Below are 246317 nucleotides of genomic sequence, written 5' to 3' on the forward strand. Positions count from 1 at the left end.
ATGTGTGTTAATAAACCTCTGTTTCAAAGTGCCTCATCCCCGCATCCTGCTTAAGCCTCCGAACGTTGCAGAAATACCAACCGACGAAGGATGACTGGGAAAGGAAAAAGGAAGAAGGGAAAAAAGGGAAGTAAACGCCCTCCTACAACCCAGGCAGGGAAGCCCCCCGTGTTCTTGGGCACCCTCCTGTCTCCCACATTAGGGGAGCGTGGTCCAGGTGAGTGTGGCCCAAGTGCGGAAGTGGGGGAGTCATTCAGAACCATGTCTGACTACTGGGACTGGTAAAATGATTTCCAGTCCTCGGAGTCGGCCTCTGTGGACTTCTACTATCCCGCGGAGACACCTTCACTCATCCTGGCCTTGCTTCATGGATCTACCACAAGGGGGGAACCCGCTGGACGATTTTGGAGGGACCCTGTGTATGGTCCAGGGTCAGACTCTGCTGAGTCCTATGGAGACCAGCTGGACTACAAGAACCAGCACTTGGAGGTGGACTCTGTTGGGTCCTACGACCCCTACCTGGACGACTATAGGGGCTATGCTGATTATGGGGAGTATAGCGACGTCAGTCTGCAATCGGACAGGGGGTCCTATCATGAGGAGGACCCTTCAGTGGAGGTGGAGGAGGTCCCTCATAGGGATCTTCCCTCTCCTAGCGATGCTACAGGCTCAGAGAACGATGAGCCCCCAGCACCCAAGGCCCCACCCAGGGCACACCACCCGGAACAAGCAAGATGCCTCAGGTGACTTACAGGGAAGCGTCATCGACAGAGGAGGACACGCCTCCCCCTAAGACGAAGAGCCGGAGAGCACATGCACCTATGCCTAAGCCTCGTAGGGGAGAAAAGGCAGCGGCACAAGTGCCTGCACCGGCAGCAGGCAATACAGCTGGTGCACTTCCCGACACGCATATGCCAAAGCAAGAACAGCCGCTGCTACCCAAGCCGGCGAAGGACAATCGCCCTCAGGCTGGTCAGTCTCCGACCCAGCCGACGACTGAGGGTCTGGCTGGGGTTCCTTCTCCCTTCTCTGGACTGTTTACCAACCCTATGCGTGGTGTTGTTCATGTGCCTGTCCCCGTCACCGTGCCTGTCCCGATTACATTGAATGTACCGATCACTTTGTTCCCCTTTGTTTCTGTGCCCGTCCCCATTAGTGCGTGCGTCCCTGTGTCTGTCCTCGTTCTAGTCCCTGTCCTCCCCTCGCTGTTCTGCTCGCGGGTTATCCGGTGCTCTTGCCTCGCCGTTTGCCATTGGTCTTGGGGCCACAGCCTGATAGGCTGGCGCGACTCCCGGCACTCCGTTGGGGGGTGGGGGGGGTGTCACGGTACAACCCCTCCCCACCCCAAACATCTCTGTGTATGTGTGTGTGTTCGTCTGTATTGCCATTGCCACGTGTTTCTCATCTGATCCTTGTTTTGTCATTGTCGTGTGTGTATATAAGTCCTATGTCTTGTCGTGGATGTTGTCGTTGTTTGAAACTATAGCCGGCGTGCTACGTCTTCTTGTTAAGTGTGTTAATAAATGTCTCTTTCAACGTACCTCGTCCCCGCATCCTGCTTAAGCCTACGAATGTTACAGATTTTGATTTCGACAACACAAAGTAAATTAAATCCATTAAGCTATTTTCTCTGTGTAATAAACCTCAATATCCTAACCCATTCCAAAAATGTAATAAACCATGCTTCAAGTTTCAAGGGATAATACCATGCAGCATTAAGGACAAAGGACCTTGAATTTGACTCAGTTTTATTTTGAATTCAGATTAAAATATCTCAACATATTTGGGGTTTTGGCTGCTTGCACCCAGCTCCATGTAGACAAAAAGTTAAACAAAGGTAGCTAGCCAGTCATATGTAGATATCTTCTGTCTTTATTAACTGTTTGACAGCCTTTCGTTCAACTTGGAACATATCTATCAAGCAAAAAACAAAGAACACATTAGGCCGGGTCCCTACAGGGATTAAGCCCAACAATAGTCTTGGTCTATATTTTCCTTCCAATGGAAAATTGCAATTCAAAGTTAACCATGTCCAATAAAACGGCCTCTTGGAAAGCAACAAATTTTCAGTTAATGTTGACTCTGTTTAGGCCTTACAACTTGTTACCAAGCACTGCTGTGCTACTTGCATAAGAGTGGCTAACTACGGTAACTATGAATTCACAAATATAGCATTTGTGATATTGTTGAACACAGGAGCAAGACAGGAATGATGGAAGTAAAAAGCAGGGATTTGTTAACGATAACAAAACAATGCTTAGAGAAAGGCAATTTCGTAGATGCGGAAGCAAGATAGTATTTAGACTACTGCAGGCTTAATGCAACACGCGGTAGAATTGTACCTTTTGTGGGATAAATAAGGGGTGAGGTGATTTGGTGACAGGTGAAGGTGATAATCAATAAACTGTTAGTTTAGAGCGAGGAAGTGGTTGAGAAGCATGATTGATGCTGGTGTGAGTGCATTCCTGGTTGCGTGCCGACCGGGGCGTGACTGCCACGAAACGCTCTCCTCCAGCGAGGCACGTGGTTTGGCCCGCCACGTGCAGTGGGAGGACTCTCGTTTGTGGCCACGCCTGCACACACGTGCACCTCGTCCAGTCTGTGTATTTAAACCCTCGTCATAGTGTGCAGGGTCGTTGGTCATTGTTGATGTAACGTGTTAATGTTAATGTTAAGGTTCCTTTCGTCATTGTATGCGTGTTTGTGTTCTTCGTTTGTAATACGTGTGAGTATCGTTGTTATTATGTGTTAATAAATGTTCGTCCAAGTCGCTGCAGTCTGCGCGTCCTGCACTTTGCCCTTCGGCACAAGGGCCACCACGCGTTACAGTGACAGCAGTGTTTAGTTTCGCTAACGATTAATTATTTATTAAATAGAGGGAATTAATTGATAAATGGAGGAAATTGAGGGAATATTTTCTAAATATATAGTTTTTCTACTTTGATGCTTTAGTGTGTGCAAATTGTGTATCTTATAATTCAAACATACAACAGTGTTCAGTATTATCTGTTTAAAGAAGCTTCAGCTTTCATGTGAGGAAAAGCTTTTATACAAGTGTCAAAAATGATCACATGTCTTACTGAAGGAAACCCAGTACAGGGCAAGAAACCATCCAAATTAGTCAAGGATCCTTTTTTTTTTCCAGGGGGAGGGGGTGGGTGTTGTAGAGCAATTTAATCTCTAGCCTGAAAAGCCTGATCCTGGTATTGGGGGTCATACACTTTGTTATTCTCCAGTTTTGTATTTGGTGGTTACAGGTGAGGTAGTGAGCCAACCCTAGATGTCTTTAGTTTGTACAATCCACTGGGTCTTTCATCAAGGTGCAGGCATTTCAGCAGTGAAGCTACAGTTCTTGATGCCCAGCACACAGCCTTTTCGTGGAGGCTGGTCATGGGCTCCCACTGCCTGTTTACTTCTGTGCAACAGCACTGTGGGGGTGGTTTCATCAGTTTAGTGGTATTGTGCTCAACATGTACTTGAACATTCAAAGGTTGAATAGTGCTTTAATAGTGAACTATAATATTTCTGCTAGTGTTCATGTAAGATCAGTTTCACAGAGACTGATTTTCTGACTTAAAAAGACTGTTTAATGTGGTTTAAGCTCAGTGATATGCATTCTGAGATCATCACAGTACTCTGGGAACATTTGCCCCCACCCTACCTCAGGTCCATGAGGAATTTCTAACCTGTGCACTACCTTGGATGAGGCAACTTTGAAGCAGTTGTTAAATACTCTACATACACAGAAAGATGAGTAGTTCAAACCTTTATGTTGCTTGGCAACCATAGCCTGCTATGAAACTGCACCAAAAATTTTTTTCGAGCTCACAATACAATCTAATTGTTAAGTATTCAATTTTTCCTCCCAAAGTCCAAAATCATAGAAATAATTACATATAATTACATTATTTGTAATAATGTATTTGTAATATTAATTACAAATAATTACATTCTACATGCAAGCGGGTAAAATATTTGTTGTTTATTTGTCAATATGTATGGTAATATAAATAAGTTACAGTTCTGCCTGGGTTTGTTTACACAGCCATGTACACAAATGATCAAGCAAAATATGCTCCACATGGCAGATAAACTGTTTTATTAAAAAAGGGTTCTTTATGTTCCACACAAGAAAAAAAAAACATTAATAAATCAACACTAAGGAACAGAAACCTCTACCAAATAAAGATCAATAAATAACATCACATTATGTAGATACATTTACTTACATCAGTACACATTTGCAATTGCAACTAATCTTGAATAAAACCCTAGAATATATGTTTGCACAAACTTTAAACACAGCATTATGTGAAATCTCACATTTTAACATCTAAATTTGACACATGGAAAATATATATTTCATATAGAATTAAAATGGTGTATTAAGGAGCATTTCCTGACAAAGTAGATTTAGATACATATATGGATTTTCCAAAAATGTACATGTGCAATATAATTTCTACTTATAAACATAGGTTTTTTTTTCCAAAAACATTATTATTCATTATTTATTATTATTCATATCTGTATTTCCTTTAAGAGCCTCCTCTCCCTAATCAACTGACGCTGGCCTCTATCATTTATATTTTGGACAAACTAAAATGTGCAGCCTGTCCATCAGAGATGTGTAACTGATGTCTCATTCTTTAATAACATTCCTTAACATTAACATTTCATGTGAAAGCATCAGTTTTACAAATCATAATCTTATGATTTTAAGATTTTGTTTTACAGTTCAAATCAGGTGTGTTGATCAGTGCCTCTTCTTAAAGACTACACCAAACCTTAAGATAGAATCCTCACTCCTCACATGTATTTTAATGATCTGTGAGTAGAAAGCATTCCATCTTCTATAACCCTTTCCTCTCTTCTACTTACATTTGCTGATATACCTTTAACTCGTCATTGCCAGTCTCCACCAATCCAAGAACTGAACAGACTTCAGTACAATATGGGGCCTTTACAAATTCATCTTCAAGGCTAACTTGTTCAGAAAGCACAAGGTCTATAGTTGAACAAAAACAGACCCATCTTTTTTCATTCAAGAAGCCATACAAGCAGCTCTCTTTAATTAAAGTAACTTTCCTGAGTTTATGAAAGTAAAGAACAAGAGACATTTACAAGAAAAAAACTACAGTATGTCTTTAAATACTTCAGGACTCCTGGGATGGTGTTTATTTAGTCTGTAGACACATCTGACACACACCTTCGCCAGATCTGGACTGCCACTTGCATGTTTGTTGGTCTGGTACAGCCTACGCTGCAGAGAAGTTTGATCTGATGGAGTCCTCTCTTAACTGACGATGCTTGCCATCACACTGTTCTCTCTGTGTCCTCCTTTCTATGGTTATCCTGTAATTCTTCCTGAGGAACCAAGCAGAATTTTTCTTCGTGAAGAATAGAACATTTCTTTATGGTCATGTTTTATTTTTTATGGCCATCTTTATACTCTTTGCTAGGACTTTTGAGAAGATGAAATATAATGATGTAGTGCAGCAGAGGGAAACTTTTCATTCTAACACTCTGAAACCATTAAAAAATATATAGGAGCTATTGTAGGAAATTTGCAATCTATTAAAAACTAATGACATATCAAACTAATGACATATTTCCTGTTTTATAGCCTAACTGTATTTCAGTAGTAAAGGTTTATATACTCCTAACAGTGTCTGTTATGCTGGAATGGATTTTGAAGACACAGTAATGAGCTGACAGCATTTCCTTTATTCATCTTATGTTTTACCTAAAAAAGTAGAATGCCATAAGTAGTGCTGTTCCAAGAAGTCCTCCAACTATAATTCCAGTCACTGCTGATAAGCCTAGTCCACCTGCTTAGGAGAGAAAATTATGTCATTAGTAAGGAAGATTACACTTTAAGCCTACCAAGAGCATGCAAGTTCATTTTCTTTACAGTTTTAAGTATCCTGAATAAGTCAGGAGAGCTTTCATAAATATCAAAGACCATAATGTTAGAAATTATTTTTTTCTCAAAAAAAGCTTTTATTCAACTAAAGATTTAATTAAAACGTTAGTTGAATGCTTTTGTTTTTAGTCATCTATCTTTTTTTAGCAACACTGACTAGCCTCTGAGCTATCCATGTAGCTCAAAAGTGTTTAATACAAACCATACTTCTACAGGTCTTAAAGTGACAGAGGTAATTTACATGATTGGTCTGTTGGTTGTGAGGATGGAGGTCCTGGTGCCCCTTGGACAGTGAACAGTTTAGGGTCAAAGTCTGGATTTATCTGCAAACTTCCATTGGTGCCAAAATAGCTCATAACAGTCTAAGAAAACAAAGACGCAAAAAAACATGTCAAAGTATGCATTATTATCCAGACCTCTTTAAAATTGTACAAGTCACATAATGCATAACTTAACAGAACATAAATAATAATGCAGATATACACAGAGGGGGTTGTGTGTAACCATGCAAGCCTGTGATCACCAACAGGTGAATGGGAAAAAACACACATGCTTTTTTTTAATGAACGCTTATTGATCACTTATAGACTTTGTTTGTGGCAGTGTAGACTTCTAATTTCCATGTCATTAGGGCTACAGTTTATTTTTACTGACTACTGAATTTATTTGAATAAGTAATAAGTGCCTTATTATAATTTGGTTCTGGTGACTAATATAATACAATACAATAATATATTTAAACTTTAGATAACAACTGAAATTCTACTATATAATTGTATATTCATTACATGCCATATTCCCCCACTGGCATAATAAACTGTGTATTAACTTTTAATGTTAATACAATAGCATAACCCTGGCATTCACAGGGTTACATACAGACTCCTTATTCTTTTGATAAAAACAGGCATTATCAGGCAGTGCTCTTACCTCATGGGATCCTGTTTCATGGTTTGTCATGCTTATCACAGAGAAATCTCCGTTTCTGTCACCATTGGCGTCCATAGACACCTGGCCAGCAATGCCTGGGCAACAGAATGCAAGGAATGTGAAAATTAATTATCTGGAAGAGTCAGACATTCCAAGGAAAACACCAGCAAGAATCCACAAAATTCCAGGCGGCCAATACAACGGGAAATCTCATCTGCCTCCCGCCGTTTTTGTTGGCATAGTCTGCAGAAATGGTAATTTCATCCCTGTGCCTGAGTTCCCAAATTCTTGACATTTTTAAAATATTATTTCATTTAACAAGAAAACATGACCCTGTTCCTGATGATTCCCACAGAACATAACATTGTTATTTCACGTTTGGTTCTGGCATTGCGGTCAATAAAAGACCATGTTGGACGGCAGACATGGCTGAGCACCTATTTTGTAAGTGAAGCTTATGAATGAAAGTGGAAAGAATACTGGATAACTACTAAATTGAATTAAATGTTACAATGTGAATTCTACAGCCCATGTAAATGATTCTTATTATAAGATTTCTTCTTGCCTCTTGAGTTAGCTTAATATTAATATTAAAGTAAATATTAAGATCTAAAAGTAAACAAATATTAAGCCTAAAAATGTGCTTTTTTGCAGCTGTTTACTTTTCCCCATCTGGGTCCATCACAGATTTGTTTCCTATTCGTTAAGACATTTTTCTCAAGAAACACTTGTATATAAATAACTGCTGGTCAGTTTACATCAAAAAAGGTCATGTGGCAGACCAAGGCCATTATGTCATTGAATGATAGGCTGGATTAACCAGTGCTTTTTTCATTTTACTTAGACTTAGAAAATAAATCCTTTATGTTTTTTTAAGCTGTACTAATGTCACTAGTTACCTTCAAATGTTCTGTTCCACATTCTTTGTGTGATCTCCTTTCCATTCTTCTTAGTGTAACCGCTTTTCATTGCATCATCTAAGGCAAGTGCATACAGCAGTAAAGCATCATGGAACCCCTCCATAAACATGTTGATCTGCAACATATCAAAAGGAGGAAGACTTTAGAAACCAAGTCAAATCAGTTAACTCACAAAAAGAACTGTAATAGTATTAAATTACATTCTAAACTGAGATGTGATGAATACTAAACTTGTACACCCTTACCAATCAGATTATGGGATATGTTTAAAAGCTTAGAAGACTGGATTTGTCTTTAAGGTCTTCTAGGTCTCTAAGATTCTAGGTCTTGGTGCCCTTTAATAATACTTTTTCACACTGATTAAACTGAAAACTATAAAAGCCAAGAATAAGCAAAGAAATGTGCCATAACTCCAAGTAGGAGCACAGGTATGCAAATGACCTGTGAGTTGTGGGTTCTACCGCCAGAATCGCACACAACCTACACCTTTCTGATCATGCCAATAGTACAAGAACAGATCATGTGGAGTTGTCAAAATAGAACCACAGTTTGCTAATAAAACTGAGTCATTTGCTAATAATGCCTCCCCAGTTAAAGCATCTGTCAATAAGAAGTACATGAGATCTAAACATTGAAAACACTAACGCTAATAATAGTCCCTTATGTTACGATAAGGACTAATGGTTCATTCCTGGGTTACAACATGTTGCGTGAGTGCTTCCCAAAGCAAACAATAGTAAAACCCAGGACTTAGTGGGACTGCTGCTTGGGGGAGATTCAATAACTTGTGGCTGGGATCGCTGTATATTTACATTCACCTTCGCCTAATAGGAGTAGAGCAGCAGGAAAAGCTGATATAGTTATATAACTGTTTATATACATATTCTTTTCTGAGAGTGGAAGCTGCAGAGGAATCTCGGAGTGTTCTGATAATAACAAAGCCCACAGTGTTTTCATAGGAAGCACAGTTTGCAGTTCAGCAACGCAATGTATTTGAATGGACATTCCTCATTTGAAGCATGTCCTTGTCACTGCAAAATGTAAACCCTGCTAACACTGGAGATCACGCACCGCTGGTAACAGGTTTTGTAAACACCCATACATGAACTGCCTGTGCACAGTCATCAGCTTTTCAGCCTAATTTATAAAAGACATCCAGAAATGCTGGAAAAAAATGTCCATTCTTTATAGCTGCTCTTGTGAAACAGGATATAATAATGAAGGAAAAACAGCCTGTGGCAGGTCTTATCCCTCCTGTATTCAAACCAGACACCAGGTTGCCAACTTTTAGGAGGAAATAATTCCTTGAGCGAAAGCCTGTGAATCTTCGCTGAAAAGGGAAACATATCACTGAGCTGTACGTCATGTGCAGGCAGCCTAATGGTGGTAGCCAGGTTACTGGGAGAAGCCAGCCATGAAGACCACACAGGGCTTTGGCCTCATGTGTCATAAGAAAGAGATGTTGAACCAGAGAGTTACGTCTTCCCTGGAATGAGGCCACTGTCATGGGCTTGGATTTATGCCCTGCAAACTCACAGTTTGCAGCCTTTTTAAATGGAGCAATCACCCTGGGTTACTATTTTGTAACGAGGGAAAACACTTTACATTGCTTGAGGCTATGGCATTTGTGTGTGTGTGTTTATGTGTGTATAAAGCTGACCGCAGTTTTTGTAAACATCAGATTCACTGTTAGAGATAAAGAAAGCAATAACTATAGCAGAAATTGAGAAAACACCATTGAAATTTCTGTGAGGGAAACATCAGTATCTGTGCATGCATTCATAATCAAAATCCAGGAAATTACACAGGCTTCAGCAAATCATTTTAGTCATTATGAAATTTAGTCAAAATGGAATTTTGCTCACATCTCATTAGCTTTAAGGCTTTTGCCTGTAGCCTTTCCATCAGATGGATTAACCTTAGTGACCAGCACCAAAATGAGCAACCACATCAGTTTCTTCACTCTGGAGTAGTATTACCCAACACAGTCTTACTGTCACTAACCAGCAACAGAGCCCTGATGTAAATGTCAGAACAAAACATTTCAATCATGCTGTCCATGAGACCTACAGCTTTGTATTATGAACATGCAGATCTCATATTTGGCTCAGTGGGAATTATATGGCATAAATAGATTAAAATGTGAAGTAAAGAAATTTATTTTTGCATGCTTTCAGTCACTTTAAATAACCCTCACTTTTTTGACTCTTGGATCTGCTTTTACTAATTTGTTCTGAAAAAGACAAATCACTCTGGTACTCTAAGCAAAATAAAAAAGGTATTGTTTGCTATACACAAACATTTATGCATATTTAAATTGTGGTCAGACAATTCTTATTTTATATGCCACTCTGAAATCACATGTGTAAACCCACTTAAACTGGATGACTATAAACAAAATACCTATTAAGAAAAAGGTCCAGTCGACATCATGTAGCAGTGATTGTCCTGAGCACTGCTGTGACAACATACTTTACACAGACTGCAAAAATGCTGGGTGTGTAACTTCCTTTGTTTGTCTCTTTCTTGCAAATTTGTCACAGCCAGTTCATGTCTCACGAGGCATCATGTCTCCTTAAGGGTGCAGAAAATGTTATCTGTGCATTTGCTCAAGATAAGAGATTATGGCTCTGAGGAAAAAGACAATTACACCCATCTGCAACCTAGGGCAGTGAATTAGAATGCACAGAGGAATTCAACAGAGCATTCCCTTATTCACTCCACTGATGTTAAAGGCAGGCTCAATCAACTGTTTTCAGGTGTAACTGCCTTCTAAATTGGAACATTTCTTTGCAAGTCATCTGATTTTGAGTGCTTTGTATGAAGATGATACATCTGGAAGTCAAATAATATAAACTGTCTAAAGACAAAACCAACTACTGTGATTTAGATTTTTGTAACAGTCCCTAGAGTGGCTGCCCTTATTGTAAAAAGAGACTAAGCAGATAGCCTATGAGAAATGCTAACATCTGTGGTAAAAAGTCTACTAATTGGCATTCATTTTGTTGCCAAGTTTGAACTTCATAGATTGCAAGTGACAGCTATGTAAGAGCTGAGACAATGCCAGGACAAATCAACAATCAAGAAGGACAGTATGATAACTCTGTTACATGTTAAACTACATTTTTTCAGCAACATGCAACTAATTGTTTATTTAAAAGCACATCTTGGCTGTTTTTTAACCTGAAGAAAACTGAACATTGCCTTACATGAATACTGTCTCCTGTTTCTATGTCTTAAATCTTCCAAATATGTACTATTTACAGAATTAAATTAAGACATATATATATATATATATATATATATATATATATATATATATATATATATATATATATATATATATATATATAAATAAAATTCAGTTACTTTTGTCACCATGTCTTGCATACAGAAGCTCTGCCATCAAAATCATCAACAAAATATCTTTGCTAATTTGTGATCATACTATTTCAACTTCACAGTCTAAACTAAGATGGATAATATGAAAAAGGTAACTTTGTTTGCATTGTACATAATTAAGCATTCAGTTTCAAGAGAATATGTCGTCTGCAGGTTTATATATGTGATAAGTACTGTGCAAATGGACAAGACTGCTTTGCCTGCATGAATTGCTGGAAACAGGCTTGAGTGCCCATAAGAGCATGACCCACTGTAAGTAAGCCAGTCCAAAAAAATGTATCATCTTCCTTAATAAATAAAGCAGGCATTCTTCACCCCAGTCAGTAATTTAGTATCCATCAACACAACACCGGACTCGGCAAAATGAACAGATGGTACAAGCCTCTTCTGCAGGAAACCCAGCTCCTGACATATTACTGATCTTGCAAATCAAGGCTAGTAAGACCATACTTGCATAGGGCACATGTAACTTGAAAAGCTCGCACAATAAAATAATTGTGCAAACTCTGAATACTCTTTGTTCACATACAGTAGGTTCCTGACTGTGGATTTTGATGACCCTACACCAGCCTATGGTCCCCATCCAGAGAGCAGAAGTTCTGCCTTCTGTCCCTCCTGCTAATCTGGCAGCTAAACCATTGGAAAGTGGCAGGGACCCTGCTGAGCTTATTAACCTCAGCAAACTGATTCAGCAGCAACTATTTGTTTCAATATGACAGCTCCCGCTGTCTCCCCTGACAATTTACTGAAGGTTTTTCAAGGGACCTGACATGCCACTGACAAAGAGCCAGCCAGAACAGCTGTGTCACTCCTAGAACTCCTATGAGCACTTTATGGAACCAAAGGTTAGTCCATTCAGGCATTCACAAGCAGTCAGAGTAAATGTAGTGGACTTTGCATTTAGTGTAGTGGCCTGCCTGAATGTCTGGTGCTTGCTCTCACCACATCAAATACCCAATGACAGATAGCAAGAAGTTGATTGACTACAAATAGAGGAGTTACAGACTTAGAACACGTGAAATAGTCAACGCTGTTCAAAACTGTCACGGGTCAGCTGTCAGTGTTTGATATACCATTTGGAATGTTTGGGAACTAAGTAAACAAGTTGACAGCAAGATTTAGCAATTCTATATGTGAGGTGATGTTTCAGTCATATTTGGAATGCTTAATGCATTGCAGTGCTTTGTGAACCAAGAATAGAAAACAGGAATGGTGTTTGAAGTTACCTTTTCTCCAATGCCTTTAGAGTTTTATCAGTAATAGGCCTGTCTTCATATTGCATTTATAATATTTCTATCATATAAGAGGATCAATGGTATGCAATCCTCCTGAATCTTAGTGTCAAACCTGGAGAACCTTCTCTTAAACTCACTGACTAATAAACACATACTTTAGGAGCCAAATGTATGAGCAGAACACAGTACACTGTATAAGGATGAAGCAGTCATGACTTTGACTTGGAATTTCTGTACTTTCTAAATTCAAATGGACAAAGCACTGTCAATTGAAACAGAAATGTTGTTTGACAACTTAAAAATAATAACTGTGTTCCAGCATGGGCTAAAATATGGGAATTCCAGGAATAAACTTTGTTCTTTGTTCTTTGTCTAATAACCTTGGTTAAACTCCATGAATATAATATTATTTAAACTGCTCAAAAAAATGAGGTAAAACTGGAATCACACATTGGATCTTGATGAATGAAAGATTCAAGTTGTTAATCTTTACTGATATAAATTGTGTGCTTTGTTGAGAACAAAATGACATAAGAATAGTCATTGCAAACCAAAATCATCAACCCACTGAAGGCTGAATTCAAAAACACCAAAAATCAAACAAAAAAATTTAAATCACATGCTGATACAATTTACATGAATTTCATCATGGCAACTCAATGTAACTCAGTAGTATGTATGGCCCCCAAGTGCCTGTATACACCCAAAGACATCTAGGCATGCTCCTGATAAGACTGTGAATGCTGTCCTTGGGTTCTCCTGCCAGACATGGATCAGGACATCAGGACATCCTGGAGGAGCCGGACAACCTGTGCTACCTGAATGGTCTGCAGGTACCGCCGCAGGCTACCAGTAGTGACAAGGACACTAGCAATGACTCTCTCTCTCTCTCTCTCTCTCTCTCTCTCTCTCTCTCTCTCTCTCTCTCTCTCTCTCTCTCTCTCTCTCTCTCTCTATATATATATATATATATATATATATATATATATATATATATATATATATATATATATATATATTCCAAGGAAATGTATTAAAAAAACTAGTTGCTCCAGTATTCAGTATTCATTCATTCATTCATTCATGTGATGTTATTTCATCAGATCATGCAAACAGAGCTAATTGTGTGTGAACATAAATGTGACATAAATAGGGCTGGCCTGAACAATTCAAATATTTTTTCAAATACTTGGTATTTTAATCAATCTCAAATTGTTTTAAAAAGTAAAAATTATTATTATTATTAATAATGATAATAATAATATAAAATAAATAAATAAAAATCAATTTGGAAAGGTCACCCAAGTTTCAATAGCAAAAATAAAATATATTTTTAAATGCAATCATGTAAAACATGAATATAAATAATAATGAATATAAATAATACATTTTATATATATATATATATATATATATATATATATATATATATATATATATATATATATAGAGAGAGAGAGAGCTGTCAATACATTTCTTGTATATAAATGCAACTGAACACTGACATGACAATGTTTTTCTTAAATGTGAATACAATGACACATACTAATACGCAGCAATGTTGTAATACTGTAAAAGACTTACGTACATTACTGCAGCAAACTTACTTCACAAACATCGACTCCCATTTTCTGGTAGGATTTCCTCATCTCCATAGAGAAATTCTCAAACTCAGGCTTGGTGGACCTCAGTAGTGTCACTGTATTCAGAAAAGCATAGGCTGCCTTTGCTTCATTGTCATATCGATCTCCTCTCCTCCAAGATCCATCTCCTGTGAAATAATGTTTTGTTTGTACATGAACAAATCACAATAGATGGCTTATGCTTAAAAGGGTTTTCTTTGGCTGAATGTGGCAATAAAGTATAATGAGAATTAAATTCTAGATAGCCTTACAGTCCTGTTGTAATTTTATAATATATTTAATGGGATTGGAGAAATGTTTGATAATTTTAGAAATGCTAGAATAAAACATCACTATGTCTTGACTGAGCCATTTAATTTGAATGGCCATACATATTTAAGCAATATTTTGAAGCATCATACTGTAAAAGTGACAAATTACTTTTGGAACAATCATGGATTCTTTTTAGACATAGTTAGTTCTGGACTACAAAGGAACATCTTGATGGCCTGCACAGCAAACAAAATACAGGCACTGCTTTCCTGAACCAAATCTTTTAGAGCCTGTAGCTCCTGAATGTAATCTCTGTCAAACAGAACAGCTGGAAGCCTTGGCTTTTCTTTCTCTTGGATAGCCTAACTCTGCCAAGGGACAGAGTGGGAAAATTCTATAACGCATTATACAATGCAGTGGAGCATCTTGACTATGAAGATAAGCTCTGTAATCAGTGCAGAGTCCAAACATGAGCAGAGACAAAGATTGAAGAACTTTTACCATAAGAGGAGGAGTTGAAGAGCTCAATGTTGAAGAAAAGTCTATTGCTGGTGGTTAATCTCCGTCTATGGGCATTCAGCATGATCTCTCGCACTACATCTGCATAGGTGCACATGATCACCACTGCAAAGATATCAAGGGAAAAACACAAAATCAGAATCAATTTGTAAGTACTGGTGTACCACTTTTATTGATGTTGTTGTTCTTGTTGTTATTATTGTTTAGATTTTTTTTTTTAAACTTTGCTCAAGGGGTCAAATATAATGATGATGGCACTGCATTTTCTTTGTATTTTTACAGCTCCACTTATGAGGATAAGTTGCTTAAAAGTGCTTTTCTGATTATGTTTATGAGATAAATGTGAGCACTCCTTTCTTGTAAAAGATTTATAGGTAATATATGAAACACACATTACAGGTATCTTTGACGCAGTGCTCGGTGTAGACTTTTTTAGCCGTTAAACGTTTATGCTCTGGCCTTCCTTCAAAGATTGCAACACAAATTAATTAATCAATAACGGATGTATGTCAGCTTGAATGTCAAGTCTAATATGTATTTAAAAAAACAAAAAGGGTATTCCATGTAAACTGCAGAATAACTTAATTTTAACCAAAAAAGAGAGTTGGATGGATAAAATATTTTCCCATGCAGCAAGAGAGCTAAAAAACAAACAAACAAACAAACAAGCACGCAAAAAGAGGTTTTAAAAAAATCTTAGTGTCCCATAAATAGGAAGATTCAGAGTTCTGGAACATTCCCCACAACTCTGTCAGTGTAGCGTGCTGCCTGAAATATCCTCAGTTGAGTGGGACAAACTTCACCTCAGTGCTCCTGCTCTATGGCACCTTTTAATTACAGAGTGTGCAGCACACTACGGGCCCTGTGTCCACTCTCTGCCGATTCCATGGGGTACGGCCCCAGCCAGCAATATTTCAAAAAATCTGGATTTTCCCACTGACGCTAGTTTTAAACAAGCTGAGGAATGTGAAGGGCAACACATGGCACACTTACTGTCGGCCGTCATTTAAAAAGTGCGGTGCTCTGAGCACATGCATTCAAATTTTGTTGCTGTGCAAATTTGTAGTGTGCTGTTAGTGAGATTAAGAAGCTATGGCCTGGTCCTCTGTACATCAGTGCAGAATGCAGCGTAAACGGGAGTGTAATAACATATCTCTGCTCAGTAAATTCTCTCATCCATGCCCCAAGGTCTAGTCTGCTGGCCCTCACTGGGCCAACGCATGGTTCAGTGCTCATGTCATTTGCTGTCAAAACATTGCAACACTGTATTCCATCCTCATCAAAGTACACTTGATCCACTGTAACATAAAAAACACAATAATACACAGTCTGGCTTGTTGGTCATGCTTCATCATTAAGACCTTACAAGAAATGTTACAATTATTTAAATAGAAACAGAATATTTACAACCATGTCTTTTACATAATAAAACTGCAAGTCTGGCTCTATTCCAAATTTTTTACAATACCATTAGGTCAGACACAGAGAGGTAAGTACATGTTTGCAAAAAGTAGGTGAGATCCATGTTGTTGGCCAGAATCTGAATTTAAAACTTCCTTGCATAATTCCCTCTCAGACAAAAGTAGTCTACATTTCAAAGCTTTGGTAGTTCAGTTTAAGGCATCTTGAACTGAACGTTAAAAGTTTCTCAAGCTTAGCCCAGTAAATATTTACACATCACATATTATATTTCTTATAATATATTTTGTATTCCTGAAAGACCCACCATGTTATTTGTCCTAGATATAAAACATAACCATCTGTATTGACAGTAAAATGGACACATGATCTGGTCCTCATCTATCATTCATATCTTTCTTTCTGAAACTTTGCTGCTACATTAGTAGTATGATGTATTTTGTGTATTTCAGCACTTCAGATGTCAGACGTTCCCATGATGCCTCCCAGCTTGTTTCTGAAAGATTTATAATAAAGATAAGTTCAGGTCAGAAAGAACTATTGGGTGATCTTCACAAGTTTGTAAATATGAAAATTGTTACATGGTCATAATTACCTACTTACATGATTAAAGTAGGTCTACTTACAGATATAATCCAGAAATCCTTCATTAATTAATGAAAAAACTGGAAGGACTTTTTTCCATTTTGGTTGTGGTTTCTCCTTTTAAACTCTGATTTTATGAAGATAAAGCAGTCATTTTTTTGGTGTTTTTGCTTCCTTTATGGCTATCACTTATTCAGTGTCACCACTCTACAATGCATGGGACTGCAAGTGTCCTCCAAAGTAAGGGTGATGTGAAGGATCTATATCTGAGTGGGATAATGATGAAGATAGTGTGGTAAGAACTGAGCTGGATATATAGAAATATATGCAGCATCACTAAAGACTAGAGAAAGCTTTGGGAATTCCAGCCTTACACCGTATTAATAGGATGACCTAGCATAGTCCAAGATAAGAAGGTTAAGCAGACCCAAATACACAATGCCAAGCAATGGGCAGGAAAACGTGTGTGAATTTGATCGACACATGTTGAAACATGTGCTGCCTGAGAAAAAGACAAGTCGAAGAGTCACTTTGCTCTGCCCACAACACCAAGCAAAACTATGCAAAACTGTGCTCACAGAGTTGCATAAGCTGAACATCATGATGAATAGGAATTGCACACTCGGTGGTTCTGTGAGCAAAAGGTCTGAGGATTCAGGGAGGAATAAAATTCTAAGATTTGCCTCCACACTGAGCACAATAGTTAGATACAAAGGATATCAGACCAAATTAATGTAAGCATTGGTTTTGAAGTCATTCTTCTCACTGGTAAAGGTCAGGAGGTTTGTAGCAGCATGAAGTATAACAAATATAAAAAGACATACTACAAATGCTTCTTGACCAGCAACACTTTGGCAAGGTAGACTGTTCAGGACCCTTACAGCAGATTCAATGAGGTTCTACAAGTGATGAATGTTCCTAAAGCCAAACTAAGGAATCCAAACCAATGGCCTTCTATGATGGCTAGGACACAACAATCCTAAGCAGGTTCCTGAGAAAATTAAGAAGGTTCCTGCTATTGCATATTGGGTGTAGAAAAGCCAAAAAACTAGGCACATTGTGCTATATATAATCTAAATACCAACAACAAGTGTTATACACAAATGGTCTGGATTTCAACTTCTGTTGGAAACATGACAACAAACCTGGATAAATATTGTGGAGGGCTATCGCTGTGGAGGGCTTGCTAAACACACATACTACAGATGCAAATCACTGTCTATAGAAAGAGTGGAAATGGACTAACAGCATATCTTTGGACATTCAAATATGTATACTACTGCCTATAGTAACTATGGTAATATGGAAAATTTCACTCACCTGTTGAGAGTTGGAGCAGTCTTGTATATTAAAAGTATTCACTACTTGAAGTGAAAATCGATGATGAGACTATAGCAGGGACTCTATCTCAATATATTTGGTTCCTTAAAATATTTTGATGTTCATAGGGCAAATGTCGGAGAATTTCAGAAAATGCCTAGTCTTGGATCAATTTTTACAGACTTTATATTCTAAAGTATATTTTCACAGATTTACAGGGGACATGTTCATTTAGAAAACAAATCAGTTTTCTAAATGAACAGTGTGTTGTCCTATCTTATACTGTCTTGTGGTTACTTCCTCTCACATGTCAGACTGGGTCTTTATAGTATATACACCTATAGGGACCTCCTTAAAACACAGAAATATTGATATCATTTGTTGTGGTGAAGAGTAGGTCATTATACAGATCTATGCCAAATATATGAATTACAGTACAACAAATATTTTACAAATGGTTGGAATATTTTAGTGGTAGTCTAAAACAAATATTGAGAAAATTTGTTTGGTACACATTGAGGTACTGACAATTGTCTCTTGTTCTTTTGGTTTACAAACAGAAAGCTTACATTGGTTTCTCACTTTTTACTTGTTCTATGGAAGCAAGTCCGAGGACCCTGACAAAGACGCAATGAGAGAACAATAGGTTTGAGAGAATACCTATGCACAATTGTGCATAGGTGACAATACCTTCAGAAGGTAAAGGATGAGAAACATACTAGAGTGAGATCTAACACCTAAAGAGAAGGAGCTCCTCAACAAACTTCACATGGAACTGCAATACCTTGGTACCAACATAGGGCCTTTGTACTCTGTTGATATTTTTCAGGTATGTAAGGGAACCACTTAGAGGAAGAAATCTCATAATGATGCATGAGATGGGAGATGAAAAGGATGAAGGAAGGACTTAGAGATATATAGAATATTATATAGAATATTCTAAGATGAACAGTGTTCCCAAATTTTATTACAGGGAGGCCTAATACATAATCTTAGACCAGCAGTGGTCAACTCTGGTCCTGGAGATCTACCACCCTGCCAAGTTTATTTCCATAAACTGGAACTAATATTCAGATGCTAGTATAGGCCTTAATTAACGTATTTCATCTTACAGTGCTTTGCTATTGCCACAGTACAACCTGAAGTGATCCACTTAGCCACCTTAAGGTAAGGTAAGGTCAATTTTATTTAAATATTATAATTAGTACCAGCATGCAGTACAAAGGACGTACTACAGAGGTTCACACTGACTGATCATCAATGTGAAAGAGGTCTCCTGGTTCAAAAAGGTGGTAAAGCACTGGGATACTTTAACAGCATTAGATATTTCAAGGCAATAGTGGAAAAGCTGTTACACATTCATAGGATACCACTGGCAAAAGATAAAACAGAAACCTTCCAAGTAACTAAGCACAGACGTTTGACATGCAAAAGAAGCTACTGTGTGAGAAAATGGTGTTACAGAACCCACATTTTGCTGAGAGGTTCCTTGTGCAGATAGATGTTAGTGGTAATGTCTAGAGAGCATGTTAAAAAGAAATATGTTTTCTCAGTATAAGGGGGTAAATAAATATTAAAGTATAAAAAAATGGAAAGAAACCCCTGAAAGGCTGTATAAGTTTTTTTTTTACTACCAACATGCTACTTTGTAATCATGTTTCAAATTACATTTGCATTTGAGCCAAACCAAACTGTGAAGTATGTAATTAGAGCTTAATACATTTCTTATCACATAAAATATAAGAAATTCTGTCCAGCCATACCACTTGGCTTTCTATTTCACCTATTTCTGAGAGAAGCTAGACATAGTATCTGTTTTCATTGACTTCCATTCAAAATGCTAAGCAGAGCTAGATATTGTGAATATAAATGTAATTATTGCTATGTTAGTGCTGTTATATACTTGGGAACTTTGAATGTAATACTGTTGAGATTCAATCTATGCAAAGACTGGCTATGCTAATTATTCAGGCCAATTGATATCAATTATTTAATGTCACTGGTTTAACTGTCCTGTTTTAACTGATTTTTCTAATCTTTTTTTTCCCTTCCAAATTCGTCTTTCATTGTAAGAGAAAGATTCGGATAAAAGTATCATCTAAATGCCGTAAATGTAAATAATACCCGAATGCTATTTTCTCAGGTGACCTAAAATGGTCAAAGAAAATAAGCAAAGGAAACTATAGCAGACAAATGTATTTCTAATATGCTTGTATTTCTACCTGTAAATGTGTGTAAATGCCTTACGTACAGCTACTTCCCAGCTAGAAACCCATTACCACCAATGTTATTGTATGTATGTATGCCAACAAAGCACAGTGATTCACAGGATTGGAGGCAGTTGCTAGCCATTGTGTCTATGTATACAGTATATTTTAGGTTTTTGGCTTTATTACCCTTACACTTATTAAATCATATTGCATAGCATTTTATTTTTCTTAATGTCACTTCACCCTAAACACATAATGATGTTACTGTATTACCGTATTGGTGCAATAGTAATTATGGTAACTATTTAACATGGTATTATAATAAAAAGATGTTTCTACTGTTATAGGACATGTTGTTGTTGCACATTTGAGTTTGAGTTGCACACCTGAGATATTTTTTTAACAAGTTTGATTTAACTTGTTTTTAGTTCAATAAGCCAGTGACCCATAATAAATTTTTGTAAGATATAGACTTCTAGTTGAAACAAATCTAACGTCTGATTTAAACTAATGACAACAAAACCATCATGTATACTTCAAACATTGACAGTGTGTTTATAATAATATTGACTCTAAGTCTAGATCTATAAGTTCCCTGTAAATGTTTTTGAGAGCAGGGCAGATTTTATAATATTAACAGCATGATCAGCATTAGAGAGCTCTAACTAGGATGCTGGTTGGTTAACAGCAATAGAACAAACAACATACAACATGCTTTCCTTCTCTTGATCTGCGTTGGTTTAAAAAAGTCTGTGAATGCTCGGAGGAGTGCTTAAGCCTAGAATTGGTACCTAAAATTCCCAAACCTTTGCCCATTGTTGCACGCCTGTCAAAATTCTTATCATATTTTCCACATGCACTCTTGTGCAACTCAGCTGACCCCTTACACATCTTGAAAGACAAGTCACAGTGTCTGGAATAGTTCGTCTTAAATTGTTACAAACAGAATATTAGGCTACACGACAAAATCTCACCCTTAGTTACCGATTGCATATCAGTGGGTAATAAACATTAGAAGAGAGATCAATACTTTTTAGCAGCACTTCGTAAGTTACCCTACGTTTGCTTTGTAATGTCTAGTCAATAAGTGATAACACTTTCGCTGATAAGCTAACCTCCATTGCTGAAAGTCAATAATTAAAAACTAAAGTCTGATCATCTTGATTTCTCTAGGATGCTGTTGCTACTACCTTCATGCTCGTACATGGGCTTGATGAGCTCGTCGACGTATGTCAGCGGTTCTCTAGAATCCATCACAAACACAGAAATGTCGTGATCATCTTCCAAAAGGACGTGGACACCTTCCACTGTGAAGTAGCAGTTTCTTTCCTCTTTGTCATCATGATATATCAAGAGTACGCTTCGCCAGCCAAAATGTTGGGACATAACGGCGAACGTCTCCGCCATTTTCATGTAACTTGGAGCAGTTCGTGTCAGAAGCGAGAATTCAGAGTTTTTATTGATGAAGCCGTATGCTAAAGCACCTGCTGACATGACGGGGATGTTCCAGTGTGATGCCACCCTCACCACAGGAGCGGCAGCGTACTCGCAAACAGGACCGAAGATCAGGTCAGGTCGTTCATCTGGCGCCCTGTCCACAAGCGCGAACAGAGCATCCACCCCACATTCTGAACTGACATATTGAAAATTAAAATTCAAACCAGCAAAGTGACCATTGGCAAGTTGCTGTCTTGCGTATTCTATTGCTGGAGAAACTCTTGAAATTGAAAAAATGTAGGAACTGTTTTGAGGTAAAAGCACTAGTACGTCGACGTTCTCATTCAATGCACTTGTCCTGACAGGAAACCCAAGTACCCAAATAGAGATGCAGAGATACGGGAAATATAACATGTTGTAGTATCTTTAAATGTTCTTAAATCAGTTGACGGAGTAGCCTAAGTGTTACTTTTTCTAAAGATTTTCTTTTAAAATTATTTTCTCTTACTCCAGTAAACTATAATAGTGGAGGTCTCCGCAATTAAACTTATGTTAAAATTCCACTCTTTTCGGGATTTCAAATGAATGGCGTATGTGTCCTGTAGGCTACTTCAAGTCTCCAGAACCCTTCTTCCCTTGGTTAGTCTTCTGTGTCCCTAGCTAACTCCCCGGTTTTCTTTGTAATTCCTCTTGTTTGAATATGTTAACTGTGCTGCTCGTTACCACACACGCTGCAGTTGGTCAGGAATTTTGAAGCATCCTTTTCATTATTATTCCTGCGTCATTTTTGTGCAGCCCACCTCTCCCTTAAAGTTACAGTATCACCTTTCACGAGCTTTACATTGAGCCTTACCTCGACAAACCTGAAGTTCTCTGCTTACGGCTGTGACAGTACATAACACACTTTACATTCTGTGTATTTTCTGTCAGTTCAGTTTTTGATTCATATATAAAAGTCAGTTTGGCCTTTTAACAACTGAGAGAAATGACTTATTTTACTATTAGAAAATGAATTACGTGCACGTTCAGTTTCAGAAAATAAGATGAGAATAACCTTTTCCCCAATTAAACAACCCATTAAGACATACTAAATCATAAAATGCACAAAATGCCATACAGATCTAATATTTGATAGAATAATTTAAGACTAAAAATCCTCTGGAATAACATGTTGAAAAGTAACGTTATCACCGACCTGTTGTGACCCTGTCAATTACTATTGACTTTATCAATAAGCTTGTACTCATTTTGTTACCAGCATATACTTTTTTTTTTTTCTTTTTTTTTTATCATTTCATGCCACTGACAAAATACTCGCATCTTAATCGGAGCAAAATCGTAAAATGAAAAATCTCGTATACAGCGGCATCTAGTGGAAGATACATTTTACTACAAAAATGAACGATTAAAACTCCAGAATCTCGAAATCCATGTGAACGGACTAGGTTGAAAGGACATCCTATGAATTAGGTATATTAAATAGGAAACAGACAATTTCAGCTTTACATGACTGCTACTCTTGCACTTGCATTTATGACCATTTGCATTTAAGTCCCCGGTCATAGGGCAAGACCACTGAACAGCATTTGATTTTCACAACAGAAAGCAACATGGTGAGATAGATTTAGCATGCTTCATTTAGGTGGCACACAGAAAATGACTCACCCAAGCTCTCCAGAAAAGGCACAATATATCATTCATAACCCTTATAAATGGTGTGCCAAGCTTGTATTAATTGAGCCTACATTTAGACTACCCATGACACTTGCTGCACTCTGATTTATTAGTTAATACTGGGTATACAGAAACAAATACCTACACACATTTCTGTCAACAGGCCCTTCACTAAGGGTTTTCTTTAGCCTGTAATTCATCTTAAATTATTCCCATGGGCCAATTAAAATGTTTTGGGATCTAGGACAACTTGGTACATAGTATTCTGTGACTGTTTCTTCTATTAAACTAGGTGTAGTTCTCCACTGGGAATAGTATAATCACTGATTCAAAAATTCATCAAAAATTATACTTGGGCATCATAATATATTACATTTACTCACTAAGCTGAGTCAGAACATTTTACCAAGAAGCACCAAAAGTGGTTTAATACAGGAAACAGGTTGTTGCCTGATTTGTTAATCTAATCAGAAGAGGTATGTTTATTTATTTATTTATTTTTTGAGTCCTGCTCTTTTAAATGTATTAAAGTGCTAACGTCACTGAAGCCATCTGTCATGGCTGGTGAAAGGGGTGTGATTTCAGGAGCAACCTTGAATAACAAGTAGATGTAGGCCTATAATATATCCTTCAAATTCTTATTGCTTTCATTTCATTTTCCAGTGATTTTAGTTTCTGGAAAAGTGTAATTCTATTCAATTAAATTCTATTTAATTTTATAAAATAATATCTTATCATTAAAACCTGAATATGGCACAGGAAATGAAATGTCAGGTGACGGTGATATTTACAGTGTCAATATTTGTCTTTTGCACCTAGGTCTATAATGCAGCCTAACTAAGCAAAAAAGAACTAGCACTTTTAACTTTAACTTGGAGGTTCAGGCTGTTTATTAAAGGTGTTTTGACTTGCATATTTTGAAAATGCTGTACAATTAAAATAGAACAGAAAATTCCACATGTGTTACAAGAGACATCTGCTGGACATTTCTCTAAAACACACATTGCCAGAGTGAACTGTCCTTTGTGATTTCACTCTGGTGTTGTCCTATTGTCCTAAAGACAATTTTATATCAGGGAATAAACCTGAAGATTAAATATGTTTAAATATGTCAGTGTGCTATTTTGAATTTGAATAGATTAAAAAACAAAACAAAACACAAAAACTCAGCAACAAAAATTCCCATTGTATTTTCTATTACTTTATTTGTACATTGAGTAATAATTAACTATAATTAACAAAACAAAGTTTGAAATATGACTAACAACAGAATGTGCAGTGCCAATCATAAAATAGCTACGTTATAATTTCATCAGCTGCACAGTAGCCTTTACAATGTATTTATGTTAAATGCTGGCAACACTGTCTTAAATTAGATACTGAAAACGCAGTCTAAACAGTAAGAATTTGATAGTGTTAGGTTGCATAATAAATATATCCCAAAACTCCTACTGAACTATATGATTAATTTGCCACACTGCATAAGCTAATGCCTATGATGCATATCATTTCTGAGATTTGCTTAATTATAATTGCTTAGTTATAATAGGTCATTATTGTTTGGGGATGCTAATACAGGCTCAAACTACCTCTACTTACTAAGAGATTGTGAAAAATCAAAACTGTTGTAAAACAGTACATGTATGTATACTGTGGAAAAGTAAACACTATTTTTTCATGACCCAGAAATGATTAATGCTGGAATTTTACCTGCTTTGCCATTTAAATACCTTTAGGACACAGAATGTCATTTGCAGTAATGGCTTGCACTAAATGTGCTGCATACAAAGTTATATGTTGTCCCATCTATCATTGGGTGCTTGATTTGTCTCCTATTAGGTGACTTGACAAATGTCCCTAGATAAACCTGTTTCCATTTCTACTGAGTGATCAATATCCCTGATCAATATTGATTTCTTCATCTGCTGTCCTTTTTCTTTCCTCCATCAATTGCTCTTCCCTTAGCTGAGCAGTTTATCTTATGAGTGAATATATCCTCTGTTAAAAGCATACGACATCACTGTGACTACCACTTATATTTTCCAGGAGATGTGTTGCTTCAGGCTTTTCTAAGCACAGAAGCATAGTATAAACTGTCACAGCCTTGTGTACTTGTGTGTTGTGTGTCATTTCGAAGCTGATGCTTGGAAATGATACTACAACTGCATTTGTCTACATCTAATCAAAACCAATACATTTGCCAGTATAAAACCGAATCAATCTGTTGCAGTGGCAACTTCAAAAAATGGAAGAAACAGTCTAAATTAAGAGATAAAGCCACATTAATTTTTCTACAGAAATATTAACATAATTGAATTACATTAATTTGAAGTTGTGATTTTTATGTAACAGGGATGTGTTAGCAAATAAAATACATCAAAATATGTTAAAACATTCTTAAAGTATGTGTGTGTGTGTGTGTGTGTGTGTGTGTGTGTGTGTGTGTGTGTGTGTGTGTGTGTGTGTGTGTCAGTGTGTGTATGTGCACATGTATTAGTCATAATGTCTCAATAAATAAGCCCTTAATATGTCATGTAAATTATTTCTTCTAAATAATAACATGGTACTCTAAGTGATCAACAGTGGAGATCACTTTGTTTCATGGAAAGTCAGATTTTATGAGCAGCTGCAAGGTCATTTAGCCTTGAGCCACACTTACCTCAGTCTCATAAACCTGATCTATTTAGGTAGCATATTAATCTGATTAAGTTTTAGCCTCTCCAATACCTACTGGAAGCACAGTCCACACCACTTATGTCTTTTATTAGCTAAGTGGAGTTAAAGGTGTATACCATAAAAATAATAAACCCTCTATAAGACTTAAACGCAAATGGTAATTTTCAACTGACAATGCCAAAAATATCAAATGATGTAGCTGTACATAAAACAGATTATGTGTGAGTTGCTATAATAATTGAGTCAGCCCTGGTCTCTGTTGACTGTTGATAATGATAACTTACAATAAATGTTTAGTACAGATATGAAGAAAAATAATTCAGATGTGTGAGAATGTGGGAACAATAGATGGCACTCTTGGGCAGGAGTCAAGATAACATTCATTTTGTGACGGACCAGGTGTGTGTTTCCAGTGTTGTCATGTCATTATTGGCCCTGTCATTATAGTAAATTATCAACTTGGCTTATGCTTTACATAGACTACAATATGAAATATTTATTTGCTGTGTGTCAACACATCTTGCTGCATTTGGATATTTCTCCACTACATATTTTGGCACAAGAATCTTCATTAGGTTGTTTTTCTACATGCTGACGTGTCTAGTTTATGCCAATCACATATCATTATACATATTGATCACCGATCAGTTTAATCTAATCACTGTGTTAAGACCTTAACCCTATGCAGGTCACTCACAAGTAAACCAATGAAACTGCTTTGCTCATCTGATGCTGGGAAGTTTCAAAAGCAAGAGAGGGAGTTTTATTAGGCATAGAAACTTCATGCAGGAAAAAGTAAACCTTCTGTCCACACAGCAAAATGCCCTCTGATGAATACATATCAAGTTTTTTCTGTATAGTTGGGATTGTTTGTTTATCTGATTGTCTGAAGTTGTCTATCTATCTATCTATCTATCTATCTATCTATCTATCTATCTATCTATCTATCTATCTATCTATCTATCTATCTATCTATCTATCTATCTATCTAATGTAATGTCCAATATGAAGATAAAAGACAGTAATGAGAAAAATATGACTGTGCAATTATGCATAAACCTATCTAAGATCTCTGATGGTGATTAATTTTCCCCACTAAATTATATGACAGGAAACCATAGGCTGGTGAAATGGCTTTATAATTAGAAATCTGAAGTAATTGAAAGGCACATGGCAATTATATGTTCTGCTGATAGCAGGGTAGTTATATCCACAGAAAACCACCACTTATTGTGATTTCATATTTCAAGCAACTGTTGAAGTTCTGTCTTCAAGTGAAAATGCTGGATCACTGACATGTCATCCACAAAGAGAAATCTAAAGTGAGTGTTAATGTATTAACAATTTATTTATGGAATGATCCATAGATGTTGGACTGAAGAGTTAACATAGTTTGGAATTAGCCACATTTAACTGTAAAATATTGTAGACTACACTAGCTTGTAAAACCCTCCATGGGATCAGAAACAATGACTGAGATTCCAGTGGCTTGGATGTTTGCAATGCCCTTATTGTCTTGTTTATGTTCTCATTTCTGCACTGATACCAGTAGTTTTCAATCACATATACATTAGATATAATATAACAAAAGCGCATAGAAAAGGAAGAATTCCCTTATTGCTATAATGATTTATTTGAAACATCTAAAGCCCCCTGGTGTTTTCATATTCCTTTAATGCAGATTTCTTCAAACAGTGATTTAAAATCACCTTCCTAAATTATCAGGTGTAAGTGCATCAGTTAAACCTTTTGATTTGACTGTTCAACTATATTTCCTTAGCTGACTGTAGACCCTGCCCTGCCTTAGTATTTATCACTCCATTGACGTGTTATACGCAAATGGGAGCAGAAGGGCTGATCTCTCGCCTGAAGAGGTCATTCTGGCTACAGTTGCCACTTGTTGCCAAAACCCTCGGAGCCTGCGGACTCGCCGCGATATCAAATATATATATATATATATACACACGCACATGTATATATACATATATATATATATATTTATATATATTTTTTTTCCAAAATCGAGTTTCCTCGCGATCGTAATATCTCGATGTTGAAACGGGAATACATCGGCATTTGACTGTTTGGTAAAAGGATACTTTTGAACAAATTAATTGCCTTTGACCGGAGAAGCATGGTTGACAACACAAGCATAGCAACTAAATCTGCATTGGTAAGCATCCGATATCCTGGTTACAACAGTCAATTTTACAAAGCCTACAGTTTTTATTTTACAGCATTCCCTATCTTTAAAGCTATTTCTTATTTATTTACTTATCTGAACGTAATATGATGTTTTTAATAACATCCGATACCCAATAACGTTGCTTAGACGCACAGCCATAGCAATAGTATACGGTACCGAGGACTAGGCTATTTGATAAATTATGTTGTTACATTGCCCAGCAAATAACTTTTACTCAAATTTCATTTCCCTAACCTGTCTAAGCAACATCATTTTTCTTTTACATGTTATTCTTAGAACACGAGAATTTCCACTTTCTTCCAACTTTTTGAATGATGACTTCTACAAGTACATTTTTTGATAAGCGCAAAAGTGGTTTGTCTATATGTTAAAAGTTAAACGTCAAAGCAAGTTTTCCTAAGTTCGTACAAGAAAACGTTTTGTTAAATACGAATTTTCAATGCAGAAAGCAAAGGTTTTTGCCGTTTCATCATATTTTTAAGAATATTTGGTTAGATAGCTGGCTACCACATTGGAGGTACCACAGTCATAACTTTAGTGACATTTTTGATGTTTTTTTGTTTGCCTGGGCATTTGTTAGCATTTTGTTCACCTACAGCCTTGTACGTTTAGAATTGACGCTCCATTTCCCCCGCAGCAAGCCGCATTTTCGTCAGCGAACAACCTTCCCCTGCACGTCCCCTCTTCCACTTCTCATAGTCACTTCTCTGGTGCACAGTCTCACTCCTCCAGCGGCACCGGAATGAAGTTGGAAGCGGTTATGGAAAACCTCCAGCGACAGCAGGCGGCTCGCCTTGCCCTGGAAGAAAAACTGCGCCAAGCCGAGAAAGACAAGGACATTAGGTCTATGGTGGAGTCCCAGATCCAACAACAAGCTCTCGCTTTCCGTCACTACCAGGCATCAGTTCGGGGGGCTTTCGCCGGAGGAGCACCGAACTCGCCGGGATCGAGCTCTAGCGAGCGGCACCGCAATCACCACGACGTTCAGAGGCTTGCAGAGCGCGTAGACGACTCCGACATAGACGATGAGCAAGATGTGGACCGTGAAATGGATGAGGACGACCGGGATCTTGAGGAAGACGACAGTATGAATGAGGGCTTAGGGGACGATGATCTTGAAGGACCCCTTGCACATTATCCACCTCGTCATACGTTGCATTCCGGTGCGGGACAGTCACCAAAAAGTATTTCGGCGCTTCCTCTGTCCAGAGTTCAGCCTCCGTATGCAGTTCCGAGGCAGCCCGAATCACCAAGTGCACTAGCGCCGCACGTACAATCGCAGCACCACGAGTGGACTTACGAGGAACAGTTTAAACAGGTAAGACGACATGAGTTGTAGGTTAGGTTTAAAAGTGAAGAAAGTACCTTAACCACAAACCTAAGTAACTGGTATAAAATAAATAATAATTACAACATATTTAAACAGCATTGTTCTCATTGAGTTTGCAAAGTTGGCACACCATGAGCCTTTTTCTTCTGTATGTGTCAGAAATACCTTAGCATCATCTCTCCCTCTTAACTATTCAGTATAAGTTCATGTAGGTCATGTGACATTACACTGTACTAAACTTTGGGTTGATCTGATGTTTAACAGTGAAAGATCATTAGGCTAATGGAAAAAAAAAACAGTGTGTCTATATATGCAATATGTCTTTATTCAGACAAGGTTTTGAGGTTCTAGTTTTATAATGTCTCTGAACTGGGCACTGAATTCAAACTCACATCTCCCTTCTTACTTTAGTCTGACTTTATTGCAGCCAAGCTAAACTCCAGTCAACTTATATAATGTCTGAGCAGCATTTCCAAGTAGTACACGACATTCTATCCAGTTTTACCTCGATGTTAATTTGAGTCCATGATATAGAAATTGATTAAGTATTCGTCTGCAAAAAGAAGAAGAAGAAGAAGAATAAAAAAGATATAGTGGATACTTGCATACATGTAATGGAATTACAGAATTATGCATTGGAACTGGGTTGGCATAATGCTCATATAATCTCCCCCAGAAGATAGCTCAAGTGTATTCTCTGAGGAAAATTTACATTGATACAGTGATGGCTGAGCTCTTAAACTAACATAGATCTATATAGAGTGGGCCTGGATGGACCTTTCATTCTTTATTTATGATGGATCATTCAGAGCCATGCCTAAATGAGATATGTACATTAGAGGCTGCATTAGTGTATGCAATGGTGTAATTTAAGGCATAGAAATGCAATTCAAATGAGGGCATCAGCCTTAATTGAGGGTCATAAAATGGAACATAATGACATAGGAGCCTTCTCCTTTTATTCGCATATGAGCAGCGTTTCCATGGAAAATGAATGGTGGGGCATGCAATGTACTGTCGTTTTTCCATAGTCAACTTGAGCAATATGATAAAACTCACAAAAATGTCAACAACTAAAATGCAGGAGTAAGTTTATACTATTAATTTAACATCTGATAAATGTAATATTTAAGATCAGTTCGAGAAAGCTTTGTAAAGTATGAAGGTGGTAGTGTTTCTATAGAATTTGCAAGTTGTCGCTGATGCAGATCAGTAAAAGTTTGACAAGAAATGAAAAAAGAACCAAAACAAACAATAAAAACCCACTACATAATCATCCATATCACAGAAGCGGTTTGGTTTCACAGAGGTCAAAAACATACTTTTTGCAATCAGCCTTAAGATATTTCCACAAATCAGTTTACACACAGGAACAATGAAAGGATGCATTTGGCAGACTGAGCGGAGCCAGTATATTGCCTGTTTTTGACATTGCAAAAAAAAAAAAAACACATTTAAAGGCAGTAAATACCTCTCTGAAATAAGAACAAGATGTTGCTTTGGGGGTGAGGAGTCCATTGCACTGGACATTGTGACCAGATTCCTGAACTTTGCATTTATGACAGTGAATAATGCCAGCTTGTCTGTTTGGCTTTGGGAGATTAACCTATGACATATTAAAAGCCACCACTTTCAAACATTTCTTTTTTCTAACTTGATGCAGCAGTTATAAAGTCTGTCAAGCTTTTTAGTAAGAAAAAAGTAATTATATGCTGCCTAGTGTCTCTTCAGCAAAGTGATTTGTTGTAAAATGATTGTATGATACATTGTTTACTATAAATTTTGTTTTTCATTCTAATATGTTTACCTTTTTATCTTGCTGTGTATACACACCCATACATGTTCAGCGAGTATTGAATAAGTACAAAATACAGAGAGGGTGTAAAGAACCAATAAGGAGAGTCCAAAAAAACCCCAAAACTGAAAGCATTTGCCATATGACCATTTGTTGTTAAAGAAAGAGTCAGGCAAGTGGGAGGGAATAAGCACAAAGTTGCGTGGAGTTTTGGCAGGAGTGCAGAAAACTAGACCTGCTGGCATTCCAGTCTGGCTCCCACCCAAAAATGCTGGGATCTCCCTGTCTGGCAGTGAGCGCGCATGTGTCGGCTTACAGCCAGACCATTACGAAATGAGAGCAAACTGCATACTTCAACACAATCCAGTCATACAAATGTGCATGTGTGTGTTCAGCATATCTACTGTAGACAACCGCGCTTGCTGAAGCGTTCTGGCAGACCAATGCATTGCTGTAACCCCTCTGATAATAACTGCTACATTGATGAACTAAAAACATGCAAATAATGTTCTGATTTGTAAGTGTTTTGTGTCCAAAAAAGCAATGTACTTGTGACAAATAATGAGCAGTGTTTTAAAGTGCAGTGTTATTAAATATATCAATTCTTTAAGATGGTGACAAATGTTAATCTAGCAACCTTGAAATCCCATTATAATCAATCTGTCCAGAATATACATCAGTTATCCCAATAAAACTGAATGTCCATTTTCCCTCACTGCAAATAGAAATTTTTGGAGTGCTCTGTCCAGCCTCTACTTTGGATTCAGTGCTTTTGTTTGATCTCCCCACTGCCCTTGTCGTCCCTATGCCATGTTTTGCAAACATAACAAACTCTCAGACTGGGTTTTTCCCATAACAAGCATCACTCAGAAGACCATGGAGGAGGGCTGGAAGGGGATCAAGGGGGCGGAGGGAAGGCAGCAGTGTATGGTTTCACTATAGAAGCCTGCAGAGACTTGGCTTGTGTTTCCCTCTTTTGTTTGCTTTGGCAGATCTAGGCTAATGGCCAGCTTCTCAACTCCAAAAGCCTTAACTCTAAAATTTTGGTACTATTTGGTCTAGCATTTTTGGAAGCATTTCTTTTTTTTTTTTCTTCAGAAGCAGTTAAAGATTGCACTGTGTCTTACATATTTACACATATTTCTGCTAAAAACAAAAACAAAACAAAAAAACAACAACAACAAAAAAAAAACATGAACAGCACAAAAGGAATCCTCTTTCTAAAATTTGTAGCCTTAAATTATTCTTGTATCTATAACTGTAGCTTTTTAATGGTCTTTTTTATTTTCAGACACTTCTCTGTGAGATATATCATGCACAGGTTACTCAGTTTAGCAGCAGTCGGCGGTGACCTAATTCTGACTGTGGAGGTGAAGCTAAACATTTCTTGGACAAAAAGGGAAATGAGGCAATTGTGAAATCACTGAAAGGAACACAAAGTTCCTTCTTAGTCAGGAAGCCAAAATAGGTTTTGTGTTTAAATAAACAAGGTTATTGGGTTTAAGCATGATGGTGGCTACTTCTTTATTTTCACAGTTATGTCCTTACAATAAAAGGACAAAAAGAAGAACATTTAACATCTGTCCAAATGGAACGGAATGTGAAGAAGGAAGCTCTCTGCAGGGAAGAGCAGCCATAACCCATAATGCTCAGCAATGGGATATTTTTAAATAACCTATCTAAGGCTGTTCTCAAGTAACACTCATCCCTTCAATTTAGACCCATTAATTTCTTCATAAAAGCACTGGGTGCCTGTCTTTGACCCAAGCAGACACACAGGCACACAGAAATTTCAGGCTCAACACAAGAAATTCCTTCTTCTTCTTTTTTTCCCCCCCTTTTTTTTTTTTACAATGCCTGCTCCACCCCGCCGGTTGGCCCTTCTGCTTCATTGCAGAGCTGAGGCCATACCTTTTCAGTCCACAGATCCATTTAGTCACTCAGCATGCAGCCTCAAGCTGAAACACATGCATGGAGCCGAACCCTCCATATGGCAGAGACACTGGTGTTTATACCCAGCAGCAGTAGTACTGTAGTAAGAGTAAGCTCTCCTGACAGACTCTCCAGACAGCCATAGCTCCTGGCCTCCTGATGTGCCATTGCTGGAGGTATTTAACAGCATTCATGCAGCCCTCACCACTGTAGATGCCTTTTTTTTGTAACAGATTGCTACAGAGTTAGCCACAAACTTACAGAGTTAGCTGTAAAACCAAAAAGATTTTTAGTCGCTAAATGCTGATCTAGGATAGGTTCCTGTGACCAAACAATAACCTTGAGTATTGTGAGAGAACCTTCAAAGTTGTTCTCAGATCTGCAGCTTGGGCAACATCTACAAGAAACTGAAAAGGAAAAAAAAGATAGCTGGCAAATGGTCTCTTGTCAGAGGGTTCTGTTTTAAGGCTATGTTTGTCAAAGCCTCAGTCTTCACTTATGTTCTGTCAGGGAAAATATGCCTGGAACGTTTTTCGCCATAACTCAAGCAAGGAGTGCCAATAAAGCACATATGGGGATACAATGTGCCATTGAGGCTTTAGTGTTTTGGCAGCAAAGGGCTCCTTATTTATTAAAATACTGGTTTATTTGAGCAGTTTTACTCTGTGTATTATATTTTATATATGCTTGCCCAGTATTTGTGCAGCTTCTTTGGGCAATCCAGCTCATTTAATACAGAGACATTATTAGAGAAGACAAGCCACTCTATGAAATATGAATGGAGTAACTTGTAATGCACAACACACCAGTTGTAGTATGGTAAGTCAGTAAACACACAAATGCCAAATGCCTTGTTCCTAAATACATAGTCAGACCTATCATATTCTTTCAATGAAGCATGCATGGATTTAATGAACAACTGTCTTTGCGACAGTCTTTACTAGTTGGTGACTAAAATGACTCAAAATTGCATTATATTATCATACTAATACCTAATGTATTAACACTTGGCAGTTAATTCTCATATTTCCTATTTAATTCAACTAGAAATTAGCTTGCAAGCTAGCTGGTTATCGCTAACTATATTAACTAGCTAGCATGTCTCAGCACAATGAACAATAAAACAGGCTTCAGCAATACTCCAACATTATTAAGTTTTGTGCATGACCTGGTGAGCATATCTTGGTGTTTACTGTTATTCACAAACCATATGTAAGTGTTTGACCCAAAACCACAAAGTTTGTTACATCATACCGGTGATTTCATAGATGTAAGTTAGAGTGGCCAGACATCCAGTTATAGGCCAGACAGTCCATTTTTTCCCTGTCCTCTATACAGCAGAACATCTGGACTGACACATATTTGTCATCCTTCTGAAGTGAACTGGTAGTTGCTTTCCAACTGAGCAATATTATTTCATTGTGTCACTGGGTCATGTCATAGCAAATACTTCATTGGTTTAGCAGATCAGCTTATACCTCACCTACCGGCTAACCGCAGAATGTCTATGTTCTAAATGAGAGTGATGTTCCCCTTTTAGGGGATATTACAGTGGCCACCATGCTATTAGTTTTGTAGTATTGAGTGGGTCTTCTTCATTCTAGATGGGAACCTGGTCTTGCATAACTGAAAATAACTGCTAGGGGCATTGCAAAAATGGGCACGGAATGGACAGGCAAGGGGCTTTGCTTAATGCAAACCAGAATTGTTATTATGTTAAACATAACAGCAGAAGTTACGAAAAACCTGACTTTGGTCTAATGGCTTGCACTCTTGCAGAAGACTTTTACCGAGACTGATGATCAGTCAAATGCAAATTCATATATTCACAACTGAAATCTAATTTGATACCACATGCAGTCTAGACTATAAGTGTAGACAGTAGGTAATGCTTTAAACAAATAAATTAGTGTATTACAGTCCTGAATGATCATTTCTTTGGGTGTGTGTGTGTGTGTGTGTGTGTGTGTGTGTGTGTGTGTGTGTGTGTGTGTGTGTGTGTGTGTGTGTGAATGTGGATGTGTGTGTAAAAGTGGATGATAAAAACTCATTATTTTGGGGTATTTACAGACAGTATCCTAAGGAATCATACGTGGTTGGTGTTACAGAACTGCCTCATGTACTATATTGAATGTCACTAGACAGAGCAACAGTGTGTTATGAAGTACTGTGCACTGTAATCCTTGCTGACATTTACCTGTATAGCTAATGGTTTCCCGATCTTTTCCCTTATTCTGTGAATGAGGTGTGACTCCGAGTGGTTTGTATGCTACATGGCGGCAATAGTTAGAGCTTAACTGTGGGGGGAGGCTGCATGCTTTTCTGTCACCTGATCTCAAGACATTATACATTGGTGTTCCAGTGCATTGTGGGTTCTGTACTATGGTAGTGAGTTGAGTAATGGCACACTGTTAAGCTTCACATAACTATTTAGGGATCAAGTGTTCTTGTCCATTTTTTGAAAATGCACCCTGTCTCCAGTCTGTATACACTTATGTAAACACCTCACAGTAAAGAAGCACCTTGGATATTGATCATACAACAATTCTATGGATTCTAATAATTCAGAAGATAAGTGTTTTTCACATTAAAAGACAGTATGCTGTATACATTATGGGTTAGTCAATTTTGGCTGGTTTGATCAAGTTTGCCATTTTTATTTCCATTCCCACTAATAATAGTTTGCGAGCATAAAGTACAGTTCACATGGAGGTCCATAAAGGTGATTTGTCTTGAAATAATTGGACTGCTCACCATGGCACAATTAGAGCAGTGTAACACTCCGTAAGACATGGTTTTATATAACGTATATAATTATAGTCCCACTAATATTGCTTCTTAATAAAACATTCCACATGATATTGTTAATTTAGAAAAAAACTACTTTGTATATGGCCTTCAGAAGGCCACACAGTAAAACGCAGCTTCCATTAGTAATTCAGACACACAATGACATCATAACTTTTACACAGTGAGTTCAAATGGTACATTTGTTCTTGTCAGCGTTTGACTCGTAAACAACTATGTAAAACGGCTACGTGCAGGCAACAAAATATACTTTAATTTCACAGATGTCTCTGTAATTTCTGCAGTAAATGCTTTTTATCTGTAATAGGCCTAACTCGCACCATTTGAGCAGATACAGCTCTACCATATATATCTATATTTATATGTCAAGTTCACTAATGCTTTCCAGTCTAGACTATTAAGATTATTTTATTCTTCATAGTAGCCATAGTATTATAATTCACCACAACCACTGCTAGTTGTTTATTGTATTTCTATATTAGAAGCAACTATATAATTGAATCCTGGTTAATTCTGCCATCACTGTAACAGTGTTTTTCTATCACTTTGAGCTTGCAAACTAATAAATGTTTACCCAACTTGCTAATTATGTGACATATTTCCTTTTTAATATATGTTGACTTTGTCTGAAACAACATATCCATATTAAAAGCTCAGTTTTCCATGGTAAAACTTGATTTACATGTGGTAGAAAAACACCCCTCAGAGCAGGGCCCATGAGACTGGTCTGCTGTGGTCAGGCCAGTAGTGAAGTGGTGTGCAGCTGAGGCACCGTGTCAGCACTCTCCCTCTGTATAGCCTCTTTCATTAAGGGCAGAAGTGGTAACAGAAGGCAGGAAAGAAACAAGCTCTTAACGTCAGCATCAGATATTCATGTTTCCAGGATTAGCTTGTTTGTTACAGTCCCCACCCCCACCCACAACAAACACCCACACAAACCCCACACCACAATCCGATTGGCTGCTAGTGCCTGACTGGCATGTTTTAACCTGCTGAAATATACAGCTTGAAAATAATTTTCACATCTTGTAAAACCCAACACTGAATGCATGGATTGTATGAAACTGATAGTGAATGGAGCGGTATAATTTTAAATAGAACTCCACTCAAATGTCCATTTATTTATATACAAAATATGACTTCCAAAGATTAATTGGACTTTAGAGTACTGTAGTTTTGTTTAGTATTACTGTAAAAGTGTAAAGCCAGCATTGAGGTAGCCTTAACTCCAGTTGCTCAGATACAAAATTTTGCACGAGATTTAGGCTAAACTCAGGCTAGTGCATTCAGCACGGTTCATAGGGCCAGTCGGGTGTAAAGATCAGATGTAGTCTAACTCAGTTACCTTGTGTCTAATCCCACTAGTGGTGGAGGTCTGTTTGTTTTGATGATGGAACAGTCCACTGATTCAGTTTAGCATCTGGTCCCTTTCAATTGTGGACATATAGTGCAGAGAGAGAGAAAGAGAGAGATAGAGAGACAGAGACAGAGAGAGAGAAAGAGATAATGTGGAGCAGAGAAGAAGCTATAGTGGGAAAGAGAAAGGAAGCATCATTAGTATCATTCTCATTCACATCAGAATGCAGTTTTTTTGTGGTTTTTTTTTAAACTTTTTTTATGGTGCTGGCAGATGCACTTTAACTGTCTGCCATGCCATAACTATGTGCAATAGTGACTTCCCTTTAGATTTGTACATAAGAGCTTTAGGTTTTTGCACAGATTCAACATCACCAACCACCTTTACTCTTGAGGTTTGTGGCATCTGCAGGGGCTTTGGACAGTAGATAATGCTGGACCTGACTACTCATGATTCTCCAATGGATTTTGATTTAGACTTTTAAACACTCTGTTATTTATTAGCTTAATTAGACATTAGTAAGGAGAGATATTATAGAGATCAATAAGACCTGACTGTATTATTTATCTCTATAATAACTTATCTTCCATGATAAGTTCTGTTTATTTATGTTGTTTCCTTTAATTTCTCCTTTTACCCCACCCTCACCATTTGCCACAAAAGCAAATGTTTGATGCACCAGCAAGCAAATCTATTGTATAATTTCTATGTTGTTGACTATAGAGCATTTAGCAGAAAAAAAGGGCAACTTCTGACTCATTTCTTTCATAAAACAGGTGAGCCTGACTTGTGCCAAACAGTGCTGTAGTACTGTAAGCTAAGTAGCGATTACCTTCATTTGCAGTCATTCATAAAAAGAACAAGTGGATAATGAAGCAAAATAGTTTCTTTTAGTGCAGCCCACTGAGTAACTTGTAAAGTGCACAGTGTTAGTTCCAGAAGCATCTGTAGTCACTGAGTGAGAAAAAGCAGGTGCCGCTTCCTTTTATGATCTTTAACCCTTTAAATTCATACCAACCAGCCTCAAAAAGGTATGATTTTTTTGGGGGGGTGGGGGAGTGGGGGTGGGGGTGGGATGGGGGATGGGGATAGTCTACTGTGTCCGGGTCCCAAAATTTGCCGCTACTCCTTTGGACATATGTAATTAAGTATCCTGGCAATTCTGTTTTTACAGCATGTTTTTTTTTTCTATCCTGTTCTTTATTTTCAGTTGATTTTGTACATAGAAATAGTGCCTGTCTGTGGTAGCAGGTAGCAACCGGGTCGAATGTGGATGCTCTTGCGTGCCAGTGACCACTGCCTATGACTTCAGCTGTGCCCTTGACGTGTGTTCAGTCAGGAAAAGGCAGCGGTCCTGGGAGGAAGTCGGGATATTCAAGTGTTTCTTTCGGTGGTGGTGGAGGTGGCTCCTCGTCTCTGATTCAGGAGGTTAGTACACCACCCACCCCAGTCCCCCCACTACCCCTGCCGCCGTTTCTCTTACTCTCCCGTCACTTAAGTCTCACTAACACCCCCCCCCCCCCCGTCCAGCCTGCGCCCTGCTTTACAATGAGAAACCTCATACTTGTTACCTCCCACCCCTCAAATGTGGTGACAGTCAAGAGAACTAACAATAGCTCAATAGCCCATCTCTCTCCTGTGATGCTCTTGTCCTGATGAGATGGTGAAAGACAATACTTTGTTTCAATGCACAGAACTGTGGTGTCTGCTGCTGCAGTTAGAGTGTTACCTACAATTAAACAAATCCCCATATAAAACCACTGGCTTATGTATTTTTGGTATGGCTAGTTTAACAGGTAGTATAGGTATAGGTAAATCGGTTCCATATGTAATCTTTACATGTGGATACATTAATACTGTTTTTTTTTTTTTACTTCCACATTTGCCCTGAAAAATGTTATTGTTAAAGGTTCATCTGACATTCTTTGAAATTATTTAACTCAAACATGCCCACTGCTGCTCCCCTGTTGCAAAAGCACATGTGTTATCCCAGGTTCCCAGGTTCCATCAAATCCATGATTTGAACATACCGAGTATCCCCTGCACATCTGACTAGTGCATGTCTCAATAATCTTGCAACACCCACGAAGGGAGTGAGGACCCATTCTTTTTTAATTGCCTACAACGAATTCAGGGTTCAATTAGAGCCTGGATTCCACAGCCATGTGATACAACACCCCCTACCATCGCAAAAGAATCCTCAATCATAGTCTCACTTTTGTCCCATAGGCAATAGCTGTGCAGAGGCCTATCCCATTTCTTTCCTTTTTTAAAGCAAAGAAGAAAGAGGGAAAGAACTCCAACAGCCATTGACATTCTCTTGCCATGGAACTAACTGACTTTTGTTTAGCTCAAAATGGGGATAAACTAACACCCGTGTGCTAAAAGATTTGTGGGTCAGTGAAAGAGGTTGTGGAAAAACAGGGAGTGGGGGGTATAGCACAACAGCAGCAGAGCAACAGGCCACAATTAATAGGGAAAACAGTGTCCGGCAGTCCAGGATCCTTGAGGGTGTTTGTTTAACAGATTTTCTCCCTGCACCCAATTCCTCTCCAGCAGCTGTAAAGATGATTTATCAAGTCTGAGGGGAACGATGAAGCTTCTGGAATGAAACAAAGCGCATGCCACACAGAAGGTCTTTGCTTCTTCTTTTTTTGCTTAGTTGTTGTTCATAGCTGAAGAAGACAATTTTACACTCTAGAATGGAAAGACTGAGCAAACAGCAACAGAAATATAGTAAAATCATCACACTGCATTTTTAAAACCTAATATATAATTATGTACACCTTTGTGGGTTTTCCAGTGGAAAAGATTCCTCAAGGTCATATCCTGAGAGACAGGAACATTAAAGGTTCCTAGTATCCCTCTGCATTTGCACAGAGTATATTATTTCAGATTCTGTCAGTGAAAATAAAGCCAAGGATTGCCATTTGTTTTGATGCCATCAATACCAAAGACAAACTAAGATTGTTTGCAGCTACACAAACACTGTGCATTTCTTTATTCTTATGATGATAGTTTATGGCATCATATAAGCAAGGATGAAAATACAAACTGAATCATAGTAAATTGTTTGAGAGAAAATAAACACATATGAATGATTTAAACAAAACAGCCATGAGTTTGCCATATGGGTTGGTGGTTATTTATTTATTTATTTGCTTACTTAAGAATTGGCTTTTTGAACACATGTTGTAGACTGTATGGTGCTTGAGTGGACTTGCATTATTAGGGTGGCTTCCTCTAAACATCGATAGGTCTTTCCCTTCATATTTTTCTGTAATATTATGCAGAAGGATCCACTGTAATTAAATGGAATTTTTTTTTTTTTGCGGAAGAAGTATGAACAACACGACAGTAACCTTCGGAGTACAAATGAGTGAACATGGGGATAGACATTTTTACTTTTCCCATTGATGGACCACTTCCAGTGTCAATGCTTAGTTATGTGTAGGAGTCGTTGCATTTTCTGATTACTTTTATTGAACCTTGTACTTGTGTATGTATGGTTACTTTTCCAATAACAGGCCTTTTAATTTGCCATGAAAAAGAGTATTTTCAGTAGAATAAATGTTACTGGCACCACAGACAGGGACTCTTTTTTTACTCACCTTTTTCTTCTCGAGGCTTGTGTTTTATAGTGCGTGACTTACAGTGGGATGGTCTGTTTGGTTTTGTGTAGGTGTAAAACGTAATTGTTTGTTGGATTTCACATTTCAGCATATAGTGCATATAATGATGTACTGAGGCACAAGGAACATTGTGCATATGTTTTTTCCTCATATCTACTGTATTTTTCTTAGATTTTCTTAATGGATTGCTTGACGTTTTTTCAGTGAATGTTTCACTCAGTTTAAGCCAGTTCATAGCCATTGTTAATGAGAATATGTGTCTTAAAAATATTTGAACACACTTGGATTAACTGTGTCAAACCCATGTCCGTGGACATCTTATCGGTAATACACTCAACCCACTTCTGTTCCCCCACCACCTGAAAATAGGGGCAGAGATGCAATCAGTAAATTTAGATTGAAGTCCACTTGAAATCAATACAAACTAGATACATCTCATGTTGTAGATCCTTGGCCAATCAAGACAATTCAGTCATACTTCCTCAGCTTGTCTTTGTGTTGCTACTTGCCCAGAAGCTCACATGATAGTAAATAGGAGGAAAAGTATGCATCAAAACCAATAAGATCTGCAGTATACGTGGACACAGTTCCAATTAAAAGTTTCCTAGCAGAACGCTTTAGATAACACAGAAAGATTTTTGTTTTTCTTTCTGAACTGACTGTCACATCGTTCTGTTTTTGACCAGCAGCTGATGTAGGAGTCAAACACGGCTGATCATGATTGACTGCCCTGCTAAAAAGCAGCCAGTTCTATCAACAGAGAACATTATCCGCATCTCCTAGGATAAGGCCTAATGACGTTAAATAGAAATTTGACAAGGTAATGGATTTGTTTATTCCCCCCAGTTCCATTCTCTTCCCCTTGGTGTGCATGGCAAACATATTCATGTAGAAAGGAACTAAGCAGGAAAAGGATTATTTAAGGTTACTCACAAGAGGGATGAAAGATCAATATTGACCCTGGAAGGTAGAAAAAAAGAAACCAGAAAAATCCAATGGAGCCCTATATAATTTGGGAGCTAGTCAGCACTTATGCACAGGGCCAGGCTTCTTTGTGGCATCAAGTGTGCCATAAGGCCAGCTCACTGGAACCTGCCCCTCTTTAGGGGGGTGATCTCTGACCAATAAAACTTTATAACAGATAGCAGAGAGGAAGTCATTTGTGGAGGAACTCCACTGAACAATTAAATACCAAGGTACTTTTAGCTATCACTGAGAATATATATTTTTATGTGGCCTGAAGTGAGACTTGGTCACATTAATGGTCTGATTAATAAAGAATGGTGGTAAAATAAGTGATATGGTTTTAATGTATAGTTATCATTTAAATGTATGTTCAGACTGTTTCTGCCATAAAAGTAACATATTGTCGTCCTAAATAACCGTAAGGAGAAGCACATGACTAATAGATCAGATACAAGTCACTGTCATACCAGTTCAACCAGTTCAATTCTTGGCCCCTGGCCCTTTAAGAAGCCTGAGAAATGTGATCCCCTTTAATCAGCATTTGCTTCTGTGAAATCTAACATAGGCTTGCTGACACTTTGTTTCTGTTTAGCATTAGCAGAATCTGATGACCTTTGACCTACTCATAGCCCCCTCCCCCACTCCACTTCACCATAAAACAGCATTTGCAGCTCATAGATTCCTCACTAGGTCAGAGATCATTAAGAGGATCAAAGAGTGGGGGGCTGTAACTGGTGGCACACATGAGCCAGTAGTGACTGTACTGAATCTACACTGATGTTGTTTACGTTATATAGGTATATGATGAGATGAGATACTTCTTTATTGAGATTTTAGCATTCATGCAGGTGAAAAACAGGAATATGAGAGTGTGGCTGGAGGGTGGATGTGTGTGTGTGGCTGGGGGGAGGGTGGAGCGTAATACACAGTTGTTTATAATTCAACCTCTCTATATTTCCATTTGGCTGGAGTGAGATCTCCCAGCAGTCCTTTGTGCCCTTCAGTCTGTGTGTTGTAAAATCACTTCTTTCGTCAGCTGCGAGAGAAAATGTGCTGTTGTCCACTAAGATGACCTGGACTCATGTTCCCCTTCTTCAATTATTTAGCACCAGAGCCATAAAGCTCTTATTTAAGGGCTTCCTCTGTCAGTTTCATTATGTAGGCTTACACACTTGTCCAACCACAGAGCTTAGTCTTGTTGGAAGAATGGTTTATTATCAAGAGTTCCAGTGACAACACCATCTGCTGATCAACAGAAAAGAAGTGATTGATAAATAGGACAGCTGTAACATTCTACAACCAGTGGGCTTGAATGATCATTGCAGTTTGATGGAGAGAGGGTAAATATAGCTATACCTTTAAGCATGAAGTGTAGCAACATTTATAGTTTACATGGACCTTAACAACACATAACGTTTAAGTTTATTAAGTATTGCTATGCCTGAATTGCAATGAAATATAATTATAGTAAGAAAGGTTAGCCATAATGAGATGTTACAGTGATTAATGATAACAAGTGACAGAGATAACATGTCAGTCAAGTGGCTGAGTCAGCCTCAGAAACTTCAGCATTTAATACCTTATATGGTTGTGGTGTCTAGATTATACTCCCTAACGAACTTCAGTGCTTTATGGCTGACCAGCACTTTTAAAGAATAGGTGTTACATCAGCTTGCAATGATATGTACTTAAGCAAATTGAACTTCTCCTTTTTGGCTGAATGAGATCAACTACTGATAGTGCTGATACTGTTTTTACCATTTTTACTGTGTTTACTGCTGATAGAACCTAAGAATAAGGTAAGAGGATGTCTTTTTAAAAACATAACACGCATCAGAGGTAGAGTTCTGTTCATGCCCAAACTGTCCTAAAAAAGCCATTTGTCTGTTTATATAGTGCCATTCATAATCACTCAAAGCAGTTTTTTTTTTAAATGCATGTGTCTCCGTGTAATGTTTCAACCAGAAACATAGAGATGGGTCTTCATGTGGGCCTGCAGTGGATTAGATGACAATCACAGTGTTCTTTTTCAGCATCGTGTGAATGGAAGCCCTGGCAGAGGTATAATTTGTGGCGATATCTTCACCATCTGCTTACACAATGCTGGTCAGAACTGTCCTCTGGCAGGAAGGAAATGGCAACCCCCTCCACCTCCCAACCCCCCAACTGATGATGTGGCAGTCTGAGTCATAAATTTAATAGCCGTCCCTCCTCTCCTTTTCCTCACCCCTCCCTCTGCATTGCCTCATCCCTCTTTTACCCCCCCACCCCCCCACCAGGATTGCTGACCTCCTTCCTTCAATTATTTGGCCTCCCAATTTTTTGTGCACTGCTTCAATTTGTATAGAGCATCACAAAGTGGCCACAAGGGATGCATTTGTTAGCTTAGCCACCCCCTCTTTTCCTCCTCCCTTCCTCTTCCTCATATATATATATATATATATGATATGCAGATTCTCCCTCCTTGTGGTACAGCTCGTTGGATCGCTGTAATCGGTGACAGGAAGAGAGAATCGACGAGATGAATCCAGTGATTTCCTGTCATTTAAAGTCTCATCACTGCGTGTCTGCTGATTTATGCTCTGATTTACAACGATCTACTATATAAATTAGGTTATCATAATGGAGTTAGAACTCCTGCAGCAGCAGTGTTGTGGGGTATTAGTGGAGAAATGGTTGTGTGTGTATTTGGAAACTAGATTGTAATCTATTACATGCCTTTCTATTAGAACATGCAGTTGTGAAATGGCAGTATTCACTTATTTAAAGAAATATAGAGGTCATTGATGGTGTGTTGCAGCATCAAAGGTACATTTTCATTTAGAGATTCATAAGAACATCATTGAGCTCTGGGTTTTCAGAGGTTTGCTAATTGCCAATTGTGCACTGTTAATATGGATTTATCACCTATATAGATGGCAATGTGCTTTGTATTTTTTAAACAACATATGGGTGACAATGTTTACTTTACATTCAAGATTCAACAACGACAATCCCTTGACACTAAACAAACCGGTTATGAGTAATAATTGCCAGCATAAGCTCAGATTTGATAGTTAACAATGACTCTTTAGCAAACACAAAAGAGCTGTTGTTATCTATGATTTCTTCATAATGTCAGCTAATGAGCTTTATTAATTATTTTAATAGGTTAATGAGCAATAAATCTTCTAACTCATTGAGATGTTTACTTTCTTTTGTTTGGATAAAGTTTATAATTCACATATAGGTCATCTCCTAGAGTGTAATATTTAGACTAGCACATGAAGCCTACAATAGTTCATCCAAATTTTTCATTACAGCTGACACTCAAGACAGGAACGGCTTTGCATTTCAAATGACTAATCACAAACTTACAGTTGGATGTCATCCAAACTTCACTTCATTCCTAATGACGTAGTGTGTGGCTGCAGATTGAGGGGTAATGCAAGGATACCAGGGATCGCCATATACACTGGGCAGTGTGAAATGTGCCTATGTAATGATATAGATGTGGAGAGAGTGAGAACTGCATCAGATGGTTGTTAGCCTGGCCAGATAAGGATGAGACTGCCATGTAGGTGGCATAAGCTGGTTATGGGTCTGCTCATACAGGCATGGTAACCATCTCGAGCCCTTCTGTCAAAGACCATAAAAGGCTGCCTCACACAGGAGCCAGATTGGTGATATGTCAGAGATGCCCTTTCACTGTTTACATATATCCTCAGCTAGAGCAGTTAGTGAGACCCCACCTTTTACAAAATCACAGTTTCTCTCTCTCTCTTTCTCTTTCTCTCTGTCCATCTTTCTTACACATATACATAAACACACCCAGACTACCCCACCCAGTTAGTCGAATTTAACTAATCTTCATCATTCCAATTTATTAGCATTTCCTGTCATTACCCAACACAACCAGCCTGAAACTGAAGAGTGCCTCAGCAAACTGTCCATTATGCCACTATGTAACTATGCTGCTTTATGTTAACAGATCTCAAATGACATATGATATCTATTTATCTGCCAGTCCGCTCTAATCTCACTCACTAGAATTTCAGTCTTTTTCTAAGGTTGCAGAAAGCAGGATGGGCAATTATTTTTGAAGGCCTTGACTGACAGAGGAAATCACCATTGACATAATGTACATTGAAAGGCTGCAGATCAGGAGCTCCCAACCAATTGATTTTTTTTGTGGGTCTGAGCCTATATTCTGCCACTCTGTGTATATACCCTAGTGAATAACTACCAGGAAGAGAAAGGAACAGCTAATCACTAATTGAGTCTACACTTTCCTCGTTGTAGTTTTGCAGTTTTAAATTAAATATCAGAGACAGCAGAGACAAGTATAAGTATTCTGGACAGGGTGGGGTGAGGGGAAAGTTGTTTAGATTAAATGGAAAAATGGTAAATAAATATTCTACACAGGTTTTGATCAGCTCTTCGATGATCTTTAGAAGTTATTGAAAAGCTATGTAGTTTTGGTAGATAAGTATTTGTATTTTCCCTGTACAGATTTTTTTGAATGAATGAGGCCTGACTGTCTTTGGAAAAGCCATCACCACTCAGTAGCTGTGGCAGTTGTGAGTGAGCAGACAGTGTTGCTGCTGTGCTCTTCACACCTCGGCGTGTGCTGCGCAGTGCTGACACTTTCCCACTTCCTGCTGACAAGCTCCTTTCCTATTAAATAAGAAGCGATGGAGCTGTGGTTTAGAAGCTCTGTCCTACTTATTCTCTCTTTTGTGTGCGAACCTTAGTGGCCAAGCTTGCATACGCATATATATGACTCATGTATAATATTTATGTCCAGATTGTATGCATCCTTAGTCAAGAAGGAGCAAAAACCCTTTAGCTTAAAACAGGCTAAAGGCATGTTCTGACGAGTTTTGGATATTTGACCTGTGAGCGTGATAAGTGAAAATTTATCAGTTAAACAGATTAGAAAGATGTCTGCCATGGCTTTGTCCTAAGCTTTCGTGGCATTGTCTTGAACAGTCCTATTAAGCACAGAGCCCTGTTTGCGCAGTTTCTTTTAAAAAAGCTGCAGCTGCTCACTGGTGAAGCTGCCATCCGTCAAAACAGGGTCCTAGAGTCCACACACACAGATCCTCTCTTATAACCCTGAAACCCCCTGCGCCTTACCCCCCCCCCACTCTGAAATCCTGAGCTTTTGCAAAGGTCTTCGTCACACAACACTTTGTTTGACCTCTCCTCATAGTGTTTGCTCACACTTGTGGCCCACTGACTTATCTGGCAGCATTTAGTTGGCCTGGCTCCAGCTGGCTGCTGCTACAGCACTCAGGCGATCTGCTACAGATGCCTGATGGTGGTGAGGGAGATTTATGTTTTACAGCCGAGGATAGCAGGGGCCGAGGGAACGTACTGGGGGCGGTGCGATCCAAGCACTCAGCTGATCCTGTGCACAAGTTGGCAGCTGACTCCATTTTTCTGGGGTTTTTTATGTGTGTGTTAGAGTGAGGGAATTCCTCCTGTGCACTGCATATCTGTAGTCAGGACTTGTTAGCAAATCCTTGAAGACCTCTGAGGGAGCAACCTCTCTGGAAGAATTAGAAATTATATTCAAAGATGAACTTTATTATATTTAGCTAAGTTTTGCTCACTTTGTATGGTGAGAAATCATATCTCTGACATAAGTCAAATTAGTCACATTTTGAGGGAGACGTCTTTGTGCTGCAAGGTGAGAATCAGCTAAAGAAAAAAAAAAAACTAGTCCATCCCGGCTCGCCACACTGAGGTGTGATGCCCACTAATCATGAGAATGAAAAGATGGGGTCTTATATGGTCCTTTGTCGAGAGACCTAGAGACGTGAATACATGCAAAGTTTTATGATGATATTCTTCTGTCCCTTTTCCACTGGATCTTCCCGTGTATATTCGGACTTGCCATCTTTGCTTCTGTGCATCTCTGTCTTTCAGCTCATCTACTCTCTGTCTCTCTCTCTCTTTTTTCACCCTCCTCTTCCTGTCACTGAGATGCTCCTTAGTGTGGAGGGGAGTGCTGTGGCTGACAGATTGAGGAGGCCATGCTGGGGTCACGGGGGTTAAATTGAACAAATCTGCCCATTGACGTCCTGTCTCCTCCACCTTCCACTAATATCATTATTGCCGGGTGTCAGGGGGCCAGTGGGCATGTCGCCAAGACTGACAACACAGAGGCCTGAGTGGCCACTTACCCAAAAAGGACCTCCCACCATGACAGGCTCCTTTTGTCCTAAGATGTGTCACCAAGGGTAGCAAAAAAAACCATTGAGTTGTCTCTGTTCATATGGGTAAATATATTCAAAAGGTAGCCAGGATTTAGCTGTAAAGCACGTACCATGGGTAGTAGATTGCTGATCATCAAGCAACTAACAGGAATGGTTTTTAGAGCCGCCCTGAAAACAGGGTATATAAAAATTTATTGTAGACAAGCAAACCTCTACTGAACCACTGATTACATTTTATTGCCAAGTTAAGTTTGCCTGTCTGAATTCCCTCATCTGTCACAGATGAGATCTTTTGGTTATTGTACAGTTCATATGCAGGTGACTAACTAGTTTATGGCAGCAACAGCCAAAGACAGATGGAATCCCCTTGACCATAACCTAAAATATCTATGATGTGAACTCCTTTACTGAATGGATGAGTCTTGGGTGTCAGGTCTCTCTTGGGCCCCTGTTAAATGACAATTTGTTGCTATGTCTAGATTTTTCTTAATATTTTATTGCTGTTGCTGTTGTTACAAATTAGCCAATAACTCAACTTCTTTTGCAACTGAGGGGCATCAAAGAGCAAAACCTAATTATCTGAAACTTTGTGGCTTTACTTGCTGTTAGGGGACCTCCAATTTCAGTCCAGTCATTTATTGTGGACTAATAAGGAATGGTGAAAGCATGTTCAGGCAAGCAGGCTAGAAGGCAAAGCCACTGTTCGTGTCTTCAAGACATCTAAATGGCATTGTAGTGCTTTTCCATTTTGTTTTTTAGTTACTATGTCTGAAACCTCTTCAGCCATTTACAGGAAATCTTTATCTTGTGAACTGGCAGAAATAAATATAGGAGCTTTGTGTTAAACAGTGGCCTAAAAAATAAAAGGGTAAAAAGACATGCTATTGTGACATTTTGTTGCTAAACAAGGAACAATGTTTTTTTCAGCTTTATTTAAAACACTTGGACCATAAATACAAAGAGATGTATTCAATGAATCTTAATGCTATGAAATGAATCATAGAGATTCTTGTACTCCTCCTCAGTATTCACATACTTGCGCACACACAAATATTACACTAGACACCTTTATTATCATTGCTAGAGCAGGCTGTCATTGAAAAGCAGTCAAGCATGTGGGATGGGTTTAGGGTTTATGCCTCTTTCGCACAGAGCATTTGACTTGTCTGTCTGGGTGTGGCTATGGGGGGGGGGGGGGGGGGTTGAAACTGACTGAATCACGGGTCTAGATTGCAGTCTTATTTTATAGCAGTGTCATTACCCATCAGTTTTTTCTGCTAACTCCATTTGTGTCTTCCATTTGGCTGAAGGTGTTTTTTTTCTCCTGAGCCAAAATGTCTGGTTCTTTGTCAGTATAGGCATGTAATCTCAATGGTGCAACAAATACTGTTAGAGAAACTGCAGTACACAATTCTCATTATGGGAAACACATTGTCGAAGTTGAACCACGAAAGGAGAAGCAATGGCATACCTTCAAGATCCTTGAGTATGTTGATAGTAGAAAGTAATTTCTCTCATTCTGTGTTGAAAGTTGAGAGTTGCTTCTCTCCTAGAATTTGAGTATCTTACAGGAACCCCCCCCCCCCATCCTGGAGTGTTTGCAATAGTATCTTCTTGTCTTTCATACTTTGCCCATTCTACTGAATTGTAATGAGTTTCATTTTATTTGTATAGTACGTGTAAGTTAAGACATTGTCACAAAGCAGCTTCACAAAGGTGTAAACCAAGACCCAACAAAGTCATAAAAGGGAAATAATAAAGGGGAAGCCATTTACACTGGGTGCTACTGGATAAGAGAAGTGTATATTCTTTATGTGAGCAAGATTCAAAGATATACAAGATTAAAAGAGAAATCTGTAGAATTAAAAAGTTAGCTGCTAGAAAGGAGATGGAGGTTTTTTAGATTGAAAACTTACCATTCATGTTTTTTCTCCTTTTCTGAAATGGAAAATTTTTAGACGTAGGATGTTGTGGTGGACATCTCAAAGGAATTTCACAGTGGTGGCTCATCATAGTGAGGGCTGGCATGGCTTTTAGACTGTCAGTAAATTACTGCTGCTCACATTCCTGCACTGACAGAAATCTATCGACTGGTTTCCATCTCCTACACAGCAGCAGAAGACATTATCTGCACTCTTGATAGGGGATTTGTATGTCCACCTATTTCAGTATGAGCAGGCATAGTAAACAATTTAAGAGTATACAGTGACCCTAATGTTCACAAATCTCTGACCAATTCTCTTTCATAGAGAAAAATATAGTTGAGAGAACCGAGTCAGACTCTGTCTGAATGGCTATTAATTTTGGTCTTAAAGTTTGATTTTTTTAAAATTTCTGCATGTTTCACAGATTCAGAAATTAACATTCAGATGGTCATTTTCTATTGATGTCATTCTAGACAAAGTGAATGGATACTAAGTATTTAAAGTGAATGGATCCAAAGTATTTAGTGAGTGGATCCAAAGTATTTAAAGTGAATGGATCCAAAGTATTTGAAATGAATGGATCTGAAGTATTTATAGTGAATGAAGTATTTAAATCCTGTAAAGGCAACCTCACAGATAATTATTTGAAATAATAAGACCTGATGCCTTTCTGCAGATTATGATATGATTAGCTTTATATTTAGATTTATGATTAGCTTTGTGATAAGGTTTTAGAATACAAAGTATTTCATTGAAAAAATGCAGTCAAGAGACATATGGATAGGACTGTAAGGAAAAACAGAATCGAAAGAAAACAGATTTCCCAATATTTTAGTACTATCAACATTACATAGAAAATCTTATAGCTTTATAGCTTTACTGGTATTTTGTACAGCAAACAAAATGGCTGTCTTTATATTGTGACCTGAGGCCTGGTTCCTGTTACAAAAGCTGAAAGAAATCTGAGTCAGTGCATTTCTAGAGGATTAACCATTTCTCTTCAAAACACACTTTATGTACCTCTCAGCAAGTGAATGATGCTGAAATTAAAAAAATGAAACTCCCCTATTTAAAACATCTAACATTCGCATTAAGAAAAAAAGTTTGGTTTGTATACCTAGTTCAGTAAATGAAAGTAAGTTCTAACATATGCAGTATTATATTTTATAACCTGGAGGTCTCTTGCATTGTCTAGTCACTAGTGTTTTTATAAACTTAGTTTAAAAAAGAAAACAAAATAAAACTTTGCACATGGCCTCAAGTGTGAGTAAAATGTTTTAGGTCTAGTACATACTGTTTAGAATTGTAGATCTGATACTGTTTAGTGTTGGAGGTCTGATACTGTTTAGCAATGTATGTCTGATGCCTTCTAAGGTATTACACTGCAAAGCTGGGAATGTAGAATGATATAAACATATATTGTGGAATATAAACATGTGCTGCATATTCACAGTCATAGGACACTGACATTGTTTGCTATTGGTGCTTTGCGTGCCACTGTCTTGTTGCTTCTATTTGGCAAAAAGATCAGATAACACTGATTATAAAAATAAATTCCTAAGAAAGGTGGGTTAACTTCTAAATGGAAGACTAGACTCCAGGGCATTCTGACATACCAAGATCAATTTAGCAACATAATAAGAAAAGCTGGTCTGATCACAACATCAATGCAACTGTCAAATTTAATCACATTTAATTGGTTTTATTGGGGAAGTATGACAAGGTTGACCTTTGGGATATGTAATATATCAACATCCAATAGATATTCTATAACTCTGCACATTGCAGTTTCTGTAGGTTTGTTTAATTCTACTGCACATGTCCAAGGAATATGATTATTAAGATTATTAAGAGAATATGTAGGTTTGCCAAATAGTTTATACCTTCAGATTGCATTGCTAAAATTACGTCTCTGCTGCTTCCAATATCACAAATAATAATTTTAGATAATATATTTAACATTCTATATAATGGTTAATCTACTAATTCTATAATATACTAAATTACTCTTTTATAAAAGACACGAAACAATTAATAGGGCAGATGCAGAGGATTTTCACCTTTTTGAACAGAGAATCATTTTTATACTAATCTACAGGTCCTTGTCTTGAAATGACTTTATAGGACACAAGGTACATCATGTGCAGTAACCCTTACTGAGGTATATTTTTTAATTAACATCTCCCATGAGAATCCTCTTTGGGGCTTTGACATCACAGATTAAATTTATCCTCAAGTGTACAATGGGAACATTCCATATATCTTTACAGAAGATAGTAGAATAAACTGCTCTGCATAATAATCCAGGTAAGAAAGACCTGCCCTTTCCTTGTAAATTCTTTGTTGGTATGATTTTTCAAGTACATCTTAGCTAGTGTTATGCATCAAACTGTGAATGCAAAATCAGAAGTTAGTTAATATATGCCAATATGTTAAATAGTTAATTTAACACATTGGCATATGAGGATGTGTCTGTGTGTGTGTGTGTGTGTGTGTGTGAGAGAGAGAGAGTGAGAGAGAGAGTGTGTGTGTGTGTGTGTGTGTGTGTGTGTGTGTGTGTGTGTGTGTGTGTGTGTGTGTGTGTGTGTGTGTGTGTGTGTGTTTATAAAGTTGTATCTGTTTTAAGAATGAGCCAAGACACCTTAAAGTATTCATACATTTGCCTGGATGTATGCAAGGATGCCACTTTTCCATCTAGTTGCGATGTAGGTCAAGTTATTAGTTTCTTCTTTCCTATGCTACTTTGTCAGGTCTCTCTCTATAATGTGACCAGGTTAATGTTTGAATCATACTCATGGGTAATGTGGAGAAACTTATGGAGGTCATGGGGTTTTCTCAAAAAAGTATGTAGATTTTTTGGTGGGCCTAATGGTCTGTTACTATTAATAAGCATATAAATGAATGCTTAATCACTGTATATTAAACTACTCTCTCAGATGGAACAGTTAAACATTAGACAAGCTGTAACGAGGCCTTAGCCTAAAACAATAGACAGTGTATAGCCAAGCCAAGAGAGACAATAATTGCAATATTAAATGTTCAATGTTAAATGTTTCAACTCTGAATTGTCCCTGAATTTTCCAGCTATGTTTCTGATGCTGAACAGGTCAACTGAGCATATGCACTGCTTAGATATAGACTCGGATGGTTCAAAGTTGACCTCACTTACTCTGTATAAGAAGATTAAAGACCTTATGGAACATTTTGGTGTGAAAGGAACAGATAACAGGTTTTTAAACTAGTGGAGACCCTTGTGTGATACTGGGTTTGTTAGAATGATGGATGGTGGGCTACTGGCCTCAAAGTACAGCAGTCAAAAGCTTTGATGTTGCTGGTCACCCTGTGTGTCACTGGGTTTAAGTAGCAATGAATAACTTTTGGTGGCTGCTTCACAGCGGTAGAAAATTAATCAGAGTTTAGCACATCACACAGCCACTCTAGATTGCTCTTTTATTAGTAGGTTGGTGAAGTGGTATTAATACTTATCAACACATGATAAGCCTAAGAAATATGTTGTTGAACTCTTTGTCTTTGTCAAAGATGTCTTTGTTAGTCATTGAACATGCGGTGCTAATTTTGCCCATGTAAACAGATATTACAATGCACACAAATACAGGAATAAAAATACAGGCTGAGTAGAGCCTCTCCCGAAATGTATGCACCCTCATATGTCAGGCAGATCAAGCCCAAATTAATTAACCAACCTCGACAAGTAATAACATTCTTCCTATGCTGGAAGGTTCTGTGCTCATTAGATATAAACAACCTAGATTCTCTTAGTGGGTCGGAACGGACTGTCATATGGTGTGTTTGATAGTCCTCTCTAGCTGGAGAATTTGCCGTGTATAAAAATTTCCCAGTTTCCAGTCCTGACAGGCAAATCTTCCAATGTTCCCCACAGGAATAGAAAAAGGAAATAATTTTATCTGGTTATTTATATGGGGGCTGGGAATGTTACCGTTGTCAGGAACTTTTTTTGCAGTATTCTGGTTGGCTTTGTCAAGTTTTGCATGTTGCTTTTAACATCCAAAAAGAGCATTTTAAAAAAGGTTTGTTGTAAAGCATTGTACAATATTAAGACAAATAATCATTTTTGGCTGTTCATCAGAATTCACACTGTTTTCCCTTACTATGCATACTATGCTTACTATGCATTATACTATCATACATTTGGTAACAGTAATCACAAAAATGCCAATTTGTTAACACCAATAGAAGCTGTTATCTCCACATCAATAGGACTATCTTATTTTCCCAAAGCTGCAATAACACTTTCCTGACCACTTCTTCATTTTGTTGCCATTATTGAAAGCTATTTCCTGCTATCATGGTTTTGCTGAGACACTGGTCATCGTAAATGTTGAACAATATAGTGTTTTTTCAGTTAATCTTCACACTTGCTACATGATGACTCTTGTGTAATCAGAGGTACTGACCACAGTATTGGAAACACTGAGATGTATTTCTTATGTACACAGTATTTGGTAGCTATTTCAGTTCTGAACATCACAATAAAGACAAAAGACATTTGCAGGGTCCATGACTTCTGTGACTCTGTGATCCTGTTGCATAGAACATCTCTCTACTGGTTTATTAGTTAGATTTACTGAAATGTGTAGTTTTGGAAAGAAAAGATATTCCAGATTCTCAGATTGCCATCTAAAATATTACTACAATACTCAGAAATGTCACTAAATTTGTTTTACGAACCAAGATTTTTCCAGTTCTGTATTGCTGATAATACAAACTAAATGTTTAGTTCACATGATGTTAGTTCAGTCAAACTTTGCCATCATAATAAGGGACAGGAAATGTTAAACAACAGACAGGAATTCTGAAAAATCTAAAAATCCTTCTATAGAAAAAAAAAAAAAATCATCCTCAAGTGGATTATTTGGTTAAATGTCTGCAGGTTTATGAACTCTTGGGCGGGGGACCTGAAGAGGCCAAAGGCAAATGTTAGTGTACCTTTACACTAACTGAACATGTTGCAGCTTATTTTAGTAGCCTATGTGTTCTTGGAAACCCATTAGCACTAACTACACATTTTCCGCACTTATCCAGACATCACATGCTTTTCATTTAGCTTTAACCCCTAAACATTAATCCGGGCCAGGAAGCAGTCAGAGGGGGAAACTGGACAACAGGACAATTAGAAAACATTAAGCCCAGGCTGCATTCTTTTACAGCCAGCTAGCATGAAGCAGCATCTCAATATCAAATGTGTAATGGTTTATTCTAGGTAATGTTTAACATTAACAATCAGTCAGGGTGTTCTTTGTGGGTCTTCTGGTTAGTCATTTATGTATCTTAAGGGAAGAGGAACATCAACATAAGCCTTAATATAGTTGATTCAGGTAAAAGTAACCTAATAATTATGTGCAGTCATATAATATTCTTGCTTTAATCCACTCCATTTAGAACCACATGAAATGCAGGGGACCATCATTATAAAGTTCATATACACTGGGCAGAAATATAGAAGCTCAACCCTTATCTTCATTTAGTCCCGTGAAAGTGATTTGTGCCTAAGAATGAAAAATCCAATGCAGTCAAACCCCTCCAAATGAATTAGCGCAGACCTGTACATATCAGCAAAACCAAAATATGGAGCACCAACCACACAGCCGTTCCCGAATGTCTGTTTTGTCGTGGCCATTGACAGCTTCTGCTGAAGTTGCATTTTCACTGTTCTCCGCAGCAAGGGCCCCATGCCACCATGGGAGTGTTGTACAGTGTTTGCGCATTAAACATTTGCACACTTTGTTAGCCTTTACGTACATTGAAGGATCAGTCTGGGCATGTTAGCCTCCCTCACACACATACAGCAAGAACCAAAATGAGTCTGCTACAATCCTGGAAAACATCAATCGCTGAATGTTTGAACTAGCTTGATCTAGTTTGGGTGAATGTTTTCCCATTTACATTGGAAAACTCTGCCAAAGCTAATATGGCACTTGACCATTTTATTACACAATGACCAAGGTTTTGGAGTTATATGAAAACCTCTACATGGAATCTGATAATTAGCATGTTAGCATCATGAATTATTTACTAATTGAGCAGGATCTGGAAAGCAGAACCTCTTTAGCGGTTGAGCCAATAATAAAACCTCAAAACTAAGTTTAAGAGTAGAAAAACACGGAGGGTTTGGGATATAATGATCACACCTGTTTTTGCTGCTGGCCCTGCTCTGGGCATTAGCTCTATTTTTAATGACAGTGGTGGACATTCCAGTTTTCATGTGGGGATAATTAGAGACACGGCCTTGGGCTGAGAGGGTAAACATCATACAATTACAACAGGATGGAGGAGGGGTCCATGCACCGGAAAAAAAAGTGTGTGTGTGTGTGTGTAGGGGAGTCCATAATGATGGGATAGTATGTGCAAGTGTATGAAATAAATGTAGACTCCAAAGAGCAATAGCTTCATGGCTTCATTTCTAGAAGTGTTGTTTTGTAAAGCAAAGCCAGTGTTGGCTATATATATTACATTTAGAGATGTATAAAATGCTGTTCTATGTCGGTGCTTCATAGATGGCCTGATCATCATAGTACCAACACTATGGTGGTTCGATTATAAATCCAGAAGTGCTTATTGTCTGTGATGTGGCAAATTTTGCGAGTGACATTCTTGACATTGTTATCTTGTATTGCTACTGTAGACGGTAAAGGGTGTGAGGTGTTCTATGGTGTGGTGCTCATGCCACACACATTTGCTACTGTGCAACATTCCTATGAGTCTGAACGTATTGTTCTTCTGCAATTAGTAAAGTAAACAACTGCAGTGAAATTAAGCCTAATTTCTCCATATTCTCCACCACAATTAATTAATAAAGGGGTAAAACATGTGCACAGGTATTTTCCCCAAAAGCATGTGAGCATTTTGTAATGAATTTCCCATTTTTCCTAATTTTCTTTCACAACTGTAAATCATTCAATGCAGCAACGTAATACCTTTTAGAAATCAAAACAAACTCAGATCAAAAAAACAATATAACAATTTCTCTTTTGTTTTTGGTGTGTATAAATCTTGTCTGATGCTCCTCCCCCTGTCACTGCTTCCTTTGCTTTGTGCCTGTGTTAGCGATCAAGGCACAAACATGCACATTAAGACACATGCGCACACACACCCCCCACCCCCACTTTTCCTTCCCCTTGAGGACCTTGAAGCTTCCAGCAGGCCACATCATTACCACTACAGAGCTCTAACGACCTCTGGATGAAACCCAGGGGTCATGATAGTTTGGAGATGCCCTCACTGTACCCTCATTCTTTCATGAAGAAAGAAGTTTTTTTTTTTTTTCCAAGGCTATACTGATTTTATTCCTGCATAACTTAATGATTGACAATGGGGAGTCGATATATCAGTCCTGCCATCCTGCAGTATGTTGGAGCAGTCCCTTTATGTTTGGGCTTTGAAGCTATTTAAGGCATCATGAGGAGATTATTGATTGACATTTAAATGCTATATGCTTTTTTTTGCTCATTCTTCTGCTTCCACCTGCCTATTATTTTATCTGTACCTCTATACGGATGCATAACATTTGTTTATTTTTTAAAACTATAAGCATAATCAAATAATGCAGTCACTCTTTCCACTATGACCTTTATTATAATTTTTAATCAGAGCATTTTGTCGCAAGGTGTTCCCTGATAAAATGAATTTGTTTATAAATCTCATCAGTTTAGCCCTGTTTGTAGGATCCATGTAGTACCTTAAGAGAGAACCATATATCATTGTGTTTTGACCTACATTTTAGTGAAAATTTATTTGAGGGAACAAATCTTACAATCTGACATTTCACAAATGGTATATTTTAATAAAACAATGATCTCTACTGTCAAGTAAAAGCAGGTTGTGATATTTTGATAAAGCTATGGGAAATGAGTATCAGAGCTTGGGATGCCCCACTGAGACATGGCTCTTCTGAGGTAGTTCCATTTGGGTGTTTTTTCCATTGCAATTAAAATTTGTGAGAATATACTTAGACACCTGCTGGCACATTCAAATATAATTCAAAGACATGTCAATTTCCATAAGATTTCCTTACGCAAAGATGTTATATCACATGGTCATGTCTTTATTTAATGTTAACAGTGTGATTAGCTGTTTGTTGTATAAATGGTTAAGAGGAAAATAAGTGCTGATTTTTTTTTACTGTTAATTATTTTCAAATGGATGAAATTCTGCTTGCCGTTGCTTTTGTTACTCCTACAGTCATTGCCACTCACCTACCCGAGTTATAATCTTTTTTCTGACCACATAGAATTCGCATTGGTAATTAAATGCCACAAAATGAAACACAGGCCAAACAAGTTAGAAATAAAAGAGGAAATAACACTGTTTAGTATTTAGAATTCTGCTTTTGCATAAATGGAATCTCCTTGAGCAAACACCATCCATCAAATGCATGCAAAGCATTTGTCAAATTAATTGTGTTTGTGAGGTGATCTGTAGCTCATCCAGATCTACCTGGATCTTTGAAAATTTGTGTCATGAATCAACAGAGCCCCCACCCCGTCTACCCCAGAATCAAATTATGGCCACTGTCATTGTTCTTTACTGTGAGTCAGATTAAATGTCTGCTTATCTATCAAGATTAGATGTCCCTTTACATAGATAATAGAAGGCAGGTGGACTTATATGTTGTAAGCCAGGTTTCACAAGAGTATATGATACGTTTCGGTCGTATTTAATTCTGAGGGAGTGGCGAGTAATGCCATGGGAAAGAGGCTTGTTTTGTGTTAACTATGGCCAGCAGACATTAGACAGGAAATCTCTCATGATAAAAGGCAAAGAGAAACAATAAGCTGATTTGGTGAAATGATTTACCATTAGTGTTACCATGGGGTTGCCTGTAGGTTCTATATTATACAGCCAGAGGGTAATCTTTGAAGCAAAGATTAAGGGAGTTGGGCCTATGTTAGAACAGTCTAAAGGCTTGTAGTGATAGGCCATGGAGAGAGTGAGAGAGAATAGAGTATGGAAGAGGTAGGGAGTTATTTGCTAACCTTTAACCTCTACAGACAGTACATATACTGCTCACTTACATTTAAACTACCAAAGTGTTTTTCAGTCTGCATTTGGACATTGTGAGATTTATATTCTATTTCATATATGAACTGAACAAATGTCAACACACACACGTGCATTTTGCCATGGCAGTCATTACTGTTAATATTTGAAGCTTATAGGCTATGACCGAGTACATTTTGACAAAAACTACAACATTTGAAACTGGTATGGCATTTAAGTTTAAAGAGCCTCGGTCTTTTTTGCAGACATATGATTATGTATGTCTTATTATTATATTTATGAGAATTACTATTGGTATATAATCTATAAAGTGAGACTTTTTCCAAGTTTTATAAAAAATTTAATAATGCCACCATTTTTGGATCTTAACAGAACTCATTAATGTCAATATGTAATTTTTTTAAATTTATTTTGCCTTGTTGCATATAACTTCAAAATGACTTATTAATGTAATGTACTTTGTGCTACCAATCTTTATTAGCTTCTCAGGATCACGTTTCCTTGCTAGTCCACTCCAGCTTCAGCATGGTTAATTAATGAAGGGCTTTTTGCTTTATTTCTCACTTTTGAAGTAAGAACACAGACAATTAGGTCTGTTTAATAAGTAGAGCATGATAAACCTGTCAGTTTAACACCTGTCCATGCAGGTCATTATGTTCTCAAAACATCTCATCAAAGGTCATGGTTGATAAGGGACATAAAAACCTTCCCAGACTATCATAATATGCCTGATTCTTCATCCTTTCATTTGCCATGTGAAATTATTGTTAACTGAGGACCTACATTTAAGTTTTTAAGCATTTTAAATGAAATTTACCAAAAAATTTAACTACTTGTACATTTTTTGTGTGATTTTGGTGCAAATATAATGTGATGCAAAGAACTCATTATTTGAGAAGAATTCTACTTATTTATATTTCAGAAGAATGTAGCTACTAAATGATTGATAGAGACTCACTTGATTAAGTTAACAAACAATGCTCTCTGTACTCAAACAGTCCTTCAGTTTTGCATAATAGCCACACTGACCTCTAATTCTCTAATCTCTACCAATTACTCAATAGTAACCTATAGACAATCTAATGTTACTTTATTTTCTGGTCTTTCAGTTATAAAACAGAACAACTGAAGTTGTGGCCCATGTGAAAAGTACAGTCTTTTGCTGCATTTGGAGCCAGCCTTATTCGAACAGAAGAAAGTCACTGGACAGATCAGTGGAATGATCCCATACAAAGCCATACAAGCTATAATGCTGAATTATTGATAGAAAACAGGAATAAAGAAGCAGTCCCCAATCAGACAATATATAATTCATGCATTGCTGCTTGACTGGCTCTGAAAGATTTGCTGCGTCTTGTGTCCATGCCTTAATTAAAAAAGCAGAATGCGAGTACTGTGTAGTTAAAGGTATAATTCTCAAATTATGCTACAGGGACGTGCCATTAAAGTGCCTTAGTTTTGTTTTTTTGTTTTTTTATATGACCCACTTTGTTTTTTAATGAATGAGGCCAAACTGAGGCTTTCACGCATGGAATCTGATTCACATAAACCTTAATACAGTTTATCACAACCAGATGTGCAGTCTAGCAGTGAAAGGGGTGGAAAAAAAGAGCTTGTGCCACTTTAAATGATGATTTCTACCACCACCCCCTACCACACACCCCCAAAAAACCTTAGATTTGCTTTTTATATCTCCTAATATTTTCTAGACTTTTTGAGTGTTTCAATTGTGTCTTAAGATTCAGCACTGAGAAACCAAGCCCTGTGAATCATGGGGAAATGTCTAAACTGGCATTAGGAGCGAGCGGACAGGTTTTTGGTTAGCTGCATTTTGCTATGCTTGAGATTTTATCTTTTGCTAGCTGTTTTAAAACATTTATTCTTCTTTAGATACCTGTTTGGGACATCTTTTTTTTTTTTACTGGAAAGGTAAGTTGTAGGGCTGGGTGAATAGAATAAGGATAATTTTCTACTGTGTAGTCCATGTGGGGGGAGAAAAAGGTATTTCCCATAGCTTCAGATAGATTTTGTGGTTAGCCTCTTTTACTCTGAGATTGTAGGTAAGGTTACATGAATTTTCTTTCATTTCTGTCTCAGCTGCTTGTGGATTTATTTAATTGACTTCCCTACCATAAAAAATTAGCACATACCCTGGTGCTTCACATTTCTCTAACAGGAAGAAATTATTTTGAAACTGGATGATGGGAGGGCCATTTAAATCTCTTGACATCAGTTATAAATGTAAGGATAAATTAGTGCCATGCTTGACTTTGATCCACATATAGTAGAATACCATGCAGTGTTACAGGGGATCAGATTTCACCAGTAGACAGAAGACAGCCTCTCTATATCAAGGGAGGCTTTATGAGATAAAGGGGTGAAGAGAAAATGTTTTGGTGGCCATTTTTAGAGTGATTCATGTGGGATATGGGAAGGCAGCCCTGGAAAAGGGGCTCCCATTGGGATACAGCCAAATCTAGCATGCTGTGCAGAAGACAGACTCTGTTCTAGCTTTAGCTTGTACTTATCTAGTTAAATTGATTTTCTTCATGGTAGGATTTAGAAGACAGAATGGTTTATTTCCTTCATAAAGTATACTGTTTTCAAATTTGCCTTCCAAATATTTTGTTTTGGTCACAAATTCAATCTTATATTTGCTTTTGTTTTTGTGTGCTTGGAGGGGGCAGTGTATAATTTTTATCCTTATGGTTTAGATAACATGGTTTACTCCAAACCCTGAAGTGACTATGCCTAATAACACCATAATGTTACTTCATGAGCAAATTTCCACTAAGCACAACCTTTGAGCCCTGGCCCTGCTCACACATCTGGTGTGGAAGTAGTCAGGGCATCATGTAAGGCCTTGGCCCAGTAAAATAACACTTAGCCTTGCCAATATGTGCTAAACTCACTGCCACTTAATCCAGACCATCAGCTCAAGTGCCTAGGCAAATCCTATTAGGAACAGCTCCACTAACCAAGGAGAGACAAAGATCGGCGCTTCATATTAGCTTAGACATCTCATTATGTCAGCACACCACTAGAAGTAGGGTTTCCCCCCTCTGTCTCTCTCTCTCTCTCTCTCTCTCTCTCTCTCTCTCTCTCTCTCTATCTCTCTCTCTCTCTCTCTCTCCTTCAATGTGTGTGTGGGGGGGGGGGGGGGGTCTCTAAAGGAATGAGAGTAGGGTTGGCACAGGGCCAGTTGGACTGGTGCCAGCATGACCAGGCACACTGTTCTCTAATTAACTCCTGCTTCCTTGCATCAGAGCTGCTCATACACTCACACACACCCACATAGCCCAGCACACACACACACACACACACACACACACTCACACACCTCAAATTAGCCCAACAGTTTCCCAGAAGATCTGAAAACTGACAATCTCATTAATTCACACACACACACACACACACACACACACACACACACACACACACACACACACACACACACACACAGTGAGAGATGGGAAAGGATGGCTGTGGGATTGATTCTGCTGTCAATTTTTCCCCTTCACTGCAGTTCAGAAATTATGCTTTTTAGCAATCTTGAGTAAATAGTACTGTCTGGAACTGTTTTGAAAAATTATTGGTTTTCATCATGAAAAATTCTATAGCAGTCATAATAGTGATATATTAATCATATATGATAATAATTATAATTATATAATAATTATAATTATATAATTATATTAATCATATATGATAATAATTTGTCTCTTTTCTCACAAATTTCTAGATGAAAAAGGTCAAGTTGATTTTTAAAGCCTAAACCTTTTCATTCAACCAGTAATTATGTAGAATTATGTAGCATTCTGGAGACTTTTCTCATCATGATATAAAGTGGTTTAGTATATTTGGTGCTCAGGGGAAAGTCTGTCCAGGACATTCTTTGAGCTATTCCACTGCTTTGCAAATTATGGCAATAAGGGTCTCAGTGCTGTGAAAAAACATGGTCAAAAAACAGCTCCATTAATACGAAAATGAAAATAACTGGGTCGCTCCTCAAAGCACATGAATATACCAGAATTGTATGTGATTTTAGAGGTTCCATTGCATGCATTGTCACATGATTTTGAAAGCTGTAGGTCAAACTACTGGTATCATTATAATGTTTGAAAAAAATATTTAAAAAACAATTTCCCCATGAGTACTGTGCTTTGTGGGAGAAGCGATACCAAAAGCACAACTGTGTACAAATGCTGTTCCAAAAGCTAATCTGGTGACTTCATTTATACGTTTTATACGTTCATTTATTCATTTATAACAGCATTCATCTCTTTATTTAGATTGTGTGCCTATCATTTCAGTTTCCAAAGGCCTGGCATAATTTTTTTTCCATGATAATGTGACCAAATTGAAGAACAGCATGGGTACTTAATCCTATTAGCTGTATACTGTAACTAATGCAGTGTATTGTTGCTTTCAGACAACAACAGAACTGAGTACTGACATTTTTTTTTAGCTGTGCCTTAAGATGAACATGTGGACAAGTACGCATGTCAGTACTTGTCCAAACTGTGCTATATTTGCAGTGTCGTGGCGGAGGGAGCATTGGGTGATGGAATTGAAAGCATTTCCAAATTTTTATGTCAACAAGCCATCCCTGTGTTGACTGGCCAGGCTCCAGTGTGATGTGTTCCAGGGCAGCCCCTGAACGCCTAAAGGTTCCCTTAAACTTCATTCAAAGTCATATCCAAACTTTGCTTGCACTGCTTTCGGTTGGTTTTGACAGTAAAAAAAAATGTATCAGTGCACAAACATTTATATGGTAAAGAATGTTACCAAGTCACGAACCCCACCCTTCCATATATCCTTAAAAATATGAAGTAAAGTGAGTGCATGAATTCCTTTTGCCCCAAGATATGTGTTACTATATGCATAAAGAATTTGTTGTCATCCCCTCTGGCTTTAGACAGTATCCTTTTTCTAAACATTTTGATAGTGTTGTGTGTTAAATATAGTGATAAAGCTCTTGTGTATATGCAAGATTAATGTATTCACACAAATGTATTGTATTGAAAAGAGCTCCCTCTGCTGAAATCCCAGCAACAATTGTTCTCAGGTTGTTCTGATGTAGAATCACCTCTGCTATGGACATATAATACCTCTCCTCACAGCTGTGTACAAGACCTAACATAGTATAAGATGAACAGAGTTACAGTTCAAGTGTTTTAGGTTTTCCCTCTTCAGCTATTTCACATCAATGAAGGTAAACATGATAGATTACATGAAAAATAAAAATGGCAAAATATGCTACTAAGAAATTGAAATAAAAGAAATATTTCTACAAAACAGGACACATTCTATCCAAGTTTTTGTACTTATCGTAAATAAATATAAATATAAATAAATAGCTAAAAAAATTGGCAGTTACATGTGACGGGTTCCTTGCCACTCATGTACTGTGTCTGTACATGCACAAACAGCAACCATTTGAGGTCAGGTCCAAGCACGATGGCTTAGTGATGAAGCAACCAAAGGACTCTGACACCGAGCAGCCCATGACATTCAAAACTGAGAAGAATCATTTAGAAGACTTGCAGTCAAGACACACATATGTTCACACAGAACAGCCTACTGATTGTTAAATAGAAAAACTGGGTTACTTTACGATTGGAGAACTACAGTCCTGAAGTGTTCCTTAGACATGATGCTACTGTTTTGTTGTCGGTGATAATGTTTGACTCACTGAGGTAAATCTGAAGGTGCATTTTGTGGTACTGGCATGGCAAGCCATATCCAATGAATATAAACTTGACCTTTTTGTGGGATACCAACTCTTTGTATGTATTTATGCTATTACAATGACATGCCTTTGAGTTTCCATATAAAGCCATTGTAGTATTACATACAGTAAGTGTGCTTACACAATACAAATTCTACTGAGATCATTTAACATTGTTTACCATTTTATATTAGATCTATAATATTATGTATGAAGCAAGTTATATTTGCATCTTTGGATTGACTTCTTGTTGCACTAGACATCTTCTGCTTATTGATGTGGACCACTCCAAATAGGGATAAAATGCCGGTAATGAGGCCCTGAAAGAGGAAGCAAAAACCTAATGTACAATATTTTCCATTGGTTAATATTTAATGAAACAATGTGGACATTGTGGCGTAAGGTATTGTGACATATGGATCGAAAGCCTGTGGTGTAATTGCTTCATCTCTTGCTTCCCCAGCTTACTGGTGGCTCCCTCGCACACGGTGTCACCATGACATCACCTGTATCCTAATTAATTTATAATTCACTGCCTGGGCTCCAGGCTCTGGTTGGCCTACCCTGAAGTGGTAGCTGTGGTCTAGGCGAAGTGTGTCAGTAATTACGAGATTCGCCAAGGAATATTCAATGTTTGTTTGTTCATTTGTTTTTGAAAGTTAGATGTATAATGTAGACTTCTATGAAAATGTATATTAGATATTTATTGTGTTTTAGACCAATATTATTAAATCTGCCATATCCTTAAATATGACCTTTCGCATGTTTTTTTCCACATCAAGACGAGCAGGATTATCAAGTTACACATTCTAGATCTCATGCTTCAGTGATTATGTTCTGTCTGTCAACAGTTTTGGGAGATAGCACATAACATCTCTTTGTATCAATGGAAACACACCATAGCATATTTCAAAGCTGCACTATCTTGAACTTAACTTCATCATTTAAACCAAAGACAAAGTCTTGATAATTAGACAGCTCAAGACACAATATGGCATGCCTTTTAGCTGTCTTTCCTGTAAAGATGTGGTACAGTTTCATGCTTACATATTCTGAACAGTATATTCTTTGCTTATTCTTCCTCACCTTCAAAATGTTTCTCTCAGATTTTTTTCCCCTCAGGCATTAATGGCATTGGTCCTTTAATATTGGTGACAGCTAATACACTTCTAAATGATCAGTTATTATCTCTGGGGCCTCGTTCCATGCACCCTGCTGTTTCCAAAGGTCATCCTTCTGTCTTCCTGTATCGACCTGCTCACCCTGTAACATGGCCTGGGACTTATTGAAAGCGAAGGCTGAGGAGCATATTTCCATCAGGTTGCAGTCCACTCTTTCAGGAGGTGGCTTTTAAAAGGCTCTTTGACTCAGTGTTCATTCAGTGAATAGGGCAAAATTTGGGGACATAATGGATATGCCAATAATGGGGAAAGTCACTTAAAATACATGTAGCTTCACTGTGGTGTGAATGTATACGTCTGTCCAATATCTGCAATATCTGATGATCTGTATCATACTCACGTACTCACGAGTTTAAATTTCATAAACAAATACACTAACAAATACACAAATTATTTCTACAGCTTACAGAGTTTTTGTTTTTATTTTGCAGTTGTATGAACTGGATGATGATGAAAAAAGAAAAGAATTTCTTGATGATCTCTTCAGTTTCATGCAGAAAAGAGGTAAGACCTGTCATTATGCCCTTATAACTCAAGATTGGGCATGTTAATCTATAACTTAAAATATCTCAAGTGTACATTATGATGTTTTTTTTTTTATATTTTTTGCACTAATAAGTTTACAAGCTTACAACCATTCATAAATGTGGTCACAACATGGTCATACCATATCATCAGTATATACCAAGGTTCATTATTTCAGTAAAAAAAAAAATCTAGAATGTGTAGATGGTATTCTGAAAGCTTGTTTGAGCTTCCTGCTTCAACCTCGCGACGCTGTGAAGTGTGGTTGCCAGTGTGGTGCCATGACTTACTTTTGATACTATCAGAAAGAGTTGGTGCTATTTGTTTTATAATTACGCTCAGATTATGTGAAAATGGCCCAGAGGGGAAGACTTTGCCACCACGGAGATGATAACATCCTGCCGTTATGTTGGCCTCCCATGGAATAATGACTTTCCAGCTTTACTGAACAGGGAGCTGCATCATCACAGTGTTTTCCCACAGCAGCACTTCGGTGATGCTTCAGACATGTCATTGGGGAAATAACTGGACTTTAAAAGCCTAGCACAATATGAAAAGCAGTGAGGCACCATGACAAAATATTTTGTGAAAGCAGGCTGACTTTATTTGTTAGATTTTAATATTAATTGAACAGTTACACACTGACAAATTATCAAGTATGATTGTGAGGCACGCCTTATGTTTGATATTTATGTGAGGCTGCATATAGTAAGTTTTATTTGATTATCAAGATGATTTTCTAGCAAAATTATGTAATACAAAATGAATATTGAAATTCCAGTGTACATAATGAATAAGATCAGTTGGGTACTTTTAAGGTTTTTCTTTTTAACTGGGAAGGTAAACAGTCACAAAATCACCATTGGAATTCATACCAGCCCTCTTTACTCCGGTGACTCATAACCTTTAGACAAATGTCATTAATTTTAAATGGCTATAGTGGTTGAAACATGCTCATCTGAAATGATGATTGACGCGGCTTGCTTGGTCATTTGCGAGCGTTTGGTAACTGCTCTCAGACAAAGAGTCCTGCAAATTCCTTCAGGTGAGGGCGTGGGAGTGAGTGGGGAGAAACCCAACACTTAATCCATTAATGACAGCTTTGAGTCCCTGACAGTCTGAAGCATTCCCTTTCTGACTGAATCATTCCTACCACTTCATGCTGGTGGGCACCAAAACTGCCGTAGGCTGCATATACCTCTAAATGCAAGTTAAGACCATAAATAAAATATACCCTGGGAGGTGTCACAACAGCTGTGTTGCCACACCAGTTCATTAAGCTCAGGCTCTGCAAAATGTGACTGACATCTACAATGGTTGTTTTAATAATAAAAGCAGCACTAAATTGCAATTAGCCAATTAAATAAGTAACTATTTCAATAGTTATTAATCAGTTATTAAAGAAAAACTTGTCATTAATTCAACTGTTGAAATTCCTCGAAGGCTTTGTTTCTATATATTTTTGTATCTAATCTATTTTATGCACACAAACAAAACTGTGCAACTAAAAGAACTACAAAGCTGCAAATCAATATCAACGGGCTACATATTTAGTTGACAAAAAGATTACTTGGAAATACTGGATAGGTGATGTTGTTTGAGGTTAACTTGGCCCGCAGGACAGCTGATTTACTGGAACTGAGAAAATAAAAGCAGGGAGGAGCTAGTGAAAAGTCATGTTGCATGACCTCTGCGAGAACTTCTAATGACAGGAACTGGATGGGGGGAGGAGAGGGAATCATTACACTGTTGCTGGTGTTGCATACTTTGCTAAGCAGGCATCGCGTTGTCTAGTTATGCCATGCTATAAAAATATCAGCTCATGAAACAAATGCATTTAAACACCCCCATTATCTCTTATATAATCACTCTTATGGAAACAAAAAGGAAGCAGGCTTAAAAGTGAGATTTTGCTAGAAGGGTTAGGATTAGGGTTAGGATTGCACTACACCATTTGTACACAGATTTATACACAAATCTGCACAGAGCAGAAATTTCTACTTGGACATTACTGTGACCAGTATTGTCCATGAGTTGCGTATCATTCGTTCGATTGAGTAGCATTCTCGGTCAATTTTGCTGTATGTACAAGTAACAAGTATATATGAAGCATGACCACTTCTTCCTCATCACTTTCAGAGTATCATGGATAAATTATTCAATACAAAATCCATTATTTTATTGATTGCTGATGTCTCCAAGAGACCAAATGGCTGAATGATTTAGCATGGTTTTACATCTGACTAAACTGCATCGAAACTGTATCACTATATTGCCATTTTTTTGTGATTTACATGGCTGTCACTGCTGTGCTGCATCATATAATCTGCTTTTTTTATTAAACCTTTCACAGAACGAGGGAGATTATTTCTTGTTTTGTAAGTTATTTGATTGATGGGTATCATGCGTGCTATGCTCTGAGTCAGTATACTGGTCGTGTTATGGTCTTATCAAACAAGCTAAGTGAGAACTGACATTTTATGATGCATATTATTGTCTTGTGACTTCATTCTCATGTCAAGTTTGACTTGAGTCCATTCTCTGTTTCTTCTATGAATAAAGACCTGTGTGTTTTTACTTTGATAGGTAATAGAGAGATAAATGATGAATGTAAGGCGTATCAGCATTGCAATGTAAGGCGTATCAACATTATATCTTCTACTGAAGATTTGAAACATGTGGTGCATCCTCTGAAACAATGGGCCCACCTGCGGTAATGTTATCGGCGTGCCCTAAGGTTTTTTTGTTTGTTTTTTTTTATTGTTGAAACTTGGCATAGCTGTGATATGTCAAAAATGATGTGTTGTGTCCCAACCCATGGGATAGATATCAAATAACAGGTTTTAGTGAGAACTATTCTCACGTAGATATTTTTTCACTTATGTGGACTTGTAGCTCATCTTTTATTCCACCGATGAGAAAGCACAGACTGCACACCCAACCCATCTGACCCCAACCCCAAAAATCTAAACTGAAAAACATTCTATTGTCTAATTTTAAGAAGGAATTGCCTACATACCTCACTGTGAATGTAAATTTGGGTTAGTCTGTTTGACTAATTACAAACAATCTGCACACTTTGTGAAGTGAGCAATCTATTGTTTGTGGAATAGTGATTATACAGCTTTTTAATGCCATGTTAATAACATAGCAGTTTGCCATGATTGTCATTAAAGAGGTCATATGCAAATGCATTTTTGATATGACAATATTATTATGTTTTTAGAATACTAAGTCACAAAGTAGCACATTAGCTTATCAGAAAGACGCACATAAAAACATCACTCATTTTGGGTCAGATTATGTAAGCAAACATTTAAAAAATATCTGTCATGATTGCTAATTTGAATATAGCCTTTCTATTTTTATATGTATGATTTTATGAATTTATGATTTACTAAATTTTAAATTTACCTAAATAAACTAAAACTGTTAAAGTATAAATAAAACTACATTATTCACAAAGACAGTATCTTAAGTGAACTGAGCAACATAAATAATTATCCTAGCTGGCAAAAATTTCCAGCTCTGCTTATCAAAGGTCACATTTGTAAAGCTAAATTCAGCCATGTACTATAACAGATGAAAGGTCACTGATCAATGATTGGTTACCAAGATGGTATTTATAACTATAGCCAGGATTGGTTACACTGCAATTTGAGCTATAACCAAGAAAATATTACACACTGTGTGTTGTGAGTGTTGACTTCCAATGTGGATTCCACATATTTACACTATCCATATATTTAGGCCCATTTGTATAGCATCATTCATGCTTTAAATAGTTGACATGGTTGTGGAGTGGCTCAGGATCATGTTTGGGGTGGGTGGTGGGGTTTATTGAATTTGTCTTCACACCTAACCTGGAGTCATTTATTAACTTATAAATATATTTTTGCAAATTTGTTAGATATAACAACTGTTTGCGATTGTCACAAAATTGTTTTGAAATGTAAAAACTTAGAATAGTGAAGCGCTAACACTACTCATATAGTAGGCAAGTATTGTGAGATCACCTCTAATGTTAAAGTTCAATGCAATCAGCTGAGTTTTACTCCATACAACCATAACCCTCTGCCAGAAAACTCCTAATTTTAAACATTTTTTAAAATTGTTCATTTGTACAGCAAAAATATATTCAGTCTTTTATTAGTAATATTAATGTATTATACTGCTTTATTAGGAATTGCAGTTCCCAATCATCCACTGAGTATGTTTATCACGGATAAGATACAGCAGACTGGTGTTGTCACAACTGCTATCTACACCCTCCACCCCAACCCCCCACCCCCCCACCCCCCTTGGGTTAAGGCTATTAAAAGCTTTCCAAACAGATATGTGGACAGGATCCAGGTCCTATTACTTCCTCGTGCCACACAGTGTACATGATCCCTGGTGGCAGTCAACTTTAGCCTACAGCACCTCCAGTCATTAACCAGGTAATCCACACGAACCAAAAACATCAGGAACTGGCATGTTTACAGAAGCCTGCCGAAAGACAGACATACAAAAATAGACCCACCCAGAGCCAAGGGTGCTGAAAGCAAGAATGTCCCTTTTTGTGACTGGAAACTAAAAATGACCAGTTCCAATCTTCTCCCTCTAAGTTGTACTAAAATTAGCTAGCAAACCAGAATATAGTTCTTCCCGTGTGTTCTTGAGATTCGCCACATGAGGCACATGAAACGCTATTGAGAGTAAGAGGGTTAAATTTTGATGTATATTTATGAGATGTATGTTTTGGATTCCCCTTTGATTTACTTTTTTGTATGCGTCTTGATTGCTTTTTATGTTGTGGGTTGGCTTCTATAAGCATTGCCCAAATTTCCAGCAACAATACTTCTATAGTGGTCTCCTAACATAAAGCTGAAAGAAGTGAAAGCAAGGTAGAGCTGTAAATGCATTTAATTTAGGGGAAAAAAAGACATGAACTCCTTAGCTTGTGTTCTATCCAGCCTTTTAACCTTTTAAAATACAATAGTGAAAAAATACAGTTTATGAGGAGTTAAGTTACCTCAATTACCAGTGACACTACAATGAAAAGTCATTAAGACGAGGAGTTGGGGATTGTGTCCCCTTTCCCCTCAGGGCATGCTTTTAATCCTCTGAGTTTCACACTTAGTTCACTCACTTCATTCACAGCCCACTTCCTGTTCATCCTTAAGTGTCTTCACAGATTAAAGCATGGTCATAAAGAGGTGGCAATGTTTCATGTCTTTGGTGAGAAGACATTACTATCAGGTTGCTGTTACATTACAAATGTGTTTCATTTCTGTATCTCAGATAATGGAATAGCTTTACATTACAAACTCATTATGAGAAATGTGCAATTGGAAAAATTAAGGGACTTATAAAATGGGGTATTCACTTAATTAATTATAAAATTATGAAGTTATCCAGTAATAAATATTTGTGATGTCCAAGCATCATACATATTTATTTCATTATCTTAGGTTTGAAAGACTGCTAGATAAAGTACGAAATAAAAAAACCTTTGATGAAAATCTCCCTAGCTTCAAGTTGTCAGACTCACATCAAAAATCAATGAGTTTTGGAGGTTCTCCTGCTGTGTTCAGCTTGAAAGTGAATTTGTGCCTCCAACTTTGCCATCCCCTATAGGCCTGGCCTGAGCTCAAAGGTCAGTCTCCCTGCTAGCGTTTCTTGGCCCCCACCATCATCAATCATAACCTGCCAAACACCATTCATTTGTCACATGGCCCCTTGTGTATTAAGATGGCTGTATCTCTTTTCAAATCAAAATGGCTGCTGCTGCTTTGCTGCTTAACACAGACTGACCTGTATTTAAGCAGTTCTTTTGGAGACATGCACATATGCTTATCCCCCTGAGAGAATGTATATATAAGAGACCATTTATGAAAGACCTTTCTTCTGCAGAAGACTTTTAAATTAAACCCTCGCAGGCACTGTGGTAGAATAATTACAGCTATAGCAAAAATACAGATTATGTGATGTTTGTGGTAACATAGTCTGTGTGAACCACTGTAGTAACTCATTTTGAGTTAAAGTTGCCTTAGACTGACCTTAACTCTGTCATTGTTAAGTTGGGACTTGTAAAGTGGAAGAACGTGGTGTTCAACCACTCATGTAAATCCTTGTATTGTGTCCTTCCTTTAAGGTATCTTAAGAATGAAGCCTAAAGTATACATTTGCCAATCGCATCAGCAGTTTGGAATGGCAGACTCATTTACAACTTCTGATCTTTAAGCAATAGGAACAATGCAAGTGTTATAGCCCATTGTATACTGATAAAGACGCTGTGTGATTCATAGTTTCCACTGGGCCCTAACTATAAATTGAGCAAATTTAGAGCTGCTTAAGCACTTTCTGTTAAGAGTCAACTTTTTGCCTTTCACTTAATTACCTGAAATGTTAAAGAGGAGAATGAAAAGCCAGTTGAGAGTACTAGAGCAGATTTAATGAGGGACTAGGTCCTGAAACTGGAGTGCCGCAAGATTCAGGAAAGTAAATGGTGTTTCCATATTTGTCAAGGTTTGCCACTCGTTTCCTTCCTTCCTTCCACTGAGCTTTTCATGAGTTCAGGCAATAACACTTTCAAAAATGCCTACTTGAATTTCTCCAGTGGAAATGTCATGCTGGTGAGAATGTAAAATCATTAACCTGTTTTTGGCACATGCTGAGTACAGTTCCCAAAGTATATGCTTGCTCCTAAGATACAAATGATGGTCCCAATCAGACGTTAAGATAAAAAGGGCCTTAACCATTAGTGAAAAGTTGTACTATACTCTTATCTTTGAGAAAGCCGGCCAGAGTTAACACACCAAATATGAAAACACATTCTTTCATCATGTTTACCATCAAAAAGAATCATTCATTAGTTGATCTCTCCCCTGATAAGTATCATGGCATGTCAAACTGAATCAACCCCTATCTTCATCATATCAAGCTGAGCTGTTCTGTGTTTGCCTGGTTGACATGGGTGAATGTAAAAATAATTTGATTGATCTTTCTGATAATATCGTAGCATGTCAATACTGTCTGAACTTCTGAGGCAGCTGAGAAAAAGAAAGAGATTAAGGATGTCACATACATGCTGTGATGGTTCTTTTTCATATAAAACACATTTTAGTCATGAAGACAGTGCATTAACATTATTCACACTATTCAATGTATGTATTTATACACCAAATCTCAATGGGCCTTTTTTGAAATTTATAATACAACATTAACAACTCATTATCTTATCTACAAGGACACGAGACAGCGGTCCTCAAAAATGTCAATACTGTATCCATCTATTGGACACAATTAACAAAAAGGTATAAAATAACCTAAAATGCTGTTATTCCATAGTTTGCTCAAAGTTCCATGTTTCGTACGCCCACTGTGTGTCTATGTGTAGCACACGTCTCCAAGGGTTCTGTAGTGGTAACTGACTAGCCCTTTGGCTTTGGCCTATTATAGACCGCTTTCATCTCACACCAGGAGGAGAATACTTCTGTCCTTTACAATCAACTACAAGGAATACAGGCACATATTCCCTCTGGCATGTATTTCTGGCAAGCAGACTAAAAGAAACTCACTCAAGCTTGGTTTTCATCAGGTTAGCCCAATTTCCTGTTTTATCCAAGTGAACGAAGGTGGCTTTCCTTGCTGTATATTTAGCAAATCAGGCTTTCATTTCATGCTTTAGTGGAGAGTGTAAGCATAGACACGATCCTCTGTTCCATTACGCAGCTGAAGTGTATGAAACCACATGTTAGCAGTGAAGCAAGCTGTTGCGATGATTGGCTCCCTCCGCCAGCGGGGTCCCTCCTTCCCTCGTTCATCAGAAGCGCATTTTAGCCAGGAAGCGGTGAACGGACGGACGGGCCGGCGGATGCGGGCAAGCGCGCTTCTTTCTGCGAGCTGCGATCGTTCTTTGTCATAATGATGCATGGTGGCATCAGGTTGTTCAGGCTGAATAAAAAGCCTTTTATTCGCTGTATCTCTTTCAGGGAATCAGAGGGGACAAATGCATCACCCCCGCAATCGAGCGTTCATAAATCTCGCTGTAAAGGAGCTTGTCGGGGGTCAGATTCAGCTACGCGTTGGCTTTTGTTGAGCAGCTTTTACTTATTGCCCAAAGCTCGTTTAGCTTAGCCTTTTGTTAAATAATTGTTTTAAAGATTATCTTTGGCGAGCTGTGTGCTATGGAGGCTATTGTTTTAAAGAGTGGGAAGAGAGGGGGTGTTTGACGTTATCTTTTTTTTTTTAATTAGTAACTTTTAAATTAGAGGGTGTAATTATCATTTGGGAGAGATATGATCAGTTGGCAGAGATTATAGGCCGATAGTTAGACCACATTACAGCATCTGAAGAAAAGATCAACAACAACACAAACAGCATTTCATATTTGTACTGCAGTTACAAACAAATCTAACCATGAATGAACATGCTGTTGTACTTTTACAAAGCTACATGTAATGTTAGCAATTATCATAGCACATAGACATGAACTGAAGTATCTGCTTTCAGAGATTTACCATAATATACAATGTTAAAATAAAAAAAATACACTTTTAAGAATTAGCTAACACATTTCTCATGAAATCCTACACCACAGAGAAGTCAGCTGAGAATCCATGATTGTTAATGGTGTGAGATATATGTATGGTTTAGGATAAAGTTAGAAATAGCAATTGATTGTTTAAGATGGCGCCTCTAGTTCGAATGTAATTCCATCATTGTCTTGAATCTTGAACAGATTCATTGTCTTGAATCGTTTGTTTTAATAGTGTCTCTTAGTTCACATGCCAGAGAGGCAAAATGAAGCCATAATTACAAGACTTAATTGATGTGTTTTTACCACCATAGACAATTCCTCTGCTGTCTACACTCTTTCACAGTGAAGCTTTGGTTGCTGTTGTTTGCACTATATTTCATTGAGCATTGATTGCTATTATGGTAAATCCGATGGGCACAATGGAACTCTATCAGCAAAATACAGGTTAATTATCTTGAGGTCAGGCGGTCTAAGATTCACACAAAGGACTGGTCTTCTTCAATCTTTACTACCTAACATTAAAGTGTGAGAGCAAATTATCACAGGTAAAAGTGCATATTTGTGTTGAGAAGGCAAGCCTCACAAAGCATTTCTTTAAATTGGTTTAATAATTGAAAGCAATTGAAGGAATCCAATTTTATTCAGTTTTTATCCATTGATGAAAGGTAAGCTTTGCAATTAGCTAAGGACCACAGAGAAATGTGTTTGTGGATGTACTGCTTTTCACCAAACTGTCTAACTAACTCACTGTTCACCCCCACAGGCCAAAGTTCAGACAATTAGATGGCAATTAAATTTTGATCTCAACATACAACTTGCTATTGTTTCTGCATTATTGTTGCTTTATTAAGTCATTAATATGTTTTCACTGCAATCTTTTGCAACAGGGGAGACTTTTGCTTGAGAGGTTCAAAAGTGATCTTTTTTCCAAGTGGGAGAGGAAGGCTGTCGGACATTTTACTTATGCTAGACTGATTGGCCTCATAAGCAGCAGAGAGGCCCATCGATGAGCCAGAGTTAATGGCATTGATTGTGGATACTGTGTGAATGTGTGGGTGTGTGTGTGTCCCACTCCTGCAGGGACTCCAGTGAATCGGATTCCTATCATGGCCAAGCAGGTGTTAGATCTCTACACTCTCTACAAGCTTGTCACCGAAAAAGGCGGCTTAGTGGAAGTCATCAATAAGAAAATATGGCGAGAGATTACCAAAGGCCTGAACCTCCCTACCTCGATCACCAGTGCAGCTTTCACTCTGCGGACCCAGTGAGTGCGATAACCTTTCACACGTTCAACTTGTTGATAACTTCGAGTTGGTTCTTGACCACTGAGTCTGATTCAGTTATCTGCGTTTAAACTAACATCGTTCATGTGGCTACAAAACTATAGTTCTGGAACCAAAGCAGTAAATGTGGCTAACAGCACAGAGACAAAGATATCTTGATGAGATGTTCATAAGTTTCAGTAATTTCCTGTTATCAGCATTGATCTCTGTTGGAAAACTCCAAATTGAAAGTAGGCCTTATGAGTTTAATTATTAAAGTGACCTGTTATTTGTACATGACCTCATGTACTCTGTTATTTTTCAGTAATGATTCAGTAATAATACAGTTTTACACTTACAATAATAGTTTTACAGTTTTCTATGAACAATAGGTATTGATTTTTAACTATTCTGGTCTTACTCTTTGAGCTGAAGTAGCTTGAGTGCACTGTTCTCAGATCTCTTATTTAAAGTAATTACATCACATTCAAGGAAGTCAAATTCTCCAACATGTAGCCTACTGTAAGCAAATACAATGGCATTCTGAGAACGAGAACTGATATACAATTACCTTCACCTGGTCATAAACTCATCTCATAGAAAGAAAGGTGTGTCCTTTCATGTGCTCTTTAAAACATGTCCCTCAACAAGACTTTGGTCACTCAAGGTAATGAAAAGAACCTTAGTTATAGTGAAGGTTTGTAGAAGGAGTATTACTAGTACTAATGATGGGTATAAATACTTAGCATATTTCCCAGAATGTCAGCCTAGCACAATATAAAACGTATCATCATAGAATGTGTCCTTAGTTTGTCTTTCATACTTTAAAATTAGGCTACTGATGTAGTTACTGTTTACTTTACTGATTTGTATGCATACATTTTTCTACTTTGTTGTTATAAATGATAAAACTAAAACGTTGAAGATACTTCACTTTAAGCCAACAGTTTCCTTTTTCACTGAGACATCTCAAACATGTGCATTATGATTAGATTATTATCTCAACAAAGTGCATTACAAGTGCAGTTGTAACTGCTATATTATCAGGTTATTCAGTTCTCAGTCAATTTGCAGTTTCCTTTTGCCACAACAACAACAAAAAAAAACAAAGAAAGAATAACAAAAAATAGAGGTGTGTGCTTGCCATTAAAAGTGCCTTGCTCCTCTGCTCAGGTATATGAAGTACCTCTATCCCTATGAATGTGAAAAGCGAGGACTCAGCTCTCCCGGTGAGCTGCAGGCGGCCATTGACAGCAACCGGCGTGAGGGGCGCAGGCAGAGTTATAGCTCGGCCCTCTTCAACTACTCGCCTGTAGGCACACCCACCCTGCTGCCATCCCCCAAGCTCCACATGCCCCACATCAGCATGCCCACCCCAAACGGCGGACAAATGGCCCACACCCCCATCATCAAGAAAGGTGAGGCTGGATTATACTACATGCAGGAAAGCAGCGTCACAGGAATGACTAAGAAATAATGCAAATTGCACAATGCATGAAAAACTAGAATAAAACATTAAACTAGAATAAAAAGCTACAGTTAATATTTCACAAATTACTTCAGTATTTAAATTGGTACTTTTCTTTAGGGCATGTGTTCACATGACCGTACACGTAACTTCACAAAAAGAAAAACATTCACCAAGCACTTATCTCTGTAATATGTGTAAACATGCAAAACAAAATCCTTTGATTGCATTAATGAAAAAAAAAATCTAAAAAAAAATGAACGAATGCAAAGGTTACATGAAAGGCACTTGAATAATAAATACTATGAAAGTGATTTAAATGATTAAAATGTTTATAGAATGTAAATTAAACTGCTCAGTTTATATACTGCTCCTTATATTTACGTTATTGGAGCAGTTTTGCATGTCTGTGCTTATAGACACCACTGGAACAGAACAGCAAAAAATTTTTCCTTAATGTTGATGTGGCTTGCATGTCTAAAAATACACCGTATGCAAGTTTGAAGCGTCAGTTTGGAATGCAGTTTGACCCATGTCAGCGTCACAGCCCTGCTGCAGGAGATTCATTTCTCTTGCACGGCGGCGATGTTCTCCTTTTATTTACACTGGCTGCATACGGTGTCTTAGCTTGCTGCTGCTGCAGACAGGAAACAGCTTGCCGGACTTCCTCTTGCCCAGACTGCCATTTTCTGCATTGTACCGCTGGGAGCCAAGGAGCTCAGCAAGATGTGATTCAGTAGTGCCCCTTTATGGAAAAAAGGCTGATGCAAAGAATTCCACTTTAAGACAGAAGGCATTTTAAAAGTCTCCCAGTATTCATAGGGATTTATAGGATTTACAGTGATTTGAAATAGATCAGAAACTGTAGATAGGACAAGCACCTGATGTGTCTGATGTCACTACACATGCACTTTCCAAAGCAGAAGGCCATATATTTACTTCAAAGTAATGTGTGGAAATGCAGTATAGAGAGGCCTTAACAACAATGCAAATAGCGATAGTTGAAGTTAAATGTAATACTAAAAATGATACAACACATGGTTAAGCCTGCATTCCCTAAATCTACTTGAATCTTTAAAAGTGCATTTTCCCACACTAAATGAAGCCAAAGTAGAGCTACTTCTTTGATATGCATACAGGGGGTTTACTATTAATCATTCTTGAGTTTCCTGGATTCCTGACCTTTTGAAATACATGCGCTACAAAGATCAGGGGTTTAAACAAAAACATTGCAAGGTAACACCTGCCAAGGTTCATTCAACAGACCTCCTTGTGTTGTCCACCCTACCCCCCACCCCGATTTCACAGAAGAGCCCATGATCCCTGGCTGCCTGCCCAGCCGCGTGGGTCTGCCAGTGTCTCTGGCGGGGCACCATGGCACGGCAGCTGCGGCCCAGGCTGCGGCGGCGGCAGCCGTGCAGGCAGCCGCACTGGAGCAGCTGCGGGAGAAGCTAGAGTCCGGAGAGCCGCCAGAGAAGAAGGTGATGTTGATGGCCGAGGAGCAGCAGAGGATCATGCAGCACGCACTGCAACACAACCTCCTCACCATGGCCACCCAGCTACCCATGAACATCAAGCTGAACAACAGAGGTGGGTACTCGCCAGCGTGCGTGGGGGTGTGCATGGGTGCTTGTGAGCATGCCTATATGTGTGTGTGTGTGTGTGTATGTGTGTGGGAAGTGGGTGTCCTTCACTGCCAGGAAAGTATATAATTGATAGAGTTCTATTCCTGCTAGATTATACTGTAGTTTAATTACAGCATATTACATTGTGGCCTTTTAGCATCCTATCCTAGATTCTCATTAGATGTAATGATATTGAAAATTCATGAAAAAAGCTGTACCTACCATTAAAATGTATATATTTCACTGTAATTATAGTATTTCTCATAGAGTAATAATAGATCTGTCTGGGTTATGCTGTGGCACTGTAATTTAAGAGCTGAGATTAGTAGTGATGGTCTCAACCACTTGATGTGTAATTTTTAATGTCACTGAAGGAACATTTCAGCTGCCTTATACTGTATCATATAACACATTTAGTTGCAATGATAGGCTTATTGAAAGCATTCTGTAGCATTTTATGCGAGTGATACAGGCTTGCAGTTTCTCTAAAGAGCAATCTTAATATCAAAACAAAGCCACAGTTTGGTATTACTAGGTTAATGGCATTCAGTCTTCTTCTCATCTGAGAAGTATGTTCTAAACCCCTGTTAAATATTTAGGAATGAGTTTTGAATTTAAGCTCTCTTTATCTTTTCCTTAATATATGTGTACATCATCTGCACTTAGGAGCACTGAGGCAAGTAGGAGTCAGAGAAGAGCATGTTACAACTGGCCGATCAGTGACATTCAAACAACTGGTAGCAGCTGGCAAATTCCCAATCTTAAGGTGGAAATGAAGGGTTACTGTAACAGTATCCACTCCACAGTCTTCCCCACTGAGACCAGATTGATCGTGAATAATTCATTCAAATGTATATAAGCGACAAGAAGTAAAGGATGGCAGACTGTGCAGTGGTTTTGCTCTATCTCAGAAGGTGGTCCGTCATATTTAATTCAGACATATTTTAGGTGCTTATAGGTGCGATAGAGAAATAAATCGCTTGAATTCAGGTCAAATATGAACAGTTTCTAAATGAACAAAAATGCTACTGTCTACATACAAGTAAAATGATAATGATTTCAGTCCACCTTCAAGATGAGCTATAAGTCATGCATTTTGTAATGATAGGGTCCATGAGAAGATTGTGGGGTCTATCTCACCATGAGTAATATGTTATTTCTGCATGAATGTTACTCCTGTATCAGTCATAATGACAGACTGTGCTTTATATACTGTATGATGGGAAAATGGAATGTAATTCCATAGAGCTGGGCAGGCCTTGATGTAATACAGTCAAACACTCTGCAATTTAAAGATTATTTTAAATGTTATTTGCTTTAACCACGTCTGGAAATACATCGAGGCATCCCTACTAATGACATATGAGATTGAAATGATAGACATTAAAGGACTCTTTAATGTAGCTGCAGTCCCAGAAATTATGAAAAACATTTTTGCCTGCACTAGAGTTTCCATGTTTTATGTTGCATTTTTACCTTAATAAATGAATTAAATCATAACCACTACTTGCGTGTGCATATTGCATCGAGATCTTTCCAGGTGGCCATGCAAATGCATTTTCAAATGTGCTAATGTACCTCTCAGTGCTATAAAACAATATTTAAAAGGACCTGTGTGGTACAGTGGAGACCTTGCATGTAGCCCCTTCTCCGGGAGATGAGCAGAAAGTTCAAATGGATGTGTTTGAATGGTTATGACAATTTTTTTCCTCCTCCCCCTCTCCCTCCCCCACCTTTCTCCTGAACTCTTTTAATAAACTGCTCCTTATCCTGTCACTCATGAGTTATCGCCGATAGTTGCTGGCGTGCTCCTCTTGCTTCTTGTGTTCCTTTTATAAATGCTCATATTGAGTTTTTCTCCGCCTCGCTCTCTTGACAGATGATAGACAAGAGACCGCATTGAACCTGTCTACCCACGGCATTAGCAGCATCAACATGTCAATAGAAATAAATGGAGTTGTCTACACAGGTAAATAGAGCGGCCGTTTGCTGATGTAATTGCAGGCAGGAAATTCAATAAGTTATAGCAGCACCCTCTGCTCTTAGTCCTCCACACAATTTGATGTCTTTGCTATAAAATCCATCGTAATGAAGTGGCAAGTCCAATAGAGTTAAAAAAGTTAAATATCTCGAAATTGGGCCCAGGCGCTCCGAGGTCGATGGGGCTTATTGTCTTTCATGCGTGAGAGGAAGGGCCCGTTCTTAAGGTGGATACAGTGCTTGTGCCAGGCAAGCAAGTGACTGTAATTACCTGAAGATGGCCCATTAGAGGAGCAGGCTTCGTAAGTGCGCTTGCAAAGTTTTCTTGGAAGAAGATCAAATTAAATTGTCCTTCCATTTTCGTTTAACAGAAGCAAAAAAAACAAAAACAATATAACATACTTTGGTAACTTCTTTCTTTGTAATAGTGTTAGGAGAAATTTAAAGTCTACGTGTTTTTCAGCAACTGTCATTGTGCCCAGAACTATTGTGTAAAGTGATTACTGTGCAAAACATAGAAACTGATATAAAGAGAGTATACATTATGATATATAAAGATAAACTGATATAAAGAGTATACATTATGATATAAAGATAAACTGATATAAAGAGAGTATACATTATGATATAAAGATAAACTGATATAAAAAGAGTATACATTATGTCCTGGGTTGTTGCTGTTCTTTCTGATTTCTGACCATTTGTGCTTGGAAAACACAAGTAATTCTGTGTTATGAAACTAGTTTAGTTTCTTTTATAGGTCTCATGTCATTCTTATCCGTGTGTGTGTGTGTGTGTGTGTGTGTGTGTGTGTGTGTGTGTGTGTGTGTGTGTGTGTGTGTATATATATATATATATATATATATATATATAAAATATGCAAGAAACTTTGGACACCTGTTACCAAGCAGTAATTGTTGTATTTATACCAGACTCTCAGCCAACTGTATCCTTTGGTACCCCCTTTAGTCCCAGTGACAGCACTCTTTATATCTGGAAAAGTATAATTAGCCAATAATATAAATAAGGCATGTTAGAGAAAGCAAACCACTGAATATCACAGCACTGTGAAGTTCCAGGACTAATACACACCTGAATTATTATGAATGTCTTACATGTTTATAATATAGAACAAATATAAATTAAAACTGAAATGCAGGCTGTTTTAATGACGTGTTACTGTCTGTGTTCCGCAGGGGTCCTGTTTGCTCGCAAGCCAGCCACTTCTGTCACGCCGGCCGGCCAGCGAGCTCAGCATCTTGGCGCCTCTCAGGGAAAAAGCAGCAGCCCCAGCCTCAGCACCCACATCCAGTTCTCTTCCTCCTCCTCCTCCTCCTCCTCGCATGGACCTGCTGCCTCGCCCTGAGTCACCTTGCCCTGGAACCCCCCCCAGAAAAAAGAAACGCAAGGCAGCCTGCTAAACTATACAGACTTTTTTTTGTATCCTCTGATGGTGGCTTCCTGCTCTTTTTTTTATTACACATCCTCCTATGAGCCTCATCACACAATCTGACAGCTGACATTCTGAGAAGTAGTTCAACAAGAGAATAAGAGGTTACAACTTTGTCCTGGTGATTTAAACAATGGTTTATAGCAGCACACATAAAGTGAGTTAAATATATAGAGAGTGCAGGCTCTGTTTACCTCTCCTGAGGACATTTGTTTCAGTGTGAAGCGTCTTTTCCGTATGCATACTGTACGATGGTGCCACAAATGTGGGGGTCCATAAGATAAAAGGAAGGACAAAGCAGACAATGTTCATCGGACAGAATGCTTCAGTTGTTCAAACAAAATGTTAAAGCAGAATTCTCCATATATTACATACTTTATCTGCTGTTAAGCATGAAAGTACATCTTATAATTCTTTAAATACAGTTATCTTTTCAAGTGACTTTTTGGATGAAGCAGGAGAGGAGTTATACTTTCAGCTAATACCAAAGATCATAAGGTTAACATTGTGATGGTGTGTGACATCCTTTGCATATGCACAGCTTGAATTGCTGTCATGTTTAAATGATGCTCATGCAGAAAAAAAGATATGCAATGGTAAGGATTATCAAACTAAATTACTGCTATGAATTCTTAGTTGTAGACAAAGCACATCCTTAACTGGATTATATCAAAATAGTCAGGGAGAAAAATGTACTTTCTGTAACATATTGTAGCTATGAAATTTTCTTTAGTGGGAAAGCAAAACATAGTCTAGGGTAATTAAAGTAACTATCTCCTTCAAGGCCTGTGTCCACGTAATCTTTGATAGACTGAGAATTATACAATGAGTACTGCTGTCTGCCCTCAATTACTTTTCTGAACAAATAGAGAGGGTAAGTTTGGTGGTATTCTGCTTACTTTATTGCTGGTTTTGGTTAGAAGCTATAACGATGCGCTCCACTGGTTAGAAGATTCTTTGGGAAACATGTTGGAGGATACTTTCCCACCACCTCAACCTCAAGGTTTGTAAGTGTTCATCAAATTAAAGATTATATCATTTAAGTAACATTTGGAGCTACTAGTCAGCCTTGTCAATATAGGTTTTCAAGGCTACTCAGTGGATGACATTATGTCATGCATGTCACTGGGATGGTGTATGTGGAAATTAATTACAGTGAAAAAATGGTTGAGCACTTCATTGCATCTCCCTGATAAAAGGAAAAGGTTACTTCAAGTAGGCTAAATGGGACCCGTCCTAACTAGGAGGTCATGAAACAAAAACCTGTAAATAGAATCTGCCTTTTTGTGTTTTGGAAACTTTCTTTCTTTTTAACTGTTGATTAGCCCTTGTTATGTCTGCTTTGCTACCTGTTTCTGTCTTTAAGGGGAATTGGGAGAATATTCTTGTGTTGTTTTTTAGAAGTGTGTAAACATGATTTCAAATTATATTTATTATTCTCATCTTACTGGTTTTAGTCTTGAGCTGTATCGACATAGCTGCCCCACATTCATTTTAAACACCCCGCAAGGTTATTTGAAATGCAGTCAGATACCTCACAAATTTACTTGTACATACATATAATAGATTATGAATGCAAGATATACCTCATTTATTTCATTTCTATTGTTTTTATGAAGCCACTTGATAATCAATGCTTTTTTCAACAGATCACTGGATTTTGTTTCCTGTTTTGTATTGCTATACCAAAGAAGGGAAAATATTATTAACACACATCTACCTCATTTGTTATAGACTGTGCCAACAAACATGACCACAATCGCCAGTTTTAAGTGTAAAACCTTTTCGTTCAGGATCTGCTTAAAACATGATGCATATTTTAAGACATGTCTATGGATCGTACAGGGCTTGCATTGTGTAATTTGCATTGCTTGTTGACCTTTGTCTATGGCATTTCTTTTCTATGGGAGAAAAATGCCAGAAGGAATTTTATTTTATGTATACAATCTGCTACAAGCTATTTAAAATTGATGAGAGATAGGGTTAGTAAATCATACACCTGATACACTGATAACCTTAAAGCAAATGGTTTTATTCTGCACCAAATACTAAATATACTAAGCATAAATAAGCAAAAGCTACAACCACTGACTTTTGTTTAGGCATCAAGTTTGTGTGTATCCACAGTGGTTTGCAGCATTGATATGTTTTATAAATTCCAGTGTTTACTTGAATCACTGTTTTCATGCACAACACAACTGGGTTTTGGGAGGCTGAGGGGAAGGCTTCCAAGTGCAGCTGCATACAGCGAGCAGTTCTAGTTGTGTGTGAGGTTGCTGAAGCCTTGGACTGAGCTAGCTGGGTTTGCAGAAACTAGGATATGATGCACTTGCAAACGGCCACAAGAAACCTGGTCCTTAAAAACACAATTACATCTTTTATTTCTCATTCTTCAAGGGTTTTTGGTGAAGAGATCTAAATGTTGAAATGTGCTATATATAAATTGCTTAAATGTAATAATTACCAAAGATCTAAAATGTCAGTTGCATCACTTAACGCATTATAGTTTTTACATTGCTTCTCACATAGGCTAGTACCTTTCATCAGAATACATCTTGATAAAGTTTTGTCTTAGTTAAGATAGAATTATAGCACTTGGAAAACATGGATAAATATTTAGCTCAAGACAGCAGAGGGTGAACTTAGGAATGTAACAGTTTTTGTTATTTTTTGTTAAAGCATACCAGTATAATAAATCATAACTTGACCACCATTTTATCACTGTATAGAAGCAAAACTGAAGGAAAACATATAAATATATTTGTGGAACAAGAAATTGGGCACAATCAATGCACAATTGTCACAATTCATACTATTCATTTTGATTTACTCTTTGATTGATATGAAAAGTGATGTGCTCTTATTTTTCCTACAGAAAAGGCACAGTCTGTTCTCTTATACAGCGTTCAGCTTCTACTTCAACTCATACTGCTATGCTGCAGAGATTTCACTGGAAATCTCTAGAGTATTTATCTGTGAAGCAAGAACATGAGTCAATGCGATTCCTGTAACCAAAGCTTTTTCAAAGGAATTATGTCCAGTGACTCCTGAAACAGAATATTTGTTAACAAGGATGCTAACATTTTGCGGAAGGTTAAGTAAAAATGGTTCACTTGTTCTTCAAGAAAAAAAGTTTACTTTGTTAGATATGTAAACAATGCTATGCTGGTAGATTTTAGATCATATTCGCTGTGTATGAAGCTTCAAACATTTCTTTTACTTCTCTTATTTACTTTGTATAAATCCAGAACATTATGGGAAAGCTGGATTGTGGTGCTCAGGGGTTAAAAAAGTTAAAAAAAAAAATTAAAAAAAAAAAACAGGTGAAAGAGATTTTTTGTTTGTTTGTTTTACCATTAACTTGTAGCATAATTAGAAATAAAGTACTACTTTCCACTTTACAAACAAACTGGGTGTAATAGTCATTACTTGATAAGAAATTACTACTACTACTACTACTACTACTACCACTACTACTACTACTCCTAATAATAATAATAACTGGCCTCTTTAATATTTAGCTATAAAAAGCAAAATAGTGACAGAACACAGTTGCTTATTCTTGCTCAGTGAGGTCTCAGTGAGTACTAAATAGTAATGAAACATTGGATTTGTCTGTTTTAATGATTTGCTTAGGTACATTCCTCTGTTACTGTACTACATGCATAATGAGGGACAAGACACAATTAATTCCATGCTCACATTCTTATTCTCTCTAAAGACTTAACAGTGTCTATCATGATTACAATAAAAGGTCTAGTGAGAACACTGGCACACAGTTCTGGTATTCCCTTGAGTATTTTATAACATCTGTGTGTACTGACAGAGGATAATGCCATAAGTTCCACTTAAAAGACCTGAATGACTACTGATTATGAAACATGATGGAAATAATGATGCTATGTTTTTATTACATTTAGAAAATAATGGGATTGTCTAGAAACACCAGTGCAAAATACAAAACATGTTGAGTGCTGAGGGGGGAAAGAAATCTGCAATTAGTTGGCGTATCTACTGCAAAGACAAAAGAGGAAGGAAAAAGATGACTTGGCAGGACAGAGGTCAAAATCTTACTCTGCAAACGCAGGTAATTAAACTAATGATGCCAGGGGTGTGTGCAGCATTAAGCAGCTAAAATGGAGTAAAGATTGGTTAATTAAGGGCTGAGAACCTGTAATTAGGAGCCAGGCCAAGATTAGTGGCTGTCAATGGTCTTGCCTGGGATTTGCAGGTAATAGAGTTATCATCGTGGGCTCAAGCAGTGTTACATTACACTTCAGAATAAACAAAAACAAATTAGCAGTGTTGCCCGATAATGGGTTATCTTGTCAGGCCCTGACAGAAATCCATGCCCTATAACACAGTGTTAATTTTATGCACCACTGACAACCACCGTCACAATCAATATGGCTACTATAAAGTAAGGAAGACCATCAATCCAGGTTGAGGACAGGTGGAAGGGAAGATTTTTCTTGCTTCGATGCTGTTTTCATAGAGTTCTCAGTTAGGACATTGTTTTCTGAGAAAGGGTTTTCTCAAAGCGAAAGCACTTCAGTGTTTCACATATTGGCAGTCATCTCTGCCACATCAGTTTCTGTTTTGGCTGATCATGAGAAAAACTTTAAAGCATATGTTAGAATTGTTTTGAATGTGGCTTGTGTGGTATAGCATAAAATATATTGCAATAGCATATAATATTGACTTGATTATTCAACAGAAGTCTAAGTTACTTTATATTAGTTATTTAATTTACATAAATCTTACTTTGTATTAGTTTCACTGGAGTGTTCAACCTAAGCTGAATTTGAGAGCTATTTTGGTGGTGGTAATGCTTCATGTCACATTACCTTATAATGCTGGAATCTGCCTGGGTATTAATATTTACTTTTGTCACAATCCTTCAAACTCAGAGGTTAACTTGTAACTCGCTATGGCACAATTCCTCCAACTAATACTGCCGTTAAATTTGGAAATTGTTCAAAGAAAGGTGAAGAAGAACTAACATTCATTTATGGCTCTGGGCATATGATCTGATGGTAGGATGACCTTAGGATGTAGTTCATTCACATCCATCATGTGTCCCAAATAGACTTCCATTACAGTCAGGAATTACAGTGGTCATGTGACCAAAGGGTCAGATTACCCATGCCTGGGGTCATTTTAGAACTGGTAATCCAATTTCATATTTACAAATAAGAACCTGTAGACTAATTAGATTTTTGTGCTCTACCTTGACATCTTGTAGCATTCCTTAAACAGAACTGCAAAATTGATGATAAAAAATTTACTCACTTTTTCTTTACCTCTCATGGGTGTTAACCCTCCTTGTGTCTAGTACTAGGACAAATGTACATATTTGGTATTAATTGTGCATTGACCTCTTGCCCTCAAAAAAAAAAAAGAACAAAAGGAAAGATCTCAATACATCTCTAAAATAGTGTTGTTCTTTCTTTTTCTCTCTTGTTTTCTATGCATAAATATATTTATTACCTTACATTGATTAATGAATCCTTGATAGAAGTAACACAAGATTCTACCTCTTCCCTTTGTTTTCTTAGACATCGATTAAATGATGAACTTTCACCCCTGGAGTAAAATTCCACACCAAGATCACCCCATAGCTGTCAGGGGTGATTAGCTCAGATGATCTGAAAAGACTGGATTGTGTTTTGTCAATACCAATTAGCAACTTCAGCATATACCTATGCAGGAATAAGCTAACCATACCAATTAATTGGCCTTTTGGTTCTCAGCTGAATCATATAGCAGTCAGAATGCTATTGTGTGCTATTGTGCTATTGTGATAAAAAAAAAAAAATCCTTAAAGGAACTGTTTATAGGAAGTATATGTATTTGTGTATGTGTATGTAATATATACCAATATAGTACTTCCCAGGCAAGAAATAATTACAAGAAATTGCCAAGAAATTAAAATCTGGAATCCTGTATCCTGAAACCATGGAATAAAGGCCATAGAATCCTAATGGTTAATTGAATATTGTCTTCAAATGCAAGATGACTGTTGGGCACAAATTTCCAAAATAAAGCTCCATATCTGTGATGGAGGTGACTTTATAAGTATGATCTGATGGGCCAAATGAAAAAAACAGCTGGCTTGTGGGCCTCATTTAGAAAAGTACTCCCATATTTCCTCAATCCTTTCTTTATATGCCTAAGGTATTCTAGGGAAGCTACAAAAGAAGTGGTTGGAAGAAAGTTAACTTAGATCAAGTGGCTGTTTTATGCTACTGGGCCTGCCTTGGGGGTGTGGTTAGATGAAGTCACTGATGAGATTTATTGGGCTGCCCAAGCCCCAAAGGAAGCAGTACTTCAAAGGCACCCTGAACACAGTGCTCCATACATTGCAGTTTTCAGTTTAGTATAATCACAAATTGTACATTTTCATGTATTACCTTACTACCTTGTCATAGGGAATTATCATCTAAATTATGGGAAATTATTGCTATTGTACTTTTTTCTTTATTTTTTGCAGATATTTAGTTTTATACTTGTGGGTTTTTTTTGTATACATTATATACAATTTACACCCTCTGATTTGGAAAAGAGTAAGAACAAGTTGTCAAAGAGCACAAGCACACCATTAATGATGTGTCTCTCCTATGTGGCCTGTTGACACTGAGCATGAAAAATATCACGAGGGGGGAAGGGCTATACATTCCTGTTATTACTACAGGGTTGGTGAAGGCCTAATGCACTGTGATTGGATTATTTTCCTCAGGCACCCATTTAGGTCACAGTCCATGACCTGTCTTCTAAAATGAGTGGATTCCATGATGCACAGAGAAGGACTCCCTAAAATTATCAAGATCCAAAGTAATGGTGGGTATTTACCAACTGGTTGGTTTTAGGAGGTTCAACAATAGTAGTGAACGATTTAATGGTTTCTGCCATTTTTCAGTGCTGCCTGCATTTGAATTACATATTGGCAGGACACTGACCAACAGCTTTAGTTAAAGTTCACATCAAATAGCACGAACAGAAAAAATTGTGATCTGAGTGACTGACTTTGAATGTGGCATGGTTACTCGTGCCAGAGGGGCTGGTTTGAGCAATTCAGTAAATGCTGATCTTCTGGGAACAGTCTCTAAAGTTCACGCAGAGTGGTATAAAGAACAAAACATCCATTGAGTGGCAGTACTGGAGGTGGAAACACCTTCTTGATGAGAGAGGTCATAGGAGAATGGCCAGACTGCTTCAAACCAACAGGAAGGCTACAGCAAGTCAAACAATCACTCTGTGCAACTGCACTGAAGAGAAAAGCCAATAAATTGTACAGTGAGAGGAACATGCACTGATATGTGTAACACTACCTAGGCAGCTGAACACATGACAATGACATTACTATTTTAAATAGCATAAAAAATTACTGTTACGTCAAAGGAATGCAATTTATAAATACAAAAGAACAGTATATGGAAATTGAACATAAATCAGCAAACTATGGTTATAAAGTAGCAAAAAAGAGAGATGGCTCAAAAGTCATAATAAGGTCTCTGAGATGGAATATGTTCATAGTAAAAATCCAGAATGTTTCCTTTTTATGTAAATACTTATTGATGTTGCCTCCAGTATGCCCAATCTCCCATACCACATGGACACATGAGTAACAATGGGAGATCGGATAGCAAACCTTTTGCCAGTCATAGGTGGGTGAATGTAGAGGTTTTCCCAATATTATTCACTATGCACAGTTATGACAGGGGAAACCATTTTTATCAATTGTCTTAATTATGCAAAATGTCTTTCTTAACTGTCATAATTGTGCAATAATTTTGAAATCCTATCTATACTGTATGTTGTTCATTTATGTTTAATATCAATATCATATTTGTGTTTATAAACTGCCTTGCATTATATACAGTGTGTATATAATGAAATATATAGCTATGTGAAATAATGATGCCATTGTTGTGTATTCAGGTGCTCATCGAGTCATCATGCTTCACATGTCCATTATCACCTATATACTAAATGGTGTTATTTTGTCTTATTCTGTTAGACTGATATGCTGAAAAAGCTGTATCAGTCTAACTGTATCAGTCTAACAGTTAAATGTAGACCTCACTTTATATTTTTCATAAAATGCAATTTTGCAAGTAATAATAATAATGATAATGGTAATAATAATAATTTGCACAATTTGTGTGACTTACTTTTGACCAACCTGAAGTCTTAGCTATCCCTTTGTCTGTTGCTCACATTTTCTCTTTCCTATGTTCCCGAATATGGTATTTCCATAATACCCATTGGTTGCTATGGTGACAATTACCATAGTAACAGGATATATGGTCAATAAACAAATCAGACATCGATTCCTATCAGATTCAATGTAAATTGTCTCAGGCATGGATTTCATTGACCAACTATAAATCAAACTTGCCATAAGGCCTTCTGTCAGTGTTAATCTTATTTTATCTGTATTCTACATAAAATTATGTGCTTACACATTTATTGGAGAAAATAAATGTTAAATGATTGCTGGAGTGAAAAACTACATTTTACATGCAATAATTGTGAACTTCAAATCCAAACCAAACCCTGAATGACATTTTCAACAAATACATCTCATCACATCCAAACAGATAAATAAACAAATTATTCATAGCGCCTAATGTCCTCCACAATTTGTCCACCTATTTTTCCAGAGTAGGCATCGAAACACTACACTAACTTAGCCCCTGCTATTGTGTGGATGATATGAAGCATTTCGAATGCAAATTCACCAAAGCACACAAAGCCAGGGTGTAGCTATGAAGCAAAGTGATGAATGCATCGTTACAAACATGTTGACATCCTAACAAACGCAGCTGGCCTGTGCAAGCCTTTGTTTCTGTTTTGCCTTACAAATGGAGGGCCTTGTTCATGATCACAGCTTTTCCACATCACAAAGGGACAGGGACCATATGAATTGTGTCCTGATTACAGCCTGTTTCTAGCTATTCAATAACATAAAGCAAGAATGCAACTAATTTTTTTTTTTATTATATTTGGGCCATGTCATTAGACAACTTTTATCACAATCAGTTGACTCTAAATGTCATAAATGCTGATTTAATGAATGGATAGACATGCATATTAAGGAATTGCGTCTTCAAACAGAAACTTTTTAAAAAGTAGTGCAGTTAGTAGTTTAACTGAAGATTGCTACCAAAGACTTTTATAGTAGCTACACTGTATACTATTACACTGTAAGTATCTAGCTACTCTGTCATAGATGCAAATGCAAATGGAGCTTCCCTAGAGAGAAAAGTGTTAACACATCTATTGTCAAACGAACATGTTAATCACCTTACTTCACCTTAGTAAAGTGCATTAATTCTTAAAAAATTATATATAAATTAAAGAGCATCTTTTTAACGTTTTATTAGTCAAAAAAAGACAGTAACCAGACTATCATTAGATTAGTGATAGTCATAATGCACTTGAAATTTGTACATAATTTGTGCAAATAATGCACTTGATCTTTAACCATCAATATGTCAGCAGTAACAAATTAATGGTAGACTCCACCAACATGATATTAGATCTGTAACTGATACACCACAAATTGCTGCTTACACTTGAGAACAGCACTGTTCATTCTTGTTCATTCATCAAAAATGGCTGGAGCCACGTCTACCCGTTCGATTTTACATTCGAATAACAATGCTAGGAAAGACAGGTACTTGAGAGGCAGAACCCCAGTGGATTCATCGCTAAGCGGCCTAACAAACCACTCTACCACTACAAGCCTCTCTATACTTCTGCTTGAGCTTACTAGCACCAGCTTTGATTCTAAAAATAATTGGGGTCTTGCTTCTGTCAAAGTACTGCCAATAACACTAGTGAAGGTTAATAAAGGCAAGGTCTCAGGTGTGTGTATGTGTTCCTTTGGCAGATTGTTCAAGTGGGAGAGGCTGGGTAATTAGATGCCAACGGCATTTTAACCAGGCTATGGGCTTAAACAGCTCCGCTGTGTGCCCTTATCAATCACTTGTAACAATAACATGGACAAAAAAGCAGAAAACAGTATAGTTTTTACTCTCTCAGAGACTTCACTGTTGGTCTGTACTATAATTCACAGAAGTTATTATTTGTGAAATAAACATCTTTAAAATATTTTTATATATAATTTAATATAATATTATTATTTCTTTCATATATCCAATAATATATGTAATAATTACATACTGCATCCTGACTGTAGGTGAACTCTATCTATATGATATATGTAACGTAGTGGGCCCGAGTGCCGCAGGGCGCGGAGCAGGATGCACAGACTCCCTCCACTGTGAATGACGTTTATTAACATAAAACGTAGACGACAACAATGGCACTCACATATAACACCTCCGGTGATCATGACTACACACTTAACATTAAATGAAGAACACATGCACATTAATAAGTGACTACACAAACCAACATTACGGCTACGGCGATGTTCACAGAGATGGATATTAACATCTAAGTAGTGACCATCCAGCCTTCTCATTCTACATGCAACTATCATGACACTCATTCACTTCACCAGTCTCAATCACCATTTTATTAGTTATTCTCCTCACCTGTGCCTCGTTACATTCTTCCTGTTTAGCTCCCGTAGGTGCCTAGGTCCAGTGCTTTACACTGAATTTGTGGGGAAAGGACCTACACGATGTAATAACCATTGTTTGGAGTGAGACCCATAACATCTATGAATACATTTAAGCAATGGTTCCCAAGAATGAACTGATGAGGTAGAGCCTGAAACAGAGAGGGGATATGGTCAGCATGGAAGCAGAAGAGGTACCATGGGAGGATAAACACTTCCCTGGAATGAACCACCAACAGAGAGCACTGGTGGCTGACATAAGACAATCTTACCAATGACTAGAAAATACCGGACTGAAGGACAGCACTAATTATGGCAGCCTGAGATCAAGCACTAAACACAAGGTCAATTGAAGCAGGAGTGTATCACACCAGACAAGACCCAAGATGCATACTGTGCAAAGGACCCTGTAAGACAATCTAGCATCTAGTGAAAGGAAGCAATAAGCTGGCAGGGAAAGCACACACTGGGAGACACAACCAAGTGGCAGGGATCATATACAAGTACAAGGCATATGAGTTGGACACCCCCAAGTCAAAATGGGAGGAACCACAAGGCTTAAGATCCTCTGGGACCACCATAGATAAACAAATAAGCAAGTAGTGGTGAACCAACCAGACATCGTGATAGTAGATGATATCATGATCGTGATAGTAGATAAGACGCATCAAACCGTCAGACTTTCAGGCCTCTGGTATAAGGTCTGTGTGAAGAGAAAAAATGTATATATTACCACCCACTGAAAGGGGAGACAGAAATTATTTTATATACAAGAGCAATTTAACATTTATACTATATAAGGTTTAAACTTTCAGTTAACATTTTTCAGCTAAGCATTTACAAACTACGCATTGCAACCCTAGTTTAATATGTAATGTGTAGGCCACATATGTATGTTAATGATTAGCCTACTATTCTAATCATGGGAAGCTAAACTAGCAGAGCAGGACAAAACACATCCCTGTTACTATTATGTAGTAATAGTACGTTATGTAGTAATAAACACCGTTTCCTTTCACCAATTATACCCGTTAAACCTCTCTGTTCATCAAAACTACATATTTAAATGATATTTACAAGAAAATTCCCCATATGCCCTAAAAGTGGCCTAATTGTAACTCTACACCTTTGCCTTCATTTAGTACACACAGATCTATAAATATCCAAACAGTCCCCACCTGTAACTCCACGTTTACAGGTAACTGTAGCAACAAAGAAGAGTGAATTATATGCCAACATAAGCCTTTCACTTGACTACATTATCAACTATCTAATAATGTGTTGCTAATGTTAGCCAACCTTGGTCCTGATTGCCATCTCTGACAAGTTAGCTGTAAATATAACCATCCAGTTGTGCTTTTATGAATAAAAACTTTGAATACCATAGAAAGTCTCTGGAGAAAGGCATCTAGCTACAGAACAATTTAAATAGTGTATGCCGTATAAACCATGCAGGAATTATATTGACAGTGACCGTGGATGATGATATTGTAGCACTCACCACTATTAAAAGAGGTACTGCTTTTTGCACAAGTAATGATACTTTATTTTCTAGCTGTTGTACAGCCATGACATACATAAGCAGAATTCCTCTTTTACTCCTTTTCTTATAAGTCTCCAGCTAGTTCTTCCTGCTCATGTCTCTCTCACATGCACTTCTCCTATACATACACACACACATATAGAGGGCGGGTGCTACACTCTCCTCCTCCAATCAAAGTCCACAAGTACCCAGGTCAATAATGCTAGAGAACACATAACCTAAAATTAGCATGCCAAACCATTTCCTGAATATGATACACTACCCAGTAGTTGGCCCACTTGGACTGGTTGATGCATGTTCCCTATAAGGAGCCAGCATGTCGTGGTGGAGTGCCACTTTGTGTTGGGGAGGACGTGGGCAGCTGCACTCTATACATAAACTCCCCCAACCTCTCCAAGATCCAGCATGGCCCCACCCAGTGGCTGTCCAATTTAGGGCATCTGCCGTTCTTCCTCTTCAGGCTGTAGAGCCACACAAGTTCCCCTATTGCAAAGTGCATTGAGGTCATAATTCCTTTTCTGCTGCATGCCAGAAATCAGCAGCTGCTTCCTAGCATATGCGTATGCTGTGTCTATACGGTCCTGGAGCTGTCAGGCATACTCTCATCCTCCTGGTTCTGCTGGCAACCAAAAGCCAGTTCAGCAGATGTCCAGATCTCCCTCCCCAGCAGAAGTAGGGCTGGAGTGCAGAAGGTTGAATCCTGCACTGCGGAGCAGCAAGCCATCAGGACCAGGGGCAAGTGCTTGTTGCAGTCATGGGTGTGTAGACGTCAGGACAGACAGCTTTTCCACCAAGTTGTGGTTAAACCTCTGCACTAGCTCATCACTCTGGGGATTAAGTGGGCTGGTGTATGTCTTTATGATATTCAACCAGTCACACATGATGGAGCATTACTGTGTTGCACAGTGGATTATGGTGAATTTGTATATCTACAGCTACTCCAGCTAATTGGCCACCTGCTCTTCTGGCTCTTTAAAGGTCACCAGCCACTGCAGGCAGGCATGGTTAGAGTGTAGAATGAAGGCCCAGCTACACAGGTAGTACTTGAAGTGTCTAATAGCCGAGAATGCAGCCAGCTGATGTAATACCTCAAATAAACTTTGCTCAAAGGTTTACTGAAACAGGCCACTATTTTATCTCCACCAGTCCATTTCTGTGAGAGAACTGCACCCACCCCTTTCTGCTGGCATCAATGTGCAAAATGAAGAGTAGGTTAGTGTTTGGGGGTTCCAGGATGGGTGCACTCATAAGGTCCTGCCATATGGCCTCAAAACCCAGCAATCCTCTGACAAGATGAAATCTATTTTTTGGAGTAATTTGTACAAGGGGGCAGTGATGCAGAAAAACCCTTACACTAACCTCCTGTTGTAAGAGGCTAGTCCTAAAAAGCTTTTCAATTGTTGCTCTTCAGTGGGGGTAGGCCACTTGCATATGACCTCTCCACCTATGCTGTGTCCAAGGAATGTCAGATCTTTACTCAGGAGCCTACACTTCCTTGGGTGTAATTTCAGCCCTGCTGGACTGATTTTCCCCAGTACCTTATGTAAAGCAGACACAGCAGAATCAGATGAGTGTATGTGGACCAGTATGTCATTCAGTAAGACAAGGCATTATTGTTGTGGGATACTCCTCTAAGTGTACAAACATTCCTGGAGCATTACAATATGCAAGGGCAAGGACCTTACATTGCCCTTTACTTTTGCAGAATACTGACTTGGGCCTAGCTCCTGGGGCTAGAAGGAACTGCCAGTACCTTCTTCTCAGGTTCAGACATGAAAACCAGGAGATTTCAGCTCCCAGGTCGAGACAATTATCCACATGTAGGAAGGAGTATGAGCCTTTCTTTGTGACCTCATTAAGCCTCCTATAACATACACAGAAGCACCATTCACCACCTTTCATAGGGACCGTGACTACTACTGATGCCCAGGGCTCAATGATGCCTGCATGATGCATCTTCTCCAAAACCTGGTCTGCAGCCTTCTGTAGGTGTTGTGGGCACCTGGATGTTTGCATGGTTGCATGGCTGTACCATCTATGTGGGCAGGCCAGCTTGGTTACTCTGATGAATTGGTCTTTGGCCAGCTCACTCTGTACCGAAGGTGGCATAAGCCTGTCTAAAGTCTCAGTTTCATTAACCAGGGCTCTCAGTGGTTCCACTAGCTGTCTATGTTGGTTCCATATTTCAGACTGAAGTCAATTGGCCCAGAAATACTGCCCGAAAGGCCTCCAGAGTACCCCGACTAATGGACAGCAGGCAAGCTAATGCATCGCTCGTCAAACAAAGCATAAGTTGTAGGGCTTTCTGTTCATCAGACCACTCACCCCTCAGACCAAAACAAGTCCAAATTGTGCATAGAAAGCCTCTCGGCCTGCTGTACCAGAGTATACTCTGGGGTACTGCTAGATGTGGTTCATGGGCATCTTCATATGTGTTTACATCTGCACCTGGATTACTGGCATAGTAGTCAGGAATGGTGCACAATGGTGCTAGAGGCTGAGCATACAAGTGAGCATCCCCTATGGCACTTGTGAACATCACGACACCCTTGGCTGCTGCAAGGCATACAGCAGAAGATGCATACACGGCTTCATACTCCTCTAGGTTCACACAGTGTTCTATACCCTCATAGTGCTATGTAGCAAAGCCTAGCTGCTAGCAACTGAACCATCTGAGTAACTACCAGCACAGAAACATTCACTTCTGACACCAGTAGTAGCATTTACTGTTATTTAAAAAGTTATGCTTTATTTTCTAGTTCTTTCAGCTACAGCCACACTGTACATAAGCAGTTTCTCTCTCATTTTTAACTCAAATTTCTAACTCACATCTCTCTTAATCTTTCTCTGTCTCTCATGTGCACACTCATTGTCCTAATCTCAGAAGGCATAAGCAATGAACCCATGACAATACAAAACATAACCTAAAACTAACATGCCAAACCATGAAAATAGAGCAATACGTATATTTTAAAAGAATAACAGATGATATGCTTTAGAATTCCCCATAGTAAAATATTTAAAAACAAGTAACATCATATCTATAATGCATATGTAATTAGCATTGTTGTGTATCTTTAATTCTTTTACATATTCACAAAGAAAATGAACACTTTCCCATAAAAAGCTTCAAAACTGGAAAAGTGGGCTTTTTGGTTCCAGAGAACATCTCCAATAAAATCTTTGTGGGACTCCAGTAAACAAGATGCAAGAATGAAGATCTTACAAGGGTGAGATTCCTTGTTTATGTCACGTGATACTACATAGTATGCAAACTACTATTAAGCAGAGTCAGAGATGCCAGTACTATAAAGGATCGAAGAATATTGTAGTTAAACATAGCAGAAAGGTCTTAGAGAATCAGGAACAATGACCATCTGGCTGATCTGGCAGGAAGAAGCTTCTCAGTAACTGTAATGAAGGTAGTGTCTGCAGAGTGTGCTGGTTTAAAGCCAGACTGATTTGGGACCTTGGAATGCATTCTGGATGAAGAAAACACTTTTCTTTCCAAAGTGTTTCCAAAGCAGAAAGAAGGGATAGATACCCGTTGGTAGCTGCTGACGTCAGAAGGCGATGGAAGATGTTTTAAGTAGACTCTTGAAGTCTCTTGAAATTGTGCTGCATGATTCCATGGAAATGTCTAGCCTAAGTAGAGGAATCTTTGGAAGCAACATGTTTGAGGCTGTTTGTATTTAGTTGGCCATGGGTGCGGGGCAACTATTGAAGTTCCGCTATAGCTGCCAACTGAATACAAAATTATTGATGCCATTAAGGGTTAAGAGTCAGTATGAAAAGCACAGTGTAATAATACAATTATTTAAATGTCATATAACAGAAGGATTGCATCACTGTTGTTCTCTACTATTTAAAAATTCTTCTTCAGAGCAATACTACTTTTAGGTAAGCTCGACAGTTCATATTTTTCATCATTTGCCTATTCTCAACTGCAATGCCACAAATGACAACTCACTGCTTGGGCCCCACAAATGCCACATGCATTGAACAATATCGTGGAACATGTGCACCAAATCGAGTATTACAGGTTTTTAAATGAAGAAATAAAGCCAATATATTAAATATTGTTTAAACGATTTATACACTCTACCAGCACTAACCAGTGTGTTGGTAGGGGTTGTGTTTCTAACACTGTTATCCATTGTACAAAGATGTATAGGTTCTTGCCCTTTGACCACTATAAAAACGGTGCTTGACCCTTTGGTGATAAATGAACAATAATTATGAAGGAAGGAACATGCAAGAATGGCTTTAAAATACCATTCCTCTTAGAACCAACAATTCACACACGGTTTTAAAGCTTGAAGGTCAGCTAGACATATTTATGTGGGAGTAATATTTAAGATATAAATATATTCTATTTCTGCAAACATGGAGATAAATATATTTAAACTGATTAAGCTTTAGTATGCAAACGCAGTCCTCGCATTTTTGGGCACTGCCATTTGTAAATAAAGTCAAGACTCCTGGGCATCTCAGACACTTTCTAATACTACCCTCTGCTGGAGAAATAAAGTATTTGCACTGATCCCTGGTACATTTTAAGATTTTTTTCTCTTAATTTATTTTTTAAATAAAGGTAATATAACCTTGATTTAAAATGTTTTACCGTTCCATTTTGATAGTGTTTACAAAATCCAAATCAAACGTATTACATCACTAAAGCCAATAGATTCATTTAAATCACGGTATAGCAGCAGTTTCTGGGAACTTCGTTGTCTTTCGTGGCTATCATAGTCTAATGTTTTGTAAATTGGCCACTTTAGTGTGCCAGCTCTCAGTTACTAATGTTAATCTATATTTCAACTGTAGTAAATAAATGATACATAATAAATGTATAAATGCATATCTGTGACGGTGTGAATGTGAGGACGAATAAAGAAACTGGTGACAGTTATGTAACACAAACCTGAGCTACTGCTTTGTTTTGTTTTGTATTGTTTTTTTTTGTTTGTTTGTTTGTTTTTTGGGGGTTTTTTGTTTGTTTTTTTTTAACAGAGGACAATCCCTTGCGTGTGCAAAGCCTACTTGTGAAATAAGACTTATCGTGAGGAAGCAGGCTACCTTAAATGTATGCATTATCTCATTTCTTTGCACGCTCTGTGAAATATAATCTCCGTGAAACTGGGTCAAGAGAGAGTATTCTTATCTAGTTACCTTTAGTAACGTTAGATAGCTAACTGAACCAAAATATTCCATCCGTCCACCACTGTAAGACATTTCATGAACTACATCGAATATGGCCATCTGATAAATGACCGCATTATGGCTAAAACGCGTTCCTAGTATTCATTACACTTTTGCTACCAAGATCTGTCGAAGACTAGTAATAAAGTTTATACTAAAATAAAATGTATTGCTTGTCACTGTAGCCACAATTTGCTTTATTTATTTAAACTTGTATATGTTTCTGTAGCTATGCGTTTTCTAGTTCGCAGTTATACAATTCACCTGTTTAGAATTTAAAACAGTTTCCATAAAACAAGGTTAATAAAAACATTGAGAGAACATTGATATAATTTCACACCAATCTAAGGTGGTCACCAGTCAGGTTTTCACCCGGGCAGTCCGGTTTTACTCTGTATGTCCAGATATCTTGTTTAAACACAGATATACTTGTATAATGTCTATTTTGACTTCCATTTATATGATATTTTACGCTGCATTCATGAATAGCTGGGGGTTGAACCTGCAGAACAATCACATTTTGTTCGTTTCTTTGTCACGGCTCACTTCCCCCGTCCATACCAAGCTCAGACGAAACGAAAGCAGGCAGGCAAAGTCAGATAGCAAATACAGGTGGAAGACACATTTGTGGTGACTCTAATGGAACATAAGTGTCCGGTTTAGGCTTGTTGAAAAGGTAGCAATCCCACATCGCTTGGTTTATCTATATTTGTGTCTTGTGCAAACCAGTCGTTCATGAGTTAAACCTTTAGTGTGTCACGTGGGTCAACATCGTTAGATTTGGCAGGATGGTCCCAGCCAGAAAATGGCGGATATTGAGGAGTTACGGGTAGGCGAAAGTGTTATGATAGCTGGCAGCTGCTCTGAAGTTCTCCTAGTTTAAAGTAGTTTTGTTTGCTTTTGTTGTTATCGTTTGGTTTTTAAAGCTCAATAATCGAATCCCATCTTACAAGATTTTATCGTCAAAGATTAAGCATCGATATGTGTCACTGTCGTAGGCCAGAGCCATAGCATAGCCTGCTAGCAGCTGCTTCGTTAGTTGTCAAGGTTCTTTGGCTTCAACTAGCTAACGAAGCCAGTTACCTATATATTATTAGCCAATATTTGGAATGTTATTGTAGCTACTGTCCTCAAACACTAGCTAGCTAATTGGTGTTATAAATTAATGTTTAGTGTAATAGGTTTTACGACCAAACGCAGGTAAAATCCTGCAGCCTTTTAACAATTCTACCTGGTCTTTTGTTTTTGTCCGCTCTAGCTAGCTAATAGCCACGTAGTTCTGCAACAATATGTAACTAGCTAGCTGACTTTAGGTGGCTAGCTGGTTAACTTACACAAGTAATATTTCAGAAGCAAATACAATCATTTTATATAATTATAAATTCCAGCTTTGTTTTATTAACTGGTGAACTAATTATGTCAGTAGGCAAGAGAATAGCTAGCTAACGCTCTAGCAAAGAGAACCTTATTATTAGCTAACTGTTGGCTACCTAGCTAACTACCAAAGCTATCTAGCTGGCTAGGTAGGTAGCTAGCTAACTAGCTGTTAATTCCTGCAAGGATTAACGTTGATCAAGGTTTATATTTCCCCATATTCTAAACTAATGCTCAATTAATAAGTGTTTGAAAATATGGAAGTGTTATGGTACGTTACCAATAACGTGTGAAACAGCCTGTTGTATCAAGTCGTAAATGGAAGAAGAATCTGCCTTGTTCTTTGTGTTTCAAGTCTCAGCTTCTAGTTAGATAGGTAAAGTTGTAGTTATTTTATTATTTCATTTGTTGTTCATTTATTTTTGACTAGGAAACAACATTAGATTAGGCTGTATGTGATATCACATGTGCTATGTATTGTTTACAATGTTTATCTAATAGGTCTTGGAATTATTCTTAATATTTTAGATGCATTTCGCACATATTTGTTAAGGATTTTTTAAAGAAAAAGGATTAACAAGTAAGAACAATCAAGCATGGACCATATGTTGAAGGGTCAGTTGAGATTTTCTTACTTCTTTGGGGAACACTGGTAGGGGTGTTTTTGGGTGGGGTGTCACTTCACAGGTTTTGGATTGTGTTGGTGTAGAGATTCAACTGTTTACTCGCAAATGGGACCTTGAATTCTTTACAAATTTTAGGCTTTATATGTATTTAAGAGTGGCTAGTAAGACTTTCTTTTTTTAATTGAATACTGAGTTTTGAGAGTATGATTACTCATATTTTCATGTTTAAAGTAATTTTTTCCATAGTGTAATACTCTTTCAAACAGATATATAGCATTAGAAACTGCTTTTGACCTCCCTTTACCTCATGTTCTTATGTTACACAAAGATTCACATTACTTCATCAAACCTTTACCTTGTCTTTGTCGGTTTTTCAGTATTTTTGTTTTATAGTTCTTTGTATTTGTTTTGCAGAATATGGTATCAAGTTTCCGTGTCTCAGAGCTTCAGGTACTGCTAAGTTTTGCTGGAAGAAACAAGAGTGGTCGCAAGCATGAACTTCTACTGAGGGCTTTGCATTTGCTAAAGAGTGACTGTAGTCCTGCTGTACAGATTAAAATCAATGAACTTTATTGCCGAAGGTATCTAAGGACACTCAACAGCCTCCCGTACTTGTCTTCTCTTAAGTCAAACATAAAGTCCTACTTTCAGACAGAGAACGGCTCGGAGGTTGTGAGGCCGGCCCTTTCTCTTGGTGCTAGTCATTCAGACTTGGTGCATCCACACTTGGTGACCAGTAAATCACCAATGTTTCATGACTCAAAGCCCAGAATGAACATGCAGCAGCCTGCTCCACTTATGCCCCCTGTCCACCCGGACGTCCAGATGAAGTCCCTCCCATTTTATGATGTGTTGGATGTTTTGATCAAGCCATCAAGTTTAGGTAATCACAAGTAACACCCCCAAAACATGTATCATTTTGTGTGGATTACTCAAGTTTCACAAAAATGGAAGCTCGATGCTGATGAGACAAAGCTTGGAAAGTCAAGCCTGATTTTCTTGAATAGTTCTGTATTGAGTCATTTGTTCGGTGTACTTTGATTACTATAAAAAACCTTATCACCAAAGCATGCTTAAATTTTTAGTTTGTATTTACTGACATTCCGCTCTCCCCTTCTACACTCTCAGGGGCCAGTACTATTCAGAGATTTCATCAGGAAAAGTACTTCATCTTTGCCTTGACTCCACAGCAAGTGAGAGAAGTTTGCATTTCCAGGTAAGAACGAATGATTATTTAATTCCTTATGCTCTGTATTTCAGTCTAATTTCTCATTCTCTTTCTCCATTGTTAAAAGGGATTTCCTTCCTGGGGGTAGAAGAGACTATATGGTGCAAATACAACTCCGGTAAGACTGAGAGTCAGTTTGATGTTTTTCAATTCTTTTACTTGTTGTAGTCTTGGTGCATCTATTCAGATTAAAGTTTTTTCTCTATTTTGTAAGTTATCTTGTCTTTTGTTGTCAGGTTCTGCCTTTCTGAAACCAGTTGCCCTCAAGAGGACAGCTATCCCAACAGTCTTTGCATTAAAGTAAATGGGAAGCTCTTTCCCCTACCAGTGAGTAAATAATTAAATGGTATTCTTTATCCAACACTAATGCTGGATAGCCAAGACATTTATCCTTTCATTTGGTTTAAAAAAAAAAGTTTAGCACTGTAATATGTACATAGAAATTTTAGTGCAATGAGGTGCTGTGCAATGTGTGCGAGTGATCTTAAGGCTCATAAGACTCAGCCTGGTTTAATATGCTTGTCATGCTAGGGCTATGCACCCCCACCTAAGAATGGTGTGGAACAGAAGAGACCAGGCAAACCTTTGAACATCACATCTCTTATCAGATTATCATCTGCAGTACCCAATCAGATATCAGTCACATGGGCACCAGAAATTGGAAAGGTATGTGGTCTTGAAAGCTTAAGCAATACATATTTAAGTATTTATGTTGTAGAATTTCTTCCCATATGTACTAACACTTTTTTAAAATTGTTTTTCAGACATATTCTATGTCTGTTTACCTGGTACGACAACTGACCTCACCATTGTTACTGCAGAGGTTAAGAATGAAAGGGATTAGAAACCCTGACCACTCTAGAGCGCTAAGTAAGATATGTCTTTAAAGATTGAAATCTTAACCAGTCTTGTACAGTCAAGTTTTAAGATGTCTTGTGTCCTGAGCATGTGTAAGCATAAATTCACTTGCAGTGTGTCATGCTCAAAATTGTTTAATATCCTGAACGTTCATCTCACTTTCCTTCCTTTTGCCCATGATTTCAGTAAAAGAAAAGCTCACAGCGGACCCTGACAGCGAAATAGCCACAACTAGTTTGCGAGTCTCACTTATGTGCCCAGTAAGTTCTGCAAATTAAAAAAAAAAAATTATATTATGCACACACATACCAGCTTCACTTTAACCAGTTTATCTGAATTATTTTTATATGATTAACCACAAATGTGCTCTGGTTTCTCTCAGCTTGGGAAGATGCGCCTCACGGTACCCTGTCGAGCACTCACCTGCTCCCATCTCCAGTGTTTTGATGCAGCATTGTACCTCCAGATGAATGAAAAAAAGCCCACCTGGATCTGCCCTGTGTGCGACAAGAAAGCCACATATGAAAGTCTGATCATAGATGGGCATGTACCTCCCCATTGTGTCTGACCTGGATGAGGATATGAAGTTTGCAACTCACCATGCTTAATAGCACAGTTGTATTCCACCCAATCTATATATTTTTTCCTTTCTTGCTAGGCTCTTTATGGAAATTCTAAATGACTGTACAGATGTTGACGAAATCAAGTTCTTGGAGGATGGCACCTGGTGTCCAATTAGACCAAAGAAGGAGGCACTTAAAGTGGCATCTCCATGTATACCCAAAATTGAATGTAAGTAATTTCAGAAATGAGGCTCTGACCTTTTCCCACAATTTGTATTTAAACAGATAAATTATGTTTATTAATGTTTTGATGCTTACCTTCAACATCATTGCTAACAGTCTCTCAAGTTTATAGTTTCCAAGTTTATTCATAGCTTTTTCCAGTGCTTTAGATTGACCCTGGGTCTGCATAACCCTTGACCTGTAGACCTACCCCTCTTGGTGACCCCTTAGGCGTGGCCCCTGTGCGGCAGAGTGCAGTCGTTCCTCACACAGAGCCTAGCAGCACAAAAAAGGCAGATGTGATTGACCTGACACTTGATAGCTCCTCAGATGATGAAGCAGAGCCAGACCCTCCACTGAAAAAGCGCTGTGTCTACATGTCCAAACATGAGGAGATGCATAGCAAAGGGTCAGTGGTAACTCTCATCATTTATAGTTCACTGAATGCCATAAATGTCAGAAAACCTTTAGTGAGTCAATTTGAACTGACATCTGTATTTATCTATTGGTGGCTAGCCATATCGTCATCTTCAGGACAGATATTTGCAATATCGGTGCACTTAGAAAAGTTGCAGTAAAAGGGAAAAAAGTACATTTTTACATGGAAGTTTAACATGTAAATTGTGTAATAAGAGCCATCATCCCTGAATGGAATATTAAAGCACCACAAATACTGAATTGTAGTAGTGTATGATGTATTAATGATTTTACACCTACTGCCTTTGCACTTGGTTTGAAAACATAACTTGATGCTATGTACTTGAATTAATTATCCCAGAAATGTTACATTTGGAGAATGTTTGTTTGTTTTTGTTTTTCTTTCTTTCTTTTTCTTTCTTTCTTTCTTTCTTTTCCCTTCTTTCCTCAGCGTTTTGACCTATCAGCCATCAACAGTTCGAGTGCCAAACGTCCAGGCATTGGACACTTCATACCTAACTTCCTCCATAACGGACTATGCAGTTCCATTTCATCATTCAACACTGTCCACTATTCCGACTGATATGCAAAGTATGCCAGTGTCTCCAATAATGATCCAATATGTTATTTCCATTCAGGCATCGAGTAATCTTACTATTGTCTTTTTCATACAGGTCTTGACTTATTTTCTTTACTTCAAGGAGACCCTCAGGTATGTTTGTAAATATGAATCTAGAAACCACAGTTTTCTTGAAGCTTTTCTAGCTCCACAGAAGTGTGGAATCTGGTTGTTTGTAAAACACCAATTTGAATTGCTATTCTGTTTGTGCTGGTTAATGATCATTATTGATTAACGCCAGTAATATCGTGTGTACTGTCTTCCATCAGCATTACCGGACCCCTGTGTTCCTGGACAACTTGTCCAGCAGCATCCAGAGTGCCACCACCAGTGCTGGACTTGTATCCTCCTCAGTCCAGTATGACCCAGCCCCACATGGAGGCAGCTCTAGCCATGAAACAGGTGTCATCACCGGATCCTCAACTCTGTCTGACATCATCTCACTGGACTGAATCAAGGTTATCAGCAGGTCACCTTTACCAAGCAAACTACCATGGGACATGGGTTTCCAGAGACTGACGTATCAGATGTATTTACGGTTAAATATCACATTTTGCAATTGTGGAAGATCTGTGTATATGGATTTAGATCTTCGCAATATGGCAGATGTTTTGTTACCCATGTGGGTAGCAATTGATGGTTTTGAGACATCCAACCTTGACCTGTGTTCATTCTCTCCCTCTGAGGAAATTCTTATATCCTAATGGTGACCCATAATCATTGCCTTTTCGATACCATAAACTGAACAGGGGAATCAAGTCAACGAAAGGAACACTGGCCATTGAATTTGTGGTCATGTTGGAACCAGAGCCGGGTGATGCTACTCTGGAAACAAAATGAAAGCAGTCCGTGGCAGCTCGGTTTATATCGTAGTACTAACCAATTTATGCAGTGCAATTTTACATCATCTTAATGATGCTAATTGAGTCTTAGCAATAAAAAACTGCTTGTGTGTTCCATTGTACATTATGTAGGATGGTAAAACTTGCAGATTGTAATCTGATCGCAAATGTGTCGGACTGCAACAGCAGGTCAGCTGTGTTTTTTGTTTTGTTTTCCCCCTCTTTTTGATGTCATTTACATTTTTTTGTTGTTGTTGTTTTCTCTTTACATGTGCTTTTTATTAAGGGCTATGAAATGATAGGCCTGTATTTTGTCAGTTAATGACCTTTGTGTGGACCTGCATTATATTTGTAAGTGGGATTCTTGTTCTCTTTCTACTATTTAAACTGTCATGTGTTTTTAGTTATCCATCTCAAACCCTGTCCAACCTAAGTTCAATTATTATTTAAAAAGTCAGGAGTGTCCATATGTTTGTATCTATTGTGATGGCAAACAAATCAGCATTATCAGAATTAAGGTATTGTCCTAAAAATTTTATACTTCAAAATTAAAGACCACAGTTTAGAAGAAGATAATTTTTTGGGGGGAGTTGTTCAGGTCTTATTAGACCTGTCTTGGTCATGGTGTTTGTCTTGCAAAATTTCTACTGTTTTTCTGTTTTATAAAGATTTCACATGAGGCCCTTGCATTTCAAATGGTGCTTCAGAAGCTCTTTTATAGTGATGAGACCCAAAAGTAGAAATGCACTGAGCCTAGTAGTCCAGAGGGGCATACAATGCAGGCAGGATGCTTAGGTTTGCATACTAACCACACCTTGACCTCAGGCCTCAGTGTCACGATGCAGCCCAACCACTACAGCAGTTTACTCACCACAGTTAACCAATAGCTGTTTATCTCAAGTGAGGAAAATCTGGGTCTTGGATCTAGTCCAACATGGAATGTCAGCCCATCAAATCAAAGCAAATGTTGATTTTCCAAAGATGCTGTGTAAAAAAAAACAAAAACAAATTCAAGCAAAGCACAAAATCCTGGTTTATGGCATATATCTACTTCCTACATTCTAATAAATACAGCATAGCCTGTTTTTATTGCTTGGTAGGCTAATAATACAGTAGAATACTGAGCATCTCAGTTGTACTTGCAAGGCTGAAACTTGAGTGGATTTGTCTAGTTTGTGTATGCTTTCATGATGAAAAATAATCCTACCTGGAAACTTTTGCTTCTTTGCATCCAGCTAACGGCCCAGGTACCGATAAAGGTCCCAGTGTTTGGTGTAAGCTTAGTACTGTACTAACTAATTTTGAGCTTCAGACTATTTTAAAGTGTTTGCATTCATTATATGATTTCTTTTGATTACTGAGTGACAGCTGTTGCTCTTGAAGGGTAAAGGAAGGTTTAAGGTTTGTGTTCAACGTTTCTTCAACTGGCTAGAACAGTATGGTTTGTACTGTGTATGGTTTTCACTTTTTTACAGCTCTGCCACATTCCAGGCCTTTAACTGTTTTTAGTGCTGTTTAAGGAATCATCAAATCATAATTCATGTACTTCAAGTGAGATCTTCATATACGTATGTGTTGCATTAAAACCTCTTATCCATTTGGACCAAATGATGTCCACGCTGGTGGACAGTACACCAAACCAACTAAAGTCTGTTGATATCCCCCCCCCCCCCCTGTTGATTCTTGGCTCCATTTCCTAAGTTGAGCTGTGTGCCATTTTTTGGCTAATTTAGATTTTCTTTAATTCTATAAAACTGAGTATAATATCAAAGGGATCAAAAGCAGTTATATTTTCTTATTTGTATGCACAGTGCCCCCCCCCCCCCCCATGTATATTTACAAAATGTAAGGTGTATATATTTTTGAAAACTACTTGGAAGGATGTCCAAATGTGTTTATTTAGTCCAAAATTTTAACCAGTTCATATTTCGTACGTACCTCCTCAAAGTCACTTATCACTTCAAAAAAACTGTTTTACATTTTGGTCAATTTTTCAATAATTCAGTGGCTTGTGGCTGTTCCCACTAAAGTATCTATAGTTAGGCCACATGATGTACTGAAATTTCAAGAGATTCTGATGCCCAAAACTGCTTATGCCCATGAGCTGTAAAGTAAGCAAAATTAAATATTATCTTACTTACATTTTTAATCCCCTGCTACACTGCCCACACAAAAAGACAAAGCTTCTGGAGAATACTGCTGACACAAAATTTGCTTCCTCAATAATTGATAGAAATACTAAAGGACATTAATTAATTTATGTAATATTTTTAAAAACATTAAATGCCTATTTTAAATTTATGAAAACTTATTTTTTACCCAAATTGTTCTATTCAAACATGGATCAAAGGGCATTAAACTATATGAACAACTACATGCTGTAGTGTGGTTAGTTTCTAATGCTACTATAGTTGGACAGTCATAGGATGTAAAAATCCAGCCTCAGCCAACTTAAGGTGCTCAGTATTTATTTGCTGTGAAGATTGAGCAGTGTGGAAATCTCAAGTAAGCTCAGTTATTATTATTCATTATGTAAACATATTTTGCCATACACTTCAAACTTATCATGATGTGACATTGTGAAAATAAGAGCTACCAATATCTAAATGCTGTTTTTCCAGTCCAGGAAAATTACAGTTTGTCCAGAAAGTTGTCTAAGGCTGGGATTCCCTCCTTCAGGCCTTTACGTTTGCGGGTCTCAGCCACAACCTGGGACGGCCTGCTGTTGGCATCGTAGGGGTCTCCTGGCAGGATCTGCCAGTGGTCAAACACACACTGAGGGAAGGCCTGTCCACCTGTGTTGGATCGTAGGTCTGCTGTAAAACCTAGATAGAGGAATTAAATGTTGATCTCTCTCAGAACAGCAGAACGATAACATAGCTGACCAATCAGTTATATCTGATCCTGGTCCTGGAAACTGCACTACAAATGTTTTTTTTTCTATTGTAACATTTACTTAATTCACAACTTTGTTAAATTGCTAATGAAATTAGTGTTGGGAGTACTAAGAAAATAAACATCAGTACCATCACTCTGGAAATAAAAAAGCTCTGAGACATACTTATGTGATTTTGAATCTTTGATTAACAATTGGTCAAGTGCTTACTTACCAAATGATTCGTTTACAGGAAGGTATGCCTTTACCACAAATATAGGCGTGCCAGCCACTTGAGACTCCTCAAAAACGTGGCCTCTTTTCCTGTTCAGGACACCATAGATGCCACCGACAACTTGTTCTGGACACTGGAGGAGTATTAGTGAGGAAATGTTCTCATGTTAGTAGTGTTATACAAGTCACTTATGACAGTTTAAAAACCTAAACATGTACTTGGTCCTGTCCCCTGCTGAAAATGTTGATCTCACCTGAATCTCTACCAGGTAAATGGGCTCCATGAGTCTTGGCTGTGCAGTCAGTACAGAAGCATACAGGACCCTTCGAGCAGTAGGAATGATCTGACCACCCCCTCTGTGTATGGCATCTGCATGCAGGGTCACGTCATGGATGTCGAATCGCACGGCCCTCATGTTCTCCTCGCAAAGGGCTCCCTAAAGGGACATGGAAATGCCACATTGGAAATTTAATCTTGCTAATTAAACTGTAATTTAGTGAAATGACATGTATAGGAATTGTTAAGCATTATTTGTTTCTTATATGTGGAAAAAAAGCAACTTTGACATGTTTTATCTGTTTCCTGCAGAATGTGGGATGCTGAAGAGAGTGCCAATGAGATCTTTCAGTTACACTGAGCATTATGGAAATCTCACATGTGGAAATATCAGTTTATGACAAGCTATATTTTGAAATGGAATGTCTGTCTCCTGAGCTATTAACACGCATTATTTATAATATTGTCTCTGAACCCAGTACACTTCCTGAAAGTCAATAAGAACACAGGATACAGGTGTACTGTGAAGTAAAAAATGTGAAGTAATGTGGACCGTCTGGTGGGTCCTGAAAGCTGGACTGAGAAACACTGATTTAAAATATGCATTTCCTCATTTCACATATTCTGAATATTTGTAAAAACTTCAGGGAACTGCATTTGATATGAATTGTGAATGTCTCCTAAAATGTAACTTTTCCTACTATCCATATATCATAACACATGGTATAAGAAGGGACATACCTGCCAACAGATAAAACAGTTTTACTCACCTCCTTGGTTGCCCACTGGAAACCAGCCACCACACTGTCTTTGATCTCATTCAGATACTGCACCCCCTTTGTTACATCTACAAGAATGTTAGGTCCTGTTCCATCTGGTCCAAAGCACCAGATCTTACGGGACTCAGCAACCTCCCATTCATACTTCTCAGCCAGGTAGCGAGCTCTCTGTTTAAGCTCCTGCCTAGAGCTCACTTCACCCTTATCAATATCCTCAGCCAAACCATCAGGGAATGGCCGAGCCTTCATGTACAGACGGTTGTGCTTGTTGGGAGACTTGGACAAGCAAACTTGGTCTGAATCATCACTGACTGTTTCACGATATGACACCACTGGATCTGATTTCTGCAAAGAAAGCCATCCAACAGTCAAGAATAATTATGGAGGATTTGAAAATATATTCATGCTACACATTCCCAAATAGCACAAATATTGTTACACTGATAAATATTTAAGTCACCCTGGATAAGAGCATCTGCCAAATTCTGAAAATGTAAATGTAAAATGAAAACATACCCATCAGTGATATGTTGCATCTATTATCAAAATGTAAATGTAAATGTTTTATTACTGTTATTTTTTAACATTCGCTCCTTCAGTAGAAACACATATTTTGAGTGCATTTTATAAGTTTACATTTACACTACAAACCCGCTGCTGTGCAAAATCTGTTAGCCATCCTCCACTTCACTCATTACAAGTAAGTCTATGATCAGAGGACTACTTCTGAGTTGTCTGGGAGGCTGACATTGAAACTCACTACTGACAAAGGGCTATAGGGCCTTGGCTAACACAAACTGTGTTTGATTACTGAGGAAAAAAAAAATTTATAAATGTCTTTTACATCAGATGTGATAAAAAATAGTATATTTTCCATGTTTAGAATTGATAGTACTACTGTGCTGGTGGTTATATATCATGCATAGTCCATGAAAATAATATTGGGGAAATCGATTATTGACCCTTTACAGAGTACACAGAGAGTCTAAGCTAATGGCAAAGGCACTAGGCAGCACTGAAAACTAGTTGAGGTAAAACCTCAAGGTCGTATTTTGCTTTAGGGGCAGAGGATGCTGCCCCAAAGCAGATCTTTGTACAAATGGAAATACACCCATGAGAATCAACCTACAACAGGTATATCTACCAAATATATCTACAACACTGAATTATTGGTTTGTTACTTAAATTGTTTTTTCCACTTTTCATAACTGAAACCAACTCATGAATTTTGAATATCTAAATTTGTTTGTTTTTTATGCTCAGTAAAGTTATCAATATGAAATAGTTGTGATAATTTTAATCAGTTATTTTTGTACTAAAATCCAATTGTCATTAAAATCCAATTATCATTCTTCATTCAATTTTAATCAGTTATTTTTGTACTAAAATCCAATTATCATTCTTCATTCCACTCATTCCAATGACACAATATGGGCTATAAACTATTGTTTACATTTCTATTAAAGGCTTATTGGAATTATTATTAGTTAAATAATAATGGCTGGTAAGTATAGAGTAAAACATGGTCACAGGACAACCTTTGTCGAACTGATAAATAGTGACCCAGCAGTGCTGAATTTTATAAGTTTTTTAACTGGTATGTAAACAATGGACTTAAATGGCATAAGACTTATTTATGTATTTGTTGAAGTATTTACACACTGGATGTTCCGTGACAATATCAAAATAAATCTTTGTATATTATTTTACAAGAGTGCTGACAACAGAAACTACATCTTATACTTCAGATAGATATTTTAATATATATAATTCAATTACATCTTGCATATTTATTACATCTTAGAATGAACTTATGGCTGCCACCCATGAGGAACACGATTCAGAACTCCCTGTGAATTTCTAGATAGACAGTTAACCAAGAGATAAGAACAGAGCTCAGAATTTTCTGGCATGTTACCCATCTTATGAAAGGGCAGGAACTTAAATAAATGAGAAGAATAAAGTGGAAAAATCTGCACATTGAAACAAAGTAGTAGCATAGCACCATTCATGCTGACACTTGTTGACAATAGAAAAGATGGGATAAAATTTCTTTTATCTCATGTGTAGGACTATAATTCTTCCCTTCTAGCCTGAATGAGATGATATACCTTCAAGGGGATACAGGCGTGATCTTCTTCAAGATCCTTTAGGCAGATTTCCAGATGCAACTCTCCAGCACCAGCCACAATATGCTCACCAGACTCTTCAATGATGCACTGACAAACATAAAGTATGAGTTTCTTAATTTACTGTCCATCAGTATTACGCAGCCACTATGCTGAGCTGACAGACTGCTCATAAACGTGCTCTCATAACATACCTGAACCATTGGGTCAGACTTTGCCAGGCGTTTAAGGCCTTCTACCAGCTTTGGTAGATCAGCTGGGTTTTTGGCCTCTACAGCCACTCTCACTACAGGGCTAACGCTAAACTTCATTACTCGCATGTTGTGAGCATGCTCGTAGGTGGTGATGGTACCAGTCTTCACTAAAAACTGATCAACTCCAACCAGGCCAACAATGTTTCCACATGGTACATCTTCAATGGGTTCTACATAACGGCCCATCATCAGAATGGTTCTGCAGAAAAATAGATCACTGGTTAAAAAAAGAGCTTTTCCTTGGATTGTGAAATGTGTAGTTGGAGGCAGCAAACCTTTGAATTGGCTTTAAATACAAGTCCTCCTTTTTGCCTGGTGTGTAGTTTGGGCCCATGATACGCACCTTCTGCCCAGTGGCAACAATACCAGAGAAAACACGACCAAAGGCATAGAATCTACCCTTGTCACTAGTTGGCACCATTTTGGATATGTACATCATCAGTGGAGCTTTAGGGTCACAGTTCTTGATACCTAAAAAAACACATACATATTGGTAAATATACTGAGAACTGGGCTGTGACCAATGAACAAATTCTTAACAAACTTCACTCTTAAATTGAAGTATATTCACACATTTTCCAATTTAAAGAGCATTTTAAGATAAGGTTGAAACAAGTAATGATGCATCAAGCATTAACAATGAATCATCCAGGATGGCTAGCTTCACTGTATTGAAGTGCGGTTGGAAACCATGACATTGTCACAACTAACCCATGGCTGATTCGTCATCTCCAGGCCCTTCGTAAAGCAGTTCACAGCGGTATTTCTGAGCTGTGACTGGTGAAGGTAGATTGATGGTAATCATTTGGAGCAAAGCATCACCTGCAGGCAGCCATCGACGCATCACTGCCTGCACAGGGTAAATTGCCAGCACGTGTAACATGTAGCAGCACAAGTGAAATTAATTCAGTTTTCATATGTATCTGTTCAAATTAGCAAGCAAATAAGTTTTTATATGATAACTTTTCATAGGAGTAGAACTTCCAGACCTTAAGCAGTGGTTTTCCCTCCTTCTCCTTGTCCTCGGAATCAAGCTTAACATTTAGTTTTTCAATCAGTTTCTGGGCCTCGTCTTTCTTGAAGTTCATGATGGCATCAAAAACCTATCCAAACAATATATAAAGCATTGTAGTTTAGTTTAGGTACATTCTGTGATATTGGCAAGACTGCCACAGTGAAAAAACAATTTTCCTGTAATGATATTACATTGTGTTTATGTTAAATGGAAGGAGAGAATGGGGTAAGATGTGCAGTGGGTAAGTTGACCCACCATCTGTATCTAGGCAACCATACCATACACACATTTTGACATATGGCCCTAAATATAGTTTGCATTCTACATTTACATCTTTCTGTGGAAGGAAGAACTATGTGAAGGAAGTAGTAGGCATATTGTTTCACACATAAAAAATGTTTTTAGCCTGTCAAAGATTTTCTTTGCATATCAGTTATAATCACTTCTGACATCAAATGTAATTTCTCCCACTTTCTCTTGGAACTTCCATTGTGTAAAAACGTGTGATTTAAGTGTAGCTGTGGGCTGCTAGACTAAACTCTTTTCTAAAAATGGTGGCTGTGTGGTAAACTGAACCACAGCCTTGGGGGTAAGTTGAACCAGTGCTCCTTCTGACCCCCTCAGGTTTATATGAAGTAAGTCAGATATCTGGTGTTTAAACTGGTATTGCATCCTAATAATGATTAAGCGATTATATTTCATGTTTAGGTGTCGCATCTGAATAGTTGACATGCCACGTAGCTTATTACAAAAGGAAAACAGAAAAACAGACAGGTGCTCCACATCCCTGGGGGGGGGCACACTTCATATTTCCCTGCAACCCACACACATGAAATGTTGAATAATTTCTATTTCTAATTTTCTCTGATTGCTATCATGTCCAAGTAGGCCATTTTTGTTAAATAATTAGACTAAATGTTATGTGCTATTATATCAAACATACAATTGTGAGTTTACACTGAAAGTGAAAAACAAATAATCTGTGGACTTTAAAAAATTAAAGTTTCATTCAATTTAAAACTGCCATGTCTATTTCCTAATCCTAAAGGCTTATTCCTTAAGACTTAATCCTAAAGGCTTTCAGAACTGTAGACTAATTAGTAATTTATATTTATTTCATGAACACCAATATTATCTGTACAATGGGGGATTTAATTATCAATAACAATATTTGGAATTATGTTTTAAAATCTTGTTAATACAATAGTCAGTAACTGTTTTTTTTTCTGATGGCTCAACTCACCCAATCAACTGGATCATCTTACCTCTAACATAGCGTGAGTTGAGCCACAAGGCCACTTTTTTGGGGGGCCCCATATTTTGTAATCTATTTGAGTTAGGTACACTGCTTAGGATTCAATTGATGGCACCACATACAGAATTTGTGTTCTATGCAATAGGTTTATTCCTATCTCTTTCCATGGCTACAGGCTGACTTAAGTACAAAATGGCTTGCCCCTGTATTTTTTTCTATATGATATTTCCATCATGTGTATGTCCTGTAAAGTATTTAAGTGGTGTATATAGGACACCCATGTTGAAGACCTATTTATCTGAGAGTGGAAGTTACATCTTTGATTCATGCAGTGAGACAATGAAATAAAACATGTGACTACATGAATGAGTCAAAAACCATGAAGATAATGTGTTTGGATCTGAAATGAGCAATACATGCTCAGAAAACCACAAGTGATAAAAAAAAAAATTGTGGGTGGAAGAATGGAATGATGTGGGAATTTGCTGACATAGCTATTAAGGTGTCATCATCTATTTTCATGTTATTATTGATTTAATTGGTTTCATATTAGCAATTTATTTAACAAAGAGGGCAGTTTCATTGGGCTTAATAAACACGTAACTTCGGCTGTGTCTTATAATTGAGTTAGGTGCTACTATTATGTATTATGCATAACTACTACTAGTTATACATAACTACTACTCTGCTAATAACAGAGAATAGTTACATTCAGTGTGAAACAGGCCATAAATTGCAATGCAGGTAACTGATGTAGGTAAATAGAATTTCAGTGAGCACTAAGAATTTTAGGCTCCAGTTTTAATTCTGCAATATAGTAACAAGTTTAGCATTGACACTGATATTAGTGACCAGTGTAAAATTCCCATTACGGAATTATCCAGTCATTTACTGATCAAGTTTTGAATCAAATTATTGTACTGAACAGACTGAACAGTTTGAAGCTACTGTCCAGTTTAGAGATGCAATGTTGGGATTGTTCCATGAATGCACACCTTAAAAATTGGGTCCAGGACAAGTTGGCAGAAAGTGCGAGGGAGCTTTTTCCCCTCACCATTAGTGGCAGTTTTGCTGAATTTTCCACAGGAGGGATCAAAATACCTGAAAAAACCCAATGACAAGTTGGGTGATGTCAAAAAAGAAAAAAAAAGTCCTAATATATTTTTAAAAGCTGGAAGTTCAAATTGTGTTTTTGAATCATTTGTTTTTACATTGTTGTTATGGAATATTACTTAATTCAGCTCAAATCGCAAAGGATAAAAAGGTACAACTGGCTGGCACTTTTAGTATACTACTACAGTTGTTCTCTGCAGCAAGCTAATAATCTCCATGTTGCCACTGGATCCCCTTTTTATCTAAATATGTGCTAAGCACGTACTTGTCTCCCCAGAGCTTCTTCATCATCTCCTCCACCTTCTTACAGCGCTCTGCAGGGGAAGTATCTGATTTTTTCTTTTCACCTTTGGATGCAAACTTGGCCACATACATCTCAGCAAACTGTTTAAGGGTGAAGGCCCAACCATGAAGGCCTGAGCCAAATCCTACTGTACCAACAACAGGATCCACCTGGAATTCAGTTCAACATGAGATTAAAAACATGTGCTGAATGACGAATATAATTATGTATAGATCTATGTTTGAACACACAATTTAGATTTAGATTGAGATTTTATCTAAATTGTTTTTGGTTTTTTTTACCATAATGTTACCCATTGGTCCATGTTCTCCTTCACCATAGGTAGAGATGATGACATTGACATTCTCTACAATACGCTGGAAGGTCTGATAAAGTTCATCTGGTTCCAGTTGGAGCTCAAGCAGGGCACGATCCATCTTGTTCATCATTAAGACAGGTTTGATGCGTTCTGCAATGGCCTGCCTCAAAACAGTCTCTGTCTGCACACACACACCTGTAGAATGAATTGAATAAGCTAAACTTAAATTAAGTGATATTTTAATGTCAAATAGTATGCAAATCTGGTAGTTTTACAAAAAGTTAACAACCAAAAAGTAACCACTCATTTAGCATCAGACTGAAGAACAGAACATTGTTACATGGTGATTTTAAAAGGGAACAGAAATTGCATCAAGCTCCATTACCATGTAATTCTGACAGCCGAAAACTACAGATGACCCTTTGATTGAACTTGACAAATCCTCCATTGTCATACCTGATACACAGTCTACTACTACGAGAGCCCCATCTGTAACTCTCAGAGCTGCCGTCACCTCGGACGAGAAGTCCACGTGACCTGGAGAGTCGATCAGGTTTATGAGGAAACCACATCCATCCTTGCTCTGCTTGATGAAGGCCAAGTCATTGTCACTCAGCTCGTAGTACAGAGAGATAGCTCTGTATTGAATATAATACATAAGGACTTGTATTATGCAGTGTTGACTATCTTTTTATTGAATGAACTGAACAACAAAACACTGTTGAATCTGCAGGCACAAATTTGAATCAAACATGCAATAAATGTTTTTAAAGAAACAGACTATTTTTGCCAACATGTGGAGACATTTGCCAACATAAATTTGGATGCTGTTTGGAATCCTTAATATTTTATTAAAACAATTATACATTATGATACTATTTTTCATGACATCATTACACAAATAAAACTAAATATGTAAATACTGACAAAACAGATGTTGTTGTCCTATAACCTATCATAGATACCTACGTTGATTTGATGGTGATGCACCTTTCTTGCTCATCTTTTCTTGTATCCGTGAATCTGGTCTCACCAGCTCGTGCTGAGGCAATGATACCTGCCTTGCAGACTAGAGAGTCAGTGAGAGTAGATTTGCCATGATCTACATGGGCAATCACAGACATGTTCCTAATGTTGGACTTCTTGTCCATGATCTCTCTGATCTGGTCAACTGTAAAGTTCACCTGCAAGAAAGAGAGAATGCTGTCTTTAGATATTGAGTGCTGTCTATGAATATTGCACATTACTAATTTTAATGAGTTTGCAATTTCTAGACTCATCATCATAACAAGTTGGCCTGAGTTTTTATGTTTACATATATATATATATATATATATATATATATATATATATATATATATATATATATATATATATATAGAGAGAGAGAGAGAGAGAGAGAGAGAGAGAGAGAGAGAGAGAGAGAAAGAGAGAGAGAGAGAGAGAGAGAGAGAGACAGAGAGAGAGACAGAGAGAGAGATTTAAGATTGTTTTATATATATATATATATATATATATATATATATATATATATATATATATATATAAAAACATTGTTTATTTATGTAACATTTATGTAAGCATTAAAAATTCAGGCTCATATATGAAAAATCACATATACTAAGGCTGAATGAATGGCTGAAAGTTGTTACCAAATTTTATTTTATATTAAATCAACATTTGTTCATCAGTAATGTAATGCCTTTTACTCCTAAACGCATCTTCAAACACAGCTAAGTGGCAAGATGTTTAATTAATGAGACGATCAGGGTTCTGGGTAACTCCCAATGCCAAACTGCTTCACGGGATTTGTAAAGAATGCTGTGGTACACACTTTCAAATTAAATACACTGATGTTTTCTTCAGTCAACTTTTTATGAACCAAGGAAACTTATACTATTGCTTTAACACACATAAAAACCCACAACTTCGGCGTGCTGCTGTGCAGTTGTGAAAATGTGCCGCGGTATCTCCCTTTGCCATGCAACGAGAATCTGTGCGAAAATGTTTTTAGTGGGTTTCTTTGGTTGATAAGAATGATGAGCAGTTCTAGCCTCAAATAAACAAAAACAGATACCAGAAGCGCTTTGTTACCACTATCCTATATCGAATATATATCTCTATATGTACTATTTCACAATCTGTGCCCGTGAAACTTTAATGCACATGTCGCAGGGGATAGTGGGCGTGAATGCGCTATTTATAACCAGCGTAACGTTATTCCGATTTCTGTGTATGCCTACAGAGGCAGGCGCTATCCCGAAAATAACGGAGCACATATGTATTGAAAGGAAGCCTACTCCCTAAATCTAGATCCTATCAGATAACCTGATTTTGGTCAAACAAAAATATTTATTACGTTTGTCAAAAGCAAATTGTTGCAGACGTCTTTATTAGAAAACACCGCAAGGTCTCTGTCCTCAAAAATATCTATGCGTCATAACCTCCAGTGCTATGACAATCGAGCCTTCTGCTTGACAATTAAGACCAAATTCGGCAGAAATAACACAATCTTCCAAGCAGTTTGTCATTACGTCATTGAAATGAAATAAAAATAAATAACCGTGAAAGTAGATCGATAGATGGTGACAGTCATAGGCGAAACTAAATGGTACATATATATATATGTTACAGTTAAGTCATTTTGACATCTAATGACTTGTTTATGTAGAGAAATATCGTACCATTTTGGCGACTGATTCCCAAGTCTGAGGCGGCCTCTGCTGTGGATAAACCGGTGTCGGTGCACCTCTCCGTTGGAGGACTTGGGGGGGAAAGAGAGAGAATGTGACGTAGAATCTTAGTTTATGCTCAACAGACAGCACTGTGGAGTCATGTGGAAGAAGTCATATGGGCCGAACTGACTATTTGATGGCTATTTGAAGGTGCAGTGAAATACTGCTTTGCTTGAAATCTGTAAATTTTGTCCTCGCATCCCTTGCTGAGAAATGTATTGTGGCGATTGTTCATCTGCCATGCAATCGTGAGAAATGCTACGTTCACGCAAACAATGACAAATCTGAAAAATAGGCTATTATGCCTGTTTTATCCTTCTAGAATTCTATTCTAGAATTCTATTCTAAAAGGCTGTCTATGTTTTTTATTCATGATCCTGAGCTACAGTATAGCCAATACTTTATTGTTATTTGTGCTAGTGTTTGTATATTAATCATTCAAGGCATGAATGTAGCAGTTACACTGTAATTATGCCAAGGAGGCAAGGAATTTTCTTCATCATGTCCATGTAATAGTTGCTGCAAAGTAGGTGCATCAGCACTACCAGGAGTAGTGCAAGACTTCCTGGTTTGTTTTTCACAGTATGTCCTGGGGGCCCTGGCACTATGCAGCCTCCCAATTTCAATGCAATACCACTCCAGATTCAGCACATAAAGGACTTGATTTGAATTAGGCTAGATTATATGATAATATTATAAAAGAGAGGGTGGACCATCAAAGCCCGTCAAAGCTTAATATTTTCCCTGCATCAACACATATAAGCCTAACTCATATCAATCAGATTGATCAAACTGAAGGAAGAGGTTATTTTTATATATTAAACTGTCAGGTGCTGCATCTATCAAGATCTAAAGTCTAGTTTAATGGATACTAGACAATGATTTGAATTCTCAGTATGTAATGAAGGCTGATGGCAGGCAGCATACTTGTGAATTGAACCGACGTCTGACAGGAGGTAAACATGAGCTCTGACCACCAGACCAAAGAGCAGCTCTCTGGCATAGCAGCCAAAGCATCCATTTGACCTTCCTAAGTGACGGTCTCCATCACACAGTATAAAATAACCTAAAATGTCCCTTTTAAATGGATAATCTATATTCCCAGTGGTTCTGAAAATGTGGTACACAAGGCCTGATTGACAAGTAATTTTACAATGGTGGATTTAGTTGAAATAGGTTTAATAAATAAATAAATAATTTTATATTATAATTTTATAATAATAATAATAATAATAATAATAATAATATTTTTAAAAAACAAGATTTAATTCTGGTCAAGTTTATTTTCTCTCAGTCATCATCTGATGGTGAAGGCTCACTGGTACCTCTCTGTAAGCAAAATCTAATAAGGTAATGCAATCAGTTTTACCATGAAATCTATTAATTTTGTTAGTCAAGTAGCAGTTACGACCAGCATTTGACTTTAACTGCTGGTCATATGTTTGCACTGAAATTCAAAGAGAATTTAGGAACCTGATCATGTAAAGTAACAAAAATTAATTAAACTGCATGAAATTCTCACAAATCAAATTTTATGTCGTCACTGACTCACACCCAAAGTTTGGATGCTAACTGCCATTGATTCTGGCTTATAAAGCACCATGGGATTGTTAGCATTAACAGTATGAAGCAAGTACTCTGTTTACACTTGATAACAAAACATGCATTCTTGAAAGATGAACCCTTTTTTACAATAAACATAGTTTGTACTGCCTATGTGTGTGTTCACATTTGCCAGTAAAACTTTCTTTCTGAGATGTTCTCTTATATGTGATGGGCTACTCGGAGACTGGTTTAACAGGAGAGTGATAGTCTACCTGGTCCAAAAAATGTAATAACCATTAAAACCGTCTGCAACAATACAACCAAAGGACTTTTATCAATGTTTTTGTTCATCGCATCCAATACAGTAGGTGGCGACAACTTCATATGTTTACACGACGAGGAGGGAAGATTCAAATCCGGAACTAAAACTGTTTCGCAGTAGTCACTTTTCTGTATTACATTTTTCTGCTACAATTTTATGTAATGTTTGTTGTATTTTATTATTACAGTTTGTGATCGTATGTATGTCGAGTCCACCCCGTGTCAAAACTAGATATGTCTGTTACATCGTGTTTGGCTGAAAGATGGATTGAGGAGAGTAACACCATCATTAAAAAGTGGAAGGTAGCTATAGCTAGCTAGGTAGCTAGAGATAGTTAGCTAGCTAGCTAAATTTATGTCTTTTGCATTGACTAATAACCAGCGGTAGGTGAGCTGAGAAAATGAATCTGCTACACATCTAATAAGGTACATTTATTTTAGGAAAATGAAAAACTTCGCGGGCAACTTCAAGACATAAAACACTGTTATGCACAATGCCTCAAACTGCATCAGAAAATTCAAGGTGAAAAACTTTTACTTTTCTTTAGAGTAAGTTAAATATAATTTTTTAGGTAGCTAAAAAAGTGGACGGTATCTTCACAGGTGTGCCTGCCGTCAGACAACAGGTCGAGCTTGAATTCGCTGTTTCATACAACACCCTCTTATTTTCACTGACCAACTCCAAACCAAACGAAGTAAATGACCGGCTTACTTGTTGTCTAATAAGAGGTAAACGCTTTTTAAATCTTGGTAGAAATTAAAGTGCATATGTTTTGCACAGTTTTATTTTCTGAGTACTGTTTTTTTATTATTATATTATTTGTTTTATTATGTTTTGTTTGTTTGTTTGTTTTTATTTAAATTTGTCCTCTGTAGCATTAGAGGCTGTTGGTTTTCCGGTGCACTGTTCTGATCAGGTTACATTATGGCAAACTGTGCTCAAGACCTTTAATGGTAAAGAACATCAGACCTGCATCCACAAGCTTCTGTTAATCCAGTGGGCGATCTGGCTCTCACAATGTCAATTTGAAGGAATTCTTCAACTGCTACAGATGATTAACCCCAAAGTAAGAAACATTTTTAAACAGTACATTTGATTACCATTACTATGGTGTTTTATCAACAATCATGTACTTGATCTCACGTATTATGCTAATGTGTGTTGCAACTGATAGTGTGTAATAATTATGTATGTAAGGTCAGTCCCTAAGTAATTGCACATTGGCTTAATTTCTGGCTCAATACTAAAGAACCCGGAATGTACTCCTGTAACTGTCTGTAATTCAGCCATATTCCATTCTTGCTTGTTTCATGGGCTCAGTCTTTTTTTTCAGTTAAAAAACAGAAAATGCTCAGTGATTGAATTGGCCTGTAAAGAATACTTCAGATCTTTGTTCTGAAAAGCATCAAAGGTTCTTTAGGTGTATGTATATGATCATTTTCCTTGTGCAAGGTGAGGGCCCTTCCACTCAGAATTTAGGTATTTTGGTAAAGCTGAATGAATTTCTATCAGTAGCCCCATGAACAATGAAAACAAGTGAGCATTTCCTGGGGGACACCCATGTCCCTGCCACCATGTTACACAGAATGAGGTGTTGTCCTTTGGATCATGGGTTGTTTCTTTTTTCTGCTGAGACACAGATTAATCTTCATCTCATCTTGTGCTAGTCTTCTGCAGGCTTTTTAATATATATATTGTATATCCTGTGGTAACTCTGAGCTGATGCTGATTTTTTCTTCTCCTTATGTCTCTGATGCATCAATGTCTACATCTTGTTTAGTATTCTTAATTTGTACAACAATTTATATCATGATTGAGTCCTGAAATACTGATGTAACTTGATATTATTAAGATCACTAGTGTGTTGTAGTTTACTGCAATGTATGAACAATTGATTTTGACAGATCTATGTTTTGGTTATGTTTTGTTCTGATTTTTAATCTTTATAATGGCCTTCCCAGCACTGACATGTACTTGATCATTTTGCGAAACAACAGGAAAACTCCAGGTGCAGTTGCCACTTGTCGAATAAGCTCTACACCATTTGTTAGCTCTCTTATCCATAAACTTATAAAGCAGCAACACATTCTGAGCAGCTAACTGTCTAATTCAACAGCCAATTATCCATACTTATGGTTCTCTAAAAATATGTTTGTGGGTGGGACTGTAATTCTTTTATCTTTCATTCATTTTAAATGTAAATACTATGGTATTAAAGCTGACTTTTTGCATTTTAACCTTATAATCAATATTTAATTTCAAATAAAGTGTAGTACACAGGTTAAAAAACACAAAATTGTCATTGTGTGACTAAATAATAAATGTTATTACTCTTGCTAATGAGCCTCTTCTTGGGCAATCATGTTTTTTAAGTTTGTTTATCTTACTGTGACATTTGACACTTTTTCTTCTTCTGACCGAAACAGATCACACCATCAGGGGATCTGCTTGCAGAGATCCGAAACCTTACCTTTTCAGTAAAAGATGACACCTCTCTACTGGTTGCTATGGCAGCTGAGGACCTCAAGGGCCTTTTGCACATCTGCACTTTTATCTCCAAAGGTATCGTGATTCAGCTCCTTGTGGATGTCCTGAAAATATAAAGTCCTGTAAAAGGTGATCTGTACTTACAACTAAGAAAGAAAAATAGAATCTCTGCCTTAGGACTGGAGAAGATGAAGACTGGGAATTACCCGGAGGCCCTACAGGATTTTCAGGAAGCTGGGACTCTGTCTTCACCCAGAGCTCTTTTGGCCCATGTCCACACTCTCATGGGCCTTTGCTATGCTAAGCTGGTAAGATGTACTGGGAAATTTTTACTCTTCTCATATATCATGTACTCTACCCCTGTATCAATGCAGTCTGTCCTATGGACTCTGGAGGAAATGCTGTACTGCTTCCACTGTGTGGCGTATTTTCAGGGACGACCCCAGAGTGCCCTCCAGTGTTACAGATTAGCCTTGGAGGTGGACTTCAGCTGTCAGCGGGCACTGTATCAGAGCGCTCTGGTGTATAAACAGTTGGGTAACAGTCATGCTGAAATAGAGGCTCTGCGTCTGCTTCACTCTGTAAGTTGAGTTAATACTGACCATGTTCCAGAAAAGCTGTGTTGTTTAATTCTCAGGTTCTTCTGTTTCCCAGTATAGTGAATCTGCCCTTTTCTGTTGCATCCAAATTCAGTAAGAAAAATGGTACAGTTTTGGTTTTTTTTGGCACTTATGCTGTTTATAGGCTACATTGTTGCACCCTGAGAGAAATTCACTAAGTGAACCAGTCCCCCTCATATCTCCGGATATGCTGCTTGGTAGTGAACAGATGGCTTTTATTAGCCAAATACCCTCTCCTGTTCACATACTTCACATCCTGGGACATACATGTGTTCTCAATGACAGGCAAGTGTACCAACATCAAGACCAAAATTAGGGGTCTTCCAGATAGTTGTTTATATGAACTCTAACTATTTACTTTTTCATTCGCATGAAGATTTTATGATGGCCACTTTTAAAGACTTTTTTCCTTTTTAAAATGTTTTAATTTGCTATTTCATATTTTGTGAATAATGAGAGATCATTGTTTTTTCCTTTGATTCTCCAATGTATTTTAATATCAATCAGGAATTCAGAAGGTGCTGAGTGCTACCTTGACCTTTTGGCTTCTTTACAGTCACACTCCACTCTGCATGTAAGTTACTTGTAAAATTAATTTCTGTAAATTAATGTTGCCATGTTGAGCTGGTACAAGTTTATCAAGCAGTTTTATAAGCAGCAGTTTTACTGGGTGTTTTACACTCATGCAAAAATATCAACAGCCAACCGTGGCCCTGTGGTTCATGGATAAAGGGGTAGAGGTTGGCTATCATAAACTATACATGGCAACAGATGGGCCTTAGGTTCTAACTACTCCTTTCTAATAAAATGGCCAGTGAGTTTATAAGAAAAGCTCTCAAACTTGCATATCTTTGTTTGTTTACACAATGCAGATATCCACAGAGCATGGCCTACCTTTTCCAAGAATTCCTATGATTTACCTTGAAGCAGCATTTGCAATGTTAAAAGCCAAAAGGTTTTGGGATGGCCTTGCCATTTGTGAAGAGGTCATTGCCAAGACTGCTGACCTCATCCCTGAGAGATTATTTCTAGAGCCACCCATGGTAACTCACCAGTTAACTGCCCCCATAGAGCTTTCAGCTAGAAGTTTGGAACCTGATCCTACAAAGGAGACATTGGACCGTGTCCTCTGGTCTGGGTCAGCTTACTTCCTTCAAGGCTGGGCATATTTGCAGCTCAAAGACACAAAGGCGGCACTAACCAATTTTACCAGGTACAGAATTTTGTGGTGTTGAATGAGCCAATTTGGCAGACCATTTATTTCAGTGCTCTCAGCTTTTGGATTTTTGTTTGCAGAGCTATCAATCAACTAGTGAAAGTATGTTTTAAACAGAAAAGTAAGCCTTTTTTATTCTCTTGTGATCATCATTTATAATTTTGAGTCAAACATCCATATTCTGAGATTCATTATAAAAGTTTCCTCATTGTGCAAACAAATTATTCTAGCTACTTTTTTAACCTATTTTACACATATAAAGTTGCACATCTTAAGTGATTACACATTTTCCTGGTATTTCTACTGAATGTGTCAAACATTAACGTATTTAATTTATTGCTTTGTCCTCTTAATAAATTATGCCTTTCAGACTGTACAGAGAAAGGTCAAGAGGAGGAAGGAGTCTTCAGCGATCAAATGGTGATGCTGGAGACTCTGAAGGGACAGGCGCTCACTGGCCGAGGCCTGTGTTTTGTAGAGAGAGGCCAGCTAATGGGGGCCTTGAGAGATTTCCAGCTCAGTCTTCAGACCTCCCCAGGTGTGACCTTTTCTTTCACCATTGCAACGTACTATTCCACTCCATACTTACATGATGTTCAACTCAATGTTCAATGTTTCCCTTTCATTTTCATTAACAATTATGTAATAAATCATTGGATTTAAAATGTTACATTTAAGTGTTAAATTAATCTAGCGTTCAAATGGAAAATGTTCTATTCTCAAATTTGTTGATGTAAACCAATTTATATCTTTGTTCTCATGCTACCAGGATGTAGCAACACAGAAATGTGGTTGGTTGAGATTTTGTGGAGGCTAGATCGCAAGGAGGAAGCAGCAGCTATGTGGAGACAGATCAAAAAATGTACAGATTCATCTACGTCAGTGTAAGCTAATAGGGTTTGCAAATCCAAGTTTTTTGATGCCAGTTGGTTAATGGTGTTTAAAGAATGTGCTACTACTTTGGTTGTGTTTTAGAGACCTACCCTTGTATCTGCAAGCCTGGCAGGAGGTTGCAAAATATCATGGCCACAGCAACCTGCATAAGAAAATGGAGGCATTCATTCATAGTTGTGGTACAACAGCCTAGAAGCATCCAATACTACTACTACTACTGCTAATAATAATAATACTTTTGTTGTTGTTGTTTAAGAACCTTGCCCCTTTTCCCCATTTTTAGGATGTCCCACAATTCTCACATCTGAATGTACATGTACACAAAAAATAAAACAATTTCATGAAATATGTTTATTTCTGATTGTCTTATATGCACACACAGCTAATCAAAATTAATACAGATATCTTTAAGCGGCGGACATTTTGGCTTCCTTAACCCTGACCCTGTTTGAGGTCTGACGTTTGATCCTTAAACGGGGAAATACTTGGACCATAGCCTTGATACTCTATCGAGGACTGACTTGGCCCAGTGATATCGCGGTCTCGTAGTACGTACGTATTCTTCAATTGGCTAAAGCCTCGTGATGTTTTCTCTGATTGGTGCATACATAAGTTGGCTTATGAATGCTTTCTCTGATTGGCTCACGAATAAGTGATGTTTTGTCTGATTGGCTCATGAGTAAGTGGGCGTATTAATTGTTTTCCGCAGATGATGTTAGCAAGCTAAGCTGACGTTTTGAAATTCAGTGCGGAGGAAAAGTGCTATCGTGAAGGTTGGAGTTCGTCGGTCAAGAAAGCTTCTCTTACATATATTATTTATATTGTTTCACGGGGGAAGCAATATGGCTTCGGGCGGAGAGTAAGTAAATTGAAACAATTTGTCATGTACAATTTTGACTAAATGTAAATGTACCTAAATATTTACTTCCAAGTGAGCGACTTCACTAAGCTAGCTGGCTATGGTAACAGGTTATGCTCCAGTATGATAGCATTAGCTGTCCTGGTGATGGCGAGGGTTTAACACTGGCGACGATTTATTACAAGGCCTCAAATTATACTTCGTATGTAAGTTAGTTATTGTTTTTGTTTTTAATGTTAGCGCTCCCATTTTCTCTATAAGCATAGCTAGCTAGCTGAGAAATCACGGTAATTGGAAGTATTACCTCGTCAGTACGCTGCTGGTTAGCTAGCGTTAGGCTAATGTGTCCTGCCAACAGACCGTACTGAGTCATTCTGTGGTGGAGGCTTTGGCCTACCGGCATCAAGCATGTTTATACGAACCTCGGAGTCATTGTTTGACTATCTCCAAACTTGCTAGCAAGCTAAAGGTTGAACATAACCTAACAGTTCACCTTGGTTGATTTAAGTACGACGATTAATCGAATTTGATCGTTTACGCTAGCTAGTTGGCTATATTAGCTTAGTCACATATATTGGCTAACTAACGTTAGTTGGGTTAGCTAGTTAGCTAAGATAGCTCCTGTACCATCCCACAAACCTACCTGCCGATTTTAGATAGCTAGCGCTAGGTTGGCAAGGATCAGACTGACATTTCAGTGTTTTGGTTAAGAAAGTTGGATAGCTACATCTTATGGTATTAGCTAATTTTGGGTTAAATTAATCAAAGACGAGCGTGTTTATGTCGGTTCACACTAGTTCGCCAAAATGGTAGTTATATCCTAAACAGTTTCACAGAAGTCACTCTTGACTACTTTACTGACTGAAGAGCTCGCGCTAGCTCACGTTATTGTTAGCTGCTTTATTCGCTTGATGTAGCATTTGCTGTGTCATTCGGGCATCTGACAAGGTAGGTTAACTACCCAGTTTACTAATCTGGAATGTAACTGAAAGGCGCTGACATTTATTGAATGTATAACGTTCACTGAGGTATCGCCTACCAAGTAGGATAATCACGTGTTTATATTGTTAGGATACAGCGTATATATTTTTAGCATTAAATTATGCTCGAATGCATGTTAGCCAGGTAGTTAACCTAGCTAGTTGACAGTGTGGGCCTCTGTAGTCCTGAAATATGTAATTATTAATCGTAGTGATACAGTAAAACGATAAATGGTCATGTTCACAGCCAGTTTAGCATACTGAATGTACTCTTCTTTTTTTTTCTTTCCACCTTTGCCAGCACCAAAGCTACCAACTAGCTAGCGGTTAATGGATTGCGACGCAAATAGCGATAGCTAAGTTACATATTGCTAGCTAGCTACGTGCTACGTCAGTGATTTTATGTTCTTTTGTAGAATACGATAGATACTAACGTTAGAGCAAAAATGTTTTCTTAACCCATCTCAGATTATGCCACATGTGGATTTAGCAATGCTTATTTACATATGTAAACACAAGGCTTGTGCATTCTAAAGAACTTGTTAATAACAAACGATGTGAACAAAGTGTATTCAAAATGATATTTCGCTTTCGGCGAAGTGTAACTTTGTTACTTAATGTTGCCAAGTTCTGATTAGATTTTTTTCATTTACCATATTTACACAGATCCAAAAATGATGATCTTTCTACTGCCATTTTGAAACAAAAGAACAGACCTAACAGGTTGATTGTTGATGAATCCATCAATGAAGATAACAGTGTGGTCTCCCTCTCTCAGGTATGCCCTTGCCTCTGGGCATCTTTATGGACCTTTATGCTTCTGTTACTTGACCTTTTTTTTTTTTACGTATCCAAGCCACATGTTTGCTGTAACTGTCATTCTTGCAGGCCAAGATGGATGAGCTTCAGCTTTTCAGGGGGGACACTGTGCTTTTGAAGGGCAAAAAAAGGAGGGAGACGGTTTGTATCGTACTGTCCGATGACACCTGCTCTGATGAGAAGGTGCGCATGAACAGGGTAGTCCGCAACAACCTGAGGGTACGCCTTGGTGATGTCATCAGGTAACTCAGCCTGTGCCTGTTAAACATACTGTAGTAGTTTTAATTGTATATCTTAAGAGACCAAACATTTTTGTTACATGTATATGGAAAATGTACAAAAGTGCTAGGATTTAAAACCTTACTTCTACACACAAAATGAGCTTACTTTTGTTTTTAGCATTCAGCCATGCCCAGATGTGAAGTATGGGAAACGCATCCACGTTCTGCCCATTGATGACACGGTGGAAGGGATCACTGGCAATTTATTTGAGGTTTACCTCAAGCCATACTTTCTTGAAGCTTACAGGCCTATTCGCAAAGGTAAACATCCAAAATCCAAATTCAGCTTTGAATATAAAAGGCTAGAGTGTTAAGTATTAGGTGTGCATTCTGTTTTGACTTTATTGTTAATGAAGTTTATTATTTGTCCTCAACATAACTTGGGACCTTGTTTCAGTGATGAGATGGTAATGTTCTTGATCTTTCTTCATAGGTGATATCTTTCTTGTGAGGGGAGGCATGCGTGCTGTGGAATTTAAGGTGGTGGAAACTGACCCCAGCCCTTACTGCATAGTGGCTCCAGACACGGTCATTCACTGCGAAGGGGAACCTATCAAACGTGAGGTATGTGTAGAAGTCAAACATACTCTTACACTTAACATTTAATATGTGGTGTGCTCCAGCTGTTATTGCTGAACTTACTGCCTTTGCAGTGTAGGAAACAGCAGCAGTACAGTTACTCGCATAATTGAAGTGTTAATTTCCCCGTGCTAACTAAAGGCTTTAAAAGCAGATGGGGAGGTTCTTCCTCGGTCTTAAAAACAAAAAAAAAACACAACTTTCTTTTTCCCCAAAAGTATTCATTTTTTTAAATGGTGAGGTACTGTTTTTGTATGAAGAGCAGTTAAAATGCTAAGCATATCATGCAGAGCATGGTGATAATTACTTGTACTTAATCTGTGGTCTTTAATTCACCTGACTATATTAATAAAACACTGAGCCACATATTTGACAATGTGATAGTGTTGTTCATGCTGAAATCTGAACTTTGGAATTGTGTTGAAATCCTAAATATACTATTGGTGTGATAGGATGAGGAGGAATCTCTGAATGAGGTTGGCTACGACGATATCGGAGGTGTCCGGAAACAGCTGGCCCAGATTAAAGAAATGGTTGAGCTTCCACTCAGGCATCCAGCACTCTTTAAGGCCATTGGTGTGAAGGTTAGGATAGTGTATTATAAGATATTTAAGTAATTTTAAACTCAGACTTAATAGATGCTAATGGTGTTTTGATTTGTTGATTAGCCGCCTCGTGGCATTCTGTTGTATGGTCCCCCTGGAACTGGAAAAACTCTCATTGCCCGTGCTGTTGCAAATGAAACTGGAGCATTCTTTTTCCTCATCAACGGTGAGGCAAAAATAACCAAAGAAAAGAAACATTTTGATCTATAAAACCTTTCCTTTTATAGGTGGAGATATTTTGTGACATTTTTAGTTAATTCACATTCTGAACTCTACAGGTCCGGAAATCATGAGTAAACTGGCTGGTGAGTCTGAGAGCAACCTGCGTAAGGCTTTTGAAGAAGCTGAGAAGAATGCCCCTGCCATCATCTTCATTGATGAACTGGATGCTATCGCTCCCAAGAGAGAGAAGGTGGGCTCATTCAAATGTTACTACTTTTGCATTTGTTCTTATCTGTGTATGTGTTTTCCTTGACTAATTTACCATCATGATTTTTGTAAATTTAACTTTGTTACATAGGGTATCAACAAATTCATTAATAGCTCAAAGGTTGAGTTTTTTCCTTCCAGTGGATCAGTTTCATTCTCGTTGGGCTGTGGGGTTTGCTCTGTACTATGTAACGGTAGTCTGCGGGGTGGAGTAAGATGATCTTTGCCTGCCTCCTCAGACACACGGAGAAGTGGAGAGGCGCATCGTCTCTCAGCTACTCACCCTGATGGACGGCTTGAAGCAAAGGGCTCACGTCATCGTCATGGCAGCCACTAACAGACCCAACAGCATTGACCCAGCTCTAAGGCGATTTGGTGAGATTACTGGACCACTAAAAGCTTTTATACATCGTGTTTCATATCTTTTAGGAATATGTTCAGAGGTGCACCTCTTGAATAATGTGGACGTATAGTCTTTGTCCAGAAGAGATCTGGGCATTTTTTTTCCCCAGTTTGTCTTTTTAAAGAACATTTAAAGGGTCAATTTAATCTGTTAGTTATGTTCATCAATGTTATGGTTAGTTTAAGCATACATTATTGAATGATTAAGGTAACTGATGTGAGATTTAAACTGTCAACTCATACAGGCAGGTTTCAATAATGGCAAATCTCAATCATATTCAGATATGTTGCAGAGCTGACATAAATATAAGAGCAGTGAATGACTAAAGTTGAAATCATGATGCTGTTTAATTAATTGAGTATATTTATTCTCTTCCAAAATGGAGTAATGGTTTAGCACTATGTATGCATATAACAGCAAGCAGCATTCTTCCATCTGTAAAAATCCCTGGGGGGAATAATTGTCTGAAGAGTTTATGAAGGCATTCTATGAACCTGCAGTCATTGTGAACATTGTCTTTGTCTATAAGTCCTCCTTTATAAGTGGGTTATATGTGGGTTTTCCCATTCTTCTTAGGCATAGGGAAATATCTTAAGCTGTTGTGCATGGTAATCAGCAGGCTTTGGATAGAGAGTTTGAAGGGCACTGGAATAATTATTTGACTGAGTTAAACAAAAGAATAAAACAAAAAGCAGAAATGACATTTTCTTTTCACTATTTTCTTAGTATTATATCATGTCTATAACAAGAGCATGAAATGCAGAACAGTGTTTCATGGTTTTTAGAAACACTGCAATTGACATCTTACTAATTTAAGAGTAATTTGGATTTCAGGTGTATTCTGATGTTAGTAAGCTCTCTTTTAAATTGGAATTATTATAATAATAAATTAGCTATTCAGATTTTTCCAATATGGAAAAATTAACTGTTAATTCTCCAAGTTGTATTCTGAAGGCATTCCCGCATTAGTTTAGAAAAAGCCACAGTGCTCTTGCTCAACTGCAGTCAGGTTTTTTTAAATATCAGAATCTGCAGAATCAGAGTAAAATGTTAACTTTCAGACCAGTGGCTGAGAGAGCATAATTTCTGTTTACAGGACGCTTTGACAGAGAGGTGGACATCGGTATTCCCGATGCAACTGGTAGACTGGAGATCCTGCAGATTCACACCAAGAACATGAAACTGGCTGACGATGTGGATCTAGAGCAGGTGTGTGTGCATGTGCATGCACACGTATGATGTGGACATTAAATCCTGTGTTCTTGCACATTATTTCTGATATACAATGCATTTATTTTATATATTATAAACAGAATTAAAAAATAATTATTGGTGAACACTTCATGTGAGGTGAAGTGATTCAGCAACACACCCCTGAGTAAATTTGGGGACTTGTGTGACTAGCATATTGCAACCCACTTATCAGCTATATAAGATCTGATATTAGGATAAGGATGGAGAAAAAGAAACTGCAGCCCTAATTCTGGAAATAATCCTAAAGTCTAGTGGCTTTTATGCATTCATGGAAAGATAACTTGTCAAAAGGGTCCAGAGGATGGCACAAAGTAGAAAAATCTCTTCTTGGGAATGGCCTCGGATGCATGCTTTCAGTTTAGACATGGAAATGAATACTTTTGAGGCTTTTTTTTTTTTAAGTGAATGAAAAGGGGGTAGAGTGATCATACTTGTTCAGAGCCATAGTGATGTCAGCAGACATGAACCAGCTGCACCAGATGGTTTTGCTTGCACTGACAAAAAAACCTAAAAAACAAAAATCATAGAGCTGCTTGTCAGACACAGGTGGTCAGGTTATGTTTCTGTGGGTGATCCAGATATGGTGGTATCTTTGTCTTCTACATCTTGAAATGATCCTCAATTGGGAACTAACAAAATGTCCTTGCTGCTGTTTGCTAACACTGCACCTTAGAAATGGGCTATATAAGATATTGAGGCATTTTTTAAACTGTTCATCTTGATTTTCTCCTTGAGAGCTCAGTCAAATTTATTGATTGGTTTATTTAGAGCTTTTGTCACAACAGCTGTTTCACGAAGCAGCCTTACTGGCCCGGTAAACATTCGTGCATGTAGAGAGTTTTAGTGAAAAAATAGGTAGACCTATTTTGCATATTTAGATTTCTTTATGCTAGGAACCAGGATCACAGTGTCTACAGTGCAAAGATATTTAGTTATCCAAACTACTGGTGAAGCTTGTTTCTTTTTTTGTTTGGTTTTTTTTGTAATAGTCGTAGTAAATGTGTGAAATCAGTTCTTAAATGGCTGCATTTTTTTATAATTCAGTTTTAGGTGAATTTGTTTAAACATGTCACACAGTCTCTGGCTTGATATAAGGAGAGAAATGGATCTATGTAGTAAATGCTTTAGTGAACTTGGTGGTAGCCTTTTTCTCACAAGAAAATAAAGCCTTGCTGTTAATATTGGGACTTGGGCTTTGGATCTTACAATCAATCTCTCGTGTTGTTCAGGTTGCCAATGAGACCCATGGCCATGTGGGTGCTGATCTTGCAGCTCTGTGCTCAGAGGCTGCGCTGCAGGCCATCCGTAAGAAGATGGACCTCATTGACCTGGAGGATGAGACAATCGATGCAGAGGTCATGAACTCCCTGGCTGTCACCATGGATGACTTCAGGGTATGAATGTTAACTTTACTGCAAAATGTGCATTGTAATCAAGTTGTCTGAAAAAATACCATCTTAATATATGGGCCCTATTTTGTTGAAATGTTGGAAGTCTTAATAGAAGATGGAAAGTTGTGCTTTGTTATAAATATGCAAAGCTTGTCTGTTGCTTTTCAGTGGGCCTTAAGCCAGAGCAACCCCTCTGCTCTACGTGAAACTGTGGTTGAAGTGCCCAACATCACCTGGGAGGACATTGGTGGTCTTGATGATGTCAAAAGGGAGCTGCAGGAGCTTGTGCAGGTAAGCAGCTTAACTTCTCCATCCAAAGGTTTTTAAGCTGCCATCAAACCTTCTGTCCTATATATTCTTTGTTTTGATGTGAACGCTCTTGTACCTTGTAGTACCCAGTGGAGCATCCAGACAAATTCCTGAAGTTTGGCATGACCCCATCTAAGGGTGTGCTCTTCTATGGACCACCAGGGTGTGGTAAAACTCTCCTGGCCAAGGCCATTGCCAATGAGTGCCAGGCCAACTTCATCTCTATCAAAGGCCCAGAACTGCTCACCATGTGGTTTGGAGAGTCTGAGGCCAATGTCCGTGAGATTTTTGATAAGGTAAGAGAAACATGTATCTATAATGTAATTGTTACATATTGCAGATGTTACTTTCATGCTTTGTTGTGTATTATGAATTGCTATTTGTCTTATGAATCAGTAGGATAGACTCTGCAGTAGTGTGAAATTTGTGCAGTTTTGCATGTTGTCATGAAAACCAAACACTCTGGCCAGTGGTCTAGCTGAAGTGGCTGGGTGCCTTAAAACCTAGTCAGAAAGCTTGCACAGTAAGACCATTAGTAAATATTTGTAACAAGCTAATAAATTAATACAAAACCAATATTCAAGTTAAAAACCATAATTCGTTAAGTGGCTGTGCAATCAGATGTAATGTACAGCCATGTCGGGGTCCTGCAAATCCTTAATTTCGCAATAATGAGTGTTTTTATCTTTGTTCCTTAATTGGCCTTTTAGCTAAAGGATAATTTTAGCAAAAACATTTTAACCATAAACCTTGGTCATTTTAAGTAATTTAAAATCAAGATGATGGAGAAATTGGTGTGGTGAAATTGGTGCATTTTCTTCCAGGCACGTCAAGCTGCTCCCTGTGTGCTCTTCTTCGATGAGTTGGACTCTATCGCCAAGGCCCGTGGTGGGAGTGTTGGTGATGGGGGTGGAGCCGCTGACCGTGTCATCAACCAGATCCTTACCGAGATGGATGGCATGTCCAGCAAGAAGAATGTCTTCATCATTGGCGCCACCAATAGGCCAGATATTATTGACCCCGCGATTCTCCGGCCTGGCCGTTTGGACCAACTCATCTACATCCCACTGCCAGACGAGAAGTCTCGTATGGCTATCCTGAAGGCCAACCTCAGGAAATCCCCTATTGCAAAGGTAAGTTTAATCAGAAGCCCATAATTATTTGCCTGAGCCTTTTTAGTAATTGTTGGCACTTTTTCTGCATTGGTTGACTGGGCTGTTTTTAACAACCAGGTTAAACAGGATGCTTTTGATGTATACATTTTTTTTTTCTTCCAGTTTTTCCTGCAAGTTACTATTTTTCATTCTTCATTGTAGTGAAATAATAAACAGAAATAAATAAATACATTTTGCTTTCTCATTTAAGGATGTGGACCTAGACTTCCTGGCCAAGATGACCAATGGTTTTTCTGGGGCTGACTTGACCGAGATTTGCCAGAGGGCCTGTAAACTAGCTATCCGTGAGTCCATTGAGAACGAGATTAGGAGGGAACGCGAGAGGCAGACCAACCCCTCAGCAATGGTGGGTTGCTTTTTTGTCTTTGTGTTTTGTTGTCTCGGGTGCAGCACTTTTGTTGGACTTTTACCTCTTGGGTGTGTTGTTCTTTGTTGGAACAGCAGATTGAAATGACATTTCTTGTGGTTTACCTCATTGTGTTTAGGAGGTGGAGGAGGATGACCCTGTGCCTGAGATCAGGAAGGACCACTTTGAGGAGGCAATGCGTTTTGCCCGCCGCTCCGTCAGTGACAATGACATCCGCAAATATGAGATGTTTGCACAGACCCTGCAGCAAAGCAGAGGCTTTGGAAGCTTCAGGTAAAGCTTTAATGAGGCAAAAGTCAGAGGTTTTTGGATGTGTGCATTGTGGGCTGTATGCCAGGATTAGTGATTTTGACTAATCAGTCACCTGGTTAGCATCAACTTCGGCCAATTATTTTATTAATTTGATTACTTGTGGAAGAAAACTCCTGCGTCATCGGCCGCCCTGCTCTAAATGTCATCAGCTGAATTCTGATAATGCTTCTGCCACGTCATTAAAATTTTATCAACTGCTGACTACAAAGGGCACTGTCTTTGGATGCACTGATTTTGGTAACTTGACCATTGAACCTCCAACTTCTAGATTCCCCTCCAGTAACCAAGGAGGAAGTGGACCAAGCCAGGGCTCTGCTGGTGGCAGTGGAGGAAACGTCTTCAATGAGGACAATGATGACGACCTTTATGGATAAATGTGACTACGTGGATGATCTACCCAATACAGGCCACCATGTACAAAAAATTCAACCAATGAAAATTCCACATTTTTAGGACTCTGTGCTTTTGATGTTTGTTTTTCCTTTTTTTCCTTTCTTTTTATTATATCCCCTTTCCTCCCCCTGTTGGAGAAAAGCATGTAGCTGCTTGTATTTTGCTCCAGTTTGTGAAAGGATGCCTCTTGCAGAGCATTTGATTTTGATGTAAAGTGGTTGGGGGCACATTTAAGTGAATAAATACACAGTAGAGTGGCTTCATTCTTAACTTTTCACAACCTTGACAAGCAGCTTTAGTGGTGGGATTTAATGCTAGCCTGTTGAAAGAATAAAAAAGAAAATGAAAAAAATATTGCTAATTGCATCATTTTTTATGAATGTAGCATATAATGTATTACAAGTTTGAAAAATGTAAAAAAAAAAAATATAAAATAAAGTTTAAAAAATGGGCCCAACTTCACTTTGTGTCTGCCTGGATGTTTTAACATCAGTAAGTAAAACAACTTGTGTACTGTCCCAGGGAATCAGTCCTAATTGGGTTGAATGACAAATGTAAACCTGTGCATTAAATGACTAACGTTAATTTGTAGAACTGGGTAGGACTGTTTACTTCAATGTTAGCAGTTGTATTTTGGAGTGGCTAGTGTCTGCTTTATAGTATCAGTATATTGTAAGAAATGTACTAATTTTTATTTGCATTTAAAAGTACAAATAGTCCAAATGAATGTTAGATAAATAACATCTCTTGTAAATCAAACCTGTAGTCTTCTTGCTGTTTGAAAACCGATAAATCATGTTCGTGCATGAAACATTTTAATTTTGTTTTGCAAGTTTCTACTTCGAAACTAATAATGGTTTCTAATGTTTCTAATAATGGTGCAAGATTCACCGCTATAGTTGGAATAAGTATTTCATTCCTGTTAAAGGACTCAATCTGCTTCATGTCCTTATGCGATAAACTGAAATCACCTATTTTCAAAGAACAAAAAAGATGATTGTAATAAATCTAATGATATATAATTGATTCCAGGTGCAATTATGTTGAAAGTATTCAGATTTCCTTTATAGTACTTTTGCCCACACCATATATAATCTGAATCAGGCCTAACCATTCCTAACCTGGGCTGAATAACTAGACTCTAACCCTAACTAATTCTCCCTGCTACAGTGGAATCAGACTGGAATAGCTTAATAAAGGGGAAAATGCTAGGCTTAATATCACCAAAGTCAGCAGATGTAGGTCTACAAAGGAAATATCACACACCTATAACTTGTTGCCTAGGATCTGAATAGTAAAACTTGACAAAACTGTATAGTTATCTGTCAATACGGATCGGACAATATTGTCAATGACCACAAGGTGGCATAATATTTAAGACAAAATTAATTAGAATCTGAGAAGTAGACCTTTTGAAAAATAGGTGGTTAGAGGAACCATTTTAAAACAATAAAATAGTCAAAAATAATTTAAGCCATATTTTTATATTTTAAAAATGTACCTATAAAATGTGTATGTCAGAGATTACCTCAATGTTTTGCTTAATCCTAGATGAAGTGACACTTTTTGGGATGCAAATAACTCCTCTCTGCACATGCCACCTGTACAACATAAAGCCACTATGTTTTACAGCTATAATAAACAGAGCTGCATAAAAAGAGACAGATAGCTACAGTCTTAGTGATTCTTACTTGTTTACATGTTATAATGGGGATAGATGTCACAATCATAAGCAATGTAATTTCACACTGATACATGCATTGTTTTCTACTAGAAGGTGGGCCTTAAATTCTGGATGAAAGGCCCCAGTGTGGTATCCACCCTCTCACCTGATGAGAACCTGGGCTGGGGTCTTGTAGCGGGCTGCCATATCCAGCAGCCTTGGGTTGTCCAGCAGCTCCGGTTCTCCAGAAGAAGCCCACGGTTGGTCAGGAGATTCAAGAGGACTATAGGCTGTCAGTGCCAGGCCTTGACTCTTACAGTGAGCCAACATCTGTGACTGGGTTAGATATGGATGACACTCCACCTTGGGAAGAGAGTCGGAAATATGAACAGTTAAGATCTGGCAAAAGTTAACTTATAGTCTTAAATTATATTCAGACAAATGTACATTAAATAAAGCAAGCAGAAATAGAGTAGAATTAAATGTCTGAGATGGTTAGATGCTGTTTTTCTGTTAAAAGACTTTTGATTCACCATAAGAAAGATTTGCAGAGGAGGTGACCAAGAGTCATTTTGGATGTTGGCCCCAGAACTTAATGAAGCTAACTTAAAGTAACCTTAAAAACAATTCTGGAGATGGAGAAGTTTCGAGAGGTCTTGAAGTTTCCTGGACACCTATTTAATCTAGGGTTTGATTAAATTTTAGTCCCAGTGGAGACCCACCATTGAGAATTCATTTAGTTTTTTATTTGTCTCCTTTTTATTCAGAGGCGATGTTTGAAAGTAATGACTGAAACTGCAAACAGTCTATTTACATCAAATAACATGTTGTGCACAAGCCTCGCAAATAAACCCCTTTAAAATTAACTAAATGTTAACTCTAAAAAAAATGCTAACTCTGATTATGCTAATGATACCTGGTTGACCACAGGTCTGTGCTTTCCAAAGCTGAGAATGTCATCCATTTTTCTGGCATTAAAATCCATGTGTGAAAATGATGTCTCATGCTCCCTGAACCACTCTTGCACAATTTGAGCCCAATGAATCCTGGCATTGTTATCTTGGAATATGCCCGTGCCATCAGGGAAGAAAAAAATCCATTGATGGAATAACCTGATCATTCAGTATATTCAGGTAGTCAGCTGACCTCATTCTTTGGGCACATAATGTTGCTGAACCTAGACTTGACCAACTGCAGCAACCCCAGATCATAGCACTGCCCCCACAGGCTTGTACGGTAGGCACTAGGCATGATGGGTGCATCACTTCAGCCGCCTCTCTTCCTACCCTGATGCGCCCATCACTCTGGAACAGGGTAAATCTGGACTCATCAGACCGCATGACCTTCTTTGCTCCAGAGTCCAAGCTTTATGCTTCCTAGCATATTGAAGCCGTTTTTGCCAGTTAGCCTCACTGACAAGTGGTTTTCTTAAGGCTACACAGCTGTTTAGTCCCAATCCCTTGAGTTCCCTTTGCATTGTGTGTGTGGAAATGCTCTTACTTTCACTATTAAACATATCCCTGAGTTCTACTGCTGTTTTTCTACGATTTGATTTCACTACAAGTTTAAGTGATTGCTGATCCCGTTCATTCAAGATTTTTTTCCGACCACATTCCTTCCTCAAAGATGATGTTTCCCCACTGTCCTTCCACTTTTTAATAATGCGTTGAACAGTTCTTAACCCGAATTTAGTAGTTTCAGCAGTCTCCTTAGATGTTTTCTCTGCTTGATGCATGCCAATAATTTGACCCTTCTAAAACAGATTAACATTTTTTTTATGACCACAGGATGTGTGTTTCGAGATGGTTCTTTAACAAATGAGAAGCTACTCACTACATCAGTTAGGGTTAAATAAGTTGTTGCCACTGAAACATAATCACCCATGCAGTAATTATCCAATGGGAGGCTCTTGACCATTTGCTTAGTTAAATCCAGGTGGTGACCTTTTTTTGGCCAGGCAGTTTATGTCAATTTGGAAAACACGTTCAAGGTAAATTGTGTCTAAGCATAGAAGGTGACCTAGCGAATAAAGAATATTTTATAATAGTGATTAAAATGTACTTTTGGTACAGTAAGCGACAACAGCTAAAAGTGATCATCTCAGCGTGTGACCATTTACATCAGTGTAGTGAAACACAATCTGCTGATTTAATGCTTTCGTTTTTGGTAAACAAAAGTTTTAAACATTGCATTCACTGTTTGAAATTATTAACGTTAGGTCCCTTGTTTGACTTTCTCAATAGGACATTATTTCATGCTACTGCTAAGCACAATCCTAAGAAAAATTAATCATTCACTCCCATAACCCAGTTTGTCTTTCTGTTTCTTAATTTTTTTTTAACAATTCACTGGTTTAAATGCTGTATGCATTGGATATTATCATGAATCTCTTACCTTCTTATGTTTCAGACTGGTTCAGTTGTGAAAAGCACGAGTTCAAAGTTTTCATTTACCCCTTAGCTAAAGGGAAGGGGAAAATCCAAAGTACAACAGCGTTCAAAGCTAGTGGACACCAGTACAACATCCAAAAGGATAAATAATATGAGAAATACTACTAAATACTACTCCTTTGTAGTAACTTAACTCTATTCAGTAACTCTATACAGTCAATAGACAGAAAGTAAAAGAATATTTCTGTTCACAATTTAACCAGTGGCAAAGGGTAGATGTCAAAATATTTCAAATAATATGAATGACTTGATGATAATGCAAAGAGAAGATTATGCCTCAGCTTTTCAAGTCATGTTAGACATGTTAGTCTATGTCAGCATAGTAATGGTTCATTGAAAGGGTAACACAACAAGTCCACAAGGAGAGTTAGTAGTGTTAGTGGCAGCTGAAGCATAAAACAAATAAATAGATCAGTCAAATCACATCATATAATTTCATATCAAATCATATCTGCCAAGTCTCATCATTCTCTTAATTTGTTTGGATAGATTACTGAACGTATACATAAGACATTTCTAAAGATTCTATAAAGTAAGGAAGGGACATGAGCTCATACACATTGGCCATACTACAGGCTACTAAGAAACCACTTTATATAATAAATGAGTCATGAACTCAGGACCAGACTATTGTTCTAAGTGTCAATTTAGTTATTATTATAAGTGCTAAAAGAGCCCTGTGTTCTGTTTCAGTACTTTATGTAACAATCCTCAAATTTACTTTACTCTGGTTGAACAGGTATGACTGGTGCACTTTTAAACTTTTAATGGGTTGGTCTCTCAAAGAGCCTAACTGACAACATAATGCTGCATACTGAATAGAGGCAGAGGTACATTCTTAGGTGCTCAGGACTCCTTAGCTGGCCAAACCACTCTTACCAGACAAACAGCGCAGATGTCTTTCTCACACGTGCTCCAAGTACTGTGTCAACAGTGAGCTCAGTGCAAGGCCCACTTGTCTTCCCTTATGTGGTCAGGCAAGCCCACTGTCTTAGTCAACCCACACTGATGAAAAAAACCCTGCAGGAACCTTCTAGAGTACTGTTTGATTTTATAAGGCCAGGATTAACCTCTAATTTCAACAGTCCTATTATAGTTATAACATCTGTTACATCTATAAATATTATGCTGGTTAAATGTGATGTGTTGTTACTGGGTGAGGAGGTTATGCAGTAGGATTGTTTATTTTTTAAAAAGCAGATTTTTTGATCTGCCTTTTAAAGCTTTGCTGATAATTGTCTATGCACTTGTTTGGTTTTAAGCATAAGATGATGCAAGTACTCTGTCAAAGAAGTGGTCATCATTTAAGTTGATTCACATAAACAAAAGAGGAAAAAATAAGGGTACTGATGCTTCATAAAACTGAGTGAGAAATACATTTTAAAAATAAGTATGTGCTTACTCAAATATATGATTAAAGCATTTTCCATTCGCTTGGCAAATAGTTTAAAAGAGCCTGTCACATGTCCATTAGGTGCCTTTGTAGGCCTTTGATACAGTGTAGCACATCACCAAGACAATGAAGGAATGAATGTGAAAGGATGAAAATTACCTTCATTAAAAGAACACCCTGGACTATTGATAGCCAGGTGTCAGCTCAAAATTGTTATATTACTACTTTATGAACATATCCCAAATAACATTAAAGTTATTTATCATTAGATCCTTACCTCAACTGTTTTAAGAACAGCTTCAGACTAGCAGCTGATGGTAACTAAAGGAAACCTTGATATGCGTCACCTACGTTACATGCCACCTACAACTCTTGCATAAATCCAAACTAATTGTCTCCATGAGTCATTTTAATTCCTAATGCAGAGAAGAAGGTGCTTCTCTTTTTCACAAGATGGCAGTCAATAATTCTGAAATTTCTAAAGCTGGTTTGGTATGTAAAATGATTTTACAAACCAATGAAACATTTATGGCAACACACAGAGAGAGAGAGAGAGAGAGAGAGAGAGAGAGAGAGAGAGCACAGAATGTGTGCTGATGAAAAGTGCCCTCAGATTTAATTTAGACTTAAAGGCTTTCCTATAATCACCAGTTCAAATAATTAAATGAGATTGCAGTCATGGGACATACAGCAGTAATCCATAGAAATGCCACACCTTGTACAATATAATGGTGTGACACTGTAAAATGTCATGCAGTTTACCTGTCAGTGGAAAGGTTTTACCAGCACGTGTACCAGTCAGTGGAAAGGTTTTACCAGCACATGTACCAGTCAGTGGAAAGGTTTTACCAGCACGTGTACCAGTTAGTGGAAAGGTTTTACCAGCACATTTAACAGTCAGTGGAAAGATATTAACAGCACGTGTACCAGTCAGTGGAAAGATGCTGCTTGTTTCACTACAGGGTTTGAGCTATGAGCTGAGAGAATGTTCTGGAACTTGGCAGCAGCAGTGGGCAACCTTTAGGAACTGGACTGTGTCCAGAGCTTAACTGTTTCATCATCAAAGATGCATGCCTGCATAGATCATAGATCACTCACCAGTTTTCATTTTTATAGTGAAGTAGTGAAGGTTAACAGTGTCTAAACTGGGTCTTACCTTGAAATCCGAGGTCAAATTCTCCCAGAAGTTGTGTTTTCTCACTTATTTTCAAATAATAGTGAATTACAGTGAAATTTGGGGTACTTGGAAACCTATGCAATCTCCCATTTTAGCTTCCCAGTAGAAAGCATGACATCATGCATACCTAAACACATTCCTAACATCCCTTTTAAGGATGTTTGGGGAAGATAGTCCTTAGGCCATTCCAGTTGTCATCAGTGTAATGACATTCGGAATACTTTTAACCGGGAGTTAAGAGCACATGTCCAATGTAAGCAAGCAAAGCAATTCTGATCTGTCACACTTCTGACATTGTGACTGAGATAAAATTGGCTCTTTCAAAATATACTGTGAATTCCAACAAAAATACTGTGAATTGTTGTTTTTTTTAATATATATTCTAACTATGCTTTAACAAACCCGGTGCCATTAACTACTTAGTTATTAATATTAAAAGCAAAATATTTTACCTAAATATCTATTGAGACATATGTCACATAGACCAGTGATATATTTTTAAGTCCCTAGTATGGTATCGTCACGGAATGCTCGCCTCCCGCGAGGCACGTGGTTTGGCCAGCTACGTGCAGTGGGAGGCCTTTCGTTTGTGGCCACGCCTGCACACACCTGCACCTCGTTTCGTCTGTGCGTATTTAAACCCACGTCAGGGAATAGAGCGTCGTTGGTTATTGTTGACGTAGAGTGTGGATGTAACGTCGTAAATGTTTTGCTGTAATGTTCCCTTTATCGTCCGTGTTTAAATGTTAACCGTTTCATGTTCGTATTAATCGTGGGTAATTACTGAGTGTCGTTAGTGTTTTATGTTTATATGTAAGCAAATGTACGTCCCAGTCGCTGGAGTTTGTGCGTCCTGGCACTCGGGCCACCACGCATTACAGGCATTTATAATGTTCTATTAAAACAACAACGTTATATATTGGCATAGTAAAATAAAATAAATCCACTTTGGCCTTATTATAGATTGCTTTTTCCAGCTGTTGCCTTGCTGTGATAATAACATAAACAACATCTCAGTAGTAGTAGCAAAATGATGCTTATTTACTGTTATTATTATTTACCTTAGTTTACCTGAAAAGGCAGTTCAATATTCATCACACAAAAGCCAATATAGTCAAGGTTTTTGGTTTATTTCTTGTCTTTGTAAAACGATTTTCCTTAACACCAAAAGGTACATAATGTAGCCTGACTACTAAACATGGAAAACAAAAGCCAACGCATTGAAAAGCTTCAGCCCTGCCAAAGCACCAGTCCAAAAGGCCTCAACACTGTTTGAAATCACAGTGAACCGACACTTTTTTATCTCCACTCAACATTACTTGCTTAGCAATTTCCACACATTTTCGAACCCAGTTACAAAACTGGATTTACTTAGTTATAAGGTCATATAAAAACTGAGACATATATTTAAAAGACTCAAATGTTTGACCTGGGACATAGGAGCTAAAAGTAACTGTTTTTGGACCATACTCTCCAAAGGGTCCAATATCCCAAATGATCACATCATAGCAATTGCCAAACATATAAATATCATATATGTAAAAATGATTTAAGATAAAAGATAGTGTCAAATATGGAGGTAACCTCATGTGCATCCACTTTCTGGGGTAACAAAAAAACTGCATTCTTGAAAACTATGGACACACTTCTAACACTACCTGTTCTGTGGATAAATTCTGAATGTATTAGAGAACCTGACAGTATGGAAATGTGAATTCAAGCTTCATTGTCCATAGAAAAGAACTCAAACGCAGTTTATATTGCAAAAATTCACTGTAAGGGGTATAAATGTATACAAATCTTTGAGGGGAGAAAACTGAGAATGCAGTTTGCACATCTAAAATTGTAAAATGTTGTTCATCAAGTCATACTAGAATCTAAAAATAAAAATGTCTGTGAAACACCCACCCACCCTTGTGCATGGCCTTTTTTTCCCCCAACAAATGTTCTATTCACAACTGTGCGCATGTAGCTAAAGAGCAATACAACCTACCATAACCATCTTTTGACTTCACAATTTTCTGAAATAGGCACTCAGAGTGCTTTGACTACTTTCAGACAAGACTTTATTTATAGCTAATGAATCATTATGAAGTTACATTCCATTGATATATGTTGACTATATACAAAGCTAAATATGAATTTTTCAAATCTTTCCTCAACCCAATATGACAAAGATGCATGATTGTCTAATAAAGTCCATACTGAGGATAGATTTTAAATAATATTCCTTCCTACGACATTTTAAAAAAACCTATATAAAAACATTAACACTGATATTAATGAATATTTAAGCATTTTTATATAAAGTCTATTGTGACCAAGAGAATACCAATGTCATTTCTAACTTTCATTTGTATGTGCATCAGACTCAATGGATACTGCTGGGCATAATAAATTATGGTGACTATGGGCATAATGAACAATATCTTGGAAAACAAACCATGCTCTGCTTGGACTTCATGGGCATGGATACAGGGTTGTTAAAGCATAAGCATGCTAAACTTGTACTGACACTCTTTACAATAATATTTGCTTATTCAGTGGAGCATACAGTACCATAATAGGCCTTGGTTGAGGTGATAACACTACAGACCTTTGATTATGTCACCAGATGTAAGAGCACCCTCTAGCCTAGTGTAAAAGGAACTGTTTGTTTGAGCCATATTAAGGCACTCAAAGATTCTGCGATTAGCAAATGTGGTAAACCCACCTTTAAGGACTTGTAATAAATGGCAGCACCTAATTATCTGGTCACAGAGAACAAAGCACCTTTAAACTACTGAGTATACAGATGTTTCAAATGGTTATGGTCCAACTTCCTGGCTGTATGGCTGCCTAACACTCTAAAGGACCAAAAGGCTTATCTGTTATTGTTTTTTTTGTTATTGTTGTTTAAATCTGAAAAATTCATATGATTTTAAATAAGGGAAATCAAATGTAAGAGCTAAACAAAGAAACAAGACTGTCTTCAAAATAAGCATAACTTCACTGTCAAGCTCTCATTAAATAAACAAGCAGAAATCTTTATTTCCTTCATGTTTGCCTTCAAGTCAACTTTATGGAAAAAAAGATATTTGGCAGGCATGGAAAGGGGAAAGTCCAGTCTACTCCTAAAGGTGAAAAAACAGCTCAGGGGTGGAAAATATGGCCTTTGTAACAAACTGCTTAAGAAATCTGAAAATCTTTTCTCACTTGTTTATGGAAGAGAAAAACATTAAATTAATTAAAACCATCATAAAATATTAAGAGAACTTTCTGTCCTTTTGCACATTTCCCTTTCATTTGAATTAATATTAGTGTTTGTGAAACAATAGAAAGTAAGGTATATCCATGAGACTCCTTTATGACTGGGGTAAGTGCTGTTTGATGATCTCTTTGGACTGAGGTGGTATCCTGTCCGGAAAGCGCACCTGGAATTCCACTATCATGTCGCCACGCTGGGAAGGATTCTTGGGAAATGGCAAGCCCTCTCCTCTAACTCTCTTGAGGGTGCCTGGTTTGATGATGTCATTGCAAGGCAGCGAGATGACTTTGTTGTCCATGGTAGGAATGTTCACGGTGCAACCGCAGAGGGCCTGAGGAAAATGGATGGATTGGGAGAATCTCGTCAGACAACAGCTGTACTGATGCATTAGAAAGAAATGTTCAAGAGAATATGAAGTTCTATTATAAGGTAATTTCCTATTTGCAATTTTAAAAATATCTGATGAACGCAAATGTTTTATTAGACAATATTAGGTAAATAACTAGCATATGTAGTTTACAAACACAGATTACAATCTAACATGTACCATGCTAGTATGCTCTGGAACACACTGCATATGAGTCTTGTACTGTGAACACTCATGTCATGAACAAATGTCATTTTATAAGGATGACTTGTCATTGAATAGTAGACATTTATTAACAAATTTTTTTTGAGGGAGAAAAAAAGGCTCATTACTGTTAAAAGGTATGTATTCTGAGGTATCATCTCAGTTATCTCAATCACTTTATAAGAATGAGTAAATTAATGAATGAATAAGTATCTCTTTGGACATGATGGAGATAAGTGATAATTTTATGTTTTGTAATATAAATAATACTGATTTACGAACTTCTAGGGCTCCTTTAATCACACCTCTGTGTCCATGTCACACTGTTTGGCTATTTATAAGATCAGGATTTGTTTAGAAGGCTGAAATACTGTCTGTGGTTACATGGTTGCATGTCTAAAATAATAAAGTCTGAACTCAGGACTTGGAAAAAGAAGAATCTCAAAATGACTCACCTTAATGTCTGAGAGAGTATATGGCTTACCTTACATAAATGTGGATAAATGACTGTTTGATGTCTGAATAAGAAATAGAGAGGGGCTAATCGTGTATGCTGAAAGCTAATTTTAGCTGCTGCTTTTTTCAGCTCTGATGGAGCAACTGAAGAATCATCTGAGGTCATAAATAGATGGCAAGTTTGTCAGAAAGGTTTCAACCATCAATGAGTACAAAAAAAGTATTCAATTGGCCTCTGGGCATATTCCTTAATCAATGTCATATATGCCTGCGGATTTAAGAAAATCGGCTAAAAGAACTTTATATTTGGAGGCCTCAACTGCACAGTATGACTGAACAAAATCATCATTGGTCTAAATCATAGGAAAAAGAGTTGATAAAGTATTTTTAAAGTAAATAACAGAACCTAATCTCCCATGCATTAGAGCCTTGAACATTAGCCAGTGTCTCAACAATCTTTCTCTGGATGTTGAAGATATGCTGGCTAAATCCAAGAGATTAAATCTGTGATAGAAATTCCAGTTCCCATTAATATGCATTTTTTCACCATTAATTCATCTCAGTTTATGAAGGGCAGCTTATATTCTTTCGCTCAATAGACCATGGTTCACTCACAAAATTAAGGTGCTATGCAGCAGCTGCCCCAAGAGGCAAGGAGTATGTGCTAGCAATGACATCAACTTCTTGCTCCAGCAGCAGAGGGGTGGGGGCATTCGTGGAAAGATGGCTGTGGCTGAGCCTCATGCTAACATTTGGCCTTGGCAGTGTGCCAGAAAACTCCACAACTGACCTAATGAGGAATGAGGGCCCAGGACTGAAGTTTTCCTAAACAGCACTAAACAGCAACAAGGCTAGCTGCTAAAATGAACTGACTTCAACATGAATTCATTTTAACTATGGTTAAGGCTATCTAAGGCTATCTTTGTTTAGGAAGCCAGCTTCAAGATTTCACAGTATAGATTTACAGTGCAGCCTAAAATACCTTAAAATGGCTGTATTATAAATAAAGCTAAAAAATGCATCTGAATGTTGCTGCTGATACAAATTTAACTTGCCTCAGACCTTTATCTGTGAATGTGTTTACGATAAACAGGCAAACCAAGATTTACGAGACAAGTTGGCAAGCCCATGTTGTGCCCAACAGATGGCATAACACTTTTATAGCCTCTATGATATTATAGCTGTATTAACTTCTCATCAGCTTCCAAAGTGGGCATTTAATAAGTATGATGAAAAGGACCATATCTATGCCATCCTCTGGAAAATTCAAACACTGTCCTGTCCCATATTAGGGGATCCACAAAATGAAAAAAAAAAAAGTTTCCATTTCATTTTACATTGGCTGTGGAGTTCATGTCACAACACATCAAGACAAGGGACTAAGCTAAATGCAGTCTAGTCTATTTTTGGTAAAGTGGGCTCTGCTCATAAAGGCTTGAAGGCCCTGCAGAGATTTCTTTGAATGAGCTGGCGCAAGGCATATGTTACCTGGACTGAGATGGTCATTCAGTTAAATTGCACCTGACTACTCATCTTTAAAACAGCCATGCGAACAAATCCCTCCATTCATATTAGAAACATTAAAAACAATAATGCTGAAGTTGTGAAATATATTAAGATGACTTGAGACATCAGGGTATTTTAATGAAAGGCTGAGATTGAAGAGCTAGACGGTTGATATTTGTTCTAAGTCAGCAGAGTAATATAGGAATATCATAAGTTTCACAGAACGTCAGTCATTAGCATTACATGTACAAATCACTATTTAATGGCAAATGTCTAGAGTACACAGGCTACCAATCAAGTTCTGGGCAAGAAAGCTGAAGATAAGCTGTCTCTTAAACAGATGAATTAATAGTCAAAATGCAGACTCATAGAAGCTGGGATTGTAAATAGGTTCATCTCATATCCCGAGTTAGACAAACAGTTATTAAATAATGTGTGAAGCTATGGTTTAGTGTACTGCAGGGGAGATAGGGTGTACCAGGTCTACAATTCACCAATGAGGAGGTGCTGGCCTGAGTCACATTACTTTCATATGACACTCCAGGTCCTTAACACCTCTAACAATGTGATCAGGTCTGTCTTGATATGCACTGGGAATGCCACATAAACTAGATGGCTATTTATGGTTTAAAAAGAGATTTTAAAGAAACTTGATACTCCTCTACTCCAAACATGGTCTTTCCAAGATAACAAGCTAATTCCAATGTGACCATTAATTCATTCTAACTTTGTTCTTATCTGTGCCTCTTTACAGTTTTCTATGTATATATTTCCTTCACTGACCTTCCTTCTCTTTTGATTCAGCAGAATGTGACCTCAAAAATAGCATTCGCAATTAAACCTATGACCAAAAATACACAGACCTCGGCCGTTGCCACACTTGCACGACAATTCTGGCCGCACCGTTCGACTTTGCAGGCGCTGCCTTTTCAAATCCAGGACTCCGCGCCAGAGTAAGGACTCCACGCCATGTTGTGCATGACACTACACCACAACATTCTTGGGCTCTCACACTGTAGTGGGAGAGGATAAATTAAGTGTTGGCCTTGACCAAGCAGAGAAGGGACTCCAATTTGTAAAGTTCACAAGTATAATGTCCTAAAGAGGCTTCAGAAGCTAATTTGGGCACCGTGTAGTTGATGCCAGCTAGGCCCTCTGTCTTACCTTTAAATTCATGCAGTGATGGTTCACTGCAAATTGGACTAATCTATGTCTGGGACTCAGTGCTCCATGGAATGACAGGAGTCAATTGATAAAATAACCAAACTCATTTGATCTACCTGTAAATGAGACTGAATGAAGGATGTAAACCCAGTGTCTCCTGAGATAGTGTGTAAGGCAGAATAGGGAATTTTCAAGTGTGCTATTATTTAGGTTTTGTAAAATGTGCAATCCCAGGTAACAGAAAAAAAAATAGAAGCTGGCTCTGTTGTTGACTTAATGCTGTATGAAGAAATGGAAGATGGTGTATGTGCATGTGCGCCCATGTGTTCTTCAAAGTCAAATTATTTTTAATATAGTGCTTTTTACAACAGCCATCGTCACCATGCAGCTTTACACATGAGCTTTACACGAATCCAAGTCCCCAGTGAGCAAGCTGAGGGCGACTATGGCAAGGAAAAACTCCCTAGAGCATGTGGAACCAAGACACAAAGGCAAGGCCCATCCTCCTCTGACATTCCAAAAACTCTGGAGAAGGCTTCCATTCTCTTCATCATGGCCCAATCATGCATTACTGCAGGCTAATTAACCATCAGTCTAAAACTTTGCAATAATTAAAGTTTGGGAGAAAGACCAAGCCTGAAGCTCCTCTCTTAGGTAATATATCCCTTATTTGTCACTATCCTTCTCTGTGTTTTACCTTCTTTACCATAACCTCCTAGAACTCCAGCTGAAATTCATATAGTTCCTTTCCCCCTCTTTCAGCTTTCCATTCAGCCCTCAAGACAGAAAGCACATTCTATACAGTTATACAGTGGCTCCAAAAGAGTGATGCATACAATAGCCTGAAGGAACATTATGACAACTAACAACTTATGGAACATTATGACAACTAGCAATCTCATCGTACACATTTCATAGATGTTATAAAAAGCGAGAACATTTCCACTGGCTTTAATAACTTTTCATAAGACATATTTCAATGCTTCCTAAATGGAATGATGATAATGTTGCTAGTACAAACTTAGACTCTGATGTAATCTCTGAGAAATCTAATAAGCTTGCAATTATGCACATTATAGAAAAATAACTTTTTTTCTTAAAAGTCATGATGTGTCTGCTTAATACCTTTTATTATGTCTTTACTAAGATATTCATGTGTTAAACTTCAGATCTAACGTAGTATTGTAGGAAATACAGGAACACAGTTGCTTTGCGATTGCCCCATTTTAATTAGCCTTTGGTCTCATATTCAAGATCTAATCTAAACTAGATCTCATGGTTTCTCCTACACACTTGACTCTGAATGAAGACTCTGCTGTCTATTGTACTGCTGACTGTCTATTGTACTGACTCCTTTTAATTGTAATACACCAGCAAAGAAAAATATTCTTCAACAATGTTCAGAAAATGAAGAAGAATAAATCCAGACTGATGTGACTTGTTCTAAATAAATGCCAATTTTACAATGACAAAGCAGAAAAGTTATGTGCAGAAACAGAGAAAAAGTTTTCCACAGAAAATATTTTAAATATAAATGAACCCTGGTGTCCAAGTGAATCTCCATACCTGCTGAGAACTGGGACATGCTTAATGCATTGGGCTTTTGCCCAATCAAACTATCATACAAGCATTATTAGCCTATATTTTGCTGACTATATGGCATGAAATAAGTCATTTAGGCATATCATTGTAGTTTATAAAAGTCTATTATTATTTTCCATTTAAGACCAGGCTGGTTCCAGCCACACATCGAAGGTTACTGGCTAGTGTTCTGAATGCCTATATAAGAAAACTATCCTCACTTTCCACTGAACTTTATACTGCCTATATGCTCTATAATGGTTCACATCATACCACTTCAAAATAATATATTTCATCACCTTAGGCAAATATAAATCATCCACCTCCCCAATAAGTCATGGTGTACCCCAAGGATCAGATCTTTGTCCTATCCCCTTTATCACATACAGTGTGTCCGTAAAGTATTCACAGCACTTCACTTTTTCCACATTTTATGTTACAGACTTATTCCAAAATAAATTAAATTAATTTTTTCCCTCAAAATTCTACACACAATACCCCATAATGACAAAGCAGAAAAAGTTTGTTTGGAATTGTTTCAAATATATAAAAAAATCACATGTACATAAGTATTCACAGCCTTTGCTCAGTACTTTGTTGAAGCACCTTTGGCAATTACAGCCGCAAGTCTTTTTGAGTATGATGCTACAAGCTTGGCACACCTATTTTTGGACAGTTTCTCCCATTCTTCTTTGCAGAACTTCTCAAGCTCCATCAGGTTGGATGGGGAGCATCGGGGCACAGTCATTTTCAGATCTCTCCAGAGATGTTCAATCGGGTTCAAGTCTGGGCGCTGGCTGGGCCACTCAAGAACATTCACAGAGTTGTCCCGAAGCCACTCCTTTGTTATCTTAGCTGTGTGCTTAGGGTCATTGTCCTGTTGGAAGATGAACCTTCACCCCAGTCTGTGGTCCAGAGCGCTCTGGAGCAGGTTTTCTTCAAGGATGCCTCTGTACATCCTTGCATTCATCTTTCCCTCAACCCTTTCTAGTCTCACAGTTCCTGCTGCCAAAAAACAACCCCACAGCATGATGCTGACACCACCATGCTTCACTGTAGGGATGGTGTTGGCCAGGTGATGAGCAGTGACTGGTTTCCGCCAGACACGACGCTTGGCATTCATTATGGGGTATTGTGTGTGAGAATTTCGAGGGAAAAATGAATTTAATCCATTTTGAAATAAGGCTGTAACATAACACAATGTGGAAAAAGTGAAGCTCTGTGAATACTTTCCAGATGCACTGTACATGCTATGTCTGGGACAAATCATCTATAGTCAAAGTATCAGCTTTTATTGTTAAGCAGATATGTTAGGGGTAATTTCACCACTGCTACCAATGATGATTCTCCAGTCATTCCATTAATACAGGTGATGACAATATCCTTTTCTGATTTGAAGTTCTGGGTGGATGCAAACTTTCCTAAGTTAAAATCACAGAAAAAAGTGAAAAGGATGTTAATAAATATAATTAAATTAATAGTGTGACCTTAATTCCAAATACTTAAATTGTCCAGTTTCTCTTCTTCAAGCATGTGCAGGCTTTTTATGATCTTGCTCCTGGTCTTTCTGAACTTCTCTAACCCTACATCCCATTTCTCATCCTTAGGTCCTCAGAAGACCATTTACATTACTACACACCAGGTTTCCTCAATGGGTGGTAGGTCATCCAGCACCATGGCCCATAAACTTTGGAATGCATTATCTCAACCTCCATGACTGCTCTCAGCTGAATATTTTCTTATTCATGCAGTACTGTGTTTCTCATTCTTATGCTGTCATTATTTAGATTTTTGTATTCTTAATTTTCCTGACATACTTTGTAAAGCAACCTTGCAAGCTACATAAGTAAAGCACATAATGATAATGATTATAAACAACAACCTATTGTGTAGACTAGTGGACTCCAGGAATTGCACTTGTGGTACCAGATTTCATCTGTGAAAGCACCATTACTTCTACAAAGAAAGGAGTGAGCACATACCTCTTTAAGACTGATTTTGGCAGTATATATGATGTTGGATCCATCCCTCTTAAAGTGCAGGTGCCCCTTGTCTTTGAGCACGAATGCGATGTCAGCTGGAATGTTCTCAGGCGTCTCATCGCCCTCCTTGGGGAAGGTGATCTTGGTCCCCTCTTTCCAGCCTCTCTTGATGACAATATTTAGGATCTTGTCTTCTGTCCGCATTGTCCTCCCATCTGGGTTGAGGCGGCGGCGTGTGATTCGCATTCGCTTGGTACATCCATGGAAGATCTCCTCCAAGGACACCCGCAGCTCATGCACCACGGGAGGGTCCTGCACCTTCCTTCTGCTGCTGTGTAAAGGCTCAGTGCGGTGTCTTCGACCGCCGCCATGATGGAAACCATTGAGGCCATTGAAGCTGAAGTGGCTAAACGAGCTGAAAGGGTCGTCCTCTCCGTCCATGTCAATGTCCATGTCATGGTCCCCATGATCTGCAAAGCCATTGTTGGCACCTCTGTGACGTCCAGAGCCAAAAAAAATATCAAAAGGGTTAGAGCCTCCAAAGAAAGAGGCAAAAGTGGCGTGTGGGTCCCCATGAAAGGTGTAGTGATATGTACTCCCCTGTCCACTAGACGTGCCAGTTCCTCCAGTCTTGAGTCCTAAAATGGTAAACAATGTGAGATAATACATAAAATAAGGATATCTACCTTTATGTCCCATAAATACAAAACTTTCTACAGTTAATCAGACTACCATGACAACAGTTCATTACTTGTTCATTATTATTTAATAGTGATAAAATGGAAGATATTTAATTCTAGTGTGAATACCAAAGACTGGTGAATAAATGCATTTTTAATAATGTTGAACTCAGCCTTATCATATATTCATATATATACTACATCACTATCATCATCATAAAAACTGAATTCTGGAAACGTGGATGCTTGCTAATTAGCATTTTTATTAAGCAGACAGAAAAAACTTGAATATTGCAACACAAAAAACATCTGATTATCCTACTGAAAAATAGGGCAAGGACAATTTCTTGCTAGATACATAACATAGCATGGTTTTACATATCAAATTGTGGTAAATTAATGTGGGTTTAAGCATAAGCAAACAGTTCTTTCATTCAGAAAATATTCTCTCACCTCTTCTTCCATGACAGCATGGAAATGTATATTATGTAACTGTTCTCGGACAGGGTTCCAGCTTAATGATATCCTTAGACTCTGGCCTAATGTACTGGCATAAATATTACTACCTTGGAGACAGCAATGCCCTATTGTAAGTCTCTCTGGACAAGAGCATCTGCTAAATGTTGTAAATCAATAATGTAAATGTAAAGAACAAAAAAGGATATGCCCATGATATAATGACAGATAAACCCACTGTAGGGCAGGTGTGGGTTTACTCCATGACATTGGAGTGAACTTGATTTTCTTTTTTTTTTTTTCTTTTTTTTTTGTAACTGCTCATACATATCCATTTTGAAATGATAGCATAGCCTGCCAAGTGTTTCTGTGTATTTAAATACTGAGAAAAGACAGCATAAATTCAGACAGATGGGTACATTACACAGACATTCTCTTACACAAACCTCACTTCTATTTTGAATTCCCTACCAATAACCTGGTGGTCTGGCACTTGAAGGTCAGAAAGAACATGTGACTCAAATCAAAGAAAAAATCAGAAAATATTCTGAAACGACGGTCTAAATCAGGTGTCTCTCAGTACTAAGATCTAGGCAGTGTTTAACCAAAACTTTTTCAAAACAAGATGAAGGCACAATTCAATGTTAGGTACTGTCTTTAATAATAGGGATAACATGTCTATTAAGACAGAACTGTGAGTTCCTCTGTAAAGTCCCACAAAATTAGCACCCATTTGCAAAGGCAGACGATTGATGGTTTGTAATAAAGGCACATAATGCAACTTTTGGGACCAAGGGCTAGTCATCTAAGCAAGCTACCTTACAAATTTAGTAAAGCTATATCATGCTATACATTTTTCTCATGCTTTGAGGTTACTCTGAAACAGAAATTAGTTCCTCAGGTCAAAACAAGCCCATCATTAGAACTGTAACTGGGTCAAATGGAAACAATCATAACTTTATTTAAATAGACCCAGTTAACCCAGTGTTTTAATGTCATGTTTGAGGTTGACTGAGTAAAAAAAAAAAACAAAAAAAAAAAACCCTATTAAACTGCAAGGATACATTTTGTTAGGTTTTCTGAAGCCCAGTTTTAAATACGTGGTGCATAAAGTATTTGAATGGCTTTATGACTGGGAAACTACCCTAAAAGAGAATCTGTTTCACTGCTGCTAGATCTGCAAATTGCAATCACTATCTCTTAGAACAGTCTGAGGCTTTCCAACAATTTTATAGCCTATGCAAAAAGGTAAAGCATATAGGATGTAGAACAAACATCAAAGCATTCCTCACATATCCAATACTCTCTGCTCACATGGGAAAGGCAAGAATATAAACCTGTCTAAGGATGTATGAGTCATCCTGGCATGTGGCCTGGTATGTATATGGGAATCAGCTGAAATCCTTCTGAAATCCTGGACACATTTTTCCTTTCATTTTTAACCAATTTGAAGATTCAGCATCCAATAAAAAAATCCAAAAAATATTTTCTGCACATTTCTCAGTGTTTTAAAATAAGGGACTTTGTTTTGTTTTTGTTCCTCTAATGTAAGATACTGTAAAAAATTATATATATATATATATATATATATATATATATATATATATATATACACACACACACACACACACACACACACACACACACACACACACCACTCTGATGTTCCACTAATGCAGTGAGACAATAGTCAGCAACGTTGTACAAAAAGAGCATATGTTTGATTATAACTTGCTTGACTAGTTTATTGCTCAATTTTACAATTTTATTGTTTTCATTGCATTTATTGTCATCAACTTCCACTGCATTTGAGAACATCAACTTCAGTGTGTAAACAATAAATAAAACTTTAAAAGTTAGCATGTATGGAGTTCTATGCCCTGTGGAAGTAGCTCTATGTCCTGCAGAAGCAGCTCTATAACCTGTTGAAGCAGTTCTGTAACCTGTGGAAGCAGCTCTATAACCTGTGGAAGCAGCCCTATAATATGTGGAAATAGTTATATAACCTGTGAAAGCAGCTCTATAACCTGTGGAAGCAGCTCTATGACTTGTGGAAGCAGCTCTATAATCTGTGGGAATAGTTCTATAACCTCTGGAAGTAGCTCCCTGATCTGTGGAAATAGTTCTATATCCTGTGAAAGCAGCTCTATAGCTTGAGAAAGCCTATGCAAGGTTGGGAGGTAAGAGCTATTCTGTTGTTGTTGCTAATGTTTTTTAAAAAATAAACACTAATAAGAATCCAGATGTTTTACAAGAGTTAGTTATCCTTTTGTAAGTAATATTGGGGGAGTAAATTAATATGGATACTGTAAAAATCTTCTGTGTTGTAACATTAAGAAGATGGTTTTCCTTTTAAAGACCAACACTTTGTGTCTTGCACTCATATAAACACAGGGTTATGTTTTGGTCCATGAAAGTGTGCAGACTTCTAGTAGTTGGGGATTAGGACACTGGCTATCATGTATATTAAACCCTTATGGTAACATACAAACAGTGAAGGGAAAGATACAGCATTTTTAGCTACTGCCTGAGAGATATGCAAACCAAAAGGAACAATTTATACCGAATGAATCCAATTCTGAATCATCAAATACAATTTCAAACTTTCCAAAAAGACATTTGAACACCTTCCAAGAATGACTGTTCTATAAGATTGTTTTTATTGCATTTGCTGCTCTTCAACACAGTGCCACGTTTCTCAGAGCTGTGAAACATACTGAATATCTGTTGCCCTGAACAGGCAGGATTTTGTTCTACTTACCATCTTCTCCATACTGGTCATAGATGACCCTCTTCTTTGGGTCACTCAGGACTTCATATGCCTCTGCTATCTCTTTGAACTTTTCTTCAGCGTTAGGTTCCTTGTTTTTATCTGGATGGAACTTGAGGGCCATTTTTCGGTAAGCCTTTTTGATCTCCTCCTCATTGGCACCAGACTGAATGCCCAGGATCTTGTAGTAGTCCTTTCCCATGGCTTCAATTGATAGTGCCCTTCTGGAGCCACCCTCTCTAGCCTGGAGACAAGAGAAAGGCAGGTTATTCTTATAACCAAAAAGAAAGGACAAACTGAACATAAGTGACGGCAAAGAAGGCCTATGAAAAGTGAGAAGAGAATTATATGGCCCACAAAGTCACATTCAGTACTGAACAACAAACTGAACTAAAAAGAATTTGAATTAGAGCTTGGATAATTGTGGATAAGGATGTAAAATACACTGATACAAAATGCAGTTTGGGATTATGAAGTGAGTAGTAACTAGCAGTTTACCACTACCTGGAACAGCAGTGACAGCTTTCTTTCAATACTGACAGGCTACACTGAAGCAAGCTCCAATGTGGCTATATCCTAAAGGGCACTGCAGATACCCAGCTGATGCTATTAACACAAGACCGCTTTGAAGAGCGGTCCAACCTGCAGAGTGACTGGAAACTTAATAAATCCGTTATAAAACAAATTGTTTCCATGAATAGGGTTTAAACCTCTGAATGTAAACGGGAGAAAATTAGGAATAAACATTTCGAGGTGAACAAATAGTGGAGCCTGCATATGTGGGCGTGAAAATCCTACGATGCTCGCCAATGCCAATGCAGAATTCAGCCGGTTTGCCGCAGCGACCGCGGATTCTCGTACCCCAGTACACTGTTATCCTTCTTTTATGGCTACTTTGCATTTAATTTCATGGTTGTTAAGAAGAAAGCAAATAGGTGGGCGACAGCTCGCCATTTCTGACGTCACTGTCGTTTAAAATAGACAGCTGTAGTCTCATGGTATTCCTCACAAAAATGTCGTGTCCTCGTAGTAGCACTGTCGTTTACGACAAAGGATTCCCCACTATTTAACACTGGCATCAGAAATAAAATTGGATAGCATACACTATAGCCTAATCAGTCTCAGAAATTGCAGTTGTGAATGTTTACGTTGTAGCCTGTGAACATTCGCTTTAAAAATATATAAACGCTCTAAAACCACATATGTGATAGCCTTTCCCAAGTCCTCGAATTTACAGCCTGTCATTAACAGTAAGCTAAATAAAATACTCCTTCCAGTAATTATTTAAGCGTTAATAGTTTTCTATGTATTGCACCAGAACACAATTAGACTAGACCTAGCATATTTCAGTGAACAACACGAACTTACTAACTTCACTTATCGCACAATAGTCTATTATATTAATAGCCGCTATTTCTGTAGCCTACAATCCATATGCTCAAAAATCAGTGTCCGTTCAGATCTACTGGAAGGAATCAATTCGCCCTCTCAAGGAATCGGTTGCTCAAATGCCGACAAGTAGAATTAATTTGTACACGATGAATGAAATTTTAAATTGCCAGAGAACTGAAATCCCTAAGATACCATTAACACTGATATGCTTTTTCTTGCCTTTTAGGTACAACACGCACATTACATTTTAGATCTGGGTATTCACAAGTCAAAATGAGCAGTTGTTTTGTAATCATTCAAAAACGTTAAAACCCTATAAGCTTACCGTGTCCGAGTATCGTTTTGCTGACTGGCGGTTGTAGTTTGCCTGACATCCAACTCCATTCGTTTAGCCACGCCCTCAGATCTGTACAGTGATTCCCCACCATCCACCTCCAAAGCGGAGGGAACGTTAGGTTTCATAGGTGTAATGAGTAGGACTATATAGCTATAAAACATAGGCGTAGATATCTGTGTGCAGAGGCTGTAGAATGAAGTCTATTAGTAGCTTACTACGTATCCTTTAATTTTGGTTCAATAAATAATTTTAACAACAATATTGATTGGCCTAGTTTTGAATCCCCTTTCTTCAATAACGCAAACCAAACGACAGTCTAAGTAGAGAGGGGGCGTAAAAGCTGAATCAAGACTCCTGATGTCAAATATGGCTGTTTCCTGGGTCTCCCAGCCACTGAATAAAGCAGTAAAAGGAGGAAAGAAAGACAATAGCAATAGCTACCCAACAGGAGTGTTGCAGACTAGAAGTGAGGCAAATTTAACCTGGGGCATGACACCTGTATTGTTTGTACAGGCATCTCAAGTGTCCATCAGAAAAAAGGGCTTTTTTAACCATGTGGAGTTTAGTAGCGCTGTTACTGCATTGGTAATTGGGGATATCACCTCTGCTTATGGTGAACCTTTTCTCTTAGTAATTATAGCTTTTCTCTGTCCCGTGATCATACTGGGGTGATCAACTGGAGTCTTGCTGGAGTGTTATAGCACTCTTTAACTCTCTGAGCTTTTGGGGACTGGTATTATGCTGGTATTGAAAGCTGAAAGCTGGTTATGATTTCGAGTCCTTTGAAAATATTTTTACTACCATAAATGATGTAGCCAGTGATAAGAAGCCCACCCAGCCTTTTCCACTAATTGGTATCTACAGGCCACCAGGACCCTATTCAGAATTTATTAATGAATTTATTATTATTTAATTATAAATTATTCTTATTTATTAAAGAAAGAGCCATTATTGTGATTTCAATATTCACTTTGATAGTGGCAAGAAGACCCTCTGAAATCAGCCTTTAGTTCTATATTAGAATCAATTGGTTTTTATCCTATGTATAAGAGAACTCACACACTCTGATGGACATATGCTTGACTTAGTACTGACATATGGTGTAGACATAGAGAACGAAGTTATATTACCCAAGTCGGATACCATCTCAGACCATTGAGTAATTTCATTTGAACTACATATGAGCCACAGTATAGTAACTTCGCCTCGCTATCATACCAGATGCAAGATTATGTCAGCCACTGCAATTAGATTTATTGCGAATCTCCCAGAATTATCCTTTGTGACTAGGATACCCTCAAACCCCATGGAATTTGATGAAATAACTAAATACTTAGAATTAGTATTGCACATTCAGTGATGTTTCTCCACTTAAGAATGAAAGAATTATGGACAAAAAAATCAGTACCTTGGTATAATGATCACATTCACAATTTAAAACAAAACCCTCAAAAAATAGAACACAAATGGCGCCACGCTAAGCTTGTAGTCTCCCAGCTTGCATAGAAGGAGAGCCTTTTCTAGTATAGAAAAGCACTTATTACTGCTCAAACTGCATATCTCTTGACCCTAATAGAAAATAACAAAAATAATCCTAGATTTCTATTTAGTACAATTGCACATCTAACACAACTGACACCAATGCTCAGATTGCATTACGCAGTACTAATGAGTTCATGAATTTCTTTAATGAGAAAATTAAGCATATTAGAGATAACATTAAGAGTATTAACATGACATCAGGCAGCTACTTAGAGGTCAGAACAACCAACCAAAAAAGGACTCTAGAATCCTTTTCACCAATCCAAGATCCAGAACCAATCCAAGATCTCTGATCTCACACTCACAATCTTCCACTTGCTTACCAGATTCAGTGCTCACACACTTTCTTAAGGAAATCCTACCTGAAGTAAATTAACCTTTACTAAATTTAATGTTCCCTTGAACATTGGCTATGTTCCTAAATCATACAAATTAGCAGTAATCAGACAATTTATCAAAAAAAATATAATCTCGACCCATGTGAGGATCAGATACATTAAGTCTTTCAGTCAGGGTTTAGGCCTAATCATAGTACAGAGATAACACTAATTAAAGTAATGAATGGCTTGTTGGCTTCTAACCAGGGTTATGTCTCTTTGCTTTTGATCGGAGTGCCTAATTTGACACTATAGATAACAACATTTAACTAGATGTTGTTTACTTGAAAATGTTGTCAGGATTTGGGGAATAGCCCTTTCCTGGTTTAAATCTTATCTAGCCAGTCACTACCAGTTTGTTAACATATATGGAGACTACTCAGCAAACAACAAGGTTAGCTATGGTATCCCACAAGGATCTGTTCTAGGGCCTTTGCTTTTTTCTTCATATATGCTACCTCTAGGTGACATTCTACATAAATACTGTGTTAATTTCCACTGCTATGCTGATGACACTCAGCTATATGTCTCAACCAAACAAGAGGACATATATTAGCTTAGTATTATTGATGAATGCATAAGGGACGTCAGACACTGGATGTTGAGGAACATTCTCTCACTTAATCCTGACAAAACAGAGATGCTTCTATTAGAACAAGAGACACCTAGGTCCTCACTCTCTGATTACTCATTGAATCTTAATGGTCTCCCAATCACATCTTCTCTAACAGTTAAAGATCTTGGAGTTATTATAGATCCCAATATCTCATTCAAAGCTCAAGTAAATAATATTTCTAGGACCGCCTTTTTACATCTTAGAAACATTTCAAAGATTAGGAACAAGTTCTCCTCGCATGATGCAGAAAAGCTAGTCCATGCATTTATCACTTCAAGATTGGACTACTGTAATGCCTTACTGTTTAGCTGTACCATTAAGTGCAAACATGCTCCAGCTAGTTCGAAATGTAGCAGCCAGTTTTTACTAGAACTAGAAAATTTGATCACTCCTATTTTAGATACTTTACATTGTCTCCTAGTAAAATTTTGTATTGATTATAAAATACTTCTAATGACCTACAAAGCACTGAATGGTCTTGCCCCACAGTACCTTAGAGAACACCTAGTGCATTATGATTCAGCATGTCTTCTTATATAAAAAGGTGTAGTCTCTTTACTAGTACCAAGAATAAGAAAATCTACCACAGGGGCAGAGCCTTTTCCTATAAATCTTCCACACTATGGAATAACCTTCCTGTAAATGTTCGAAACTCAGACATGGTCTAAATTTTTAAGGCTAGGCTGAAAACCTATCTGTACAGTCAAGCATGTTGTTTACTACCCATCTTAGGTAAAGGTGTAGATCTGGGGGTCTATGGACATTGAGAGTTATAGTATTGTCTCTCCATCCAGTTTCTTATACGTTTCCTGCGCTCATCATAACCAATCTGAAAACCACAAAGGTGTGGTACCGCTTACTTTTTTGATCAAATTAATCTGACAAATTAATCTATATTACATTTTAAAGTCAAATTTTACTGGAGTCAGTTGCCTTTGTGGAAGCGATAACCCAGTTACCAGTAAACCACTGTGTACTGCAACCGCTCACTTGGTGCTGTCAGGATTAACATTCTATTGCTATTTTATAGTTGCTTAACAAAACTCTGATTCTAACTAATTACTAATGACACCAATAAAGAAATTGTTATGTAATACATTCGCATACATGCTACTAATATTTGTTTCAGTAGTCTGCTACAATAGAAGTCTACATCTAACTAATCAACTCATTTGTTGAGATACATACATTTGCAAAAGTATCCAACTACTCATTTTCTACAGTTTGATGATAATGGTGAATAAGACTGTAAGTGCTGGAGTGAATAAGGCAGGATTAATCCTTTCACACTAAAAGGCCACTGTGACTCAACTTTGATTAAAGCACCAAGGGAGGAAGTGGGTGAAAGTGTTGAAATTAAGCAGTTATGCACAGTAAATAATTCTAACATTTTTCAGATGGTTTACCAATTAAAATACATTTAGTGGAATGGGAGAGGAGACTCCAAGGCAAAAGGAGTGAAAGGAAACATACCAAAAGAGAGAATGGAATGACAACAGCTCAGGGATAAGTGTATGTTTGGAACAAGGACATCCAGGTTCTTTCAGCAACTCAACTGCCTGCCAGTTCCTTGTCATTCAAAGGAAATTTAGCACTCTCTGCTTGAGGGCTCAGTTGACTCCATGCTGCCTTGTACTTACCTTAATGCTGCAGGCACATTCATTCACTGCTGACGTATCATACTCTGCTCTTGTTAAGGTCATCTAATTATATCCACAGTGAAACTCCCATTGTTTATAGACATAATTTTGGATAGAAGGTATGTAGTCCAGCCAACGTTCTGTCTTGCTTTTTCTGTGTAATGCCTCTTAAGGCCCATTAGCTGACTGACTGACAGTTCTTAAAGTAAAATCACACCCTGTTCCTATGTTATGCATTGTTCTAATGGTGTTTTGGTGAAAATGGTGTTTTGTACATTTCATCCTGTAATGTGTTTGTGAATAAAATTTCTCCTCCTCTCATGGAAGCTGGACAGTTGTGTAAGTGTACTGATTTAAGGCTCATTTTGAGTTTTAAATGTATTGTTCATTTTGAGTATTGGAAAAGGCTTGGTGTATAATTCGTGTTCACAGTGGAATGAATGGACTTTTCATGAAGTCATGACTAAATTTAACAATGTTACCATTTTATTGTAACATGTACAATATACCGGACAAACAAACCTTTGATTATTTGTGTTTCAGATAAAATTTGATTTGATACCTTGCTTGCTGACATAGTTTTCTGGTATTTTAGCAAAACTAAATGGCAAGTACCTGGGTAGGAGAAACATAATATGTTTATTAGGCTGAGATGTTTATTAGAATATTGATTTAATTGACATTTAGGTGAATATTAGTTAAAGATAAACTAATGATCTACAAAGCATTTACAGAGTGACCATCAAAAAGATTTACCCTGTGAGCAACAGTGAACAGCACTACAAACTCTTTTCAGATAGTTTTAAAGAACATGTTCTCTAAACATGAGTGTGTGAGATCACATTTACTGTCTTTAGTGGTATTCATAACATAACACTGTTCATAACATACATATTAACGTAGCTTGCTATATTGTTTCTCAGGCCTAGGCCTGTAAACATATGTAAAAAGATTTCAAATTATGGATATATTTTTCAATACCTAGTAAGTTGCCTTCCTCCCCATTGCCTATATGGCCAGATGTCTATGTAACCAGGATTTTAACTAAACTGAAACCATATAAAACAGCTTACTAAAACACTCCAGTTAAGCTAGGAATGGAAAATACTAGGCAGACTGTTCTGCATTAGATTTTTTGCCTGTCAGCTCCCCCAGAACTAGCTGTCCCTTGCCTACTTGCCAACACAGGATTAAACACAGAATAACTGGGGGTATTCTATAGGTTTTCACATCAGCCACCATGAAAAACATTTGGATTTTTGCCAAATATCAGTATGTGCCATGGCTTCTATAAAATATAAAATCAAATTCTTTAATTCATTGCCAACATGTGCTTCTTAGATTGTCTTTTTTCATGAATGAACGGGTTCCCAAATGCTTTCTCACTCACTTATCTTCATTTTCACATACGTTACTCTTGAACAGCAGTAATCTTTGCTTAGGCTCATACTGCGACACTGTGCAGGTTTATTTGGAACCCTAGTCAGTTATATTAACAGCTGTAAGTATTGAACATTATTATTCAGCCTCAGAAACTACTGGCACCACCAACAAACCTCAAAGACCACATTGCACATCAAAATAATTACAAATGCATGCTAACTAACTTATGGACACAGTCACTACAGTATTTATACAACATAAATATGACCACCATAGACTAATCACAAATATATAGTCAGGAATGTGTACTTGTGTTTGACTCATCTTTTTGACAACCTTATTGTTTTGCCAAAATATGTCAGTTTTCATTCAAAACTTTGCAAAGGACAGGAATATAATGAAAGCAGAGTAGAGACAGTTCCAGCCTTTTGTGATTTAGCTCTTCAGCTAGTCATCAACTCCCCAATCAGTTGAATCATGTGTTAGAGCCTGGAAAACCACTGGGAACTCTATCCTGATGGACCTACGACCCACCATCAGAGACCACTCTTGAACCTTAGTCACATCCAAGCATGTGTAGGAGTAACTCAACCCCTTACCTTCAGCATTTAAGATAATTCTCTAGTGGGGTTAACGATTATTTATTTATTTTTTTTACATTTCTGAATGTGTCTTTTAATATGTATGTGGGCAGGCTTAGTTATTTGTCCATTGTTACACTAAAAATCACAGTTAAAACGTTTATGATGTAGCACACTCCATTTACATACTATTGTCCACAAACTCCCACAGGGCTTGGTTTATAGCTTTAAGACTTCATACATTATTCCAAAGCTTTTTGTTTATGATCCCTCTTTCATACAACAGTGACAAGCTGGATTCTAATGAGCCCGATTTAAAAACAACAGTAGGGATGGCTGGAAGTGGTGGAGTTCTGTGGATGAGCATGGCCTGAGTCATCCTCCCATCACATGAGGGTGGAGAAGAGGTGGGGAAAAAAGGAGTGACTAATAGAGAGGAGTGCTTGCATTCACCTCTTAAAGAGCTCTCTGCCTTTCTGCGCACTTAAATGTTTCCATCCACACAACTGTGAATCAGATACACAGGCTGTTCGTCTGCAGATGAGCATGCAGACCCACTTACTTCACCACTCCTTTGACATGTGGCAGTGTGAGTATAGGGCTAGCATCTGAAACTTGGGTGCTAATCAAGGTTTATAATCTAGTCTTCTAATTTAGGTTTATAGGCATTGCTGCCATCACCATGCTCAAGAGCTAACACACGAATTTCTCCTTCAGCTTCAAGTACCTGCACGTCTTGGCCATGTTTATCTCCTGGACAATGTGATGTATTTTTAATAAGTAATTTATCTGTAATAATAGTTTATTTTTAATTCAATGGCAAAATACTTTTTTTTTTTCTGATATAATGTTAAATAAGCCAGGCTTTGAGGAACTTCTGGTTCTCATCATTTTGAGAGTAGAAATTAATTCTAGGAAGAAAATATTTTAGAAAATTTAATTAAAGTATGATCTTAAATGTGGCTTTAGCAAGAAAAAAAATATATATATATATTTTACATGTAACATTCTACTCAGGCCTATGTGAAAACCAGAGGAAGCTGTCTTTCACAGCAGGCAATTTCTCCATGGCAGACAGTAGGCGTTCAATATACCTCGCTCCTTCTCTCTCTCTCTCTCTCTCTCTCTCTCTCTCTCTCTCTCTCTCTCACTCACTCACTCACTCACTCACTCACTCACTCACTCACTCTCTCTCTCTCTCTCTCTAGGACTTTTCCTGCAGACATGACTCAGACCAGAAATACCCAGCCCACAAATGGATGGGCCTCGCTATGGTAACAGGCCCTATAGACTGTGCCTTGGCAGACTATCCAGTCTTTCAGCTCCCCAAATCATCCCACTCACATGTCTAAGACACTGACCCAACTGGCAGAATGTGGGGGTATATATGGGTGATAAACTGGGAGCTTCCTTTAAAGAGTAAAAGAGTATCCCTTCATTTAACAACAGCATTCCTTGACAGCAAGAAATGGAATTAACTAAGTGTGGGCTGTTACAGACAGCAATATTTCTGAACTCCAACAATACTGCATTAATAGATGAGTTTCAATGGTCAAAAACACAGGCACCTTTTAGAGCAACCCATCCATGTTTCAGATACAGCAAATAGAGGTGAACAAAGAAATCACTTTAAATGCTGAAAATAGAATGCAGATATTGTTAAAATGCTAATGCTTTACATCTAGTATGGCTGTGGCACAAGCGTCATATCACCTAACACCTCCTATTCTGCAGTCATAGGAAACTAGCACTCTGTCATTCTGATGGAGGAGTACAGAATGAGACAGACACAAAATGAGAGACAGACACATTCAGACAGACAGACAAACACAGAGAGTGAGTGAGAGCAAGTCATCAGGAGAGAGCATAAGAGAGAGAGTGTGTGTGTGTGTGTGTGTGTGTGTGAGAGAGAGAGAGAGAGAGAGAGAGAGAGCAAGAGCAAGAGAGAGAGAGAGGGGTAGGTAGGTGCAGAGCATTAGCAAAGTGAACAATACGAGAACTAGCAATGAAAACCATAAACAGTGAACCCCATGTTAGTAGCCATGACAACAGAACCATGTGATAGACAGATGCTTTCTAGAGTTAAATATTCTTTAACACCACTAACACACTTGAACTGATAACTCCCTGACATCTTCCAAGTGTAAGTATAATACATAGAGAAATGATCATATGTAATATATTATTGTATTTCTGTACATGTTTCTAAAGCAGCAGATACACATCTAAAGCATCAGACATCTAAAGCATCAGTTGGGTCCCTTAGACCCAACTAAAATGGAATACCCAGCTCCAGCTGTAGAAGTATCCATGTAGAGTCATGGATAGTGATTTTCCTGTTCACACACACCTGATTAAACTCACCAGTTAATTACAAAGTGTAATAGGTATGTTATATCAGGGATGCTGTTCTACACTCCAGCCCTCCAGGACTAGAGTTCAACCCTTCCGTAACATAGTATTACATAACTTTTTTTGATTGAGCAAATTAAAATGGATACAGTCTACTCTGGGGGAATTCATTCAATTTGTGGGTAAAATTGCTCACAAATTTTTAGCCCCACTTAGAAATTGCTTAATATCAGGCTCATGCTTTGCAGAGAAAAAATAAAACAGGGACTGATGTTTGTTTTGCTCTGACAATAATCTCTCAATAATAAACAAGCACTTCAGGAATAAAAGTGCATCTTGTTGCAAAATAGGTGGTTTAAAACAATGAAAGCTCATCGGAGGACAATCTGTAGTTAGCTCACCAGACGCATTTGGTCAATATCGTATCAGTGTGTGCGAAAAACAAAAACCCCTAAAAGAACACAAAATGCCTCATTCAATATCTTCCTGCTCTAGACAAAAGAAAACCAGAGCAGATATAGGCACTGAACAGGTGCTGCTCCATCACCATAACCCATTACTGCAGCTCCTAAATGAGGTCATGACAGAAGCAGTACTATCTTTAAGTTCTGGCTCTGTCCTGTTGTAAATAGCCAGCCAGCCACCTGTTTCAGAATATCTTCCTCGAAGATGAAATGACATGGGGTGCCTGCTTCCATCAATAGCTATGATTGAGGCTGCAAGTTGTTCCCTTGTTAGAAGTCATTTGGATGTTACTTTAACTGCAACATGTCTTTAAAGTTGTAATAGCCCCATGCAAAAGAACAGAATTAGCCGGCATGCATAACAGCAGGCCAGCTTATGTTATGTTTAGAAAATTTCAGATCTTATCTGTTGACAGTTTGGTAGTACCACCAATATTGCTACAGTTTCTAACCCATATGCTGTCATCTGTTAGTAAACTGAGTCGATATAATCATTATGCTCAAAATGATTATGTGGTAATCATAATCTGATTATATTTTAGAATGATAACTACTCTAAAATGTACTTTGTTATACCATTGACACAATGAGGAGGCAATCCAATGAAGTGCAAGCGGAAAGTGAGGAACTCTGATCAACGATGAATGACAGCCAGCCAGGGTACTTTCCTTTCACTTTAAACAGGCGTATGAATCCGAAATCCTCTTTACATCTACAATGTCATTTCTTGCTTGGCTGTAGTCCACATGTAGCACCTTTCAGCCTTTATTAAAGGCTCCCTATAACCCCACCAGTAAGAGTTCAGCCTCACATTAACAAAGGAGGTTGTGACACTATTCAAGGGAAAGGCTTTACAGTAGGTTTCATAATGATCTGGCTTCCTTCAATGCCAGATATATTAGACCAGATCCATCAAAAATGCCTGGCAGCTCAACTGCATAGATCATGGGTTTCATTAGTGGTGTGATGCCAAGAGGTTCTCTCATGGAAGTGTAATTCATTGAGACCACTCACTCTTCACTGGTGTTTTCAGCACCAGTCTTATTTATCACCGCCATAAATCACAGTGTTATTTTCCTGTCAAACATTGAATGAACTACATAGGATCACTGCCTAAGAGCACAGTTCTCCTAATATTAAGGCTAACAAACATAATTTGAGCCTAGGACTTTTACAAATCTCTCTGTACCTCCAGTTTAACTATACCCTTGTAATATTGTTAAGCAATTAATCAGTACTAGTACTGTTTGCTTGTAATGAGCTCCTAGGCTCTGTAAATGTGTCCCTTCCTTCAAAAAGAGCATGGAATCACTAATATATGCCAGGTACTAAATCACACATTTCTGACCTTCAGGTGTAATCCCACATCCAATGCCAGAGCAGAATAGTGAACTGTATCAATCACTGCAAGATATATGCTTGACTAAGCAATAATTATAATGATTGCCAATGTGATTTTTTAATTTTTAATTTTTATTTTGTTTTTGTAATTAAGGATTAGTCTCAGATTGTGTCTGGGAAACCCATCTAATATATGAAGAGACATGCTCTGTAGTTTGAGCTAAATTGGAGTACCAATCAAACTCCTGTCCATGGCTGGGGGCTCCAAGCGTGCAAGTGGCCATATTGTTATTGCAAAGAAAAATTAGCAACATGCTCTTTTCTCCTGCCAAACGAATTATTAGGTGGTCTTGTGTGTGCAAGCTTTACCTATTATCGCCATATGCTGATTTTGGTGAATGGTAGGCTGATAATACAGAGCAGGTGCAAGTGCACACTAGGAGGTGGTCAGAGGCCAGGGGTATAGTAAATTTGTCACTACTGTCTTTTGATATGTGATGAACAGAGTTGGAGAGGATGATTAACAAACTGTGTCTAGGAACAGATGGGTAGTAGTCTCAAAATTTACATATACAAGTGTTTCAAACTAACATTTTTCCAATAAAGTTGGTGGTAAGAGTTTCCTCTTTAATAAGTCAAAGATCACCAAACAATGTTTAGCAGTAACAATCAATCTTTTGGTCCACACTCATGGGACTAGATGAAGGTTTCAATTTGAAATCTGAATTACAATCTGCAATTTGAGGTTGAAATTTGAAATCTGCAAATGTTATGACACACACACACACACACACACACAGGCTCTTTGGTTTTCTTTCATTTCTAACTGATTTAATTTCAAAGGTGTATAGGCTTGTGTATTACCTATGCTGTTTAATTACAACGAAAATATCACCCACCTTTAAGACAGATGACACTGTCTATGAAACCATAAATTTCTTGGTATTTGGCATCTTTTCTAGAACAGAACATTGTGTGGCCAAAGTAAGCCTGACCTACATGCTGCTTTAAGCAAACAGATATTAATGCTGCCCTATTCATGGATGAAAAAACATTTTTTTTAAACTTTGGTTTCCCACCATTTTTGAAATATTTTTTAATTTTAGAGACCTTTTATATGAGCATAACGTTTTTGCATTTGCATTCAAACCAACTAAACGTGGATGGAGGAAAGAACCTTAATGAAAGTTGCACTGATTGGGTATTTATTATATAACAGAATTAGAGTAGAAGACAACCCTGGCTGCTCAGCACTGGTAATTCTGTTGATCTTTTGTAATGAAAGTCACATAGCACTAGTTTTTCCTCACTTGTAAGTACAGTGAAACAAGTCCTCACCCATGCATACTGAATATACTACGAAATACTACGAAACAAATTCTTTGTAACTAAAGACTGCTGAGTTAGGCTGTTTTAACATCATCTATAAAGAATGACCATAAATAAATAAAATGATACATACACAAACAAATCAGACATGACAGTGGGGAAGGTGTAAAGAAACAAACAAGAAACACCCACTTCTTTGCCTAATAATCATATTCTATTCATCTCTGTAGCAGCATTTCAATACAGCAGTGAGGTAAAAACAGCCTCTGACTTCATCAACTGTTAGTGTGTGTCTCATGCTTGCTTATATATTAGGCAGAGCTGTGTCATTTGGATATTAACATATGTTTGGCTCACACTGCTGCCATCACATGGATGTTCCCAGAAACTCACATGCCAGGGCCAAGTTTCACCAGGAGTACAAAATGTACAGACTAATACCAGGCTCCTTTATTCAGCATCTGATGAGCGTAATGTGCTTGAATGTTTGTGTCTTGCGCATTGCAGGTTGCCAGACTGCCTCAAGGATATGTCCACTTCACACATACGTGTACTGTGGATCTGAGTCACAAGTGAGGTGAGGTGGAATTTACTGGGGTATAAACAGCTAAATGGACAGTTTTGAGCTTCTAATCATAAGTAAATGGATCATACATTCCGATTTGCTGTCTACTTATGCTTGGCACTAGCTATCAAACAAGAGATAACCATAGCAACAGCCAAAAATGGAGCAGGAAGGGTGAGGGTGCAGTCTGTGTCGATCACTTGCCGTCCTGAGTGAAAGACTAATATTCTGTCGAATATTGACAGAAGAGAATGTAAGTGAGACATTCTGGGAGAGCAAGGCTGGACTCCTGCTGGGCTTCTCAGCAGTTAATGAATGTGGATATTCTTTTAAGCTCCGAACTAAAAACACAGCGTCTAAAGGAAGGCAGCCCCATTCAAAACATCTACATTTGGAATCATGGAGGAGGGCTGGGGGGACGGAACAGGACAGGGGCCCCGATACCCTGCACTTTGTAGATCTTTATGGCAATGGTGTAACACATTGATTTTTGTTATATTTGCCCATTCAATTTGCCCAAATGTTCTGTTCATGAAAGAAGAACAGGACCACTTTTTCCTTCTTCATTCTTGTATTATAGACATTGGTAGACATGTTCTAGGGCTATTCTCATTCACAGTAGCAGTATACAAATCACTGATATGACATTATGTTAGTGTAAGGATTGCAGAAGAGTCATGGCACGATACAAAAAAGCCACATACTGTAAGGACATTTGAAGGCAAGAAGGATACTACACAATTTCATATCACATTTGTTTACATTTGCAAAGAAATTTTTCAGTCCTGGGTTTTGTGAGACAAGAAAAACTGGTGTGCTTTGTGCTTTAGAGGGACCATCTTCACTAGTTGAGGTTTGATATTGCTTCAGCATTATGTTCAGTCCCAACATACATGAACTGCATTCTCTTCTGGTGGTTTCTAAAAAGGATATTTTAAAATCAAATATAATTACAATATAACAGAGATGCATCCGTGTAAATATGCCTATATATAACCCATTGTGTTCCATATGCCTATATATAACCCATCGTGTTCCATTGTGCCAGCAATAAAGCACGTTTTAAATAGTTTGTGAAAATATGGACAAAAAAGAAAAGAATAGCATACCACTTAATATACTAAAAGCATTCACTCATAAGATCTACTGAACTTCTGACCTCAAGCAAACATCCTTGAAAGTGCATGCCTAAAAGATGGGTGGAAATCAAGTAAAATAAGCATCTTGGAGGAAGGGCAAGATTTTATATTGTTATAGGGCTTCTCACATGGTACCCGCATCAGCTTCCAAAAAAACAATAATAAAAAAAAAAACCACACACAAAAAAAAAAACACAAAACAAAACAAACCCCCCCCCCCCACATTTTGGTTGGACTACAATCACACTATCTGAGGTCACTTTACTTGAGAAAGCACTATAGATTGTAAGACCTGTCTCTGTGTCAGTCCCTCACAAATATCACCAAATGTCTCTTAAAACAGAGCCCACAAACCTTTAAACGTCTACACTGTTATAAACTGCATGTAATATTTAACAAACTCTGTGTTGAATTTGTAGAAGAGTTTGATAACTGATATACTCCTTTCTGGTACTAAGCAATCACATTTCCACATTAGGAGCAAAAGAGATGAACCAGAGCACACAGAGGGCCTAGCTCTACCACCAAAAGCAGCTTTAAAATGGGTTGATTTAAATGAGGAAGGTCAATAGGAGAAAGGCTGGGGCGGCACCAGTCATGTTTGGCTCACTGACAGTATAGTGCAAAAGAAGCATTTAAAAAATAAAGAGAAATCCAACCTTAATTTTGAGCTAAAGTGAAATGTAGAGACATGAAGGGAGGAAGGAAGGAAGAATGAAAGAAGGAGAAAAAGGGTACAAAAGTTACAAAAAAGGAGACAAAGAGAGAGTGAGTCACAGAGCGAATGAGAGAAAGTGATGGAGTGAGAGAGCACTCAATGCATGCTGGTTATGTAGAGATCTTCCCAATGTCCCCCACGAGTTCATTAGTGCTAGCTTGGGCGCTAGCCTTGGCCGTCGCACTTTAGAGGCAAGTCTATGACCTTGTTAGCGAATGATATCCAGGTAGTGGAGATCTGTGTAGAGTGAGTTGATGAGCAGGGCTAAAAGACGGTTGCCATCATGTAGGCAGTGGCCCGGGTACTTTATAAACTGACAGGCTTGGCTCAGAGATGACTGCAGCTCTGAATATTGTTTATTAGCCAGCATGGCCTCCAGAACAGCCAAACCCTGAGAAGACAAGGAACATGCCATTTACCTCATAGAAGGTATACAAAGGCTGTTTAATATCTTGAAAATGTAATCCTCTGCATTTACTATTATTTAAATGTTAACTCAACTTTATAAATGCACTTCAAAATCTGCATTTGTGTTAATGGAAACCTAATCCAATACATTTTCATTACTGTTCAGTTCTCATTGGTATAATATTATATGAATAAAAATCACTAAGAATCCCCCATGTTCTCATACAAACTCCACTCATCACAGAAAGCAAAAGGAGTTTTCTTCCAGAGTATGTTTATGATGACTTCTCTAAATATCATGGCGTTAATGTTGTCAAAAAAGGACGACTGAAAGCCCATGTCTGATGTCTAAAAAGCTACATTACATGTCTAAATAGCCACTTATAAACAGCACTGCATTAAAAGTACTCTTTGTACTTCTGCCTTTTTACAGCCTTTAGACGTGATACTAAATGTGGGCTCTTACCTGTTGGGCTTTAGGGGATAGCTGCAGCTCTGTTCCCGGCTGAAGGCGTAACTGGCTCTCCGATGGTACTTGCACCAGGAGGAAGACGGACATGCTACGAGCAACAACCCGAAATCTGTAATGGATGTACATCAAATTATCCCAAGCTCCACAAGAACTGGAATGTTACATATGTACCATCAAACCTTTATCCAAAGCATTTTAATGACCACACTCCCTCACTTGTTGGAGAGCGGGGATTTCCTTCCCAGGCCAATGACTCCCAGGATGCCCGAATTGAGCCGTTCTTCTGCCAGCTGGGCTAGCCGGTTCTGGAAGGCCATCAAGGACAGGACCAGAGTGTCCAGCCCGCATGGGTCGCCCTGATCCACTTGAACCCACAGCAGGTGTAAGGCCTTGTGCCACCACAGGAATAGCTTGGCCTCGTCGGATGGACCACTGCAGTAATATTCAGAAAGCCAGAACCATATCATATATATTTAGGTACTGTGCACTATATGAATTACATATAGTTTTTGATTTTAGCTATCATTTTAGCACTTTATTTTAGCTAACATTTCAATCTGTCATGCTCTATGGGGGAGAGACAGATCTCTTTCCATAATATTTTGTGAACCTTTTCATGCTTAATCTTGGGTTTAGACTTGCTCTTTATCTACTCATTATCTTATTAATACTAAGGTCACATGGCCCAATGAACATAAATCTAAATGGTATTTAGACTAAGTAGCAGTAGTCTGAACAACTATTAACTGTCCCTCCTCTGATTAAACTAGTACATTAAATCAATTATGCAGAGCACTTGGCAGAGTGCATTAAAGACACATTTCTTCAAAATCAGCGGTGCATAATTACACTGTTTTATTTCTATAAACAAACAAAACATCTCCACTGGTCTACATTGAGCCTGATGGTGTTTAAGGGTACCTAGGAAAGACTTGGTTGATCCAGGAGTTGAGCAACACCAGAGTCCTCTTTTCACTGAGCAGGGTTTGCTCCATGTTGAGCTTCTGGAGTATGTAGACATAGAGGGTGAGGTAACTGCCCAGAGCCAGACTCTCCTGAACAAAGTCCTCAGCTGTCAGCTCAGGAACCTGGAGGGAGACCAGTATCGGCCCCCAGCCAGAGTACTGATCCACACAGCCGGCTGAGACAGAGGGACATTCACAGGAACAGAATAGGGTTATCTATCACGACTAACCAGCATCGAAAGAGTAAATGTTCAAACCTACACAGAAGGATGCTCTGGTGTCAACAGATTTACCTTCTATAAACATTTTACAACTAAAACAAAAAGGAATGTAGACTCAAAATCTAAACAACTTGAGGATAAAAACCAACCAATATCTCCATGCTGAGAAACTATTACCATCACTGAAGTAGGTCATTATGCAAGCTTCGGTGGTGAGTGTCATATGACGCACGGAGGCCAGGCATCTGCAGGCAGCTGTGAGAAGAGGCAAGACCAGTGGGCCCCGGGCCCTCTTCTCCACCCAAGAGTGAAGCTTAGAACTAAGCCCTTCTGCCGTGGACACACTTGCTCCATTCAACAGGGTCAGCATCTCAGCAAACAGACTGCAAGTGGCCATGTGTCTTCGCTGGAGGTCTGTTTCTGATAAAGAAAAAAGGCAAGGATTGTGTATTTCTCTTAAATGACTAATTATACTGAAGTAATGAAACTGATAAATAAGGTGTTCCACATGAGTTAATGTTTAGTACACTTTTTATCTCATAATTCAATTATTTATCCATGCCCCCCACCCAAACGTATGGGAAAAACCTTACAAGTAAATGTCATGAAATCCTGAACTATTACACTTAATAAATGAAGCAGCAATGAAAATGCTGTCTTGGTGAACTGCCTGAACAAGTTTTTGGTTATGAGCTGACAGCTCATAATTGTGGAGGAAGCAAATGGAGGAAGTTGTATTCTCTTACCAGGGGGGTTAAAAATGACAATGTACTCCAAAAGCTTCTCCATCTCAGTCTCTAATGAGGCCAGACTGATGTTACCATTTTGATCCAGAGATGTCAGAAACTGCACCATCAGATGGAGAAATGACTGGCACTTTAAAGTCATGTCCTAGTAGGAGAGGATAAACAGCACAGCCAGATTAAAAAAAAAATGGCCATCTTGAAAATAGGGAAATGGTAAATATAATTAGGGGTGAATTATGAAAACCTTGTGATGTAGGCCTTCAAAGGACGATCCAAAGCCAGCAGCAATTTTGAGAAGTTTGATAACTAGCTGTGAAGACGTGTCTCGGCTGAGAACGAGAGAGGCTGGATAATGTGTGTTCACATAGCCTGTGACATTCTGGTAGGAGGAGACGTCTACTAGATGCCAGGGCAGCGATGCTGACTGGCTAAGCAGATTTAAAAGGGGAGATTCCTGTGGAAGTGAGAGAGAAAGAAATAAAATACAAAAAAAACCAAAAAAAAAACCCACAACCCTTTGGACTAGCATACAAAAAATGTTTATATACACATCTATCAAAAATGTCAATTTCTGAGAGGAAAATAAAAAAGCATTGGCCAGTTCTGTATTGTATCAGTGATGTCTTGGTAAAGGGGAATGTCCATGCGTCAGGAGGTGTGATGCATGTGTGTGACTGTCTTCTTTGGTGCATTGTCTGAGAGTGAGGAGACAGTAGGCTCAGCTGATTCTTCATTAATCAGCTGCAAAACTTAGTCAGAGTTGAACCACAGTTGGTTAATTATGTTCTCCATGCCTTCAGATGCTGATTTTAGCCAAAAGGTGAAACCTTAGCTTTTGTAGTAGTAATATCCCAATTGGATTAAATAAGGTTGCAGTGACAAATATTTCCTATGTGCATGGTTGAAGCGCAGGGTGCATGTGTCACCAGCATAAATAGTTCACACACATTACATTTTCAATGCTCTGATGCTTTGGGGCTCTACTGGGGCTACATCAAAGTCTCTGACAGGACTTTTAAAGAAGACGTTTGAAGGTAAAAAGTTACCTTCAGGAGATCAGTTATTGATTTCAGTGGCATTAATTGGTGTTACATGTGTCAACTTGTCTTAACTTGCACTGCACTCGACAGCAAAAGATCAGTTGGTGTAAGAATAAAAAGACTGTGTGAAAGCTTAAAATTTCTAGATGCTACTCCACCAAATCTGCCTCCTAAAAGCAAACATTTTTCTGACCTGAGCAAAGAGGCTTTCAGTGATTATTAAAACTGTTGAGTAATTAAAAAGGAACCATAAAAACAGTCTGAACCCATGTACTGTGGCCACTCACAGGCTTGTTAAGAAGGTGGTCCTCTTTAGCCAGGAAGACCATCAGGTATATGAGGTAGACGACCATCGTTTGGGCACTGGCAGAGGGCTCTGGGCCCATGGCATCACTTAACACACTGACCCAGTTGACTTCACACAGGACTTCACCCAGGAACAGGAAACAGGTCTTTGGACTTCCTCTTTCAACCTGGAGTACACAGACTTTATGTACTCAGATGTTTAGGTACACAAGAGTGTGGTCTTGCTTAAAATATTTTACTGTCAGGGTACGACAGGATATTTAAAGTGCATAGTGGTACACTCACACTGAAGAACTGGTTCATGATGACCTGGTCTGGATGAAGGTCCCTCCACGGCAGATGGCTATACTCTGTGTGATAGGTGTACAGAAGGTATTCAGGCATCTTAGGGGAGGTACAGCTCTCACAGTACTGCATGAGGTGGAGCCACAGGGCTCCTCGTTGCCCTGGTAACAGGCGGTCTGTTCCAATAAAAAAGAATGTTGGGAACCAGTTAAGTGGTTGTATTACACAAACATGTCAGAAAGTTATTTTATATATTTACTTAACATTCCAGTGTTAACTGAAAAAGGATTACATGACTGAGTGATGTGTTTAGATGATAATCTGACTAAAGCCTCAAGGTAAATCCTCTACCCATACCTTTGAATTTGTCATGCAAGGTCTCAGCCAACTGTGTATAGAGGCTGACCAGGCTGATTGCTACTGTGGTATCAGATTCAAGCCAGGGAGAACAGCGAGAATTGCTGTGGTTTAAACAACAAACACATGGAAATCATTATAATAGTCATAACTCAATTTTATGTCACTAAATGAGTAAGCAAAGTGAACCGTACCTCACATCATCCGTATCAAGTACTAGAATCCAGGGCCTGAAGAGTTTAGTCATCTTTGAGTGAAGGTCCCAAAGAGCTACATTTTAAAATGATGTTCAGGCATAGATTAAAAACAATAACACTAAATGTCAGTGCTTACAATCACAGAATGGAAACAATATCAACATATTAGCAGAACAATGGTATGGCAACAAGAGAAAAGGCAATTCTTCTGGACAAAATAAAAAAAGAGGAGTAAAATAGAATAGCTTTACTATGCACATAGCTAACCATGCAGTACAGCTTACACTGGTACACAACTGGAAACGATTTGTTAGACTTTTACTTGAAACCATTCTTTTGGTTTTGAATACTTACTGGATAAGTATGTATTCATATACTTATACTTCATTACTGTTGATATGATTTATGAGGGATACTGAAATCATAACATCCCTTAACAGTCACAGTACCTGAAAGTAATTATTTTAACCTTGTGTCTAACATGTCGAATATATTGATATGATTGTGTTATAACACCCCTGCTGGGTTAAATTTATCCACTGATTTTAAGTCACATGTCATTTTTGTACCTTTGACCAATCTCGCACTGCCCAGTGGCTCTTTGCTACAACTGTTCAGCTCCAGATCAATGAGGTAATTAATGAGATACTCCCAGAACCCCTTGACTTCCTCTATGTATGGCCTCCATTTGGAAAGGAGGCCAAAACTGCGGAAGTCTCCTTTAGACAGACGGAGTTTGAGAAAGTAGTTTGAGAGCCACTCTATCGTTTCATCAACCTGGTGGGAAAAGTGCAGTGTTGAGACAAAATAAGAGAAATAAAGTCAAGAATATTCTACTATTATTCAGTCCTTAATGTAGTAGTTTTATTTTTGATAACAAGGCCTCAGTGTATACAAGGCACATCTCTTGTCAAAATAAAAGTAGCATTCGCTTTAATAAATGTGAATGCAATACCTGTTGAGGAGAGAGAAGGACAGAGTGTGTGGAGGAGGATTTGGATGCTTTCTTCTTCGAATAAGCGGAACAGCCAAGCGCTCGCAGTGAAGACCTCCAGCAATCGGCACTGAGGAGCTGCTGTGAAGAGCCTATCAGGCAGAAATATCTATGGTCAGATTCCAAGTTATTTTACAGGCCCAGCCATCTGCCAAAAACAGCCCTTCATTCATCTTATGAAGAGCTTGGTAATCATCTAAACAGCTGAAACAAGTATGATAGAGGAAGGAGAAAATGGTGCCGTCACGTGCTTTACATATGGCTTTGGATAAGACAGTCAGCTAAATGTTGTCAAATGTAAAAATAAAACTTATACTGTGGGCACATCAAGGAGTTTGCATAATGAAACAGAACTGGAAAAGAAATCTGGGTGTAACTGTGTTGTCTGCAACAATTGTCCGAAGTTTATGGTACAACAGAATTAGACTAGATTTCCTTATATGGATGTATACTTCCCAAACATAATTTATATGGGCGAACTGCACCGACACTTTTACCAATGCTTTTTACTGTCATTTACAGCTTTTGGCAGATACTCTTTTCATACTATTTATCGGTATGACAGTATGTGAATCCTCCTGGGAATCGAACAAATAACCTTGGTGTCACTAGCACCATACCCTACTCGCCCTACTACGTGAGCTGGTGGAGCCCCCATATGCAAGTTTCACTGCCAGTACACATGACTCACTATGTGTGAGGAGCCTGAGGACATCGCTGTAATGGTCTGGAAACTGGTAGAGCAGCAGCTCGGTCCAGTGCTTGCAGAAGAGGTTAAAAGGCATGAGGACCTCGGGCTCAGGCTCCAAGCCACAGGCCGTGAGGGCCACATGGATGAGCTCCATCAGACGGCTCCGCTTATGGAATGGAGGCAGAGTGGCAGACAGCCATTGTGTCAGGTCAAACTAGAGGAGAAAGGAGAGGGAGTCTAATAGTAAGTACTCACTTGTAACGAATTATTCTAACTTCTACTAATGGTGCGAATGTGTACCGAAATGTAAAGTGTAGAGTGGAAAGTTGAGTGAAAAGATAACAGAAACAAGTAGAAATGTTTTTAAATGGAAAGCTGGTAAGGAAAAGACCAAGTTGTGGTGATATCTTACAGAATGGCAAACCTCCACTATCTCATCAAGGGAATAAACTAATTAGGACTCCAATATAAGAAGGAAGGGTCATGTGATAATTAAAGGTTAACCTCTACTACACCTTTAAAAGCCAACATTTCATTTCAATTTCACACAACAGATTCTCTTTAATTCCCTGAACTTCACACAAAAATAGTAGCAAGTCAAACGCACCCCTTTCCCCAATTCCCAAATCACAAAGGTTCAGCGCTGTTTTGTTCTGTCATATTTTGCCCTAAAAAATTCACACTCCTGGTCAAAGACATTAAAACTAAGCAAGCACCATAAGCATTGGTTAACAAAACTGAGCGCAGGAGACCGAGACCTACTTTTGTAAGGAGCATGAAGATGACGTCTCCACTGTCGGCGTGGAGTGCCAGCACCACCTCCTCATACAAAGCCACCAGTTCGGATGGCGATGCATTGGGGGTGAAGTAGGGGGAGAGCAGGTTACACAGCCGCCTGTTTTGAAGGATGGTCTTCAGCACGCGCCGGCACTCTGTCTGAATGTCCCGGATAAAGACCTGGGCGTGGGGAAATACAGGCAGCCTATAGCACAACCCGAGTAACACTGGACTCATGTATTTTACTGTTACACATACTTCATAAAAATTATACACAACAAAAACAGCAATTCTTGAAAAGGAAAATATGTATTGTTATACTGAACTACCACTGCCCTCACAACAGATGTCACAAAGCAGCTTTACAAATGTCCAAGTCCAAGCCCCCAGTGAGCAAGCCAAGGGTGGCAGTGGCAAGAAAAACTCCCTAGAGCATGAGGAACGAACCTTGAGAGGAACCAAGACTCAAAAGGGGGGACAGTATACAGAGAGCTTACAAACCCCTCCCTGAAAGCTTAATGCCTAATGATTGAATAGATTTGCAAAACTGAAGTTTCCAAAGCCATACCTGTCCCAGAATCTCCACACAGGATGTAAAAAATTGACGAGTAGGTGGATGTCTTTGGGTGTCCTCACAAACGAAAGAAACAATTTGATAGAAGGCAGCAATGCCCACTTTTTGGAAGGCTGGCGAAGGGTGCAACTTGTAGGCATTAACCAGGGTCCTAAATGTAGAAAAAGAGGATGAGAAGGTATACCAGTGACATGAAGGTGCACGAATAACATGAAGGTACACCAGTGACATGAAAGAACATGAATACTACATGATTACACCACAAATGAACATTCCGGAAGCACTATAAATTACGTTCAATTAATTTCAGAACACTGCATGCATCCCAGGTGGCCTGAAACAGGCCAGAAAAAGCCTTCCGAGAATGAGAAATGTACTGACGTGATAAAGTTCTCGGTGTGCACAGCGGCCTCGGCTAGGCTCTGAGGAAGGGGGTTAACTGCATCTGTCTGGAGTTGCTTGATGTCAGTCTTCAGGGATTGGATCTGGTTCTGGACTGGCTCAAGTTTGTGCATGCCTGCATACTATAATACATCGCGGAAGAGTGTAGATTATGTGAGGTAAATAGTACACAAAAACGTGCATCTTTTTGGATACTGACGTAAAGATTATTGTTATGTTTAGGCTGAGGCCTAGACATTTTTTATTACACATATATAATACATATGCAACATGCACTGATGAGGGAGGAAATCTATTTTGTCTGTGCGTGTGTGTGTATGTGTGTGTATGCGCGTAGTATGTCTAGGCACCTTCACTGTGATGTGGGCGGGGCCCTGGCAGGGCTGGCCCCCTTTGCCCCTGCACTCAAGCTGCATGGAGAGCTGCTCCTCACGGTTGGTGTAGAGCTGAGGCAGAAGCTCCAGTAGTTCATTGTCCAGAGCCACCTGCTGCGTCTCTCGCACCGCTGCCAGCCTGGCACGCAGTTCAAATTTCAGCAAGGTAGTTCACGCCCACTGGCTCAAAATACCATGACCAAAACCTCTACTTTGGGGCCCATAATGATTCACTTGGATAAAGAGGCAAATGCAACTGAGAATATATAACAACTAATGTGCTGAAAAAAGCGGAAACCGATAATAATCAATTAAAGTTCATGGTTACTTAGCAGTCACAATAATAGAGATGTTCCTTTGTTACCAACTATCTGCCCTGAGAGTATAATGCATATCTCACTTGGCTTGGTGCTGGAGGTTAGTGAGGTCATGCTGGATGAGAACAGAGGATGCCCCCTCATCGGACAGGCTCCCGGTGGGAATATCAGGGACCGGGGCTTTCATAGGAACCAGGGGCAACGCTGCCTGAGGGGCATCATGTTTCTTCAGGTTGGTGAGGATGCGTTCTCTTGCTGGAAGGAAGCAACAGAGCCTCAATACTGACTGAAAGGACAGCATCCTTTAAAGTAATTTCAACCACCAGTCATGTAAATAAACTGAGACAGAGTTCAGTTAAGATTGGTAAGCTTTCCACATAGTCCATATTTCTGTTAAGTACAGCAACTGTTAAAAGCAGTGTGTTCGCTAGGCTCCAGTGTGCTGAACTCCCATGGAAGAACTGAACAAAGAGCACATAGATCAGCCTCACTAATCCCACCACATAATTTCACAAAATAGCTGGCGGGATTGTTCAGGATCTATGATATTGTTCAGGACCTATGAGATATTTGACACTTTCCGATCTCATGTCAAAATAATTTAATGTATTCAATTAGATTGAATTCTCACAAATCAGTTCGAACAATTGTTATAGTCTTTACTAACCCTAGTTGGGAGAGGGCTGAGAAAAGGTGTACAAACCAGCCTGAGGGTTGATGAAGTCAGTAAAGATGGAGTTGCTGCTGCCATGGGAGAATGACGGTTCCCTTTTGACCTTTACCCACAAACCACGAACTTCACTCAGTTCATGCTGAACTCGCTCAATGTCCATATACTCCATCCATAGCTCCTAAGCCATATTCAAAAGAGTAGCTTCAGTAAAATACTGGAATTAAAACAATAATAATAAAAAAATATATACATGTAGTCTGGTCAGGTAATAACTCCTTCTCTGGTGATTTAGAAAGTAACTTTAACAAATGAATACTCTTAATATTGTTTTACAAACTTCACTAAAACGCTAAACTCTATGCTGTTAAAAATAAATAGTGGAACATCTCAGTTAACATTATACAAATGGCCATGCACTAGCAATATTAGTGCTTTGGATGAACTGTTCTTTAAAAAACAGGTCTGATCACAATGTTCTGGCTGGGTCTTACCTGCTGACCCTGCATAATTTTGGCCAGCCGATGGGCATCGTATTGCTTTGGTAGAGAGGGCAAGAACACCTCCTGTTTCTGTAGGCTTTCATCATCCATCCACGCAGCAAAGGCACTGAACAGTCTGCCAAACAAGATAAAGAAAACAACAAAAGTACCTTAGCCTGCCCACCAGTCAGCTGGAACCAATGTCTAACACTGGCTGACGCATGTTACTCTTAATAAATGCCACTTGTAAGAACTTCTAACTTGCATGTTTGTGAATAGGCTGTATAATCTTATTTACAAAAGTTTAATTAGGAAAATGTATACCCCCACCCCCCGTTAGATTTCTTTTGCATTGTAACCATCACACAGACGTACCTAACCAGTTCGATGTGGAGCTCGGGAGACGTCATGCACTGGGTGATGGGGGTGCAGGGGCGGGTCTCTCCTTCGCTGGCAGTGTCGCTGCACGGGTTGGGCACCTTCAGGGCCTTCCCGGCCGCGTGGTGGAAGTCACACACCTCCACCAGCCGCTGCCTGAGCTCCTTCAGCAGGGTGATGTGGGCAGCACTGTGGAAGTAGCGCTTCCCAATGCAGCCTTTAGCTTCCAGTCTGACAGCACACGAGATGCGGGACATTTTACTGAACACGCAAAGGACACTGGACATGAGAGACACCAGAGACAGCTACGGAACAGCTAAGCGATTTAGGAACACATCTGTGGTTTGGCTGGAGGCGATTTCATTTTCCTTTTTAATGCATTCCACAATTTTAATTTCCCTCTCATTTTGCCCTTATACCATTTTACTGAACACTGGAAATGTTAGTATTCTTGACACTAACCAATTTATGCTAGTATGAGGATATGTTTTTAACAGAGCACTTCTGTAGGTACAAATGCTATATATTTAAATCTAAAATGCAGTATGAGTAACAGTGGATAATTTAAATAAAAGATGACTATAAACCCACATTCATAAATGATTTAAAACCAGTAACTTTAAACCCAATCTGTGCTGTGGCTTGGTTTTAATAGTGTACTGTAACAGCAGCGCTGAACGCACCCAAACTCTGGGCCAGGTTGGCGGAGGTAGAGCTGTAGGAACTTCTGCCAGATGAGAGGCAGGAGTGGGTGATCTGCTGGCGTAATCAGAGCCTGCTGAGCCCACCGGTAGACCATCAGCCTTTGCAGTGAGGGAACGACGTGAAGCTTCAGCCGCACCTGAGCCTTCTGATTGGCGGAAGAACACACCTTGATTGGACTGAGGACTCAAGAAATGTAGCAAACAATTTAAACACACACACAAATTATATATATATATATATATATATATATATACACATACATACACACACACACACACATATATATATAAAATATTAGTGTGTGTGACATTATATATATATATATATATATATATATATATATATATATATATATATATATATTGTGTGTGTGTGTGTGTGTGTGTGTGTGTGTGTGACAACAGCACCTTGAGAGCCTGGTCAGGCGTGAGGGCAGGACTGGAGAGCAGCTCGTGCTCCACACAGCGCCGCAACTGAGAGTCTTCTTCAAAGATGGACTCCATGTTTAAGATTAACCAAGCAAACCACACCTAAGACCAAGCACAAATGTGGGACAATAAGAGGTTAATATTTAGGTCAAGTCACGTACACAGCTTTTGAAACTCCTCATTTAAATTGACTTCTTTTGTTATACAAGTCTTTTTTCTCATCATGTTATGGCAATGTTTTTAATTTCTGAGAGCACCCCCCCCCCCTTAAAAATACAACTTGACAGTACTACAACAGTTCAAAGATTAAAGAAAGCCACAGAAAAAAAGAGGGGGAGAAAATAATTCAGAAACATTCTTTCATACCTCACCAGTTAAAGCATTGCCCTCAATAAAGGAAGGAGTGATGTTTCCTGCCACAATCCACCCCATCAGAGATGACAACAGACCCTTGTCACCATGGTAACCAAGTGCATTCTGTACAGACAGAACATATATTTGCATTTGTTTTCCACTATAGCGCTGACAAACTGTTATTCCTTCTCTGATGTAGTATGCAGCACCTTATGTTGTTGATAGAGGATTTTATGGAGACACTCCTCCTGCTGGTGGAGAAAGGCAGCATGGCACAGATGATCCAGAAGGTACAGGATGGTTCTGTCTCTGTGCCAGAGGTTCTGCTCTATCAAAACCTGCAGCCAGAACTCCAAAACGGCTACGGCTCCGACACAGCCAACCCTGGAGCTCTCCAAGATGTGGGCCTGGAACAGCGATGAAGAAAGCATTCTTTCACAGAACCTTCTAACCATCCCTCATCTGTCTCGTATTTCCACTGTTTAGATGTTTGGTACTTTTTGGACTAATTAAGGAAAAGGAACTGGCAGCAACGAAGTCATACCTGGATCATACTGTTGATGAGCTTGACGTTCTCGCAGCTGGAGGTGCCTATTAGATGCTGGGTCACTTTGTGTGTGACCTGTTGGGTCACACCCTGTGGTGCCCCACTGTCTAGCTGTATGAAAAGCTGGATGCAGTTTAGAAACCTGAAGACACACAAAATATAAGAGGAATAAACAAAAACACCCAGACAATAAACTACACCTATTCTACCAGACTAGATACTGTCTTAAACAATAATGACATTATTGTTTAAGACCATAATCAGACTACAGTTTTTCCAAATGAAGTTTTCTTAGTAACGTCCTCATTAAAATGCACAACAGGGGTGTTTACTGAAGCGTCCATAGGGACACAAATTTCAGAATTTCGAGCACCAAAAACACCAACAGTTAAAAATTTTGCCATCGAATTAAGGGCTTCACTGTGTCAGCGAGCTCTCCACCTTACTAGGTTGGTTTCATCCCATCTGGACAGTCTGCTCCTTAAATAAACTAGACTTTTTTGGCAGAATACTCAACAAGTAGATTACAAAATGCAATGAAAGGCGAAATGTTGTCACAAACAGGCAAAATGGCAGGAAGTAAGAAAATGTACCCGCACCATCTGGCACCCAAACTACTTTACTGTCAGCAATCACAAGAGCACTACTAAAGGCAAGAAAACAAACAGAAGTGTGAAATATTTCTGATGACATAAGTGGCTGCTAACTGTTCATTCTTAAGCAGGTAGAAGTGGCAGTGATAAGCCAGTGGTAGGACATTTTCCAACACATGGATAGCAGCTTTCAGGTGGTGAGACTGGACCAAGATCTTCAGCAGAGGAATGCCTTCACTGCAGAACCTCTCCAGACTAGAGAAAGAAAAAAAACAGTTAAGAATTATGCCAGATGAAGTTACAAAATATGCACAAGGCTTTAGCAAAGAAATCATGTTATCAAACAAAACATTCAAAAAATATCATCGAATTTAAAACAATATATAAGAGTAACATGTCACTTTCTAACCTGTGGCCAATGCTGGTCATGTCAAGTGCCAGAAAACAGCCAATGGGGATGCCTGCTTTGACAGCTTTGAGCACTGGGTGCATGGTAGGGGAGTCTGTGATCTCGGGCACAGTGGGCCCAGTGGAGGAGGGCAGCGGACACCAGGCGTCCTGGGGAGCCCTCTCATTGGAGTGGAGCTTAAGACGCATTGCCAGGTCCCACGCCCACTGGTTGAAGGACGTCTCTGGGGTCTGGCCCATTCGCATGATGCTGGCTAGGTAAGACACCTGCAGAGGAGGGAAGAGAGCAGAAGTATAAGAGTAAGAGCAAAAATGAAGAAAGGGAAAGTAGCAAGAGACAGAGAGAGAGAGAGAAGCAGAGGCAGAGTGAGAGAGAGAGAAGACATGCAAGAAGATTTTTTAATGGGATTGCAGTTGTACAAAAGAATATAAAAGTTTGGCCAGGCAACTGAGTAGGCCAGTATCAGCCAAGATTGTGTTAGAATAGTTCTTGAGCACAGACACAGTGCCATCCAGTGAGCACACTAGATAAGCACCATTGGCTTTATTAGATTTCTGTTTTATTTGAGTTCTGAGCTCTGAAAAAACTCCATCAACAGTACCTGCTTAATGCCCTCTGAAATGAGACCAGCATAGGGTTTATTTGTGAGGTACTTCTGATAGGCCTCCACCACCAACAGCGCCACCTCATTGTGCAATGCAGCAGACAGGGCAAGGCTGCCATCCTAAAGGCAAAATAAAGATTCAGCATGATAAGCGTAGTCATGTTAACAACATAAATCCCATGGTCAGTTAGGTCATGTGATGAGTATATTTGTTGCTGTGAGCAGTAGTTTCCCTTCACTACACTTGGTATAGCGTGGTAATACTTGTAACACAAAACACCACAGTCCATGTTTTTACCACCCCCACCACGTATATTTCAACTTCAATTTGTGCTCACTGTCTGGAATCCCCAGTTAAGGCCTTCCAAGATAATGCAGGCCAGTTTGTTCTCCACTGCTGACAAGCTGTAATCTAGGAGCCAGCTGCGAACAACTGCAACCTCAGCCGGGCTTGGAGTCCACAAGTGCAGGGGTAGCTCCTTAAATAGGTACAAGGACACCTGGAGGAAAGAAGGGGAAAAACAAAGGAGATCATATGAACACTGCCGAAGCCATACTGGTTATATTTAATACTCGATATTTTTCAGGCTTCCCACTCGTCATGGAATTTCAAAAAGTGCAATAGACATGGAAAGTGAAGGAATTTGATAATTTATTGGGTGAGGTCACATCAAAATATCTTGTTTGTAGCAACTTTAAATTTTAGTTGGGATTTATCAAAATGTTAGAATTACACATTTTCCATATAATATGAGAGGTTGTTATGGTTAGTTGATATTTTCACACCCATTTAACAAAGGCGGCCTGTTTTTACGTTCATAGTAGGTCACGGAAATTCAACTTTCTTGTCAGGAAAAGTCAGGGAATCTGACATTTCACTAAGAGACTTATTCATTCATTCATCATGAACATGTTTAATTGACAGCTAATTAAGGGCTTCGCTTATTGAAAACTAGTGCCAAGCACCCCAAAGGGTGGACTGACAGGCACTCCCAACTGCTCTCTTGGAGGTGACCCACCATGCCAACCTTCTCCATGGTCTCCCTGAGTCTCCCTAGTAGTACAGAGATGATGAGCGGGTGGGCTGAGGCAATGGCAGCCAGCAGTTCTCTTCCCACTTTAGAGAAGATCTCCCGTGTGGACACACAGACGTAAGACACCTGAGACATGGGGAATAATGTTAGAATTGATGTGGAAGACCAGATTCTTCTTTTTTTCCTTTATATTTTTAGTGATGGATGTGCCCTTGGGATGAAGCATGGCAATTTTCTGGTATAGAATGTAATAGTAAAAATGAGATAAATGAATGAGGTTTTTGAACTGTAGAAGACCTAACCGTGCCCAGCCAACTGCACTGAACTCTGATCAAAAACTCATGCACAATGGAAAAAAGCAGTACTTATGTCTAGGCTTCTAAAAATCTGTTATACCACCGGGTTCACAATGTGATAAAGGAAGAAAACCTTTATGGCAACTTTATTATTATATCAATAATTATTTCTCAGCACACAAAAGTTTCTTTATATGTTATGAAAATTTCCCAATGCAGAGTACTGGCTGGCTTTGGGTATAAAATGTCCAGCAAACCACCTCATAAATCTGCAAAATGATGGTTGTGACAAACTCAGGGTCGGCGTCAGTGCGTTTGGGCTGAGCCATGTGCGCAAATGTGGTCAGCAGGCAAATTCCATCGGAGCTGTTTATCTCTGCCAGCCAGGCCTCAAACTTCTCCTGGTGACTTGGTTCTAGGCAGACAAACAGGTGCATGCACACACACACACACACACACACACACACACACACACACACGCACACAAAAGTTAACAATCTCCCTTCCACTTTACTGCATTAAGTATACAGCAAAAGAATATGCCATGTGACTTCGCAGATTTTTACTTTACATTTATCATGTAAAGCCATCTAAGAACCATCACGTAAGTCACGTTACTATAATTAGTCATGGAGTATCCAAAAAACAATGGTTTAATTTTCACTCTACACATGTGCAGAATCCTACACTCTGTTTATGCTCCAGTTTCTTTGGTAATAATAATAATTATTATTTTAATTTATATAGCACCTTTCACAGACTCAGTGTCACTTTACAATGAGAAAGATGGACAGAAAAAAAGAGAGACAATAATTGACAAAATCAACAAATCAATTAACAAATATGAATAGGAAGAGAAGTTATGAAAAATGTTGAGAAAAGAGGTATGTTTTAAGATTAGATTTGAAAGAGGAACATGAAGAGCAGAGACAGAGATTGAGGTAAAGTGTTCCATAATTTTGGGGCCCTGACACTAAAGGATCTGCCTCCTACAGAGACCAATCTAAACTTGTGGATGGAAAAGAGACCTGTATCAGAGGACCAAAGTGTATGGGTTGGGCAGTAAGAGTGTAGGAGTTCAGCTAGTTATGGGTTTGCAAGTAGGATCTGTTCTCACCACGGAGGGCCTGGATGCAGTTCTCCACACTCAGGTTGCAGCTCAACTTGTCCAGACCGTCCGTCTCAGCGCACTGCATGATGTAGAAGATCTTCCAGAGCATCACACTGGACAGGGTTCCATAAGGCATCTCAGACATGAAGAGCCAAATGCCCAATCTGGAGGGGAGGGGTGGAGTGGGTGGCGAGGGGTTCAAAGGGGTCAAAGAGGGGCCTGATTAATATTTGAACAGTAGAAGCAACAGAGATGAGTAATTAAGGTCGTGGAATTAAATCTGGGTGGATGAATCATTGTTCCTGTGGATGAATCATTACTTCCTGATGCTCTGTTGGTTTTTTTCAGAAAAGTATTGACTTTAAAAGCAAGAAATAGAGTGAGAAAGTCTCCCATGTGCACATACGCACAAACACCTCACCTCAAACATCAATGCCACGTGATTAACAGAAGCAAGCTCACCTTTTGGCCTTGAGGACATGCAAGACAGCACGGAGGAACAGGTGGTCGAACTCAACCTGCAGTTTCTCCATGGAGAAGGACTGCTCCTGCATGGTGGTCCTGCCCACCCCAGTCAGGCTGATGTACTGGGCCCAGTGGTCACTCACGTAGCATAGCGTTATCCTGGCCCATTAAAGGGAGAACATGCATGAGTCAGTCTGTCAGAGGGCAATTCACCTACATAGAGCCATTCACCTGCTGATTTAAACTGACTTCTGGTTAACAGGGGGTTTTGAAAGCTCGGAGTTCCATAACAGAAAAATGATTTATTGGGCGTATGGTGGCCAGCTGACCTAATCATGTGGCCAATTCTCTTCACGAACTGCCGGTAGCGTGCGCGGTTGTAGGTCTGCAGGCCAACAGCTAGCAACTCAACCAGCGATGAGGCAAAAGCAAATATCTTCATCATTTTCTGACTGGTGGTGGCTTGAGGTTGGTAGTTGCCTGACCCAAACATAACAGTGCACTCATGAAGTATTGACAACACCACTTGTTATTTTTGCTCACGTCAATGAAATTTTCATGAATGAAGAAATTTAAGATGCTGAAAGTCTGCACTGCACAGCTACGGTCCGGTGTTACTGCCTGACCTGCTGAGGACATCCCCAGTAAGTGTTTGAAGAGCTCATCAAAAGGAAACTGTGAAAGCAGAGTGATGAGGTCATCCTCTGAGAGCAGCAGCCAGCTCGTCTCTGGATCTTCGTCCTGACAGATGTGGGGGAAAACAATGATGACATATTGTACTGAAAAACAATAATCTGCTACATAAATCCATAGAAATAATTTCCCTACAGTGCATTAGTGTTTTATAATCAATGTTTATATGTTTTTGGTCATTATTCCACTACAGTATACATAAGCTCTGTTATGCAATCACAGAGAACTATAATAGCCATAGCAAAATGCTTACATTCTGAATGAACTACATTTGTTAGGCATACTCAGTATGACCCATAGTATAATATATGAAGGATACCACATTACAAAATGTAATACTTATCAAGACCCCTAAACATTAAAAGGGTCATAAAAGATACTTGTACTTCTTATCCAACAGAACTTGTATAATTTACAATAATGTTAATAAACACAAATGATAAACAAATTTTCATCTTTACAGGTCCCAAAATTAGTACATTTTTAAAGATATACTATGTGAAGCTTAATGGTTTGCAGATCTAAATGCTAGGAATCCACAAAACCCAGTGAGGTCCAAAATAGTGTGATGCCAGATTTGACACACTATTTTTATTAAATAGTTTTTTATTAAACAGTATTTTTGGAAAAACCTAGAAGTTCAGAAAAGTAGTACTGAGCATTGGAAATTTCAGTTCAAGCGTTTTATCTTTGCTTTGCTGCAAGTGTGGCATCAATGCAGATTACTTGTGATTATCTTTTCATGCTAACACTACATGTCTGACCCTAAGGTGGGTTTAAAGTAACAAATTCAGTTTTTCAGTTACTCAAGCTGGTAAACTGCTAACGAGTGTCTTAATGAAAATTGTTACGGGACAAAAAGTATAGTAGCGTTCTTTACCCAAGCCTCAATAACGTTTATAAAAAAATTACTTTTATTAAAAAAAGGTGCAAGTTTTAACACGAAGTAACAGACATCATCAAAGACATTAGTCCATTGTAGCTACTGACCTCTTCTCCGCCCTCATCCACCAGAGTCCAGTTGGCAGATGCATGCCCTGAGTAGCTGTTATTATTTTTCACATTGCTGGGCCTCATATGGCACAGAAAGTCTGCACGGTCCCTGGAGATCACAAAAATACCGGTGCTGAAATGCATAGCTGCTGTTTTTCTAAATAATAAGTCTAGGATTTGGATAAACACTGGAATCACACATATAATTTAAATAATACATATTTAACAACTGTAATGTATCAGCAGACATTGTACAAAATAATTTAGAAACAAATAGTTAAACAATTAAGATAGAGTGTGGATTAAATGTTTACTAAACTATTAGTGAAAGAGCAAATGTCTGTCCTTTCATGATCCTCACCTCACTGGAGACATGAGAATTGCCAAGGCCTGCATAAAGTGATAAACTCCAGATGGATTGTCCAGCACTTTGATCTGACAACAGAAATAGATGGGAAAAATGACCAGAGAAGTCGTTTTTGAATGTTGTCTTTAAATCCAGATAAATTGTTTAGATTAATGTAGAGATCATGGTTCAATCAAGATCAGGGCCTGCTTTCCTAGAAGCAGCATACTTGGACAATACTCATTAAAAAAAAAAAAAAAAAAAATCACCTCTTTAATGAATTTGAAAACACTGGAGTTGAAGCGAGGCTACAACAAAGGCAATAGTGAGTCAGTCACTGTCATTTGATCGCAAACTATTTATTATGATTTAAAGCTTGGAAGGCTTTGAAAGCAGGCTCTCTACCGGGACCAGAGTTGTTTCGGGACTGTAATGAAGGTCTTTGTTAATGCTTCTCTATTTGATACATTATTTGTTTCTTACCAATAAAAAATGATAAATGATAATGTCTTTGTATTGTAAACTATGATTTATTTATAGTTTGAAAATGGTTTTCAACTGAACTCCCATTTTTTCTTGTCTTGGTCTGGACTTGGACTCAGCCAATTAGCCTCTGTTATGGTTTCATCTGGGTCTTGTCCTCCTGTTGATTTTGGTCTTGACTCAGACTTGTTAAGTTAAGGACACGGTCTTGGATTGGTCTTGCCAAATGTGATCTTGAATAGAATATTACATACCTATAAAAACCTAAAAATTGTTTTGAATTGCTGTTTATTAAAAACCCATCCACTGACAAACATCCCAAACAGACAAACAACCAAACATACTCCCTAATGGTTTACCTGTAGGAAGGGGCCAGCCCATTTCCCAACACCTGCAGGACAGCAAAGTAGATGGTTGAGGGTATACAGATGGCCACCTGCTGAGCCTACGTGATGCAATACAGACACCTACACAGAAAGCCCAAAAACAGGAAACATTAAAGTTGCCTTAAAGAACATTACTTATAACTAGAGTTAATATGAACTTAACAAGCCATGAACTTCAGCATATCTGCTGAAACCATAAGTAATAATACAAAATAATTAACACTTATTAATAGTCTCAGTGTTGCCCATTGCACATGGCTACAAATTACATATGATAAACACTTGACAAAAAATTGTTTGGAATATCAACAAATGCTAACATTTTGTAACAAAATTATTATGTGCTAAATTTTGTGACATGTAGATATGAATACACAGACCAGTGGAGATGGCTGGCTGATGAGCTTTAAAGTTCATTTTGTGCTAAATGATACATAACATTTGAAAAAATAACACAAAGTGATAATCATAAAAATACTAAATATATTGCAAAGACAAATAATGAGAATCAAATCAAACTCAGGTCGTCAACAATATTACAACTCGTTAACATTATTTCTGCAATCTTTAAGGCTATAGTCTCTAAAGCAGCACAATAGACAAGCAAGTAGATCTTTTTAGTATGGCTGCTGGACATACAGATGAGCCCAAATATTTAATTAAAGGCAAGTATTTAAAATGGTTCTGGGTATGCGACAAAATGACAAAAAAGTTTGGTTCAGGAGTAATTCTAAGCCAAACCCTAAGCCTAGAAATGAAGTAAATTATTTGATTCCTTGGCTTGGCTTTTTTTTGTATATAAAGAAATAAATAAAAGTCCCCCTTAATTCAATTCTGACTATATTCAGTAGAACAACTGCATTAACTAAATTAACAAGAATTTGAAATCAGTTGATTATTTTAAAACAACTTAATAAAGCATAAACGTCATACTGCTTTAAACACGTTAAATGGTATTTAACATTGAACCTGAGACAGAAGTTTTATAAAGTGCAATTATTCAACAACAGTAAAACCATTTCCAATTAACTCAGCTACTACATATACACATCATCTATACACAAATTAAATCAATATGTAAAGTGTGTATCCAAAACCCAAACATTTTCTGCTGGCCAACAGCATGTATAACATTTTAGAACAAAATAAAATACAGAATCAGTATTCTGTTTCTTTTGGCAAAAGCCCTGACAAACTGCTCCCTATCAAGGCTATTGGTTATTGACTTCTAATGGGGCAAAATGTTCTCTTTTTCAAGCAAGTATTTTGCGATGAAACGAAGTAAGAACTTGTGGTAGTGTAAAGAGAACAGATTTCACATGACGCTCAGCAGCCTCCTGTCACCAGTGTAGGCACGTAAACAGAAGTTAGTACAGGGAACACTTCTTTGTAGCACTTGTGGGTGGTTACACATTGTGGAGAGGTATAATGATTACGTCAAGAAACTCTGCAGCAACACAGGCCTTGCCACATTCATTTAATTTCCTGGGATTGTTGTGTCAATACTTGAAATCAGGGGGTGTAATAACTGGCAAAAAATGGGCTGGATTGGGGAAGGACAGCAGTACAGCGGGCCTCAGATCCAGATTTCTTTTACAGCATCTGTTCTCCATTTCAGCAATGACTCAGCCTAAAATTTTCAGGAGGGGTGTGCTCAAAGACTGAGTTGGCGTGATATCTGGAATGACTAAGCAAGTTCATGTTCAAAGTCCTTCGCTTTTGGAGGTGAACTCTGACACTGCCAGACAACCAATGGAATCTTCAGTTTGCAATGAATTCAAAGCTGTCAAAGATGCACTAATTACTTTCCCAGCCCTGCACTTTTCCTAACCCTAACGAATTATAATGTTATCACTCAGAGAGCTAAGTAAAGTAATGCTTTGGGTGAACCACCTTCAGAAAAATATAGATAAGTAACACTTGTCAACTGCATCTTACAGCTACAAAACTAACTAGTTATCTAACAAAGGTAGTGATAAACTCATGGGTACTCATTACAAAGAAACATTGGGCAGTGAAAAACGCGCTTCAGCAGTAAATCATTATGAATGAGCTAATGTCTAAGAGTTTATAGATTAATAATTTCACTATAAAAGCAGCTAGATTTTGTAGTGGGCAAAAGCACATATCAGGCTAAAATGCCAACACCATCACTCTCCCCAGAGAGGTGCCCGCTTGCCACCAGGCAAGGTGGGGGGGGGGGAATAAAATAAATCAATGCAATGGCATTTCATCATACTTTGCTGGGGAAGAACAGCGCTGTAGTCATGTAAAGACAAGTAAAGTATGAGTAGATGTTTCTCAGTAAAAGTAAGTTGTTTACCAGTTTCTGCAGCCACAGATGAATGTCGTTCTGGAACTGAGAATCGTCCAGCACCCGGCGGGTGAAGCTGAACAGCACACCAATACTCTCCTTCAGTGGCTGCAGGGAAGAGGGTTGGGACTTGCTACCACCTGGAAACCGCAAGCAAACCAGACAAAACAATACAAAATACAGTTTCTTAATTGTATGAATTATATATATAGGTAATATAATATTACCCAAGTAAGTCAGTGTGAATTCTAAAACCCTCAAATTCTAAAACCCTCAATATCATACATCAAAGATAACTTGGCCAAAACCTGCAATCAGAAGAGGCTTTATTTTTTGGTCAATCTCAACATGCATTTCCCTTATCACCATCACTGGCAAGGCCTGTCCCTTGAAAGAAGCACCATCTTGCTTAGGTCTGCCTTACATATGTAGCCTAGCTGTACATTTACTTGCCTTGGCCTGCCTAATGTACAGCGCTTCTCTGCATATATTGACTCGCCTACTTTATGTACAGAGCATATCTGTATATATTGACTTTCCTTCCTTATGTACAGAGCCTGTCTGTATATATTGACTTGCCTGGGCTCGCCTCATGCACAGCCACACTTCTGGTGAAGGGGTTTGTATTAAGCAGGTGGTAGAGATACGACTCCACCTGCAGACGAGAGAGGACGGATGTGTAGGAGTGCAGGGCGACAGTCTGGTGGAGCAGATCAGCCTTGGCCTCAAACAGGCGCCTCAACTCAGCCATTGCCCCCTCGTTCAAAGCCACCTGCTGGAAGCGGTGGTAGCCACACACCTTGGTCTGGTCTGCGCACACACCCTGGGAGACAACAAGCCCACATTAATTGCAGGAAGTGTGAAAAGATGGCTCATAAAAAGATTAGCATTCTAGCTTTGGTGAACAGAATGTGAGAAAAAAAAAAACCCAAAAAAACCCAAAACACAATTCATGTTTTAAATACAAACATTGTGTGATATTTTGCAATGCCCTTAAAATTCATTTTTGCTTTAAATTTTTTTTTTTATATTGCACAATAAGGGCTGTTAATTTTTTTTTTTTAAATAATTACAAGTCAGAAAGAAGCACAGAAGCATGCCTTTAAACCTTTTCAAGAATATATGCATTTCATGAATATGCAAAGTGAAAGCATTCCAAAAACTATAAGAGATTTATTGTTGACTCAAACAATAAAGCAGCACTGGATTTGCCTATCAGGACTTGATAGGCTCTTACGTCCCGTATCCCGAACTCTCTCAATTATTAACCTGCAGTGTGAGCTGCTCATCCTTGAAGCTCCACAGGCGGTTCTGTGCACTCTTGCAGTCGCAGTTGGCTGCCTGCAGTTCAGCCTGCGCCTGGGTCAGCTGCTTGCGGCACCTCCAGTAGCTGAGCAGCAGCTCGTGCAGCTCATGGCCCTCCTGGTGGGCCAGCACCTGGAACTCTGAGGCATGGAGCTCTATGCTCTCGAGCCAGGAGCCCGGCTCCCACACACGCAGCTGCTCACTGGTGAAGGGCTGTGCTGTCAGGCATGACCAGGGCAACTCCGGGTATAGTCTCTCGTGGGGCCTCTCTGACTCTGTAAGCTCCACTGGGACGAGGCTAGGGGGAGAGGACTCCTGGTCGGCTAGAGGAAGAACAGCTGGCATGGGAGGTGTTTGCTCAAACGCACTGCCTGTGCCAACCACTAATGGCATAAGAGATGTCTCAGCTAGTCCAGAGCTGACCATAGATGGGTTGACCAAGAGTTGGCTTTGCACAGATGGAGAGGGAAGGGAAGGGAATAAGGAAGAGACACTAATATGTTCAACTTTATTACAGAGAGTTTTCAGATCACACTGGTTCAGCAGCAAGGCAGGAGGAGATTGGTCCTCTTTGACTCCACCATCTTGTAATAACAGTTTATGCTCTGTCTCTCCAGCGCTAAAGGCCATCTTTGCGGTCTCTGCCTCCTCACACAGCTGATGCTTGTTTTGGTCCTTCTCTGCTTTTTCAGTTTGGTCTGCTGATGTCTGGTTGCTAAGAGGCTCCTGTGCGGGCAGCTCAGTGGGAAGGCTGAGTAGAACATCTGTGAACTCAGCAGCAAGCTCTTGGCCAGGAGCACACAGTACTGCAGGCTCAGCTGCTTTCCTCAAACTGTCAAACTGCTGCTGCTTTTTGTTCTGGGGAGCAAAACAATAAATAAACTCAAGTCAAACTCCAAAGGAGTCTGCCATTTCTGTGAAGGTAGTTATAATACCTAACTAAAATTCAGCTGTGTCTCTTTGGTGTCAATACAACATAAATAACTGACATTTCTGTAGCGATGTCTACCTGCGACTTTCCAGAGGATCTAACTTTTGATTTCTTTGGTCTCACCGCTTCAGCCATCTTTATGTAGATCTCTTCATTTCAGTTTTCATCTACACAGACCCCTGTAACATAACGAGGCACTTTTAAAGCAAGAGCATGAGTAGCTCGAACCGTAGCCTTTACATTTATACGAGTTATTCTTACACTTATAAGAATTAACCTATAAATACATACACGTTAGCTAGATAACTAGAAACCGCAATGAAAATCATGGTAGTGCAGAAAACGGCAGTTCCGTTAGCTATATAACTGACAAATCAGATATCACTTAGGTTAGCTCAGCTAACTACAAGATGGCAAGTCATTTGCTGACTTGCTACAGCTGTATCTTAGGTAAACTTATACTGATCTTTAATGCGTTGTATAAGCTACCTAAACACTAAAAGAAGTTTATATATTTTTATAGTAACCAACTACAACAAAATGCAAGTAGCAAGAAACTTGGTCCCCTAGCTTGCCTGTCAAAGATTAGCTAGCGATTACAGAGAAAAACAGCTGCCTCTGCGTTCCCAAAAACAAAACAGCTATCGTTAGCCAATTCAAATATCATCAAATGACAGCAATCACATTACCTCAAGTGTATCAACACAGCCACACCAAACAATGATCAAGTACTATCAGATACGTAGGACCTACCCGTCACGTCGTACCCAAATGTTTGTTTTGTTTGGTTCCGGGAATTCTAGCGCAATCCGTGTCACATGATTCTCCACCTTCCGACGGCGAACGAGAGTGGACAACTGAGAAACGCATGCAGGAAGGAAGTGGAAAAACTCAACCGACTTTCTGAATAAGCAAATATACTGAAAGCGATTATCTTAATAAAAGACAGCATGACTCCCTTGTGACTGGAATCTCTTTTCAATAAAGTCCCGGTAGCCGGGATTACATGTTGCTAGACAGTAACAACTACATTTTCTCGTCAATGTTAATGTGCAGAGTCACGGGTGAGAAGTAGCTTCAATTTGCTGAAAGGTCATGACCTTTGCTCTGCTCACCATAGCTGAACAAGCCAGTGTATTTGTTAATTGGATACAAAAGCAAATTCTAACCATCTCTCCTGGTCTCAGCCATCACTGAGTGTCTGTAATGAAATTAAACTCAATTACACAAACGAGGACTGTTTAACAGTATTTATTCAACTCATATTGCTGATTAGATGCCTTGAGAGAGCTTTGTCCGGATAGAGAACCCAAAACAGTGTAATCCAGTCCAAAACAAGGCTGTTTTGTTTTGTCCCAATGTTCAAATGTCCTTAGCCCCAGAACTGGGCTGCCTCCAGACTACTCTTGATGATGTTCATATTCTCTCTCCTTTCCTTAGTCACCAAGTGGGCCTCGCCTTTTTGCAGACGTCGCCTCTGAGCAGCCTTCTGCTGCTTAGTGAGCTGTCGTCTCACTTTTTGTCTGATCACTGTCTGCAAAAGAGGATGTCTGAGTTTAACGACAGTCTACAGAATTTGTTTTTGTATAGGCATTAAAACACAGTATATTTAAATACTGGACGATAATGGACGATAATTTTTAAATGATTTGTTATACTCACTGAAGGAATTGTGGAGCAGCTAGCAACACTCCCATTTGAAGTTTCACTGGTTGTTCTTTGCCTGTGCTCATTCACATGAAGCAGGCTGTATCGATCTCTGCAAAATTTTGAAAATACAAGCCCAGTCAGCTAGTATGTTGGGCCTGGTACATCAAAGTAAAACTGCAAGTGTTCTGGTGAATCACAAAGCACACTTAGTAAAGGCAGAGAAAAGCACAGATGTGCTAGTTTACTTGGTTAAGTTGCATGAGACAGATGCATACAATACTCTGTGACCAAAGAACTATCAATGATCCAATTAGGACTCTGCATTTAAGTACCGTCTTAAAAGATATAAAGTTTACCTGAAAGGCTTGAACTCTTTGTTGCAAGCTGAAATATCAACCAAATCTGGACAGTCATCCTCATTCTCAAGCTCAACACCATCCAGGCCACTATGACGGTCTGTAACCAAGTCACTAATAGCATCCTCAGTGCAGATCACCTTTGCTGAGCAAGTTTCTTCATGCTCCTTTTCGATCTTCTCTTCAGAAGAAGTTTCTACACTGATCTTCAGTCCCTCAAGTTCCAGCAGAGCCTGCTTATATTCTTCAGTGTCAATGGGCTCCTGTGAAGGCAGCTCTGGTGTTCCAGCATCGTCATCCTCATCTCCACTGATTGGTTCTTCAGCTTCCGGGCCAACTGGTTGGAGTAACTGGTCGTCTTGCTGCAGCTCCTTGGTGTAACCGCTGGCTGAGATCTCCACATCAAGACAGTAGGCCTTTCTGGGTAAGAAAATAGGAATCCAATTCATGCACTTCAGAACATAGTTCAAAGAGAAAAGGGCTAATCTTGTCATGCTGTATTAAATGGTCAACATCATGAAATTTGCATTGGTTAATGTACAAAGAACTATTCAAGAAAAATAATTACTTGATGTCCTTAAATGTGGGGTACAGTTCACTTTCATAGTTGAACCTTTTAATGAAGAAATCTCTGACACACTTTACATCTCTGTCAAAATACCTGCGGGAAAGTTTAAAAATGCAAAGTGAATATTGAGAAATGTGGTTTATGGTTAAAACATTGCTTTTACAAGTGAATAATCTAGGTAAACTATCCATTTTTTATACTATACTAGGTCTGCAGTGCATATAAAATTTAAGATACATAGTGACAAAAAGGCCATTGACCAATTCATCTGCTTTTGAAAGTAAAATACATGGCTAAACTGACAAAAGATCGATAAGTCACCATTCTGCGTTTGGATGAGAAGTAGACACCATCTGTGGGAAGTCGATCATTGTGACGTGATCACTGTCATCAAGCATCAGGTTGAACTCATTGAAGTCTCCATGGATTAGGCCATGATTAGCCAGTTTGACTATCAGTTCCATGATTTCACTATACAAGGATGCTGGGTCTTGAATCTCACGCACCTGACACCTGTGGAAAGAAATCAGTCAAGAATCAATTTAAATGATGGTCTATAGACCATCTTACAAACAGAAATGCTGACAAACAACCTGAGGGGGTAGGACTACACATGCTTGCAACAAGCACTCACCACAGCATCTTTTTGTACTACAGGGTTTGTCAAATTTCTTGTAACTGCCATGAAGTGGAAACTATTATAAAAGGGAAATAATTTGTTCCCAACATTGACTCCACACTTTTTTTTTTTGCTTTTGCTTGACTCTTTACAAATAGCACATGTCTGAATAGTAGCCATATAATTTTTGGTGTGCAGTTAATTTATTAAACGCTATAACAATATTGCTCTTAGGATTAGGACAATATTGTTGGTTAAACTAGACCATTTTGTTGTAAACAGTCAAAACACAGCCAACTTGCATTACAGGTTCCACATAAACCTTATCAAAACTAAATCTGGTATTAGTGTTGGAAGATTTCATATCATTGTCCACTTCCTTTCCCAAGAAAATAGGTGCAGAAGTAACTCACATAGGATATCCATTTATGAGTTCCATAACAACTGCATGTCTGTTGTAATCCACTGGCCTTGGCACAGGAAAGCCTCGGTCATACAGGGCCTGTAAGGAAACAGCAAGTTTAACACGTCTTCATGCATGGTATTTAAATACATTATTCACTTTTTGTGCAAAAGTGTCCTGGACAAAAACAACTCTGCATGTTTAACAACTTTCCCAGTGCAGTTAATATTATATTTAACAATTTTAAAACTTCAAAGCTTTTAGGAAGCAAGACAAGATAATTACCTTCATGTACGCATATTCCTTCATGGCAGAAAGTCGAGACAGGTAGAGCCAGGACATTTTGTGTCTGTGCTTGTGGTAGTCCCGCTTATTCTTTAAATTTCTGAAAGATGTTCTTCCAAGTCTATGAAGTTTGAGAGCAAACTGCTCCCCTTCTTCGTTTGCAACCATGTAAATGTCTGTAATGGCAGTTTTAAAATCAGCATCTTCACAAGTAAGCAGGCTGCAATCAAACTGGGTCATGGGGGAGTGGCAGCTCAGTGGTTAAGATACTTGACATGTAATTGGAAGATTGCTGGTTAAAGCCCCACCACTAAGCCCCTAAGCAAGACCCTTAAGCCTCAATTTCTCAAGTTGTGCGCGGTCATAACTGTACGTCACTTTGGATAAAAGCATCAGCGAGATTCCATCAATGAAGCTTTTAATAGGTAACAAACATGCTACTTTTAAACCAACGTTCTTGTGATGTGTGCAACAACTTTATATGACTGTTCATATTGAGGAAAAAAACATATTGCTTACCAGACTCTTTGCCGACTCCCATTTGATTCCCAACGGACAAAATGATATCCCTCGATGACAACGTCTTCAAAGCCAGATAATCATAACCTCCGTAATTCAAGCGATATCCCTGTACAGCTGGAAAAATAATCTTCCTTAAAGTAGGTGCCATGCATACACACAAGGGGAAAAACCAGTAAAACATTTCTGAAAGCTATCAAAGTTACTTGTCTTACTCTTAGTGCGTTCGTAAGCCAACAGTTTGTGCTTCACGAGTTCTCTCAGAACCTTGTTGCATCCTCCATGTCTAAGACTAGCAATTGATGATATAAGGCTTACAGGAACGATTTCGTGATTCTTCATACCCATTTCCACCTAGTCAGAAAGAAAAGCAGTAAAGACAATTGGGCAGTTATTATAGCTAACAAATATTGTAGTTAGCTGGCCAAGAATAAAAGGAAATATCGTCATATTGGAAGCATGCCGTTAATTTATCATTATTGCTAGTTATCAGATTCCAATAGTTTAAGTTGGTTTAACACAATCACAATGTGTGCACACATAAATACATTTTGGTTGACAAGGTAACTAAATGCATGCTACACTGGCAAACTATGTGATCGCTAAAATCAGTGGTTTCATGCTCAATAAGCCAATTTGTTAACTGAAGCTAGCTATCTGAAGAAGTCATACTCACAGCTGTTAGAACTCGAAAATCATCTCTAGAGAGATATCGCAGCACAACGACATTTAATTTGCCCATATTGTAAAAATTAAAACCAAAAGATAAATTTTCGGGTCAAACCAATTAATCAATAATTAGAGTATCTGAAAAGGACTGCGCACAAAACACATGTTAGCACCGAAAGGAATAACCCACGAACTTTTCTTCTGTAATGGGGCGATGAATAAACCGGTTTGACTCATTTCCTCCACCCATTGGCCTGGAGAAGAATACATTGTTTAAAGGATCTCGATCATGGAAAACAGATTTCCCTCTATTGAAATAACTAACTTTAAAGTAGTAGGTGAATATTCTTAACGTTTCGAAGCAGACCATCCACATCCCCAGTCCATATATGGCATCTAAATAGCAAAAACAGACCATTTTCTCTGACGAGAATTCAGTTACATATAATCCGCCTCTTCTGCATACATCAGTTTCTTTTCGACCATACGTTGCTTTTGCCAGACGTGTTTTAGCTCTTTCTGAACGAGGCACACAGTACGGGCAGGCGATTGTTGGATCTTACATTGGTTATGTGAACACTTCTTCATACAGGCAAACAGCATAAAGCGATATAAGCGCGACACACACACAAACGCACGCACGATACCCCTAGTTCATTTATATCTCACTGAAACAATGCTTAATCCTTTAAGGTGACGAAAATAAAAGCAATTGTCTGCATGTTTTTGGTATGTCAGAGTAAAGAAAGAGTGAAGATATATAGATATATATAGATAGATATAGATATATAGATCTATATCTATATATAGATCTATATTTATATATCTCTATATAGATATATAGATATATATAGATACGAAAACCCAAAGTGTCAAGATGTCCAGCCATTTCAGAACTTGAAGGTTGCCAAATCCAACAGCACAATGGTAAGAACAGTAGACTAGAATTGTGTATTCCTTCCAATATCCGGTCTACTCTGTGGACACCAAACTACTCATTTAATTAATTAGGTCGTTATGTATTCATTGCAAATATAGACTTTTCTCCTCATAAAGTCACAGTCATCAACAGCAGATAAGAAGGAAAATTGTAGTAATTAGGCTACAATCAGTGCCAAGACAGCAGATGTAGAGTCAATCAGGTTGAATACAAATACCTTATCACACATCAGACGGATTTCTTGATGAGACAGTACATTAATGCAAAGCAAATAAAAGTGTCAATTTTGTAGAAGTCGGACATTTTAAGAAGAGTTCCAGTAGAATGTGAAATTGAGTATTCCAGACAATAAAACAATACAATACATTGACAGTTTTTAAAACTTTTTTAATGTTTTTAATTTTTTTTTATTCATTTATATTATCTACAAAGTAAAAGTTCTTTTAACTTAACAGTTTTATAACGGTCAAGTATAATAGGGCTCATCGTCAGATTAGATTAATAAATAATTATTATTATTTTTTTGCCAAATGTTTCATCACTGGAAGTTTGTTTTTTTTTGTTTTTTTTTAGTTTGGTTAGAATATTTTTCCTGCCCCGTTTGCTTTCCTTCCCCCACATTGTTCTTGCACAGAGCAGTAGCAGCAGCATTTAACAGTAATGTTAATACTGTCAATACACAATGGAAGAATTTTCATTAACTTGAAAGGTGCAGACAAAATGCAGGTTCCAGTTTCTTGACATTCCATTTTTCACTCATAGCATCTAGCGTTGTTACATGAAAACAGTCCTGCTCTTGTTAAAACTCATTAAAAAAACAAAACAAAAATCTGTTCACTGCAATTTTGCTTGTTAGCATTACTGGTAGAGAGTAGCAGAACCGCAGCATGACTTTAGATTTAGTGGCCCTTTCATTAGATATTTAGAGAAGGAGAAATACAAGGATCAGGTGGTGAATAGGTCATGGGCGGGGCCAGGAGGGTTGAAAAGGAGCGGGTGTCATTGACGTCAGTTGTAACTGGCCAAAACTCCTCTACAGCTGCTGCTGATGAGGTGGTACTGAAAAAGGACAAAGAGCACTAATGCAAAGGAACAATTTTTTGTAAATGTGATAGTATTATCAAACAAAGTCTGCCTTGAATATGGTTTTAATGTGTTTAGTTCTGTACAGCTAACTGCATCAGGAGAGAACATTGAAGCCTTACCTTGTGGATGTGTCATGTAGGAGAAGTGTGTGGTTGAAGAGACAGGGATAGGATTGAGGGTGCCTTGGGGTAAGGGGGGCTGGGGGCCTGCAGTGGGCTGTGTGGCCATCAGCATTACAGGAGGGTGGGAGGGAGTGCCATGATGGGCCGGCACCATTCCTGACTGCATGTGTGCCTTCAAGGTAGTAGACAGAGAAATGAAAGGAATTAAAAAGAGGTAGAAATGTATGCATACAGGGCACAGTCATTTTGCTGCAGCAATAAATGATAGCTTTATTATTTTCTGCAGTGCAGTACAGGCCAGTATATTTGTACAGTGTTAAGGTGGCATGGCAGGAAGCCATGCGGCTTACCTGTTGCACATGAGCCATATGGTTAGGGTTATATCCATGTTGCACCTGCGGGGCGTGGATATAAACGGCCTGCTGGGCCGAGGGAAAGCTGGCCTGTGGGGACTGGGGGTTGGGCCCAGGAGTCATGGAGGGCGGGGTGGGGGCCAGGGCGGTGTACATCTGCTGCTGTGGTGGGTTCCCCAGGTGGAGGGCCTGAGCTGCAGCGGCAGCCGCTGCCGCGGCTACCTGGTGCTGAGGGTGCTGAACAGGGCTGGGAGCGGCATGGCTGCCCCCATGCTGAGCACCCTGCTGAGCTTGGCCAGTGGGAGTGGCCGAGGGCTGAGGGTGCTGGGGGTGAGGGTGTAGAGTGGCACTGGGGTGGGGGTACTGCTGAGGGATGGGGGCAGAAACTGAAACAGCAAAAAGAGAAGAGAGATACTGTGAGTGTTAAGTGTATGGAGTATTGTGCATCAGCAGGAGTGCTGTGGTGAGGGAGGAGGGGTTGGGGAGTTAAGACGATTCTGGGCCTGTGACTAACAGCCCTAAAAAATTATTAGATTATTAGGTGCTGTGGTGTGATATTAGATGTGATCTTTTTCACCATCTTACAATCATTCTAAGTAGCTGCTCTGAATGATCCACATATATCCATACTATTATTTACATGTTTTATGTATTTGTAAATATTTGTGAATAGGAAGACATGAAAGAGATTTGGTAGAACTGTTTTTAATCTGAAACAAAAACTAGGAGTGGTGCTTTCAACATAAGCAGCTAACTTCTGACGGAAAGTCTGAGTGAGGATGGAGGTGTGACTGGTCATAATGTTGCTGTGGGACAGGGTAGGGCTCTTACCATACATAGTGTGCGTCTGTTCACCATACTGAGTGGTGGAGGAGGAGACCAGACTGGGCTGGCCGTGGGTGGGTGGGGTGATCATCCTTGCACTGCCCTGCAACACTGGACTGAACACATGCTGGGCCTAGAAAGAAGCACAGTGTCATACACACCTTCATCAAAGAACTTTTACCAAATGATCATCTCTATCACGCTATGAATTTGACGCATACATTAGCATTCGGAGACCAATTAAAGTCAATTAATTACTTAAGTTTGTAAATAAATGTACATCTGCCAGATGTGTTTGTCAGATTTAGTAAGACTTATATGTTTAGACAAGAGTGCACATCCATGTTCTAGGATACAATTTACTGCGTCCGTACCTGTGACTGGTAGTGGGGCATCTGTTGGACCAGGGGTTGGCTGGCAAACTGCTGGGGGCTACAGGTGAAGTACTGAGTGGAGTAGGCTGGGCTTGGCGCCACAATGGGAGGACCTGCAGCCGTGGCTGGGTGCATCATGGTAGACGTACCTGGCGGATGATGTTGGTCAGGTCTTTGCTGTGGCATGTTGGGCACTGGAAGAGAGAATTGAAATAAACTGAGCTGTTGTTTATTAACAGTTTCATTGTCAATTTAGTGCTACCATGCATCTTAACTGGTGAAGCAAGGTGTGAGCAGCACCAAGGAGCCTACACATGCTGCTTAAATATAATGCTTAAAAAATGTTTAACTGTAAATGTTCACTGGGAAAATGTCTTCGAGTGACTGCCAAATGCTGTAAAAATGAAAAATAATCAGACTTCAAAATTTTTTTATTCTTGAATTTTCAACTGAAATTAGTCACTTTATTGACTGTAGTTTACAGATACATTCCTCTAATGATCTCCAGCTTCAGCAAATTATAAAATGCAAATCTTTATTATTGAAAAGCACCTCATATGTTATTTATTCCATATTCATAGAATATTTATGGAATTTATTTTCTGTTCATTTCATTTCTTTTGTGTGCATACAAACTGCAACTTTATATTTCACATACTACCATCTGGAAAACATCAGGGATTAATGATGATTTATCTTATGTTATATGAACAAAACACACATTAAATCAATCACTTACACACCCACACACACCCACACCCACACACCTACACCCATCCACACACACCTCTAGAAGGGACCATGCTTAAAAACATCTGCAGCATTCTCACCTTTACCTGGTCTGTAGGGCTTGGACTGGCTCACGGTCATATGAGGAACTGGAACATGGTACACAGCAGGAGTCTGAAGGTTGAGGAACACAAGTTGGATGAGGAACACGGCTGAAATGGCCCACCTCACACCCTTAACACAGTACCTACATGACTGATGGACTAAATTCATTATCCATCTCAAGCTCATCAACTGCAACTCTTTCAAAGCCGAGGGAAGTACAGTCAGAACCAAACGCAGTTTGGTTTTAAGATGGCACTGCTTTTTGGAGTCCACTGGGCAGTGAACCTGGTCTCAAAGCACATTATAAACATCTCACAAAGTGGGTTATCCTGGTGGTTAAATGCCTCTGAGATCTCAAAAACAGCCTGCTATGGTCTTTTAAAATGTAGAATTTGCTGCTGTGGGGCCAGATTGAACATATACTTAAAGCTATGCAAAACATGAGATGGTCATATACTTTTCCCTTTCTCATGTAATGATTAATCATGCATATTAAGATACAATTAGGAAACTTAAATGGAATCATATAAATGGATGAACGGATGAATGGACAGAAAAATTAGATAAATCTGAAAACAGCAGTCTTATTTATAACTGAAAAAGAAAAGGAAGTGCCCATTTATAAATAAAATACACTATATAACCAAAAGTATTCGCTCACCCATCCAAATCACTGAATTCAGGTGCTCCAATCACTTCAAAGCACCTAGGCATGCAGACTCCTTCTACAAACATTTGTGAAAGAATGGGTCACTCTCAGGAGCTCAGTGAATTCCAGCGTGGTACCATGATAGGATGCCACCTGTGCAACAAGTCCAATCATGAAATTTTCTCACTACTAAATATTCATTTCAACTGTCAGTGGTATTATAACAAAGTGGAAGCAATTGGGAATGACATCAACTCAGCCACAAAGTGGCAGGCCACATAAAATGACGAGCAGAATCAGTGGATGCTGAGGCACATAGTGCACAGAGGTTGCCAACCTTCTGCAGAGCCAATCGCTACAGACCCCCAAACTTCATGTGGCCTTCAGATTAGCTCAAGAACAGTGTGAAGCTCAAGAGCTTCATGGAATGGGTTTCCATGGCCAAGCAGCTGCATTCAAGCCTTACATCACAAAGTGCAATGCACAGTGTCAGATGCAGTGGTGTAAAGCATGCTGCCATTGGACTCTACAGCAGTGGAGACGTATTTTCTGGAGTGACGAATCATGCTTCTCTGTCTGGCAATCTGATGGACGAGTCTGGGTTTGGAGGTTGCCAGGAGAATGGTACTTGTCTGACTGCACTATGGCAAGTGTAAAGTTTGGTGGAGGGGGGGGGATTATGGTGTGGGGTTGTTTTTAGGGAGTTGGGCTTGGCCCCTTAGTTCCAGTGAAAGGAACTGTTTATGCTTCAGCATACCAAGAGATTTTGGACAATTTCATGCTCTCAACTTTATGGGAACAGTTTGGGGATGGCCCCTTCCTGTTCCAACATGACCCCTCACCAGTGCACAAAGCAAGGTCCATAAAGGCATGGCTGATCGAGTTTGGTGTATAAGAACTTGACTGGCCTGCATAGAGTCCTGACCTCAACCCGATAGAACACCTCTGGGATGAATTAACCAGGCCCTCTCATCCAACATCAGTGTCTGACCTCACAAATGTGTTTCTGGAAGAATGGTTCCCAACAATTCCCCATAAACACACTCCTAAACCTTGTGGAAAGCCTTCCCAGAAGAGTTGAAACTGTTATAGCTGCAAAGGGTGGGCCGACATCATATTAAATCCTATAGATCAAGACTGGGATGTCACTCAATTTCATATGCATGCGAAGGCAGACGAGCGAATACTTTTGGCAATATAGCGTATTTGATGATGACCTAGACATTAATAAAAACAATCTATACAAATATTGGTTACTTATTAGTCACATATCAATATATGGAAATATGTGGAAAGGAAAACAACAAGAAGGTAATTAAACTACAATAAGAAATAGGCAAACCAATATTTGCTGGATACTTAAGAAGGCAAACATCTCATACATGATCGACAGGAACAAAAAAAAAGAAGAAAAGTTTAGAATTGCACAAACCTTCCAGATAATGCTTTTCTAATGGAGAGAGAAGGAAGGAAAAGAAAAAAGAACCAGTCTTTAGTTTGATTATTATATGCCAGATTGTCCAAACCATTTGAAACTACTCTTGTATCACAAGGCTTGCCTTAGGGCAATCTGACAGAAACCCTCAAATAAAAACACAATGAATGTCTCTACAAACATGTTCTTCAGAGAAAAAGCATTCAACCCCATGGACTGTTGCACATCATCAATGCAGCAATAAAATGGCTTCAATATTCTTCATTCCAACACCAGTACTGAGACAGAAATGTCACCCAGATCAACATACTCAAGTAATTCTCAAATAGTTAAACCAAGTAGTTTTCTAATAACAAGGACAAAAGCACCCTAATGCTGCATATGTGCAACAGAATTGCTACAATAACAAAACAGGTGTTTAGGTGACATGAAAGACACATAAAAGATTCAACAACAATGTTCACAACTGGATCATTGCAAACGACTGAGAAAAAATGGTAGTGTTGCAGTCAGTGCTACTGAGATTAAGGAACAAATGAAAAACGAGGTGTGGTAGGCATCGAGGAAACAAAAAGATTAATTATTAGGCTTCGAGAAACAAGACAGCATCACTGACCGTTAATGACAGCGTTAACCAAGAGTAAAAGCACAAAAAGGGGGGGGGGAGAGACAGAACACAAAAGCACATAATGCTGTATAGTTTTACATGAGTTTCTAAAGGTAGAATTATGGGACACACTCACCTGCACTCCAGGACTAACTGGGGTCAGTGGGTACATCTGTGGGAAGCACATCGTCTGGCCGTACATGGCTGGGGGCTGCTGCACCACGATGGATGGGCTGGGCTGACCCTGCGGACGTGGCAGCGTAGGAGTCGTAGCCGGCTTGGGCTGATTGAAAGCCAGAGCAATAGGACGTTGCTTAAAAAGGGACTCAGAAATGACTGAGATTAAGGTTCAGGATGTACAACATGAATTTGTTCTGAATACCTGTCTGTATTAAATTATAAAAAAGCAAAACGCTATTTTATGCTATTTATTAAAATACAACACTTAAGTAGTTAGATGTCTCATAGTAATCATTCTTAAGGCCTGTGATAGGCAGGTTTGCCCATAGAACATTGAAGGGTAATATTTCATTACAGGTCTGTGCAAATCACAGAACACTCCATTACATGCAGTTTGGCCTTTGGCATGCTATGAAACTATAAAGTAAAAATATTGTGATTAGTTAACTGCAAAGACCAAAACTACAATGATTAATATTCAATTATTTGTGTAGCCATAATCTGAAAGCATGAGAGGTTTTCATTATTTTATATCATTTGTATACTCACAGGGGTACAAAAAGCCCTGGGGTTGAACTCCTTGGCATTAGGATTGAGGGTTGATTTTTTAATACTCCTGGGTAAAAACAGGAAACAAAAGCCATCCACGTAAATATATCAGGGATTCATTAACTAGCTTCACAAGCCACAAAATTAATTATGATCTATAAATTATAATTTGTCACAATTTTCTGCATCTGAGTGAAGACAAAGACCTTATTTGGAATGGTGAACTGAGAAAAGTTGCACTGGCAAACTAGAGATCCTAATCTGTGAATGTTTACAAACCAGCATTGAGGTAGAAATGTATGTATATGGGGATATAAGTAATGTTTACAAACCAGCATTGTCATGTGTGACCAAGATCAATGACATTCTCTCACTGACACAGCCTTCCAGCTTTCTCCACAGTGGGACATGCTAAACTATTTGGTATGGGAGAACTATGGTATAAGTCATTTTCTGTGAGTATATGGGAGGTACCCAGGAGTACCGCATGACCTACATGACCTACAGGGCTTCACATGAACTGTTGGTTCAGTGTGCTAGCCTTCATCCACCTGCATCAGTGGTCCTGTTGTATGATAGCAGACCTACTTCTCTAAAGATTTGTCACTAAACAGCAAGCAGAAATAAAAATACAAAACAGTGCCAGAGGTAACAAAGGGGGTCCAACTAAACACTTGATAGCTATTATGTTTTTAGACCCAAAGCTGTTTGGATTTCTTCTGCTTACAGTAGATAAAGTCCTAATTCTGTACATATGCACGCATGCGCACACTCACTCACTCTCCCACCCACCCATCTCACTTCACCAACTCACCTCATTTACATTTTACGTGTACAGCATTTGGCAGACGCTCTTATCCAGAGCGACTTACAAAAGTGCTTTGTCATTTACTCATAGGATGTAGCCTAACCAGTACAGTAGGTTACAGTTCAAAACACCATTGAACTATAATACTGTTGAAATGGAGGAATCAGTACTGATGATGCCTAGAAGTGAAAACACATAAGCTCAGACTCAGCCAAAGATAAGTACAACAACAAACAATATCAAACTACACTTGCTAGAGAGCAGACACCAACCACATCGACACATGTGAGGTGCCCATGCCATCATTCTGACCAGTGACATAATGGCCAACGTCAAAATCATGGACCCCTGACCAAAGGCAGCTAGTACTGCCACGCACACTGCAGAAATGGCGCATCGGCTTAACAAGCTACTGGCAACTCAAGTTTGCAGTATGTCTTCCCATCAGAGTGACCTTGTCCTGACTCTGATCCCTTTTCAACCTTACCCTCATTAGCAGATACTCAAAAACCTAGAACCTTACTCACTCTGGTACAGGGTCTTTCTTTTCCTCTTTGTCATCCTTGTCCGATTTTGCAGCAGGCAAGGACGTCTGGACACCCTGGGACGTCACGTCCGGCCCGCGTTTCTGCTCAGGCTGGGCACTCAGAGCCGACGCAGAGGGGGACGGAGATGGGGTGTTAGGTTTGCTCCCTGCAGGAGCAGCAGCCACAGCTGTGACTGGCTCGTCACTGCTGGGAGATTCTGAACAAACTTTGGGACCTGTTAAGTCTGTGTTTTTGTCCTTGGGTTGCTCCTTTGGTTTCTCTCCAGAGTCCCGGGGGGGCTTGGTCACCGTAGTCTCAAAAACTGGATCTGGATTTGAGCTGGGCTGCAGCTGGAAAGGTAGGAGACGTACAGTTTAAATAAGAATAGTTCTTAGATAATCTGCAAAGAACACAATAACTGATAAATATGTAAATAATGAACTTACCCTAAAATCTACACTAAATTTTTTTAAATTATCTATCTGTTTTCTGTGGTCCGGAGCGATGCTCGGCAGTCCTACAAAGATGAATTCAAAAAGATCAACAGGCAACAATTCATCCATTCAATATTAGTCGTATAGCCCTAATGTGACAATTTCATTTATTAAGTCCTAACAACAATTTTCTCTTTATTTAACCACTTAATAAATACATTTATCATTAAATGCAGTTAAGCATTTTTTACATTTTTTACTTCCAGAAAAGTGTATAAATTCCCATATTCCCAAGTGTATATATTCCCATTTCTCACACTGAGCAAAACTCTTACTAAGCAACTGAGCCACACAAAATAGTTACAATATTGTATAAAGTTGTATTGAGCTGTCTTGTTGTTGACTACCTGGGTAGTCAGACAAAAAAATAAAACCAAAATAAAACCAAAAAAAAAAAAAAAAAAAAATCATAGACACGAACCACTCATCCAACAGCAGCAGACTGAACCTTAATGAAACCAAGTAAAAGCTCAGGAGTTTCAGGGAGGTTGTATACCCTGATTAACTAGAGTAAATAAAGAACACCTTAAGTTGAGAACACACCTTTACTAACTGGCCTATTAATGCTCGGGGACGATTCCATAGGCTTCATATTTTCTTTGTTGGAGGAAGGAGAATTCTGCCTTGTCTCTTGTATTCTGGACTCTTTTGCTATATTTTCATAAAACAGAAAGAGAGAGAAGGGCTTCAGGTAACCTGGAGGCACCTATTTTTACTTCCCCTAAAACCAAAACATAATTAACCGAAGCCCTCACCTTCCACTAATGGTATTGCAGCCACAATAGGTGCAGGGCTGGCTGTAGTTGGTGATGTCACTGTCGTAGACATGTTCACAGAGTCAGCGGTTACTGAGCCAGCCTGAGGGGAAGACAAGGAGGGGCCAGAAGCAGTCCCTCCCATACTGTTCTGCCGAGGAGAACGTGGTCTGTGTGCTAGAGAAGACAGACAGTAAAAATCCATTTCTCATCCTATAAGCTTGAAATCACCAACAAGTGGACAGAATATAACCATTACTGTAACCGTAGTTAGCCATCTCATCTAGTGTATCCATCTTAACTAATTACAATACATTTGCCACCTCTCAACTATCAGCTTAGTGATAAAAAAAAAAACTTGATTAAGTGGCAATCTTACAAAGCTCACCTCCACTGACCACCGAGGACCAAGTGCCCCCAGAGGGGCTGCTACGGGCAGGAACAGGAGTAGAAACCTCCACAGATGCACCCTGGGACATGAAGTCTGCCCCAGAAGCTCCCCCACCTCGGCAGGAGGCCACTCTGTGCGTCCTGGGAGTGCGCTGTGACTTTGGAGACATTCTTGGTGGACCTGAAGGGAAAAGGGTGAAGCGTCATTATTTCTGTTAATACTTGCTGCTATTAAGAAAATCTTTGCTTATACACAAAAGCTCTTTGCAGACATGTTGCATCAATTGTATCATGCAAGTGTAGCTCTTCTGAGTGCAGGTATACAGTCAAAATATTTTTTTAAAAATTATTTTATATGCAAGAACATGAGGTTATATAGAATTAACCTGATTCTAGCCTCAAAACCATCATACCCCCAAAATGTACTGATATACTGAGTTTACGAGTGGAGATAAGAGGCCAGGAACCAGAGTGAACCACGGCAACTATTCCAGAGATACATAAAATGTAGGCATGAAGAAATATCGAGTCAGTATCATCAGTAACTGACAAATAACTTGTACTAAAACTGTATTCAAACATTCATTCAAATTTTTAAACTTAATCTAAATGGTTCACAAATCCTTACACTAAATGAATATGGTTCTTTTTTTAATCATGTACAATCAAAGAAAATCACCAAGATTGAGCACTGGACTTGGGAGATTTCCCTGGCCAGAGCAAAAAAAAGATATCCTGAACTTGACAAGCTTCCAGTTTTTTTCTGCACCAGACTGGCACTGATTAATTGAGCATAAAGTAAGCAGGATGGCACACCCAGAACTTACTGAAGCCTTTCACAAAAAGACCAGATATATATGCATCCAAAATGTCTTCAAAATACTGACTGCTGCTTTTTACATACAGTTATGCCTTGCTATGTTGCTATAACTGCTAATATATCTGCATCAGTGCCAGTCTTGACAGTTTCAGCCATTTAATCCTGTACCCTTTTTTTAACTTCACTGGCCTGTAACTCATCAGGATGCATTGATAGCCAGGGAAATCACTCACTATAAGATGATTTCTACACTGAAGCCATGAAGGAAAATCAAGTGAAAGTGAGATTAAGATTTTTTTAAAAACAAAGATCTCCCCATTTAAAAGATTAACACGAATGTCTGAGATACTGAAGCAAACCCAGAGTGAATGAAAGATACCAATTTTGCTTTAATTGTGAACAGTGAAAAAACAAAGCAAGAAAGAATATAGTGGAGAATAAAAGAATTGTTACAATGAGATGTTAACTACAGACACACAAACACACACACACACACACACACACACACACACACACACACACACACACACACACACACGTGTTATTTTATTTTTTTGTTCAACAAAAAAGTGCAACTGAGCACATCCCATGCCAAAGCAAACAAATGGCTGCCCACTCCAGGTTTTTTTTGGTACCTTCCAAGGACAGGTGTTTGGGCACAGTAGAGAGGGGTGCTGGAGAGCCATGGGTGGAGGGGTGAGAAGGGGGCCGCAAGGGCCTGGATGGGGGTCTGAAGGGAGGCCGGGTGGGAGTGGCTGCCCGGGGTGGGAGGGAGGTAGTGGGGCCTGACTGGTAGCGGGAGGGAGGGCGAGAGGAAGGAGATGGGCAGCGAGAGGGCCATGGGTGGGCACCTGATAGGGATTGAAGGTTTAAAAAAAAAGAAAGAAATGAGAGAAAGGGAACAAAAATACAGAAATGACAGATATATGCACCGAGCAAGGTAGATCAGGTAAGGAGAGCCAGGAGAGGTACATAAAAGACAAGGGTTTAAAGAAAATCTGCCTAAAAGATGTAAGGAGGGGACTTGAAGCTAGACAACTACAGATGAAGAAAGGATAAGGAGAGAACAAGAGCTCAATATTTGATCTGACAGGAGAGAAGCACAGCTGAAGAAACACAAGACAGATGACCTGAGAATAGAGATTGGCATTTGTGAACCTGAAGACAGGAGTGCACAGGAAGAAAAAGAGGTTCACTGTGAAAGCAACAAGTACAAAGATTAATCTGTCAACAACAGATAAACCTTTAATGAACAAGAGTCTTTGAATTATCCAGAAGGTTGAGCTTAAACTTAACTAGAATAAATCTGGGATATTACAAACCATTAATGTATAAATGGATAGGCTATACACAAACAGGTTAATGAGAAAGGAACAGTAGCCTCCAAGTAAAGGGCTGGAGAGGTAAGCGGAGATATAAGGAAAGCGTTCCAACAGTTATCTAAATGGAGTAGAATTCTGAAGGCCTTTGCTAAACTTCCTCTTCTAAAAAGATAATAGTTTGTATTTAAAAAAAACAAACTTCTACCAAAACTTATCTGGGTAATTATGTTTATGAAAAGATCGTACCATTTAACAGTTCTTGTTTTTAGTGAATTAGTCGCCATAACTGAAAGAATATTACCTCCATTGACAATGCGCTGATCCACACCAGGTATGTTGTAATCGTGAGGTCCAGCTCTGGGGGCAGGTGGCCCAGGGTTGCACTGAACCAGTCTGGGAGAGTTTTGGCGCCCTGTTCCCCACGACAGTCCTGGTTCTCGGTTCCTCTGACTTGGAGGAATGTATTTGTGTTCCCTGTTGAAATGGCCAGCAGAGAAAAGGATGGAATGTACAATCAAGCATATGAAGCTTTATCCATGAGACTACTACTTCATACACAAATGAATGATTAAATCTCTTAAAGTAAGATCTTTATAACTTTGTGTACTGCTGGCTGTCATGGTTGCCCTTGAGGCTGCCCAAAAGGTTATTTGTTAATGGTCATCACAACACTGACCTCAGCAATACTGATATCTGTAACACACAAAAGAGCCTGATTAATAAAATGTATTTTTGGCTGAACCCCACTGCCAGAGTTATCTTAGTTACAGGTTAAAGCCAAGCCTACTACTGAACTACAGCCTTCAAAATTGAATTGTTATTAATACCATCATCAGTAAAATTGATTGTGAAATTGTGAAGATTGTTAGAAGTTGGATCTTTGGAAATTTAGCATTGAATATTGATATTATATTTTATAATCCAATGCAGATGGTTAACTTAACTAAAACATCCACTATTTTGTATGTAGTTTTATGAGACTGAACACTTTAAATTTCACTAGAACCTGCACTGTCAACAAGACCAGAAAACACCTCACACTGCATCCAAGGTTCAATATCCAAGGGCGCAGACCAAGCACATGAGGATACCCATCCATGAGTACACCCAAGCAATGGTCTCCAAGGATACAAGAGTGCTTCATACAGATTGGAGACATGGATACCATGGGTACCACATAGAGACAACAGAGATGGCTGACAGAAGGAAATCTAAGTCAGTGGCTGAAAAAGACAGCACTAAACATTGTAGCGCAAGAAGCAGCACTAGGTTTATCTAAGCAGAGGTGCATCATATTAGATGTAACCCAAGATGCAGACTTTGCAAACAAGCACTTGCAACAATCCAGCATTTAGCACAAGCATTCAATATGCTGGCAGGAACAGCAAACACAGGGAGACACAACCAAGCAGTATGGAACATGTGCAAGGCTGCAGCAGGGCATCTTCAAGTCTAAGCAGGATGAGCCACACAGAATGGTGGAGAACAACAAAGCCAAGATGCTTTGGGACCTCCAGATCCAGACAGACAAGCAAGTAATGACAAACTAACCAGATATAATTCATAGTGGATCAAACAAACAGCACTAGTAAGACAGCAGATGTCAAAATTAGAGAACTGACATTTTCTTAAATTTCAAAGTTGCTGCTTATCTGAACTTAAAATAATTCTAACAAATAGAAAGGATGTAGGTGAATATTTCATAATTTAAAATATTCTCTCTCTAAATATAAAAAACTAACAAATGTGAAATTTGAAATAACTGGCACCTTGTGATAATGTCCTTAAAATAATATGAGCCTATCTGGCAACACTAGGAATCATTTTTGCAAGATGGCAAAAAGCAAACCCAAATGAAGGAATGATCCTTCCAATCACTGCAACAGAAGTAGGTCATTCATAGAATACTGAAGCTTTACAATGACAACAATTCATTCAAACATCCAAAAAATGCTAGTCCATGTAAAACAAATGCACAAGAGTACAAGATGATGCAGAAACTCTCAATGGGGAATCAGTTCAACACTGCAGCTGGAATTGCTCTGCAATTCAATGGTGAACAAGGCACGGTTCTGTCTTGTCATAAAGTGTCTCGTCATCGGAGAGCCGTTGGACCAAACGATTACTCCGCAGTAATCAAGCGTCTCATCAGCAGAAGGAATCAAAAGGATATAATAATCTTTGCTGAGGACCATGTTGTGAGGGTGGAGGTGAACTGGTCCAAAAGTTCACTTTGGTAATGAGAGCAAGTTAAAATTTTTTTAGGCCACATGGGAAATAATATGCCCAGAGTTGAACTGTGGAAAAACTGAACCCAAAGGGAGTAAATCAGTTATAGCTGCACTGTGTAAGAGTTTATTGTTAAAATTCAAGGAAGTCAAAAGGAAAAAATATCTGCTAATGTAATGTAAAATAATGTCCTCAGAGGCAGGGCTTATGTTTTCAGTATATGGATGCAGGCAAAAAAGCCTAGATACAGGCTAAAGTTACATAAAGCCTACACTAACCAGATACATAGAACTGTAAATGAAACCCCAGAAAAACAATAATGTGAAATATCTGAGCAATCATCCAGTAAAATTGCCACTACTCCGTAAACAGCATCAATGTTCATATATGAATGTTGATGTATTTATTTCCATTTGTTGTTCAGCCAACAGATAAGCAGTTGGTTTTAATGCGTCAGAGGTATTCTAACTGACTCTCAAAAATGTGCTGTATGATTCCATGGAAACAGCCCATTTAGCAAAGCAGAGCATTGGGACCTCTCAAAACAGCACATTCACAGATGTTTGTCAATGGCAAAAGTAGTTACAATGGGCAAAAGTAGAAATGAAAATGAGTAGAAAATGTCTATAGCTCATTTCTTAAAATGTCAAATGACGTTACGGTTTTACAAATGCTGCTTTCTGGATGCTTCTTTGCAAAATTGGCCATGGGTGGCACCCACTGAATCTCCATTTTAGGTACATCGATCTTTACACCAGTCAAAGTTAAGTGAATGGAAAGGGAGAGAGAGATATTGCTGAATATGGAGACAATGGAAAGGCAAACCCAGTAGTTCTCTCTGGCTTCACCCATAAGCACAGCAAAAAAAAAAGAGAAAAGAATTAATTACAAAATTTTTTTTGTAGAACTGAAAAGAGCCAGCAAGTTAAAAGGGAAAGTGCCAGAATTCAAGCCGAGACTAAAAATAAATACTGGCTTGACTTTTCACAGTTGGCGACAGCACTGTGACCTGAACGGATTCATGAGTGATGCAGAGTTGGCTTTTTTTTTTTTTTTTTTTTTTTTTTATCGTTAAACAGGTTATTTTGGTGATCTAGCTAGCTACCGAAAACAGCCAGCCAAGTTATTGTTGTGGCATTTAAAGTTATCCTTGTAAATGTAATGCAAATGTTCCTTTGTAATTGTGAAGGTGTTTTAGCTGTATGTTAGCTGATTAATTTGCTAATAGTAGCCGATTACTTTGCTAACAGTATCTTTTTTCCTTCAGAGATGGTCTGTTGTTTGACAAACCAGTCTAGTCTTTATTCACAGATCAATTCCAATGCTATGGTCTGCATGTGATTGTATAAACAATGCTATATGCAATCTGTATTCTCATCACAAAAAACAGCTACATTTTCTTCATGTTTACTTATTAAACCTGAATTAAAATAATAGCAGAACACACAGTTAATAATGACAGTTACGATGATGGTAAAACTATTACAATTGTTAATGATGGCTAGCTTGCTAAATTAACGGATGCGTCTTGGATCACATTGGGCTAGCTAGTAATGTTATGCTACAAATCTTTAATTCAGATGGTCCCAAGGTGTTCCAAAAGTGTTCCAGATGATCAACAGTCTTGCTCTTGGCCCTGTGTACAGCTGACTAAATCTCTTTCACGAGATACAACAGACAAGTCCTCCAATAATGCATGAGGAAGAATGGGTGATGAAAATTGATCCTTTCATGTTACTTATTTTAGTGGTTGTGTTGATAAAAACTTATATGTAGCTTATCTATAGCAGTTACAGGTTAAAGGTACCACAGTTATTATTCAACTGGTCATTTATCTCATTCTTAACAAGCATGTCTTTGAGGTTTTTGTCTTGTCTATATAAATGGATGCAGCCCCTGCATCATTCTGTAGGATTTTAAAGCGTTAAGCACAGAATTAGCCACCATTTTATTTATAGGATAAGTGAGAAGCAAAGGAATTCTTGTTGTCCTGACAGCAGATTGTTTATAGGTCAATGTATGTTCTCTGAACGCAAGCAAAGGCATAATCTTCCTTAGGAAATTCAAAGTTATGAATCTAGTCATACATTTCCATACTTTTCTGGAGGGAATCTTCATTCCCACTGCAAATGCATTTAAGTCAATAGCTGAGTAAGTTCTTGTAGGTCTTGGAATGTGAATTGTATTACAAATAAGAGTCATGTTGCAAATGAGTGTAGGTTTAGAATGGAGGAGGTATTTAAACCAGAATTTTCAGATTTTACTGAAACATGTTATCTTCATGTTATGATGCGCTGTATACTACATATATATTGCAGAGCTGAGTGAAATTGGGAGAAGGAAGAAACAGTTGGAGGTCCTCAAATGTGTATGTAGAAGTATCAAAAATGCCATCAATGTATCTCAAACACTGTGGGTACAGGCACAGTATATAGCTCAAAACATGTTTCTCAACAAATCCAAAGAGGTTTGCATAAGATGGTCCCAATTTAGAGCTCAAATTAAATCATCTTATATGTGACTACTACTTGGAGGCAACACAGAAGCAGTTCTGTGAACATCTGTGTGAGAGTTCTCCTCAGGTTTTATAAATCAAAATGCTTTAAAAGCTCATTCACCATCTTTGCTAGGGATTGCTGTGTCTAAACCTTTTATGTCCATTGAAAATAGTAGGAAGCTGAATGGTAGCGAAAGTTCTTTCAGACATTTAAGGAGTGTGAATAATGGGTTATGTAGGCAAGGATTGAACTACAGGTTAAAAAAGGTAATTGAGAAACAGATATTACTCTTGGGCAGGAATAAGCTAACACAGTAGGACATTCAGGATTGTTGTCTATATGATATTTAGGGAGAAGTTAGAAATGGCTACAATGAGGATTATCTGCAGTAATATCAATGTCAGTAGTATTGTACAATGTAATAAACTACCACGTATACAATATGAACTGCGCTCCTGTTTCAGACGTAGGTGAATTGTAGCACTAGTTGTCTTGCCCAAGGACTCTTATTGGCATTAGTAGTGTTTTTGGCATTTATCAGTACAGCGCAAGACCCCAGGATCAAACTGACAATCACTGCCATGCAGATCAATTGTCTTAACTGCAACAAAAGTAGTAATAGATACCCCATACACACACACACACACATTAATAGTACTTCAGCATGAAATTGTCTAACAGTGATTTTTTTAAATACATTATATATGCTATTAATCTGTAGTTAAGCACATCAATGGTGTATCCATCTTTAGAAAAAAAAAAGAAAAAAAAGAAGATACGTCATACCACTCAATGATAACACTTGTGCATTATTCCAAGAGAGCACCTGACCATCTTAATATTTTGAATTCCTTGCATTGACATCAAGCTCATCAGTGGGTACCTAGAGTTAGCTATCAGTGCAATAAGTGTGTGAAGCTGGCAGTGTTGGCATGTAGTCTGATGCTTCACCTGCTGAGGGTGTGCGTCTCTCTGACTACGGCTGTGTACTTTTCCTCCTCTGATCGCTCATCGTTCTCCAGGGCCACACGGGCCTTATAAGCAGCACTGGCCTCGATCTCTTCAGCCAGCTGGGCTGCACGAGCTTCCCGCTTGAGGAACTCTTCTGAATTGTCTCGCTCCAGTGGTACCCTGGGATATCAGAACAACAACAACAAAAAAATCCTTCAACAGTACAGTGCAGCTTCCATCATCATCTGTTGTCATGCTGCCTCAATATAGGATATTTTACTGCCATAGGTCTGAAATGTGAACGTATACTGGACAGGACTGTTTCATCATGAGGTTTCTGTCTATATGGGCAAAAAAAAAAAAAAAAAAAAAAAAAATTACCACCTGCAGTAATTTCTTAATTTTTGTAAAACATCAAACTTTCCTGGTATCAGGTTTTACACATACAGGCAAACCAAAAATGTACTGTCACATCAGAGGGCAAGAAAGAGACACTCACGTATATGAGGACAGGCTGCTGTCATAAGTAGACTTTACACCATAGGTTTCCTCATTATACTTAAACATGTCATCAGGGTCCCAGCCATTTGACTGCAAACAGAATAACATCTTCCAAAAATTAAATTAGAAAAATTAAACTTCTTTGTCCTATTTCATTGCAAGAGCTGAAATATTGTCTGCCATGGCACAGTCAAAAAGCATTACCAAGTCTGTGTCCAAAGATTCCAGGCTGCCTGATGCATGCTGATCCCCCCCATCCCAAGGCTCTAGATCCTTCTCTTTGTGTTCTCCGTTTAGACGGGCACTTACCGCACTGTCTGTGAAGTTATCTGGACCACACCAACACACAGAAAAAAGAGGGAAAAATATATATACTGACAAATTAAACATGGTAATGGCATAGACAGAAATGACTACAAGAATACCAAGTTTATTATTAAGTTAACATGAGTGAAGATGATGAGGGAAATGGTGGTTATGCTTAGATATGTGAAAGTGGCTTTGCATTCCAGGTTCACTCTATTCAAGCGCAGGCAGGGTTTCATGACCATGTGCTCATTAGCGTACAGCAGTGGTATTAAGTTCTCCTTCTTTATGTTTTTAAACAAGAAGTTTCACTGAGTTTCAGTGAGGCCAGACAATCACTCAGACTATCTCTGATCAAAAAAGCTATTTGGTGCAATACCTTTACAATTCCACATATAAACGAAAAACATTAAATGTTATTTTCATTAGAGATGTGTGAATAGAACTTGCCATGAGAACAACTAGTGCTAAAAAGTATTCATCTGTACTAATTTTTTATTTTTAAATACATAAAGCAATTAGGTAAGGCCAGTTTTCTGTAAAGAATGCCATTCAATGGGTTAATTTATTCCAAGGTCCAACATCGTTAATAAATTCAGTAAATCATTTCGCAGACTTGGTCCCTCTTCAAACTGTGGACTGCGAGTTTGAAGCCTCAACAATCTATGATCTTGAAAAGTTGCAGTTCGTGCATTTTAGAATGACAACCTGAAGGTTAGACTATAGAAATAATTCATGACTGGCACTAGTCTGTCAGTTTGCAGTACAGCATTGCTACTCAAGTTCTACATAGAGGGCTACAGTTTATATAGGCATAAAATACAATTAATTGATTTATAAAATTTTAAATATAAAATGCGTGGTGTCAAATGAGGTAATGGGCCAGGTTACCTTGTTCGGAAGAGACTACACCCATTGAAAAAAGAGAGAGAGAGAGAGAGACAGTAAAAAAAAAAGGATCAGATAGAGAAAGTACATAATTAGATCATAAGGACCAATACATACATCAGCAAGACTGTAAAATGCAAACTACTGAAAAAGACATCTTGGAAAAAGACTATTGGCTTTGAAACAGTAAAATCATTAAAACCCATTAATTAACCAATTTTCAGAGGTAACATGGTATTACAGCAAGTTTTCTAAAATACAAGATCCTCATTTCATGACATATTAGGCAATAATTAAATTTTTATTCGATTACTAATGTGACTGGTGCACAATTTTTATTCTGATGGAAGTCATATTGCAATTCCAATGAAGGGAAGGGGGTGTTAACAGAAACAGAAACTCCAGATGACACTACACCAGACCTCAAGTAGAAGAGAGACATTATGTAAAGTGCTTAAAAAGCATTTTCTGCCAGCTCTACATGACCCAAATTTCCCACTGTGGCAGGTTGAGAAATTAGGGTGTGTCTCAATCACAAATTATCTGATTATCTGATAAATGTTGTAACAAATCAAAGTGACTCAAAAAGCACAAAGAGAATTAGATCAAAACTGTGCTCAAGTTTCTTTTTTTAAACAAAGAAAGAAAGAAAACAACTAAACGAAAATACATTTCTATTTATCCATGTGCTGACTGGTAGGACAGCATCACAGTTTATTAAATAACTTACATTATCAAATCACTTGCATTTTCAGATCTATTAATCTCAACGTTTGCCTATTTTATGCTTGGACGTGCCTACTGAAAAGCTTAGCCTATTGCCTGAAATCTAGAACTCAAGGAGCTGACTTTGCAAACAAGCTTTTACAATGAGCAGATTGTTTTCCAAGAACTGTATACAAGCCTTTGTATTCGTTTGGGAGAATTACTTCAAAGATTAGTTTGTTATTGATTACACTTGATATATTGTGCATTGGAAAGTTTGACGAGCTATTTTGCTGTTTTGTCTAAATGTAAAGCACTTTTAATCAAAAGCTTCATGTGGTCTGAGTTTTGATTTATTACTTATTTGGTTTAGGAAATTGGAAGCACTCTAGGAAATATCCATGTGCCAGTGGAAATATTCAGTCAGTAGGAGCTGTCCACAATCACAAAAATTGTCTAGAATAAGAAAACAGGCTTCACCTTTTTTAGCATAGTTGAGGTCCACATCTTTAAAATGCACCACTACAACATCTGAAGACTTAAAGATGATGCTCTCTACTATATCCTCTCGACGAGGGCCCATGCTGGGCTCAGGACTCTTCCTATGGGCGGCGTCCAGGACGAGATCACACTGCAGAGACGTACACAGACCATTACTCATCACTTCTAATGGTTTGCTCCCCTTTTTTATTGTAACTCCATAACACCTTTTCAACTCTCTTTAGCCCATGTTATCTGAAATTCTGATCTCTCTCTTCCACAAGGTTTCATAGATTTCAGCAATAATAATGGAAATACACAATCATTCTTACTGAAACTTAACTAACATTTAATGTTAACATTTCAAGGCTGTATGCTCTGGTGCATAGCAGTCACTTGCTCTGTACCTCTGGACCGTAGGTTTTAAAGACGCCCTCGTAGATCACGCCATTTTTTACATTGAGTTCGCATTTGGTTCCCTATCCAACAGGTGAGGAGAAAAAACAATTGAGGTGCCTATTCTTTGTACAAAAATGATGCAGTTAAGGGAATTACCTTTATTTTAATTAAAAACCTTCAAACTCCAGGAAAAACATTTCAACTCTGCTCAATTTAAAGTTACAGTTGTATACTTGAATTACACTATTACAGAAATGTCTAAAAACCATGACATATCTTCCTAAAAAAATTAGTAGGCTATAGTCTGCTAGTCAATGTTTCAGTAAGTCAAATAGCACTGAGCAGATAGCTGTGACTACCCCAAGACACCGTTCTATCAAATTAACATACTGAGATAGAAGTCTGCCATTCTGAACATACCACCACTGAAGTCAAGATATGAACCATCCTCATATTTGCATAAACGCCACTAAAGGCCACCTGAGAGGCAGAGAACAAATCAAGCAGGGTAGTGATTAATAAAATAGATTTAGTTTTCACTGCCCATCTTGTAATGCATTGATGGCTAGTAATAGATAACATCTGACACTTACTGCAGTGGAGGGTCCTTTGGCACTGTTGCGTCCCCTACAGAAAACCAAAGCAAATGCTGGACCTTAAACACTGTTATCATAAAATATGTATGGCAAAGTGATTGTTTAATTAAAATTTAAAAGAGACATGTCAATTTACATGTTTTCAGATATCTTGGTTACTAAGCTTACCTAATAATGATAATAAACTTTATTTGTATAGCACTTTCTTAAGAACAGATGGCAAAAGTGCTTTACAGAGACAGAATGTATAGAATAATAATGTTAGATCGTGTTGGTCTCAAAATCACCGCTATGATATGTGGCTTCATTCAGCATTCATTTACATACAAATATGGTAGTTGTAGAATATGAATATGTTCTTCTCATTACCATTTTAATGAGGGGGACACAAATTGAAATTTGGGAAAACATTTAAAACTGATAAAGCACAGAGTACTGCTAAAAATCCAAACAAACCTTCAGTATGTAACTATACACAAACACACATACTATACATATTTATTCTGGCATCAAGACATAAGTCAATATTACAGGTTTGACTAACTGTTCATTGTAGCAAATTGAAATTGAACCTTTTTTAATCATAACCCATATTGACACCATTAACACATGCACTCTAAACATATCTAAGAATTATAGCTGTTAGCTATAATTAAATCTCAAATAATTTAAATTCATACATTTAAAATACACTTGTTAGATATAAATAAAAATATGACAATTAACTCAAACTGGATACACCTAGAAACTAAGTATATGAGGAAACTAAATGTGAAAGAAGGAATTATCCAAACTGAGAAACAACACTGACTTGTGGACAAGCAGAATTTGCAAAACTACTTAATTCTACAGTTTCACCATAGGAAAACGCACATAAATACTCAAGTCACACACAAGCTGCTGGTATGTGTTGTGTAAGCATTTGCAGATGAGCAGTCACACGCCTGTAAGGACACTTTCAGTCGATCAGAATGCAAGAGAAATACAGGCTATATTGTGTAACCGCGACAGTGATCATAACCCATGCATGCATTTAACACCCTATCGTAGCCACATTCAAACACGTGCGTTTGTGTGCAGCGGATTTCATTTTTAGCAAGTAGAGGCCCACCCCCAGTAGCTTGTGGACGCATCGTCCTTTACGATTGTATAATAGCAGTGTTATCAGTTTCTTCCCTTTCCACACAATATGCAACGAAACAGCTACTTACACAAATGTCATTCTGAAGGGCAAATTTTTATACAGTGCGTGCCTGCTAAACGTCAAGGTTGAAGCAGTTGCCTGACATTCCTGTCCAGATTTTTCCTGTACGCGCTCGCGTGCGCACCCACGTCTTATGATTCTGTGACCGGATGCTCCTGGTCCCGCGCAGGCGAAACGCCTACTACGTTAAAGCTGACAGGTGACACCACATTCTTCCGATACAAAATCAGTTAGCTAGCTAAACCAAAAACATTGATTTCCTTCAAGATGATACAATTGACTACAACACTGAAAACACAAAATATATCCTGATACCACATGACAAAGGCATGTATTTGGCTTACTAGCCAACAGCATATCAGTGTAGTGCATACAATTAACTAGCGAACGCTATCTAATAGCTACCACTAAGTAGCTGTCTGGCTAACTAGCTGAATACAACTGAATTTTAAGTTGCCCTAGCAACTTAAAATACAAGCCAGATTTATTTACTGGCAGTGTGTACAATCCTAGTTAACATTTAGGCTCTAGCTAGCTGTAGCTTTTAAAATGAAAATAAGAGAGAGATAACAAAAATAACGTTATCAACGTCATTGCAAATCTATAAAATGCAATTATATTCGGCTTTACTTAACAACAAATGACAGCTTAATTTTGCTAGCCAGCTAGCAAGCGCTAGCTAACCCAACTGTGACAGCTAACCTAAGCCACATATCCAGTCCACTGATATGTCGCAGTTTTGCAAGAAAATACATCGGCTCGCAGTTGACTGAAACGTTTGTTTTTGCATAGCTACTGTACTGTTCTTTAAGCTTACAATTTAAGTCTGTCATTCGTCCTCCAAGGCTTATAATAATAGTTATAATTGTCCACCGGGTATAGTTTGACTATATGATAAAATACAATTCTGTGCTTAGCTAACTAGCGTTAGCTAGCTTACAACACTGGTCAAATCATACATTCTAGCCGGCAAAGGACACAACTAAAGGAAAGCAAACTACGTGACACCACTACTAGATATGAAAATAAGGTTAACTTGTTTTTTCATCGTTTCTATTTATCAAAATGGTGGCCATTGGTTTGGCCAGCTACAATGAGTACATTTTTTGTGGACAAATCTGTGAATCCTCATCTCGCTAAACCTGGCCTAACCAAAAAACTTCACGGTTCCAATGCATCATTCGGCCCAATTCAAATTAAGCAACGATCTATCATTTCCACATTTTAGCATTATAGTGAGCATGTTATGCTTCTGAAACAGCTACCGTGTCCAAATATTTTAAGCTGTCAGAAAACAGGCGTGTGTGTGACTCGCTTCACAGTGCACCTACCTGCCCAAACTCTGTCGTCCACCAGCTCCTCCGCATCCCCCAGCGCCAGAGGCCGCAGCAGCCCCGCTGTTGCTACCGCCGGGTTTGCGATTACCACCGGCCTGCTTCATTGACATGATTATCCCATAAACGACAACTTGAGCAGGGTATTCTAATTATTAAAAAATATTCACCACGAACTACAGAGGACAAATGCTGTAAACGTTAGCTAGCTATCTGATAGTAAAGCTAACAAATGACAGCTAACCGTAGCTTGCTAGCACTGGTGCTGTTAGCTTTGATTATTCAAGACTCCACAATTGCTGCTACTTGGCAAGTCAGCTAGATAGCTTACTTGTTACAATAAAACAAAAATACGTAATCAATTTGAAAAACACTATGCAGACTTTCCATATATTATAGCTGTCCACAAAATCAACAATAAAAAATCATTATTTTTTTTGTTTCAGTTAATAACAATTCACACCAGCTCTTCGTTGCTGTGAGACCTAAACAGTCTGAAAAGACACAAAAGTAGCGGAAGGATATATACACAACACATGCCTGCATATTTTATTTCTCCCTCCTGTATCGCTCGACATTAAAAACTATCATAACATATAACCGCAAATTTATGTAATAAGTCGCGCATTATTACAGTATATGTAAAATCTGGATGTCTTTTAAGTTTTGAGAGATACGGGACAAAGTGTAACGCACTATTTACAGGAAGTTGACAGATCACTTTAGAAGCGGAGCGTAGTGCTAAGGCATCCACGTGAGCCGGTCTAGGTAGTGTACCTGGTGCCCAGCTTTCAGCTTGTCTTGTGACAAATCTGTTACGCAGTTTAGATTGAACTGCCACGCTTTTAAATATTACGTCTGTGACTGAATTATTTTTGCTTTAAGTAAAATTTGCCATTTTACTGTTTATTCCTGAAATAACTTGATTTATTGGACTAACTAATAATGTGCTTCACACGTGTACAGCATGGCTATTTGTATTTCTGGAAGATTTTTGATTCTAAATATGACCTTGAAAATATTACGCTATATATATATATACACACACACACACACACACACACACACACACACACACACACACACACATATACACACATATACATATACACAATTTCCATTAACACTGTAATTATTTTAACATGAATTATTTAAAATTGGCAAACATTCCCAGATTCAACTTGTTTTAAAATTATTTTAAAAACCTGTCTCATTGGACAAAAGAAAAACTGCACACTGACGTGAGGTTGTGTGAGGAGTCTCATTTAGCAATGACTGCAAAACCCAGTAATGCAAATTTATTTTTAATACTAAATTCCTGACTTTGTCTGGCTGTTAATATATAAACCATAAACAGCATACATTTATCAATATTGTAGCAAGGAATTCCTTTAATACAAATATTTCAGCATGGTCAGAACATTTCAAAGAGGACAGAAAAAAGAAAGAAAGAAAAATACTGTCTGAGGTACATGTCTACACATCTTCTGTCATGAAATGATAAGTGCTTACGTGCCACATCAGAAGAGGTTAAAATAGGATAGCATAAAATAATTAAATAAATTAAAATACAATAAAAAACCAACATAAGTGGAAGCGCTGGACACAAATGGGTCTTGTAAGTAACAAGGCAAACATTGCTCTTAATAGAGCCACAAGCCCTTTTCTGACCAGGTTTCACAAAAAGAACAAACTATTGCCATGCTAAGATGACAGCTGCTAGAAAAGCCTTCACCTCTGTGATTTGCTTTGTGTTATGGGTTGAGGGGGGCTGGGCATAAGGCAACCAGACACTGGCTCAGCAGTTATATCCAATATACAGAGAACCAGTCGTCTTTAGAAAAAGTGTCTCCAGACGCATTGCTACATTTTAGAAGACAATAAGTCAGTCACTTCTTACAAAGAGCAATCAGTATACACGGGCTAGGCTGAACGTTTGTCTGTCTCTAGTGAGATATTGCAACTTCTGACTCTGTGAAACTTAGTTTATTAACAATATAATTGTGTAACGTTAGACTAATGCTTTTTCAGTAATAAAGCAGTGACTAATAGTTCAGTATTTACTCCGTGGCTTATAATGATTATAGTAGAAAACAATCTGAAGATATTCCCAAAAGACAGGGGTAAGTGCTGAACTTTATGATCAGTACTGTTTGATGGCTTTTTGCTATGACAGCCCTGAGCCAATTTAATTAGGTGACATCACCTAGGTGACAATCAGTACATGACAACTCCTAGACTGCTTTTCCAAAGCATCTTTGTTCAACAATCACGCCAACATGCCATATAGAGTATTTTTATGCACTTTTCTTTTATGCAACACTGTGTTTAGACAGCCTTTATGCAATATGGGAAGGAAAAATGAAATGAGATTTGTTGGCTTCTTTATTTAACTAAATACACATTAACCAAACTGGCCTCAATCAACAGTAGATATATCAGTTTTTTGTTTATAAATGATACAACTTTGATTAAAAATAAAAAGTATAGCTACAGTATCCACCTTTGACAACTGTGAAACCAATGAGACAACTGTCTCGCGGGTGGGGGGGTTAAAGTTGATCTTGATGCTTTTGGAAAAGCAGGCCCTTACATGTTACTGCTTGTGTAAGTAGTACTTGCTTTACAGATCAACAGGGAAGCAGCATGTTGGTTTTCCTTCTCATAATCATACAGAAGATTGTACTTCTGTTGAGTGATAATTCACCAAGTGTTCTCCAAAATATCTCCTACTGGTGACAGTATAGCTCGGTCAGATGAAGGGAGCTACAACTGGAGTCAAGTAAACACTCAAAGCTGATTACAGAACAGAAAAGCAATACCATAGTGGATTCACTTGGTAAGAGATTAGAACAAATAGGAGTTGAACAGTTCAACATCCCAAACTTAACTGATTTACTTTATAATATGTCCTACTCACTAGCATGATAAAAGCCAAGTGAGCAACTCAGAAGCACTGTGGAAATTAATTATTCATCCTATATTTCACAGTTGAATTACAACTTGTGCTGATATGAAATATGAAATGATATGACTACATTTGATTACAGTTCTGAAGACAGCTTTATGAGGTTAATTCTGATCGAATTCTATGGCATCCTGATTTGTTATATATATATATATATATATATATATATATATATATATATATATATATATATATATATATATATATATATATATTTTTTTTTTTTTTTTTTTTTTTTAACCATGGAAATGTACATAAATATTAAGCTTTAAAGTTAATCTTTAACCCCCATTTTCTACCCCATATGTTAACTTTTCTTCTGTAAGTTTTGTGGTAAAACTGCCTTGTTTATTTTTTAATAAACAAAATTTACAGGATCTGTTAAATGACCAAAAAGGAAATAAAAACAAAGAATAAAAATATCTTCTAAATGAATCATTATAAAGGGCACCTTTCCTTCTCAGCTGGTGCTGAAATGGAATTCTTTTCCATTTTTCCTTTTTTTTTGGTTGCAAAAACAAAAATATGCTCTTTGTAATGGATTTCTTCATTGTTGTGTGTAGAAAAAAAGTAATCGTACCAACTTCTTGGTTATATCTACAGCTGTACAACAGATTTGCAAGTGTCTCCATGGAGGGGTTGGGGAAAGTATGCACTTCGATTTACATAAAAATGATTCTTTACAGTTATTTGCTTAAGAACAATTATAATAAACAGTACAAAAGGAAATAGAAGTGCAGCACTTGCTATTAGGAGTCTTCTAAGTTTGTTTTTTCTTCGATGGCCTGTTTTACAATCTCTGCCAATTTCAAGCGATCCACTTTGTCAGAGAAAGCCCTACCTGAGAGAAGAGGAGAAACAAAACTAAACATTCACATGAAATGCAAGTAAAACAGTGATAACATCAGTCTGCATGTGGAATTCACACCGGTGCTCTCACCGTCCCAGCTCATCCCCTGGAGTCCATCGCGGAGCAGCTTACAGTCCCGGTTGAAGCGCCACGCCTCGTACATCACCTCATTCAGCTTCTCATCCTCGTTCTCTCCTGTCCGGAGCAGAGTCTGTGTGAGCCCATGCATGCATGCTAGAGGAGGAGAGTGCCAATGCGTGTATGCATGTGGGGCCTCACTCACCTGCCTGTGGCAGGATGCACTGGGCAATCACATCTCGCAGCTTTTCCACAGCAACATTGGAGTCCTCGGCCCCATTTTCAGGGTCATTGAGGAAACCATCATTAGGTTTTGGACTGCGTGGATTGAAAAAAAGATAAAACAATAAATAAGCAAACTGCTGATACTTACAACAAGTGACACGTGCCCTGCACTTTAAGCCTGTAGATTGAGTCATTACACCGGTGAGGAAACGGACATCAATGTAAGGTCGGTATTTAAGTGACAGTTACAACAGCCTTAAATGTCTGTAAACAGTGACCTGCGAATTACATATTAAGTAGTGTACAGCGTATAACTCTGTATCCTGTCAACTGCTTTGGTATTTGGTTCCTTATTTTAGATTTTTATATATATAATGTGTGTATGTATGTATGTATGTTTAACTACTCTCAATTTCGTGGAAGGCAAACCCCACCATGCTTTAATTACAGAAGAGAGAGAAAGATCACTTTATTAATCCCAGGGGGAAATTGATATATTGCAGTAGCTCAAGGTAATAAAAAAATAAAAAATGAAAAAATAAATTAAAAAATACAATGTGGGTATAAAAATAAGAAATGTAAAAGAATAAGGATACAAAGATATGCATGTCTTGTGCAAGTGTAAGAGAGACCAACCCTAGCAGTTTCCTCTTTCTCAGAATTGGGTTGTTAACGGAGCTGAGAGGTTTGAGGCTCACGTTAAGGTCTTGTATTCTCATGTTAGCCAGTTGTTCTGCATGTGCCTGCTGGATCCCAGCAACCACTGCCTGTGCGCGCGCGCACACACACACACAGCCAATATGCATTTTAATCTTAATCATAGTATACATGTATAGAAATGAGCCCTTTCCTTATGTAAACTGCTATCTAAATTTGTCAAGTACAACTCACCTTGTCCATCATCATTTGAGCAGAGGGAAGCACATTGTCCAGGGCCTCAGTGCAGTTAAGCCAGGGGTGGGCCAGGACACCCTCGATTGTTAGCCTTTCTTCAGGCTTCACTTTCAGCAGTCTGACAGGACAAAAATGACATGTTGAACAGCAATGTATCCTCTAAATAAAAAGCCTTTCTTGTGATCATTTGTGAAGCTAAACTAGTTAAAGGTCTTTAAACTTTTTTTCTATGTATTACAAATGTGTGAACAGGCCCTGTGAGATGCCTTATGTTTTAATATCATATTGTGGATTATTTATGATAACATATGTGCATTAGGACATGAATATGCATTATAGGAGAGAAAACAAAACTTGTCACCTGGGGCAAGGAAATATGGGAATGCCCTTGATGTTCTTTATAAATGGCCATGAACAAAAAACTCTTGATTTCTAATAGCTGTATTTATGCCTGTCATCATACATAAAATGCCTATAAAGTCAGCAGTTGGATTTTTATGTAGAAGCAGGCATTAATGACTATAACATATACTGTGAAAGATATCCATGAGAACACAAGCATCATATATTGTGATGTGTATCAAACATTAATATATGTGACAAAGAGAAATCAAAAGTCAGAGCAGGATAAAAGACCTTCGAGCCGTGTGGCTTTTCATGTTTGTTTTTGGTTTTTTTTTGCTAATATAGTCACAGAAATTTAGGTCAGTGATGCAAGTTAGCAATGAGGGTCAAAAACCAACAGTGTCTAGGTTGTAACGCGATATTATATTTAACATTTCTACTGGCTTCTTACTGTGATCATTTTATTCCTGTAGTTAGGGTAATCACTATGACTCCTACCAAATGTGCAAAAAATAAAACAATTTGCAAGACAAGTGCCCTTGTGAATGCATACAGCATTTTTCCCCTGATTCCAATAAGAAAGAAAAAGTTTAATAAGAAAGAATTGTTTGGATGTTAAACGTCTTCAGATACCCTTTATATTTAGCCTTGTTTTTGAAAACTAAAAGAATCTCTTGGGAGCTGAAACTATAGTTTGAACTTTGTCTGTTTTTTTTCCTGTCAGACAAAAATCCCAAAACTCTAATAAGCATGTTCAACAAAAAAAGTATGTAGGCCAACATTTGGTACACTGTACAAACAATTAACGTACATTCAAGAACTGATAGCCAAAACAAAAAAACCTAAATTTGAGGTGACTTTAGACACATTATTTTTGCTCACGTGATTGTAATGTACAGCAAGTCAAGTCAAATTGATTACATTAGTGCTTTTTACACTGCATGTTGTCACAGTGCAAGTGTTTGGCTGCAGATTCCCAATGAGTAACAATGACAAGGAAAACCTCTCTGGGAGAAATTAAGGAAGAAACCTTGGGAGGGCCGAGACTCAAGAGGGAACACATGCTCCTTATAAACAGTTCATGACATACTACATCACATAGTCCATGTAGCAAATTCAGTATAAGTATAGGAGTCTCAGCTACTCTGCTGGGTCTAGGGTGGGCGAGCTGTTTCTGCATCCACTGGAGTAGATGGAGCAGGTGGATGAGTATAACACACTGGTATGCACTTCTTATGTAAGGTGCAAAGCAGGCAGAGATTCTTATTAGTGTTTCTTATTGTCTGTGTGAAAATCTACACATTAACCTATTATTGTTCTATCAGACCCACGGTAGGACAGCACAGAGAAGGCACTCACTTGCGGACAATGTCCTTTGCCATTTCTGAGATCTGGCTCCACTCGTCTTCGGGGAAGTCAAAGCTGCCCGTCATGATCTTCTTGCGCATGTCTTTAGGGATGGTGCGGCTGTGGTGCTTGGAGTAGAACGGAGGGTAGCCGCACAGCATCACGTAGATGATCACGCCCAACGACCACAAGTCGCAGCTCTGCAGACACACACCACGGGTGGCACACAAACAAAAACTCATTTCTGCTACGTCCTACACTCACACGAGTCCTGATTTACGATGGTACGAAACAGCAGTGAGTTCTTATCAGATTGAGACCCTCAATTTTTTTTCCCCATCTTCTTTCATTTAGATAATTTGGTACATTCAATACTTCAATAGATTCAGGATAAGCCCGTCTATCTCAGCCATGGGTGCATCTCTCAGCCATTACTGGGGCTTCAAAGACAGTGGAACGTTAGAGAATACAGCTAACAAAATATAAATATTTCTGTCAGAAGAATATTTAGCAGAATACCAGCAACTATAAAAGCCCCCAAAAGCCTTGTGTCCCCACCTGAGAGTAAGTGCCTCACCCAGATTGTGAGTCATGTACTGACTCATTGATTAATTTAAATCCACCAAAGTCTAATTCAAAGCATTCTGGAAAACAACTCTCTCATTACTTCAATAAGCAAGAAAAACAAAACCTCACTTTGTTGTATGTATAAGGGGTGGGTGAGGTAGGTATTATTCCAGACTTTTCTTTCTGGTGGCGCCTTTGTGCCTCCAATACCTGAAAAATATAAACTGGAGTTTACTTTATTTACTTTATTTACTAAAGTAAGCAAGTAAGGACTAAATGATCAGAAAGATCTTACCTGAGGTGCTACATAGTAAGGAGTGAACTGTGGGGTCATTAGATCACCTTGGTCAATTTTGGCAAAACCAAAATCACACAATTTTACAGGAGCATCCTGATAGGAGGGGTTAATAAGAATATATATATACTTAGCAAATTTTATTATAACACCATGGCTAATTAGTGAATAAAAGTGAAGAATAAAATTCTCTAAAAATATGTTCAGTTTGAAAACTTTTCATTAAATTCTACTTGAAAGCACTTTGGGACAATGAAAGGCTTTTACCAGTGAATTGTCCTTGAACAGTAGGTTCTCTGGCTTCAGGTCTCGATGTGCAATATTCAGTGAGTGACAGTGTTCCAAAGCCTGGGCAATCTTGGGAGATAACAATATAGATAAAAATGCCATTATTCAAAACACAAGCAGACCCTGGTCTACCAGAGCTCACTCATTTGCTGCCTAAGCACTCCTCTGTATAATAAAAGAGCATACCACACATTCATATTGATGTGATATAACAGGACACCGACGGTAGATCAGTACCTTGCTACATGGGCAAACTATCAGTATATGCCATCCTAGTCATGTGGGTATGGGTGGGATGATAGCTGAATGGATACCTGTTTAGTGACTTGGCTGGCCATCTTCTCAGTAAAGTGTCTGTGCTGGCTGATTCTATGGAACAGCTCCCCACCTTCCATCATCTCCATAACAATTAATAACCGTGCCCTGAAACAAGGGGTGGGATGAGAAAAATTTTGGGAAAAAAAAGTTGAAAATCATCCAGCAGCAACATGGTGTGATAAGCATGCCCTACCTCGGACTGGATTCATGCGGAAACTGGACACTGTTGGCGTAAACCTCCAAGATCTGGACAATGTTGGGGTGAGAAGCACACATCATATGAAGCCTCACCTAATAAAGAGAAAAAAGGGAAATTTAAAAACATCACTTTTTAAAGGACTTATAAATGTATATACTGCCACACACAGTTTCCAGAGAAACAGTACATTTCGGACAGAGGTCCTTCATCAGTTGTAGTACTTATATATATATATATATATATATATATATATATATATATATATATATATATATATATGAGAGAGAGAACGAACTACGGACTGAAAACATGGACTGTTCAGTTACAGATTTATGGTGATCTGAGGAAAAGCATCGCTATAAAGTTCCACATAGATTCCACAGACAAAGAACACACAAAAATAACACATAAAATTGTTAAAAGGTAAGAAATGTAACCCTCAGTACCTCATTGCGTGCTTTAGGTCTGTCGATCAGGATCTTCAGGGCTAACCGCTCTTGTGTTGACTTCTTCACACACACCCTGCAGAAATAACAATATTTAGTTATATCCATTCTGTTGCCTTTTGTGTTTGTCCTACCTGAGGCTGGATTGTTGGGTAAACTACACACCACTTGCATACAAATACAAAATTTCTAAACAAGGTAGAATTAGTCATGAAGTTCCATTACTTACTATTAACCCACTATTACACATTTGTTTTGAATTTGAATGTACTTTAAAATATCTATACATTTTGAGGACAGGGATATACTAAAATTACTATGAAAATAAATGCCCCTTGCAATTCTACAGTATTGTTCCACCCTCTATTAAAACACTTCAATAGATCAAAGGCTTCACAAAGTTTTCACTCAGTGTTGGCACTAGGTAAAAAAGGTAGCCTACACTAAGTAGAATTAGTCAATAGCCCATTAATAAAACGTAAAATATTGAAGCCATAGTTTAGGTAAAATGAAAAACAGTTGAGACTACATTTTCACCACAGTATACCATGACCTTAAATATAGCTGATCATATATCTTGGCTAAACAACTAGATTTAAGTCAAATGGAAAATCAGTCTAGTCTAAAGTCCAAGAAAGCATAGAATGATGGCACCATACAGGGTGACAAGAAGTGCAGGCTCATTGAGAGATGTTCACCTGTCCTCTACGATGCCCATCTTACTGCAGTCTGTGAGATGGGCACATGTCCTCTACAATGCCCATCTCACTGCAGTCTGCGAGATGGGCACATGCCCTCTACAATTCCCCTCTCACTGCAGTCTGCAAGACGGGCACATGTCCTCTATGTTGCCAGCTATGCCAGCTCATTAATATGTGACTTACAAGCAAGATATTACTAGGTGACTTATCTATGCACATCACCAAACTACTCAGACCTAATCAAATGCCGGCTTTATAAACATTCTCCAACATATTATTTTCTTCACAGACATGCAAACCAACACACACAAACACACCCAGAAACACATTAACAAACCAACACACACACAAACACTAAATGCAGCACTATAAAATCCAAAGCTCAGGTTACAAAAGTTCTACCTTCTAATTTCTTTGAATAATATTTTTTTTCAGATAAAAAAAAAAGCAGTTAGAATGGTATGCAAGAAAGACTAGAGAACCATGCAATCTATTTGGTTTACTGTGCATGGAAAAACAGCTAGAATGTAGGTTGATCCATGTGAAGTCCTAAGACCCTTTCACATTCAGCTTTGCTGGAAATTTTGTTCCTTTGAGTCATTCTAATGGCTTCATGTTTCACAGCAATTTTTCAGGACACACGCTTTTACACATGCCACGACAGTTGCAGCAATGCTGATGTGTCAGGTAGCGAGTGCTACATAATATGTGTGGAAGGAGATTAGGTTTTGTGAAAAAAAGTGTGTGAGCAGGAAGTATACTGTGAGTGTGTATCATTTTTTAGCAAAGTTGGTATGCAAACATTTTACACAACTAACATGCCATACATTATTTAGGTCATAAATGTGTATTATCGACATCAGGAGATCTTGATACTTTACTAATGGCTAGATGTCTAGAATACATACAAGAATGTTGCACATCTGTAACATCCAGATCTCCTCCCTCTACCAGGCAACTTATCGCATTTCTTGGCAGAGAATTTCTCCGGGTCTTGACCCACAATCTATCCTGTCCTCTTTGCCAGTAATCCTGCTTGCCCTCACTCATAACCCATTCCCAGAAAATAGCTGCAAAAGGTCCTGGGTAAAAGAGAATGTTTATAAGTGCTTTTAGATAACTAGATACTTTAGCCAAGTATGTGTGAAATATCAATAAGAGGAAAACTATATCACATGTTTTGAGGTTTGGATCGTTTAGGATTTATGTACTACTATATCCAAGGTGTGAAAGCCTCAGCAATATTATTAAGACCCTGATCCTTAAGACACTGAGGAGGAAAAAACCCTTGGGGATGGTCAGTGAATTAGTATAACCCTAACCTCTCCTGGCCTATTTCCCCTGGCCTCAAGCTGCATAGAGTACCGAGGACATACCTCCAAGAGCCCTGGAGAGTGGAACGGAGGGCTCATGTAACTGAAGGACTGGGCCTTCATGTCATAATACAGACAACCTCAAAAAATCACATATGTAAATAAGAAACAAGTGAGTGAGATAGCATGGCAGCTGTACTTTTATCTTCAAAAAGAGTGAACATTGGCTTAAGTCCTGTGACGGTTTACAATCTAAAATGTGACACCCCAAATGTAGTTTCATGGGTCTAAGTGGGTGTCACAGTACAAATGAAATTAGAAAAGAACAGTGAGCACAGAGCAGGTTAATGTCAGAAATATGCCAATCAAGTTTTCTTTCCTCAAAAACACAGATTAGGATACAGTCTTTAATGAATCACCGATAATGACAAAGTGAAAAGTTTCAATAATTTATTTGATTAAAGAGAATTGATATTATTTTGATTCTAAATCAAAAACTGAAATCTCTTATTGACAAAAGTATTCAGACCTTTTATTCAATGCTTTTTTAGATACATCGCTACAAGCTTTGCACATCTGGATTTGGGCAGACTGTCTCATTCTTCCTGGCAGATCCTCTCAAGATCTGTCAGATTGGATGGCAAACCTCAGATCTCTCCACAGATATTTGATTGGGTTTAAGTGTGGGCTTTAGCTGGGCCACTCAAGGACATCCAGATATATGCCGGACAACACTCCAGTGATGTTTTGGCTGCACATGCCTTTTATGTGCCCTTTACTCAACAGTGGCTTGTGCCATGAAGGCCTGATCTATGGAATGCTGCAGAGATGGTTGTCTGTCCAACAGGTTCTCCCATCTCTGCAAAGGACTTTTAGAGCTCTTTTAGAGTAACTGTTCGGTTCTTTTTACTTCCCAAACCAAGGTCCTTCTTGCCGGCATTCCCATTTTGGCCACATGGTTAACTGAAGAAAGGTTCAATGTTATTCCAAGCTTTATTCCATTTGAAATTAGAATATTGAGCCCACTGTGGTCATGAGAATACTCAAAGCCTTAGATATTGTTTTATATCCTTTCCCTGATCTATGCCTTGCCACATTTTGATTGCGAAGATCCACAGTTCCTTGGACTTCATGGCTTGGCTTTTATATTGACAAAGTGTCCTTTGTATGCCTTATAGACTCAATTGTGTCTTTCCAAACTATGGCCAATCAATTCAGATTGCAACAGACAGATTTCAGCTGGGTTCTAGACACATCTTGAAGATAATAAAAGCAAACAGGACACACTTGACCACAATTAGGAGTGCCATAGTAAATGATTCAGATTTGAATAACAGATTTCAAGCTTTGATTTTTAACTAATTTTCTAAACTCTCTAAAAACATGTTTTCAAGTCATCATTAAGGGTGATTAAGTGAAGACTAATGGGTAAAATGGAAATTACATCAATTTAAAATAAACATCACAAAGTGTGCAACAAGGGGTCTAAATACATTTTGAATCCACCATATATTGACAATCCCTTAGAAAAAAGTACACAACAGAGTCTAATGGAGATATTTTTCAAGATGGTTTAAGGCTCATGTAAATTATTAATATTTTTCCCAGGTTTACATTTACAGTGTTTGCAACTACAAAACAATGTCAAATGTGATTTCACATGGCTGGCCAACAGCCAATACTAAGGTCAGTATCTGTGCTGATGCTGATCCATCATATATTAACTGTGCAGGTGGGGTGAACTCATGGTAATATGTGAATAGGGTGGTGATGGTTATGTTTATCTCTAGATACACCAAAAACCTCACCTTACAGGCCCACTGATCCCAGCACCGAGCTTCTGTGTCCAGTTGATATTGTACTCTTCCAAGATGGAGCTCTCCTATGGACATAATATTCCGATTAAAAGTAGATGACTACTGTTTTGGAGAGAAAATTGTACAACCACCACAACTATAGTTCTAAATGTTACTAGTACAATAAAAGACCATATGCCAAAATACATGCAAAACAACTTTATATGTGAGTTGTTCTTATAGGCAAGTGAGATAAAACAACACTTTAAGGGCATAGTCCAACATGGGAGTGCCAACTCATTTGGTTATGACTCAAGTGTCTACCTACACCTAAATGGCAAAGAACACTTTTGAGTATAACAATGTACACATTTTGTATAGTGAAGTGATTTACATGAGGTAATTAAGACATCCCTGAAAGGGTGGGGAGGCACTGTAGAGCACCTATGAAAATGGATTTCAGCCATTTCCAATGCTATATCAATTCACATAACCTTAGTAACATCATAGCTTTGAAGCAGTTTAAATGGAGAAAAATTCTCCTCAGAAGTTTCGACTCAGATGTGTGTCTAAACATTCAAAATTATACCACAACTAACCACACTGACACTGCATAAGGCTTTATCTAATATATTTCAATAATTATTTCATTTGAATTTGATTGCTAGACTGGTTTGATGAATAATTCTACACAAGTTCTCACATGTCATTAGGCTGTACTGAAAGATACTGCCATAAGAAATAAGTTCAGCCAGAACATCAGAAAACTTGAAATCCCAAAAACTGAGCTTTACACTGTGTGCTGGTCTTTGGTGGCTTAGTGTGCTTGAGTAAATACTACTAAAAAAGTATTCAGAAGAATGCATTCTCTACAAAAACGTTTGTAATCGATCACTTCTGGGAAATTTGTTCATTACTACAAATATTACATTTACTGCAGTATGTTCATTAAACATTTCAGACATTTTAAGGGACCATGAATAATGAGCAATTTAACGCAAGCTGTGAAGATCTGTATATTTAGCCTATTTGAGATTTAGTAAAGGCTGGCCCTTTCCTAAAGGGAAAACCTGATCTAATAAATTATGCACTAAACTGTATCTATGTTTACACAATGCATTTAATTATAATTTGAAAGTATAGACATTGATATTCCAAGACCAGCAACAAAACTGACTTTTGGCAGATCTGTATGTTTACAATATGAGTATTAGTAGAATTAGAGCGTGCAGTGCAACCTCTTCAGAAAACAAAGACGACAGAAATTCATTGCAAATGAGTACTTGATACATGCATAACAAAATCGATTTGATCAACATTAAATCGGGGTAGTAGATGTTTATTAAACCTAGTGCTGGAATAAATAAACTCAATAAATTCCAATAACACACCAGCATCCCAGACCCCGCTACGTCTCGAGCTATAACGTCTAATGTTTCAGAAAAAAACTGTCCCCGTTCCTCTGTAGGGTACAAGTGAACCTACGACACCAGTGCTGGACAATTCCACTGCGGTCAACTTCTTACGGTCCTCGTGGTAGCAAACTCCTGCATTTGGCACCAATGGCATTTGCTGAACTGACATGCAACGCGTACATCTGCTTACCTTGATAAATTTGTCCGCATTATTGTCTTCGGACATGGTGTTATGGTACTGCTGCGTTCTCAGACTTTGCTGAGAGTATATTAGCAATGCCAGTTAGTCTGTCTCCGGCCTCAGAGGGTTGAGTTTATACCTGTTCTCCGAACTGAAATGCTGACTTTCCATGAAACTGGCCTATGAAATATTAAGTTAGTCTATGCGTAACTCCCATGTCAACCTGCTTATATTTACTTAGGTCAAAATAAATATCTGACATCGGCTAGCTGGGCCCTCAAAGTTTGACACTGTCACGTCAGATTTCAATGTATCCCGGCTTGTACTTTGTCTAACATGTAAAACGACGAGGTGCGACGATTAGTCTATGAAGGCCGGCTCTCGCTAGATGAGCTCACCACTTTTGGATGAGACGAAACAAAAGATGTATATTTTTAGCTAACGCGAATGTGCGCGATTTGAAAAGCAAGTTTGCTAACTCAACTAGCTAGCGAGGAAGCTAGCTAGCTAGTTAGCTACAAGTAAGCCACTTGACCGAGCGAAGCACTAACAAACATATCGGTTTAACTATAAAAAAAAAGTGCTGTCAATATGTCAGTTTAAAAGTTTTCTTCACAGTAGTCAAGCTCACCGAAAATTGGCAAACACCGCCAGCTAACGAGAAAACCGGTGATTAGCAGCAGATAAGCGATCCAGCCGCCTGGCTATATAGTTAACCTAGCTATCGCGCGAGGTAGCTATAACGGTTTACAAGAAAGAAGAAGGTAGCTGCTATAGCCTTAAACGAGTCACAGTTGCTCCTCACAATTGTGTGGGTAGTCACGTTTATTTTCACGTTGTCAGAACAATGTGTTCGTGATACTACCAGCACAAGGGACTGTTTGGTCTTTATGGTTCACCGTTAGCAAGCTCGTCCCTTCCTGGCGTTAGCGATTCTCCCAGGAAACGTAAGGACAATTTACGCGCTGTACGACTGTCTGAAATTTTGCCTGAACTTGTGACAAACTTCTGATGCACATCCACGTCCACCTTAAATATATTGTATCAATTTACATCATAAATGGATATATATAGGTTAGCTTATATGACGTGTCTAAATATTACAATGTAGTGATTTTTTTGTTATTTCTTTTGAATCAGGAAAATGCAATGATAACTATATTTTGGGGTTTGTGGGTGGGTCCTGTTCCATCTGGTCGCTGTGCGACGCCTGTCTAAGGGCAGTCCTTTTAAACGGTTAATAGGTGCTATAAAGAAGACCGGGGCATCAATACTGAAGGCTTCCCTCTTACCCTAATGTTATCGTCAGGGCAGTGGCCCAATTTGAAATGCGAGCATTCTTATCTTTGTTCCTAAAATTGCCTAATGTTGCTCCTAATATTTTTGATTGCAATGAATGTTTATATGAAATTACGAAGAGCAATTCGACTAAGCGTTCTGTTGCTGGGTCTTCACTAACGTAATTCTAGGTAATCTTGAACGTTCATCACCATCGTATCTCAAATGATAGACTACAGGATTCGCCCTTGGTTTAGCTAAAATTACTATTATTATTATTATTATTAGTTACATTTATAAAGGGAATTTCTCAAATCCAATGACACCTTACAGACTGAAATCAGCTTTTATAATCACATTTCACATACACCGATGAGAAGCACCAGGCAATTTTCGCACAGCGGGGTACTGCTCCGGGTGCAAGGGAAGGGGAAGAGGTTAAGACTAGGACAGAGCACAAACCATAGATAGAGAGATAGAGACAGTATAGATATACATAGACAATTCACATAGGAAATTGTCAATCAACCTAATCCCCATGTTTTTGGACTGTGAGAGGAAACCGGAAATACTGAAGAGACCCACACAGACACGGGGAGAACGTGGAAACTCCACCCAGATAGGGACTTGAACCAAATTGTATGCATCAGTATTCTATTTTTATGGGGGGTTTTTTGTCAACAGCTTTAAGCTTTCCTCTTTACAAAGGGCGATGAATATAACAGCTTAGGTAACCTAAGTTGAACATAACATATCCCTCGTCATTGTATGTTCTATTCAAAAAGTATAGACCAGTGTTTTCTCTGGGCATAAATCTGTGAAAGTCAATAAGATATTGATTCAACTTTATTTTAACTAGACCTTTAAGAATAGCCTAAATATGTGGCCAGTTTAACACCATTAATCTTTTTTTTTCTTCTTCTACTAGCCTGTACAGATACATTCCTATTACTGTTCCTTCAGTAGTAAATATGTGAATAGAAATCTTTTCGTACCATTAATGTGTGGGCCATGATAAAACATTTTCTTCCAATCAAGGCTTGACAATATACTTCATAAAGCAATATACTTGCTTTTCTCCACTATTTATAATAGTTATAAATAATAATAGTCATGAATAGCATTATAATGTACTGTCTCTTATGGCACCATATCCTGATCCTGCTACAGTCTGGCCCACTACAAGACTAGAGCCAAGACTGAAACAGAAACAGGCCAGGATCCAGTGCCTGAGTGAACTTAGTGTCACCCCTGAAAAGGCATGAAATTTTATTTTGGCTTTTTTGGTTCTACAGACATACCACACACTGAACCAAAATAAGAACCACAACCAAAGATGCTGAAGTCCTTAAGTGATACCAATGGCAAAAAATTA

General features: G+C 38.4%; 11 protein-coding genes and 3 long non-coding RNA genes across 31 annotated transcripts; 4 read left to right on the top strand and 10 right to left on the bottom strand.

Annotated features, from left to right (window-relative positions):
- Positions 1 to 3967: 3967 nt before the first annotated feature.
- On the bottom strand, positions 3968 to 22500 carry npr3 (natriuretic peptide receptor 3). Of its 3 annotated transcripts, XM_027029321.2 has the most exons (9): positions 21552 to 22500; positions 14810 to 14932; positions 14021 to 14184; positions 7756 to 7891; positions 6857 to 6951; positions 6168 to 6288; positions 5747 to 5834; positions 5210 to 5367; positions 3968 to 5008 (listed from the first exon to the last, which is right to left on the bottom strand). In XM_027029321.2, the coding sequence occupies exons 1-8, from the start codon at positions 22210 to 22212 to the stop codon at positions 5259 to 5261; spliced, it is 1497 nt and encodes a 498-aa protein (XP_026885122.1). In that variant the 5' UTR covers positions 22213 to 22500; the 3' UTR covers positions 3968 to 5008; positions 5210 to 5258. The 3 variants fall into 3 exon arrangements, with proteins under 3 accessions (XP_026885122.1, XP_026885131.1, XP_026885114.1); XM_027029330.2 differs by having other exon boundaries at positions 3968 to 5367; positions 5747 to 5831; XM_027029313.2 differs by having other exon boundaries at positions 3968 to 5367.
- Positions 22501 to 27159: 4659 nt separating this feature from the next.
- arid3c (AT rich interactive domain 3C (BRIGHT-like)) lies at positions 27160 to 86583 on the top strand. Its single transcript, XM_027028857.2, has 8 exons — positions 27160 to 28321; positions 28992 to 29672; positions 66685 to 66757; positions 76383 to 76566; positions 77738 to 77982; positions 79341 to 79622; positions 81537 to 81626; positions 82834 to 86583. Exons 1-8 carry the CDS (start codon positions 28283 to 28285, stop codon positions 83001 to 83003), a joined length of 1764 nt encoding a protein of 587 aa, XP_026884658.2. The 5' UTR covers positions 27160 to 28282; the 3' UTR covers positions 83004 to 86583.
- LOC118241981 lies at positions 82929 to 102145 on the bottom strand. Its single transcript, XR_004776473.1, has 5 exons — positions 102081 to 102145; positions 94297 to 94384; positions 93656 to 93833; positions 83282 to 83331; positions 82929 to 83014 (listed from the first exon to the last, which is right to left on the bottom strand). It is a non-coding gene; the product is annotated as an uncharacterized LOC118241981 (long non-coding RNA).
- Positions 101209 to 108772, top strand: pias2 (protein inhibitor of activated STAT, 2). Of its 7 annotated transcripts, none has more exons than XM_027028812.2 (15): positions 101209 to 101255; positions 102329 to 102415; positions 102841 to 103309; positions 103555 to 103642; positions 103722 to 103772; positions 103891 to 103981; positions 104186 to 104320; positions 104419 to 104524; positions 104699 to 104772; positions 104895 to 105055; positions 105171 to 105304; positions 105529 to 105706; positions 106166 to 106305; positions 106389 to 106426; positions 106603 to 108772. In XM_027028812.2, the coding sequence occupies exons 3-15, from the start codon at positions 102844 to 102846 to the stop codon at positions 106783 to 106785; spliced, it is 1845 nt and encodes a 614-aa protein (XP_026884613.2). In that variant the 5' UTR covers positions 101209 to 101255; positions 102329 to 102415; positions 102841 to 102843; the 3' UTR covers positions 106786 to 108772. The 7 variants fall into 7 exon arrangements, with proteins under 7 accessions (XP_026884613.2, XP_026884604.2, XP_026884620.2 ...); XM_027028803.2 differs by having other exon boundaries at positions 101224 to 102176; XM_027028819.2 differs by having other exon boundaries at positions 101224 to 101626.
- LOC113589286 lies at positions 104631 to 108136 on the bottom strand. Of its 2 annotated transcripts, XR_003411951.2 has the most exons (5): positions 108047 to 108136; positions 105509 to 105573; positions 105112 to 105236; positions 104936 to 105009; positions 104631 to 104779 (listed from the first exon to the last, which is right to left on the bottom strand). It is a non-coding gene; the product is annotated as an uncharacterized LOC113589286 (long non-coding RNA). The 2 variants fall into 2 exon arrangements; XR_003411948.2 differs by lacking the exon at positions 105112 to 105236.
- An 854-nt stretch (positions 108773 to 109626) lies between the features above and the next one.
- eef2l2 (eukaryotic translation elongation factor 2, like 2) lies at positions 109627 to 120506 on the bottom strand. The gene is made up of 15 exons (XM_027028784.2): positions 120393 to 120506; positions 118678 to 118892; positions 118165 to 118346; positions 117692 to 117903; positions 117372 to 117559; positions 116989 to 117094; positions 114713 to 114826; positions 114435 to 114573; positions 113999 to 114194; positions 113664 to 113922; positions 113452 to 113559; positions 111332 to 111685; positions 110539 to 110721; positions 110286 to 110418; positions 109627 to 110000 (listed from the first exon to the last, which is right to left on the bottom strand). The coding sequence occupies exons 1-15, from the start codon at positions 120393 to 120395 to the stop codon at positions 109807 to 109809; spliced, it is 2586 nt and encodes an 861-aa protein (XP_026884585.1). The 5' UTR covers positions 120396 to 120506; the 3' UTR covers positions 109627 to 109806.
- Positions 120507 to 122397: 1891 nt separating this feature from the next.
- fancg (FA complementation group G) lies at positions 122398 to 127875 on the top strand. Of its 2 annotated transcripts, XM_035529527.1 has the most exons (14): positions 122398 to 122612; positions 122751 to 122832; positions 122913 to 123038; positions 123186 to 123376; positions 124737 to 124872; positions 124975 to 125105; positions 125232 to 125378; positions 125542 to 125702; positions 125925 to 125991; positions 126290 to 126630; positions 126714 to 126754; positions 127004 to 127171; positions 127403 to 127517; positions 127609 to 127875. In XM_035529527.1, exons 1-14 carry the CDS (start codon positions 122544 to 122546, stop codon positions 127718 to 127720), a joined length of 1887 nt encoding a protein of 628 aa, XP_035385420.1. In that variant the 5' UTR covers positions 122398 to 122543; the 3' UTR covers positions 127721 to 127875. The 2 variants fall into 2 exon arrangements, with proteins under 2 accessions (XP_035385420.1, XP_035385421.1); XM_035529528.1 differs by lacking the exons at positions 126714 to 126754; positions 127609 to 127875 and having other exon boundaries at positions 127403 to 127492.
- A 380-nt stretch (positions 127876 to 128255) lies between these two features.
- vcp (valosin containing protein) lies at positions 128256 to 138145 on the top strand. The gene is made up of 17 exons (XM_027028717.2): positions 128256 to 128386; positions 130033 to 130144; positions 130255 to 130427; positions 130585 to 130727; positions 130900 to 131030; positions 131498 to 131629; positions 131714 to 131816; positions 131929 to 132062; positions 132319 to 132454; positions 133579 to 133691; positions 134966 to 135130; positions 135296 to 135418; positions 135520 to 135732; positions 136261 to 136569; positions 136802 to 136957; positions 137097 to 137251; positions 137559 to 138145. Exons 1-17 carry the CDS (start codon positions 128370 to 128372, stop codon positions 137662 to 137664), a joined length of 2421 nt encoding a protein of 806 aa, XP_026884518.1. The 5' UTR covers positions 128256 to 128369; the 3' UTR covers positions 137665 to 138145.
- Positions 138146 to 139622: 1477 nt separating this feature from the next.
- Positions 139623 to 144036, bottom strand: LOC113589204. Its single transcript, XR_003411937.1, has 3 exons — positions 143952 to 144036; positions 141741 to 141806; positions 139623 to 139709 (listed from the first exon to the last, which is right to left on the bottom strand). It is a non-coding gene; the product is annotated as an uncharacterized LOC113589204 (long non-coding RNA).
- Positions 144037 to 145475: 1439 nt separating this feature from the next.
- On the bottom strand, positions 145476 to 160511 carry dnajb5 (DnaJ heat shock protein family (Hsp40) member B5). Of its 2 annotated transcripts, none has more exons than XM_027028730.2 (4): positions 160497 to 160511; positions 158771 to 159023; positions 154874 to 155511; positions 145476 to 147944 (listed from the first exon to the last, which is right to left on the bottom strand). In XM_027028730.2, the coding sequence occupies exons 2-4, from the start codon at positions 158979 to 158981 to the stop codon at positions 147711 to 147713; spliced, it is 1083 nt and encodes a 360-aa protein (XP_026884531.1). In that variant the 5' UTR covers positions 158982 to 159023; positions 160497 to 160511; the 3' UTR covers positions 145476 to 147710. The 2 variants fall into 2 exon arrangements, with proteins under 2 accessions (XP_026884531.1, XP_026884539.1); XM_027028738.2 differs by lacking the exon at positions 145476 to 147944 and adding an exon at positions 153750 to 154312.
- A 12747-nt stretch (positions 160512 to 173258) lies between these two features.
- epg5 (ectopic P-granules autophagy protein 5 homolog (C. elegans)) lies at positions 173259 to 200016 on the bottom strand. 2 transcript variants are annotated; one of them, XM_027028773.2, is made up of 45 exons: positions 199962 to 200016; positions 199287 to 199387; positions 198242 to 199135; positions 197552 to 197795; positions 196982 to 197112; positions 194632 to 194739; positions 193805 to 193878; positions 193441 to 193552; positions 192384 to 192498; positions 192087 to 192237; positions 191755 to 191916; positions 191299 to 191456; positions 190442 to 190596; positions 189871 to 190011; positions 189190 to 189351; positions 188849 to 188971; positions 188248 to 188513; positions 187953 to 188093; positions 187243 to 187387; positions 186908 to 187105; positions 186711 to 186821; positions 186324 to 186446; positions 185895 to 186061; positions 185209 to 185442; positions 184846 to 184969; positions 184385 to 184532; positions 183765 to 183936; positions 183341 to 183503; positions 182970 to 183112; positions 182583 to 182739; positions 182000 to 182194; positions 181238 to 181451; positions 180508 to 180638; positions 180122 to 180329; positions 179550 to 179625; positions 179356 to 179459; positions 178999 to 179174; positions 178695 to 178880; positions 177612 to 177821; positions 177368 to 177512; positions 176799 to 177041; positions 176357 to 176576; positions 175652 to 175867; positions 175430 to 175544; positions 173259 to 174946 (listed from the first exon to the last, which is right to left on the bottom strand). In XM_027028773.2, exons 2-45 carry the CDS (start codon positions 199341 to 199343, stop codon positions 174764 to 174766), a joined length of 7701 nt encoding a protein of 2566 aa, XP_026884574.2. In that variant the 5' UTR covers positions 199344 to 199387; positions 199962 to 200016; the 3' UTR covers positions 173259 to 174763. The 2 variants fall into 2 exon arrangements, with proteins under 2 accessions (XP_026884574.2, XP_026884565.2); XM_027028764.2 differs by having other exon boundaries at positions 199898 to 199968.
- A 427-nt stretch (positions 200017 to 200443) lies between these two features.
- Positions 200444 to 204469, bottom strand: riok2 (RIO kinase 2 (yeast)). Its single transcript, XM_027028536.2, has 10 exons — positions 204285 to 204469; positions 203824 to 203962; positions 203609 to 203725; positions 203090 to 203265; positions 202815 to 202903; positions 202104 to 202295; positions 201783 to 201875; positions 201215 to 201634; positions 200871 to 200967; positions 200444 to 200742 (listed from the first exon to the last, which is right to left on the bottom strand). The coding sequence occupies exons 1-10, from the start codon at positions 204348 to 204350 to the stop codon at positions 200581 to 200583; spliced, it is 1551 nt and encodes a 516-aa protein (XP_026884337.2). The 5' UTR covers positions 204351 to 204469; the 3' UTR covers positions 200444 to 200580.
- A 1311-nt stretch (positions 204470 to 205780) lies between these two features.
- On the bottom strand, positions 205781 to 229917 carry atxn2 (ataxin 2). Of its 5 annotated transcripts, none has more exons than XM_035530135.1 (24): positions 229436 to 229917; positions 226898 to 226931; positions 226725 to 226784; positions 226313 to 226384; positions 225906 to 226056; positions 224724 to 224738; positions 223731 to 223855; positions 223525 to 223616; positions 223026 to 223205; positions 217649 to 217821; positions 215204 to 215386; positions 214816 to 214992; positions 214604 to 214711; positions 214013 to 214083; positions 213567 to 213916; positions 212232 to 212298; positions 211639 to 211785; positions 210893 to 210910; positions 208814 to 208880; positions 207978 to 208171; positions 207610 to 207736; positions 206776 to 207164; positions 206423 to 206597; positions 205781 to 206276 (listed from the first exon to the last, which is right to left on the bottom strand). In XM_035530135.1, the coding sequence occupies exons 1-24, from the start codon at positions 229549 to 229551 to the stop codon at positions 206251 to 206253; spliced, it is 3117 nt and encodes a 1038-aa protein (XP_035386028.1). In that variant the 5' UTR covers positions 229552 to 229917; the 3' UTR covers positions 205781 to 206250. The 5 variants fall into 5 exon arrangements, with proteins under 5 accessions (XP_035386028.1, XP_026885231.2, XP_035386031.1 ...); XM_027029430.2 differs by having other exon boundaries at positions 208808 to 208880; XM_035530138.1 differs by lacking the exon at positions 229436 to 229917 and adding an exon at positions 228112 to 228233 and having other exon boundaries at positions 208808 to 208880.
- Positions 229918 to 232645: 2728 nt separating this feature from the next.
- Positions 232646 to 244587, bottom strand: mapkapk5 (MAPK activated protein kinase 5). Of its 2 annotated transcripts, none has more exons than XM_027029147.2 (14): positions 243674 to 244587; positions 242081 to 242154; positions 238259 to 238334; positions 237807 to 237904; positions 237610 to 237718; positions 237275 to 237364; positions 237008 to 237103; positions 236842 to 236922; positions 236158 to 236345; positions 234451 to 234571; positions 234196 to 234326; positions 233540 to 233652; positions 233347 to 233451; positions 232646 to 233247 (listed from the first exon to the last, which is right to left on the bottom strand). In XM_027029147.2, exons 1-14 carry the CDS (start codon positions 243707 to 243709, stop codon positions 233156 to 233158), a joined length of 1410 nt encoding a protein of 469 aa, XP_026884948.1. In that variant the 5' UTR covers positions 243710 to 244587; the 3' UTR covers positions 232646 to 233155. The 2 variants fall into 2 exon arrangements, with proteins under 2 accessions (XP_026884948.1, XP_026884942.1); XM_027029141.2 differs by having other exon boundaries at positions 233335 to 233451.
- Positions 244588 to 246317: the final 1730 nt, after the last annotated feature.

Source organism: Electrophorus electricus, chromosome 9 (assembly GCF_013358815.1).
Source record: "Electrophorus electricus isolate fEleEle1 chromosome 9, fEleEle1.pri, whole genome shotgun sequence".
In the NCBI taxonomy this organism is placed as follows: Eukaryota; Metazoa; Chordata; class Actinopteri; order Gymnotiformes; family Gymnotidae; genus Electrophorus; species Electrophorus electricus.

What these genes read in the sequence shown, in the direction of transcription:
- atxn2 (XM_027029430.2), bottom strand. Translation starts at nt 229,551, where the DNA reads ATGTCAATGAAGCAGGCCGGTGGTAATCGCAAACCCGGCGGTAGCAAC. An exon ending in AGCAGCCTGTCCTCATATAC is followed by an intron (nt 223,206 to 223,524) that starts GTGAGTGTCTCT and finishes CTGATATCCCAG; the next exon opens with GGTACCACTGGAGCGAGACA. An exon ending in TGCAATACCATTAGTGGAAG is followed by an intron (nt 214,712 to 214,815) that starts GTGAGGGCTTCG and finishes ATGAAAATATAG; the next exon opens with CAAAAGAGTCCAGAATACAA.
- mapkapk5 (XM_027029141.2), bottom strand. Translation starts at nt 243,709, where the DNA reads ATGTCCGAAGACAATAATGCGGACAAATTTATCAAG. An exon ending in GACCTAAAGCACGCAATGAG is followed by an intron (nt 237,905 to 238,258) that starts GTACTGAGGGTT and finishes TCTCTTTATTAG; the next exon opens with GTGAGGCTTCATATGATGTG. An exon ending in GTGCATCCTGCCACAGGCAG is followed by an intron (nt 233,452 to 233,539) that starts GTGAGTGAGGCC and finishes TGCTCCGGACAG; the next exon opens with GAGAGAACGAGGATGAGAAG.
- vcp (XM_027028717.2), top strand. An exon ending in ACGATGTGGATCTAGAGCAG is followed by an intron (nt 133,692 to 134,965) that starts GTGTGTGTGCAT and finishes CGTGTTGTTCAG; the next exon opens with GTTGCCAATGAGACCCATGG. An exon ending in AGAGGCTTTGGAAGCTTCAG is followed by an intron (nt 137,252 to 137,558) that starts GTAAAGCTTTAA and finishes TCCAACTTCTAG; the next exon opens with ATTCCCCTCCAGTAACCAAG.
- eef2l2 (XM_027028784.2), bottom strand. An exon ending in TCCAGTGGGCAACCAAGGAG is followed by an intron (nt 110,722 to 111,331) that starts GTGAGTAAAACT and finishes ATGTCCCTTTAG; the next exon opens with GGAGCCCTTTGCGAGGAGAA. An exon ending in TTTACCTGGTAGAGATTCAG is followed by an intron (nt 110,419 to 110,538) that starts GTGAGATCAACA and finishes ATACTCCTCCAG; the next exon opens with TGTCCAGAACAAGTTGTCGG.
- pias2 (XM_027028796.2), top strand. Translation starts at nt 101,232, where the DNA reads ATGGCGGATATTGAGGAGTTACGG. An exon ending in GAAAGTCTGATCATAGATGG is followed by an intron (nt 105,056 to 105,170) that starts GCATGTACCTCC and finishes CTTTCTTGCTAG; the next exon opens with GCTCTTTATGGAAATTCTAA. An exon ending in TATTCCGACTGATATGCAAA is followed by an intron (nt 106,306 to 106,388) that starts GTATGCCAGTGT and finishes TTTTTCATACAG; the next exon opens with GTCTTGACTTATTTTCTTTA.
- riok2 (XM_027028536.2), bottom strand. Translation starts at nt 204,350, where the DNA reads ATGGGCAAATTAAATGTCGTTGTGCTGCGATATCTCTCTAGAGATGAT. An exon ending in AGGAATATGCGTACATGAAG is followed by an intron (nt 202,904 to 203,089) that starts GTAATTATCTTG and finishes GTTTCCTTACAG; the next exon opens with GCCCTGTATGACCGAGGCTT. An exon ending in AAAGAGTTCAAGCCTTTCAG is followed by an intron (nt 200,968 to 201,214) that starts GTAAACTTTATA and finishes AAAATTTTGCAG; the next exon opens with AGATCGATACAGCCTGCTTC.
- npr3 (XM_027029321.2), bottom strand. Translation starts at nt 22,212, where the DNA reads ATGTTATATTTCCCGTATCTCTGCATCTCTATTTGGGTACTTGGGTTT. An exon ending in ATGAAACAGGATCCCATGAG is followed by an intron (nt 6,289 to 6,856) that starts GTAAGAGCACTG and finishes TTGTTTTCTTAG; the next exon opens with ACTGTTATGAGCTATTTTGG. An exon ending in ATGGCATTCTACTTTTTTAG is followed by an intron (nt 5,368 to 5,746) that starts GTAAAACATAAG and finishes TTGGTTCCTCAG; the next exon opens with GAAGAATTACAGGATAACCA.
- dnajb5 (XM_027028730.2), bottom strand. Translation starts at nt 158,981, where the DNA reads ATGGGAAAGGACTACTACAAGATCCTGGGCATTCAGTCTGGTGCCAAT. An exon ending in TGACCAGTATGGAGAAGATG is followed by an intron (nt 155,512 to 158,770) that starts GTAAGTAGAACA and finishes TTACCATTTTAG; the next exon opens with GACTCAAGACTGGAGGAACT. An exon ending in CCAAAATCAGTCTTAAAGAG is followed by an intron (nt 147,945 to 154,873) that starts GTATGTGCTCAC and finishes CATTTTCCTCAG; the next exon opens with GCCCTCTGCGGTTGCACCGT.
- epg5 (XM_027028773.2), bottom strand. Translation starts at nt 199,343, where the DNA reads ATGGCTGAAGCGGTGAGACCAAAGAAATCAAAAGTTAGATCCTCTGGA. An exon ending in CCATGGAGAAGGTTGGCATG is followed by an intron (nt 189,352 to 189,870) that starts GTGGGTCACCTC and finishes TCTTTCCTCCAG; the next exon opens with GTGTCCTTGTACCTATTTAA. An exon ending in CAACCTGGCCCAGAGTTTGG is followed by an intron (nt 185,443 to 185,894) that starts GTGCGTTCAGCG and finishes GTGTGCTGTCAG; the next exon opens with ACTGGAAGCTAAAGGCTGCA.
- arid3c (XM_027028857.2), top strand. Translation starts at nt 28,283, where the DNA reads ATGGTTGACAACACAAGCATAGCAACTAAATCTGCATTG. An exon ending in CAGTTTCATGCAGAAAAGAG is followed by an intron (nt 66,758 to 76,382) that starts GTAAGACCTGTC and finishes CCACTCCTGCAG; the next exon opens with GGACTCCAGTGAATCGGATT. An exon ending in GCTTTCACTCTGCGGACCCA is followed by an intron (nt 76,567 to 77,737) that starts GTGAGTGCGATA and finishes TCCTCTGCTCAG; the next exon opens with GTATATGAAGTACCTCTATC.
- fancg (XM_035529527.1), top strand. Translation starts at nt 122,544, where the DNA reads ATGTCTGTTACATCGTGTTTGGCTGAAAGATGGATTGAGGAGAGTAAC. An exon ending in GCCTTTGCTATGCTAAGCTG is followed by an intron (nt 125,106 to 125,231) that starts GTAAGATGTACT and finishes GCGTATTTTCAG; the next exon opens with GGACGACCCCAGAGTGCCCT. An exon ending in GCACTAACCAATTTTACCAG is followed by an intron (nt 126,631 to 126,713) that starts GTACAGAATTTT and finishes TTTTGTTTGCAG; the next exon opens with AGCTATCAATCAACTAGTGA.